The sequence below is a fragment of the Microcaecilia unicolor genome, chromosome 10 (assembly GCF_901765095.1).
Source record: "Microcaecilia unicolor chromosome 10, aMicUni1.1, whole genome shotgun sequence".
NCBI classification, from domain to species: domain Eukaryota; kingdom Metazoa; phylum Chordata; class Amphibia; order Gymnophiona; family Siphonopidae; genus Microcaecilia; species Microcaecilia unicolor.
Window position 1 is genome coordinate 48,257,224 of NC_044040.1, and position 252,476 is coordinate 48,509,699.

At 43.5% G+C, this 252,476-nt stretch overlaps 2 protein-coding genes across 2 annotated transcripts; both read right to left on the bottom strand.

The window, feature by feature from the left end:
* Positions 1–16,273: 16,273 nt before the first annotated feature.
* TTLL8 (tubulin tyrosine ligase like 8) lies at positions 16,274–157,374 on the bottom strand. The gene is made up of 15 exons (XM_030216801.1): positions 157,336–157,374; positions 156,823–156,928; positions 155,273–155,364; positions 148,488–148,635; positions 144,313–144,390; positions 141,612–141,691; positions 126,170–126,298; positions 109,837–109,951; positions 86,201–86,320; positions 75,365–75,509; positions 71,183–71,331; positions 65,031–65,274; positions 63,318–63,753; positions 44,645–45,119; positions 16,274–16,953 (listed from the first exon to the last, which is right to left on the bottom strand). Exons 1-15 carry the CDS (start codon positions 157,372–157,374, stop codon positions 16,274–16,276), a joined length of 3,036 nt encoding a protein of 1,011 aa, XP_030072661.1.
* A 19,101-nt stretch (positions 157,375–176,475) lies between these two features.
* Positions 176,476–239,690, bottom strand: MLC1 (modulator of VRAC current 1). The gene is given in 12 exon segments (XM_030216706.1): positions 176,476–177,154; positions 186,736–186,903; positions 189,956–190,078; positions 194,231–194,287; positions 202,955–203,071; positions 208,571–208,642; positions 214,957–215,058; positions 225,729–225,805; positions 225,808–225,829; positions 226,295–226,348; positions 229,707–229,796; positions 239,511–239,690. Coding segments are annotated over 12 exon segments (1,137 nt in total). The 3' UTR covers positions 176,476–177,079.
* Positions 239,691–252,476: the final 12,786 nt, after the last annotated feature.

Sequence of the window (252,476 nt, forward strand, 5' to 3'; positions counted from 1 at the left end):
CCTTTTAGGGTGGAAAGTGCTCACAATTAGCTCCTTTTATGAATGACTATATGTAGATCCTTCAAGAGGTAGTGTGTCATGATTTTGGCTCTAAAACCCTTTCTGATGATTTGGTGCCACCTCAGTAAGGCCAATACACAATCTCTCCACTGCAAAACACTATACACAAACTTGTGCAAAAGCACACTCATAACCTGACCAAACCATAACAGTACTAATTCAAAGGACAGGACAAGCTACAACCTTATGCATGGAAAGGCAGCACTGTAATTACACCGGGCTCTAAAACAGCAGTGCACAACCTAGTGAAACAAAAAAACCCCAAAAAGGGCTGAAAATACTACACGCTAGCAGAATACTGCACCTTGATCACATGAAAAACACATGACACAACAGATATGAAGACAAAATACTAAACTGGAAAGTTACCTCAAGAAGTCAGACTCAGCATGCAGCAATACTAGAAAAATTGAAACTTACATGCAAAACATCACAGATGCAAATTTTCAAAAGCTGACATATTCCAGTTAATAAATTCTGAATAAAATACTTTTTTCTACTTTTGTTGTCTGATCATTTAGTTTTTCTATTCGCTTTGGTCCCAGTGTCTTCTGTTTTACGCAGCGTCTTCTTTCCATTTGATATTTTTTTCTCTCACCATGTCCACCATCCTCCTGTGCCCTTATGCGTCCTGTCTACCATATGTAGCCCTGTCCCTATCCTTCAGTATCCTGATCCAGCTCTTAAATTCATCAGTTTCTCCTCCATCCATATCCAACATTTCTCCTCACTCCCCTCCATCCATGTGCATATACTTCCCTTCTCTCCATCCATGTCCAGCACCTTCCTTCATTCTCTCCTACCCTTCCATCCAGTGTCATCCCTCTTTCTCTCTCCATCCTTCCACCCATTACCCTCTCCCAATCCTTCCGTCCATTGTCTCCCTCTATCGCTCCTTCCTTCTAGACAGTTCTCTCTCTTGACCCTTTTCCATTCAGCATGTCCTCTCTCACCCCATCCTTCCAGTGTCTTTCCTCTTTCCCTCCCTACCAGCGTCTTCCCTCATTCTGCCCCCTCCTTCCAGCATTTTTCCTCTTTCTCCCTCCTTTCATCCAGCCAGCATTTCTCAGTCTGACAGCTAGGGTCTCCCCCAGTTTCTCCCCAGCAGCTTCTCTCTCTCCTGCCCATGTCCCCTCTTTCGCTCCCCATCTCTTTCTGGCTCTCTCCTGCTTTATTCCATGTCCCTGGCTCTCCCTTGCTCCTTTCCATGGCCCCTCTTTCTCTCCCCATCTCTTTCTGGCTCTCCCCTGCTTTATTCCATGTCCCTGGCTCTCCCCTGCTCCTTTCCATGGCCCCTCTTTCTCTCCCCAATTCTTTCTGGCTCTCCCCTGCTTTATTCCATGTCCCTGGCTCTCCCCTGCTCCTTTCCATGGCCCCTCTTTCTCTCCCCATCTCTTTCTGGCTCTCCCCTGCTCTTTTCCATGGCCCCTCTTTCTCTCCCTATCGCTCTCTGACTCTCCACTGCTCTTATCCATGCCCCCTGGCTCTCCTCTGCTCTCCCTCTCTCTCCTCCTACCATTTCCCGCCAGTGACCACGTTCTCTTCTCACCCTCCGGCCCGGGCCTCTTTGCTGCAGCGCTGACATAAGAAGAAAAAGAAGCGCGGGGCCGCAGCAGCGTTCAGACATGCGCTGTCGGCTCTGCCGGTCCTCTGCCCCCCCGGAATGGGAAATTGACGTCACGGGGCAGAGACAGCGCATGTCTGAACGCTGCTGCGGGCGGCCCCGCGCTTCTTTTTCTTCTTCTGTTATGCTGGCTGTACGTCTCGTTCCTGGCTGCCGCTGCGCTGCTCAACAGAAGCGGCGGCACGCGGCAGCAGAAGATTTGAACTCGGGAGTCGTCTCGGGCTGCATTTAGAGGAGGTAGGCGGGGCTGCAGGGAAGGTCACAGCTGGGCTGGGGAGGCTTAGCCTCCCCAAGCCTCTTATACGGGCGCCTATGCATGTCAGGATGTATTTTCTAACAGAGAGAGTGGTGGATGCTTGGAATGCCCTCCAACGGGAGGTGGTGGAGAGGAAAACGGTAACGGAATTCAAACATGCGTGGGATAAACATAAAGGAATCCTGCTCAGAAGGAAGGGATCCCCAGAAGCTTAGCCGGTGGTGGGAGGCAGGGCTGGTGGTTGGGAGGTGGGGATAGTGCTGGGCAGACTTATATGGTCTGTGCCCTAAAAAAGACAGGTACAAATCAAGGTAAGGTATACACAAAAAATGGCACATGTGAGTTTATCTTGTTGGGCAGACTGGGTGGACCGTGCAGGTCTTTTTCTGCCATCATCTACTAGGTTACTATGTATAAACAGTGACTGAAATCTATTCAGCTCCGCTCAGAGTTGAGGCAGGATGTAACATCATCACTGAAAATGTGGCCTATGTCTACCAACCACTAAGCCTGTCATGGATATAGGGGCCCTTTTACTAAGCAGCAGTAGGCTCTATGCGTGTGCAGCATGGACCCAAATGAGACTACCGCCAGGCCAGCGCGCCCTCCTGGTGGTAATTTCAGATTTGGCACACACCCATAATGCGTGGATGAATTATTTACTTCCTCCTACGTGCGTTGGTTCCAGCGGTAATCGACACTTGGCATGCGCCAACCGGTCACCGCACGTGTAGCATGTCAGCCCTCACCGCTAGATCAATGGGTGGCATTAAGGGCTCAGGCCTGTTTTGGGCGCGAGCTGGTTTCATTTTTACTGTAGGCCCTTTTCCCGTCCCATTAAAAAAAAAGTCATTTTTTGTAGCTGCGGTAAAAGCTGGCCCGGCGCGCGCCCAATACATGCGCCTATACTACCGCAGGCCACTTTTTACCACGGCTTAGTAAAAGGACCCCATAGTTTCTACATCATAGGAAGATAATTATACTAGTGTGAAATATCTTTAGCACAGGGTTTCCAAAACCTGTCATGGTGACCCTAGTATCAGTCACATTTTTAGAAAATCCACAATGAAAATGCATGGGATAACTGTTACAGAATTCGTCCAAAGTACGCCTAACTTGGGCTTTTGCATTTACACCTGCTTTTAGCACGTTGAATTACAGCACCTACAAGCTATACAATAGCGCTTAGGGGGAGATTCTATACATGGCGCCTAAAAAAAATCCACATGGAAAACATTTCCGTCTAAGCGTATTCTAGATTTAGGTGCAGTATACAGAGTACGCTTAGTTGATATCCCAGGGCCTAAAACTATGCACGTCCATTTACACCAATGAAAGCATGGTGTAAATCCCGGCAAGTAGATTTAGGCGCACTGGGCCATATTCTATAACAATGCACATAAATTTTGGAACGCCCAAGAAATGCCCATTTCCCTGCCCATAACCACACCCCTTTTTGGCTGTGCATGTTAGAAGTTAGGCTCAGGCGCACTGTGTTACAGAATATGCTTAGTGAGTTGTGCGCATAAATTCTAATTATTGCCAATTAGTGCTCATTATTGCTTGTTAAGTGATGTTATCAATGCTGATTGGCTTGTTAAGCCAATTAAGTTACATGTGTTGTTACAGAATATGCTTGGATTTTGGCACGGATCTCTAGGCGCACTATACAGAATCCAGGGGTTAGTGCTCAAGTTTTTCAGCACCAAATTTTTGGCACCATTTATTGAATTCCCTCCTTGGTGCTAATATTCAGCAGCACTATCCAGTTAACTGTCGGTGAATATCAGCCTCACACAGACAATTTAACTGGCAGAAGCCTCTCCTGCCCAGTTAAATCGCTTTGAATATTGACCACTAACTAAGGAAAAAAAACATTTAAAAAAATGATCATGTTATTACACCACAGTATGAGGTCGTGCCAAACCAAACAGGAAAGAAAAAAAAAGAAATAATTTTTAAAAATCTTTTCATATAGTCATGGAACAAGGCATTATTACTCAGAAACAAGGAAGTCAAAAGAAGAACTAAGCAGACTGACAAGTAGATCACTGGAGCAAAAAACTGTTCCACTAAGTTGAGTCATAAAATGCAAATTTATTACTACATTGTATATTTCACATTTACAAGGAACACAAGAACATAAGTGTTGCTATAATGGGACAGACTGAAGGTCCATCAAGCCCAGTATTATGTTTCCAACAGTGGCCAATCCTGGTCACAAGTACCTGGCAAGATCCCAGAACAGTAAAACAGATGTTATGCTGCTTATCCTAAAAATAAGCAGTGGATTTTCCCAAGTCCATCTTAATAATGGTTTATGGACTTTTCGTTTAGGAAATTATCCAAACCTTTTTTAAACCCTGGTAAGCTAAACCTTAACAAAAGCTCCAAAGGAAATCACTTCTTGTTTCTGACTCAAAAAATCCCTCCTTTATCCTAGAGAAAGTCCCTGTATATAATAAACGTAAACCGCTTTGACTGTACCACAGAAAGGCAGTATATCAAATCCCATTACCATTTACCCTTTTTTTTGCCCCAAAACACTCTTTATGTGAAAATACATCTGTGGAAAATAATTTTGTATAGGTCATGTAGAAGGCAAAATGGACACCCGTCTATCCATTTGAAACTAGTCTTGGAGTGCTGGAGCCGCATGTCATGCATATTTTTCATGGATAACCTGAAAACTTAACTGGCTGTGAGCTCAACAGAAAGGAAGCCTTGCTTTAGCAAAACAAAAAGTGAAAAAGGGAAAAGAGAGTGAAAATGAGAGAGCAGGTGTAGGTAGTCCAGCTGGTATGGCTGGTTTGTCTGTTTATTTATTTATCTAATTATTAGGATTTATTTACCACCTGTTTGAAGAAATTAGCCCAAGGCGGTGTACAACAAGACAGCTGGAGCTATTCTTAGTCACAGCTATGGAAGCATGGAGATTTGAGCAATCTGGGCAGACCAACTAGTCCGTATCTGCCAACATTTACTATGCTTCTGTGGTTTTTATGTAAACAAAATATATCATCCTATATAATAAAATGCACCTCCAACGTTCTGAAGCCGAGAAAGTGAAGCCTTCAAGCCTTGAAGCATTCGTGCAATGTTCTAAAGCCGAGAAGCACTGACCAACCGCACAGCAGCACAAGGCCCCACCCTCGCCACAACGCCACGCCCCCCAGAACGTTGGAGGTGTGTTTTATTACTTTAGAAGCCCTGGGTGGCTGGAGGGGGGCAGGGGAGAGAGGAGATTCACTGGGTGGCTGGAGGGGGGGGGGCAAAGGAAAAAGGAGAATCACTGGGTGGCTGGAGGGGGGGCAACGGAAAAAGGAGATTCGCTGGGTGGCTGGAGGGGGGCAGGGGACACAGGAGAATCGCTGGGTGGCTGGAGGGGGGGCAGGGGAGATAGGACAATCGCTGGGTGCCTGGAGGGGGGGCAGGGAATAGAGGAGACTCGCTGGGTGGCTGGAGCGGGAGCAGGGGACAGAGGAGACTCGCTGGGTGGCTGCAGGGGGGCAGGGGACAGAGGAGACTCGCTGGGTGGCTGGAGGGGGGACAGGGGAAAGAAGAGCATCGGTGGGTGGCTGGAGGGGGGCAAGGGAAAAAGTAGAATCGCTGGGTGGCTGGAGGGGAACAGGGGAGAGAGGAGAATCGCTGGGTGGCTGGAGGGGGGAACAGAGGAGACACACTCGCACCCAGTAGTCTCACTCTCCGTCACACACACACACTCGCACAGTCGCTCTCTCTCACAGTCAATCTCACACATACTCTCTCAAACATACACACTCCGAGGAAAACCTTGCAAGTGCCCGTTTCATTTGTGTCAGAAACGGGCCCGTTTTACTAGTAAGAACATAAGAGTAGCCATACTGGGTCAGACTGAGTCCATCTAGCCCAGTATCCTGTTTTCCAAACAGTAGCCAAGTCAAGTACCTGGCAGAAACCCAAATCGTGGCAACACTCCATACTACAAATCCCAGGGCAAGCAGTTGCTTCCCATGTCTGTCTCAAAAGCAGACTATGGAATTTTCCTCCAGGAATTACCGCTGCTTGCTTGCGGCAGACAAAACAGTTTAATTGTGGTCTTGTGGTTCACTACAGTACCAGAATATATTGAACAAGCTAGCAATATCAGTAATTTTTGCCTGAATTATGCAACATGAACTAACACAGTGTGTAACACAAGTCATTAAGGGGTCCTTTTACTAAGCTGCGATGAAACATGGGCTGCGCTAGTGTAGGCGCGTGTTTTGGGCGCACACAGATCCATTTTTCAGAGTGCCCATAAAAAAGGCCTTTTTATTTTTGCCAAAAATGGACGTGCAGCAAAATAAAAATTGGCGCACTTCCATTTTGGGTCTGAGACCTTACCGCCACCCATTGACTTAGCGGTAAGGTCTCATGCGGTAATTGTCTACGCATGTAGAACGACAATCACTGCCCGGTTTCCGCTGTGCACCAGAAAATAAAAATTATTTTCCGGCGCGCGTAGCGGATATGTGTAAAAAAATGAAATTACCATCCGGGCCATGCGGTGGCCGGGCATTAACTCCAAATTGCCGTGTTGGACGTGCGTAGGCACCTTACAAGGCTTAGTAAAAGGGCCCCTAAGCAAATAATGTAACACATAATTTAGTAAACACTCTAAGAAAGAAAGGGATTTTCAAACCGTCTCAACTCAAATTCTAAGTAACAAAAAAGGTTTGAAATATTAGTTTTGTAGGTGTTGATTTATTGAAATAGATTCCGGTTGTGTAATCTTAGAATTACAAAGTGAGACACCTACAAAACTAATATTTCAAACCTTTTTTGTTACTTACACATAATTTAGTGACATTTATGAAAAGGCGGTAAATAGTATTGGTTATTTGCACTCGGTTATAAAACTAGAGTAGAAGGTAAGGTGCCGCAGTGTTTCTTAATGGAAGGGAACTGATCTCGGAATCTTTTTGTTGAATTCACACGCCAAAGCCTTTTTGCTTCCTTCCCTAGTTTCAAAACCCCAACCTTCAAATATTTATTTTGTAAGCTGCAGGCTGCAGCATATCTACCCTTTCTGATTAACATCACTTTTTTTTTGTTGCTGCTGTTAGGAAAGAACTGAAAAATGCTGCTTTGTTTTGTACAGTTTATCAAGACACTGCTCGTCGGCAAACATAGCACTGCCCTGTAATACCCAGGTTATGAATAGTTTTTTGACCAGTTCCTTCAATGCTTAATAAATCAACAACTCTATATAACAGTGTGTCTGTATTTAGGTAACCAGAGGGTGCTACGTTCCTTTACAAAATACTAGCGTAATTGAATATATATGCACGTATGTGATTGTGTGAACACTTATGCCAGTCATAAAACTGGTGTGCTTGAACCTAAATGCCAAAGATCTGCCCCTAACTTATAATATTCTATAAGTTAGCATATAAGTGTGATTTACTCCCATACTCCATCCAGATTCCACACCTAGGTGTATGACCATGTATCAAATACCTGCTATGTAAGATATGCACATTTTTACAGAATAGGTGGAATTTGGCATTTATACACATGTGCAGGCATGCATGCGTGTGTGCCAGTATTATAAGCATTTACACATGTAATCAGCATGTAAATGTAGGTGCCCAATATTTATTTATTAGGATTTATTTAGCGTGTTTTTGAAGGAATTCACTCAAGGCATTGTACAGTAAGAATAAATCAAACATAAGCAATAGACAATTACAGCAGTAAAAATATTCAAATAACAATACAAAGTATGGCACAATATACTACTTACAGCATCAACACGATACGCGTAATAAAACATTTTAATATATAGCGTAGGGTATAAACAAAGATGGAACATATAGATAGGTGAGAGAGTAAGAGGAGTTAGAAACTAAGGGGACTAATTTAAAGAAAGTTGCACATGAGGTCAGAGAAGTTATCAAATATTATCTAAGCTAAGGTAGGAGTGGATAAACGTGTCCTGCTGCAGTATGTGCAGCCCGAGTCAATCCTTGTGTGTGTGAGTGAGACTAACAAGTTAGTTACTTCTTCCATTAAAGGCCTGGTTGAAGAGTCAAGTTTTCACCTGCCTCCTGAAGTCAAGATAGTCTTGTGTTAAGCGGAGCCTTTCAGGGAGTGCATTCCAGAGTTAAAGTGGCACTTTTACCAAGCTGAGGCAGAAGGGGGCTGGCACTGGCGTCGGGCATGTTTTACACGTGTGCCGAGGTCCCCTTTTACCGCAGCTGGTAAAAGGGAAGGTCTTGCTTTCCTGCAGGAAATGGCCGGGCGGTAAGGGTAAGAGGTGGCGGTAAGGGCTCCTGCACTAACCCGGCAATAACTGGGCAGCGTGCAGCACTGCCCGATTACAGTCAGGTACAGTCCGGTGCTACAGAAATAAATACATTTTTGTAGAGCCAGAAATGACGGGGTGGTAGGGGTGGAAAGTACCGCCAGGCTGCTGCGGTAACCTGCCGGTACTTCCGTTATAGCGAGCGGTAAGGCCACATTGTGCTTACCGCTGCTTAGTAAAAGGAGCCCATATAGAGTAACCCCCTAACTAGTAAAAATTGTTATCCACTCAGAAATCATAGCATGTCTGCAGTATTTAGCATCAAATACTTTAACAGCCTGTCATGGTATTACTCGTCCTGATTTACTACTCTTGACCAAATTTCCTCACTGGAAACTGACAGCCCAGTCACATTTGTATTTTATGTGGCCAGCGGTTGGAATGATTTTTTTTTTTAAGGAACTGGAAACTAGGAAGCAACAACAGTGGAGTTACTCCACCCCCTACACTATACCACTCCCTTGGGAATTTTGCAGACTAAATGCATGGCCAAGCATTTTTTTTCAGCATTTAAATCTTTTTGCCAAATTCTAGACCATTCTTCAAGCTTTATCAGATCCCTCTTCAGGCAATCCACACCATCAGGAGTGTTTACCATATTACAGAGTGAGGTATTCTCTACAAAAAGGCAACCTTAGCAGACAGTAATTCCACAATATTACTCACACAAATGTTAAAAAGAGCCGGTATAAGGACCAAGCCCTTTCCTCACTTACCTCACTTACCACTACCCTCTGGTAAAAATGTTCAATAATTTGGTGTATCTTCTTTGTTTTGAACAGGGTTGGCTTTGTATTATTGGATCTATTTTGATATGGCATTGCTTTATTTTTCTTCTTAAGTGAGTTTCTTTAATAATATGCCTCCACCTTAATGTGGACTGGATTTAGGAGGCCTGTTGTTCTCTTTTGGGGAAGTGAATTTTAGGGGGGTCAATATTCAAAGCAATTTGAGCAGGCGAGAGAGGCTTCTGCCCACTTAAATCGCACTCAGTGGCTCAGTGAATGTTGGCTCTAACCGGCCATACAAAATCTCAGCAGTGGATGGGGGGTCTGGGGGCAAAGTTGGGGAGGAGCCAGGAGTTGTGCTGGTATGGGTGATATACAGTGGTGGTACCCACACAGCTAAGTGTCCTGATAGGATTGCACAAAAGGCTGTCCTAATTTGGGGCACTTAGTTATGCTGGTGCCAGCACTGAACATTGGCCAACACCATCATAACTAAAGGGTAGTGGCCTCAGTAAACAAATGTTCCCCTCTTCTCTCCACTAAGCATAACCCTGCACCCCAAGAGCATGTTTTCCTCCTGACCCCCCACCCCTTCCAAGATCTGGCCCCTAAAAAGTAAGGAGCCGGTACGTCAGGCTCAGTCTCTGGCTGTCTTCAAGTCTAGGCTTAAAGCCCACCTCTTTGCTACTGCTTTTGACTCCTAACCATGACTCTCTTACTCAACACCCTCACTTATCACCCCTACCACTGCAATTTCCCCACCCCTAGCTGTCTGTTCGTCTGTCCAATTTAGATTGTAAGCTCTGTTGAGCAGGGACTGTCTTTTTCATGTTGATTTGTACAGCGCTGCGTAAGTCTAGTAGCGCTATAGAAATGTTTAATAGTAGTAGTAACCCTGCCAAAAACAGCTGGACGGATGACCACCCTATCCCAAGAAGAGTTGGTCCCCAAAAAGGAAGACCACTTCCCAACATCCCCTCCTGAGAAGAGCTGTCCTCTGAAAAGGATGTCCCCCTCCTCATTGCCCCCCCCAAAAAGAGCTGGCCCCCAAAAGGATGTCCATTCCTGACACTTCACTCCTCCTGAAAAGAATTGTTCCACTTCTTATGGCCCCTACCCTCATAAGCCCCCCCTCTTGCTCCGGGTTCAAAATGACTGCCATGACCTCTAATGACAGTCTTGTTGCTGCCATTGTGAACCCATGGCCAAGGCCAAGAGTGAGTGGGGATCACTCCTGCCCTTTCTACACTATGGCACTCATTTTTTAAGCATATGGACATCTCAAAAGGCTGAAATAGACATCCATGTGCTTGAAACATCCAAATCCTGATATCACAAAGGCAGAATAGGAACATCCAACACTGAAGTATGTCCAAATAGCAAGGGGGTGTGTTCTGGATGGGATAGAGAGGGCATGAAATCTGGATATTCAACAGCAATTACCAAAGGGGAAGAAATATCCACATCTAAAAAGAAGGTCGTCTTTTATTTAGACTTGCTTCAGAAATGTTCAGGTTACAGAAGGGTGCTCTGATTGAGCAGCTGTCCACTGGAGGAATTAAGGCATCACACCTCCTTAAATCCCCCAGGGGTTTCTGTCCCCCTCCATCCCCCCTGAAATTGAAACTGGAAGTGGATACCAGGCTCTATGACAGCTTCACATATTATTGACATTCTTAATAGAGCAGGAATCAGGTCTGAGAAGTAGCCTAGGCCCTAGTGGTTAGTTAAGTGGGCTATAAACCAAGCAACCTAGATTCAAATTCCACTTTAACTTTTTTTTTTAATTGTGAGCCCTCCAGAAACAGAAAAATACCTACTGCTCCTAAATATATGAGCCACCTGTAAGTCTGAAGGCTATTGAAGTGGTGTATATTTAGGTACAGTATGTATTTTTCTGTTCCTGGAGGGCTCATGATTACAAAACAGAGTTAAAATGTGATTTGAACCTGGGTTCCTTGGTTTACAGTCCACTGCAATATCTACTAAGCTGCCCCTATGCTCTGCATGGATATCTGTATAGCCATTTTGTAAGAATGCTGCTATACAGAAGCCCATTTTCCTCCATTCAATATTTGGATGTTTCAGTTGGATATTCATGCTGGACGTTTCCAGTGCATGGATGTCCATCTCACATATTTTCAAACAGGCTGTATACTGTTCGAAAATACACGTGAGATGGAAAGCCATTTGGGATGTTCTGACATCTGACTTGAATGTCCTTTCAAAAATGCCCCTTCACTCACACCACCAGGGACTTTCAAGGTAGGCCCATGGGAGGGTAGCCTACAAGGGGTGGGAGGGAGGGTTGGGAAGCCCTCGGGAATTGGGTCCATCCTTTTTTGGGGCCAGGCCTTCCCAATAAGGGGGATCAGGAAGGGTGTCATCCTTTTCGTGAGCCAGTTCTTCTCAGGAAGGGGGTAGAGAAGCTGTCATCCTTTTCAGGGGTCAGATCTTCTTGGGAAAGGGAGTTGGGAGAGGGATATCCTTTTCAGGTGCCGGCTCTTCTCAGGAAGGGGGGGGGGTCAGATTTCAGAGATGGGCCTTAACGATCCCCTTATGCGGGTCCTGATCAATATTCAGCCGGGTCCTGCATAAGCATCTTATGCAAGTCCCAGCTGAATATTGACCAGGGCCCGCATAAGTCCCAGCAGCCAACCCATGTCCAGTCATATCTAGATATTCAGTGCTGGCACCCTGACATGGACCAGCATTGAACATCTGGGTCTAACTTAGCCAATGGTCAATACTTATATAAAAAAAAATGACCAACTCTGACTGAATATCAACTGGCATATTTTTCTTTTTATGGGCACCTTTTTGCATCTTTGTCACTAGTAATTTACTTTTGTAAATTTTATTTTGGAAAATGTCAACAAAAATATTTAACCAACACCAAGTTCTATTCCATTTATACCACATTTCCTTTACCTGACCACTTAATTGTGTCCCTACCACTGCTCTACAAATCTGTTCTAAACATATTTGACTTTAAGTACAGCCTTGTAATCTTTCTCCAACACTCAGATCCCCTCTCAAGTCTTACCATCAAGCTTTGTTATAATCCAAACCACCACCAAAACTAGTGAGGCTGTTGTCTGAAATATCCAATATGATTAATATTAGGGCTATAATGACAGTCATTCTCTACTGGTTACTCTGTACAGAATGTCCCAGCATTGCTGGAAGTCTAATGCAGCCACATCACTGTTAGAGTTGTAACAATAGCTGTTCAGTGCTGGTTTGGAAAACTAATGCAGTTATATTGCCCTCTCTACCCATCAGCCAGTGTCTTCAATTCTTTGGCCTCTAACATAGCAACATAGTAGATGACAGCTGATAAAGACGGTCCATCCAGTCTGCCCAACAAGATAAAAATCATAGCATAAGGTCTGATGCGACACTACATATTCACACTTGAACTTGATTTGTCCTTGCCATTTTCAGGGAACAGACCATAGAAGTTTGCCTGGCACTGGCCTTTTTCCCCAACTACTGAAACTGTCATCGAAGCCCACTCCAGCCCATCCGAGCAAACATTCAAGTTCCCGTCCCTCACTTTTTCTACCTTTAACTCTGCATCACTTCATACCACTATAATACTCAGTGTTTTTCACAAGTGTGTTTAAATTCTGTCCTCACATGTTGATGTATCCAACCTTGCTCATAATTAAAGCCACGTACATTCAGATCCTATGAGGGTATAATATCTGAGAAAAGAAAAACTTGATACTGTACACAGACTAAATAGGTCTTTTACAAACTTCTGAAAAGTGATCTCACATTTTACTATTTCTTGCTTACTGAAACCACTGTGCTGACTACATGCTGTACAGTACAGTTCAAAGTATGGTACTGCCAATTTCCAAAAGAAATGGAAATTCTCGTAAGCTGCCCACAGATTATGTTTTGCATCCTCTGTTTATGATCCCCCTACACTACACAGAACTTTTGCTGACCATGGTAGTGTAACTGTCTTTTCTTCTTTCCTGGTCCTGAGTACACCATCTTTTTTGTAATCCTGATAGTCGTGGGATCCCTGCTGCCCCAGATTTTAACAGAAATCTTCAACTCTTTGGTAGTCTGTGCTGTATGTGAAGGGCTGAGAAAAAGTTTCTGAACTCTCTAGGCTAGTCTGTATTTAATAGTGAAGAAAAAAAAAGCTTAACAAGTGATAGTGTAAATTTCTTAACATAGAGGCTGATATTCAAAGTAAGTTATATTTTCAGCAGAGGCACAGATTATAGAATGCGCTTAGTCGGCACTGATTCCAGCGCTGATTGTCGTAGGCGCCATATTTATTTATTTATTGCATTTATACCCCACATTTTCCCACCTACTGGTAGGTTAAATGTGGCTTCCAATTAGTGTTATAGAGACCGGTTGCATATTAGGAGCTATGTGATGTAGATAGTGTAGTTCAATCCAGGGGCGTCGCTGCTATGGGGCCACGGGGGCCAGGGGCCCCCGTAGATTTGGCCCTGGACCCCCCTACCGTTGACCCCCCTGCTCGCTCGCCGTTGCCTACCTGGCTGGCGGACAATGTGCAGGATGTCAGACTCAGAAACCTGAAAGGAAGGAAGAAGACTTCGGCTGGCAGGGGATGGGGTCCCCGCTAGCCCAGGTAGGCAATGGCGACGGCATGCACCCGGGGCGGACCGCACCTACCGCCCCCCCCCCTCAGGAATGCCACTGGTCTGAAGGAACCACAAAGGGGAATAGGTTAGTCCTGTCTTTTTGCCAGTGTAATCTCTGCTTAATCTGATACAAATGAATATGACTAGTACCAGTATGTGATGGTAGATTTTATTGATTGGCCACCAGGCCTCTGACAAACTGGACTAAGATGACCAAGAGGGGCATAATCGAAAGGGATGCCCAAGTTTTCCTGGGGACGTCCTCGCAGGACAGCCCCGTGAAGGGGGGGAAACCCTTATTATCGAAACAATATGGGCGTCCATCTTTCGTTTCGATATTACGATCGGGGATGCCCAAATCTTGAAATTTAGGTCGACCTTAGAGATGGTCGTCCCTATACTTGGTCGTTTCTGATTTTTGGCGATAATGGAAACCGGGGACGCCCATCTCAGAAACGACCAAATCCAAGCCATTTGGTTGTGGGAGGAGCCAGCATTCGTAGTGCACTGGTCCCCCTGACATGCCAGGACACCAACCGAGCACCCTAGGGGACACTGCAGTGGACTTCACAAATTGCTCCCAAGTGCATAGCTCCCTTACTTTGTGTGCTGAGCCCCCCCCCCCCAAATCCCCTCAAAACCCACTCCCCATAACTGTACACCACTACCATAGCCCTTACGGGTGAAGGGGGGCACCTAGATGTAGGTACAATGGGTTTGTGGTGGGTTTTGAAGGGCTCACATTTATCACCACAAGTGTAACAGGTAGGGGGGATGGGCCTGGGTCTGCCTGCCTAAAGTGCACTGTACCCACTAAAACTGCTCCAGGGCCCTGCATACTGCTGCAAGGGACCCGAGTATGACATTTGAGGCTGGCACAAAATATTTTTAAAGTTGTTTTTTGAGGGTGGGAGAGGGTTAGTGACCATTGGGGGAGTAAGGGGAGGTCATCCCCGATTCCCTCCGGTGGTCATCTGGTCAGTTCGGGCACCTTTTTGAGGCTTGGTCGTAAGAAAAAAAGGACCAAGGTAAGTTAGCTAAGTGCTCATCAGGGACTCCCTTCTTTTTTCAATTATGGGTCGAGAACGCCCATGTGTTAGGCACACCCAAGTCCTGCCTTCGCTACGCCTCCGACACGCTCCCGTGAACTTTGGTCGTCTCCGCGACAGAAAGCAGTTGGGGACGCCCAAAATCGGCTTTCGATTATGCCAATTTGGGCAACCCTGGGAGAAGGACGTCCATCTCCCGATTTGTGTCGAAAGATGGGCGCCCTTCTCTTTCGAATATAAGCCTGATAGTCATTTCAAACAGACCACTTAATGATTTCAAGACTTTTATTCACAACAGACCTAAACCAATAACCAAAGGTGAAAGGCTCTACTACTAAGTGGCAAACCCATGATCACGGTCAAGACACAGAGATCGACTAATTGAAGCTAAGTTTATTAGTTAAAGTATCATACTAAGTCCTCCATTAAGAGCATTATTATTTGTAGTTAACACGACTGTATACGGAGGTTTTTGCCGATGATGAGCAAGTCCAACTCCTCGAAGACAACCCCGATAGTCTAGTAACTTCTCGAGGCTTTTCCTCCTTTAACAAAGTCTGTTTACAATTTCTTTAGAGAATCCTTGATTTCTAATGTGCATTTAGACAAATTAGGGATCCTATCCACATAATTATTTTTTATTTTTTAGTTCAAACCCATGAGTTAGCCAGTTATCAGTATTACGGAAGCAATTCTATAAACTGGTGCCTATAATTTCACACCACCATTAGTTAGGGACATAAATGCGCTAAGCGCCATTTTATACAGGTGTGGTGAAATGGTTTGGCATGTAAGGGCTGGAGGCGTGCCTATGGGCAGAGCATGGGCAGTGAGCCAATTGACATGCTTACCTTACAGAATCTTAAGGTAACGGCTGCACTAACACACCAACAGTTACATCATGTCTACTGCTGGTGTAACTGATAATGTGTTAAATTTTTGGCACACCAATGGTGGCTTGTGCTAATATTCTATAACAGAATCCTGGGGCAAAGGTCCCATTTTAGAATTGGTGCACAGCATGCACCACTGGAGCACTAAAATTGGCACGCAACTTTATAGAATTATCTCCTAAATGGGGAGTATTTTAAGTTTGGTCAAAGCACGTAATGCATGCATATATTCTTCAGTCACTTGCAGCCTGTATCTGTTTTCCAAAGCACCAGTAACAAACTAGTAGGGTAGCTACTAATGGTGGTGGTCCACACTCTGAGTCCTTGAGAGCCACCAACGAGTCAGGTTTTCAGGATATCCCTAATGAATATGAATAAGAGACATTTGCAGTGGCGGTAATACACATGCAAATCTCTCTTATGCATATTCATTAGTGATATCCTGAACACCTGACCTGTAGGCAGCCTTCAAGGACTGGGAGTGAAGACCACAGACTAAAGGGGTGACTTTTCCAGTGTAGTAATAAAGAACAAGAGTTCTTAATAAGAGGGCTCCTCTATATACCTAGATGATATAACTGCCTTCCACTCACTTGTACATCATTAGGAAATCTACAAAGGAATGAATACATAAATATTTTAACCACTTAAGTATTTCTAAATATAACAGAATGATATAAATGACCTAAACAGTTATATTAAAATGTGCGCCTGTTTATTTTTGCAGGAGGAGTGCTCTGATTATTTGAAGGGTCTTGGTGACCTCTTTGCCTGCGTCTTAAACCCACTCTTATTCCAGGAGCACCTATGTTTAATATTGAAGTCTCTTTAGATTTGTAGGAAGTGTAAAGGGCACGGAATGTTTCAGCGCCAATGGCTCCAGAGGAAGGTGATTTTTGATAGCGCCTTCTCTCTAATAACCTGACAATATTTTCTGAGGGAATATGCTTTTGATCATCAGCACGGTGCAATTCCTGCTTGTAGCGTGACATGATTGCTACGAAAAGCTCAGTATTATCAACACATCTCTTTTCAGGTCTTCCTAATATGAGATTTTCTGGACTCTTCACCCTTTCTTTACCACGCATAATCTCCATCTCATTCCCTAGGACATCAGAGGGCTGCTGCTCTGGCTGATAAGTTGTACTGTTGTAAGTGGTCTCCATAAAAACTGTATTTGGAACAGCCTTCTCGACAGATATACATGCATTCTGAGGAAACATCCTGGACTTCTCATAGTTGGTGCCAGTCTTTCTGTTTGACATAAGCTCCACACGAGGCAGATGAGCTGAGCTGGAAGTCAACTGTATTGTGTCTGATAAATATACCTCCACCTGTTCAATATCTGCGAGTTCAACATCCTCACTGATTTTTGGATCTGTGGAAAGGATTAGTTCTTATTATAGACAATCTTGGGGTGGCAGTAATTGGTTTAATTATAGCTATATGAAAAAAGTATTCAAAATGTAATATTTATAATAGCAATTCATTTTTTTTGTTTTACTATAAGTAGTCTGAAATTGCAAAACAAACAAACAGAACCCTGAGGCAAAAATCAAAAAGCCAAGGATACAAAAGATATAAGCAAAAAAAAGTGTCAATGGTCCACAATCAATAAATGCAATTGCATACAAATTATTATATATAGATAATTTCATTAAAAAAACTTTTGTAAAAAAGAACAAATCATTAAAAAAATGTTACAAAGTTGTTTGGAAAATTTTTGCATGGTGAAAAACAATGAATTCATATGTGATCCAATTGTACTACATGTAGAAATGCTCATCTGCAAGTCCACAGGATATATATGGGCTCATTTTCTCATTTTTGAAAGAGAAAAATATTTAAAAAGTGGCACAAATCGGCATTTGGACATTTTAGTTGACAAAACATTCAAATCGTTATTTTTGAAACCTATTTTTTAAACATTTTGGTATGCAGTTTGTCGGGGACAGGATTTGGGGTGTTCCTAAGACTTGCATGTTTTTCTGCCATAATGGAACAAAACAAAAACATCCAGGGCTACAATTTAAACATTTTGATCTAGACCTGTTTTTATCACAACTAAGTCAGAAAAGGGTGTCCTAAATGACCAGATGACTACTGGAGGGATTAAGGCATGACTCTACCACCCTTATTCCCCAGTGGTCACTGACCCCCTATCATCCCCCAAAGATGTGAAAGAAACAGTAAATATCAGCCTCTATGATAGCTTCAGATGTTATAGCCATTTGGAGTTGAGGGAGTAGCCTAGTGGTTAGTGCAGTGGACTTTGATTTTGGGGAACTGGGTTTGAGTCCCACTGCAGCTCCTTGTGACTCTGGGCAAATCACTTAACCCTCCACTGACCTAGGTACAAATAAGTACCTGTATAAAACCGCTTTGAATATAGTTGCAAAAACTACAGAAAAGCAGTACATCATGTCCCATTCTCTTTCCCCTTTCCTCTTAGAGCAGCAAGCAGGCCACTGGAGTAGCCTAGTGGTTGGTGCAGTAGAAAGGGGGACCCAGGACCATATCCCACTCTACCTGTTACACTTGTGGTGGAAAGTGTTTGCCCTCCAAAACTCACCAAAAACCCACATATAAGTAACACCTACAGCCATAAGGCTATTATAGTGGTGTACAGTTGGGTATACTGGGTTTTTGGTGGGTTTTGGAGGGCTCACCATACAAGATAAGGATGCAAAGGTGACATGTACCTGGGAGCTTTTATGTGAATTCCACTGCTGTGCTCCCTAGGGTGCCCCACAGCTCTGCTGGGATGTCTGTGTGGCCAGTCTATTAAGAATCCTGTCTCCTCCTATATCCCAATAGCTTGATTTTGAGTGGTTTTCATTTGGATGTTTGTTTTCAAAAATGGTCCAATAAGATAAACGCACTGAGTATTGCAATGTCTAGAAAAAGGCCATTTTCAAAATAAAAAGATAAACTTTTTCAGTTTGAAAAATTGTTATATTTGCCACTTGAATGCTAGACGTTTTGAACAAAATATCCAAAGTCAGATTTAAACGTCATATCTAAAATACCCCTCATAGTAACGTTATAATCATTACACACCTAATAAAAAAACTACTCAAAATGTATGCTCAATAATAAATCCCCATGAGCCTCCAAAACATCACTGAAAAACTTTTATGCTGAACCATCAAACACTGTAAAAAAAAAAAAAAAAAGCTTTCGCAAACATATATCAAATCTAAATATTTAAAATAAATGGTACCTATCTGGATCGATTAATCCATTGATCAGATCACTGTATAAATGTAATTGCAAGAATGAAACTGTAACTTAACAGTGTAATAATCCAAAAAGTCCCCAAAACAATTGCAGTGACCTGAATTAATTAATCCATCTATCAGATAAGTATAACTATTTGTTAAACATTTGCATTTCGCATTGAATTAAATACCTGATAAAAAAAAACTCTCTCAAAAATGCATTGTATAAGTATGTTATGACTAAACTTTCTTATGTAAAAAGGTCTGCAGTGATTTTTTTTGAGGACTCATTTGTGAGTATGGTGGCAATTCTGTAAATCGGCACCTCCTTTTTGGCGCCTTGAAGCAGCATGGGGACCGCCAGTTTTATGATACTATAAGGGTGCCCTGATGCTGTTACAGAATACTAGGACAAACTGCACTGGTGTGCCATAAAGATGACACACCCATTTATGCTAAGTCAATGGCAGGCATAGGAAGGCATGCCTAGATTCATTAATCAATGTGTGCCTCTGACAGTATTCTATAAGATGGGTGCGTTGATGGGTGCCCATGTTCCTCCCACATGTACGCCCCCTTTTCCACTGCACACTGCGTCACTTACAAGCTTACAGAATAGCACTTTGGGCAAGCACATGCATAAGTGGTGCTTATTTTGTGTTTACATGTGTCATATATGCCTTATATAGAATTGCCCAGTATGGACTAGATTTAGTATATGGCACCCAAATTTGAGTGCTGAAAAGTCCACACGGACTGCTATTCTATAAATGGCGTTCCGAGTTGTGTGCTGTTTATAGAATAGTGTTTAGAGATGATTTCCACCCCAAACTTTGGGTGCGAGGATTTATACCAACTGAACCTGGTATAAATCCTGGCACGTAAAAGATCCTCGGTATTCAGTAATACTGCATAAATCTTTAGTGAACACCCATAACCTGCCCATAGCCACACCCCCTTTTGAGTTGCGCACCATAAGATTTGTGTGGATTTTCTAGAAGAGTGCTCAGAAAGATGCACATGCAAATCCAAATTGTTGCCAATTAACACCAATAATTGATTGCTAGCACCCAATTATTGGCGCAAATTGTATTAGCCTTTTTAGTTGCACATGCATCTCAGAATAGCACGCAATTTTGCACCATAAATTTGCACACTATTAATAGACGTGGGGGGGGGGGGTGTATGTTTAGAATGGTATTTTTCAGGTATGTAATGATTAAAAATTGATCATTTATCCTGCCTACCTACAGTTGAGCATTTCTATATGTGGTAGATTTGAATAGTATATCAATACACTTTCTTCAGCACTTAGAAAATGTTTTATAACTTTGTTATTTTTTTGCAGAAAGAAATCTTTTCTTGAAATTGTTTATAAAGAACATTTCTGTATAATGGACATATGGAAGACAATTTCATCAGAAGCCACTTAACTTATGTGCACATCTGCACAAATTAATGCCTAACCTCTAAAACACTCCAGCCACATAATTTGTGTGCCAGACTTTAGGCCTGCTGTAAATGCTGGTGACCAAGTTAGGCGCACTGTGGCAGTATTCTGTAATGACGTGCACAACGTTTTGGAATGCCCCTGACACGCCCCTTTTTGAGCCACACGTTAGTAGAGTTAGGCACCATGCCTTATGGAATAGTGCACAGCTAGATGTGCACGCAAATTTTTAACAGGTGCCAATTAATTTCAATAATTGGTTGTTGGCCATTTAGGTACTGTACAAGCGTTTACACGCATATATACTGGTTAAGCTAGTATTCTATAAAGAAAAACAGGTGCCCACTTTCCCTTATAGAATAAGCTCTTACACCATTAATCCTGTTATAGAAATGCCTTAGATTAATTAAATCTAATTAACATATTAACGTTTTTCTTCCAGTTTGAGCATAATTGTCAAAGCAATTCCTGCACATAAAATGGTGGCTTATCTATAGAAATGGCTTGCTATAAACTGAAATATCATCCAAAAGTGGTTGGTGATGGTGGACCTAGAGGTGTTAATTCTGCTTGAGTAAGTCAGTTCTACTGCTTGGCTAATGAAAGATTTTTTGAAACGTGTTATGAAATTGCCTAGATTTCATCTGCACATTTTGTCTTTGAAAATGGGGGCAACTTGTCTTCTTGGGGTACAGATTACCCTGCCTGTATCTATATGGAATAGGCTTACTAAGGGGACAATTCTATAAATTGGCACCTTTGTTTAGACACCTCAAGGTTGTGTGCTTAGCGCCAATTCTATAATGACATCTTGATGCCAAGAATCAGTCATGGAATACTAACATAAACTGGCACTGGTGAGCCCTCTAACACCATGTTAATGACAGGCATAACTTGGCAAATCAATAAGAACAGAGTTACAATAGTCAAGCTTAGACAATACAAGAGAATGTAGGATTAATCCAGAAGGGATGTGAATGACAGGCATAACTTGGCGTGCCTAACCAGCTTATAATCAAAAGAGAAAAACGCCTATATTGCGACCCAAATCGGGAGATGGGCGTCTTTCTTCCGTGGGCGCCCAAATCGGTATAATCGAAAGCCAATTTTGGGCGTTTCCAACTGCAATCCATCGCGGAAATGGGTAAAGTTGATGGGGGCGTGTTGGAGGCGTGGTGAAGGCGGAACTGGGGCGTGGTTATCGGCCAAGGAGAGATGGGCGTCTTTAGCTGATAATCGAAAAAAAAGGCATTTTTACCACGATTTTGGGTTACTTTTTTTGGACCCTTTTTTTTCATGAACAGGTCCCAAAAAAGTGCCCCAACTGACCAGATGACCACTGGAGGGAATCGGGGATGACCTCCCCGGACTCCCCCAGTGGTCACTAACCCCCTCCCACTTTACAAACTTTTTTTCCAGCCTCTATGCCAGCCTCAAATGCCGCTCCCACCTCCATGACAGCAGAATGTGTTGTATCCTCTGACAGCCTTTCCCTGGTTCTGATGTGGCTCTTGGGTGAGTGTGACACCTTTTCTGTTATGCGCACTGCAGAGTCACATCAGCAATGCATTGTGGTGGGTGTAGGTTATTGGGCTCCGTGATTCCACTAGCTTGTGGCAAATGCTCACGATGTTGGTAGTTGGTAGGCTCTACTCCCGTGGTGCTTTTCCCCCTGCTTACTGGGTCAGAGTGTGCCCTGTTTTGTTTCCGGTAGTCCATGAGGTAGTGGCCATTTTTGTAAGCCAGTTTTAGATCCCTTTTACGTGTTAGCCACGCTACAGAACTTAGTTCTTACCTTGAATGTGGCTGAAAGAGGGCATTGTACACCATTCTGCCAGCTCTGACCTACTGCTCATCTCAGTACCAGGGAGACTCGTTGCCAGTGGGGCACAACCTCTGATCTGCAGTTAACTGTGAGTAAGCGTGCTTATTCCAATAAAGGACATTTTCAGAGAGATTAGTCTTCAGGTGTCAACTGGTGTGCCAATGTTATATAGCAGCAACAAGTCCTAGAGGCCTGCGTGTATGCAGGTCCCTGGAGCACTTTTAGTGGGTACCGCAGTGCCCTTCAGCCAGGCGGGCCCAGGCCCATCCCCCCCTACCTGTAACACTTGTGCTGGTAAATGGGAGGTCTGCAAAACCCACTGTACCCACATGTAGGTGCCCCCTTCACCCCTAAGACCTATGGTAGTGTTGTACATTTGTGGGTAGTGGGTTTTGGGAGAGGGGGGTTGGGGGCTCAGCACCCGTGGTAAGGGAGCTATGCATATGGGAGTGTTGTCTGAAGTCCACCGCACTGACCTCTAGGGTGCCCAGTTGGTGTCCTGGCATGTCAGGGGGGGCGAGTGTAGTACGAATCGTGGCCCCCCTCCCATGACCAAATGGCTTGGATTAGGACGTTTTTGAGCTGGGCGTTTGTAGTTTCCATTATCGCTAAAAAAACCAAACGCCCAGCTGAAAAACGTCCATTTTTTCAAAAATACGGTCTGTCCCGCCTCTTCACGTACCCATTTTCGGACATAGACGCCCATGGAGATAGGCGTTCGCGTTCGATTATGCCCCTCCACGTAGACCAAGCAATTTATAGTATTTATTGAACTATGCCACATAACCTTGAGACATGCCCATGGCCTGCTCATGCTCTGAAAAGTGGAACAAAGTAGGGATGGACCATAGGTTTCCAACAGGAAGAGAAGAGAGGCACTAGAAGTAAAAAGTCAATAATATTTTTTAATCAAAACCAATAAACATGGAAATATTTGCCAAGGCATAGAAGGTACAGTAGGTCAAACAGGTGTGTCTCAAAGTCCACCACTGAGAAACACAACCGAGTCAAAGGACCCAACACAGATCTGTGTTTCGGCACCACTGCCTGCCTCTGGGCTGACATAGAGGGGCTTTTTCGAAAGGGACGTCCAAGTTTTGATGAGGACGTCCTCACAAAACATCCCCATCCAGGGGCGGGGAAACCCGTATTTTCGTAACAAGATGGAAGTCCATCTTTCATTTTGATAATACAATCAGGGACACCCAAATCTTGAAATTTGGTCGTCCCTAGACTTGGTCGTTTTTGATTTTTGGAGATAATGGAAACCAAGGATGTCTATCTCAGAAACGACCAAATGCAAGCTATTTGGTCATGGGAGGAGCCAGCATTTGTACTGCACTGGCCCCCCTAACATGCCAGGACACCAACCAGGCAATCTAGGGGGTACTGCAGTGGATCTCATAAAATGCTCCCAGGAACATAGCTCCCTTACCTTGTGTGCTGAGCCCAACTCCCCCCCCCCCCCCCCCCCATACCCACAACTGTACACCATTACCATAGCCCTTACGGGTGAAGAGGGAGAACCTAGATGTGGGTACAGTGGGTTTCTGGTTGGCTTTGGAGGGCTTGCTGTTTCCTCCACAAAAGTAACAGGTGGGGGGGGGGGGGGGCTGTAATAAAAGTGAATTTTAAAGATTGTTTTTCAACTCTGCCTTGACCGACCAGTGCACTCAGGGTCTACATTTTTGATTAGAAATAATTCTGTTTAAAAATGATTGTTTAACTTTGATTGTGTGAAAATAAGTTGGAATGCAGAAGATAAGACACAGCTCTAATTAATTTGTTATGTGAAGGGAAAGATGGGGCTTGTTTTCAAGTTCAGATTGGCCATCTGGACTGGGAAACATGTGACCACATTCCCACAGAATGGCTTGTTTCTCAAGCATTCTGTAATTTTCCTTCGCTCTGAACATGAGTTCTAAGCCTAATAAAAAGGGGAGTTTCTTTCAGTGAAATTGGGAGTAACATATGAACTGCTCAGAGAACCATGTTTCCTGGTCAAATAAACTCCTGGCTTTTGCTGTGAATAGGCCCCCCCCCCCCCCCCCCCAGCTGATGATAAGAGCCTGGATGATGTAAGGACCAGTGATGATTGTTTTATTGCTTCTTTCCTGGTCTAGGAACTCTTAGCATTGCTTAGATGTAGAGACCAGTGATGTAATGATAGTTTATAGATAGGTATTGTTTCTTTTTAGTTATATATTGTATATATTTTAATCATTGTAGATTTTAGAACCTCTAATAAAGGTCTCATTTACCTAATATGAATCCAAAAGAATCCATACTAATTATTGAGTAGTCTGTGTCAGTGAAGCAGGGTGTAAATCCATAGCAGTACAGAGGGATGTGCCTGGGTCCGCCTGCCTGAAGTGCACTGCACCCACTAAAACTGCTCCAGGGACCTGCAAACTGCTGTGATGGAACTGAGTATGACATCTGAGGCTGGCAATCAATATTTTTAAAGATGTCTTTTTGAGGGTGGGAGGGGGTTAGTGACTACTGGGGGAGTAAGGGGAGGTCATCCCCTATTCTCTCTGGTGGTCATCTGGTCATTTCGGGCACCTTTTTGTGCCTTGGTCGTAAGAAAATCACGACCAGGTAAAGTCGTCCAAGTGTTCATCAAGGACGTCCTTGTTTCTTTCGATTATGGGTGAGGACGTCCTAGTGTTAGGCATGCCCAACTCCCGCCTTCGCTACGCCTCCAATACACCCCCTTGAACTTTGGACGGCCCTGCGATGGAAAGCAGTTAGGGACGTCCAAAATCAGCTTTCAATTATACAGATTTGGACGACCCTGTGAGAAGGACGCCCATCTTCCAATTTATGTCGAAAGATGGGCGTCCTTCTCTTTCGAAAATGAGCCCAACAGTCTGATGTAAACAGTATGTAGATGTAATATACAAAAGGCACCTCTGTAGTGACAGCAATAAACTGCCAAGCCTTCTAAAGCCCAATGTTAGCACTTCCTTTGTCTCAGTTGTGTTTCTCACACAGCAATTTGAGACACACTGATTTAACCTACTGTACCTTCTATGCCTTAGCAAACATTGCCACTTTTATTGGTTTTGATTACAATTTTTTATTGACTTTTTACTTCTAGTGCCTCTCTTCTCTCTCTGTTGGAAATCCATGGTCCATTCATACTTTGTTCCACTTTGCAGAGCATGAGCAGGCCATGGGCATGTCTCCAAGTTATGTGGCATAGTTCATAGAATACTATAAATTGCTTAGTCTACTTAGGCACGCCAAGTTATGCCTGTCATTCACATCCTTTCTGGATCATAGTTCCCTCTGAAATTTCCTACACTCTCTTGTGTAGTCTAAGCTTGAGTACTGTAACTCTGTTCTTATTGGTTTGCCCGTTATCAGTTACACCAGCTGCAATTGGTTCAAAACACTGCAGTGAAATGTCTTCATAATCGAAAGAAATACGATCATGTTACTCCCCACCTTATCGCAGAACACATGCTTCCCGTGGTTAATAGGATACATTTCAAGATTAATATCCTATCTCACCATATTCGTTCTTCTGGCCTACCATCCTTTTTAGCTTCTCTTTTGATTCCCTATGCCTTTACACAATCCTTTCAGTCAGCTAACCAGGGTTTATTCATAGTTCCTTCTTTTTGCCATGTCTTTTCAGATGTTTTCAGAAACTCCTGTTACAGTATGGTAGCCCCTACACTGTGGAATAACTTTCCCCAAAATCTACGTCATGAGAGGTCCCTCAACAATTTCAAATCCCAATTGAAGGCCTATTATTTCTCTTTGGCCTTCTCGTCTCCTTGATGTCTCTTTCAGGTCTCCCTTTCCCTTGAGTTGTAATCCCAGGCATGTAGGCATGACTGCTTCCACTTTCCTTTAGTTTCCTCCTTTCACCCATCATTCCTTTGTTGATATGTAATCTTTACTGTTCCCATTACCCTCTTGTTTTCTGTGCTGTTTTCTGTATGTTGATGTGTTTATTTTACTTTCCTTCCCCCATTTAGTTTACTCATTGTAAACAGCTTAGATTTCTTCTTGAAAATCTGTGGTATATCAAATAAATTGAAGCCGAACTTCACAGCAAAACATCATCTGCATACATATGAACACTAATTCCAAGATCCTGCATAATAATGGCTAGTGAACACAAAAATAATATTAAAGCATATTGGTGAAAGTGCAGAACCTTGGGGCACACCACATTGCAACAACTTTAGTCAAAAAACACAAAGCAGAAACTGGCCTATAGTTAGAGGGAGCTGAAAGAAGTAATGATGCTTTCTTCAAAATTGGTCTCACTACTGCATGTGTCCAACACACAGGCACTTTACCAGTAGATAGACACTGATTCACAGGCAAGCAGCCACAGGAGGTGATATCTGTTTAGATGGGAATGGATCCAGACTATGATAAGTGACTTTTATAACTGATATTGTTTTAGATAACAGTTAGAGAAGGTAGTTGAAAAGAATGCCAACCAGAGGTCCCTACAATGTTAGAAAAAGAGGAACTTAATATTTCTGAACCAGAAATCTCCTGATCATTATCTCTGACAGAAAAAAAATTAATTCAAGGATCTTTGAAGAAAAATAAATAGTTAAGGGGTCATTTACTAAGTGGGTCCTTATCCAGGTTTTTCCCATGCACCAAGGACATTTTAATCACAGCAATAAAAAGACCAATTTTCTATTTCTCCTATTAATAGCCATGCGCTTATGTTGCCATTAGCACATGGTCATTAAAAAATATTAGTGCGTAAGCATGTACTAACATCTATTTTGTAGGAGGTAAGGGCTCACGTGTTAATCCTGCACTAATCAGTTAGCATGTGGAGGGGCATAATCGAACGGGGCGCCCAAGTTTTCATGAGGGCGTCCTCAGAGGACGGCCCCGTGAAGGGGCGGGGAAACCCGTATTATCGAAACAAGATGGGCGGCCATCTTTCGTTTCGATAATACGGATGGGGGTGCCCAAATCTCAACATTTAGGTCGACCTTAGAGATGGTCGACCTAAATGTTGAGATGGTCGTCCCTGGTTTTCAGCCATAATGGTTATCAATAGAAATCAAATAAAATAAAACATGGAAAAGAAAATAAGATGATACCTTTTTTATTGGACATAACTTAATACATTTCTTGATTAGCTTTCGAAGGTTGCCCTTCTTCGTCATTTCGGAAATAAGCAAATGTGGTAGCAGGTAGTATATATAAGAGAAACATCAAAGCATTACTTTGACAGTCTGACAGAGTGGGAGGGTGGGGGTATGCATGGGGACATCAAAGCATTTCATTGATATTCTAACAGAATGGGTGTTGGTAGGTGAGAGGAGGGTAATAAACAGAGAAATAAACAGAGAAATACAGCTTATGGTTTATAATGGGTTAGAAAACCCAGATCCTTATTAAGTCCTGTTTGTTGTGTGTCAAAATATTCAATCATTCTTATTTCAAAGGTCTTACGTTCCTGTATTGTTTTAAAATTACCTTTCAGTATTCTTACTATGAAATCACTGGTGCAGTGTTCTGGTCTTGTGAAATGTTGGCCCACAGGGGTGGGGGCTTGACTGGCACCGGCTATTTTCATGTGATGTCTGTGCAGATTGAATCTTGTCTTAAGCATCTGGCCTGTTTCTCCAATACAGCATCCTTCGTTACATTGTTTACACTGAATGATATATACCACATTGGAAGATGAGCATGTAAAATAGTCCTTTATGTTGAATATTTTTCCTTTGTAAATGACTGTGGGGTCTTGTGAAATGTTTTGGCATAGTTTGCAGCTGGCTGTGTTACACGGAAACGTGCCCTTTTCTTTTTCCGTCTGTGTTGGAAGTTTACTTCTGATCAGCTTGTGTTTTAAATTTGGTGGCTGTCGGAAGGCCAGCACTGGTGGGGATGGGAATATCTCTTTCAGTAATTCATCTTCATGGAGTAGTGGCTGTAGTTCTCTTATGATTTTCCTCAGTTTTTCCAGCTCTGGGTTGTATGTCACTACAAGGGGAATTCTGCCTGTGGCTTTTTTTTCTTTGTACTGTAGCAGATTTTCCCTGGGTGTTTTGAGGGAGGAGGCAATATTCTTGGAGATTATTTTGGGGTTGTAGCCTTTCTGTTTGAAGGATGCAGTCAGGGTTTCAAGGTGTCTGTCTCTATCCTCTGGGTCCGAGCAGGTACGGTGGTATCTTGTGGCTTGGCTGTAAATAATGGATCTTTTTATATGTGAAGGGTGGAAGCTGGAGTTGTGGAGGTAGCTGCATCTGTCTGTGGGTTTCTTGTATATAGATGTTTGTATATAGCCATCACTGATTGAGACTGTGGTGTCCAAAAAATTGACTTTTTCTGGGGAGTAGTCAATTTTGAATCTGATGTAGGATGGTATGTATTGAAGGAATAGTAAAATTGTTTCAGAGTTTCTTCCCCCTCCGTCCAAATCATAAAAATGTCATCGATGTACCGGTAGTATTTTAGTAATGGAAACCGAGGACGCCCATCTCAAAAATGACCAAATCCAAGCCCTTTGGTCGTGGAAGGAGACAGAATTCGTAGTGCACTGGTCCCCCTCACATGCCAGGACACCAATCGGGCACCCACTCCCCACAACTGTACACCACTACCATAGCCCTAAGGGGTGAAGGGGGCACCTACATGTGGGTACAGTGGGTTTCTGGTGGGTTTTGACCCACTAAACCTGCTCCAGGGACCTGCATACTGTTGTCATGGAGCTGGGTATGACATTTGAGGCTGGCATAGAGGCTGGCAAAAAAAAAAAATTTAAGTTTTTTTTTATTTAGGATGGGAAGGGGTTGGTGACCACTGGGGGAGTAAGGGGAGGTCATCCCCGATACCCTCCGGTGGTCATCTGGTCAGTTCGGGCACCTTTTTGAGGCTTGATCGCAAGAAAAAATGGACCAAGTAAAGTCGGCCAAGTGCTCATCAGGGACGCCCTTCTTTTTTCCATTATCGGCCAAGGACGCCCATCTCTTAATCACGCCCAAGTCCTGCCTTTGCTACAGTGCGAACACGCCCCCGTGAACTTTGGTCGTCCCTGCAACGGTAAGCAATTGAGGACGCCCAAAATCGGCTTTCGATTATGCCGATTTGGGCGACCCTGAGCGAAGGACGACCATCTCCCGATTTGTGTCAGAAGATGGGCGCCCTTCTCTTTCGAAAATAAATCTGGTGGTAATGTAGCTGTGCTAACTGATAAGTGCAGAAACGCCCACTCTATGTCCCAGACACACCTCCCCCCCCCCCCCCCCCGTGATAAAATAAAACATATCTTCTAGTGCGCAGTTTGCGCACACAGATCAAGACATTATTGCAGGATGCCTGGGCACATTCTGTGGCAAGCCTTTTTAAGCTGCGGTAGGCACGCACTAATGCTTACTGCAGCTTAGTAAAAGGACCCTAGGTCATCCACTGAGAGTACCACCAAGGTTTGCCTACTACTATTACCAGGTGACAACTTTGAAAGAACCACAGCATTGTGAGTAACATTGGAATAGTATGTTCTCTTAGCTGATATTAATGGCTTATTATAATACTTTAGCAGATCTCTACCATGACATAATGCCGATTGTGACTTATGATTCCACCATATCCATTCTATCTCATTTGTTTCTAAATGAACTTCAACCTACTAAAAATACCATGGATTTTTCTTAAGTGTAGAACATTGTTTCATTTGCAAAGGGGCCACTTCATCCAATACTTTTCTTTTTTTTTTTAATAGAACTTTGAATTATTTTACAAGCATTTAACTTGTTACAAGAAGCTTCAGGCATGGATGTAACATAAATTTCAAATATAGATCTTAGACAAAATAAAGACTAATATTGATTCACCATGTCTACCTTAGACCACAATTACTGGGGAAGAGTCACAGAATAATTCAGGGAATCTCTTAAACATTGTTTTGAGGAAAGGCATAGCCCTAATTTCCACCATTTCTATATATTATACTGGATTTATGGCTTGACAATCTTTTTCACATTTATAAATTCTCTTAATTGAGTTGGCACAAAAAACACATATTTTATTCCTAGATATTTTACAACACACTTGACCGGTAGGCTTGCAAAAATGTTGCCCCCAAAGACCTAGTTTCCTCTCTCATTTCCAAAAATTGTTTCCTTCTCTCCTGAGTAGTTTTGGTCACATCCGGAAAATTCCAAAGTTTCTGACCACAAAACTTTTGCTGAATATTTTTAAAATATAGTTTTAATACAGCTTCAAAGTCTTGCTCAAATACAAAAGATATTAAGAGAGTAGCTCTGACAGTCACCTCAGTCAATTGAGTCCTCTAATATTGAAATATCTTTCAACTCATCTTTCTCCAAATTCGAAGGAATCCCCTCTTGATTCTTCTTAGTGGGTAAATAATATATCTTGTTAATCAGCGGTATATTTTGAGATCCAATACTTTTCTTAATACCGTATTCCAGGTGGTAACTTGATTATAGACAGACATATTTCCAAAATCAGTTGGAAAAGAGGAAAATAATGATGGTATTGCTGATGAATCAATAAGATGAAGAGAATGAGTAGTATAAACATAGCTAGTAGGTGATTCCAGCATATCATTCATTATAGTTAACGGGAAAAAAAAAAACAGCTGGAACTGGGGTAGGGGGGGAGTTAGGGAGATGGCAATGTGCTGGACCTGGGGAAGGGGGGATAGGCAGATGATGATGTGCTGGACATTGGGGAGTTGGCAGATGAACATGTGCTGGACTTGAGAGGGGGTTAGGGAGATGAAGGTGTGCTGGAGCTGGAGATGTTCTGAACCTGGGTGGAGAAGAGATGTAGAAATGTGCTAGACATCCTAGACACGCCAGGATAGACACTAGATCCATGAAGGGAGAGAGGCAGATATACCAGACTGTGAGGGAAGAAGAGAAAGGACAGAGAGAAGAGGAGAATGCTGGTCCAAGAGTGGGGGGTGGAGGAGGAAGGTAAGTGAAAAGGGAGGAACAGGGCACAGAGAAGAGATGCTAGGCATGGAGTAAGCTTAGGTACAGGGATACAGAGGAGCAATGATGGAAAAGGGGTAGGATGGGGACAGATAGAGGCAATACTGAATATAAGTTAAGAATAGTTGCAGTAAGAAGCCAGATGCTAAACATGTGGGGAAGATAGAAATAGGGACACAGAGGTGAGATGCTGGACAGGACAGATATGGATGCACAGAGGAGGAGGAGAGAAGACATGGAGAGAGAAGAAATGTCAAATGTACAGGAGACCATGGAAAGACAGGAAGAACAGAGAAAAACAGATGAAACACTTGGACCAAATCAAATGGAAAAATAAAATGCTCAAACTACAAAGTCTGAAAAAAAGTATTTTATTTTGAATGTATTAATTGGAACATGTCAGCTTTAGGAAACATGCATTTCAGTTTATATTTCTCTAGTATGGCTATGTACAGAGTTTGGAAAACAAACTAGCAGATCAATATAATATCCAAACCACTTTATTGAAGATACCATATGTAAGACAAATGCCCGACACAAGCCGTGTTTCGCCCAACAATAGGGCTGCATCAGGGGCTATAATAAACAACAAACATATCAAATTATAAAACATAGAGAATCATAAACAATTATGATTCTCTATGTTTTATAATTTGACGCAGCCCTATTGTTGGGCGAAACACGGCCTGTGTCAGGCATTTGTCTTACATATGGTATCTTCAATAAAGTGGTTTGGATATTATATTGATCTGCTAGTTTGTTTTCCACATTGGATTCTGCAGGTCCCTTGCCTTGTTGTTTTCTATGTACAGAGTTTGACTTCTTGATGTTTACAGTTTTTTGCCTTTATATCTCTATTACTTGTCTATGGTCCTTTCATATTTGCTGAGGGTCTGTCTGTGTTTCTGTGCTTATGACTAAGGTGTAGCAGTCCTGTTTGTTTTGTTTTCTCACTAGGTGGTGAGTTGGTATTTGAGTGTCTGGAGCAATATTTATAGTGTTTCCTTTTCATGGAAAAGGTTCTTGCTCTCTGAGTCCTAGGAATTAATACTGTATAGTATGGTAAGGTTCTGAATGTGTTTTTACACAAGTTTGTGTATAGTGTTTCCAGTGGAGGGATTGTATGTTGGCCTTAATGGTCAGGAAAGGTTTAATATAATTTTAGTTTCTTAGAACATCATATAATGTTTGTGAAAAAAAATCCTAGAATATGTGGCACTGTTTTTCTTCCGAGATGGCAACCCTAGTTCGGACAGCTGGTTGTAGAAGGGTGAGGTGGGGGAATTGTGCACAGTAGTTGTAGCAAGGGACTTGGGGTGGGACGAGGGAGAAGTAAGGGTAGAGAAAGGGAGGGGCCATGGAGCACGGCAGGTGTCAGGGTTTTCTCTGTCAAAAAGTTGGCAACCCTATTCATCGGTAGCAGAAGATGCATTACTAAGATGTCATCTCATGCCACCATGGGACGAGTCTTGCGATAAGAGCTGCAAAATCTCACAGCTTTTATCGTAAGCCTCATCCAACATCAGCAAGACATGATGTTTTACTAAGACATCCCCTGGGGGAGATGGCTTGTTGGTGCTATGGCCTACAGAATTTTGGTGAGCTGGGGCAGAGTCAGAAGGCACAGTGGGTGGAACTGGGGTGGGGTTGGGGACAGGACTGGGTGGAATGGGGCAGGACTGGGTGGAGTGGAGTGAGGCAAGGCTGGAGTGTGTCTTCAAATATCTCTCTCAAACATTCGGCCCCCTTGGTTGCTCTGCTGATATAACAGTTGTCTTATTGTGCAGTGATCTGCAATTTAACAGATGAAACTTTAAAGACAAGGAGACCAGATATTTAGTAACTAAACAACCATTCCTCTGTGTATATTGCAAACATCTTAGCTAAGGATAATCCAAATGCTTGGAGACTAGATGAGGCCTATGGCCCTAGACAACAAAAACAGAATAAACCATAGGAGGTATCTCAACTAAACAATTATAAAACATAAAATCAACTAAAAAATATCCTAATAAAATCAAAACCAGGAAAAAAACAATCCCACCTCATATTTAAAACCACTCTAAATAAAACGAAAAACCTCACCCAGAAGTCCACCCCAAAGAGCAAGCCGAAAGAGCACTACTTGCTCCTTGGGAGCATGCCTGCAATGCAAACGCCCCTAGCACTTTACACTGTGACTTCTGGGAGAGTGTTTACATCATTGTTGTTATGTGACCACTACTGGAATAATACCATTCTGCCTCAACCGGGAACATACAAGTTCACTCAATGTGCCCGCAACACACAAATACAAAGAGCACACATGTGAATTGCAAGGTAGTCAGACACAAACACCGCTAGAACTTCAGAATTTATACTGTGACTTACAGAAGAGTGCTTACGTCACTGAGGTCACATGACTACAACTGGAATACTACACTACCCTGCCTCAAGCAAGAATGCACAAGTTCACTCAAGGTACGTTGTTGCAGTCACGTACTTGATCCAGTCCATGTAATTAGCAGTCAATAATGACATGCAAGTCCAGTTTATTTGTGTGAAATGGATAAACCAGTCCAAAAGGAAGCTCGGAAAGTGATACAAATATGTAAAATATTTTCCTGTACAAAAAAGAACAACACAAAGAAACAAAAAAAGAACAAAAGCCAAAACAAAATGTACAGTAGCAAGAGATATTCATAGCTCCAGGTTCACAACAATTAAAAATAGCAAAATATGCATTACAAAAACATACAGAATAAAAAATCACAAACACAAAGAGAGTAGTTTTAGATTAAGAGATCAAGTAGTGCCTATTTGTAGCCTATTTTATAAAGATACAAGAGGCACCTAAGTGGGAACGTTATCAACGTAGGCTACCGTTAAGACATGTTATTACTTATTTTACTTTTGATCAAGGTTATATTAGTAAGCCACTTTGAGTCTGCTTTATGTGGAAAAAAGTAGGGTATAAATGTTCAAAAATAAATAAATAAATAAACTAGGTCTCATTGCATAAAATGAGACCTGTGCTAAAATAGCCCATTTTAATGGTAGCATATGTTGATAAGTTCCCCTCTAAGGGGACCTTTTATTAAGGCGCAGTAAAAAGGGCCCTGCACTAGCGGCAGTGGCTGTTTTTGCCACGCGCCAGGGCCCCTTTTACCATAGCGGGTGAAAATTGAAAAAAATGAAATGGTCGTGCAGTATGTTTGCACTTGCTGCATGGCCTTTTCAGAGGGATCACTTACCGCCACCCATTGAGGTGGTGGTAAGGGCTCCCGCACTAACCCAGAAATAACCAGGCAGCTCGCAGCACTACCCAATTACCGCCAGAAATATTTCCCCCTAATTACCGCTAGCACCAGAAATAGTGTGCGCTGGGGGAAGAACTACCATCAGCTCCTGCATTGGGCTGGTAGCAGTTCCTGATTGGGGCGCAGCAAGCCCATTACCGCATGCCAACCCTTTAGTAAAAGGGACCCTAAGTATATTTCTAAAAATGCCATTGAAAAGTTGCAGAAATCACAGGTATTTACGCCAGTCCAGAAATGTATACTGCAGCTGAGATAATATTTGACCATCTCTCTGACCTCATGTACAACTTTCTTTAAATTAGTCACCTTACTTTCTAATTCTTCTTACTCTCTTACCTATTTATATGTTCCATCTTTGCTTATACCCTTCACTATCAATTAAAATGTTCTATTATGCATTGTGTTGATATTGTAAGTAGTATACTATGCCATACTTTGTATTGTTATTTGAATATTTTTACTGCTGTAATTGCCTATTGCTCATGTTTGATCTATTCTTACTGTACACCACCTTGAGTGAATTCCTTCAAAAAGGCGGTAAATAAATCCTGATAAATAAATAATTACTGTATATGCATATGTGTGCACATATGCACACAAATACCAAAATTGTTATTCTGTAAATACGGATTTTAAAAACTCTATGTCAAAAAGCCAAAAGAAGGTGTATCCTATATATATAAGAGGAAGACCATCAATATATGCAATTGTATAGTGTCCATCTACATAATACTAATAATAGTCACAGTGTACTGTAAATGTCACTACATAGTGACTATACCAACGCAGCTCTTAATTACATCAAAGGTCAATCCTCTAATTTTTATGTATGTGATAACTGCCCATAATGTTAACTTCACTCTAACTTACATTGGTTTTTTTTTTTTTCAAAAATGTCAAAAATCTTCAGACTCATCCCCAGAAAACAAACAGTGCATGTCTTCTATAACACAGATGTTACAACTATCTATATGGGCAGAGTCTGGATGGATCATGGGGGGGGGGGGGACTCTCACTTATATGCATAACATATAGAATGCTACAAGTTATGCATATATCTCCAGCATTTAGGTGAGAACATTTACACTAGTTCTATAGCCAGTATAAGTACTTGCGCCAAAATTATACATGCATATAACTTAGGGCCCTGCTTACTAAGCCGCATTATAGGCACGTTAACATTTTTAACGCGTGTTAACCATGAAAGCATGTTATCCTTATAGGCGCCTACATGGTTAGCACGCACGCTAAGTGTAGATGCACTAAAAACATTAACGCACCTTAGTAAACAGGGCCCCAAATTTATTATGCTAGAATTCTATGAAGGAAAGTAGGCACCTACTTTCCTTTATAGAATAGGTGCAATATAGGCACCCTCCAGGCACTTATATATCTGTTATAGAAAGGCCCTCAAAAACGTTGTGGCATGCTGCATGCTGTGATATGTGATTGATGACAATGACTCCAAGAAATAATATAATCCCCTCCGCAATGTGTATTAACTAATATCAACAACTCTATATAACAGAAAAAAAATTTTTAGCAGGAAAAAGCCTCAATGAGCTCCAAATAAATTGCACTGTTTCAGCAGTAGTGGAGTTCTCACTGTCATCATTGGCTACAAAAAAAAAAAAAAAAACCTTTCACAATGCACAAATTTCAATACAAACTTTTCAAAATTTCAAATCAAATATTTAACTTGAAAATGTTAAGATGCCATGGAAAACGGTAAGAGAAAAGTGTCCAAAATCTGCATTTGGATGTTTTCCTCACAAAAACGTGCAAATTGGTATTTTCAAAACCAATTTTTAGGCATTCTTCTATGAAGTCCTTCAGAAGTGCATTCAAATCACAAGGGGTGTGTCAGGGGCGCACTAAGGGTGGGATCTGGGCGTTCCTAACACTCGGCCGTTTTTCAGCCATAAAAGGAAGAAAACAAAACCATCCAGGACTAACACTAAGATGTTTTGAGCTACACCTGTTTTTACTGGTCACTAACCCCCCTCCCACCCACCCCCAAAAATGTGATTTAAAACATTACTTGCCAGCCTCTATGTCAGCCTCAGATGTTATACTCAGGTCCATTAGAACAGCATTCAGGTCCCTGGAATAGTCTAGTGGTGGGTGCAGTGCACTGCAGACAGGTGGACCCAGGCCCATACCTCGCCCTACCTGTTACAATTGTGGAGGAAACTGTGAGCCCTCCAAACTCACCAGAAACCCACTGTACCCACATATAGGTGCCCCCTTCACCTGTAAGGGCTATGGTAGTGGTGTACAGTTAGGGGTAGTGAGTTTTGGGTGGGTTTTGAGGGGCTCAGCAGACAAGATAAGGGAGCAATGGTGAGATGTGTACCTACCTGGGAGCATTTTATGAAGTCCACCGCAGTGCCCCCTAGGGTGCTCTACTGCTTTCCTGGGATGTCTGGGGGACCAGTCTACTTAAAATGCTGGCTCCTGCTACATCCCAATGGCTTGATTTTGTGCATTTTGCACTTGGATGGGTTTTTTTTTTTTTTTTTAAATGGACCAAAAAAAAACAAAACGTCCAAACCACAAAACATTGCTCAAAAAGGTATTTTAGAAAAAAAAAGATAAGATGTTTTTATTTTTTGAAAATGACCTTCTTTCCTAGTAAGATTTGGGATGTTTTTTTTGCAAAACGACCAAAGTCGGACTTAGATGTCATATCGAAAATGCCCCTCTGTGCGTGCTAAAGTGCCACATTTAGGCATGCATATTTACATTGATCTTTACACGGCATAAGCGGGTGTGCTGAAATGTTTGCATGTAAATGCTGACTTACACTAACATTCTATAACAGAATTTGAGTGCCCAGATATAGTTTCAGAATTTGTACTCAGTGCCTAAACCTTTGGTGTCCTTTATAGATTTCCCCCTAATATGTACAAAAATGACTAATAAAATCACTAAGGGGCCCTTTTATACCACATGCCAAAAAGCACTTCTGTGAGTCGCGCTGAGGCATCCCGTCGTAGTGAATCAATCAGCGCACGCTAATACCACGCTGACAAATATTTGTTATTTTTCAGCAAAGGAGGTATGACTACGGCCGGAGAGTAGATGTGCCCTGCGCTAATTGAGTAGTATGGTCACGTTGCTGCGTGATGCCCGAATACCACGGGGTTAGCATAGAAGCCGTCAGCGTCCACAAAATAGACGGCGAAAAAGGCTCCCGCGGTAAATGGCATGCGCCAATTGGGAAATATTTACATGTGACCATTTTACTGCCGCGCTAAAAGTGGATGCAGCGCGCAGGAAACCTATGCGCTAACAACAGCGCTGTCCGCTTTTTTGCACGGCTTAGTAAAAAGGCCCCCAAATGATTCAGTAATATGTCACAGGTCTAGTTTCTTTTCATGAGGCCACGAGAACTGAGTAATGACGTATAATGCAGTATTATAACATCATTATCCCCCAAATTGTATGAATGGTGCTCAAAACTGCATTTGCAAATGTGGTCATGTGCCCAATTTGCACATGCAATTTAACTAAGAAGCCAATTAACATCAATAATTGACTTCCGGAATTGGTGATCACCATTGTGGAAAATGTAAGCCACATTGAGCCTGCAAATAGGTGGGAAAATGTGGGATACAAATGCTACAAATAAATACATAAATAAATAAATAAGTAAATAATTGGCCATTAATAATCAATTATTGGCACTAATTGGCAACAATTGGAATTTAAGCATGCACCGTTCTAGGCAGTATTCTATATAGATGCATGTGTAAATTTTTTAGTGTGCAACGGGAAAGGGGGCATGGCCTTTGGTGAGGTATGGGTGGGTCAGGGGTGTTCACGAAAGATGTGCACAGTATTACAGAATCTGGGGCATCCACACCTAATTTAGGCGTGACGATTTACACCAGGTTTCAGTTGGTGTAAATCAGGGTTGTCCAGCCTCGGTCCTCGAGGGCCGCGATCCAGTCGGGCTTTCAGGATTTCCCCAATGAATATGCATGAGGTCTATTTGCATGCACTGCGTCCACTGTATGCAAATAGATCTCATATATATTGATTGGGGGAAATCATGAAAACCCAACCTGGCGAGGGCAGAGGTTGGACACCCCTGGTATAAATCCTCACGCACAAAACTGGGCATGGATCCCGGTGCTAAGCACTATTCTATAAATGGCGCACAACTCAGAGCAACATTTATATTATAGCAGTCAGTGCTCATTTGAATCTAGTCCTATATGTGCAACCTCCTCTGCATACTTCTCAAAGCATGAATGTGCAATTCAATAACCATCAAGGTAGAAAGGTACTTTTCATTTACATTCAAGAAAAACTATGCATCTGTGTATATACAACCTATGATATATTTTATATTGAAAAATACAATATTTGTCAGACTATAATGACCAAATTATATTGGATTTGTCAACTAATGTAACTTTTAGCCTTTTTTCAGGGCTCATGTGGACATGTTGAGCAAAGTTGTAAGCCTATACTACTGACTCTATATACAATATGCAAAAGATGGACATAAAAGACACATTTAATCTCTAGAACATTGATTCAGATCATTTCATTGGACACATATTACTCAGAAAAAATGTTAAATGTCAGAGGAAACCCATGGAGGCAATCCCTTCCATAGTACAGAACATAATTCTGTACTATATGACAAAGCTGCCAAGGGGGCCCAATGTTTGAGAGGGAGATTATACTACATGCCCCCAGACCCACCCCACTCTACCTTATGGCTCCACCACCTGAAACACCTCAATCCCATGACCATTCCAGAAAATACTTTATTTACACTAGTGACAGCAGGATAGGTAAGAGAAAGTGTTTCAGTGCACTCTATTCTACCCCCTATCCAGTATCTATTCCCCCCAGGGACATAACCACGAGGGGATCTCTGCACCCCCACTTTGGGCTTAAACCCCCTACAAAACTGCTGCACCAGATGAATCACTGGTGGAGATGCCCAAGCCTCGCTAGCTAAAGAGATCCACTGCCCGGCCCCTTACCATGCTGTTTGAGCAGTGCATTCAGCGGAGTGCTTCAGCCACCGATGCCAGCACTCCCATGCATGTACAGTTTCAGGCACTTGAAACTGGAATATAAGATGATACCTTTATATTGGACTAGCCTAATACATTTTTCGATTAGCTTTCAGAGGCAAAAACCTCCTGCCTCAAGTCAGGTCAGTAAACTGCTTTTATGGTATCCTCTCTCCCCTGACCTGAGGAAGGAAGAGTTGGTCTCTGAAAGCTAGTCAAAAATGTATTAAAATTAGTCCAACATAAAGGTATCACTTTATTTTCCATCTTGTATTTCATTTGTATTTATTAACCTTTATTAACACAGCTACCACATTACTTTATCCTAATTTAAATCTACCTTTGTTGTGTGGCCATTTACTTTTTCTAATTATGTTGGTCCCAGTCTCTGTTTCTGCGTTCCTCTGTCTTCTCTTAACTTTCTGGCCAGAGTTTCTTTTCCATTTGTCATTTTTCTTTCTCCTCCTTTTTCTTTCAGTTTTCTTCAATTTATTTTTCTGTCTCTCTGTCCAGATTAAGTACATAAGTATTGCCATACTGGGACAAACTGAAGGTCCATCAAGGCCAGCCTCCTGTTTCCAACAGTGGCCAATCCAGGTTACAAGTACTTGGCGAGATCCCAAAACAGTACATTTTATGCTGCTTATCCTAGAAATAAGCAATAGATTTTCCTCAAGTCCATTTTAATAATGGTTTATGGACTTTTCTTTTAGGAAGCTATCCAAACCTTTTTTTAAACCCCACTAAGCTAACTGCTTTTACTACATTCTCTGGCAAAGAATTCCAGAGTTTAATTAGACGTTGAGTGAAGAAATATTTTCTCCAATTCGTTTTCAATTTACTATTTTGTAGCTTCATTGCGTGCCCCCTGGTCCTAGTACTTTTGGAAAGAGTAAACAAGCGACTCACGTCTACCCATTCCACTCCACTCATTATTTTATAGACCTCTATCATATCTCCCCTCAGCCACCTTTTCTCCAAGCTGAAGGGCCCTAGCCGCTTTAGTCTTTCCTCATAGGGAAGTTATCCCATCTCCTTTATCATTATCGCCCTTCTCTGCACCTTTTCTAATTCTATATCTTTTTTGAGATGCGGTGACCAGAATTGCACACAATATTCGAGGTGTGGTCGCACCATGGAATGAATCAAAGGCATTACAACATCCTCATTTTTGTTTTCCATTCCTTTCCTAATAATACCTAACATTCTATTTGCTTTCTTAGCCGCTGCTGCTGCACACTGGGCAGAGGGTTAGAAACAGAGAAACATGACAGCAGATAATGGCCAAATGGCCCATCCAGTCTGCCCTTCCTCAATAACCACTAACTCCTCCTTTTCCTAATGGATCCCACATGCCTGTCTCACTCTTCCTTAAATTGTCACACACTCTTAATCTCCACTACCTCCACCGGGAGGCCATTCCATGCATCCACCACCCTTTCCGTCAAGGAGTATTTTCTTAGATTCCTCCTAAGTGTGTTTCCTCTCAACGTCTTCCTATGCTCTCTCATTCCAAGGTTTTCCTTCATTTGAAAAAGGCTCACTTCCTGTACATTGATGCCACTGAGGTATTTAAATATCGACTAGCTCTGGACTGCACAGGATAATTATATGCTCATCCAGAAGTCAGAGGTTCTCAGTCTCCATATGCTGATAGAAGTGCATAAACCAAGTGTTTGGACTAGTCTGGAGGTATGCTAAGGAGGTCTAAATGTACACCTCTACAGTGAGTCAGCCACCATCAAATACTTAAATCTAATATACAAAGATGTGAGTCCCTTGCTGTGACCAAAAAGCTGTAACTAACGTAAACATTGTTAGGTTAAGAAAGCTTTTACAGTATTTGACATTAGAAAGCACTGTGGTTTAACAGTCAAACCAAAGCTACCATATAGAATTTAGTATTACATTAACAAAGGCTTGTTCCCTGCATCCACCCCAGCCTCATCTCATGGCATCTGCTTTAGAACATCTTTTGGTCCACACCACCCACTACACATATTTCTAGCTTGTAGCTTTGCGTCATAAAGGTTTGAGATGCAAACACTGCACTACTTTCAATATATCATCAACGATGACACCTAGATCCCTTTCCTGGTCAGTGACTCCTAATGTGGAACCTTGCATTACGTAGCTATAGTTCAGGTTCCTCTTTCCCGCATGCATCACTTTGCACTTGCTCACATTAAAAGTCATCTGCCATTTGGATGCCCAGTCTCCCAGTCTCTTAAGGTCCTCTTGTAATTTAACAACTTTGAATAACTTTGTATCATCAGCAAATTTAATTACCTCACTAGTTACTCCCATCTCTAGATCATGTTAAAAAGCAGCGGTCCCAGCACAGACCCCTGGAGAACTCCACTATCTACCCTTCTTCATTGAGAATATTGACCATTTAACCTTACTCTCTGTTTTCTACCTTTTAACCAGTTTTTAATCCACAATAGAACACTACCTCCTCTCCCACGACTCTTCAATTTCCTCTGGAGTCTTTCATGATATACTTTGTCAAATGCCTTTTGAAAAATCCAGATACACAATATCGACCGGCTCACTTTTATTCACATGTTTGTTCACTCCTTCAAAGAAATGTAATAGATTGGTGAGGCAAGGTTTCCCTTCACTAAATCCATGTTGGCTTTGTCTCAATCCATGCTTTAGAATATTCTTTATAATAGTCTCTACCAGCGCTGACATCAGGCTGGATCACCTCTGGAACCTTTTTAAAAAATCGGCGTTACATTGGCCACCCTCCAATCTTCCGGTATCATGCTTAATTTTAAATATAAATGACATATTATTAATAATAGTGATGCAAGTTCATTTTTCAATTCTATCAGTACTCTGGGATGAATACCATCTGGTCCAGACAATTTGCTACTCTTCAATATGTCAAATTGCACCATTACATCCTCCAGGTTTATAGAGGTTTCAATCAGTTTCTCTGACTCGTCAGCTTTGAATACCATTTCTGGCACCAGTATCTTTACCAAATCTTCCTCAGTGAAGACCGAAGCAAAGAATCCATTTAATCTTTCCTCTATGGCTTTGTCTTCCCTGAATGCCCCTTTTACCCCTCAGTCATTTAGTGGTCCAACTAATTCTTTTGCCGTTTTCTTGCTTTTAATATACCAAAAAAAAAAATTGTACTTTATGTTTTTGCCTCTAACGCAAGCTTTTTACAAAGTCCCTCTTTGCCTTCCTTTTCAGTGCTTTGCATTTGTCTTGCCATTCCTTATGCTGTTTCTTATTATTTTCAGTCCGATCCTTCTTCCATTTTCTGAAGGATTTTTTTTTAACTCTCATAGCTTCCTTCACCTCACGTTTTAATTCATTCTTGCTATCCAGATTTTAATTTCCCTCTTGTTATTTTGTCTACCTACAGATTTTCATCTTTCCTTCACCCTGGTTCTCCCCAAGCCCCTTCCTCTTATTCACCAGTCTTTCACTAAATCTAGCCCCCTTTCCATTCAGCATCTCTCCTCTTTCTCTCCCTACCCTTCCATCCAATGTCTCCCCTCTTTTTCCCCCATCCTTCTACCCAGCATCTGCCCTCTCTCCTGATTCTTCCATCCAGTCTCTCTCTCGCCATTCTTCTAACCAGCATCTTCTCTCTCTCTTTCTACCTTAATCCATTCAGCATGTCCCCTTTCTCTCCCTATCCTTCCATCCAACTTCTCTCCTCTTTCTCTCCACACTCTTCCAACCAGCATCTCCCCTGTCTCTCTCTCCATCCTTCCAGTGTCTCCCCTCTTTCACTCTCCATCCTTCCATTTCCCCTTTCTCTCCCTATACTTCTATCTAGCATCTCCCCTCTTTCTATCCCATCCTTCCAGTGTCTCCCCTCTTTCTCTCCCCATCCTTCCAATCGCCCCTCTTTCTAATTCCATCCTTCTACCAAGTGTCTCCCCTCTTTCTGATCCCCCTTCCATCTAGTGTCTTTCCTCTCTCTCCCCATCCTTCTACCAAACATCTCCCCTCTCTCTACCCCTTTTTCATCTAGGGTGCTCCCTCTTTCTCTCTCCATCTTTCCACCCATCTTCTCTCTCTCTCTCTCCCCCTTCCATCCAGTGTCTCCCTCTCTTCTATCCATCATTTCTCCTCCACCCTTCTATTCAGCATCTCCTGCATCTCTCTCCTCCTCCTCCCACCCAAATCCAGTGTCTTTTCTCTTCCTTCTATGGTATCTTTTGTTTCCTGCAGCTGCTGCTGCTTCTCCCGACAAGCAAAAGTGGAGGCAAAATAACAAAACGCAGGCATGAGACTGCAGTCTTTAGGCATGCACTCTACCAAAACCCTCATCCACACCCTTGTCACCTCTCGTTTAGACTACTGCAATCTGCCTCTTGCTGGCCTCCCACTTAGTCACCTCTCCCCTCTCCAATCGGTTCAAAACTCTGCTGCCCGTCTCGTTTTCCACCAGGGTTGCTTTACTCATACTACCCCTCTCCTCAAGTCGCTTCACTGGCTCCCTATCCGTTTTCGCATCCTGTTCAAACTTCTTCTACTGACCTATAAATGTACTCACTCTGCTGCTCCCCAGTATCTCTCCACACTCATCCTTCCCTACACCCCTTCCCGTGCACTCCGCTCCATGGATAAATCCTTCTTATCTGTTCCCTTCTCCACTACTGCCAACTCCAGACTTCGCGCCTTCTGTCTCGCTGCACCCTACGCCTGGGATAAACTTCCTGAGCCCCTACGTCTTGCCCCATCCTTGGCCACCTTTAAATCTAGACAGAAAGCCCACCTCTTTAACATTGATTTTGACTCATAACCACTCGCCTCCACCTACCCTCCTCTCCTCCTTCCTGTATTTGATTTGCTTACTTTATTTTTTTTTGTCTATTAGATTATAAGCTCTTTGAGCAGGGACTGTCTTTCTTCTATGTTTGTGCAGCACTGCGTACGCCTTGTAGCGCTATAGAAATGCTAAATAGTAGTAGTAGTAGCTCTGCCGCTCCTTTGCCCCAGAACAGGAAGTTGATGTCAGAGGGGGCAGTGGACCAGCGGGAGTGTAAGAAATAACCCGCCAAAGCAGGAGTATCCCGCTGAATGCAGGAGACTTGGCAGGTCTGATATGAAGGGATATATACTAAGCACAAACATTTGAAATTACATGAATCTCTGAAGCTTACTCAACAAAGCAAAGACTAGTTTTACCTGATGTGTTGGAGGGCTGTAGCAGTACCAGTTAACACTAAGCATAAACATTTGAAATATCATGAATCACTAAAGCTTACTCAAGTAACAAAGGAAAAAAAAAGCCTACTTTTACCTGAGTTGGAAGGCTGTAGCACTGTCCAGTTCAAAGTATGCACATTCAGTACAGGAGTGCTTATTCTGTTTGAATTCTGTGCATAGCCAGTTGACTTGTTCATCTGAGAAACATGAGTGATCTTTGGGACACTTGGTAAGTAATGAAGAAAATTGGGCAAGCTGGAACAACCAGTTTTTAGTATTGGTTTCAGAGGTGAATTTTTTGTTTTACAATTCTTCCTGGGCAAACATTTTGGCAAAACAGTCACATTGCTAGGTAATTTTTCTTTAGTGGTCTTCAATCTTTGTTTCAGTTTTGGATTTTCTTTGACATTCTCCTTTGATTTATCTTGGTTAAGTAAGGGGCATTTGGTCCCTTGCTCTTTATCATCATCTCTCTTTTCTCCAGTAGAGGTAATAGTTCGTATTTCCTTAATCCTTGATCCTGCCACCAAAAGCCCTCCACCAGTAAATGTTGGTAGTTCTACCAAGGGCTGTGAAAAAATAGATTTAAAACAAGGAATTAATTCAAAAATTTGACAACAGTAATGATCACATACATCAGAGATTATGCTATATTTTATGGGAACAAAAAAAAATATCCACAAATGAATTTTAAATAATGTGACCTACATAGAAAAGCACATATTCAAAGTAGGGCTGTACCGAATATTTGTATTTGACTCGGCCCCAAATAGTGTCCACATATATCATTCATATTTGGCCAAATAGTGATTTAAATTCGAATACAAATAATCCGGGGCTCTACTGAGCTAAATCCTACTGAAATAAAACATTTGATCTCCGATTTCACGTTGCTTCTTTTATTGTTACGTTAAAGCTCATTGTCATTATTTGTATTTGGCCGAATAATATTTTTCATTATTCGTATTCGGCCAAATAGTAAAATATGTTATTCGGTACAGCTCTAATTCAAAGAGAGTTATCCGGGTAGGAATGTCTCCTACCCAGATAACTCCCCCTGACCACAGCAAATCCAGATATTAAGCAGTATTTACCTGGATAGTGCTGCTGAATATACAGGCAAACCACCTTGGCAGTATATTATCCGGGTGGTCAGGAGAAGGAGTCTGGGCAGAGGCAAGAGTTACCAATTAGCAGCAATATTCAGTCTACCAACCAGATCTGAGCAAAGTTCGGACACCAAAAAGACTGCTCAAACATTATCTACTTAGTTATCTAGGTACTGGGATGAAAATTGTGGAGATCCAGGATACGTCATGGCAGCTGGATTGTACCTGGATATTCAGCACTGGTATCTGGGTTTACAAAGCCAGCACTGGCTGGTGTTCAAACAAATGCTGACTACCATGGGCTGAACACTGACAAGATTATTTTCAATGTGCACAGTGAACATGTTTATCAAGCAAATTAAAATCATATTTGGACTAAGCCTCTACTGTAAGGGTTTAAGGTGCAATATTTACAGCATATATATATATATATATATATATATATACTGTATATATATCTAATATAATAAAACGCACCCTCAACGTTCTGAGGACAACGTTCTGAAGCCATTTGACGTCACTCCCAGGCTGAAGGGTTCGTGGATTCATGGTGGTGAAGCCATCCCACTCACAGTCTCTCTGCCCCGCCCTCGCGTCAAACGTTATGACGTCGAGGGCGGATCTGTAACAGTGAAGGGATCGCTCGAACCACCCGACCACGCCCCCACCCACACAGATGTCACTCTCTTCCTCCAACACTGCCACTTCAACGCCCCTCCTGTCCATAGGCGTAGACTGGGGGGGCGAGGGGGGGCAATGCCCCCCCAAACGATGACGAGGCGCCGCCGCACCATTAGTTAAAAAAAAAAAACAACACATGCAGGCACGTGCTCCTCTCCATCCGCTTGGCTTCCCTGCCCTCTCTGTCTGCGTCCTGCCTTCCTCTGACGTCAGAGGAAGGCGGGACGCAGACAGAGAGGGCAGGGAAGCCAAGCGGACGGAGAGGAGCGTGTCCGTCTACCCCTCTCTCTTCCTCCCTCCCTCCGGCGCAGGCAGCAGTCTTTTTCTGCGTTCCTGGCAGCGGTAGCGATGTACACGCTGCCTTCGGCTCTGCCCCAAAGCCTTCTCTTCAAGTTCCTGTTCCCGCATAGGTGGGAACAGGAACTTGAAGAGAAGGCTTCCGGGGCAGACCGAAGGCAGCGTGTACATCGCTACCGCTGCCAGGAACGCTGAAAAAGCTGAAGACTGTTGCCTGCGCCGGAGGGAGGGAGGAAGAGAGGGGGTAAATGGAGTCACGATCTTGGACCACGCGGGGGGGGGGGGGGCAGTAGAAGGAAGATGGATGGAACTGGGAGGGGTGGAGAGCAGAGGGAAGATGGATGGTATTGGGAGGGGTGGGGAGCAGAGGGAAGGAGCAAGAGATGGATGGGACTGGAAGGGGTGGGGAGCAGAGGGATGGACCAGGAGATGGATGGGTTTGGGAGAGGTCAGGCACAGCAGAGGGAAGGAACAGAAGATGGATGGGACGGAGGGATGGTGAGCAGAGGGAAGGAACAGAAGATGGATGGGACTGGGAGGGGTGGGGAGCAGAGGGAAGGAGCAAGAGATGCTTGGGACTGGGAGGGGTGGGGAGCAGAGGGAAGGAGCAAGAGATGGATGGGACTGGGAGCAGAGGGAGGGAACAGAAGATGGATGGGACTGGGAGGGGTGGGGAGCAGAGGGAAGGAGCAAGAGATGGATGGGACTGGGGAGGGTGGGGAGCAGAGGGAAGCCTACTGGAAAGAAGACACTGCATAAAACAGAAGACACTGGGACCAAAGCGAATAGAAAAACTAAATGATCAGACAACAAAGGTAGATAAAAGTATTTTATTCATAATTTATTAATTGAAATGTGCATCTGTGATATTTTGCCTGTAAATTACAATTCCTTCCTCCACATTAGCATATTCATTTGCATATATATATATATGCAAATGATATGCTAATATGCTCCGCCCATTCTTTGCCCCCCCAAATGAAACAGTCAAACTACGCCTATGCTCCCGTCCCTCCCACCGACTTCAACACTCGCCACCCCCCCCCCCCCCCCCCCCCTGGCAAGAACCTGAGGACAACACGCTTTCCTGCGGAAAACATCAACCAAAGAACGAACACTGCCTCTCATATCGCTTCTCTTCGGGTCTTCTTCCCTCCCTGTGTCCCGCCCTTCCGGAACCTATGTCACAAGAGGGCGGGACACAAGGAGGGAAGACGACCCGAAAGGAAGCAAACTGCTGGGCTGGCGAGGCGTACTGCGTGCAGCACTAGACCGGAGCTTCTGTGGGCCAAGAAACAGGTTGGTGCGACAGGGTTGGAAATGGTGACCGCCGATCTGAGGGGCAGGGCCATGGATGACCTGGCCTGCTGCGTGCAGCACTTTATAACGGGGGTAAGATGCCGCGGGGGGGGGGGGGCGGCCATGACCAGCGATCTCGGGGGCAAGGGCGACCGCAGAACTCAGGGAGAGGGCCATGGATGGGAACAGAAAGGGAATGATGCATGGCAGGGCAATGTAGGAGAAAAGGCAGAGAAGTCAAGGAAAACTCTGGAACTGGGAGGGAGAGAGGACACTCCAACTGTGACGGAGGAAGGGATCCAGAAACAGGGAGGGAGGGAGGGAGGGAGGATCATCAAACACAGAGGGAAGGAGCTGGAACCTGGAGGGAGGGAGTGGGGGACCAGGAACTGAGAAGTAGGGAGGGACCAAACCTGGAACTGGGAGGTAGGGATGACCATGGAAGAGGGGGGGGGGAAGTGGGGAATGACAACAACCCTGGAACTGGATGGACCACACTGGAACTGGGCGGGAGTGAGGAGAGGGGAGGGGGGACCCTCCCCACACACACTCTCATTATCATACACACACACCCAGTCTCACTCTCTCACACAAACCCAGTCTCACTCTCTCTCTGTCACACACACACACTCGCGTATTCACTCTCTCTCTCTCTCTCTCTCTCATACACTCACTCTCACACACACTCTTTCAGACATACACACTCTGAGGAAACACCTTCCTAGCGCCCGTTTCATTCGTTTCAGAAACGGGCCTTTTAAACTAGTATATATATATATATATATATATATATATAGGATAAGAAGCTGTTCAGCTATTATCCACCTATTTACTAAAGTGTACTACCTGGCATGCAATTTCCCACAAGGTGGATCCTATGGGAAAGTTAGTTCCAGTTGAAGCTTGTTGCTGGTAGTACTGGGGAGGAGGGTTCCTGTACGCAGGGCCTCTCTGAATCCCTGAATCTCTCCTTCCTGGCATGACCCCTTCTCCCATATGCACACATGTGAGCAAGACTCCCCTTCCTGATCCATCCATGACCTGAAGTCCCCTCCCCAACAAACCCACTTCTTGCCAATAACTCCCTCTACTTTCTGCCCTCCTACAGGGTCACTGTCCTCTTCAAAATCGATGCTATTCGGTACTTTAACCTACACATCTTCAGAGTGCCAACATAGGGAACATTCAGGCTGAAGGGGGAACTACAGGAAAAGGGGGCATGGAAATGGGAAGGTCATGGGTGGTTCAGGGCGGATCATGGGCATGGTTTTTGGTTACACAGGCAATTATAGACTAAGGGGGGTACTGCTTGTAAATTTAGGCGGGGGCATTTGTATCACTTAATTGAATCCAATTAGCACCAATAACTGCTTGTTATAAAGCCAATTATTGGCCCTAATTGTCTTGTTATTCAATTAAACTGTGCATGCAATTTTTGGTGACTTTTATAGAATTGGGGGTTTATGCCAACACTATTAATAGAAATTTTAATAAAAACAATTACAGATCAACAGAGTAAGAGCAAACAATGAAATTATGAAACTATCAGGGGCATTTTCGAAAGAGAAGGCGCCCATCTTCCGACACAAATCGGGCGTCCTTCTCTCAGGGTCGCCCAAATCAGCATAATCGAAAGCCGATTTTGGGCGTCCTCAACTGCAGTCCATCGCAGGGACGACCAAAGTTCATGGGGGCGTGTCGGAGACATAGCGAAGGCGGGACTGGGGCATGCTTAAGAGATGGGCATCCTCGGCCAATAATGGAAAAAAGAAGGTCGTCCTTGATGAGCATTTGGACGACTTTACTTGGTCCATTTTTTTTCATGACCAAGCCTCTAAAAGGTGCCCAAACTGACCAGATGACCACTGGAAGGAATCGAGGATGACCTCCCCTTACTCCTCGAGTGGTCACCAACTCCCTCCCACCCTAAGAAAAAAAAATTTATTTTTTTTTTTTGCCAGCCTCTATGCCAGCCTGAAATGTCATACCCAGCTCCATGACAGCAGTATGCAGGTCCCTGGAGCAGTTTTAGTGGGTGCAGTGCACTTCAGGCAGGCAGACCCAGGCCCATCCCCCCTACCTGTTACACTTGTGCTGGTAAATGTGAGCCCTTCAAAACCCACCCGAAACCCACTGTATCCACATGTAGGTGCCCCCTTCACCCCTTAGGGCTATGGTAGTGGTGTACAGTTGTGGGGAGTGGGTTCTGGGGGAGGGGGGTTGGGGGACTCAGCACCGAACGTAAGGGAGCTATCCACCTGGGAGCAATTTGTAAAGTCCACTGCAGTGCACCCTAGGGTGCCCGGTTGGTGTTCTGGCATGTGAGGGGGACCAGTGCACTATGAATGCTGGCTCCTCCCACAACCAAATGCCTTGGATTTGGTTGTTTTTGAGATGGGTGTCCTTGGTTTCCATTATCACCGAAAACCGGGGGGTGACCATCTCTAAGGTCGACCATCTCAACATTTAGGTCGACCATCTCTAAGGTCGACCTAAATGTTGAGGTTTGGGCGTCCCCAACCGTATTATCGAAACGAAAGATGGACGCCCATCTTGTTTCGATAATAACGGTTTCCCCGCCCCTTCGCTGGGTAATCCTTAGAGGTGGACGCCCTTAGAGATGGTCGTCCCCACTCGATTATGCCCCTCTTTGGGATCTACATTTGCTAGAATCCTCTTCATTTATTAAGGTATCAGTACAGATACAATTATTTTAAAAAAAAAAAAACTGTAGATCAGGTAAAAGCAATAATATATACTTTTTATATTATGTAAAGGTCTCAGAAACACCCTATGAATTAAAACAGCAATTCAATAAATTGGTGCCTCATTTTAGGTGCCACAAAGGGGCATGCTTAGTGCCAGATTCTATATAAGGCACCTAACAAATATGCACAATAAACATTTCTGCCTAAGCATATTCTATAAGTGGCACCTAGATTTAGGCGTGGTATATAGAATACACTTAGTTGATATCCCAGAGCCTAAAACTACGCACCTCCATTTGCACCAATGAAAACATGGTGTAAATCCTTGCACTTACATTTATGCGCACTGGGCCATATCTATAACTACACGTGTAAATTTTGGAGCTCCCAAAAGATGCCCATTTCCCCACCCCTTTTGAATTGCGCATATTAGAATTTAGGCACAGTTCATCACAGAATACGCTTAGTGAGTTGCGTATGTAAATTCTAATTATTGCCAATTAGTACTCAGTATTGCTTGTTAAATGCTGTTATCAATGCTGATTAGCTTGTTAAGCCAAGCTACGCATGCTGTTATAGAATACACTTATATTTTGGAGCGGAATGCTAGGCATGCTATACAGAATCTGGAGGTTAGTGCCAATCCTATAAATGCTTAAGGGTGCATCTAAGCCATTGTAGAAGATTAGCGCACCACCACATTGGCACACCATAAGTTAAGTGCACCTGTGTGTACAGTTGTGCGTTAAGCACTTTAGGTGCACCTAGAACTACTACTACTACTACTCATCATTTCTATAGCGCTACTAGACGTACGCAGCGCTGTACACTTGAACAGGAAGAGACAGTCCCTGCTCGACAGAGCTTACAATCTAATTAGGACAGACAAACAGGACAAACAAGAGATAAGGGAATATTAAAGTGAGGATGATAACATAAGGGTTCTGAACAAGTGAACAAGGGTTAGGAGTTAAAAGCAGCATCAAAAAGGTGGGCTTTTAGCTTAGATTTGAAGACGGCCAGAGATGGAGCTTGACGTAGCACTTATGCACAAACCTTCCATTTACTGTCACTACTCACACACATAAGCACTAGTAGTCTATAAACTAGGGGGTCCTTTTAATATGGTGCGCTGGTGTTTTTAGCGTGCACAAAAATTAGCACACGCTAAATGCTAGAGACACCCATAGGAATATATGGGTATCTCTAGCATTTAGCATGTATTAAAACTTAGCGTGCACTAAAACTGCTTGTGCACCTTTGTAAAAGACCCCCTAGGTGCACTATTATTACCTAAATTTGAGTGTCAGCTTATAGAATTGCCTTTCTCGAATTTTCCCATAGACACAAGTGGGAAAAAAAACATTTAGTACAAATATATGGTAAAATGAACCACCAATGCTATGAGTATATCTTTTATTACTTTTTTTAAATAAACACATACGAGTCGATATTTAGCAGCACTTATTCAGGCAGGAGTGGCTCCTACCCAGATCAGTGCTGCACATCAGGACCAGCTACTGCTTTTCAGTGGCATTATCTAGAAAACGTCCTTCCAAGTGATTTTATTTTAAAGACTAACATTTGTACTGTTTAAATAAAAGGACAGCTGGACAGGTAAAGGGTAATCCAGTGAAACAGGGATTTATACCTCTTGAGATATGCAATAAGGAATCACCCATCATTTTCAGAAAACTGATCTGCAGATTGCTTTTCCAGTAATGTAAAGTTAGTAAATGATGAAATGATGGGATTGGCAGATAAAGACCTGTACGGTCCATCCAGTCTACCCAACAAGATAAACTCATTTTACGTGGCATCTGATACTTTATATGTACATCCGAGTTTGATTTGTCCTTGCCATTCTCAGGGCACAGACCGTAGAAGTCTGCCCAGCACTGTTCTTGTACTACAAGTTCTGAAGCTAATGTCAAAGCCCCTTGTTCTACTGGCCATAGCGGTCCTGGAGAGAACTGGAGTCTTCATAGGTTGTGATACCTTTTAAAGGAACAACAAACGAGCCATCATACTACATAAGAATTTAGAATTCTTCTGCAGAAGACTTCAAGTGATACCTTTTTAGGGATCAAGTTTACTAAAGCCCTTCTTCCATTCTGTGTCTATGGAAAAGAATCATAAGCCAGGTCCCAGGACAAATAATACAGGATCCAATAGGGAGCCCTGAATCCAATATCTTGGATCAGGCTCTCATGTTCTGAATCTATTGGATGAATCTATTTCATATTCCATGCCTATCTTTCCTGTGTGTTTATAAAGGTGGATAGAAAGACTAGTACAGATAAGTCAGGGACTGCAATTAGTGTAATCTTACAATTAGAAACAATGAAATAATGGTGGTTCACATTGGTTTGGAGGACCTGCTTGGTCTAGCCTATACTAGCTAATGCATAAAGCATGAACAGCTCAGACTGCCAGTGGCACCATTTTTTTTATTTGGTGCCATTACCAGCAGGAGGGCAAAGACATTTTTTTGAAAACAACTGAGAATCAAATATTTATTTATTTATTTGTGACATTTATATCCCACATTATCCAACACAAGTTTGAGTTCAATGTGGCTTATAATAAACAGTATAGGATGCATAACAAAGAATAATGCATAAGAAAGTAATTTGTTGTAAGAATCCAGTTTTACAATACAGTATCATAAATGTACTGGGATAACTATGGAAGTTTAACATTTAGAAAATCTATTATGAATGAGAAATTGTACATGAAGCAAAGGGAAAGTTAATAGTAAATAGAGTAATAACCAATTCTGGTAATAATTAGTTATTTGAGATATGGTTGTTCTTTGTGAGGGTTTGTTTGAATAGGAACGATTTTAGGATTTTGCGGAATTTAGTATATTCCTGTATATTTCTTATTTTGGGTGGTAAGGAGTTCCACCATTTGGAATTATTAATATTAAATATTAAAGGGAGCACTTACTGCCACCCATTGAGGTGGCAGTAAGGGCTCGTGAGGCACTGCCCGATTGCCACTGGGTTAGTATGGCACTAGAAATTATTAAGGTATTTTTTTGTAGCACTGGAAATGGCACGCACTCAAGACAGAACTACCACCAGCAGCCGCACTGGGCTGACGGTAATTCTGGGTTGCCGCACAGCAACCCTTTAGTAAATGGGCCCCTAAGTGCTTTCATGGATTTGTGGAAGGTATGGGATAATAATTTATGTATATCTGTCTGTAGGTCTTGGAATTTTTTTTAATCATATGGTAAAGTTTCTCTTGGTTCAAGGAACCAAATTGGTTGGTCACTTGCTTCTGACTGGAGAGGCTGTTTATGATAGATGCCTTGGTAAATATGTTTTTCATCCAGTTTTTCATCTCACTTTTTCATCCAATGAGCACAAATTGAAGAAACTTGTTATTTTTGAGTGGTAATATTATAGAATGTAAGTACTAACGTGGGGGTATCTGGTCTGTCTGTTTGTTCTCCACAGTTTGAACCCGGTTTTATTTGGGCACATTTATGGCAATTATGTTTCTGTACTGAATAATTTACAGAATAATTGACTGTAAATCATTGATTTATTAGTACTGCTGAGAGTAATGCTTGAGTTGTCTAGATATCTGTCTCAGTCAATGAATGTAATAGATTGCAGTTTCTATTTGATTCTCTTCTCATGTACTTACAACAGTGCCTAAGGAATAGATATTACTTCGGGAGAGCTTACTAGAAATTTTAAATAAAAGTACAAGAAATTGAATATAACTATACATCGCAAACTACATGCTGCAGGAAATTGAAGTCCTCATGGAAATGTTTATCTGAATGTTTACCTTATGTCCAAATGAGAAATATGCCATCCGTGTATCTTAGTTATGCCAGAGGCTTGTACTGTTGTTGTTTAAGAAAATCCTCTTCTAATTTGGCTATTTGAAATATAGATAGTTTTCTTTTAGTCCTTCCATACTAGTCCAAAACAAGTGGGTTATATCTGTTGACCAGCAGATGGAGACAAAGAAACAAAGTATTTCTGTGATTCGCCCTTTAAGAGTACTGTGCGGTATTTTGAATAGCCAAGCAATGGCTCTCATGTTCACACTGTCAGCCAAATATCAAATATAGTCATCACCCTTAGCACAAGTATTTATTGCTCTCTACTGACACACAGTTCTCTAACCAGATCAGGAACTGTTCCAAAATTGACTCTCAGTCAAATGTCACATTAATCCACCACCTTTATCAACAAGATAGTTTTATAATCCACTGACACAAATTTATCCATGTCAAGAGTTGTCTCACATCCAATGGAACAGACAAAGGAAGTGAAAAATAGAATCATGTGACAGAAATAAGAAGAAAACAGTACAACCATTCAGGATTGCTTCTGTACTGCTCTGGTAACACTAAAGGAAAGAAAATTATCAGATAAGATATAATTTTTCCTTCCTTAGTGTCCATCCTAGACCAGTCCAGAACAAGTAGGATGTAGCAAAGCAGTTCCCCAAAGAGGGTGGGACTACAAACCCATGGCCAAACAAGGATCAATCTAAAAGCCATAAAGGCCAAAGGCTTTACAGAAACGTAAAGACAAATATGAATGGTAAGAACATCTAGGACTCAATTCTGTAAATGGTGCCCACATTTTGCACCAAAAAAATGTGCACTAAGTGCTACTCTATAAACAGTGCTTCAAGTTGGGCACCGTTTATAGAATAGCTCTTAGCACCAGGATCTGTACCCAATTTGGGGTACAAAGATTTAAGCCAATGGAACCCTGATATGAATCCCCACACCTAAATCAGGCCTGGATCCCATAAATTCTATAACGCTGCATGCAAATCCTAGAAATGTCTCTGACCTGCCCATGCCTTTCCCATGGCCATGCTCCCTTTTTGGATCTGCGCGGAAAAATTTACATGCATATCTTTATTGAATAGCAACTGTAAAGATGCACATGTAAATTCCAATTATTGTCAATTAGCACCAATAATTGATTGTTAGCACCCATTCATCAGTGCTAATTGGCTTGTTAAGCAATGAAATTGTGTGCACAATTTGGCCGCACACCCAAATTTACACATGCAATTTTGAGCACTATATACAGAATTAGGTAGATAGTGATTAGTCCCAGGAAAATGTGGCAAAAGCCTTTACCACCTTCTCGAAAAATCAATAGATTGGCATGAGAATATGTATACAAATGGAACATGACTAGAATATTCTAGTTACAGGGAAATAGGAAAAGATATCTAACAATACTGGAAGAGAGACATGACAAAGCATGGAATTGATATTCCAATCTCATGATTTCCGATTCAACCATAAATGGAATAGATGAAAAAAGAAAATGATGAGTGAAGGCATCACCAAAAGTGACTGAAAGGAAATGCCATTTGAGACCTCCCCTGGACAATGAAAGCCTAAGGCCTGAAGCTGCAGCCCAACGGACAAAATAAGGGTTTCAAGAGAGCATCCCAGTGAAAGACTGGAATCAGAGCTTATTAACAGATTTATTTATTTATTTATTGCATTTGTATCCCACATTTTCCCACCTATTTGCGGGCTCAGTGTGGCTTACAATACATTGTGAATGATCGAAATACAATTGGTCACAGTACGATTATGGGGTACGTTGTGGAGAGTTATGGGAAGACAAAGTCAAAGTCAAGTATCATCTGGGAATAGAACAATGGAATGTAGCCATGGGGAAATGATAGGGCGATAGAACAATAGCAGGACAACATTAGGGTATAACAATTTTATCTGTGGGTGGAGTTTTAAGTGTAGTTAAAGTAAGGGGAAGAGAATTCAGAAGGGAGTGTATTGGTGCTTTTCTATTAGCGTGTATGGATTCATGTGTTTTGGTCTTTGCAGTAAATCTTCTCAAAGAGATGAGTCTTCAATAGTCTGCGGAAGTCGGTTAATTCGTAGATCGTTTTCAGGTTGCGTGGTAGTGTATTCCAGAATTGTGTGCTCATATAAGAGAAGGTTGATGCATGCAGTACTTTGTATTTTATGCCTTTGCAATTGGGGAAGTGGAGATTGAGGAAAGTTCGGGATGATCTTTTAGCGTTTCTAGGTGGCAGGTCTATTAAGTCAGACATGTATGTGGGGGCTTCACCATGAATGATTTTGTGAACTAATGTGCATACTTTAAAGGTGATGCGTTCCTTGAGTGGGAGCCAGTGTAGTTTCTCACGTAAGGGTTTTGCACTTTCGTATTTTGGTTTTCCGAAGATGAGTCTGGCTGCTGTATTCTGGGCTGTTTGAAGTTTCCTCAGTATTTGTTCTTTGCAGCCTGCGTATAGTGAGTTGCAGTAGTCCAGATGACTGAGTACGAGTGATTGCACTAGGCTGCGGAAGACAGATCTCGGAAAGAATGGTCTTATTCTTTTCAGTTTCCACATGGAGTAGAACATCTTTTTGGTAGTGTTGTTCGCATGAGTCTCAAGTGTGAGATGGCGGTCTATAGTGACTCCAAGGATTTTCAAAGTTTCTGAGATTGGTAGATTTAGTTTGGGTGTGTTAATAGCAGTAAATTTATTCGTGTTGTATTGGGAGGTAAGCATGAGGCATTGAGTTTTATCTGCGTTCAGTTTCAATCGGAATGCATCTGCCCAGGTGTTCATGATGTGTAGACTTTGGTTGATCTCGTTGGAGATTTCATTAATGTCTTGTTTGAAAGGAATATATATCGTTACATCGTCGGCATATATGTATGGGTTTAGGTTATGGTTTGATAGAAGTTTTGCCAGGGGGACCATCATAAGGTTGAAAATAGTTGGTGAGAGGAGGGATCCCTGCGGTACTCCACACTCAGGTGTCCATGCATCAGACGTAGTTGAATTTGATGTGACCTGATATGAGCGTAAAGTTAAGAACCCCTTGAACCAGTTTAGGACATTGCCTCCGATGCCAAAATATTCAAGTATGTGTAGTAGGATTCCATGGTCGACCATATCAAAGGCACTTGACATGTCAAATTGTAAGGAGTATGTTGGTGCCGGTTGCGATCATTTGAAAGCGTAAACTCTAGGACATTAGCAGAGAATGCCAAATCAAGACTACAGTCTTATAACAAACTGCACCAAGAAGGTAGAAAGAAATCATGAAGAAATGCATTAACTTCTCAGAACAGGATGGACATACTAGGAGGTACAAGAAGTGGTAGAATATATCCATAGTTCTCAGTACTTTAATTTGGAGCCAATTTTGGATGCCAAAAAAAGGAAAGTATAACCCTCAAAATGACACTTAATATCCTGCTGCTCCCCAGCCAAGACAAAGGAGCTAGCAGACATTCAAACATGCGTGGGATATGCATAAAGGAATCCTGTGCAGCAGGAATGGATCCTCAGAAGCTTAGCCGAAATTGGGTGGCGGAGCAGGTGGGGGAAGAGAGGTTGGTGGTTGGGAGGCGAGGATAGTGGAGGGCAGACTTATACAGTCAGTGCCAGAGCCGGTGATGGGAGGCGGAACTGGTGGTTGGGAGGCGGGAAATACTGCTGGGCAGACTTGTACGGTCTGTGCCCTGAAAAAGGCAAGTACAAATCAAGGTAAGGTATACACATGAGTTTATCTTGTTGGGCAGACTGGATGGACCATGCAGGTCTTTTTCTGCCGTCATCTACTATGTTACTATGTTAAGAGGTATGGCTGACATGAAATGTGTCATCCTATTAATCAAGAGTATTTAAAATCGGGACAAAATTCTTTGAAAAACAATCTTCCATTGATGACCCGACATGGGCCATGTTTCAGTGCACAGCGCCTGCATCAGGGGTCAAATGTAATGTGACATCTAATGGATTCAATGTGCAGCAATAGAACTTTCTCCCATGCACATTACTGAGTTGTCTCTTACTGCATTCAAAGCTAAAACCGTCCCTTGATCGAAGGGACGGTCTTAGCTTTGAACGCACTGAAAAGGCAAACCAACACTGAGAGGGTGCCACATACAGTGAAAGGCTGTCACATCCACAGCTGATGCCAAGAGGTTGTCACAGACAGGTGACACTGAAGAACTGACACATATAACTGGTGGTGAGAGAGGAGGAATTCCGAACAGCAATAACACTGCTGAAATTGTAATATATGAGAAGAGGAACCTTCAAACTTGAATACAGAAGAAACCTGAAGAAAAATACACACAAATCTGAAAATCCTAGGAATCACCATAGACCGTGACTTTATCACTCAAAAAACAGACTACAGCCACTAAAAAGAAAATGTTCCACACAATGTGGAAACTTAAACATATAAAACAATACTTTCCAAGAGATGTATTCTGCAACATGATCCAAACCATGGTTCTAGCCCATGTGGACTACTGCAATGGAATCTACGCAGGTTGCAAAGACCAAATCTTAAAGAAAATACAAACAGCACAAAACACAGCAGCTAGACTCATAGTCAGAAAAAAAAACAGTTTGAAAGTGCTAGACCCCTACTCTAAAAACTACACTGGCTACCAATCAAAGCATGCATATCCTTCAAGATCTGTTCTCTGGCCTACAGAATAATTTTGGCCTCTCACCGGACTTCATGACCAACATAACAGATCTACCAATCTGCAATGCAACTAAGTCAGCGATATCTTACGTTACCCTCCACTTCCCTAGATGTAAAGGCCTTAAATACAAATCGACCGGCTTTTCATACGTTTGCACCAAACTCTGAAACACACTACTGAAAGAACTAAAATCTGTGGATAATTACCTAATCTTCTGTAAACACCTGAAAGCCCACTTATTCAGAAAGTTCCTCCCCGCTGAATCACCCTAACCAACCAGATTACTGGATAACACAGCATGAAATACGACAGTGGACAGATGAGAACTTAGCTTCCGTCATCCAAATCATCCCAAACACTTAACATGCTTATCTGCGGCAACTATAAAACACATATAGTCTGTCAAATTCAAGACAACTGTTAATCTCATTGTTCTATATAAACTGTAATTTTGTTTTATACAAACTATAACCAATTTACTTCGAACTCCTGTAAGCCACACTGAACTTATCAATAGGTGGGAAAATGTGGGATACAAATGCAAAAATAAATAAATAAAACAATCAGGCTTCTCCTCTACTCCAGAGAAGTCCTGGATGATAGAGTTGGCAGCTAGTGCTACAAGAGAAAAAGAAAGTCAGGAGAGGTTGAGCCTGTGCTGATACTCTGGGTCTGGGATTCCTTTTGGCGGAAAGGTGGCCATGTATTGTTGCCACCTGCCTTGGGCCCGCAGAAGATAAGAAAGTGAAGCACCAAGTCTCTTCTGCTATTATCTGTCCACATACTATGGTTGAAGAAGAGTTGCTAGTGAGAAGCAGGAAGGGAACATCAAGGCTGAACTGACAACATGTGCATAACTGAGGTCAGTCCACTACTGGGATCTAGGGGCAGTGTCATGGAGCAATGGAAGGGATCAGAGTGGGAAGGAACAATGTAAGAGAGGCACCAAAAAGTAAAGGTGTGTGGGTATGGTACAGGGGAGAAGAGGAGGAATGACAGGGTAGAGGGAAACTTGAGTCTTCCATTTTTAATGTCATATTTGAAGATGAGCCATGTGAGATCATGAAAAGTTGTGTACTACAAGTTTTTCATTAAATCCTTAATAGGAATCAGTCTTTGGAAATAGCAGATTGTTGTAGGAGAATATAAACTTCACCCTTCCAGATGGGAATTTAAAAAATAATGCCACTTCTAGTTTATAACCCCATGATTACATAAAAAGCTTGGCTTAATTATATCATATAATAATTGAAAATACAGAAAATATCTGTTCCACACTTTGCTACTTCAGAGATACCAAATTACCCAGTTCTTGACTATAGATTTTGGGACAGTCCTGGATTTCTGACCATCTCATCCTGGTGCATTATGGGGCTTGCAGGACTGATTTCAATAGGCAGGATCAGGCATTAAAATACCACACTGCTTTGGGATGTAAGTTCAAAATCAGAACTGGCCAAAAAGTGTCCAGCCTGGAACTGAGTAACCTGGCATCTCTGGTACCCAAATACCTGACAGATCCTTATAGGTTGAGCAGATGTGGAGATGTGGAGTAGATGAAATTAAATTAATCTAGCAATGTAGTTTGGTCTTTTTTATTATTTCTTTTTAAGATTTAAATCATTGTCACATTCCACCACTTACTGCTTGGTTTCTCAAAATTTTCATCAGTAATATGCCAAACTTTTATGCAAACATTTACCAGTTTATATTCAGCTGGATGTGGTCAGCATTTTTTAAAAGTGCCATCACCAGATAAATTAGACCTGGATATTCAATGCCAGGCCACTTCCGGGCTCCTGCACTAAATATCCGGGTAAGACCAGACATATCATTGCCGCTGGAATGTCTGTGGGTCCCAGCCGATATTCAGCTGGGACTTACATAAGAGGATTTGTGAGGTTATTGAATCTCCCTATGCTGATCCCCCTCCCAAATCATCACATGAACCCCTACACAATGGTCCCAAAAGCAACAAAGAACCCCCCAATGTTCCCCCACCCACTGACCCCCCTCAAGGCACCAGAGCCCCCCTTCCTCTCCCCACCCATCGAACCTCTCGAGAACCCCCAGGACTTACACAGGGGGGCAGTATCTGTGGTTGTACGGAGCAAGACCAATCTGGATGCAAAATGGCAACTCTTGACCCCTGGCAGTATCTTGTATTACTACTGCTACGGAGTAAGTATGGAAGACTGACCACCCCTAGTAGTAATACCATGAGACTACCACCAAAGGTCAGAGGATACCATTTGCCAAATGGGGCAGGAGCGGAGGGGGACTCTTCCTGTACCATTTCACCATACCACCATAGACACGCCCCTCTCCAGGTAAGTCCCAGGGGTTCTCAGGAGGTCAGGTAGGTGTAGGGAGGAAGGAAGTGGGGGCTCTGTTGCTTCAAACAGTAGGTCAAGTGAGTGGGAGAATACATGGGGTCTTTGTTGTCTTCTGGACTTTCGAGGAGGATTTGGTGGGTGGTCCTTTTTGCCTTTGGAGCCATCAAGGGGAGGCTGGATTAAAACCAGGGGATTAGGGAGATTGAGGGCAGGATTGGCTTGGCAAATCAGAGGCTGCAACTCAGAAATTATGCAAGTGCCAGTCGATATTTAGTGCCAGAATATGTATAGCTATACAGTCAAAGATAGGACTCCCTTTTGTGTGGTTTTATCTGGTCATTTGGCTATGTGGGCACCAGGACCCACATATCTTCTAGCTCCTCTCTCTGCCCCTGGAATACCCGTCTACTGACCAGATTTGCCTCCATTAGACAACATATGAGAAATAAGTGAGCATTATTTGGAAGATAAGTACTATCAATTTATACCATTGTATGGATATTGATTTCCAGACAATGGAAATATATGTAAGATAAGCGCTTGTAATATAACATTTATAAAACTGTAGGATTATTGATTTATTATATTTGAAAACTGGACATAAAGTTATGAGAGTTTTTTTGGACCAATTAAATAAAACAGTTGCCCATCCTATATAATAATTTGCACCTCCAATGTTCCATGTCTGGCTGCCTGGGTTCGTAACATCTCCTGATGTCAGCCAGCCTCCAGTGTTCCATTCCCCCTCACTGTCCCACCCTCACGTCAAGGCGTAATGATGTCAGAGGGCGTAACAGTGAGAGGGAAGGGTACACTGGAGGCGAGTTGACGTCAGGAGGGATGTTACGAACGGAACGGAAGCCAGCGCCAGCCAGCCATAGAAAGTTCAGGTACAAATCGAGGGAAGGAGAGAATCGCGGGACATCGAGGGGAGGGAGGGAAGAAGGGGAGGGCAGGGCAGAGGAGAATTGATGGGCATGGATGGGATGGGAGGACAACAGAGGAGAGAATCGCGGGACACAGATGGAAGGGCAGGGAAGAGGAGAATCGGTGGACATGGAAGGACGGGGAGGGAAGAACTGCTGGACATGGAGGGGAGGGCAGGGGAGAGAGGGAAAAAAAGCTTACATGACAGCCTTCCTAGGGCCCGTTTCATTGTTGAGGAAACGGGCATGGTTCCACTAGTTGAGTAATATTCTCTAGAGTTTATGATCCGAGGTCTTTTTCTCCTCTAACTTTAACTCCCTTTTTTCTTGTTATTTTTTATTATCTCAATCCTCCATGAATTGTTGCAAAGGTTTTGTAAGAACATTTGTTTCCTTCACTGTTCCTCATTATTAACTGCTGCATATAATGGGGAAGAAAAGCCATGATACTTTCTCTGGTCACAGTCAATCCATTAATCTCAAAATGAAAATAAATACTACAACCACCTTTGGTACTGACGGCCAAATTAGTGCACACAACTTAAAGCGCCATATATAGAATTTGGGGGAAAGCACTTTGGAAGGTTACTGAAAGCATATTACTTCAGGGCGGCCTTGAGGGTCCCTATCCCAGGGGATTAGACTGAATAATCCTGTTCTTGTTTATTTGGATGGTTTATTTGGCTGAATGTGCTTTTCTATTATCAATTGGCATTCCTTTCTTTTTATTTTTTGTATTGTGAACTGCTTTGTTCTTGGCTGAGGTTAAACGGTATAGGAAATGAAATAAACTATAGCTGTTAATCTTTCTTAAATGGATTTCACCTACAGGTGCCACACACAAAGCAATAACAACACCAGTAATGATCTCTAAGCATGATAGAATTATTCAAAGGCAACCAAAAAGAGAATAGATTATTCTTACCTGTCTCCAGAGAAGCTCAAATTTGCCAGTGCTGGAACATTGATCCCATTCCCTGTCAACAACAACCTTAATCGTGTCCTCTTGCACTTGGGCACAAAGGTTTGTAGTAACAGGTGTAGAAGGGTACATTGTTGGGCTAGAGTTTATTTCAATCAGCCATGGTTTGAAGTCCTGGCCCAAAATAAAATCTGCCCCATACAGTTCAAAGCTATTCTTTCTGGATTCAACATTATCCTGAGCCATCTTCATTGTGTAGATTATAGCTTTCTTCATGGATGGATAGATAACATTCTCCCACACATTGCTGTGTCCTTGATTGTGCAAGAAGTTTCGAAATTTGGCACTTCCCCACATGTTGTGCCTGGGCAACAGAGGATTACGATCCGGGCAGTTTTTGTAATGTTTCTGGATGGAGTTATTACATAGATGAATAGAACTGTGAAAACAATGCACAGTTTACTAATGTTATTTTTAAAAAGATGCAGAACTGTTTTTTGATAGAATGCAGCCGAAATGCAATATGAATAATCTACTAGATTACCTTGATAACATGATTCTTTAACAGTATCTTGTGGATATGTTTCCACTGTTGATGTCAATCAATATGGGCATTAAAACAGCAATTTTTAATTTAACGCAGATAAGGGATTACATTAAGTAAAACTATGTTAATAATGATGGCATGGACAGTTCCAGAGAGGAATTTATTTACTTCTTAATGTATAATGTACAGAAGCTGTAAATAAAGCTTTAAATGAGTAGGAATCTTTTCCCCAGTTTATACAGTACACATTTTAAAGTATTCTTCTTCACAATATCTGACTCCTCCCTTACTTTTACAGAAAAATGCAAATGATGTGTCATGGGCCATCAGGTATAGGTGATTTATGACAGAAAGTGCTATTTTTTTAATACAGTTCACTGGGTTTTCCCTACTGTCTGCTTGTTTACATAACTCTAAAGCAAGAGTGATGCAGAAAGCATCCAATGGGAAAAGTTTGAATTGGATAATGTGACCTGTTCATCATTTTATTTATTTTCTTGTTTACATAGCATTCAAAACCAGGGCACAACAAATAATACAAATACAAAGAATCCCCATCATAAAGGGTTTTTATAATCAAAGCAAGCACTGGAGCAATGAGATAAAAAGCTTATATCAAGAATGTCCAACCTTGTCCTAGGGACCACACAGGTCATCAGGTTTTCAGGATATCCACATTGAATATAGAGGAGAACAATTTGCATGAAGCTCTAGAGTACCCAAGACAAATTTGTGAAGCCCTATCCTATATACTAACCACCCAATTCTAATGCAGGTGTTGAATCCCATGCGCTAATGTCGACACAGTCCATTTACTTTCGGCTATGTTGGCATTGCCACATGTCAGCCACTAACGTGGCTTAGTAAACAGGGGGATTAGTCAATGTTTAAAAATTGGCCTTTTGGCATAATTTATTTTAACTGTTAACTGAAGAGAAAGCGCAGATTTACTGAAAATATAGACAGTTTTTATGAAATTATATGGTATTTTCTTAGCTCACCCCAGCTACATGTTTTCTCTTAGTACTGTCAGAGACATGGGTGTATATATAGCCTGAAAATGGTTCATTACTTATAACATCTGCATGAAAATAAAATCACGGTTAAAAGATGAGGTGGTAACATATGCACTCTTAAAGCTGAACCAATATTTCTTTTTATCAACTTACCTGTCGAGATTTTTTAAGGAGAAAGGTTGTGTGGAAAACCTCAAGTAAGAGTCTTTGTAGAACCAAACAGTCAAAGGATTCCATTCTGTAACTAGAAACCACTGTCTAATATCAAACTTGGTGTCGTAAATTAACAACGGCACCTCTATGTATTTCTGGACTACCCACTTATTGTCCTTTTTAGCAAAGAAATCCGTTGTCACCAGCTTCAGAATATCTTCAATTTTGTCCATGCACACTATGTCTGGGAATAAGAAAGACATGTGAGATGCTATGTGTTCTTAGAAAATTACAGCTACTGAATGATAAATGGCAACCATCCGGTTCCCGATTTCTCATTTGCATCTAAAATCCTGAATCACAAAAGCAAAAAAATTTACCAAGATCATAAGAATTCCATGAGCCTACAGAGATTAGAAGTGTCCATGCTTATTAGTTTCTGGGTAGAGGGTTATTTATTTATTGCATTTGTATCCCACATTTTCCCACCTCTTTGCAGGCTCAATGTGGCTTACAATACATCATGAATAGTGAAAAAATCAAAGGATGATTAAATACGACTGTTCTTGGCTTCTACTATATTCCCCTCTTTCTTTGTGTAAAATCACACTTCCGAGTTTCCTTATGGTATAATCTATAATATCTGCTAAATAACCTGTATTTAAATTATGTTAGATTGGGTTGCCCCCCCGGATTCTATATATGGCGTCCAAAATTGCACATCCAAGTTGTGTATGCACTTTAAATGAGTAATGAGCCAATAACTAACAATAATTGGTGCTAGCAGCCAATTATTGCAGTTAATTGGTTTCAATTAGGATTTGCATGCGCATTTGGCTAAGCGCTATTCTATAAAGATCAACGTACGAATCTACACTGCCCAGTAAAAATTTTTATTTTTTTAAAAGGAAATGGCCATTGAGTAAGTTAAACACTTGCCATGTAGCCATTTCCTGGGTGATCCCTTACCTCCTTGGGTAAGCCTCCAACGCTAAAAAATAAAATTATTTTTTGAGTGCCAGAATTGGCACGCGGCACACACTGGCACTACCGCTGGGTTGCTGGGATAGCCCGGCAATAGGGCCAATTTGCTGCGTGCAATGGCTTTGTAAAATGGTCCCTTAGCATGCAACTGAAAAGGGGTATGGCCCTGGGAGGGGCATGTGTAGTTCATGGGCATTCACTAAAGATAGAATTCAGGATTTACAACAAATTTTAGTTGGTGTAAATCCTCGCACCCAAAGCTGGGTGTGGATCCCAGCGTAACGTGCTATTCTATAAACGGCATGCAAGCTCTCTTGAGCAGGGACTGTCCTTCCCCATGTTTAAACTTGTACAGCGCTGTGTAACCCTGGCAGCGCTATAGAAATGCTAAGTAGTAGTAAGTAGTAGTAGTAGTAACTCAAAGCGCCATTTATAGAATAGCACTCCGCATGGATTTTTTTGGCACCAAAATTTGGGAGCCATTTACTGAATCTAGTCCTTGGTTTCTCAAGCTGGTTCTGGAGTACCCCTGAACCAGTCTGGTTTATGTGATATCCACAATGAAGATGCATGAGAGAGATTTCCAGAACTGGCCTGAGAAACACTGTTAGCTCTCCATTCAGTCCTTAGATATGCCCTAGCCTGGTTTGCTTTACAGGCTGTCGAAAACAACCAAGCATAGTATGTTTTCAAACATCTGCCTGATTTTTGGACCCAGTTATAAAAATATATTTCATGCAGATTCATTGCAGACAGCCTGAAATCAGGTTGCAGACAGCCTGAAATGAGGACCAAATTGAGAATCACCATCTAGGTAATAGAGTTGCATAGCAATCTGATTCATCTTATGTGGAAAGGCCTTTCTCCACCTACAAATGCATATGAAAAAAAATATGCAGCTGGAGCATTGTAAAGGCAATCTGTTTTGTAGGGGGAAAAACCCCAAAACAAACAAGCTACTTAACTGTAGCAGGTATTCTCCATGGATAGCAGGAATCAAATTCTTACAATTGAGTGATGTCATCCAATGGAGCCTAAGCAGGTAAGCCCTTCCAGCTTAGTAAATTTTCTAGATCTTTGAGAGGCAGCACTGTACACTCATCTGACTACCTGCCTTTTGTCAAATGGAAGACTTCCTTAGACAATGAAATAGCTGAGTTTAGAATACCATTCATAACACAGGTAGAAGGGTAGGTGAGGATTCATATCCCACAATCTTGCTACAGGTAAGTAACTTGATTTTCTCTGAGGACAAGCAGGATAGTAAGTGCTCACAATTGGGACTCCCTAGCCACAGGCTACCTTAAGCAAAAAAAAAAAGAAGGGCAAAACGAAAGCCACTGCCAACAAAGGTCCAGAAAGTATCCTCTATGAAAGTCTGAAGGAAACACCAGGATAACACCAGAACTTCCAACGAGGAGTGTGGTCAAAAGTGTTATTAGTTACCAGAAGAGACCCGACATGGGGGCGTGTTTTGGTGGGAGAGTCCACCTGCCTCAAGGGTCAGATACAATTGTTCTTAATAACTCTAGAGTGTTATACACGCTGCCTTGAATGAACTGCACCAAAATTGTCACTGCAACAATTCCAAGAAACCGTTTCTTGGAACTGTTGCAGTGACAATTTTGGCACCACAGCATCTGTTTGAGTTTAGCTGTGGCTTTGCTTATGTTTATGTCTGCTCATCTTCAGAGCAGTTCATTCATTGTTCTTTGGGCAATCCATGATACACAGAATATTCTTCTGTAGCATCATAATTCAAGACATCAATCTTCTTCCTGTCTTGCTTCTTCGCTATCTTTCATATATATCTATATGACATTATTGGAATCCCATGGTTTGGTCAAGTCACATCTTCCTATCAGAAATGCATCTCTGCACTTGAAGATCTTGTCTAGATCCTTCATGCCATTCTTCCTAGGGTAATATGTCATTGGATTTCTTAACTACTTGTTGTTTTATTGATTATTGATCCGAGCACACTGAAGTCGTGTACTGTTTCTATTACTTCTCCATCAAGGATGAAATTGATTTTACTAATTGGCAAGATCTATGTCTTCTTCATGTTAAGGTGCAGGACCATTTTAAGACTATGTTCCATGATCTTAATAATAAGATGTTTGTGGTCATGTGGTATCATGGTACAAAGTAGACACTGCAAAACCCTGCACCTGGTTTGCTTTCCCTCAAAATGGATAATCAGCATGTGATATTGCTTACCTTGGGTTAAGGAAAGCAGATAATGGTGGCATGAATGGCCACTAAACTTTCCAAAAAAGAGAAAAAGGAACAAGGCAGTGAAGTTAAAATGGCAGCACACATGAGGCCTCCAACTCCGATGGTGGAATCAGAATGGGTCTTGGAGATCACTGGAAAAGTGACTATGGCAATGGAGCACATGCTGAACAAAAATGACAGCTTATTCCTGATAAACATAAATTGATGGATAATAGATTGAATGGTATCTGCTCTGAAATCCAGATGGTGCAGCAATGAGTGGGGGAGGCTGGCGAAGTAGCACAGCAGGGCTCAGCAAGAATGCACTCACTTGCAGAAACAAGTAAAACAACTGGAAGATAAACTTGATGATGTGGAAAATTGTACACGCACCAATAAGTTAAAGCTAGTCGGGCTTCCAGAGTCCTTAGCAGAACTGGAGATGACAGGCTTTTTAGAATCCTGGCTGCAAAATAACCTGCAGGTCAAGAGCACTGCAGGGTCAATGTGCATTTAGTGCTCACACTGCATAGGCCCACACGGAGTTATTACTGGGCACCCAAGGATGGTGATTTTCAAGCTTTTCAACTATGCCCATAAACAAGCACTCTTTCAGGTGCTGTGCAGCAGGAAGCACTTGGAACATGATGGCTGCAAAGTACTTTGTTTCCAAGATTACTTGGACAGGGTAACATTTCGGAAAATTTTCTCCCCAATTTGTGCCCAGCTTGTTAAGTTGCACACCCAATTCATGCTGCTCTATCCGGTGAGGTTGCATATCATCCATAAAGGTGAGACCAAGCATTTTGATAGTGTCAGATGCTGCAAAATTTGTGAAACAGTTAGAACATGGTTATGGTGCTTCAGTGGGAGAACAATTGGGCTGAAATGTATGGAATTACTATTACTGCTCAAAGGTTGCTTATTTAATTAGAACAGATGAATTTGAAGCTTTGCATTATCCAAGCGTATCGAGTTTTGAATTGTATAGTATTTGAATGGGTTTAATATTTGATTACATGAACTGTAATCGGTTTAACCCAGATCTCCCCAGCCTCCAGACGAAGCAACCCAGTCCCCAGGTGGGAAGCAGTGATCCGAATGACTGTGTTGGCTCAGGTAAAAACTTGATCTATTAAGGTGTAGAAGTTTGCCTTGCTATTAAGATTTTGCATATGTTCCTGAGAATGCCAGCTCAGTTACATAGTAACATAGTAAATGACAGCAGATAAAGACCTGAATGGCCAATCCAATCTGCCCACCAAGATAAACTAATTTTACATGGTATGTGATACTTTATATGTATACCCAAGTTTGATTTGTCCCTGCCTTTCTCAGAGCACAGACCGTAAAAGTCTGCCCAGCACTGTTCCTGTACTAAAAGTTCTGAAGCTAACGTCAAAGCCCCTTAAAATTTACACTTCAACTCATCCATATCAGGGCGCAGATCGTAGAAGTCCACCCAGCACTGGTTTTACTCTCCAATTACCGGCGTTGCCACCCAACCTCTGCTAAGATATCCGTAGTTGAAAACGACGATCTCAGAGGAGATGCAAGCAAGGACAGAGAACCAGCTGGGTATCCAAACCATTGTGAGCTATCAGTATGCTTTAAATAGCGCATTAACCTACTTCTTTAATACAAAACAGCCTATATTGTTTGAGAATCTTGATATTTCACTGTGTTGATGACAGGTTGGGCGGCCCAAATTTACTCAATGGAGCAAGGGGACCCTCATGCTTTGTTTCATTATAAAGTTGAACATAGTGTTTTGTGATATTAAGTTTACGTAATCTGACAGAATGGAATGTGAGACAAACTGTTGTAGGGGGGAGACCGATAAAAAGTTCTGTAAGGGGTGAGGAAGGGGAGGAAAATGTAACCGCTTGAAATCTTGGACAAGTGGGTTTGGGGTGTATCGGTCCCTGGGAGTCAACTCATGGGAAGGCCTTTGAAGCCACTGAGCGGGTGCCCAAGGCCAGCGGCAGAAAGCTTCCAGGGTGTAACTGGCACCAGGAGCAGAGGGATAGCTTACGAGGTGCAGATTGGCACCTAGTGAAGGAGGAAGCCCCAGGGTGCGTAATTGGCACTTGGAGCATGGCAGTGGGGACAGGTCAAGTCAGTTCGATTTAGTTGGACAGTTAGCAGCCGCCATCCCCAGAGTGCACCAGCAGGAGGGTGAGACTTGGGGACTTGGTGGGGGAGGCCCAAGAAAGGGCACAAGGAAGGAGTAAGGGGTAAGAGGTGGAACACAGGCCACACTGTCATGCCCACCCAAAGACTCAGCCTAGAGCATTAAAAGGGGAAACCTGAAAACCCCAACTGGCTGGGTGTACCTGTGGACTGGGTTGAAAACCTCTGGCCTAGAGTGACAGAAAGGAATCAGTAGTTTCTGCTTAGGCAAAAGAACTACTGGATTGAAAGAATGATGAACTAATTTGTCAAAAGAGTGCTGGCTATAAGATAAAGTAATTGGTTAAGAGTGTTGGTACTAGATTGTGTGGTATTTGGTTTATAGTCTTCTAGCATTTAGTGGTTATCTCAAAACAAACCTTTAAACATTGTTAATCTTTCATCGCCTTTATATATCTTTATAGCAAACCCTGTACATAGTTCAATAAAACTGTTAAATCTTTTGACAGCCTTGTTCACAGCAGTCTCTTTAGATTTTTCTTTGGGGGAAAAGAGGGTAAACCCACCCCTTAACCCTTTTCTTCCTCAGGTGGAGGCATCAAGCGCCAGAAACGTAAGGGACTGATGGAGCCTGCTCTATGGGGGGAGGGGTGACAGGACTCCAACCTGGTTGGGCCCCAGACTCAGGAACACTCCCAAGGGGGCATTACATGTCTTTCCTTAAAATCTCGCAATTGAAATCCACAGTGGATGCAACTCTGAATACAATGCATCTTATCACCCCCCCACCCCGCCATAAAATAATATAGAAAGCATACCTCTTCCTCTAGATTTTGCGCCTGGTTTAATAATCCAAACATTCCGCAAACCTTCTATTTCAAATTGTGGATTTATTTCTTTAATTTTTTTCAACATGTTTTCACACCGTTCAACATGATCACCTGAATCATCAATAACAGCATCATCACTGAAAAGAATCAGAAAAACACTGCTGAAATGAAGACTTCAAATTTAAATTACAGCTCTTGTGTAAAAAGAAAAACTGAGTTTGGGGGCTCATATAACTGGCACAGATTTAAAAACAGAGAATAAATTTGTCCGCACAACTAATTACTGTACTTCCTTCTTTCCACTCACTTTTAGCTGACCTGAACCATTCTTGTTTTACTCTTATGATTATTACCAACAATAATAAAAACCATTGTGCTTTGCACCACACGGAGTAACAGCTGACTTTATAACTCCATAAAGGGGAGAATTCCTAAGAAGCTTATTATCCCAAATTCCTGCTAAAATTTTGTATCAAAAGAATTTATTTGGAGAACTCTATTTAACATAAAGGACTAGAGTCTATATATCATGCCTAAAAATTCAGCGCCAAACTGAAATTTGCCTAAGCACATTCTATACAGTACGACTTAATTTAGGCGGACTTTATAGAATAAGACTAAATTGGTAACGGGCAGTTACACCAAGTAAAACCTGGTGTAAATGCCAATGCCTAAATTAGGCACAGACCAAGTGTGTTCTCTAATAACGTGCATAGATTTTAGAAATGCCCACAGCCCACCCACCCATTCCATGCCAATGGCCACGCCCCCTTTTCAACTATGCGACTTAGAATTTATACGCACATTACAGAATATATTGAGTGCACAGTGCGCATAAATTGTAAGTAATGCCAATCAGTGCTGATAATTGCTTGTTAACATCCAATTATCAGTGATGATTAGCCTGTTCTACCTTGCAGGCAATAAGGCTTCAAACTCTTCTTCAACAGTAGTCTAGGGGTCTACCCTAGATCTCCTCCTTCTTCCCTCTGGAACTTAGTTTTCCTAGCCCCAGGCTTTCATACTTTCTGGTTCAGACCTAGCCCTACTGGCTAGGTTTCCATGCTTTGGCCTTGTAAAGGTGGCCTAGTAGAAGAATCTTCTTAAGAAGGACTTGAGTTCTCATATATTCCTCCTCACACAGCAATATACATAGTGCCACTAAAAATTTGCCTGATCCCTCCAGCCTGATCCAGGGCAGACAGAGGGCGTTTTGCCCAGATATATGGATAGTGACAATACTCAGTCATTCAGGTGAGCAAAAAATCAGAAGGAGCCGATAAGAGTGGGGGGCGTCAAACCAGTGTTTTATTGAACAGACCTGAAACACAGTCCATGTTTCGCGAAACACCTACATCAGACGTCTAGGCAAAAAAACATGTGTACTATAAATGTCCACAAAAGTACACTGTAAAATAGTAACATAAATATGAATAATGTATAAATAAATTTACTAAAAAAAAATAAAACAAAATAAAATATACAAGTAATGTGTCTGCTATTATGTTTAAGTGAAATATAGTAGTAAGTCAAATAAATAATAAAAATTACAACAAAAACAAATATGGAATGAAACAAAATTAAATGAAATAGATAAAAGAGATACTAATAATTTGTTATTATTCATTCATTTATTTGATTTATTACTATATTTCACTTAAACATAACAGGCAGACACATTACTTGTATATTTTATTTTAGTAAATTCTAATTATTGCCAATTAATTCTCATTATTGTTTAAGTGCTGTTATCAATGCTAATTAGCTTGATTAAGTTACACGTGTTGTTACAGAATCCGCCTGGATTTCAGCGAGGATCTCTAGGTGCGATACATAGAATCTGGGGAATAAGGGCTATTAAAAAAAAAAGCAGTTATGCAATGGACAACTTACGCAGTAAAATTCATATAAGCTGCTATGTCTCTTTATAAAATTATCCTACATATCCCACAGCATTTACAGCTAAAATGAAGCCAGGTGTAAATGTCTGCATTTATTTTATAAACAGTACAAGTAAATCACAACTTTACCCCCACTCTGACCAAATTCCACCCCCAAACACAACTGCATTCAGGTCATGTACAAATGCATGTCTTTTTTTCACAGCGCATATTTGTATCGTGTAACCTCTGGGTAATTTTACAAAAGCTCTTTCATGCACGTACAAAGTCATTTTTGCATAAAAAAAGCTTTATAGAATTATCACCCACATATTCAAGCTGACTTTAGAACAGTGTACAACTCAGAATAGGAAGAAGAATACATTGCAAACAAGTTTCTATATCCTGAAATAATCAACATAAACAATCTGTTACATTTTTGATTACTGCATCCATTAGGGGTCCTGTTTACTAAGGTACGCTAGAATTTTTAATGCACCTACAATTAGTGCGCGTGCTAACCATGTAGGCGCCTATAGGGATACTATAGGCGCTTGCATGGTTAACGCGTGTACATAGTTAATGAGCATTAAAAAATCTAACACGCCTATAACGCGGCTTAGTAAACAGGGCCCTAGGTGTTATTTACTAACTACAAGTCCCAAACTCTTCACAACCCAAGTAACATGGCCTGACTCCCTCTATAATGGATAGAGGGGGGCATTACACGCACAATTTGAAGACCCACTGAAACCTCTAAATGCAAGGTATTTAATTGAAAGAAATGCTTTTGACTCGTAACCACTTGTAACCACTCGCCTCCACCTACCCTCCTCTCTTCCTTCCCGTTCACATTAATTGATTTGATTTGCTTACTTTATTTATTTTTTGTCTATTAGATTGTAAGCTCTTTGAGCAGGGACTGTCTTTCTTCTATGTTTGTGCAGCACTGCGTACGCCTTGTAGCGCTATAGAAATGCTAAATATTAGTAGTAGGTTTGATACTATCAGGCTTATTTTCAAAAGAGAAGGGCGACCATCTTTCGACACAAATCAGGAGATGGGCGTCCTTCTCCCAGGCTCGCCCAAATCGGCATAATCGAAAGCCAATTTTGGGCATCCTCAACTGCTTTCCATAGCGGGGATGACCAAAGTTCACGGGGGCGTGTCAGAAGCATAGCGAAGGTGGGACTGGGCATGCTTAACACATGGGCATCCTCGACTGATAATGGAAAAAAGAAGGGCATCCCTGACGAGCATTTGGGCGACTTTACTTGGTCCATTTTTTTTTACGACCAAGCCTCAAAAAGGTGCCCGAACTGACCAGATGACCACCGGAGGGAATCGGGGATGACCTCCCCTGACTCCCCCAGTGGTCACCAACCCCCTCCCAACTTTAAAAAAAAACATTTTAAATATTTTTTCCAGCCTCTATGCCAGCCTGAAATGTCATACCCAGCTCCATGATTGCAGTATGCAGGTCCCTGGATCAGTTTTAGTGGCTGCAGTGCACTTCAGGCAGGCGGACCCAGGCCCATCCCCCCTACCTCTTACACTTGTGCTGGTAAATGTGAGCCCTTCAAAATCCACCAGAAACCCACTGTACCCACATGTAGGTGCCCCCTTCACCCATAATGGCTAAGGTAGTAATGTACAGTTGTGGGGAGTGGGTTGTGGGGGCTCAGCACACAAGGTAAGGGAGCTATGTAGCTGGGAGCAATTTCTGAAGTCCACTGCAGTGCCCCCTAGGGTGCCCGGTTGGTGTCCTGACATGTGAGGGGGGACCAGTGCACTACGAATGCTGGCTCCTTCCACGACCAAATGGCTTGGATTTGGTCGTTTCTGAGAAGGTCGTCCTCGGTTTCCATTATCGCCGAAAATCGGGGATGACCATCTCTAAGGTTGACCTAAATGTTGAGATTTGGTCGTCCCCGACCGTATTATTGAAACAAAAGATGGACACCTCAGGAAAACTTGGGCGCCCCTATCGATTATGCCCCTCCACATTTTTAATCTTAGGGTTGCTTTTACTAAGGTGCGCCGAAAAATGGCCTGAGCTGGTGTAGACATATGTATTGGACACGCGCAGGCCTTTCTTTTTTATTGGCCGAAAATGGACATGCGGCAAAATAAAAATTGGCACACGTCCAAAATCAGTGCACACTGCCCATTATACCATTTCCTCTTCAACAGGACAAGTGTGCAACAGGGACAATCAGCGATGACCCACTCTCTAGACATTTAATCCCATGGACGACAAAAAATAATTAAAACAGTGCAAAATTCTTACTGAATGAGGAGATAGTACTGCTGTATTAATTCATCCCATTCCGTTTCAGTAAGTGAAGAAGCAGAGTCTACATCATCATCAATGTCTTCATGGTCCAGCTTCCCAAGGTAGGTCTCCCACACATTGCAAGCCATGTCTATTAATTCTGAAAAATGGCATTCCAGTTTCAATAGATCATAAAAGCCAAAAGCATAGGTTTAATCACATTAAAAAAATGAAAACCTTATCATAATTGCTATTCTGAATTATCTAAAGGCTTTCCTTTGTAATGATCTGTCTTATCTGAGGGGCCATCAAATATATTATTATGACCCTTCGTAATGCCTGAGAAGGGACATTATCAAGTTGTGTTTGGGCCTTAAGTCATATCAACTGCCCCTTAACATGACTTAAAGGGTCTAACACAGCTTGTCTTGCCCTAACATAACATAATAAAATTTATATTTCGCTATATACCTTCCGGTTCAATGCGGATCACATAGAAACATAAAAACATGATGGCAGATAAAGGCCATATGACCCTTCCAGTCTGCCCATCCTCTGTAACCCCTAATTCTTCCTGTTCCTAAGCGATCCCACATGCTTATCCCGTGCCTTTTTAAATTCTGGAACAGTCCTCGACTCCACCACCTCCACCGGGAGGCTATTCCACGCCTCCACCACCCTTTCTGTGAAATAATACTTCCTTAGGTTACTCCTAAGCCTATTCCCTCTTAACTTTGTCATATGCCCTCTCATTCCAGAGCTCTCCTTCATTTGAAAAAGACTCTCTTCCTGTACATAAATGCCCTTGAGATATTTAAACGTTTCTATCATGTCTCCTCTCTCCCTCCTCTCTTCCAGCGTATACACGTTGAGGTTCATAAGCCTGTCCCTATAATTTTTGCATTCAAGACCGCTTACTAATTTCGTAGCCGCCCTCTGGACTGACTCCATCCTGTTTATATCTTTCCGTAGGTGCGGTCTCCAGAACTGCACGCAGTACTCCAAATGAGGCCTCACTAGAGACTTATACAATGGCACTATCCCTTTTTCCTGCTGGTCATGCCTCTCTTTATGTACCAAGCATCCTTCTGGCTTTGGCCGACGCTTTTCTACCTGTTTGAAAGCTTTAAGGTCGTCAGACACAATCATCTCCAAACCCCGCTCGTCCTTCGCACACTGAAGCACTACACCCCCTATACTGTACTGTTCCCTCGGATTTTTGTGACCCAAGTGCATGACCCTGCATTTTTTGGGATTAAACCTTAGTTGCCAAATATAGGTCCATTCCTCTAGCTTCGCTAAGTCTTTCCTCATGTCATTCACACCCTCCAGGGTGTCCATCCTGTTGCAGAGTTTAGTATCATCCGCTTACCAGACAGCCCTTCCACAATATCGCTCACAAAGACGTTATAAAGACCCGGCCCACCAGATGGCAAAACTGACAGCTATGAGAAGAGGGCAAATGGGAGCCTTTAACAAATTGTGGCAACCGTATGAACAATTACATGAACAGAAACTAGCACCACCATGATACGGGGGGGGGGGGGGGCGGGAGGGGGGAGGGATAAGAGGGAGTTATAGTTAGAGTATACAAAGATTTTCAGCAATATGTTGTGAATGTTGATAAGCTATAACTTATAGCAATGTTTTGTATAATTGAAAATTAATAAAAAAGATAAAAAAATAAAAAAAAGACCCAGCCCTAGGACCGATCCCTGCAGTACTCCACTCCTTTTCCTCAGAGCAAGCTCCATTTACCACCACCCTCTGTCTCCTACCATTCAACCAATTTTTTAACCAATCAGTTACTCTAGGTCCCGCACCGAGGGCACTCAATTTATTTATCAGTCGCCTGTGCGGAACCGTATCAAAGGATTTGCTGAAATCTAAGTATACCACATCAAGCACCCCTCTCACATCCAACTGTTTGGTCACCCAGTTGAAGAAGACAGTCAGATTCATCTGACACGACCTGCCACTAGTTGATGGGAGATTTCAATCTGCCAGATGTAGATTGGAAGGTTCCGTCTGCCAAATCGGAAAGAAGTAGAGAGATCGTAGATGCTTTCCAAAGTGCTCTGCTCAGACAGATGGTGACGGAACCCACGAGGGAGGGAGCAATGCTGGATCTGGTGCTCACAAATGGGGATAGTGTGTCAAATGTGCGAGTGTGTGCACATCTGGGAAACAGTGACCATCAAACAGTTTGGTTTCATATAACAGCTGAAGTGGAGGGCGGCCACTCTAAACTCAAAGTCCTGGATTTCAAGCGTGCTGACTTTAGTAAAATGGGGGAATACCTAAGGAAGGAGATGATGGGCTGGGAGGACGAACAGGAAGTGGAAGGGCAGTGGTCCAGGCTGAAAGAAGCAATAAATAGGGCCACAGACCTTTATGTAAGGAGAGTAAATAAAAGCAAGAGGAAAGGAAACCGATATGGTTCTCCAAGCAAGTGGCTGAGAAAATAAAGGCTAAAGAGTTGGCGTTCCAGAAATATAGAAAATCTCAAGAAGAGGAACACGGGGAGGAATACCGGATGAAACTGAAAGAAGCCAAGAGAGAGGTACGTCTGGCAAAGGCGCAAGCGGAAGAACAAATGGCTAGAAATGTAAGGAGGGGCGACAAAATTTTCTTCAGGTATATTAGTGAAAGAAGAAGGACTAAAAAGGGAATTGTGAGACTAAAAGATACAGCGAACCGCTATGTAGATAATGATGAAGAAAAAGCCAATTTACTAAATAGATACTTTTGTTCGGCTTTCACTGAAGAAAATCCTGGAGAAGGACCGCGAGGGACTGGCAAAAGTACACCTGAGAATGGAATGGATATAGCACCGTTCACGGAAGAGAGTGTGTATCAACAACTTGGAAAGCTAAAGGTGGACAAAGCCATGGGACCGGACGGGATCCACCCCAGAATATTGAGGGAGCTCAGAGAGGTCCTGGCGGGTCCTCTTAAAGATTTGTTTAATAAATCCTTGGAGACTGGAGAGGTTCCGAGGGACTGGAGAACGGCGGAGGTGGTACCTCTTCACAAAAGTGGTGATAGGGAAGAAGCTGGAAACTACAGGCCGGTAAGCCTCACTTCGGTTATTGGAAAAGTAATGGAAGCCATGCTGAAGGAAAGGATAGTGAATTTCCTAGAAGCCAACAAGCTGCAAGATCCGAGACAACATGGTTTTACCAGAGGGAAATCATGCCAAACGAATCTCATTGAATTCTTTGATTGGGTAACTGGAGAATTGAATCATCGACGTGCTATGGACGTAATCTACTTAGATTTTAGCAAAGCTTTTGACACGGTTCCTCACAGGAGGCTCTTAAATAAACTAGATGGGCTGAAGATAGGTCCCGAAGTGGTGAACTGGATTAGGAACTGGTTGACGGACAGACGACAGAGGGTGGTGGTAAATGGAGTTCGCTCGGAGGAGGGAAAGGTGAGTAGCGGAGTGCCTCAGGGATCGGTGCTGGGGCCGATTCTGTTCAATATATTTGTGAGTGACATTGCCGAAGGGTTAGAAGGTAAAGTTTGCCTATTTGCGGATGATACTAAGATTTGCAACAGAGTGGACGCCCGGGAGGGAGTGGAAAGCATGAAAAAGGATCTGAGGAAGCTAGAAGAATGGTCTGAGGTTTGGCAATTAAAATTCAATGCGAAGAAATGCAAAGTGTTGCATTTAGGGAGTAGAAACCCACGAGAGACGTATGTGTTAGGCGGGGAGAGTCTGATAGGTACTGAGGGGGAGAGGGATCTTGGGGTGATAGTATCCGAGGATCTGAAGGCGACGAAACAGTGTGACAGGGCGGTGGCCGTAGCGAGAAGGTTGCTAGGCTGTATAGAGAGAGGTGTGATCAGCAGAAGAAAGGAAGTGTTGATGCCCCTGTACAAGTCGTTGGTGAGGCCCCACCTGGAGTATTGTGTTCAGTTTTGGAGGCCGTACCTTGCGAAGGATGTTAAAAAAATGGAAGCGGTGCAAAGAAAAGCTACGAGAATGGTATGGGATTTGCGTTCCAAGACGTATGACCAAAGACTTGCTGACCTGAACATGTATACCCTGGAGGAAAGGAGGAACAGGGGTGATATGATACAGACGTTCAAATACTTGAAAGGTATTAATCCGCAAAAAAATCTTTTCCGGAGATGGGAAGGCGGTAGAACGAGAGGACATGAAATGAGATTGAAGGGGGCAGACTCAAAAAAGATGTCAGGAAGTATTTTTTCACGGAGAGGGTGGTGGATGCTTGGAATGCCCTCCCGCGGGAGGTGGTGGAGATGAAAACGGTAATGGAATTCAAACATGTGTGGGATATGCATAAAGGAATCCTGTGCAGCAGGAATGGATCCTCAGAAGCTTAGCTAAAATTGGGTGGCGGAGCAGGTGGGGGGAAGAGGGGTTGGTAGTTGGGAGGCTAGGATAGGGGACGGCAGACTTATACTGTCTGTGCCAGAGCTGGTGATGGGAGACGGGACTGGTGGTTGGGAGGCGGGAAATACTGCTGGGCAGACTTATACGGTCTGTGCCCTGAAAGACAGGTACAAATTCAAGATATGAGTTTATCTTGGGCAGACTAGATGGACCATGCAGGTCTTTTTCTGCCGTCATCTACTATGTTACTAGTGAAGCCATGCTGCCTCAGGTCTCGCATTCCATGTAGTTCAAGAAATGTCACAATCCTCCTTTTTAGAAGCGTTTCCATTAGCTTACTCACCACCGAGGTCAGACTGACATTAAAGAGGCTGGACATTTCCAGGAAATACATAAATGATTAATATTAATCAGACTGATTAGACCTTATAAACCATGTATAACTCAATACAAATTTCTTAAATATGTTTTTATCGGTTTCCAGAACTGTCTATACTTTGGTCGTAGAAGATAATATACTTTGAACAGATTTGTCCAAACAAGCAGCCTGATAAGAAAAGACAGTATCAAGCAGTTCAGTCCTTTTCTTTGCATATTGTATTGATGGATAAGTGAATAAAGCTAATGATCTAGTAATCCTACATTTTTGTAATAGAACAAAATGATGAACAGAGATATGAAGGAGTAAGACCATATAAAATCTTAAAAAGGAAACAGTAAAACTTAAACAATAATCTGGCCTGTATTGGTAGCCAGGGTAACTTTCTATAATATTGAGAAACTGAATCATACTTTGATAGTGAGTACAAATGTCACATTTTGAACTCCCTGCCCACACTTCTGTTTTGTTTGGCAGAATAATGTTGTTCTAGCGTCTGTTATAAAATTTAAATTCCTCTCCATTCATAAGTAGGGTTATTGCTGTATGAATTCTGGGAGTTAGTACTGTTTTAATATGGCAGTTTGCTATATAGGTTCTCAGTGACTTTTTTGTAGGCTTTTTGTTACTTCACAATGAGCCTGAACATGACAATGGAGAGAGTTTGTGTTAATGTTACTGATGTGATAAAAGAATTTGAAAACATTTTGTATGGTGAATTGTTCAGTTCAACCAGTCAGCCATTTCAAAGATTACTCTTAGCAAAAGCAATACATATTTATTTTAATTTGTAAGTGTTATAGGTTTCTTTTTCATATGTGCCTTACATATATATGCAAGACAAAATGTACATGTATGCAAAAGAAAATGTAATCTTTAAACGTAAGGGGCAATTTTCAAAAATGTATACTCTGGTACACGGTCTCAAAGGAAAATGGCAAGCTTACTTTTAGAATGCTATGGATAATTTGTAAAGCAGTTTTTATGCACTGCTGTTATGATTGGGGTCAGAACCCCTCTCAAACTTACCTCTTTCCTGGGGGTCAGCTTCTTAGCTGGCTTCTGTTTCTTTTGTCTGTCCTTTCTGAGCTGGCTCTGTCTCTCTGTGCTGGCAGCTTCCAGCAGCATGGAGCTAATTGTTTCACTTTACTACAGCTGTGTGTGTGGACGGAGTTAGCTCTACCTCTCTTTGGGTGTACTGGCTTCAAGTGCTTCACGGTGTTGCATTGGTGTGGGTTGGGCCTCTATGGGTTTCAGTGTGACTCTGGGTCAGTGTGCTGTTGCCTGGGGCTAGGGAGTGTGACATCATCAGGGAGGGCCTTGATAAGAAAGTGGTGTTGTTTCCTTCAGAGCCTTTGCAAAGGTGGTGTTTGCTTTAGGTAGGGTGGTGCAGTGTGCACTTCTGACTTTGTGTCTAGTTTCCCTGCTTGCTTTTGCTAAGGGCCAGGTTAGTGTTAGTGCAGTGTGCACTGGTGACTGTGTGTTTAGCTTTCCTGTTTTTCCCTTATGGTTCCCCTGCTTTTCCCTCTTGGTTTTGGAAGCATTGCTGTGTGTAGGGCTTTGGAAGCTCTGTTGCTGATAGAAGTACTTCAGGGTTTGGTGTTGTTAGGAACACTGCAGAGTTTGCTGTTAGAAGTACTTCTGGTGTTTGTGCTATTGGGAGCATTGCAGTCTTTGCTGTTGGGGTTTGGTGCTTTAGAAGCACTTTTGGCTTATGTGTTAGCTTCCCTGCTTTTTCCTTGTGGCTCCCTTGTCTTCCCTTTTAGTGCTAGGAGCTCTTCTGGTTGCTTGCCAGAGTAGTGCTTAGGAAGCACCTTGTTAGTTTTGTATCTAGCTTGCTAGAGCAGTGCTTAGGTAGCTTGTTAGTTTTGTGTTTAGCTTGTTAGTGTAGAGCACTGCTTGTAGCTTGGTAGCACCTGTGTTAGCTTTGTGTTTAGTTCCCTGCTCTGTTAGTTTAGGGCTGAGGAAGTCCCTTTCTTGAGCAGGGCTTAGGAGCTCCTGTTTAGTATAGGGCTTAGGAAGTCCTTTTGTCAGTTTACTGTTAGGAACACTCCTGCTGGTTTAGGGCTTGGGAGCACGTATATCAGTTTAGGTTTAGGAGCACTTCTGTTTCCAGTCCTTGTCCCTGTGTCATCCGGTATCCAGTAAGTCCTGCCGGCTACTCGAACCCAGGAGCTCAACTCCTGGGGGGCTTAGTAGCTAAGTGCAGGTGAAGCTGTGTGGACCAGTCCGGTGTTCCAGTCCTGTGTCCTCCAGTCCGGGGGGGTTCCAGTCCTGTGTCCTCCAGTCCAGGGAATTCCAGTCCAGTGTTCCAGTCCATGTGTTCCGGCTCGCTGGGCGGTGCCTGCAGTCCATGCCGGTGTCGGTGTGCTTGCCCAGCATTGGCTGGTGGGTTTTGCCTGCTGCTGTCACTCCTCGTCAGCAGCCCAAGGGCTCACATTTGCTCCAGAGCCCAGCCCCGCGGGCTCTGAACCTGAGAACCTGACACTGCTATGTATTTCTCCAGATGAAGATAGCGAAACAGGATTTCCTACTGTCGAGAAACAAGGAAATTGGACATTTTCTGCCAGAAGGATAATGTAAATTGGACACTTTAATTTTGGAGAAATCCCACAGACTGTGAAAATCCTATGAGGCTGCACTTCTGTCAGGACAATTTGGATGTTCTGAGCTAAGTACAGTTTACTTTTTGTCAGAATTAGAATCCATTCATTAGTAAGGATGGAAGTTTAAGCAATTCTAGCAATGTTATAAGAGTTTTTGCTCTATTTTGAGTTTTCTTTACTTGGAGGAAGGCTTCTCTGTTTGAATGAGGATTTTAGTCTAGTGAGGGATTGCTAATTAGTGTCTATTTGGGTGATTTATATTCATAGTGAGATTTAGTGTTGTGGGTATTTGGATCTGTATTGTGTTAAATTGTGTTACCCTCCCTTCTGTTTTTTAAACACAGACTTTTCTCCCACTTCTTTAGAATTTTTGAAATATTCTGGGAGTTTTTCTCTGTGTTTTTTTCGGAAGGTGGTGGAAACCTGTGATGGTAATATTTACAGTGGAGCATAAAAGTCAGGCTCCCTGTTACACTGAGGCTATTTTTTAAAATTTAATATATTTTATCCTTCAAATGTGAATCCCCAGTATGACACTATATTGGAGTGATGTGTTTGATAGTTTCTTTGTTATAACTACACACTCATTGCAGATTGTTTATTTGTGAAGCTTACTTTTAGGCAATATATTAAAGGTTTGTCATATATTAAAGGTTTGTTATATTTCAACCAGGTTATATGCTGACCACATATAGTTTTACATTGCTGCATTTCCTGATTTTATTTTTCAGCTTTTCTGTTTGGAGAAAAACTGAATTAAAGACAGTTTGCAAAAAAGCTTTCAGCTGAATCTTCCAAAAATGAAAAACCCTGAGGTGATGCTGATTCATCACCCTTCTCATGGTCTCTAATATACCGCTGATGTTGTGAAGGTACAAGTTAGAGCTATAATTAAAGCTGCCTTTTTATTAGCTATGCTTGTTGCGGTGTTTAAGATCTGTTTTCTCTAAGGAGGATTTAAGATTTGTTATTCAAGCTCTGTTATCAACTTCACTAGACTACTATATGTCCCTGTATCTTGGTCTCTCTGTAACTTTGTTAAAATCATTGCTGCAAATACAAAATGCTGCAGTACAGGTTATAATTATTGGGAGCATATTAGTCTGAGGTTACATGACCTATATTGATTGTCAACATTCTGGAGGTAAACTTTTTAAGATATTTGTGCTGATCTTGGAGGAGTGGCCTAGTGGTTAGAGTGGTGGACTTTGGTCCTGGAGAACTGAGGAACTGAGTTCGATTCCCACTCCAGGCACAGGCAGCTCCTTGTGACTCTGGGCAAGTCACTTAACCCTCCTTTGCCCCATGTAAGCCACATTGAGCCTGCCATGAGTGGGAAAGCGCGGGGTACAAATGTAACAAAAAATAAAAAAAATCTTTAAAACACCAAGGAGCCTGTTTAATAAAGTGCCACAAGGTTTTGCAAAATTCAATGTACAGTAATTGTAAAGCTTGTGCAGTAACTTTTTGGGGGCATGGCCAGCATCTACCCTTCAGTTACAGCACAGGACAATCATTTACTGATCCCTAAGTATGTTGCTGATAGCATAGTTCCATCAGCGCAATTGGCAAAGCACTAAGAGGCTACTGCTGTTAAAAAGAATGCAGCTCCACCCCCCACCCCACAAAAGCTCACTGACATCAATAACAAAATCCTCCCCACCCTCTGACAGAATCCTCCACCCCCCACACATCCCTCTAGCAGGCAACAGCAACCACCTTCATCTCCTTTCACAGGCTCTGGTGGCTAGTGGGGGGCAGGAGCAATCCCACCAAATGCAACTTGACCCCTAGTGGTAATACTACAAGACTACCACTATGGATCAGAGCCACCACTTTGAATCAAGGGAGTACCCAGAACTCGGTTTTTGGAGGAGCTAAAAGGTGGACTGTGGGGGGGGGGGGGAGCATTTCCTCTCTGTTCTCCCCCCTCCTCCCCACACGAAATCGTACCTTTGCCCTGCCAGATGAAGAGATTCTCTCCCGAAGCCCCCACCCATGCTGCCTGAGCACTGAGAAAGCTGGCAGGGTGCCCCAGCCTCCAACGTCAGCACTTCTGTGCATAGTCAGTTCATTGCACACTGCGGCAGTGCCAGCATTGGTGGCTAGCACACCCCGCCAACTTCCTGCCGTTCAGGCAGCATGGGTAGGGGTTTGGCAAATCTTTTTGGCTGGCAGGGCTTTGGCATCCCTACCAGCCATGCGTTCAGTGCCGCAATTTTGAAGGGGGCCTGAGTCCAAAATGGAAGGGCCGAAGCCCCCGAGGTCCCCCTCCCATGGGTACACCCTGTTTTGAACTCCATGAATTTGTATACTGTGTTACACTGTGTGATCACTGTCAATGCTCAGGAACTGATCACTTTACTTTAGTAATCAGGGCCCAGAATGCAATGGCACCAGATTTTTTAAAATTAACTTTGAGTCAGTGTGTGACGAGGAGATCCTTCTGCTTTGGCTCATCAGGTATTGCTAGTTATATCAATTCTTGAGTGATTCTGTTTGGGGACATCTAGACAGAGAGCTTTAAGAAGTGCTGGACCAAGTCTATGGAATGCACTATTTGTTTGAAAAGTACTATTTAATCTTTCACAACTAAGTTAAGGCAAACTTTATTTCCACAAGCTTTGAAGAATTGGAGAAGGTGCAGAGAAGGGCGACGAAAATGATAAAAGGGATGGAACGACTTCCCTATGAGGAAAGGCTAAGACGGTTAGGGCTCTTCAGTTTGGAGAAAAGGCGGCTGAGGGGTGATATGATAGAAGTCTACAAGATAATGAGCGGAGTAGAGCGGACAGATGTGAAATGTTTGTTTACACTTTCAAAAATAATAGAACCAGGGGACACAAGTTTTTCTTTACTCAGCGTGTAGTTTTTTTTTTTTTTTATTTGTACCCCGCGCTTTCCCACTCATGGAAGGCTCAATGCGGCTTAGGTACTTATTTGTACCTGGGGCAATGGAGGGTTAAGTGACTTGCCCAGAGTCACAAGGAGCTGCCTGTGCCTGCAGTGGGAATTGAACCCAGTTCCCCAGGACCAAAGTTCACCACTTTAACCACTAGGCCACTCCTCCACTCTGGAACTCAATACCTGAGAATGTAGTGACAGCAGCTGGCCTTACGGAGTTTAAGGGGGGTTTGGACAGATTCCTGAAGAAAAAGTCCATTGAACATTATTAAATATATATATTTTTGGGGGGAGGGGGGGTTGCCGGGTTCTTGAAGCCTGGATTGGCCACTGTCGGAGACAGGATGCTGGGCTTGATGGACCCTTGGTCTTTTCCCAGTATGGCGGTGCTTATGTGCTTATGTATAGGGTAGATATTCAAAGGGGTTTAAGTGGGGACTTGCTTCGCCATAAAGAACTGAATTCTCTAGCCTTGATATCAGTTATCTGTGAACCTGTGTAACATTCAGACACATGTCTGCTCATTCTAGCTAGTGCTGTCATTACTGTCAATGCAGTCTCTGATATGTCATGTAATTACGACGGTGTTGAATTACCTGTCCCATTCTCTATCTTCTGTTTACAGTCCTCTGTGTCATTTCCATCATCTGTTTTAGACATACCGTGAGTCACGACCCATTTGAGTATACTGCATGCCGCATTGTGTCTGAAATCATCTGAAATAATGTAAAAAGGAATTTGTCTTAAGTGCACAGGCGCAATAGCAGTAACAAAAATCCTTTTAGGTAACAGCAGTTCAAACAACATCATAAAGTTCCCCTTCTGTGCTCATTTTTTAATGCTTATGACAATTTTGAATGCAGGCCCATCTCCAGGGATGCACAAACCTCCCTCTTCACCCAAGGAATATGGGACTCACCTCACTCTTTTTAAATAAAAATATATTAGTGTTGTTATTATTTATAATAAATACTTTCACTATCCAATTTTTTAGCACTTCTTTGAATAGTAATTCTGATAGCTCCATCATCCCTCCACCTCCACAGATGAGACTAGTTTCTGTATACACCTTCTCTGTCATTCCCATCAGTATGCACCTGCATAATCTGGAGTGCTGCCGTTTATTAGAATCCATCCCAGGCATATAATAAACTGATATATTCAAAGCACAAATACAGCACAAAACAGCTGAAGAGAGAGCTTGGAAATAGATTAAAAAAAAAAAAAAAAAAAATATATATATATATATATATATATATATATATATATATATATATATATATATATATATATATATATATATATAAACACACATAATATGTCAAAAATGCACCTGCACTTGTAGCTGGCAAAATAGCCAAGGGAACTGAAAGTGGCAGAAACGCCTGGAAGTGGCAGCAGAAGTACCTTTGGCTCCAATCAGGACTCAGGAGATGGGATGGGAAGTGTCTGAATCCGAGAGGAGAGTAAGAGTTGAGGAGGAGGAGGAGGAGGAGGAGGAGAGAGAAGAAGAAGAAGGAAGTTATTGTTTGGCCCCCGGCAACCTTATGCTAGTTTTATAATGTAGCCTTAAAATGTGTTTAATGCTTTTAATGTTATTCTCACTTCTAAGGATTTTTACTGTTGCATTCACTTCTTGCAATGATATATGAGCAATGCACTGTGTGTAATGTAGTCTTACATGTACTGCAGCCACCCCTGCTTGTTTGGATAAAGTTTGTTAATAGTGGTCTATTCTCCTGCAAAGGCCATCTCCCTTTCTCAGCCGAGCTTGATTCCTTTGTTTACCTACTGTCATTTCCTGATTATTTTTCATTTTATGTTTAAATCTCTTTATTAACTCACAATGTACACTCATAATACTTTAACCAATGCAATCAGTTATTACCAATTTGTCAAAATTATTCTCACTTCTTTTCTCTTTTCTTCAGTTTATCTCCCTTCCTTCCCCCCCCCCCCCCCCCCCCAATCAGCTCTCTTTCTTTACAGTTCCTATTGATTTAAAGTGAACATTGTTATAAGACAAGCATCTTCCTGTTTCAGTGATAATAATAAACACATACAACAACGTAACATTGATCCACTGCTAATTATTCCATCATCAAGTCTCCTGTTTCTTCCCATTGCCCTCCCACTGCCCTCCCCCCTACCTATCCCCTTTCATTCCCTCCCCCAACTTCTCCCGTAACCTTCCCCTCAATGTCCTTGTAATTATCAGTCGGGTAGTCTTATAGATTCAATAAGTGACTTCTGGCTGCGGGAGTCATAGTGTTCCAAAAAGGTGACCACACCAATTGCAATTCCTCTCCTGCATCCGAGTCCATGTCTTTTATTCCAATGCGTTCCAAGCGTAACATCCTCATCATTGTTGTCCGCCACTGCGATAACGTGGGGTATTTATTTGTCAACCATTCCTGCAATATAACTTGTCGTGCCACAATGATTGCTTTATTGATAAACATTTTATATCCTTTTGGAATTGGGTGTCCCAAATCTGGCTGTCCAAAGAGTAGTGCCGGTTCGCATTTCCATCTGTTCTTCCATAGTTTGGAGATATATTGCACCACGGTTTCCCAAAACTTGAATATGCCTTCACACGACCAAAACATGTGGCCTAAAGTTGCCCCACCGCCTCCACATTTTGGGCATGCTCCCCAAGGGGAGAGCCCCATATGAAAGGCCCGTCTTGGTGGAATATAGAGCCAAAGTGCAAATTTATATTGTTGCTCCCAGTGTATTGGCCAGGCCGATCTGCTTCTGATAGACAAAATGTATGATTTAATGGTCTCCGATGATATGGTTAAAGTTAAGTCTTGTTGCCAGGAGTTGACTAGTTTACCATAGTCCAGTTCTGGCATTGTGTCCCTTATGTGTCTGTGGTGAAATGAAAGGGGCACTTTGTCCTGAGCCCCCAATGTAAAGGCTGTTGACAGATCTTTCTGAACATCCTCTGCCAGATCTTCCCAGGGCAAGGATGATACATAGTGATGTAGTTGTCCATAATAAAATGCATCTCTGTCCGGCAGGGCAAATTCTGCCTGCAAGTCTGAGAATGGTTTCATTCTGCCCTCTTCTGTAACTACATGTAATATATATTTTATGCCTTTTTCATCCCATCTGCGAAAGACTGAGTACATTTGCCCTGGAGGAAATGCTACGTTACCACAAATCGGTAAGTATGGAGTGTTTTTTGTAGAGAATTTGTGCATTTTACATATCCACCTCCACGCCGCCCTGGCTACCTGTATTATCTGAGTTGATTTCAATAAATTTGGTATTCTTGCCCCCGTAACATGCAAGTAGTTACTAAAGTGAACCCCTGATGTCAATCTCTGTTCTAGTTCTGTGTTAGAGTATTCTTGTGTTTTCCGAAACCAGTCGTTTACATGTCTCATGCCACAAGCCACATTTAGCCATCTAAGATTAAGGAGCCCCAGCCCCCCATATTCCACTGGGATCTGAAGTGTTTCTATGGGAAGCCGTGCTCTTTTCCCCCTCCATAGAAAACGTTGGAGCATAGCATTTAATTGTCTTTCATCTGTCTTTTTCAAATACAATGGTAATGTTTGCAATACATATAACCACTGGGGTATTACCATCGTATTATACAGTGCAATTCTTCCCCCCAATGAGAGAGGCAAGGGAGTCCAAGCCCGCAGTCTCCCCTCCGTTCCTCTAATAAGCCTACGGACATTAGATTCATACAAAGTAGTAAGATCAGAGGGAATATACACTCCTAAATATTTGAGCTCTCTATGTGCCAACTGTAATGGTAATCTGTGTTCGGTAAGAGTTCTAGTTTTCGGCCCTAAGACGAGGACCGTCGATTTGCCCTTATTTAGTTTAAAACCTGACAGCTGGCCATATTGGCCTATGCTGTCTAATAATTTGTCCAGGGAGTGATCTGGATTAGTCAGAGTTAGTAATAAGTCATCAGCATACGCCAAGGCTTTTATTTCCTGGCCTGTTATTGGAACTCCCTCTATTTCTGCAGCAAATTTTAACGTCCGGAGCAGTGGTTCCAGTGCAATTACAAATAATAGGGGGGACAAGGGACATCCCTGTCTCGTCCCTCTCCCAATGGCAAACGCCGGCTCACTTATCCCATTCACTATCACCTTCGCTTCTGGGCCACAATATAGGGTTTCTACTGCTTTCACGAACCATCCTTGAATTCCCATATGACCCAGTGTTTGGAACAGCCAATCCCAGCGCACCTGGTCGAAAGCTTTTTCAGCATCCAAGCTGATCACCATGGCCGAGTCTCTAGCCTCCAAACACGCTGCCATTGCTACTAGAAGCTTTCTTACATTGTGGGTTGCTTGTCTGCGTCTGACGAACCCTACCTGTTCAGGCCCTATAAGGACGGGAAGCCATTGAGCCAATCTTTCTGCCAGCACTTTTGCGAGTATTTTGACATCTAAATTAAGTAGGGAAATGGGCCTATATGAGCCTACCTCCTCAGGTGGTTTTCCCGGCTTTGGTATTAATGTAATATGTGCCGTATTCATAAATTTAGGGAAGGTTCCCTCCTGTATCACTTCCTCATAAAACTCCAATAAGGGTATCATCGCACCTGGGGGCAGCATTTTATAGTATTCCCCCGTAAAGCCATCAGGCCCTGGGGCAGAATGTTGCTTTAGGGATTTCACAACTGCTTGGATTTCTGACAATGTGAGGGGGCCGTTCAATGTTTCTAAGCCTGCTGGGGGAATCCTATCCAACCCTGCCTTGGCCAAGTATTCTGAAAGTTGAGTACCCTGCGGCCCATGTTCTACAGAATAAAGATTTGAAAAATAGTCAGTAAATAGCTGCCCTATCTCCTTCCTGCATGTTGTAATGTTACCATTATTATCTTTTAAGGCTGCCACCGTTCTAGGACCTCCCCAGTTTTTTATTACCCGCGTCAGTAAGTTCCCTGTGCGATTTCCAAATCTCTGCAATTTATATTTATAATAGAGCAAAGATCTGTTTTCCTGGTCATGCAGCAGCGTATTGAGTGCTATCTGAGCAGCCTTCAGTGTGTCTAGTGAGTCTTGATTGGGGCGTTGTATATGTGCGCGTTTCGCCTTCTTCATCTGCTCTTCAAGTAATAAAATACCTTGTGCTCTTTTCTTCCTTTTCAGGCTAGTGTATGCAATTATCTCCCCCCTTAACACTGCTTTTGAGGCTGACCAAAATAGCGTAGGTTGTATGTGTGCATGTATATCGTTATTCAAAGCATACTCTTCCCATTTGGCCTTTATATAAGCCTTAAATTTGGGGTCTGTGTATAAATATGTTGGGAACCTCCAACCTCTGCCCCCCATGTCGTCTGCCGGCATGACCAAGTCCACCCATACCAGAGTGTGGTCGGATATCTCCTCCGGACCTATAGTTGCAGTTTTTACTAGGTGGAACATTCTCCGGTCTATCAAAACATAATCTAGTCGAGACAAGGTACCATGTGCTCTAGACCTATGGGTATAATCTCTTTCCCCAGGGTGCAGTGTTCTCCAGGCGTCAATTAGCCCCAAAGTTTGGGAGAGTTTATCAAATTCTTGCATACGTTGACCTGTATAGTGGCAGGATGTGGGATTAGTGCTATCTTGTTCTGGGTCTGCGACCATGTTAAGGTCCCCCATCACCACGATCTGCTTTGGCTGGTATTCAAGACATTGGCCTATTATCATGTTATAGAATTTTGGATCACAGAGGTTAGGCCCATAAATTCCCACCAAAACAAATTCAATGCCCTGCAACCATATTTGTATTATAATATAGTTCCCTTGATCCCCTTTTGCCAACAATTTGGCCCTATATTGCAACCCCTTGCGAAATAGGACTGCTACGCCCCCTCTCCGCCCCTGTGGGGAAGCCGCATAACACTCTCCCACCCAGAGCCTTTGCAATTTGGCATGTTCTAGGTCTGTAAGCCTTGTTTCCTGCAGGCATACTATATCAGCTTTATGCCTCTTTAAAGCCGTCAATATTTTCGCCCTCTTTATGGGGGAGGTGATGCCTCCCACATTCCATGTGATTAACCTGGCTGGCATAACATATGTTGTGTATGATTTCCTAACAAACTTGTCCCATTCTTCTGTATTGACCTTCTACCCCTGTCTCCACCAAATATATTCATTGTGTGATTTTGTGCATCTTGTCTTGGTGTGTTTTTATTCTGCTCCAACAGCCTCAGTCTTTCGCCCCTAATTTGCCTCCCTCTTACTTTCTGTAATCTTCTTATTGGAACCCTTTTATCTTTCCTTACTTGAATCCCCGACATTTCTTCTATCCCTCCCCCCCTTATCCCTTTCCCTTTCCCCCCTCTTTGCTCCCTTTGCTCCGTAGGCTTACCCACGGATTAAGACTCCCTTAGTCGGCGAGGGGCCCCCCGCTCCTTGTTGTCTCAGAGTAATACTTTACAGGCATAACATTACATACATCACCAAATATTCTTGCCCTCCGGACAGTCCATCTATGTCCCGCTGCTTAGTTTATTTTCTGACATAAATGCCCGTGATTCCACAACCGATTGAAAATGATGCCACTTTTCCTGGTGCATTATCTTCAAGTGCGCCGGGTACATGAGTGCAAATTTTATTTTATTTTTGGCCAGTTCAGAGCAAACCGGATGGAATGCTCGCCTTTGTTCTTGAACCTTCTGTGAGTAGTCTTGAAATATCATTATTTGTTGACCTTCAAAACGCAAATTGTCTCTCTTTAAACGGAATCCTTTAAGAATCTCCACTTTATGTCGAAAATTTAAAATTTTTGCCACAACTATTCTCGGGCGTTGTGAGTTCTCCATTTTCTTTCCCACTCTGTGTGCCCTTTCGATAGTCATAGTGCCCATGGAATCGGTTAGCGCCAGTTCTTTTGATAACCATGTCTCTAACCAATCAGTCAGGTTCCGCTCTGGCACTCTCTCTGGGATCCCTACAATCCTGATATTATTGCGCCGAGAGCGGTTTTCTAAATCCTCTAGTTTTTCAGCTTGTTCTGCGAGTTGTTTTTTCAGTTGCGTAATGTCCGGGCCCCATGCGCGGGAATCGTCTTCCAGCGCGGAGACTCTCACTTCCAAATCGCCAGTTCTCGTTTCTAGGCCGTCCAGCCCAACTTGTATAGTTTCTAACTTCTCAGACAAAGCGTCCCAACGGGGATTCAGGGCACGGATCACCGCCGCCGTTATTTGTTCTAACTGTTGATCTGTGAATATTGGGGCCGGTTGCGGCGCCACATCCGCCATCTTGTTTTCTCCGCTCGCTACCTTACCCCGTGTCTTCGCGCTGGATTTCTGCGCCATCTCGGTAGGTGATTTACCTAAATATTTTTCCATGCGGTCTGGTTTTCGAATGGAGGGCTGTCCGGAGGAATTTGTTCGCCGTTTTAGGCAATTTTTATATCGTTTTGGAGCGGGTACACCCGGAGCCTCAAGCCGCTGCTGCCGCCTCGCTCACCGCATGACCGGAAGTTATTTTTCATTTTATTAATATTTATATACTACCCTTATCCAGAGCGGTGCACAAATAAACACACATAAGAGAAAACATTACATAAAAAGCTCATAAATTCAAAATAAACACAATTGCACTAAACTGTGTCCATCGGCTAGCAAATTGCTGTTTCAGCAGCCTCTTAAAATATCCTGAATTCTTTTGAGTCCTAAGGGATTATTTTTACTATCTTTATCCTGATGGGTCACCTAGGGTATGACCTGTCTCTCCAATCTAGGACTACCTTCTAGGACCACCTCTGCTACCTGGTCTCAAGTTCTATCCTTATTGGTCCTTCTATCTCTCTCCCCTGGGCTTGTACGTGTTCTTCTCAACCTCTCTACTCCATGAACTCAGACATTCTCCATTTTGTCGGATGCACAGGTTCCCCTGCTGAGAACTTGTCTTTTTACCTCGTTCATTCTTTCTCTCAAGACACTGCACGAATCAGCATCCCATCTCTGAACCACCTTCATTCACCTATCAGCTCTCCCACCTTTTACATAAGCTTCCTTCCATCTCCAACCTCCAATACAGCTCTCAAAACTAATGTCTCTTTCCCCGGGGCAGTAACTTCTGAGAATCTACTAACTGTGAGTAAATTAGCTACATTTATTCAATAAAAGTAAATTTCAGAAAAAGAAAAGAGACTTCTGGGTGTTTGTTGCCGTGCTGAGGTTATACTATCTGATTATTTTAGCACATGTCTGCTTTAAGTAGATATTATGCTTTAAGAAATCAGAAACAGTAATAGAGTTGGCAGCAGGGCCGTGCCTAGGGTCTCTGGCGCCCCCCTGCAGACTATCAGTTGGGCCCCCCCCCCCCCGTGAAAATGATCACGCCCCCCCCCCCCCCATGAAAATGATCGCTCACCACTTGCCACACGGAAAGGAATTGTCAGCAATATTCTTAGAAACAAATTGCTATACATTGCAAAATAAGATAGCAGATGTAAATTCTCAAAGTGGACATATTCCAAACGCTAAAATGAAAATAAAATGATTTTTTTCTACCTTTGTTGTCTGGTGACTTTCTTTTTCCGATCATGCTGGTCCAGTATCTGATTCTGCTGCTATCTGTCCTCTTAACTCCATTTCCAGGGCTTCCTTTCCATTTATTTCTTTACTTTTCTCCTTTCTTCTTCATTTCTTGCTCTATATCCATTTCCAGCAATTTCTCCTCTCTCCCTGGGTCCTGCCCTCCCATCCATGTCCATTCTTGTCCCTCTCTGCCCTTCCCTCCTCCATCCATAGCCAGCAATCCTCCTCTCTCCCCTCCCCTCCATTTTCAGCAATTTGTCCTCTCCCTGGGCCCTGCCCTCCCATCCATGTCCCTCTTTGCCCTTCCCTCCTCCATCCATAGCCAGCAATCCTCCTCTCTCCCCTCCCCTCCCAGCAATTTGTCCTCTCCCTGGGCCCCCATGTCCATCCTTGTCCCTCTCTGCCTTTCCCTCCTCTATCCATAGCCAGCAATCCTCCCCTCTCCCCTCCCCTCCATTTCCAGCAAATTGTCCTCTCCCTGGGCCCCCATGTCCATCCTTGTCCCTCTCTGCCCTTCCCTCCTCCATCCATAGCCAGCAATCCTCTCTCCCCTCCCCTTCCAGCAATTTGTCTTCTCCCTGGGCCCTGCCCTCCCATCCATGCCTCTCTGCCCTCCCATCCATGCCTCTCTGCCCTTCCCTCCGCGCCCTAGGGCCTTTAAATCTTTTACTTCCGGTCGCAGCAGCGTCAGTGAAAGCGGAGCGCTGCCGACGTCTCCCTTCCCTTTGTGCTCTTGGTTCCCTCAATGTCCGCCTTCTTCTGACGTCAGAAGAAGGCGGGACACTGAGGGAACCAACGAGTGCAAGGGAAGGGAGACGTCGGCAGCGCTTTCACTGACGCTGCTGTGACCGAGGTAAAAGATTTAAAGGCCTCGGCGGCGCAGGACGAGGGTAAGCACCGCGGCGGCGCCCTCCAGAAGTGGGCGCCCCCCTGCGGTGCTTACCCCGCTTACCGCATCGGCACGGTCCTGGTTGGCAGGGGAGGGAGAGAGAGAGAAGGAGCAGGGGAGGGGAAGAGGATTGGAGGAGAGTGGACTACATCTAGGAAGTAGGGTGTGGGGTGGATGAAAGTATGCAAGCTGCAGCAGGTAGAGTGGGGGGTGGTGCACACTCCATTGCCACAGACCCTCTCTCCCCACCACAAAACAAATTATTGGGAGAGGATTTTACTGCAGCAAAATTTACTACTCAAGGAACTAACAAGTGATTCCTCAGAACTACAGATTAGTAATTTGAACAGTAAATTTGATTTTGTGTTGCTGTATCCACAGCAACACAAAGATATCAAGCCTGATAGTGGAATCAATTAACCGATCACCCTTCCCAACATTTGTGATCAGGGGTGTAGCCAGTCCTCCAAATTTGGGGGTGCCCAGGGGTGGACGGGTAAAAATGCATTCCTCCCTCCTCCTCTCTCCTCCCCCCACCCTGCGCACACTCTAAACAGACCTTTGCTGGCAGGGATGAAAAGGCCCCACCAGCCAAAATAAATGCAGTGCCTGAGCCACTCCCCTCCTCCTTGCACTGCTTCCTTAATGCAGAAGTTGGCAGTGTGCCTCCAGCCACCAACTCCAGGACTCCTCAAGCATGTTCAGTTCTTGTGCAAACTGAGCATGCGCATGTCGTCCCAGCATCAGCAACTGAAGTGGGGTAAGCACTGCAGTGGGGTGCCTTACTTCAAGGGCGCCGCATGCGCCTCCCTCCCGCGGCCTGACCAGCTGTTTGACTTCGACGGCGGGTGCAAACCAATGGGGGGTGTCCTCTGTTCTGGCCTGCCCATGCCCAGTGCCTTCCCGCTTCCCGTAACGCTGCACGTGCTTTACAACTCTGCAGCACTGCTCGTCTCCTTCCAGCCTGGCCAGCGGCTCCACTCTTGACGTCACGATGACGCCTCCTCCCCCTGCGGTTGCGGCCGGGCCTTGAAGCAGCTCGCGTCTCTGTGGCTGAGATATTATGGAGACTGATATGAAGGTTTGCATAAGGTAGGAAGTATGTGGATGCAGATAGTCTGCCACATATCTTTGCATCTGCGATTGTCCCTTCCTGACCAAAGGCTACAAAACTGTTTGGGAGAAGTGTAATACACAACTATGTGGACTGTTATTAACACAGTGCCTGTGCTGGACTTTGCCTCAACAAGGAACAGCTGGATATGTTTATGTTTAAAAATTGTGATTTGACAAGGATATGACTGTTGTTTTCACATTGCTCTATTGTGCCATACTCTGTTGGTACTGCCAGATAGGGCAGTTAATTGTCAGCTTTATGCAGTGGTCACAAAGATGTGATACACAAGTATGGTCTGTGGGAGCTGTCTGACTAACCTCTGCAGGTGTTCATCATTTTGTGGGCTGGCCCAATGCTTCTGTCACCATACCTGGGCAGAGGTTTGGGCAAGAATCATTGACGTGTGGTTGGAATGTTTCTGTGCAGATGTGTGAAGAGGAGCATATCAAGGGCACAATATCTGATAGGTAAACGCAGTATTGATGGTATGTGAACCTGTAGTATCTTTGCAATGTGTTGGAGTGCTGGACACATCATAACCTGTCCCTATAATATGCCTAGCTTGACCATCTGACAGGTGTTACTGTTCAATTATGACCCATGAGACTCCCAGCTGACTGCCTGACTCACTGCCCTAAGCTTCCGCCCCTGCCCTGGCCTTTCCTGCACTGGCTAGTGCACTCCTCCTCCACGGGCCACGCCACCAGTCGGGACTCAGAAGAGCAGAAGAGAAGAAGAATCTTCAAGTTCTCAATCAAGTTCTTTAAGCCAGGTAATGCCCCGCAGCATGGATCTATTATTTATTTATTTCTGTTGCTGCTGCTGCAATCAGTGCCGCTAGAAGTTTTTATTTGATGACAAGAGCACTAGAGCAGCAAGCTGCAGTCGGGGGGGTGGGGCGGTATTGACAGGGTCATAATGTGAAAAGGTCAGGACGGGGGGGCAAGAACACTACTATGGTGGATGGGATGGGATGGGAGAGAAAGAGGGTATGATGTCGATGATGGATGGAGCATGGAGGGAACAGACAGAGGGGCGGACGGCGCTGGAAATGAGAAGGGCTGAAAAAAGGGGACAGGGTGGGAGAAGAGGAAGGGAGAAGAGAGAAAGAAGATGCTAGATGGGGGGGGGGGGGGGGGCACCAACTGATAGTCTGCAGGGGAGCACCAGAGACCCTAGGACCGGCCCTGCATGCCGCTGACTTCTGCATTAAGGCTAAAAAGCGGCCTAAAAACATCAGAACAGCGTCCAGTATCTCTTCTTGTACCAGTATGTACTTGCCTGAATAACAGTGTGCTGCATTTGTGTTTTTAAAATATTTATTAAGAATAAAAAGTTGTGACATTTGGCTATTGTTTTTATGCTGCTTTACGTTCTAGATTATTTACTGTTCCTTCTGTACTTTACTTTTTCAATGAACCAGGACATGATTTTGGAGAACTATTTTTTGTTGATTTACCAAGGGGTCTACTGAGATCTGAAAAACAAACCACCCGCAGCTCAAAGCGTAGACTGCTACAGTACCAATCTTAAAAATATAAAAAAGTGAAGAAAAAAGATCTCGGAAGTTATGCTCCGCTACATCCCTTCTGCATAACTTGCTTTGGGTTGGAGCTAAATCAATCAGAAGTCATAGAAAAAAAATTCTTATTTTCAATAATGCAAAACAGTCATGTTTTTAAAGATTTCAATATTATCAGTGAATTATCAATCAATTGAAACTTTAAAGACATCCACTATATGAGAGGTATGCACTCTCTTAGAATTTTAGGACTACATTCTATATATCATGCTTAAAAAAATCGGTGCAAAAATAAGATTCGCCTAAGCGTATGCCATAATTTAGGCGTACTTTATAGAATAAGCCTAAATTTCCACACAGTATATAGAATACACTGAGCGCTGCTCTGTATAATTAAATGTAGTCACGGGCAGTTACGCCAAGTAAAATTTGGTGTTAATCCCGACACTTAAATTATGCGCCAATTGGGTGTATTCTATAACAACGTGCATAGATTTTAGAAATTCCCATGACCCACCCATTCCACACCCATGGCCATGCCCACTTTTCAACAATGCGACTTAGAATCTACATGCACCACAATACAGAATACAATTAGACAGTTCTGTGTGTAAATTCTAAATAATGCCAATTAGTGCTGATAACATCCAATTATCAATGCTGATTATCTTGTTAACCAGCTTATGTGCACTGTTATGGAACACGCTTCGATTTCCGCTCGAAAATCTCGGCGTGGTATATAGAATCCAGAGGTTTATGTCAAAATAGTTCAATGCTGCTATATCACTTTATACATCAATTTCAATACTTATCACTGGAGTTATAAAATGTGGTTGTAGGAGGTATTAAATACATTGTGTCCGGAAAAAAACGGGACCCCCAACGTTTTTCTGAAGAAACCAAAAACATCCTACTGCAGCAAAAACTTCTGCCTTAAATTTGAGGCATTTTTGCGTACTTTATTTTTCAACAGCATGGCGCTACAGTGCATCAAGTTCACAAACCCCCAGAATTCATTGAGCCAACAGCTCAGTGGCATCAAAGACTTGGTGACTGTGTCAAAGTTGAAGCGGGACACTTTGAACACAAATTATGAATTATCTAAGAAAAAATGCATTATATGAATGTATTTTCAAAGATCATACTAAATGGTTAAACAATGCAAAGTATTTTGAAACTATGTAAGGAATCCCTTTTTTTCTCAGACACTGTATACATCCGCACGAATTGTACATAATCATAATGCGCAATAAAGAACTTCTCTGTGTGGTAACTGCAGAGGACATGCTAGGCATGCCTCCAGCCACTATCATACAGCCTTTACACTTATGGGCTCATTTCGAAAGAGAAGGGCGCCCATCTTTCGACACAAATCGGGAGATGGGTGTCCTTCTCCCAGGGTCGCCCAAATCGGCATAATTGAAAGCCGATTTTGGGCGCCCTCAACTGCTTTCCGTCGCGGGGATGACTAAAGTTCACGGGGGCGTGTCAGAAGCATAGCGAAGGCGGGACGGGGGCGTGCTTAACACATGGGCGTCCTCGTCCGATAACGGAAAAAAAAGGGCGTCCCTGACGAGCACTTGGCCGACTTTACTTGGTCCATTTTTTCTTGCGACCAAGCCTCAAAAAGGTGCCCGAACTGACCAGGTGACCACCAGAGGGAATCGAGGATGACCTCCCCTTACCCCCTCCCACCCTCAAAAAAAAAAAAACTTTAAAAATATTTTTTGCCAGCCTCTAGGCCAGAATCAAATGTCATACCCAGCTCAATGACAGCAGTGTGCAGGTCCCTGGAGCAGTTTTAGTGGGTGCAGTGCACTTCAGGCAGGCAGACCCAGGCCCATCCCCCCCACCTGTTACACTTGTGGTGGTAAATGTGAGCCCCTCAAAACCCACCAGAAACCCACTGTACCCACATGAAGTTGCCCCCCTTCACCCGTAAGGGCTATGGTAGTGTTGTACATTTCTGGGGAGTGGGTTGTGGGGGGCTCAGCACCCAAGGTAAGTGAGCTATGCCCCTGGGAGCAATTTCTGAAGTCCACTGCAGTGCCCCCTAGAGTGCCCGGTTGGTATCCTGGCATGTCAGGGGGACCAGTGCACTACGAATGCTGGCTCCTCCCATGACCAAAGAGCTTGCATTTGGTCGTTTCTGAGATGGGTGTCCTCGGTTTCCATTATCGTCGAAAACTGGGGATGACCATCTCTAAGGTCGACCTAAATGTATTATCGAAACGAAAGATGGACGCCCATCTTGTTTCAATAATACGGGTTTCCACGCCCCTTCGCCTGGATGTCCTGCGAGGACATCCTCAGGAAGACTGGGCGCCCCGTTCAATAATGGAGGAGTGGCCTAGTGGTTAGGGTGGTGGACTTTGGTCCTGGGAACTGAGGAACTGAGTTCGATTCCCGGCACAGGCAGTTCCTTGTGACTCTGGACAAGTCACTTAACCCTCCATTGCCTGCCGCATTGAGCCTGCCATGAGTGGGAAAGCGCGGGGTACAAACATAACAAAAAAAAAACAATAATGCCCCTCTTAGTGTTTTAATTTTTGCTCTTAAAGCAGTGGCGTTCCTGGCCTGGATGGCACCCAGGGAGGAGCGCCGATGCCCCCCCCCTCTGGCAAAATGACCCCCCCCCCCCCCCCCGGGTGCACGCCGCTGGGGGCGGTGCCGCGGAGTGCCTGCTTCGAGTTCGCTAAACTTCGCATCGCTGCAGCTCCCTCTGCCCCGGAACAGGACCTGTTCCGGGGCAGAGGGAGCTGCAGCGAACGAGCGACAAAGTTTAGCGAACTCGGAGCAGGTGTGCGCCGCGGGCACCCCCCAGCGGCGTGCACCCAGGGCGGACCACCCCCACCTTGGTACGCCACTGTCTTAAAGCACTGTAAATGCAAAATGTTACCACACTAGTAAAAGGGTCTCTTAGGGGCCATTTTACAAAGGCGTGGTAGTAGCTCTACGCATATGCAGCACGTGCCAAAATGAGACCACTGCCAGGCAAGAGCACTCCCTGGCGGTAATTTCAAATTTGGCGAGCACCCATAACACCTGGAGAAATTATTTCTTAAATTCCTATGGCGCACAGCGTTTTTGGTGTTAGTCAGCAGTTGGCGTGCACCGACCGGTCACTGTATGTGTAGCGCATGAGCCCCTTCTGCTAGGTCAATGGGTGGTGATAAGGTCTCAGGCCAAAAATGGACATGTGCTGGTTTCAATTTTAGCGCACGTCCATTTTCCGGCCCCTTAAAAAAAGGCCCTTTTTCTAGATGCAGTAAAAAAAATGGCCCAGCGCACACCCAAAAGACACGCTCGCACTATCACAGGCCACGGTCTACTGCAGCTTAGTAAAAGGACCCCTTAGTGTGCTCATTGCAGTGGCAGTCCTTAACTATGAGCCATAGACCAGGGCTCTTTCAGGAAAGCTGCAATCAGTGCTAAATCTGACCACCAGCCTTCACTCCTCTTCGGGAGCGGTGAATGCTGCCTGTGCAGCATCTCCATTTAACCTGTGGTGCAGAAGAACTGAGTCACCGGGTCAGCCTCTTTCAATCTTCTACAAAATATTTTAGTGTCTCTCACTTTTAAAAAATCCTGCCCTTTCGTATTCCCAGTAAAACAAGGGATGAACTGAAAGAGACTTTTATTCTTTGACTGAAAACATTCCGTTGCAAGGTGTACATTTGGTAGTTCTTTAAATCTGAATAGACTGCTAATAAACGAGTACATTTCCTTGTTGTAATGTAGCTGTGATGCTGAAACTACTTATAATTATACTAAGGAAAAACAGCTGATGCCTGCACCGAATTACTCAATCTGAGGTAGTTCCTTGTTCCTTTAAAAAGGTCAGCTCCTTTAGCAATACTTGTATGGGCGCCAAACTATTATGTTTTATGGCTTAGCAAATACCTTTTATGCTCAGTCATAAGGAAACAGAAACAAACAGCTAACAAAAATCCCTACTTTGAAACATTTTACAGAAGTATGTGACCAACTTCCTTTCAATGTTGAAGTTACTCCAAATTATATTGGTTTGCATTGTGGATATTATGACTTTTTAATCATGTAGTAATCTCAACATTAATCTCCTGTCACGTTTTCCAAAGCAGGAACTAGGATTGTGAGCCCTTGGGCCACTGCCGAGGAGCGGCAGTGGCAGGCAAAACCACCCCACACAGGGATAAGGCAGAACTCAGACAGGGCCAGCTAGACTTCACCTGCACTTAGTCACCGTTCCTCAGGAGTTGAGCCCCTGAGTGCAGGTGGCCAGCAGTGCTTACCGGACAGGGCAGAAACTGGATACCAGCAGGATACACACAGGGACTAGAGCACACAGGGAGGCTAGGCAGGAAACTAGACTAGGATTCTCAGACAGTCAAGGGACAGATCTGAAAGCTGCAAGCAGCCACTGAAACAGAGAACAAACACAGATAGATAAGAGACAGACTGAAAGCTGCCAGGCAGCCACTGAACAAGAGACACAGACAACCTAGCACAAGACAAAGACATACAAACAAGAGCAAGACTGGGCAACAAGCAATACAGAACACAAAGCTACACAAAAACTAAGCTAGAATCAGGCAAGAATGCAAACTATAAACTGGACTAGGCAGAAGTGCAGCAAGCACCAACAAACCAGGGCCTTAGACGATGCAAAGGCCAAGCAGAGAGTTTCCAAATGGCTAATAAGCCCAGCAGCAGCAATCACCAGGCAACTACGGGTGCTGTGTAGGTTCAAACAAAACAAGCAAGTCTGGCAGGCCGGAAGATCCGGACTGGACTGGACTGAAGTCTGGAATGGGAAACAGTACACAGACAATCCAATGCAGCCAGCACACAGAGACAGAGACAGAACTAACACAGGAAGAACTGACAGGAGCCAGCTCAGAAGCTGACCGCTGGCAACACGGTGAGTCTGAGAGGGGTCACGGCCACAGACATGACATCTTCACAGTACTGTACATTTTAAACAGGTTTCCCTTCTAAACATTAACTGTTAAACAGCATACCATATGCTGATTAGAACATTAAAAAGCCATGCTCAGTCAGGCCAAAGTCCACTGAGCCCAACATCCTGTCTCCAAGAGTGGTCACTGAGTCACAAGCAACTAGCAGATCCCACAAAGTAGATCTGCTTTCATAGCTCGTTTCAAGGGATAAGAGATGGCTTTCCTATGTCTACCTAGTTAACACATTTTATTGACTTGGGTCATGAGATGTGCTGATCCAGAAAGCAGGGTATTTCCTGGGCTCTTGATGTACCATCTCAAAAGCCATCCTATCAGATACTTTCGACAAGATTTTACCCTAAATAATTGCATGAGATATATAAATGAAGCTGCATTGACAAATATATGTGCTAGGTAACTCCAGGGATGGCTACAAAAACCAGCTAAAAAGAAAAAGAAAAATCACAGCCTGTGACACCTGTTGCAGGGAACATGAAAGATCCAGGGGAGATAGTGCTGACTGCTAATGCACGATTAATTCAACAAATAACAGATGCAGTAGTGAAAGTTCTCAATCATAGATTTGCAAAATCTACCAAACAAATTGAATCGCTCAACCAAACCTTGACAGAGATGGGTGGGCATTAGAGCATCATGTTGGCTCCTCAGAGCTTGAAGGAGACAATTCACAAATACAAGGAAAAATTGGAAGACCTTGAAAACAGGTCACTGCAGAATAATATCAGCTGGTCAGCCTGGCTGAGACCTTGAGCAATGGGGAGCTCTCTCAAAACTTAGCTATCTAATGAACTGTTACATGATTCATCATCACCATCGCATCAAGGCTACCACTAGAGACGTCATCATTTTTAAACCTGAAGCCGATGGGGTAGGAGCGGAAAGGAGGCCCCTTCCCATTGGATATCAGAGAGCTTCCCTGGGTAAATCCAGGGAGTGAAAGAGGGGTTTCTCTGGAGGGCAGGGAAGGGTTGAACTTCAGACCGTGTCAGGAGCTTCTGATTTGAAGAAATGGTGGAGTGGGAATCAGAGAGAGGTCATGGCAAGGAGATTGGGGTGATTGGTCCGGGGGGGCGGGGGGGGCAATTGGAACCGGGGACGATCAGAACTAGGGGGGGGGGGCAATTAGAACCAGGGATGATCGGAACCAGAGGGAGGTCAATCGAAAACCAGGGGGCCTTAACAAGCAATGCAGAGCGATTAGGGGAGGGCATCAGCTTGGCAACCCGGAAGCTATGCTGGTGCCAGCCGATATTCAGTGCCAGCATTCACATACCTAAGTCACCAAAGTTAGGACTGCTATTTATGTGGTCCTATTTGGTCACTTAGCTACCTGGGCATGGCACTGAATATTGCCAGCACCCGCACAGCTGCCAGCATATCCCTGACTCTGCCATTGGAATGTCCCTTCCCGGCCCACTTCAAACACCGCTGATCAGGACAGATATTCAGCAACACTGTCTGGTTAAGTGCCACTGAATATCGCCAGCTGGCCTGTAGATCATAATTTAAGTGGGCAGAAGCCTCTCCTGCCCACTTGAGCAGACAGTTTTCAGCTATAGTTAAGCCTACTATCCAGTGTATGCTGTTAATGCTGTGGGGTTTTGTGTGTGAGGGAGGTAGGAAAGAGGACTTGTTGAGTTAGAAGAGCATACCATATAGATGGGGGTTATAGCTAAAGCGGGGGTTCTCAACCCAGACTTGGGATACAGCCAGGCAGTCAGGTTTTCAAGATACCCACAATGAATATGTATGAGATAAATTTGTGTGCACTGCCTCCACTGTATGCAAATTTATCTCATGCATATTCGTTGTGGATATCTTGAAAACCAGACTGGCTTGATGTATCCCGAGGACTGGGTTGAGAACCTCTGAGCTAAAGGAATTGAAGGCCGGGTGGTAGTTATTCATGGGATAATAAGATGAAATTGGGTGTTGCAGAATTATTAATGAGAGAAACCCAGTACATGTTGAATGAAGGTACAGTGTGTGAGAGGAAAGCAGTTGTAGGGGGAGGGATGAGAAGTAGGGTGAAGGAAAGGAAGCTGGGGTGGGATGGGAATGCACTAGGAAAACAGGACTGTGCTTGGGAAGAATTGGATTTCACAAAGAATGACTTAATTACAAAACTAGACATAAAGTTGCATGCATGTTGTATGAATTTAAAGAGGGTTACCAGATGGGAGGCTGGGCATCTGGTGCTTACTGACTGTTACAGTAGACAGAATTTTGGTCATATTATAATTGTTTTACCTATATGACTAGTACATGAATGATTACTTGGAATGTTTCTGGAATCAGTTCCTCAATTAAGCATTGCAAAATCCTAACAGAATGGAAGAAAAGAAAGGGCTACCTGATGTGCTTGAAGGAAACTTGGTTAGACGACCAGGATCATAAAAAGCTGCAGAAACTGGGCAAGGGAAGTTATAGCGGCTTCGTCAGGAGAGTGTCAAGCAGAATTAGCGACTCTAATTGGGAAAGCACTGTATTGTACAGTAGAGTGGGTGGTGGCAAATCCAGGGTTGCAAATGTTTTCTGACTAAATATGGCAGGCCACACCTTTCTTTTAGAGATGATACACAGATATATGGTGTTGGGGGACCTGCCTGTCCTTTCCTTTGGAGATTTCAACATGGTTATGGACCCTGCTATGCCGTCTTGGGAAAAGCTTAATTCTAATAAGGGCTGCCTTACTTGTGTACAAGCCTTGATGTGATGGACATATGGAGGACTCTAAACCATAAAGAAAAAGACTATACCCACATAGTTAGGGTACAGAAAGCAGCCTCCATATTAGATTACATAGTTATACCCCACAGCTGGTTTAATCAAATTCAGGTGGCAGAGATAGGACCCATCTTGACCTCTGACCATGCACTCCTATGGACAAACAAAGACTTGATTATGACTGATCTACCAGGTGGACCTTTCCAAAACACTTATACTATGACGTACATTTTCAAAAATACCTGGTGGAGAAATGGGAAGTGTTTTGCCTACCACAGCTTAGTAAAAAAGCACATTAATTGCTTGTTATAAAACAAATATAAAGCTATTGATAGACCTAATAAAAACACTATTGCAAAACTAGCAGGGGCTATCATTGCCCTCATGGGTCAATTAGCTCTAAATAAAATGGTCCTTTTACTTAAATGGCTGCACATACTACAAACAACCGTTTCTATCTTCAAGCCCAAGACAGGATTATGCTTGACTGCTTATTATAAAATTTTTATGGAAAGGAGCTAGAGCTTGATTAAAATTTTACATGCTGACTTATGTTACTGAGTGATGGGGTTTAACAGTTCCAAATTTAGATTTATATTGTGAAGCATGTCATCTTTGTCAGATACAACACTGGTTAAAGGAAACAGATTACTGTGCTTGTATGAACAAGCTTAGATATGACATATAACCCATCTACAGTTTTTATTACATTGTCACTCCACTGAATGTTTATTTTAAAAAATCACATCCATTAGACGTGACAAAGGAAAATGGAAATTTAAGAAATCAAGAAAAAAAATTTAAATAAAAAGGAAATAAACAAAAATAATTTAAACACAATTCAAATTACCACCCTCGGTACGCTGCTGGGTACATTTTCAAAATATTTGGGAGGGGGAAAGGCAAATACTTGTTTACTCTTTCCAAAAAAAACTATGACTAGGGGGCACGTAATGAGGCTACTATTTACTACATTTAAAACAAACCAGAGAAAATATTTCTTCACTCAATGTGTAATTAAACCCTACAAGTCGTTGCCACAGAATGTGGTAAAAACAAGTTAGCTTAGCAGGGTTTAAAAAAAAGGTTTAAATTATTTCCTAAAAGGAAAGTCCGTAAGCCATTATTAAGATGGACTTGGGAAAATCCACTGCAGCAGCATAAAATCTGTTTTGCTGTTTTGGGATCTTGCCAGATACTTGTGACCTGGATTGGCCACTGTTGGAAACAGGATACTGGACTTGGTGGACCTTCAGTCTGTCCCAGTATGGCAACGTTTATGTTCTTATCTGAATATGATTCACCTTGAGCTACTACTGAAAAAACTTTGGGTTAAATCAAAATATCTGCAATGGAGATTTTCTGCTATTTTGCCTTTATTTTTTATTATGTATTAAGACACATTTTAAATTAAGTGGTCCTTTTACTAAGCTGTGGTAGGTAAGCAGTAGCATGTGCTTACCATAGCTTAAAATGCCTTACCGTGGGGTGCACTCAGACATCCTGCAGTAATTTTGGCACTAATGCACAATACCCATGTTCTAAAAAATAGATTTTATTTTTTAGGGCTGGGACAGGTGTGGGGGCAAAGAGTAGACATGTTCAGCACTAATCAGCGCAGCTAAGCTACTGCTCGCTAAATAATTAGCACATGAGCCATTATTGCCTACAAAATACTTGGTGGTAAGGGTTCAGGCGCTAACAGGGGAGTAGACAGACTTCGGCAGGAGGGGGGTCCAGAGCCCGAGGTGAGGGGGCACATTTTAGCCCCCCCACCACCATTGCCAACACCCCCCCCCCCGCCCGCAACCCCCCGCCGCCGCCAGCACCACCACGAACAACTTTGCCCCCCCCCCCCCCCGCCGACAACCCTCTCGACCCCCGCCCGCCCCCGCCATCGTCTACCTTTGCTGGAAGGGGGACCCCCAACCCCTGCCAGCCGAAGTCTTCTTCCTTCGTTTGGTTTCCAAGTCTGACGTCCTGCACGTACAACGTGCAGGACGTCAGACTCACAGAAACAGAACGAAGCCCTGCAGGACATCAGACTCAGAAACCAAACGAAGGAAGAAGACTTCGGCTGGCGGGGGTTGGGGTCTCCTGCCAGCAAAGGTAGCAGACAGCAACGGCGGGTTGGCAGCAGGAGGGAGGGTTGAGAGGGTCATCAGCAGGGGGTCCAGGGCCAAATCTACGGGGGCCCAGGCCCCCGTGGCCCAATAGTAGCTATGCCACTGGGTCATGCGCTATTGGGAAAATTAGTATGTGGCCATTAATAGAAAAACTTGGAAATTCGGTCATTCTATGATGCGGAAAAATGGCTTTAGCCTGAGAACGATCTGTGTAAGCACATGCTAAGGCCAAACAGTAAAAGAGTCCCTAAGTGTATGTTCAGAACAGAATATATATATATAGAATATATATATAGAATATAAATCAATAAATTAAATGATTTTTTTTTGGGGGGGGGAAATGAAAAATGAAGTTTCCACAGCTAGGGGTAGTTTATGAAGAAAGGTATACCAGACTGTATAATGAATATCACCACCCAAGTCTATCTTTTGCAAAATGCTAACAAAATAAACCAGAGACACATATCAAGGGAAATTCTTTGACAAATTCCAATGTCTTCTAGCTTTGTATAGCACAGATAAGTCAGAACATCATGCCTGCATGAACATTAATCAAGCCTATTGATGTCTTTATTTTACATAGATTGTATTCTAGAATTTTCGTGCACTATACATCAGATGTGCTAAGCTTTTTTCCCTATAGATCAGTGGCGTAGCCACAGGTGGGCCACTTAGGGCTGAGGCCCACCCAACAGTAGCACACGTTTAGCGGTAGCTGATGGGGATCCCAAGCTCTGCCAGCTGAAGACTTCCCCCTGATGGTGATGAAAACGCTACTCTCCGTAATACCAGCAACTACACATGTTCAGTTTTCAGTGCATGCCTGCTGCAGACTGCCATGGTGGAAAGAAGCGTTTTCCCACCAGCTGAGATATATTTTAGTGGTGGTGGGGGAGGTGGGAGAACACTTGGTACCCCACCCACTTTTTGCCTAGGCTCACCAAAAATCTGTTGTCTAGCTACATTCCTGCTATAGATATAAACTCGGGAAAAACCTTCTGTACATCTCGCCCTGTATGACAGTTGTTAAAAACATATAGCCCTTTGTACTGGATTTAGTCATGCACAGGCACTCCCACTGTTATTCTCATGTTTGTAGTATTGATTAGGTGAAGAACTTGCACTGTTATCTCCTGGCTGTGCACAGCATGAGCACGTGTACTGGCTGTAGGAAACATTTTAAAAATTTACTATTTTCAGACTGCAGTTCTTATTTTGAGACCATGTAGATACAGAGCTGCTGAGTTATCCAGTTCTAGAAATGGAGACTTTTTGGTCAGTCCTGGCTTTGCATTTACATCCTAGAGCAGTATGGCATTTGTAGTCCCTGATTCTACCCCCTTGAAATCATCACCGCAGGTCCCATGATGAATCAGGAGAGTGAACTTACATTATGAGCCCTCCAGGGACAGAAAATTACCTACTGTATCTGACTGTACGCCACTTTGATAGCTTTTGGGCCCTGCAGATGGCATATAAAATAAATAAATAAACAAATAAATATTAGATATTCAGGACTGGCCCAAACTCTTCCTCATGGATCAGGGTAACTTGACAGCTTTATAGATATAGAACAGCTAAGGAGGGGCATCTCTATGACATTTTTGGGTAAGTCTTAGGTACCGTGACATGCAAAGAAGCTCATGACATGTCACTCTGGATGTACTGACTTTCAAGCTCATTTTCAAAGCACTTAGCCTCCCAAAGTTCCATAGAAGCCTATGGAACTTAGCCTCCCAAAGTGCTTTGAAAATATGCCTCTTTATTTTTCTAGGAGTTCCCTAGAAGGCAATTAATGGTGTAAAATATAAAATAAGTGGTTTGAGCAACAAGGTAGGCAAACGTGTCAGTTGTTTGTTTGGACTCAGGTTTGCACCAGTGACTGAAGGGACAATTGTGTTTACCTCTCTGGTGTTTAAACCCACCTCAAAAATGACATTGCTCGGTTCTATAACTGGCAGCTTCTGGACATCCAGTTTGATAAAATGGCCAACATTTACATATATAAATTGCAAAATCAGAATTAATACAGGTAAATGTTGGCACTTACATGGGCAAAGCCCTGTGTAATGCTGCTCTTTATAAGGTACTTTTTTAACGCCAGTTTTTGCAGATTTATTCCTATATGTTCCTGTATTTTACAAAAGGCTCTGCACTCAGCAGAGCCTTTTATACAATACACAGGAAAGTGTGAACATCCCAGCTTTGATGCCCCACACATAACGGAGGATGATCCTTTTAAATCTAAGGATAAAAACACTTAAGGTAGCATGCTGCTTTTTTCTCCAGTAACATGACTCAGCAACATAATCCTCTGAAATTCAGAATGCAAACCCCATAAAAGAATACACAGTTCTATTCAACAGCCTTACCAATAAACTGCTCCCTCTCAGTAGTTGAACAGAGACTATAGCAACGTGGGAAGAAGGAGTCTGGATTTGCTTCTACGTACCAAGACAAGTTTCTCAGGTTCAAGCATAATCCAATCTTAAATTAAAGAGAAAAGATTTTTGTTGGCATCCACTGGTCAATATACAAGGTAACAAAAGCACACGACATAATAATATGAGTTATCAGTCTAAGCATCTATTTTTCTTTGTATCTTCTCAGAATACAGTTCACTTAACTATGGGGCCCTTTTATTATAGGGTATTAAGCCCTTAATACTCAGTTAGCGCATGAGAAAAGGTTACCGCAGAAACACATTAAAGCATTTTGCGATATTTTGCCTGTTTGCGCACACTAACTGCATTACCAATTTTTTAAAATATTTTTTGGAGGGAGCGTGTAATGGGCAGAGAGTGGGTGTTCCTGCATTATACAGCTAGGGCTGGATTCTATATAAGATACAGCGAGTAACGTGCATTAAATTGTGCATGCGATCAATTTACGCACACTACTCAACTGAGTAACAAGTCAATTAGTCATGATAATCAGCAGATAACACCCAATTATCACTAATTGGCAATAATTAGAATTTTGTGCTTCTTTTTAGGCATATCCTACAAAGAGGCGCACGTACATTCCAATGTGCATAGCTGAAAAGGGGGCATGGCCATGGGAGGAGCATGGGCGTGTCAGGGACGTCAATTATATTTACACACGTTGTTATAGAATTTAACAGAATGCACATACTTTTAGGTGTGGGCATGCTTCCCCGGCCTACGCACTATTCTATAAACCGCTCCTTACTGTAGACTTGTTTTATAGAATAGCTCTACGCGTATTATTCGGCATGCCTACATTTTAGACACCATATACAGAATCCAGCCCCTAAAACATTATGATCAACATGTGCTAACTGGGTAACACAGAGTTAACACAGATGCACCTAGTGCTTCCTAAATAGGAGGCGGTAAGTGATCCCACATTAATTTTCTGCATGTCTCTCATACTAATGGGAACATTAGCGCGTGACCTGCAAATATTTTAAAAACCTTTAAAAAGTGTCACATTAAATCTAGGCTTAGCACGTAGGAAAGTCCCACGTTAAGCCCAGATTTTACTGCAATTGGGTAAAATAGTCCCTATATTTCCACATATGGAAGCTATGAGACAATATGCAAACTATTACTGTCACAATGATGTCTGAAGTATGCACTGCGGTAGAAGGAGGGAACCCCAGTTTTTGCACAACAGTGGTTCAATAGTGCCCTTGTGCCAAGTTCTAGAAGAAACCATGATCTGTGACTTTCAGTCAGTGGACAGCTGCTGGAATGTTTAGGCCAAAGGGTAAGGGGTATAGGCAATAAAAATGAAGAAAACCCCTGGGTAGCTGCCGGGGAAGAATCTTGGTGCCTCAGCCCTAATTGCATCTAGTTTCTACCGAGTCAGAAGCTCAAAGGAACACAGGAAAGCTGCTGAATAAAAACATCAATATAAATGATGAGTAAGCATTAACATTGTCCACGGGAAAGTCTTTAGGGGTGGGATGAGGTTCTGACAAAGATCTGACTAGCTGTGTTCCTCAGCCAAGACTGGAGGGTTCTACTGAATTCTGTTCTGGTTTCCTCTAGAGCTGTACTGTACAACCTATGATAACCCAGGACATTGGCTCCCTGACCAATCCCAATACAGAGTGCTACCTCCCAGACGATACTGCAAAATATGCTACCCAAACCTCGCTGAGACTCTCTGAGTTACAACTTCGCAGGGGCAGAACACTTAGAGCAGGGGTGTCAAACACGTGTTCCGATGAGGCCCTTCAACCAGCTCACAACACCTCTGATCCCTATTCATTCAGAGATTCTGCACACAGCCACTATTTCAAGCTTAGATCTCTGAAGCCATCTCCCACACAGCTTCCCCCTACATCAGCAGCAGAAGATGCGTTAATAAGACGTTATCTCCTGCTACCGCAGAATCATTTATGCGAGAACAGATGCAAAATCTCATAACTCTTATCGCAAGACTGGTCCCGCTGCAGCAGGAGTTGACATCTTATTAAAGCAGCATTTTTCAACACAATCTTAAGACTCATTTGTTAAATGATCATGTATTCAGAGGGAGTGGTGGCCGGCCCTGGAGCTAGGGTGGGGGCGGGGCTAGGATGGGGCCCCATCAAATTGGTCTGCACAGGGTCCCGCACTTGCTAAGACCGGCCCTGTCTACCACGAGGCGCTAACCAGGCGGTAATCAGAAGTGTACGCATACTGACGATTACCACCCAGTTATTGCGTGAGACCTTACCACTAAGTCAATGGGTGATGGTAAGGTCTCAGGCTCAAAATGGATGTGCGCTAATTTTTATTTTGCCGCATGTCCATTTTCGGCAAAAAAAAGGCCTTTTTTGCAGGCATGCTGAGAAATGGACCTGCACACGTCCAATACATGTGTCTACACCAGCACAGGACACTTTTCAGTGCACCTTAGTAACAGGGCCCCCGAACGCGTAAACAAACACGCTACCGCAAAATGTGTTAAAGCATTTTGCAGTATTTTGCCTATTAGCATGTGCCAACCCACACGTTAGGTATTTTTTAAAAATATTTTTTGAGGGAGCACGGCATGGGCAAAGAATGGGTGTGAAAGCGTTAACCAGCCGACACATTTGGATTAAACTGGTTAACGCAGAGTTAATGCAGAAGAATTAGTGCCTTGTTTACAAAGGCATGTTAGCATTTTTAACATGAACTAAAAGTTAGCGTGCGCTAATTTTTAGTGTGCCTTTGTAAACAGGGCCCTTAGTGCCTCCTAAACAGGAGGTGGTAAGTGCTCCTGCATTACCTCCCCCCACCACCCTCTGGTAAAACTAATGATTACATTAGCGGGTAACCAAGAAAAAAAAGAAAGAAAATGGTCCAAAACGGTGCCACATTGAATGTAGGCTTAGCACTCACTAAAGCCCAAATTTCAGAGCATTTCAGTGAAAGGGCTCCATGCTTAATGATGGCAGACAATGAAGTGGCCTAGTGGTTAGTGCAGTGGACTTTGATCCTGGGGAACTGAGTTTGATTCCCACTGCAGCTCCTTGTGACTCTGGGCAAGTCACTTAACCCTCCATTGCCCCTGGTACAAATAAGTACCTGAATATACCATGTAAACCGCTTTGAATGTAGTTGCAAAAACCACAGAAAGGCAGTATATCAAGTCCCATTTCCCTTTCCCTATTTGAGATTCTAAATGGAATGTTGCTACTATTTGAGATTCTACATGGAATGTTTCTATTTCACTAGCAACATTCCATGTAGAAGCCTGTCCTTGCAGATCAGCAACGCGGCCGCACAGGCTTCTGTTTCTGTGAGTCTGACGTCCTGCACGTATGTGCAGGACGTCAGACTCACAGAAACAGAAGCCTGCACGGCTGCATTGCTGATCTGCAAGGGCAGGCGAGGAGTAGCCTAGTGGTTAGTGCAGTGGACTTTGATCCTGGGGAACTGAGTTCGATTCCCACTGTAGCTCCTTGTGACTCTGGAAAGTCACTTAACCCTCCATTGCCCCTGGTACAAATAAGTACCTGAATATACTATGTAAACCACTTTGAATGTAGTTGCAAAAAACCACAGAAAGGTGGTATATCAAGTCCCATTTCCCATTTAAAGTCATTCAGAATTGGTTAGCTACAACATCAGTGGGGAGCCCCCTCCCCCAATTAGGTGCAACATATCTAAGAAGAATCCCCCGGGGGGTGACCCTCTTAAAGTACACTTTTTCTAATGTGCCCTGATATTGAAACGAGTTTGACACACCTGACCTACATGTTAGCCTAAGGAAAAGGAGTTAGGTTGCTCCCTTTCTATCTAGTCAAAGATTCCACAGAAAAGGAAGTTTTGCAGGGGAAACATACATACAATCCCAATGCATACAAAACCCTCTGTTTCGCTACATACATATTAGCAGAACTTCTCATTACACACACAAAATACACAACTACCCCCACCAAATAACAAACTGCATGACTGCAAATTAGAAATAAAAAAAATGCAAACAAAAAAAAAACATTCTTTTCCACTCCAAACTCACCCTACCCTTCCCTTCCTATTCCCGACAGAACAGGAGGGAAAAGGGGAAAACAAGAAGAGAGGGGCTGAATCACAGAGCAGAGTGGCTGCTTAGCTCTGTTTGATCCACTCTAACCTCAAATTCCTCTCACCCTAGCTCATAAAAGCAGGGACTCGGAAACAGCTGTAATAGTCCTCAAGGAACTTGTGAGCCTTCGTTTGAACTGGTTTAGCTTTCCCAGAAAAAGCTAAGAAGCAAGGTCTTTGTATGCTGCTGGCATGATCTCAAGAAGCAATTTCTTCTGCCTATGACTGTACTTGTGAATGGGAATTGTAAATAACCTTTCCATGCAAATAAAATGACTCATGTTTGGAACCCCACTTTCTGGAGTGGTCTGAATTGTGTAAGGGAGTAAGGAATCAATAAAGCAATATAGGAGCCTTTATGTAAATCTAGACTCCTCAGTGGACCAGAGATATTTCTCTGAATGCTAATGTCTCCCGTCCACTGAGAAGTCTGGTTAGCCTTTCCAGCAGATTGTCTCACCCCCTCCAGTACACCATATAGCAAATTTTATAAAGACTTTTTCATTCCCATATGCCAGTATGCACACATAATAAGCCTCTTATAAAATTACCTCATGCCTAAAAGTATAAGTGTTGCAATTAGGCGCATACTTGTACCCGATATTACAGTTTGGGTAAAATGCAGGTAGAATCACAATTTACCCATATACGTTGAATATAAGAGTTAAGCCTGCTCCTAAAAAGGCATCTATGTTCTTGGTTTTAGTCTTGCTGCTATTTCTATAGGTTTTGTATATTCTATAAAAACTCATAGGCTTATCTGTGTCTTTATAAAGTAGCCTAAGTAGAGAGGTGTGGTAGCCGTGTTAGTCCACTCTTAAAGGTTATCAATAGAAAACAAACAAAATAAAACATGGAAAAGAAAATAAGATGATACCTTTTTTATTGGACATAACTTAATACATTTCTTGATTAGCTTTCGAAGGTTGCCCTTCTTCGTCAGATCGAAAATAAGCAAATGTGGTAGCTGATAGTATATATAAGTGAAACATCCAAGCATTTCATTGACAGTCTAGCAGGGTGGGGGTGGGTAGGAGGTATGCATGGGGACATCAAAGCATTTCATTGATAGTCTGGGTTTTCTAGCCCATTATAAACCTTCGAAAGCTAATCAAGAAATGTATTAAGTTATGTCCAATAAAAAAGGTATCATCTTATTTTCTTTTCCATGTTTTATTTTGTTTGATTTCTATTGATAACCTAAAGTAGCCTAGAAATAGCCGCCTCCACACATAGACAACAAGTTATAAAAATACTATCCATAAAGATTCAAGCATAATTTTTAAACCTCCTATCAGGACAGATAACCCCCATCCCACATTTATACTATCAGCTTTTGGGGCCCTTTTACAAAGCTGTGGTAAGTACTAACGTGTGCTTACTGCAACAAAAAATGGCTTACCATGGGGTGTGCTGAGGGCCTGCAGTAATTTTGGGATGTGCACACACTACCCCTGTACTGGGGTGGGTCTTGGGGCAGAGAGTGGGGGTTTCTGTGTTAATCGGTAACTCCATTTCCATTGTTAACTCTCTTAAAGTTCTGATGTGGAACTTACATTTGCTACCCATATCTCTAATGTAGTATCAACCTTTTTTTTATATAGACTTCATCAGATAAGATTGCTTTGTCCATTTCTTCACATCTTGACACGTCTTGGTATTTACAAATATTGACAATTGTAATGCCCCATATAATGGGTTACGTCAATGTGATCTCCTTTGTCTTCAAATAATACAGAGTACTGCTGTTAAATTGATCTCCGGTAGTTGGAAATACGATCACGTTACCTCTCTTCTATGACAACAACACTGGCTCCCTGATTCATAAAACTCTTATTTTTGATCAACCAACCATTCTGTCCCAGTACCGACTTTCTTAGTCCCCTGCTCGATCATTGCATTCTGCGGACCAATTTCTCCCAGTTGGGTCTACTCTTCACACAGTACCCTTGGCCACTCTTTGGAAGACAATGTTCTCATTTACAGGACCAGTTCTTTGGAACACCCTCCCTGTTGAGCTGCGGCAACTCCAGCCCCATGGAGAATTCAAAACTGCCCTGAAAACGTATTTTTTAGGCAACTGTATGGTTCTATCATATGATTTTTTTTATGCCAACTGACTTTTTTGTCTACCTCCAGGAACGTTGTGATTGCAATACTTAATCTATTCCCCTCTCCTATTTTTCTCTGTCTCCCTTTTGCCCCTCCCTCACCAACTTTCTATTTCTTCCTTTGTCTTTCCTATGGATATTGTATTTCCTTTCCCCCTTTGGGTTATTTTCGTTGAAGATATTGTGAACCTCTGTGATGGCATGTGCTGTACTGTGGTATATCAAATAAAGGAAACTTGAAAATACATGGGCATTGCGATGCACTAACCAATCAGCACAGATTTAGCAAGTAAGTCCCTACTGCCTACAAAAGAGGTGGCAGTAGGGGCTCATGAGCTAATGAGAAAATTAGTGCAAGGCCATTAATAAGGAAAATAGAAAAATCGGCCATTTTACCCCAGCAGTAAAAATGGACTTAGTGCATGGGAATGGCCTGCGTAAGGCTGCTCTAAGGCCACTTTTTACCACTGTTTTGGAAATGGTCCCCTAAATATTCAAGGTTTTCTCTCATTATTGAGTATCTGTGTGAAAACGTCAACACAAATTTAAAAAATATATATAATAATTTGGACAATATTACGGCTATATTGGAACAGTCACTGGATAACATCACTGAAAGAGCGACGCTGATTGTGTCTTTTGTATTTCAACAAGACTTAAATTCAATCATGAGACTTTACTTTAAATCAGCGAATCATAATTTTGGAGGAGAAAAAATTTGGCTTTATCCTGATGTGACAAAAGTCATTCAACAAAGAAGGAAAATGTTTCTATCAATGAAGTTAAAGACAATAGAATTAGGAGGATCTTTCCTCTTGGTATATCCATGTAAATGTATTCTAAGGTAAAATCAGATAAAATATGTCTTTTATATGCCTGATCAGCTTAAGTCTTTCCTAGACGCAAAACAATGATGGAGACTTTGAATAGTAAATGAGAATCACGGCGACACATTTTCTTTTAAGGCTGTAACAAATTGTTATATTATATCTTCACTAAATTCCTACCCCCTCCCCTCATATAGGGGTCTAATGAAGCCAATATATGTTATGAAAAATGAATTTATTTTAGTTTGTAACAGTAATGTTCTTAATGGCTGTATTTCACTTAACAGAATGTACCTGTTTAAGTTTGCAGAAAATTAATAAAAATGATAAATCATAGAAATATATATAATAGAAATGAACTTGGAACTGTAGAGTATGTGCAGCACGACACACGCACAGCATATACACTAAACAATTCTGATTCTTTGAAACAGAATTTAGCCTGTTTTTTTATAACTATTTGACATTATACAATCTACTCTTGTTGTTTTGTCAGCAAATCACTAAGTTCTCTTATTTCTGTCATTGTGATACTCAGCCTTTCAAGCGCTGTGACATTTCAAATAATTAGATTTAGAGTGACTGTTATCCTACTAGCAAACAAAGCCAGGTTGCTATGGCTGCCAGTAATAATGCTTACAATAAGACAACACTACCAATCAACAGAAACAAAGATTCCTGGACTGGTAGTCCTGACAGGAATTTAAAAAATGGCTCCTAATGTATTTGCTGAAGAAACAGAACTCAAGGAAATAGCACACTGTGCCCTTTAAGGTGAAAGCACAAACAAAGGAAGAAGGTGAAATGAAAGCTCTCCTAACATTCTTCCTCTTAAAAAACCCACGTCATTTATCTGAGGCCTCAGTTTTCATGTGGAAGACCATAAAGTCCAATTTGGGATTTCATTTTCCTACTGTGTATGGATTAGTTATTGGAGGGATCACAATTTTTGAAGAAGGGCCAAACTAGCAAACACATTTCAACATGAGAGCCACGGCAAGTGCTGGATAAAGCAGATGGGGGGGGGGGGGGGGGGCTCGCCAATGATTTAACCAGTCCAACTGCTCAGCCATACTCAGAACAATATATGTAAATTGTTTCATTCTCCAGCCGCATAGAAACAGAGTAAAATGAGGGCAGATAAAAACCATATGGCCTATCCAGTCTGCTAGTCCATGACATCTAGAGGGGCATTTTTGAAAGGGACATCCAAGTTGCGATTTGGACGTCCTTGCAAAACGGCGAAATCCAGAGGTGGGGAAACCCGTATTTTCGAAACAAGATGGACGTCCATCTTTCATTTCAAAAATACTGTCAGAGACGTCCAAATCCTTAAATTTGGACGTGCCTAGACATGGATGTTCCTGACTTTCAGCGATTTTCGAAACCAAAGACGTCCATGTCAAAAATGTCCTAATGCAAGCCATCTGGGCGTGGGAGGAGCCAGCACTTGTAGTGCACTGGTCCCCCTGACATGCCAGGACACCAACCAGGCACCCCAGAGGGCACTGCAGTGGACTTCATAAAATGCTCCCAGGAACATAGCTCCCTTACCTTGTGTACTGAGCCCCCCAACCCCCCCCCCCCAAAACCCACTACACACAACTGAACACCACTACCATAGCCCTTACAAGTAAAGGGGACACCTATATATGGGTACAGTGGGTTTTGGAGAGCTCGCTGTTTCCTCCACAAATATAACAGGTAGGGGGGTATGGGCCTGGGTCCGCTTGTCTGAAGTGTACTGCAGTACCCACTAAAACTGCTCCTGGGACCTGCATGCGCTGTCAGGGACCTGAGTATGACATCTGAGGCTGGCACGGCATATTTTTAAAGATGTTTTTTGAGGGTGGGAGGGGGTTAGTGACCACTGGGGGAGTAACGGGAAGCCATCCCCAATTCTCTCCGATCGTCATGTGGTCATTTCGAGCACCTTTTTGTGCCTTATTCATAAGAAAAACACGTCTGGGTGAAAACGTCCAAGTGTTCGTCAGGGACATCCTTTATGGGTCAAAGATGTCCAAGTGTTAGGCACGCCCAAGTCCCACCATCGCTATGCCTCCGACACGCCTCCTTGAACTACTACTACTACTATTTAGCATTTCTATAGCGCTACAAGGCATACGCAGCGCTGCACAAACATAGAAGAAAGACAGTCCCTGCTCAAAGAGCTTACAATCTGGACGTCCTTGCGACGGACTGCAGTTGGAGACGTCCAAAATCAGGCTTCGATTATACCGATTTGGAAGTCCCCTGGAGAAGGACGTCCATCTTCCGATTTATGTCGAAAGATGGACGTCCTTCTCTTTCGAAAATGAGGCCACTACTCTCCTTTTCACTCCTTTAGAGATCCTATGTACTTGTTCCACAAATTCATCATCCTTTCTGTGAAGAAGTATTTCCTCATGTTACTTCTGAGTCTGTCCCCTTTCACCTTCATCCTATGCCCCCTCATTCTAGAGCCTTCCTTTCAACTGAAAGAGTCTCACCACTTGTGCACCTATATCACGTAGATATTTAAACATCTTTATCCTATCTCCCCTCTCCCACCTTTCTTCCAAAAGTATACATATTGAGGGGGTATTTTACTAAGCTGCACTAGCGTTTTTGGTGTGTGCTAAAAATATGCATGCTATAAACACTAGAGACACCCTAATATTCCTATGGGTGTCTCTAGTGTTTAGTGTGCACTAAAAATGCTAGTGCAACTTAGTAAAAGACTCCCTGAGATTTTTAAACCTGTCCCATATGCTTTCTGCCCTCTCCTCCATACCACTATTAGTACTTCTCTCACCCTCCCTCTACTTATTTATTTATTTATTTATTTATTGCATTTGTATCCCACATTTTCCCACCTTTTTGCAGGCTCAGTGTGGCTTACAATAAGATATGAATAATGGAAATACATTTGTTACAACTTGGTTATGGATTTACATTGTACAGAGTTGTGCAAGACATTCGAAAATCATTAGGAATATAACAATGGGACATCAACATAGATACATTGGAAGGAGACAGTGGGAAACTAAAAGGGCAGTGTTAGACACAAAGACATATGGTGTACATAGTTCCGTGAATAAATGTATGATTGACTGGATTACGGGATGAGGGATCAGAAGTGGATGTATGTTGCATTGATGAACAGTGAGTATGGACTCTATGTGTTTTGGCTCTTTCCGTAAGTTTTTTCAAACAGGTGAGTCTTCAGTAGTTTACGGAAGGAAGCTTGTTCGTTAATCATTCTTAGGTTGCGCGGTAGTGTATTCCAAGACTGCGTGCTCATGTGGGAAAAGGTTGACGCGTGTAGCGTCTTGTATTTCAGCCCTTGCAAGTGGGAAGTGGAGGTTGAGGTGTGTTCGGGATGATCTTTTAACGTTTCTGGGTGGTAGGTCTATTAGATCAGACATGTACGCTGGGGCTTCGCCGTAAATGATCTTATGGACTAATGTGCAAACTTTAAAAGCAACGTGTTCCTTAAGTGGAAGCCAATGTAATTTCTCTTGTAGTGGTTTTGCCCTTTCATATCTTGGTTTTCCGAAGATGAGCCTGGCTGCTGTGTTCTGGGCTGTTTGAAGTTTCCTCAGTATTTGCTCTTTGCAGCCTGCGTATAGTGAGTTGCAGTAATCCAGATGGCTGAGGACGAGGGATTGCACTAGGCTGCGGAAGACGAATCTTGGGAAGAATGGTCTTATCCTTTTCAATTTCCACATGCAGTAGAACATCTTCTTGGTTATGTTGTTTGCGTGGGTTTCGAGTGTTAGGTGGCGGTCGATAGTGACTCCAAGGATTTTTAGCGTTTCTGAGATTGGGAGGTTTAGGTTTGGTGTGTTTATCGCGTTGAATTCATTTTTGTTGTATTGGGAGGTGAGTATCAGGCATTGGGTTTTTTCTGCATTTAGTTTCAGGCGGAATGCATCTGCCCATGTGTACAGGATGTGTAGACTTTGATTGATTTCGTTTGAGATTTCTTTGGTGTCTTGTTTGAATGGGATGTATATTGTCACATCATCGGCGTATATATATGGGTTGAGGTTATGGTTTGATAGGAGTTTTGCTAAAGGGATCATCATTAGGTTGAATATCCTCCATTATTTATTTATTGATATCATTTATACCCCACCTATTACCACATAAAGCAGCCCCTAAGCAGCTTACAATGAACTAAAGAAGCAGTTACAATGACAGTAGAAAGGGACCGGAGGAAGAAGGGAATATTAATACAATATTTAATCAGATAAGTGGCAAGGAATCGGATCTTGACTCGCTGAGACATGACCAGTTCTTAAAGCAGCAGTAAAGATTTTTCTTTTAGTTGTTATTCATGTTTTCAGAGCTCTGCATTCCAGAGGATTTTATTTCTCCTTTAACATCCTCATCATCCTGGTTAGGATTGGGAACATCATTTAAAATGCTGAAGATTTCTTCATTTGTTGCCTTGCTTTGATGGCATTAGTCAAACTGGTAGCAACTGGATAACCCGGAAGAGAGCTATTGCTTTCATCTTCATATTTATAAATGCACGCTGGGGTTGGCGGTGTCAATGCAGAAAAGGCAACAGGGACAATATCCAGTATCCTCTCTGATGGTAAGAGAATCTCATGCACTTTTCTAAAACTTCTTTTACAAAGTTTTTGGTTTGGGCTTATCAAGGTCCTGGGTAAGACAATCTGACCAATCTTTCCAGCTCCAGCAGAACTGAAAGGTACTCAAGTGGTGGGAGAACCAGTTAATTAACCTGTCTATGCAGGTTGTACTCATTGAATCCAAATGCAGATAGAACATTTCAGTGGCCTGCGCAAGGACTTGTGGTAGAGATCCTATATGGACGTAAGATGTGTATTTCTTGCCAGCAATCCTGTTTCATTTTCTGAATCTGAGCCCAAAGGCAGTCTAAATACGGCAAACAACAGCTGAACGGCGTCTGCGACTGGCACTTCCTCCGAAATAGCAGGGCAGCAGAGGCAGCGCCGGCCCAGCTGATAGCAAGGATGGGAAGGGTGGAGACACGCCGGCGATGGAGCAATGACGAACAGCCGCTCTCCCCAAGATTTTGAACCGGAACAAAGACAACAAGAAGAGAATCTGATCACCGCGGTACTCAAGGAAGCTGGCACGATCAAAAACTGGCCAAATCAAAGCTCAAGAAAAGGGTTTATCCTTTTCCATTATTGTTTTGCATGGCATATTAAAATATTTTGGTGATCCAATTCCATTACCACACCTGCACATGAGCTGCCACTGTGTAAGTGCTTTAATAAATACATGACTTGTTCATACTCATGTTGCTGCTCACAATTTTTCTGATGGCTTACATAAGAACATAAGTGTTGCCTACTGGGACAGACCGAAGGTCCATCAAGTCCTATATCCTATTTCCAACAGTGGCCAATCCAGGTCACAAGTACCTGGCAAGATCCCAGAAAAGCAAAACATCCTAATAATGGCGTATGGACTTTTCTTTTAGGAAATTATCCAAACCTTTTTTTAAATCCTGCTAAGCTAACTGCTTTTACCACATTCTCTGGTAACAAATTCCAGAATTTAATTATTGAGTGAAGAAATATATTCTCCAATTTGTTTTAAATTTACTACTTAATAGCTTCATTGTGTGCCCCTAGTCGTAGTATTTTTTTAAAGAGTAAACAAGCGATTGATGTCTACCTGTTCCACTGCACTCAGAATTTTCTAGTTCTTCATCATATCTCCCCTCAACCGTCTCTTCTCCAAGCTGAAGAGCCCTAGCTGTTTTAGCATTTCCTCATAGGGATGTAATCCCATCCCCTTTATCTTTTCATCACTCAAGTTTGTCTTTCCTCATCTTTGACACACATTACAAATGGTCTACAATCACCTGGAACACACAGCAAAAAAAAAAAAATGACAGCATTCACACAGTCCTTTCTCGATTTCTGATCCATATTAAGGTTGGATCAAGGTTGAAGCAATCCAGAGGCAGTTACATCATGGCCCATGCAGAGTTGGGGGCCCATAGCTGTCAGACAGCAGCACTCCTGATTAGCATCAGACATTCAAAGTAACGGAAGAGTATGAAAAAGGAAACCTCACTCATACAAAAGGCTATTAAAATTAAAGGCCATTCTGTTTTCTTTCTTACCTATGACTCGTGTGCCCTGCAACTGAACATCGAGATCAGTTTCAGAGTGCTACTCCATGCAAGGAACACATGCAGCATGGTGCCCACAACTGCATGCAACTTCTGTCCTCTGCCTCCTGCTCATTCAGTGGCGTTCCTAGGGGGGCTGACACCCGGGGCGGATCGCCGATGCGCCCCCCCCCCCCCCCGGCGAGAGGACACCCCACCCCAGCGAAAGAACCCCCCCCCCCCGGGTGCACGCCACTGGGGGGTGCCACGCACCGGTCAGCTTCGTTCGTTTCCATGCTCCCTCTGCCCCGGAACAGGTTACTTCCTGTTCCGGGGCAGAGGGAGCATGGAAACAAATGAAGCTGATGGTGCGCGGCATCCCCCCAGCGGCGTGCACCCGGGGCGAACCGCCCCCACCTTGGTACACCACTGTGCTCATTGGTTCACTCTCAGTAGGAAATGGAGATGAGCTACGCATTGCATTGTGGAAGAAAGTGGTGCTTTACATTGCTGTAGCCATTCCTTACATGGTGGTTAGCCCTGAACCTGATTTCAAAGTTCAAATGTACAGCCAGTGGCGTAGTAAGGGCGGGGCGGTGGGGGTGGTCCGCCCCGGGTGTCAGTGGGTGGGGGGGTGCTCTGCTCCCGCTGCTCCCACCCTGTCCTGCCTTAAAAAAAAATTGTCAAGCGCCGGAGTGGCAGGCAGCGCCTCGTGTCTGCCCTGCTAGTAAAAATCTCCTCGACGGGCCTTCCCACATTGAGTCCCGCCCTCCTCTGAGGTAATTTCCTATTACCGCGAGGGCGGGCGGGACTCAGTGTGGGAAGGCCCGACGACGTCGAGGAGATTTTTATTAGCAGGGCAGACGCGAGGCGCTGCCTGCCACGCCGGCGCTTGACAATTTTTTTTTTAAGGCAGTGAGGGTGGTGGCAGGAGAACGGAGCTGGTAGGTGGGTTGAGTCGGGTCAGGGGGGGACTCAGATGGGAGATGGGAGTGGGGTGGGGGTTCTCGGATGGGAGAAGGGGGTGGGGAGGGGGTTCTCGGATGGTTGAAGGGGACTGGGGTTGGGGAGAGGACTGGGGTTCTTGGATGGGAGAAGGGGACTGGGGTGGGGAGGGGGTTCTTGGATGTTAGAAGGGGTGGAGAGGGGGTTCTCGGATGGGAGAAGGGAACGGGTGGGGTGGGGAGGGGAGAGGGTTCTCGAATGGGAGGAGGGGAAGGGGCTCTCAGATGGGAGAAGGGGGCTGGAACTGGGGTCTGAGAAGGGGCCATATGGGAAAATTGAGGCCATACCTGGGGCTGGTGGGAAAATGGGGCATGCGTGGGTCAGGTGGGAGAATGGTTCTGGGGCTGAAAAGGGGGGCCCTAATATAAGGCATGTGGATGAAGGGGGCTGGAACTGGGGGCTGAAAGAGGGTAGGTGGGATAAGGGGGCTAGTACTAGGACTGAAGGCTGAAAAGGGGCAGGGGCTGAAACTGTGGGGACTGGGGGGCTGAAAAGGAGACAGGGAGAAGTGGCTGGGGCTGAAACTTGGGACTGGTGAGAGAAAAGGGCTGGGGTTGAAACTGGGGGCTGAAAAGGGGACAGGGAGAAGTGGCTGGGGGCTGAAGCTCGGGACTGGTGGGAGAAAAGGGCTGGGGCTGAAACGGGGGACTGGTGGGATAGTGGGGCTGGAACTGGGGGCTGAAAAAAAAGGGGCAGAGAGAGGGGCAGATCCTTGATGGAAGGGGGAGCGAGAGGGAGGGCAGACCCTGGATGGATGGGAGAGGGAGGGCAAATGGTGGATTGAAGGGGCAGAGAGAAAGGGCAGGCAGTGAATGGAAGGGGGAGAGAGAGAGAGGGCAGACAGGGGCAGAGATAGAGGGCAGATGTGGATGGAAGGAACAGGGAGAGAGGGCAGACATTGGATGGAGGGGACAGCAGAGAGGGCAGACACTGGATGGCAGAGAGAGACCAAAGACAGATGCTGGATGGAAGGAAGACAGTGAAAAGAAGATGAGGAAAGCAGAAACCATAGACAACAAACTGTAAATAAAATATATATTTTTATTTTTTTTGCTTTAGGATAAAGTAGTATTGTAGCTGTGTTAATAAATTTAATACATTTTGGCTAACTTTCGGAGAACAAAACCCCCTTCCTCAGGTCAGGATAGGATACTGTAACAGTACTATACTGTATTGACCTGAGGAAGGATGTTTTGGCCTCTGAAAGCTAAATGTATTAGTCCAATAAAATGGTATTATTTTATTTTCTATATTTGTTTTATTTCTATTTGTTGATTTGTAAAGTGGTGATTGGTATTTGTTAGTTGTTTTTTTTCAAATTTACATCTGCTGTCTTTATATTTTGCACAGTACTAAGGGACATTTTTTGTTTCTGTGGTGTTGCATTGTATGCAGAGTCTGGCATCTTGGGGGTTCAGTTTAATTTTTGTCTAAATAGAAAGTTTAAATATTACTACTTATTCTAGAGTGGATTAGGGTGTATCTGTGTTTGTGAAAAAGACATGGCTTTCAGTTCGCATTGACTGTGCAGGATCGACGATCTGTACTATTCTGTCTGGTTTCATTTCACAATAGGTGAAAATGAAAGGTGCTTTCACAAAAGGTGCTTTCCTTTTCCTTATGTGATTGGTAGAAATGACTGCTTATGGTATGGTAGAATTGCTCTATAGGTCCTGAGTGTTTGGTATTCTCGGCATGCCTAGTACTGGATTTTGGAGGGGGGTGTTAAAAAATGACCGGCCCCGGGTGTCAACTACCCTAGCTACGCCATTGCGCACAGCATCTTGAAAAAGCAGCAACTTGGATTTTTATTTCAGACCACTGCACAGCACAACATCCTTGAAAAACTGAGGCCTGAAATTGACCCCTTGAGTACTTTTCTGTGACCAGCATGGATAATCCCACATGAATATGGCTGAATGTACTTCATATATAGTACACTGTTAGAGACTGAACCCTACAAATGGAGAAATGAAAAGAATGTCTGTCCCTAATATTTTACAGAGAAAAATGAAGTTATTAGGAAAAGAAACTAATTACTGCATTTGAAACTGTAATTTAGAGGAAAAATACAAAGCTCCATATTATGACATTTACATTAATCATATAAAAAATATTAAGGTTATTCTTACTTTTGTCGTGAAGGAGCCAGTTCTCCCATAATGGTTCAGCATCTGATCCCTCCTTAAGGTATGATAATCAATTACATCCCTTCTCACAGTCCAGATAAAGGAGGGAATTTCATTTTTTACATATGCAGACTGACAAAAAAATTGAAGAAAAAGAAATGTTACAGCATCAAGACTATAGATTATTGTACCAAATCTAGGGATCCTTTTACTAAGGTACGCTAACGGATTTCCTATGGGTGTCTTAACATTTAGCATGCACTAATTGTTAGCGCATGCTAACAGCCTTATTTTCGAAAGAGAAAAATGCCCATATTTCGACCCAAATCAGGAGATGGGTGTCTTTCTCCAGTAGGCGAACAAATCGGTATAATCGAAAGCAGATTTTGGTCGTCTTCAACTGCACTCCGTCGCAGGAACGACCAAAGTTGACGGGGGCGTGTCGGAGGCGTGGTGAAGGCGGGACTGGGGCGTGGTTATCGGCTGAGGAGAGATGGCCGCCTCCGGCCGAGAATCGAAAAAAAAAGCCGGTTTTACCACGAGTTTGGGTCACTTTTTTTTTACCCTTTTTTTCACGAACAAGTCCCAAAAAAGTGCCCCAACTGCCCTGATGACCACCGTAGGGAATCGGGGATGACCCCCCCGGACTCCCCCAGTGGTCACTAACCCCCTCCCACCAAAAAAAAAAGAACTTGAAAAACCTTTTTTTCCAGCCTGTATGGCAGCCTCAAATGTCATACCCAGCTCCATGACAGCAGTATGCAGGTCCCTGGAGCAGCTGTTAGTGGGTGCAGTGGACTTCACCCAGGTGGGCCCAGGCCCATCCGCCCCCTACCTGTTACACTTGTGCTGGTAAATGGGAGCCCTCCAAACCGCCTCCAAAACCCACTGTACCCACATGTAGGTGCCCCCCTTCACCCCTTAGGGCTATGGTAATGGTGTAGAGTTGTGGGCAGTGGGTTTTGGGGGGGATTTGAGGGGCTCAGCACCCAAAGGAAGGGAGCTATGGACTTGGGAGGTATTTTACTTTTGTTTTTTACGTTTTACAAGTGCCCCCTAGGGTGCCCGGTTGCTGTCCTGGCATATGAGGGGGACCAGTGCACTACGAATCCTGGCCCCTCCCATGATCCAATGCCTTGGATTTGGTCATTTTTGAGCTGGGCGCCTTCGGTTTCCATTATCGCTGAAAAACGATACCGCCCAGGTCAAATCCGCACAAATCCGATGCATTTGGCCGGCACAAACCGTATTAACGAAGAAAAGATGGACGTCCATTTTTTTCGAAAATACGGTCTGTCCCGCCTCTTCACATACCCGTTTTCGGACATAGATGCCCATGGAGATGGGCGTTCGCGTTCGATTATGCCCCTCCACATCTGTTAGTGCACCTTGGTAAAAGGACCTCCTAATGACAAGGGCTGGATTTAGGGATGTGAACTCAGTATGACAAGGTAGAGCAGGGCTGGCTCAATGGACTGTGGTGCCCTGAGCCAACTTTTGGTTTGGTGCTTCCCCCTCTCTCTTAGGCCACCATGCCCTTTGGTCTATCTTTAAATGCAGTTCCCCCCCTCCTCAGCACCATCAACATTTCACCTAATTCTACCCACATCAGCTCTGACGTCTTCTATCTGCCACACCCCACATCACTTTGATATAACTTCCTGTTTCTATAGGGGCACTGCAGAGGAAAGATGCTGGAACTGGTGCAGGTAGTGTTTGGTGAAACGCTGCCGGTGCTTGGGAGGGGACAACTGCATTTAAAGGTAGACTGGGGGGAGGATGGTCTGACAGAAAAAGAGGGCGATTGCCAGACCCAGGGACAGAGGTTTTCACCGCTGCAGAGGAGGAAGCCTTTTTGGCACCCTTGAGGCTTGGCACCCTGAGCTAGTGCCTCACCTGGTCCACGCCTTGAGCCAGCCCTGGCACAGAGTGCCATTTTTTCAGGACTGCCATGGCAGCATGTGAGGGATTCCCCAACCTCGGAGGAACTGGAGTGGCTTGTAAATAGTGCTTCCACTCTGGGGTGAACATATACCTCCAGTCTCAGAGGATACTATTCTCTGTGCTTGAACAGGATAACATCAATGCTAACGCTGGCTCTGCTGATAACACCTCTATAAACAACATATTAAAAAAGCAAACGTGATATATCAGGAGCATCTTTATTTATTTATTTATTACATTTGTACCCCGTGCTTTCCCACACATAGCAGGTTCAATGCGGCTTACATAGTAAATACAATTACAAAGTCTTGAAGGAGGATATTACAAATTGTAGTAAACATAGTAATAGTGGGGTTTTAAGGATATGTAAATTGAACATGGGGAGGTAAACAAAGACAGGATGAGCAAAAGGAAAAGAGATTGGGAGGGGTATGGAGTAGGGAGGATGGAGAAGAAAAGACTGGGGGATGAGTATAAGGAGATTGGGAGACATGGTATGATAATCGTCAGGACAGGAGTCATGTGGGTGGGCTTAAAAAGTTAAGTTGGGTCGTTAAGGTAAGCTTTCTTGAAGAGATGGGTCTTCAATATTTTTCTGAAGGCTAGATAGTCGTTGATTGTTTAATTAATTAAAAGAATTTATATTCTACAGATCCAAGTTAACCTTGTTCTTGGTGGATCCAAAGGTAAAACATCAAATACAACTTAACAAGCTCAAAGAAAACAGGTGAGCCACAAATATAAAAATAAAACAGAATACACAAATATCATTAAATTAAAACAAGCTATAAACATTAGAAAGCCTCCAAAGTAAGAGACCTGGTGGAAGGATGATAACCAGTGGGATACTGTCATACCAGAGTACAAAATTATATTGCAGTGATAGGGTGGACCAAATTGGTGGAGGGCTAGTATTATATGTTAAGGAGGGCCTTGAATCAAATAGACTAAAAATTTTGAGGGACATAAAACACATCTTGGAATCCCTATGGATAGAAATTCCATGAGTAAAGGGAAAAAGGATAGTGATAGGAGTGTACTACCATCCACCTGGTCAGGATGAACAGACAGATGTAGAAATCTTATCAGAAATTTGGGAGGCTAACAAACTGGGGAACACAGTAATAATGGGTGATTTCAATTACCCCAATATTGATTGGGTACGTGCAGTGGCGTTCCTAGAGGGGCTGACACCCGGGGTGGATCCCCAATGCGCTTCGTCCCCCCCCCCCCCCCCCCCCGGGTGCAGCGCCCCCCCCCCCCCGGTGCCGCACGACCCCCCCCCCCCGGCGAAAGAACCCCCCCCCCGAGTGCACGCCGCTGTGGGGGGTGCCGCGCGCCTGTCAGCGTCGTTCATTTCCATGCTCCCTCTGCCCCGGAACAGGTTACTTCCTGTTCCGGGTCAGAGGGAGCATGGAAACGAATGACGCTGACCGGCGCGCGGCACCCCCCCCAGCGGCGTGCACTCGGGGGGGGTTCTTTCGCCGGGGGGGGTCGTGCTGCACCGGAGGGGGGGCGCTGCACCCGGGGTGGACCGCCCCCCCCCCTTGGTACGCCAATGGGTACGTGTACATCAAGGCATGCCAAGGAAGAAACATTCTTTGATGAAATCAAGGACTTCTTTATGGAGCAGCTGGTTCAGGAACCAACAACAGGAGGAACAATTCTAGACCTAGTCCTTAGTGGAGCATATGATTTGGTGCAGGAGGTAATGGTGCTGGGGACGCTTGGCAATAGTGATCATAGCATGAACAGATTTGATAAAAGCTCTGGAGTAAGTACACACAGGAAATCCAATCCATTAGCATTTAACTTTCAAAAAAGCAGAATATGATAAAATAAGAAGAACAGTAATAAAAAAAAACACTTAGAGGAGCAGCTGCAAAGGTCAAAAATTTACATCAGGTGTGTGGATGCTGTTCAAAATACTATCCTGGAAGCCCAGGCCCAATATATTCCATGTATTAAAAAAGGAGGAAGGAAGGAAGGCCAAACGACAGCCGGCATGGTTAAAAAGTGAGCTAAACGAAGCTATTAGAGCTACAAGAAAATCCTTCAGAAAATGGAAGAAGGATCTGACTGAAAATAATAGGAAACAGCATAAGGAATGGCAAGTCAAATGCAAAGTGCTGATAAGGAAGGCAAAGAGAGACTTTGAAAAGAAGATTGTGTTGGAGGCAAAAACATATAGTAAAACGTTTTTTAGGTATATTAGAAGCAAGAAACTGGCAAGAGATGACAGAAGGGTAAAAGGCATTCAGGGAAGACAAGGCTATAGCGGAGAGATTAAATGAATTCTTTGCTTCAGTCTTCACCAAGGAAGATGTGGGAGAGATAACAATACCAGAAATAGTATTCAATGTTGACGAGTCAGAGAAACTGAATCAAATCTCTGAAAATATGGAAGATGTAATGGGGCAATTTGACAAATCGAAGAGTAGCAAATCACCTGGGCTGGATGGTATACATTCCAGAATACTGATAGAACTGAAAAATGAACTTGTAAAACTATTGTTAGGAGGAGGAGTGGCCTAGTGCTTAGGGTGGTGGACTTTGGTCCTGGGGAACTGAGGAACTGAGTTCAAGTCCCACTTCAGGCACAGGCAGCTCCTTGTGACTCTGGGCAAGTCACTTAACCCTCCATTGCCCCATGTAAGCCTCATTGAGCCTGCCATGAGTGGGAAAGTGCGGAGTACAAATATAACAAAGCGCGGGGTACAAATATAACAAAAATAAATAAAATAAATAATCTCTAAAATTAAGCACGGTATATTGGAAGACTGGAGGGTGGCCAATGTAACGCCAGTTTTTAAAAAGTGTTCTAGAGGTGATCTGGGAAATTATAGACTGGTGAGCCTGTGTTGGTGCCAGGCAAAATAGTAGAGACAATTATAAAGAACAAAATTACAGAGCATATAAATAAACATGGATTAATAAAACAAAGCCAAACATGGATTTTGTCAAGGGAAATCTTGCCTTACCAATCTACTACATTTCTTTGAAGGGGAGAACAAACATGTGGATAAAGGTGAGCCGGTCAATATTGTGTATCTGGATTTTCAAAAGGCATTTGACAAAGTACAACATGAAAGACTCCAGAAGAAATTAGAGGGTCATGGGATAAGAGGTAATGCTCTATTGTGGATTATAAACTGGTTAAAAGAAAACAGAGAGTAGGGTTAAATGGTCAGTATTCTCTTATCACAGAGCCCATGTAAAGGTAGACATTCTATTGTAGTCAACAGATCATGGTTGAGGGGGTAAGAGTGAATTCACTGGGTCATAGTGAGAAACATCATCTCTTGATATGCCATCACCAACTGGCTGCATGATGTGATGTGACTCTCTCACCATTTTACTTCTATTTTAGCACATCTTTTGTGTTAGCATATATTTTTTTAAATTTCCAATATCATAATTTTGCTTACTGCACAGGAAGTTAACTTTTTATTTTTTTTTTTTTACAAATTTGTGTTAAATTTTAGCATCTAATTTTTCCTCATACTTATTACACTGGAACCAAAACAATATCTCATAATGACACAACAGCATTCTGTATGCAAAAAGATAACACGAAGACACTGGGAAACAAGGGAAACACGATGACAGTGGGAAATACCACTTATGATTTTGCATTATAGTCTTGGCTCAGTAACTGATTGTCTTGGTTATCATACACCACTTTCTTATGCTCCTATTCGCCAGGCATTAACTCTGTGACATTAATATTCTCTACAGTTTGGGAGCTATGTATGCACCAATAGCAGCTATAGCCATTCATCTTGAAATTGGAAGTAGGCACACATGTAACATTATGGACCATAGTCAATAAAGATTTTTTTCTCAGAGGCACAGAAATGGAAAATGTTCATTCTGAATAAGCCTCACTGCTTGAATCCTGTGACAGAACAGTGTGTTTTAAACCTGTAAAATTGCCTTTATTAACTCTTGAAAGGCATTTCTCTAGTTTGGCCAGCAGGTGGTGCATGTTTTATGTTAAAGCTGTTATAGAAAAGTGCATGCCCTCTTTTAGATTCACTTAGTGAAGAAGTGAATCTACAGTACTGTGAGCAGTATACTTTTAAAACTTGTTAACTGTGCTCTGATTGGCCTGGAGTTTGAAATTACCCAACAGTTGTTGCTGGTTGTTGTTTCAGTCTTAGCCCGGGAGAAAAGACAGACAGATCTCTTTGCTAAGGTTTGGTGAATTATATGTCCTGTTTAGACAGTATGCAAATGTTTAGTTAGTGTTATAATTAATCCTTATTTCAGTTACCTGTTATTGTTTGCTAATTGCACTTTGTTTCTTCCACTGTTCAATTTTTAAGACAATAAACAATATTTAGTTTATTGCCTCTCTGTCTGGACTGATAAAGAATCCTTGTGATTTGTGTGTTGGATCTTAGTGCTTTCTGGGAACTGTGAGACCACTGGGAGTGTGGCTCTAGTAACCTAGAAATCACTGGGGATAACTGGAGAGCGAGAGACTTGCCCAGAGGCGGTCATGACCCAGTCAGTGGGACAAGGGTGCAGAGCACAAGCGGCAGGTGCAGGCAGACCAGAGCTGTGCTGGGGATAGACCCTCTTAAGTGGCCACAGGGTAACCCCAGGCAGGTGGCTAGGCGTTTCGTGACAAATACAAAATGCTAAGCAAGTATTTACTATTGCTATTCATCATTAGCATAAAGAATGTTGGACAAGTAACGGCACATAAAAATGCTAATTCAAATATGCACAGCGTAATTCAAATGATCTTGCCAAGCAAATATCATCTACAGTTTTAGAGGTCATTTGGTGGCCCTTTTACACGGTGAAATTTGCAGTTACCAAGGCTTAATGCATGATTTTACCACGCAATAGCTTTTAATTTAGGGGCCCTTTTACTAAACCACGTTAAGCACTTGGGGCCAGATTCAGTAAATGGTACTGGAAAGATCTATGCTAAATTAGCATTTTACAGAGGGCGCTTCACGCAAAGTGCCCTTTATAGAATAGCTCTTGCAGCGGATTGCCGTATCCAACTTTTAGGTGACAGCATTTACGCATGCTGAACCCTGGTACAAATGCTGGCGCCTGATTTTCAGGAGTTGAGCACACAAATGACAGTATTCTATAACATTTGTCTAACTTCTAGTTATGCCCCTTGATCCGCCCATGCTCCTCCCCATGGCAACGCCCCTTTTGAGTACCTCGATAGAAAAGTTAGGCGCCAATGTTACAGAATAGCAACTACAGCAGATGCGTGCTCAAATGCAAATTGTTGCCAATTAGCTCCAATCATTGTTAACTAATTAATTTACATGCGCATCTGCCCTGTGCGTCCAAATTTTGGCAACCTATATAGAATCTGGGGATTAATGCCTGATTTACGCCATGTTAACTGCTGACACAGAGCCGAGTTAAGGGACTTTGCGTAAAACCTGGTGTTAAAAGTGTTTTGTGTGTCAGAGGGCGTGGCAAGGGCACAGAGTAGGTGTGGAAGGATTTCGGCTGTTAAGGTGCTGCACTGCACTTACCACATGTTGACTGCCTAATACAAGGGATAACGTGAGATCACTTACTGGAAGTGCTAAGAGCTTCCGCTCTAAGTGGAAGCAGGCACCTCGTGTTAATCTGAATGTTAATGCATGACCTGCAATAAAAAATAGTAGAAACACCTGCAATAGCTGCCATGTTAAATATGCAGCTACCATGCCGTAAAATCTCACATTAAGTCATGGTAACTGCAATTTTTACAGCGGTTTAGTAAATGGCAGCTATTGGGGGTGCTTTCACTATTTTTTTATTGCAGGTCGTGTGTTAACACTCAGATTAACGTAAAGTGCCTGCTCCTTGTTCATATGGAAGCACATAGCACCTCCTATTTAGGAAGTGGTAAGTGGTCATGCATTAACTGTGTGTTGGGCAGTTAGTATGCACTTATGGGCAGATGACCAGAAGCAAACGTGGGTGCTAAAGGCGCTAAAGACATGAAACAACATGCTAAATTACATGCAAATGCATGCTAAACAGGGCTCTGAGCAGGTATTTTATTATTCCTCCTCAATGATTGGCTGCCAGAATGCCAAACATTGGCAATAGAACCCCCACACAGGAACCCTGCCCCCCCCCCCCCCTCACCACCTCAAGCCAGAGATACATCAGCCCAGAAGACAGTACTAGGAGGCTGAGCCCATACACGTGCAATCCTGGGAAGCAGGTCCTGTCAACCCACATAGTCCACGATGGACCCAGCAACGTAGCATAAAGGAACCTCTGGTCAACCTATCTTTCCCCCTCTCTCCTTTTCCAAGCGGATTGAGGACCTGAAGATGATGGCCAGGTATCTATGCTAAAGATGAGCTGAATTGCTCTAGGGGGTCCACACCCGGATGGAGAAGAAAGAAGATCAGTACCAAGCACTCACATTTGCAGCCATAGTGAGGGAATCCATACATGACTGCAGTCACCATAGCAGGTCCAGCCCTTGTATCAGGTGCACTGACCGGTGACCTGCCACAGCGATAGTTTATGTTGGAATGTAATTGTATTTTACATGCATTGCCTGTCACCTATTATTTCTCTGTGATTACTCTGTGACCTCTGATGTGAATTACTTAGAGAGGTCACACAGCTATGCAACTTCCTGTGGGGGTTAGATGCAGCACATGCAGCACATGGAGCACATGGAGCTCATGATCTCTCCTAACCTGAGAGGATCTATGGTGGTGTGAGCATCCATTACCATCTAAGCACATGGAAGGAGCTGATAATACAAATGTATAGTAATATGTATATATAAGCCTGTCTGATTATAATCTAACTACAAACTGTGAGTAAACAGATGTTTTGTTACTTCAACTTTAAAGTGACTCAGCAGTGAATTATTCAGGGGTGAATGAGAGAGAGATGAAGAAAGAAATTAACATTTCTAAAGCTGAAGCTGTGTGTACTAAAATCTGCTAATTATTTACTACAAATAATCCAACAAAAGGGTTATGGGCCCAGGGTCCAGGAATTGAAAAAGAAGAGAAATATTACCAGGCAGAAAAAAAGGCCACATTTTTCTCTTAAGTTTTAAAGGAAAGATTCAGTCTGTCTCTCTCTCCCCCCACACAGCAGACAGAAGGCTAAGAAAATGGCTGAGGGAGGAAATTCACCATTTTTCTATTCTCTCAAGGTGCCAAAATTAACTGAGTTTAATTATCAGCAGTGGGAACTAAGATTCATATGTCTCCTTCGAGCAAAAAGATTAAATATATGCTTAGACCAAGACAGAACAGCTGAAAATATGGCTGAATGGGACAATGCAAACTATTATGTGAAGTGCATGCTTTTGGAAGCTCTCTCAGAGAAACAAGCCATATTAGTGGAGGGAAAAGATACACCAAAGGACATTTTATATAAACTGAGAACTATGTATGCAACTACATATGCAAAGCAGCAACCAATTTGGTTGGCAGAGTTGAATGAAACCAAATTAAGGGATAAAAGTAAATGTAATGATCACATTATGTATCTTATGTCTTCATTTCAAAAGTTAGAACTTTCTGGAATTCCCATGTGTGATGCATTGAAAAGAGCATTTCTTTTTACCTCACTATCAAAGAAGTTTGATGTTTTTAGGTCTGTAAATGAGGCCATTGAAGGGCAATCTTTTGAACAGGCAACATCAAAACTAAGGCAGGAATGCATAATAAATGATTCTGAGGAGATGTGTTCTCAAAGTCAGTCAGAGAGAAATGAAACAAATTTCTTGGCAAAGAACAGAGGAAGGCGGAGCTATGGGAAAACTCCACCCAAGGGCAAGCTGATTTGCTACTCATGTGGAAAGGAGGGACATGTATCTAAATGGTGTAAGGAAACACAAAACACTCCCTCTAGCTCACCTAAGCCAATGGAACTAAAGAATTTTCAAACCAGGAAATGTATGAAGGACAAAGATAAACACAAGGGTTTTCTAATGGCAGAAAAATCTTTGACTATGGTAAATAATAATTCAAATGAAAGTACTTGGATTTTGGATTCGGGGAGCACATGCCATTTAACCAATTGTAAGGATTTCTTTCAGGAAATGTGTCCAGAGGAAGGTATTCTTAAAACTGCAAACGCAGGGACTGCTAAGATCCAAGCAAAAGGTATTGGATTCTTAAAATGCAAAGTGTCTAATGAAGTTAAAGAAATTCCTGTAAGTGATGTCTTGTATATTCCCCAAGCAGTTTGCAATATGCTTAGTGTATCTACATTAGATAAGAAGGGATTTGTGATTCATTTTGAAAACAGTAAGTGCACAATCTCTAAAAATGATGAAGTGTATGCTGAAGCTTTTATGCATAATGATGTTTATAAGCTGAACATTTCAGGTGAAGCCTCACATATGGCGCAAGTAAGGAAGAATGATGGTAAATGTAGTCTGGAAATCTGGCACCGCCGCCTGGGACATCGTGATTCTAAGGTGATCCAGGATCTTTACAGTAAGCAACTGGCCACCGGCATTCAGATAAGTGCAGATGCTGGTAAAATTGAGAAATGCATAGACTGTGTTACTCAAAAAGGTGTGAGACCCTCATTTCCTGCATACACAGGAAATAGGAGTAATAAAGTGCTGGACTTAATACACAGTGACTTATGTGGACCGTTTAATATCCCATCATTGGGAAATAACAGATTTGTGCTAATATTCTTGGATGATTTCTCTAGATATTGTGTGGCCTATTTGCTGAAAGAAAAAAGTCAAGTCACAGACATGCTGAAGAAATACGTAGCCATGGTGAGCAATAAATTTGAAAGAAAACCAAAGGTTCTTCAGACCGACAATGGTGGTGAGTTCACTTCACAAAGCATGCGCACATTTCTAGAAAAAGAAGGCATTCAGCATATCACAACAGTAGCTTATACACCAGAGCAAAATTCTGTTGCAGAGAGAAAATTTAGGTCACTTGTGGAAATGACCAGATGTATGCTGTCAGATAGCAATCTCCCTAAAAGACTATGGGGGGAAGCCATTCTCACAGCAGTGTACCTACAAAACAGAATGCCAACTAAAGGCGCTGAGCGCACACCACATGAGACATGGCATGGTAGGAAGCCAAACCTGACACACATAAGAACATTTGGAAGTACAGCATATGCTCATGTACCAAAGCAAAGAAGGCATAAGCTGGATTCCACAACAGAAAGGGGCATTTTAGTTGGCTATGCTCCAGGACACAAAGGATATAGAATTTTGAATCTGAAAACTGGCATTGTTGGCATAAGACATGTTACATATTTTGATGAAAACAAAAGGGTTGATAAAGGCTGGATTATCCCAGATGAGCCTTATCATCCAGAATATGAAACTAGAACCATAATAGACATGCCAGTGTATATAAATGCCATACCAAGGCAGATGTCTGAAAGCAACTCACCTGTATCTAACGAGGAACAGGCAGAGGAAGCAGACACAGAAAGGATCATTGAAGAAGACAGTACAGTTGGAGAAGGGGAATCAATTGGAGAAGGACTCTCAGATTTAGAGGATGCAGAAAGGTCGGACCAACCTGTTGTCAGACGCTCATCCAGGGAAAACAAAGGTGTTCCACCCCCAAGACTGTCTTACCTAACAAAGTCAGCAGAAGCTCAAGAGCCCTTAACATGGGATGAGATTGAGAAAATGCCAGCAGAAGAAGCTGCTGAATGGCATAAAGCTGCACAGGAAGAAATTGATGCATTGGATAAAAATAATACTTGGATTCTTACAAAATTACCTCCTGGCAAGAAAGCTATAGGATGCAAATGGGTATTCAAGTTAAAAAGGAATGCACAAGGAAAAGTGGAAAGGTATAAAGCCAGATTAGTGGCAAAGGGATATCTTCAAAAATATGGAGAAGATTTTGATGAAGTGTTTGCACCTGTAGTGAAACACACGACAATCAGAACACTTCTGAGCATTGCAGTCTCAAAAGGCATGCAAGTCAAACACATTGATGTGAAAACAGCATTTCTTCACGGAGATATAACTGAAGACTTGTACATGGAACAGCCAACAGGTTTCATAAATACAAAACAAAGACAGCTAGTGTGTAAATTAAACAAAGGTCTTTATGGATTAAAGCAAAGTGCAAAATGTTGGAATGATAAATTGCATGAAATATTGACAAATTTAGGATTTAAGCAAGGTGAAGCAGATAAATGTTTGTACACTAGGTGCACAAATGGACAATATGCATACATTTTAGCTTTTGTTGATGATCTGCTCATTGCAAGCAAAAGTGAGCAAGAGTACAAGGACATTGTAAAATATTTAAACCTAAATGTTGAGATAAAAGAACTTGGTAATGTGTCATACTATCTTGGTATAGAAATTGAGAAACAAAATGATGGTTCTTATCTTCTAAGCCAGAAGCAGAAAATAAATGAGCTTATTGAAAGTTTAGGTATGCAAGATGCCCAAGTTGTAAGCACTCCCATGATCACTGATTTTCTGAAGGATGAAACAGTAAGAGAACCTTTACCAGATAACATCCAATATAGATCAGCCATAGGTAAGCTTTTATATCTAGCTACCACATACAGGGCTGATATAGCAAATGCAGTAGGAATTTTGAGCAGAAGGGTCAGCTCACCTACCAAATCAGATTGGACTGCAGTTAAAAGGATGGTAAGGTATTTAAAGGGTACCATTGATTGTAAATTAAAGATTTCAGCCAATAGTAATCCAAAACTAATATGTTACTGTGATTCAGATTGGGCAGGGGATCATTCTAATTATAAATCCACAAGTGGATATGTGTTTATGTATGGAAATGTACAAATTTCATGGGCCAGTCATAAACAAAGTATTGTGAGTTTGTCTTCTACAGAAGCTGAATATGTGGCCGTATCGGAAGCGTGCAGAGAACTGATGTGGATTGAAAAACTTTTGCTGGATTTTGGAATAGCTGAAAAGAGACCAATCCAGATAATGGAAGATAATCAGAGCTGCATCCGACTGTCACAGAATGACAAGGTTCAGTCACGTACCAAGCACATCGCAACGAAATACCACAACGTGCGAGAGTTGGTGAAAGAAGGGGTCATCAGTCTACACTATTGTCACACCAGTGAGATGACAGCTGACATCATGACCAAACCGTTACCCAGAGAACATTTTGTGAATCTGCGTATAAAGCTTGGACTTTGTATGAATAAATAATTGCATGACAGTTATGCATGAGAAGGGGTTTGTTGGAATGTAATTGTATTTTACATGCATTGCCTGTCACCTATTATTTCTCTGTGATTACTCTGTGACCTCTGATGTGAATTACTTAGAGAGGTCACACAGCTATGCAACTTCCTGTGGGGGTTAGATGCAGCACATGCAGCACATGGAGCACATGGAGCTCATGATCTCTCCTAACCTGAGAGGATCTATGGTGGTGTGAGCATCCATTACCATCTAAGCACATGGAAGGAGCTGATAATACAAATGTATAGTAATATGTATATATAAGCCTGTCTGATTATAATCTAACTACAAACTGTGAGTAAACAGATGTTTTGTTACTTCAACTTTAAAGTGACTCAGCAGTGAATTATTCAGGGGTGAATGAGAGAGAGATGAAGAAAGAAATTAACATTTCTAAAGCTGAAGCTGTGTGTACTAAAATCTGCTAATTATTTACTACAAATAATCCAACAGTTTATGCATCCCCCTGTTAGGCTGATGCACAGCAGCCTAAAAGGTTAGGCAATGAAGGCATTCTCAGTGCATTATCCACTAGGATCATGCATCTAACACCTACCTTTATTTTTCATGCCTACAGCCTACCAGCAAGCTGCAGATCCTCCTGGAAAAGAGGGCACAGGCCTGGCCCTAACACCACTTGAAGATAATGGAGGCAGAGTCAGAGCCAAATGGGACCCCTCCATCACCTCCCTCCCAACCATCCCTCACTGCTCTCTCCACCTCCTGCTCAACCCCTCTATCCTATGCACCCTTTCCTGGCAATTCCATGATGCTAACCCTGGGAGAACGGGAATCAGGAGGTGGCATTATTGTCTGAGAGCAAGGAAGTGACCTGCAGCCACCACAGGCAGCCAATGCACCATCCCTTGTGGTATCCAGGGGGTGCAGTCCAGTCTGTGACCCCAGGTGCTTCAGGGTATGGGGCACTAGCTGTAGTAGTGCATGAGATGGCTTAATGCAGTTTAGTAAAAAGATCCCTAAATTTCCAGAAAGGGTCTAATAGGGCTTGTTATGAAGATTGCAATATATGTCCTGAACTATAATACCTCACTTATGTCACTAAAAGGTGTAGTTATCAATGTGGGCTACCATTAACATGAATTAATATACTAATAACTTGTTCTACTGTAGCACAAGTCCCATTTTATGCAATGAGACTTAATTACTAACAACTGAGGCAGGGCCAGTTCAACCTATGGACCATGTGAGGCTCTGGCCTAGGGCACCGGTGATAAAGGGTGCCAAAATCCCAGTCTGCTCTACCTTCAAACTCCTAAAGGGGATAGATGTCGAACTGGGATTCTGGCAATCTTCATCATCAGCGCCCCGAGCCACTGCCTAAACTGGTCCAGCAGGAGGGGAGGGGGGACTTGAGAGAGAGGGGGAGAGACAGATCACAGACAGGGGAGGGGTAATGGAAGGAGCGATATCAGATTGCAGGTAGGGGGTGGGGTGTCAATGCAAAAGTTGACACAGGGCACCACAGTTCCTTGAGAAGGCCCTGAATCAAGGTTAACAGTAAAATAACACATCTTAATGGTAGCCCACATTGATAACTTCCCCCCTAAATGGCCCAATGCCTTAACTACTGTGAACAATATCTTAAAAGCCTCCGCTCCACTGGGAACCAGCATAAACACTAAAAAAATACAGTCTCACCATTTATGGTTTACGGTTCATTTTACACTTTAAATACTGCCTTTAAGAATAACATCAAAGTAGTTTACAAATCAAAAGAAATAAGACAAGCGGGAAAAGAATGTCATTGTTTAAATAAGATAGTGAGAGCCAAAAAGCAAATAGACAGTTAGGAAAAACATATAAAAAATATATAGCCAGAAGGCAAGACAACGCTATGCAATGCTGAAAAGAGTCTGCAAGGTTTGCCACAGTATTTTGAACCAGATGAACCGTTATAACCAGGGCTTTTTTTGAGGAGGTACTTGGGGGTACTGAGTACCGGCATCTTTTCCATTGTCTGCTAAAATTGACCCTTGGACCCCAAATTTTAATGAAAGAGCTCAGGCTCTGCACACCAATTCTGCCTTGTCATAGATTCTGTGACTGGTTGCAGGGGGCCTGGTTATTGTGGGGTGGGTCCTTCAGTGATCACCCCACCCTTGAAGGGTAGCCTAGCATTTGAGTACCGGCACCTTTTTTGCTAGAAAAAACATACTGGTTATAACTATGAACCCACATACAGTGAATTACAGTAGTCTAAACATGCCATTGCTACAGCACAGACTATCATAAGAATTGTTTTCTTCTCAAGGACGAGGCATAAATCAGGATTTGAATATTCACCCTTACCATCATATCATGTATAGCATCTGAAGGATCAAAGTGATATGTTATTTCTTTATCTTCTTCGGGCAAAACATTGGTGTTATCTTTAAAATAAAAGAAAAAATGTTCAGGGATAGTGCAACATGATCAAAGATGAGGATTAATCATTATGATACAACAGATATCACACATTAACTTAGGTATCAAATCTGAAAAATTTCCAAGTCTTGAATTAATCTAAATATTTTGGGATATTCGATCCATTGATATTTCTTTCTTATAGTCAAGCCTTCTCGAGAGACACTGAGGGGCATATTTTTGATAAAATGTCTAAGTTCAATTTTGGACATTTTTGCTAGAAATGTACAAAAATCAAGTAGTGAATATAGACATTTTAGAACCTGAAAAATCTCTCTCTTTTTGGTTCGAAAATTACTTTTTTGCTAGATGTGTTCTACTCAGTATGTTTTTCTTTTGGGACCATTTTGGAAAATAAAACATCCAAGAGAAAAATGTCCAAAAACTAGCCATTGTGAGGTCCGAGGGTCATCATTCTCAGTAACTGGCCACACAGACATTCCAGCAGAGCAGTGGGGAAGACTATGGGGTGCTGCAGTGGACTTCACATAAAAGGTCCCAGGTACACATCCCACCATAACCCCCCCCTATATTGTATGGTGAGCCCTCCAGGAGCATAAAAATATATCTACTCATACCTCACTATACACCACTACAATAGCTCTCAAGCTTGCAGGTGTCACCAATATGTAAGTACAGCAGGTATTTAGTGGTTTCTGGAGAGCTCAAACGTTCCACCACAAATGTACCAGTTAGAGTGGGATATAGACCTGGGTCCCCTCCTCTACAGTCCACTGCACTGACCATTAGGCTACTCCTGGGACCTGATTGCTGCTGTAATAGGAATGGCCATCATACAGCCTGATATGTACTGTCACTGTCACATCTTAGGGGGCTGAGAGAGGGTCAGTGACAACTACAGGATTAAGAGGGTGTTATGCTTTAATCCCTCCAGTGGTCATTTGGTAACTTAGGGTACCTTATGGTCACTTAGTTGTGGTTGAAACAGGTTTAGCCAAAAACATCTTAATTTTGGCCCTAGATGATTTCATTCTGTTCCAATATTGAAGAAAAACGTCTATCTTTGGTGCCGCCCATGTCCCACCCAGAAGTGTAGACAGGTCGAGAGCGCAGAAGGAGAGAAGAATGAACTGCCACCGGCGCCAGAGCATATTTTAACCACAACAAATTGCATAAAAAATAGGCGGAAGTCCATTTGGGGGAGCAGTTACTCCCCTAGCGACCCCCTCCCTCAGCTATGCCTTTAATATCACCCAAAACACACCCCAAGCAAACCCCCTTGAAATCTGTGGAGCAAAACATCTACAATTGGGGTGTTGAAAATCACAACTTGGACGTTTTTGAGAGAAAAATGTCCTGCTGCTACCTTATGACATTTTTTGGATATTTCTTTGCTTTAAAAATGAGCCCTACTATGTCCCATGGAAATAAGTATCTGGATCTGATTTTTGTTTTTACACATCTTTCAACTTTACAGAACTGAGCCCTCAGCTTTTAGTCTGAAGAAAGACACTTGCGCACTGTGACGAAACAGTGGGCTTCTGAGCCTGAAAACTGTACTGTTTCATGAAGTGTATTTCTCCTAATTGGCCAGCAGATGGCGCTTGTTTTGAGTGTTAAACCTGTTGCAGAAAAAGATTTTCTCTCTTCCAGTATCAGCGTATGGAAAGCCAATCTGCAGTACCATTGGGCAGCTACTTTCAAAATTGATGCCCTGGGCTCTGATTGGCCCTGGATTTCAAATCTAGCCTAAAGGTACTGGATTTTCCCTAATCCTGGACTAAGAATCCTGGTTCATCTTTTTGGGTCTGTTGGCGCTTTCTGGGAACTGTTGGACCCCTGGAGTGTGGCCCCAATGTCCTAGAAATCACAGGGGAATAACCTGAGAGTGGATGACTAGCCCAGAGGCAAGCGGGACCCAGTCTGTGGGAGGAAGGTGCTAGTATAGAGCACGTGCCCAGGTGGGCCTGAGCAGTACTGGGGACAGACCCTCCAGGTGGCTGCAGGCCAGGGTTAAGCCCAGGTGGGTGATAGGCGTTTTGTGACACCCACTTAGTATAAATATCTTCAAACTGGATTTGGATTTTCTTACTTGTCTTGCCAAACCTTGCTTAAGGAGAGTTACAACACTGATATAGCAGGCAGCAATCCTCCCTAGAATGCTTACAATCCAAAGGCTTGATTTACTAAGCCTTTTTTCCTATTCGATATTTACACACAAAAAATACACACTAACATGGGAGAGCACACTGCATGCATGTGACCATGGGTCTGCGCTAGTGGCAACTATGTCTTATGCACAAAAAAGAAAAATAACATTATTAGCAGTGTAAAGCCTGGAAATGTACAGTAAGTTGGTTTTTGTTTGTTTCTTTTAGGGCAAATGACTGACCAACATTCTGAGTGAGGGGGCCTCCCCACCCTGTTCTGTGTCCAGTGTTTTGAAGGATGTTCCCCTTTGGGTGCCTGGGGAGTGGGGAGGAACACATGAGCTGCCCCTACCTTCATTATTTCAATTCCAGTAGTACATGACCAAGCTGCCCTAATGCAATAACACTTTCTAGAGGGCTATCCTTCAAATCACGTTGTTCCAGTAAAATCAAGATGTAAGGCAAAATATCCCTACCTTGTATTTTGCACTTCTCAGTCTTATTGCATCTTGTTAACTGTGTTGTAGTCCATTCTCTGCTATCACACAGCTTACCTAAAGCAATAAGGCAGAAAAGGGTCAACAAATCCAACCTTAATAAAAGTTTCCCACAGGAGGAGCTTATTTTACAAACACAAATATTGAAGGAGTGAGCGAAAATTAAACTGCCATAAGCTCGATAATGCAAAAGCAGACACTCCATCTTAAAATAAATTGTATACTAAAGATATAAGTGGGGGCCGATATTCAGACCGCAGGAGTTAGCCTAGCTAACTCCCACAGTCACCACTAAACCCGGATATTCAAAGTTGGGCCATTTCCAGTGACTGGCATTGAATATCCATTTTTTTTTCGCCAGTTAGAAGATAACTGCCTATGTTGATATTCAGACTTAGCACCCTTATGGCAATTTAAATGGTGTTTTTCGTAATCCGGACTATAAAATGATCCAATCCATCATAATCCAGTGATCCAAACAAACTCTAAAGAGTGGTGAAATGACCTCACACGTATCACAAAGCGATGATATGTTTTTTAATCACAGCAAATTACACACTAGAATCGTCACTGGTCTCACATCACCTCCCTTTCCTTTGAAACCAACAAAAAAAATTAATTCTATATATCAAATTTTAAATTATGTCCAAAGTAAAAAAAAAAACTGTTTACTCATCTGAATTGTTGGCGTTTGCTGCAGTGTCAGCTTAGGGGAATTTAAATCCGACATGGCACATGTTTCGCTAAATGCTTCCTCAAGGATATCTCCTTCTGTTTGCTCTCACTCATCTCGCCAAAAAAAAAAAAAAATTAGTCCATCAAGCCCAGTATCCTATTTCCAACAGTGGCCAATCCAGGTCACAAGTATCCGGCAAGATCCAAAAAAAGTAAAACATCCTAATAATGGCTTATGGACTTTTCTTTTAGGAAATTATCCAAACCCATTTTTAAACCCTGCTAAGCTAACTGCTTTTACTACATTCTCTGGCAACAAATTCCAGAATTTAATTACACATTGAGTGAAAAAATATTTTCTCTGGATTGTTTTAAATTTACTACTTTGTAGTTTTATTGCAAGGCCCCTAGTCCTAGTATTTTTGGAAAGAGTAAACAAGCAGTTTACGTCTACCCGTTCCACTTCACTCATTTTTTTACAGACCTCTATCATATCTCCCCTAAGTCATCTTTCCTCCCCTCAGTTGTCTTTTCTCCAAGCTGAAGAGCCCTAGCCCCTTTAGCCTTTCCTCATGGGGAAGTCATCTCATCCTCTTTATCATTTTCATCGCCCTTCTCTGCACCTTTTCTAATTCCACTGTAACTTTTTTGAGATGCGGTGACCAGAATCGCACATAGCATTCAAGGTACATGAAGCAATACAAAGGAGAGAGACATCTTACAATCAGGTATGTTCTTTAGCTGACAGAATACTTCCTTAGTAGTGTGGACATTAATAACTGGGCTAATTGGTCTTTTTCTGCCAGCATTTACAATGTTACTATTTAATTATGGGTAACCCTGAGGTCTGCAAAACAATCCATAAAACAAATTTGTCATTACCACGCTTGTCAACATTAAAAATAACTATAAAAATCCATAGGCTATTCTACTGGCTCAATGACAGTACTTTACACTGCTATGCATCAGACCCCTAGGTTTTTTTTCCTGAATCAGGTCTTCCAATCTCCAAGACATCTGGGGTTGATCGTGCTGTACAAGTGGGGGGGGGGGGGGAGTGGAATCATGTTCACTGCGCATTACTGCAATAATCTCTCTGCTCTTGAACATGCAAAACTCATAAAGGAGTGGGTTGGACAGGTTTTCTTTGCTATTTCTAATTCCAAAGGTCAGGGGTGTGCATCGTGGTGTACAGGGCTCTACGTCTGGGTGTCATTGATCCTATTCAGATCCTGAAGGTGGATATGCTATTGCAGAATGTTCTTTGTATAATAAAAAATTAACCATGGTTAATGTCTATGGTCCTGCTGCAGAAAAGCAGGTCCTCTATGAGAAGCTGTTTTTCAGACTTACTGTGTGAAATGCCCCCGACCTCCTCTTGGGGGAAGAATGGAATAAGACCGTTCCTCTTGACATATGACTATGCACTCACCCCCAGATGGGTCAATACAATATGCTTGGTATAAGCCGTACCCTAGCAATATCGATTACATATACTTTTCACCATGTTACAATACATATTGCAGGATTGACTATTTTCTCTGCTCTGGGGACCTTATGCCCTGGGTTTGCCCCCATGACATTATACCTTGTTATCTCCAGGATCATCACCCCATTTTGATTTCCCTAACCCTGGGGGCTCACATGCTTGTCAGGGGGACTTGGAATCAGTGGCGTAGGAAGGGGGGGCGGGGGGGCGGTCCGCCCCGGGTGCACGCCGCTGGGGGGGTGTCGGCTCCGCGCTGGTGCACTGCCCTCTCTGCCCCGGAACAGGTTACTTCTTCTTCCGGGACAGAGAGAGCAGTGAACCAGCGCGGAGCTGACACACCCCAGCAACGTGCAGTCGGGGCGGATCGGCCCTCCCGCCCGTCCCTCGCCGCAGGTATGCGCTCCAGGGGGGTACGCGCTCCGGGGGGGGGTGCGCCCCAGCGGGAGGAGGGTGCGCCGTGCTGCACCCGGGGGGGGGTGCGCAGTGGTGACCCACCCCGGGTGTCAGCTCCCCTCGCTACGGCTCTGCTTGGAATTTAAATGTCTCCCTTCTGGAGATGGAAGGCTTAAATAATCTTATGGGTAAGGCAGTTGAAGAATCTGATTGTTGTAATCTGGTGGCAGATTATAACCCTGCCACTTGCTGAGAGGCCTTTAAGGCAGATGACAATCATTGCATATGCTAGCTCAGTTAACAAGACTAAGCTGGCTTGGCAGACTAAGCCATTAGGTAGAGAACAGCCATAAAATGAATTGCTGTCTTGCAAGTTTACAGGTGCTTATAGATGGCTAGAACCAAACTGTAGGAAGTACTATACCAATCTGAAATACTGTGAACACGGCAACAAAGGTGGGGCCTTTCTGGCTCAGTTAATAAGTAGATGGGGGGGGGGGGAGGTCCAGAAACCTATTGGTAAAGTGAAAATACCCAGGAAAGAGTTGACATGGGATTCTGCTGTCATTGGTAGAAATGTTTGGGAGCATTTCATGGGTCTGTATGGTGGAGGCCAGGACCTCTTGGTAGTGGAGATAGCAGTGGCATAGCCATGAAGGGGCCTCAGGGGCTCAGGTTCCCTCCAACATTGTGGCAGAAAATACATGGCTGTCGTGGGTGCTCAAGCCCTGCCAGCTGAAGAGTTTCCCTGCCAGAGTCCAACCTGTGCTGCCCAGGGTTGCCAGGTGGAAATTTTTTTTCCCACCCAAACCAGCCTAAATCCAGCCCAAAACCCACCCAAACTCAAACCCCGCCCCTGACACCCCCACCCCCGCGTCATCACCCCCGCCCCCGCCGTCATCAACCCCGCCCCCGCCGTCATCACCCCGCCCCCGCCGTCATCGGCCCCGCCTCCCCCATCATCGGCCCCGCCTCCCCGTCATCAGCCCCGGCTCCCCGTCATCAGCCCCGCCCAAAACGTCACTAACCCCGCCCAAAACGTCACTAACCCCGCCCCCCGCGGCCGAAAAAACCGCCCAAAAAACCGCCCTGAAGCCCAAAAAGCAGCCCAAAAAACCGCAACCCGCCGCGGGCAAAACTTTCCCGCGGCTGATTGCAGAAAACCGCCCAATTGGGCGGTAAAACCGCCCACCTGGCAACACTGGTGCTGAGTGAACAGCAGGAAATTGCCAGGGTGCTCTAGTGGCTGATGCTGGCACTTCCACACATGCTCAGTTCATGTATTTGAACTGAGCATGCGCGGAAGTACTTGCATCGGAGGCTGGAGCAGCCTGCCTGCTTCCCCGCTTCTAAGACAGCACCTGCAGGACTCCAGCGGCAAAACGTCAGCTCGTGGGGCTTGAGTATCTCGGCCAGCAAAGGTATGAATGGGGGGGGGGGGGGGGCCAAAGCAACAGCGGCAACAGTCTCAAAGGAAAACACTGGCACTCAACCATTTAAAAAAAATCTAATTACTGATTAGAAAATACAGCAAGTAGCAACACTGTTTCTTCACTTGTAGCTGCAAGCTGATTAGATAGACCATCGTTCTCCTTACCATCTGCATCGTAAACCTCATTACTGCCATTGCTGGCCTTCGTTAATTCTGCTGGAAACGTGGGGAAGGTCCTCTCCACCCATCCTCTTTTCCTTAAACTGGCACGGATTACTGGGTAGTGACCATAGATAGTAAAGATTTTCCTTGCCTGAGGTTGAGAAATAGACAAGCAAACCTAAGTTTACATGCTGTTCCAAAAAAAAATGACCATGTGGCAATCTTCCAAAGGAAACGCAAGCTGAAGAAACTGTTAGGACAGCTGTAACATTTATTTATTTATTTATTTGGATTTTGCTCACACTTTTTTCGGTGGTAGCTCAAGAAAAGTTAAATTCAGGTACACTAGCAGGGGCATTTTCGAAAGAGAAGGGCGCCCATCTTCCGACACAAATCGGGAGATGGGCGTCCTTCTCTCAGGGTCGCCCAAATCGGCATAATCGAAAGCCGATTTTGGGCACCCTCAACTGCAGTCCATTGTGGGGATGACCAAAGTTCACGGGGGCGTGTTGGAGGCGTAGCTAAGGCGGGACAGGGGCGTGCTTAAGAGATGGGCGTCCTCGGCCGATAATGGAAAATAGAAGGGTGTCCCTGACGAGCATTTGGTCGACTTACTTGGTCCATTTTTTTTCACGACCAAGCCTCAAAAAGGTGCCCAAACTGACCAGATGTAGGGTTACCATATGTCCGGATTTCCCCGGACAAGTCCTCTTTTTGAGGACATGTACGGGGCGTCTGGTGGGTTTTGCCCGCCCGCCTGTTTGTCCGGATTTCTGGACAAGTGGGCAGGCGAGCGGCGCCGTGGGTCTCCTCTCTCCTCCCTTTACTTACTATCTGCCCTGGTGGTCTAGTGACCTCTTTGGGGTAGGAAAGAGCCCCCTCTTTCCTGCCCGGAGCACTTCCTGTCCTTGCCCTGCATCCTTCTCAGTCTCGGCTCAGGATTCAAAATGGCCACTGAGAGTTGAAGCGGCCTCGCAAAACTTCAACTCTCGGCAGCCATTTTGAATCCCGAGCCGAGACTGAGAAGGATGCAGGGCAAGGCAGCACTCCGGGCAGGAAAGAGGGGGCTCTTTCCTGCCCTGAAGAGGTCACAAGACCACCAGGGCAGTAGATAGTAAGTAAGGGGAGGGGAGGGGAATATGTGACAAGGGGGAGGGGAGGTGACGGGGGCAGGGGAGGGGAATATGTGACCCAGGGGAGAGGAGGGGAATATGTGACAAGGGGGGAGGGGAATATGTGACAGGGGGCGGGGTGAAAGCGAGAAAGGGCGGGGCGAGGATCCGAAAGGGACGTGGTGTGGGCGGAGCAGGGGCGGGGCGTGACATGTGTCCTCTTTTTCAGAGGACAAAATATGGTAACCCTAACCAGATGACCACTGAAGGGAATTGGGGATGACCTCCCCTTACTCCCCCAGTGGTAACCAACCCCCTCCCACCCTAAAAAAAATAATTTTTAAAAATGTTTTGCCAGCCTCAAATGTCATACCCAGCTCCATGACAGCAGTATGCAGGTCCCTGGAGCAGTTTTAGTGGGTGCAGTGCACTTCAGGCAGGCAGACCCAGGCCCATCCCCCCTACCTGTTACACTTGTGCTGGTAAATGTGAGCCCTTCAAAACCCACCCGAAACCCATTGTACCCACATGAAGGTGCCCCCTTTCACCCCTTAGGGCTATGGTAGTGGTGTACCGTTGTGGGGAGTGGGTTTTGGGGGGGTTTGAGGGGCTCAGCACCGAAGTTAAGGGAGCTATGCACCTGGAAGCAATTTGTGAAGTCCACTGCAGTGTCCCCTAGGGTGCCCGGTTGGTGAGAGGGACCAGTGCACTACGAATGCTGGCTCCTCCCACGAACAAATGCCTTGGATTTGGTTGTTTTTGAGATGGGTGTCCTCGGTTTCCATTATCGCCGAAAACCGGGGATAACCATCTCTAAGGTCGACCATCTCAACATTTAGGTTGACCATCTCTAAGGTCGACCTAAATGTTGAGATTTGGGTGTCCCCGACCGTATTATTGAAACGAAAGATGGACACCCGTCTTGTTTCGATAATACGGGTTTCCCCGTCCCTTCACCGGGACATCCTTAGAGATGGCCGCCCTTAGAGATGGTCGTCCCCGTTCAATTATACCCCTCCATGTGATTTCCCTGTCCCTGGAAGGCTACCAAGCTAATTTTGTACCTGATCATATTTTCAAAGCACTTAGCCTTCCAAAGTTCCATAGGTTTCTATGGAACTTTGGAAGGCTAAGTGCTTTGAAAATATGCCTTAAGGCGTTGCAGTGGGATTTGATCCCAAATGTACAAAAATATTTTACCATTTGGTTGGAAGTTAAGTAATTAGCATAATTGTTAGTCTGCGCATTAACTTGTTTTAGCACATCCACTAATAACTATGCTAATCACTAACAATTTCACGTGGGTATCAAATGATTGCAGCCACTCTAATAATGAACTGCACAGTCAACATTTTCCAATAGGGAATATTTTGCTCATTTGTTCATGTCCCCCAATCCCCAGCTCTGCAAACTATGAAGCCTGCCAGGCAAAATTTTAACCCATGGGGAAAGATAGTGCAAAGTGGCTAGCCAACCTGGTACACGAACCCCCTTAACTACCCATCACAACTCCTCCTGAAGCCCTATTCCAACCCTGACATCACCACTCAACTGTTTTGGGTGGGGGGTTATTGAGAATGGGTAGAAATGTGAGGGAGCTGCTGCAACCTAAGAAAAAAGAATTGGCAGCAAATACAAAAGCTTTATATGATGGTGGGTAGAGCTGGTTGTGTGGGTGGGGGGCACTGACTGATTGAGCATATGAACAGCAGAAGCAGCACAGCACCAGTACAGTGTATATACGTCTGTCTGAAAAGTGACAGAGTGCACGCGTGTGTACATGCTTCTATGTCTCTGGTGGAGACAATCAAACATATAAACGGCGAGTGACCGAACTCACTCGCAAATGCGCAGTAGAGACTTCCCTCTCTGTCCCGCCCCCGCGTCAATACGTGATGACGGGGGCGGGACAGAAAGGGAAACTGTGCTCCCCCCCCCCCCCCCCCGAGGTCTCTGCCACCACCCCTCCACCCGGCCCGGGCCCTCTGATCGCAATTAATTCAACTTACATCTCGGCAGCACGCTGATCAGCTGAGCTCCGGTCGGCCTTCCTTCCCTGCCGGTACGTCACACGAGGGCGGGACACAGGCAGAGAAGGAAGGCCAGGCCGACGGGAGCTCAGCTGATCTGCGTGCTGCAGCGATGTAAGTTGAATTAATAGCGAACAGAGGGCCCGGACCGGGTGTACGGGTGGCGGCGACTCCGGGGGGGGGGGGGGGGGCAGCGGCGACCTCGGGGGGGGGGGCTTGGAAAACCCCCATTCCAATAGTAGCCCGTTTTAACGGGCTCAACGGCTAGTCTCCATATAAATAGAGCTTCCCTTTGAAAATTTCAGCTGGAGTGGAGAAGTCCACTGGTACAAATGTACCTGTGCACATATTAAGTGAAGAGGAGTTTTCAGCGCAGAGAATTTACTCAGCTAGATATTTATTTACTGCATTTGTATCCCACATTTTCCCACCGTATGGCAGGTTCAATGTGGCTTACATATTGCTAAAAAGGCAGTCACAAAATTTAGATTTGTGTAGAAGTCTAGTACATAATACAGAAGTACAAGAAACGCTTAGATTGATATATTAGCATAGTGTGAGAGAGGTTAATATTATTGTTTTCCATTTCTGAACTTTTCGTGATGTATGTTGGTGTGGGATTAGGCAGATCCGGGGGGGGGGGGGGGGGGAGACTTCTTGAAAAGATGTGTTTTCAGTTTTTTTCTGAATTGTAGGTAGTTTTCTGTGAGTTTCAGGTCTTTGGGTAGTGAGTTCCAAAGTTGTGTGCCTATAAAGGAGAGGCTGGTGGCAAGTGAAGATTTGTATTTTTTACCTTTGCAATTGGGGTAGTGAAGGGTTAGGTAGGTTCTTGCTGTTCTTGTCACGTTTCTTAATGGTAGATCGATAAGTTCTGTCATGTAATCTGGTGCAAGTCCGTAGATGATTCTGTGGACTATTGTGCATATTTTGAGCGTTACTAGGAAGCCAATGTAAGCTTCTTAGGAGGGGTTTCGTACTTTCGAAGCGTGTTCTTCCGAAGATGAGTCTGGCAGCCGTAACCTGGACGATTTCTTTGAAAACTGCCCTAATACTGCCTCCACTCTATCTATACTATATCCTTTCAGAAGCACCAAAAAAAGTGAATATATATTATTTTGATTCTAGCATTTCCAAAGCTCTTTCACATGTCCCAGTTTACTCATTCTGAATACTGACACAATACCATTATCAAGTTATTACTACTGCTGCTACTTATTTCTATAACATTCCTCTCTTTCTTTTATATTTGTATGTTATCCCTAAGGAAACTAGAGGTATTAGTATTTACAGTTTCAGGCACCTCTTTCAAATCTAGTTATGCACCATGCACCTAAGTAAATCAGGATGCTGCCGTGGTGTTTGTTATTGAAAAGCAATGCATGTGTTATACTTGTTAAGTGCAAAACCTGAACACACCATGAACAACTGAAAAGAAGTCTCAAGAAAAAGAGACGTAAGGATATCTGTGAACATTTCATGACACCTAGAAGCTAACAGTCAAAAGACCTGCCCTGATAACTGAGTTACCTTGACAAGGGAGTGGAGGAGTGGCCTAGTGGTTAGGGTGGTGGACTTTGGTCCTGGGGAACTGAGGAACTGAGTTCGATTCCCGGCACAGGCAGCTCCTTGTGACTCTGGGCAAGTCACTTAACCCTCCATTGCCCCATGTAAGCCGCATTGAGCCTGCCATGAGTGGGAAAGCGCGGGGTACAAATGTAACAAAAAAAAACATAAGTAATGCCACACTGGGAAAAGACCAAGGGTCCATTGAGCCCAGCATCCTGTCCCCGATAGTGGCCAATCCAGGCCAAGGTTCTATATAGATCACTCAAAGTTGGGTGCTGATGCCAGATCCATGCCTAAACTAATTAGTTAATCAGGCAATAACAATCAATTATTGGAGTTGTTTGACATTAATTAGGTATTAGGTGTGTATCTACCTTGCGTCCTATTCTATATAATGTGCTCCTAAATTGTACAGCATGCAACTCTAAAGGGGCGTGGCTATGGGATGGACATGGGCGGATCATGGACGATCTCAGAAGTTAGGCACAATGTTATAGACTACTATCAACTGTGTGCCTGTCATAAACTGAGCATAAGCATTTACACAGCATTTATTCGGAAAGGCATACCCGACTGACCCAACTTAAATGCCTCAACCCTGCAACACTTCACTATCCAAGATCGTACTGGACATTAACAAACCCTTCTACCTCTAACCCAAATGGACTGAATCTTATCTTCCCCATACCATTATAATATCTTTTGTACTTATCCCCTACCGAACTTGGCGAATGCCTTTACGGTATTATGTAAGCCACATTGAGCCTGCAAATATGTGGGAAAATGTAGGATACAAATGTAACAAATAAATAAATAAAAGCTGGTACCCAAAGTCAGGCGTGAAATGCGAACTATGCTAGTATTCTATAAAGTGCGCTTGGCGCAGACCACACTTTATAGAATTTGAGCTTAGCATGGATCACCCCGGCACCATTATTTACTGAATTCTGCCCATAGCGAATTAATGCAAGGGGGTATACACAGGGGTGGGGCATGGGTGAGGCTCCCAGCTACACGCTTAACAGAATACTGTAAGTTATGTGGGCACTTTGCATATTTAGATGCCCACACTTACGCCAGCTCTATTGCCTGTGTAATTGTGGCCACCTAAATGTTAGACGCATCAATACCAGGTTACACTAGTATTCTATAACGCAGGGGTATCCAGCCTCAGCCTTTTGCCAGGTCAGGTTTTCATGATTCCCCCAATTAATATGCATAAGATCTATTTGCATACAATGGAGGCAGTACATGTAAATAAATCTCTTGCATATTCATTGGGGAAATCCTGAAAACCTGACTGGATTGTGGCCCTCGAAGACCGAGGTTGGACAACCCTGCTATAATGGAACCTAGACACCCAGGTTCCATTATACAATAGGCTTCCACCACGCAGCCTCAGGTCACCTAAGTGGTGGTTCCCAGTTCTAGAATTGCCACCATAGTGCCAGAATGGTCACCTCACTGCTACTCATTCAGAGAGTGGCACTACAGATAAGAATTAAGTTAAACAGCAACAGCAGTTCTGACATTTAAATGAAGCCAGTGACTGTGCAGGCTGAGCATTTAACCCTATTACTGCAGCTCATACTGCAAGACTGTCTCCATGATTGAGGGGGGGGGGGGGGGAAGGAAGGGAAATGCAAAAGCAGAAGTTGGCTCAGGATGCCACAACCTCTTGAGCTGGCCCTGTGAAGAAAAAAATTGACACACGAGATCTTTGCTATAAGGTACTTGTTGCTGATAATTCAAAAATGTGAAGAGATTAAGAACATTTATGAAACATTTATTATTGCTGACATGACATGAGTCCTGTACGAGGTGTATTTTCAAAGCACAGACTTATAAAGTTTAATAGTAACCTACAGAATTTTGCAAGTCTAAGTGCTTTGAAAATGAGCCCCTATTAGGCAAGTAGCCAGCCACATTTCAAACAGCTTGCACAGAACCTTTACAGTTGTTTGTTTGGTAACAGTGGAGAGACAGCCAATAGCCCCTTTGCCCCTTTCCTGCCACTAACATTCTGGGTACAAATTGTGCAAAAAAAAACCTATATTAGAAACAATCATAAAAATTATACCTTGGCTGCTTTTGCAGCTAAACTCTTAGCCTGTCTAAACCTATCCACAGTTGGAAGCGATGTCGGTTCATTTGATTTTCTTTCTTTGTGCACTAAAAAAAGAGGATAGAGGCAGAGAAAGCATGAAAACAAGGATATAAACATTTTCCAAAATTGACTTATAATTAAATAACAAGAACAGCAGGGTAGTGGGGCACAATATCACACATGCCATGACATTCCACAGGCTCTCTCTTCCTACTGCATTTTCTTAAAGTTTGGAGTTGGCACTGGAGCAGTTTCACCTTTGTAAAGCCTGTGACTTCCTTGCTCTCCAGAAGGGCAATATATATCATCTCCAAGACTCCGCAATACCACAAAGGCATAGGATTCACATTTTCTTATTATATATGCGGTTCAATTTGAGTGAACTCACAAAGTTCAGATTAGGTGCTTAGGGGCAGATTCTATATATGGCGCCTAAAAAATCCATGTGGAACTCAGTTTCACTTAAGCGTATTCTATAAGATTTACGCACAGTATATAGAATACGCTTAGTATATATCATCGCGCCTAAATCTATGTGTGCCCATTTACATCAACGAAAACCTGGCAAAAATCCCGGTGTGTAGATTTAGGCGGACTGCACCATATTCCATAACTACGTGCGTAAATTTTGGAATGCCCATAAGCACACCCCTTTTGAACTGTGTGCATTTCTTTTGAATTGCACGCTTCGCCATTTAGGCGCAGTTCATTATAGAATGTGCTTACTGAGTTGTGCGCGTAACTTGCAATTATTATCAATTAGCGCTTAAGTGCTGTTAAAATATTTTCTAAAAGTTTGTCTAAAAGATTGTCTACCATTATGTTTTGTTTTATATACTATTCTATTGAATACAAGCTTAAGCGGAAAGTCAACCGTAAATTTAGGCATGGTCAATTAACGAAAACATAGTGCAAGTGCTTGTGCCTAAATTTATGCACAGAGTACCATTATTCTGTAATTATGGTATAACTCGAAGCCACGCCCCCCATTCCACCCCAAAATGCCCATGACCCTCCCGTTTCTACACCCCCTTTTTTGGAACATGTGTAAAATTTAGGCATGGATTCTACGCCTAACTTTACATAATTAAATCTAATTAGTGCCAATAATTGTTAAAAAAACTAATTATTGGCACTAATTGGCTTGTTATCCAATCAAATTGCACCCAAAAAATCAGGAATGCGCTTATATTTGTGCGCTTTTACAGCATCAGGGGGATCATGCTAATACCTCCAACTTTCAGGGCCCAACATGGACAACGCTGCTTTAGGAAATCCACAAAAATGCAACTCTATCAAATATATTTTTCATTACTAGTGTGCCAGTCTCTCTCACTCATTAAACTTTTTTGTGTTTGATGCGTGAGAGACTAGCACATTATTATAATTTTATGCAATCTACTGTGGAAGATATAAACAAGGATGTCAACAGTAAAAGAAAACACAACAATTCATTCATAATGTTCACATGTGTTGTGCCTTCCTTAAAAATGTCAAAGAGAAACAAATTGGTAAATACATACGGTTTTCTTCTTCAGTTCGTCCCTCCTCTGCCGTAGTCAATGATTTTCTCAAATTCTGTGTCTGCTTCATTCTGATGTTTTCCTGAGTGTCATTTTTAGTTGTCACCTATATAATGTCAAAAGGAAAGCACTCATTAAAAATCTGCAAAGCTTTATTTTCAGAACAATTAAGTCCTGCAAATGCTAATGAGAACCTGCACTAATCAGAAACAGTCACAAGATTCAGACTTTATAGCCTCATGATTTAAGATCCAAGTAATAAATCAGCAACATGAATAAATGTGAAATCTTTGGAAAAATGTTAGCAGCTTAGCACTGATTTTCAGCACTAGGCACCTAAATTGGGCTCATAAATCTAGGTACATGAATGGAAGGCTTGAATTTAGAAATATAACTTGCAACTTCCTAAATTTGGGGGAATTTTCAGCAGAAAACTTAGACTGAAAACAAGGAACAAACTCAGTTCTGAAACTAGGGGTCCTTTTACTAAGCTGTGGCAAAAAGTGGCCTTACTGCACCCATACGCAGATCTTTCCTACGAACTAAGGCCATTTTACCACAGCCGTATTTTTCCCATTCATGGCCATGCACTAATGCTGCCATTAACTAGGGTTACCATATGTACGGATTTCCCCGGACATGTCCTCTTTTTTAGGGCGCCGTGGGGAGTCTGGGCGGGTTTCCAAGTTTCCTCGATTTGTCCAGGTTTCTCAGTTCGGGTCATCACATGACCTGTCCCGTCCTGACCTATCATGAGTATGCATGGGGCGCGGGCCAATGCCAGCAGGCAGGCTGCAACGTCTGTGCCTGCAGCCTGCCAGAAATCAGCTGATCTAAAAGTCATCGGGGGGCGGGCGGCGGCGGCAGCAGTGAAGGCGTGCAGGCAGGCTCCTCCGAGTCCCCCCCTCCTCCTCCCTCCTTTGTCCTTCCCCTCCGAATTTAAAAAGTCATCTCTCTTCTTATCTCGTCGGGGTTACGGTGGTGGCAGGCCGGCAGCAGCAGCAGTGAAAAGCGCTGCGTGCACACTTCAGCCCTTCTTCCCTTCTCTGTCTCTCAGCTCTGGTCCCACCCTTGCGGAAATAGGAAATGAGGGCGGGACCAGAGCTGAGAGACAGAGAAGGGAAGAAGGCTGAAGCGTGCACGCAGTGCTTTCACTGCTGCTGCCGGCCTGCCGCCACCATAACCTCGACGAAGTAAGAAAGAGATGACTTTTAAAATTCGGAGGGGATGGAGAAGGAACCCTGGAACTCGGAAGGACCCTGGAACTTGAAGGGAGGGAGAGGGGGGGCCTGGAACTCAGAGGGAGGGAGGGCGGGGGGGCCTGGAACTCAGAGGGAGAGAGGGAGGGGGGGCCAGACCACCATGGCAGTAGTAAGGTAAGGGGAGGGGGTGACGGGGAGGGGGAGTGATGGGGTGTGTGACAGTGGGAGGGAAAAATGTGACGGGGTGGAGCGAGGGTGTGAAAGGGGGTGGGGCAGTGCGTGAAAGGGGTGTGGTGTGAAAGGGGCGGGGCATGTGTCCTTTTGGGGGGGGCAAAATATGGTAACCCTACCATTAACACACGGACATTTTAAAAAATTACCACAGGAACACTTACTGCCAACCATTTTGTAGGCAGTAAGGGCGTACGTAGCATCCCTGCGCTAACCAATTAGATGGAAATGTAGATGTGCTAACTGGTTAGGGCAGAAACGCCCACTCTCTGTCCATGACATGCCCCCTCAAAAGAAATAAGAAATGTATTTTAGCACACAGTCAGCACACACACATTTTGGAGTTACTGCAGGACATTGAGGGGATCTTTTATAAGCGATAGTAAGCCCAACGTGGGCTTACTGCTCGCTAATCCGGAACTGCCAGGCTACCGCAGCAGCCCAGAGGTGGTTCCCACCCCCAGCACGTGCCATTTCCGGCACTATAAAAATAAGTTTAATTTTTGTACCACCAGTGCTTACCTGGCAGTAATCAAGCAGTGCTGCGCGGTGCCCGGTTACCGCAGGAGCCCTTACCGTCACCTCAATGGTGGTAAGTGCTCCTCCCCGAAACGGCTGCGCAGCGTTTCACTTCCCCATGGCCATTTCTTTAAAAAAAAAGGCAGCCTTTTACCCTCTGCGGTAAAAGGGGGCCTCAGCGCGTGTCAAAAACACACGCAGCAGACCCCCTTTTACCACAGCTTAGTAAAAGGGGCCCTGAGCACGTCCTATAGTACTCCATTTTTAGCTGTGTTAGATGTGCATTAGCATCTAATGCGACTTATTAAAAGGGCCCCTTAGAAACCTAATATTAGAAGTTCAGGTTTCTTTTCTTTATATTGGGCTCCCAGTAATAACAGATTGCAATCTACAACAGAGCTATTTTATAATACAGTTAGTACGGTCATAATAATTACATTTGTTTACACAGTAGTATCAGTGCAATCAGCTCTGTACAAGGCAATGAGCAGTACTGCAAAGGAACTTTCTCAGAATGCTTTAATGTCAGTTTATACCTTTCAAGGTAACAGATGAAAGTGAGTGAAGAAATGGAGAAATAGACTGGTATTGCAACTCTGTGTTCTATTACCAGCCATGGAGGGGCATTTTTGAAAGGGACGTCCAAGTTGCGACTTGGACATCCTTGCAAAATGGCGAAATCCAGGGGCAGGGAAACCCGTATTTTCAAAAGATGGACGTCCATCTTTGGTTTGAAAATACCGTCAGAGATGTCCATATCCTTAAATTTGGACGTCCCTAGACATGGACGTTTCTGACTTTCGGCGATTTTCGAAACCAAAGATGTCCTGTCAAAAATGTCCTAAGGCAAGCCATTTGGGCGTGGGAGGAGCCAGCATTTGTAGTGCACTGGTCCCACTGACATGCCAGGACACCACCGGGGGCACCCTAGGGGGCAATGCAATGGACTTCATAAAATGCTCCCAGGAACATAGAGCGAAGATACATACCTATAGCAGGTATTCTCCAAGGACAGCAGGCTGATTGTTCTCACATGTGCGTCGACGTTCGCGTTGGCCTGGGAATCGGACAGCTATTTTGCAAGCAAAATATTTTAAAAAACTTTCCAGAGTCTTCTGGCGTGCGTGCACTGCGCATGCGCTGCCGTCTTCCCACCCATCGCGTGAGCGTTCCCGCTCAGTTTAATCAAAAAGCAAAACAACAAACAACAACTCCAAAGGGGAGGTGGGCGGCGGGTTTGTGAGAACAATCTGCCTGCTGTCCTCGGAGAATACCTGCTACAAGTATGTATCTTTGCTTTCTCCGAGGAGGATCTCAAGTACTTTGGGAGTCCTTTGGGATTCCTTCTGAACCTTCCCCTCCACCAGAAAGGAGACTGTCTCCACCAGAGAGTTTATCCTTTACCTCCTTTGTCCGGGAAATGTCTGCGGCTATTCCCTTCCCTATGGAGGTTGAGGATGAGCCCAGGGCTGAGATGCTCGAGGTCCTGGAGAGGCTGCAACGGCTCCTTTGCATAATGTACTCAAGGAAGTCCTTATGCGAAACTGGTCGTTCCCCGTGATCCCGAAGAGAACTGAATCCCAATATTGGATCCACGGGGAACCTGGATTGATGAAGTCTCAGCTACCTCACAATTCCATGGTGGTGGACTCCGCTCTCAAAAGACCTAAGAGTAATAGGGACTATGCCTTGGCTCCCCAAGGCAGAGAATCTAGAACCTTGGACTCTTTTGGGAGGAAGGCTTATCAGGCCGCTATGCTCGCTGCCAAAATCCAGACACACCAGCACTTCACGAGCATCCACTTGCAACTGTCTAGTTTGGTTGATGCGCTCCCTCCGGAGCAGGCCGAGCCTTTTCGCCAGGTGGTCAGGCAGCAGAAGGCATGTCAAAAATTCCTGGCCAGGGGTACTTTCAACACTTTTGATGTAGCATCCAGAATCTCTGCCCAAGGTATAGTGATGCGCAGACTCTCATGGCTGCGTGTCTCTGACCTGGATCATTCGGTCCAGCAGCGGATGGTGGATGTTCCTTGCTGGGGGGATAACCTTTTCGGTGAGAAAGTAGAGGATCTGGTTGACCAGCTCAAAAAGCACAATGATGCTATGGATTCTCTCTCCCGCCGGCCGTCTTCTGCTACTACCTTCTCATCCAGGAGGTTTTTTGGAGGGAAGAGGAGTGCTCCCTATTCCTATGCTAGGCGTAGGTAAACTCCTGCTTCTTGGCAGCCTGTACAGGCTCAGTCCCAGCTTGCTCGTTCTCATCAACAGCGTGCGCCTAAGGCCTCTGCAGCTCCCCAGCAAAAGCAAGGGATGGGCTTTTGACCGGCTCCAGTTCACCATAGTCTCAGAAAAAGTGTCCGTGTCGGGTTGATATTTTTTCACCAAAGGTGGCCTCTCATAACCTCCGATTGGTGGGTTCTTCAAATAGTCCGGTCAGGATATACCTTCAATCTGGAATCCAAACCTCCAAATTGTCCACCGGGAGCTCATTCTTACAGTTCCCAGCACAAACAGGTACTTGCAGAGGAACTCTCCGCCCTTCTACAGGCCCAAGCGGTTGAATCCGTTCCACCAGGGGAAGAATGCCTGGGATTCTATTCCAGGTACTTCCTTGTGCAAAAGAAAACAGGGGGGATGCGTCCCATCCTAGACCTAAGGGCCCTGAACAAATTTCTAGTCCGAGAAAAGTTCAGGATGGTTTCCCTGGGCACCCTTCTTCCCATGATTCAGGGAAAACGATTGGCTATGCTCTCTGGACTTAAAGGATGCTTACACCCACATCTCGATACTCCCAGCTCACAGGAAGTATCTTCGATTTTGGCTAGGAACATAGCACTTTCAGTACCGTGTACTGCCTTTTGACCTGGCATCTGCGCCCCGAGTGTTTACCAAATGCCTAGCTGTAGTCGCAGCATCGCTACGCAGGCTGGGAGTGCATCTGTTTCCTTATCTCGATGATTGGCTGGTGAAGAGCACCTCGGAGGAGGGTGCTCTGGAGTCCATGCGAATAACTATTCGGGTGCTAAAGCTACTGGGGTTCGTCATAAATTATCCCAAGTCCCATCTCACCCCAGTCTAAAAATTGGAATTCATTGGAGCCCTGTTGAACACTCAGATAGCTAGAGCTTACCTTCCCGAGGCAAGGGCGGACAACCTTCTGTCCCTGGTGTCCAGGGTTCGAGCGTCCCAGCAGGTCATGGCTCGGCAGATGTTGAGACTTCTGGGGCACATGGCTCTATAGTTCATGTAACTCCCATGGCACGTCTACATATGAGATCAGCTCAATGGACCCTAGCTTCCCACTGGTTTCAAGCTGCAGGGGATCTAGAAGATATAGTCCAACTGTCCACAAGTTTTCGCAATTCTCTTCAGTGGTGGACGATTCGATCCAATTTGACCATGGGGCAACCATTCCAAGTTCCTCAGCCACAGAAAGTGCTGACGACAGATGCGTCTCTCCTGGGGTGGGGAGCTCATGTAGATGGGCTGCACACTCAGGGAGCCTGGTCCTTTCAGGAAAAAGGTCTGCAGATCAACCTCCTGGAATTAAGAGCGATCTGGAACGCTCTAAAGGCTTTCAGAGATCGGCTGTCCAATCAAGTCATCTTAATTCAGACAGACAATCAGGTTGCCATGTACTACACCAAAAAGCAGGGGGGCACTGGATCTCACCCTCTGTGTCAGGAAGCCGTTCAGATGTGGCTTTGGGCATGCCGTCACGGCATGTTTCTCCAAGCCACTTATCTGGTAGGTGTAAACAACAGTCTGGCCGACAGACTGAGCAGGATAATGCAACCTCACAAGTGGTCTCTAAACATGGGCGTAGTCTGAGCGTGGGGCACCCCCTTGGTGGATCTTTTTGCCACTCAGATCAATCACAAGGTCCCTCAGTTCTGTTCCAGGCTTCAGGCCCATGACAGACTAGCGTCAGATGCCTTTCTCCTGCATTGGGGAACAGGCCTTTTGTATGCGTATCCTCCCATACCTCTAGTAGGGAAGACTTTGCTAAAACTCAAGCAAGACTGCGGAACCATGATCCTGATAGCGCCTTTTTCGCCGCGTCAGATTTGGTTCCCTCTTCTTCTGGAGTTGCCCTCAAAAGAACCGTGGAGATTGGAGTGTTTTCCAACCCTCATCACTCAGAACGAGGGGTCGCTTCTACATCCCAACCTCCAGTATCTGGCTCTCACGGCCTGGATGTTGAGAGCTTAGAATTCGCCTCCTTGGGTCTTTCAGAGGGTGTCTCCCGAGTCTTGCTTTCTTCCAGGAAAGATTCCACAAAGAGGTGTTACTCTTTTAAATGGAGGGGGTTTGCTGTCTGGTGTGACAGCAAAGCTCTAGATCCTCTTTCTTGTCCTACACAGACCCTGCTTGAATACCTTCTACACTTATCAGAGTCTGGTTTCAAGACCAACTCTCTAAGGATTCACCTTAGTGCGATTAGTGCTTATCACCGCCGTGTAGAGGATAAGCCTATCTCTGGACAGTCTTTAGTTGTTCACTTTATGAGAGGTTTGTTTTGTCAAAGCCCCCTGTCAAACCTCCTCCAGTGTCATGGGATCTCAACGTCGTTCTCACCCAGCTGATGAAACCTCCTTTTGAGCCAGTGAATTCCTGCCATCTGAAGTACTTGACCTGGAAGGTCGTTTTCTTGGTGGCTGTTACTTCAGCTCGTAGAGTCAGTGAGCTTCAGGCCTTGGTAGAGCATGCACCTTATATCAAGTTTCATCACAACAGAGTAGTCCTCCACACGCACCCTAAGTTCCTGCCAAAGGTGCTGTCGGAGTGCTATCTGAACCAGTCAATTGTCTTGCCAACATTCTTTCCCCGTCCTCATACCCGCCCTGGCGAAAGCAGTTTGCACACCCTTTAGACAGTCCGCCCAGTTATTTGTCTCTTTCGATCCCAACAGGAGGGGAGTCGCCATCGGAAAATGCACAATCTCCAATTGGCTAGCAAATTGCATATCCTTCACTTACGCCCAAGCTGGGCTGACTCTGGAGGGCCATGTCACGGCTCATAATGTTAGAGCCATGGCTGCGTCAGTGGCTCACTTAAAGTCAGCCTCCATAGAGGAGATTTGCAAGGCTGCAACGTGGTCATCAGTCCACACATTCACATCTCACTACTTCCTCCAGCAGGATACCCGACGCGACAGTCGGTTTGGGGAGTCGGTGCTGCAGAATCTGGTCGGGGTTTAGAATCCAACTCAACCCCCCTAGACCCATTTTTCTTCTGTTCCAGGCTGCACACTCTTAGTTAGTTGTTTATGTTTTCAGGTCAATCTATGTTATGTTCTCGCTGTTGCGAGGCCCAATTGACCAATGTTCATTGTTTTGAGTGAGCCTGGGTGCTAGGGATACCCCACTGTATTCCATACAACAAAAGGTGCACGTTCCCACAAACCATCTTTCTCTTTTGATCTAGGCACAGGGAAAAAAAAGAATTTAAATGCTCCCAGGTTTCAACATAATTCATGTTTAATGTGAGATATAAATAAATAAAAATTCTGAATGTTGAGCACCTGATTCTCATAACATGATGTCTGTTTTAGTGTCCCTTTACTAGGAGAAAAAAAATATCTGCACGAATGTAACACATGCTAGAGTGTCCCTATAACCAGCCCCTCGAAATGACTACGATTTATACCAAATTACTACTCTACCTATGAAAAGTTGTTCCGTTATTATACTTCCTCTGTGTACATCCGTATGCTGCAGAAGCTGGCATGTTTGAAAATATAAGTGAGATTAAATAAAAATGCTACAAACAGTAAAGAACAACAATGTGGATGCAGCAGCTCATAGGTTTGTTTGCTTTGTTTTGAGTGTACACAGAATAACAACTGAATGGGGAAAGGGAACCACAGAATAACCTAAGTGGCTTTCAACTTTTTGATGTCATGCTGTCACCTGTTCTCAATCAAACCTCCTTGGAGGTAACAGTGCCTGGTATGTGCCATGAACTTCCTGCAGTTAGCTCTTCACGCCCAATCTCTGTCCTGCCCTGCCTAGTTACCACCCCTTAATACAAAATGCTCTTAATATGCTAATTAGTATGTGCTAACACTGAAATAATGCAAAACCACTTATTGATCTTGTGCAGGTTAATTCATGTGTTAACTGCCTAATAAACTTTAGTAAACAGATCCCTATGTTACTCCAAAAGTGAAGAAAATTCAGAACATTTACTTCTATCTAATTTATACCTTTATCATCTCATCAGAACTCTGATACTAATTTATACAGTGCTACAAAGAAAACACCGCTACATTTAGCTATGGCAATCAAGCCTTTACCTTCTTCAGGTACCCTTTCTTTTGAGGAAATCAATACAAACAAGAAGAAACAGAAGACTGCTATGAGCAGGGCAAGTAATATCAAAATGATAGTAGACAGATTCACGAAGAAAACATATACATTTAAAAGAGGACATGAAAAAACTAGAAAATCAAATGATGCTTTTTTGTTTGGCATTAGTATCCTATGCTTTTTAAGCAACCATCATTCAGAAATGAAAAAGGCAGGGAGGACACTTTTGAATAAAGAATTCTGAAAACTATGATCTTGGATATTTAAAAAGATTTAGATTCTACAACTATTATTTAAGGTGAAAGAGGTAATACGGAGAATATGTGCAAACATATTAATTTAGGGTAGAGATGAATTGCTTATTACGTTCTTTCATTTCATTATACTAAATAATGAAGGGAGTAATAATGAAAAGCATTCTATGTATAAAACAGTGGACAAAATTACCTGCATTGTTCTTCAACCCAAGTAATTTTGCCTGCATTGCTAAGAGGCAGAGAGAGGGTGGGGAACAATGTGCTTAGCTTTGAACAATCAAAACTATGTACATTGTTTCTGACAGAAAAATTAGCCACAGAGAAGAGGTCACAATTGTTCCTGGGTGATTTTTCAAGGGCAGTGCATACATACTTTTGCTTTCATACTTCCTACAAACCCCACGTGTTAAATTTACATGTGAAGTTTGAAATACCAAATATGATGTAAAGTAGAGTAATTTGATTAGTGAAAATCAAAACAATCTTCTGTGTGTGCAAATGAGAAATCGCATTGAGGGCAAGGAAAATCATTCTGAGCTGCAAATGATTGATATATAGTATATTTATCACAGGCAATCAATCTCCCTCAGTTTGCAGGTGATGTAAATTCACCACCCACCTTATCAGAATGCAATCCGTTGTGAAGGTTCTCATGAGAGTGGAATTCTAAAAGGGTAACTATTATTTAAATTGAGGGGCTGGGACCACCATTGCAGCAAATGTGGCATTAGAGCAGTAATTTCTGTTCTCCTGGACATTGTAGGGGTCCTGCTTTCTTACCTTTGCTGGTCAGAGGCCTGGCAAGCCTGAACCATCTTTTCCTGATCTAATAATATGGATTCTTTAGCTGAAGCCAGCTTTCTACAAAGGAAAACTACTACTTAGCATAGCAGTGCTGGCTTAATCCAAGAACATGTGTTTATGTGCACTAGCCATCCACCTTATCTCCTGGGAGGCACGGAGGAGCAGTTTTCACAGAGGCTCTAGTACATCTGTGAGAGTCTGACATGTGATTGATAAGATATTCTTGCTGGAATCACAAGGCCTCATTGTCATGACCCTGGGTATCTGCTGAACAGAGATACATGGTTGGTGATTGGTCCATGTGTATCACCTGCTACAGAGGAATGTCAATGCTGGGAATGACAGAGAAAATGTAAAAAAAAAAAAAAAAGGAGAAGGAAGAGAAGATTGGAGAGTGAATGGATCTCTCTCAGAGGAGATAGAGAGACTGATTTGTCAAACACCTGTGAACTGTGATTCCTTGGCTAAGAGCTGACAAGGTCAAATTCAGCTGCAGTCTGATGGTTTGCCCAGAGCTGCACAGAGCAGAGACCTTTGGACTTACTTTCCTGAACCAGACAGGTTTGCAGGAGGTATCTGCTGGAGCCTAGAAGTGGAGCCAATTTTTCACATCACCTGAAGTCAGGGACCTAAGGACCACAAGGGTGAGAGCAGGAATTTTCCTCTTATGCTTCAGGGTGTAGTTAGTCTTGGTTTTGCCTGTGAAGGACTAGTTTGTCTCAGGACTTGTGGTCAGTAACCTAACTTTGCTACTAGTGGTAATCTTTTCTTAGGATATATTATAGTTGTGTAATTATTTATAGTTACATGCTAGTTACATGACTATAATCAGTTTATTTTTGGTGTAGTAATCAGTATATTTTGATAGTGTACAGAGTTTTGTAACTTGCTTTGCATTTTGCCATATTGTTATTTTTATATCTATAATAAATAATATATTTCTATTTTGGCATTATTCCTTTCATTGGTGGTGCAGCCTGGCAGCAGAGCCTAAGGGCCACATGAGGTACTGATCATATCCTTAACAAACGAGTCCAGAATAATTACTTTCTAAGTGATTTTCTGTTATCTGATATAAGTACCTCTACAACACAGGATAAAGCGAACGATTCCACTGGAACTTTAGATGTCATTCGCACTCTTGGAAAAGGCAGTACATGCACTGAAGCTGCTAGGACTTTGAAGATATCTCAAGCTGATGACCTGTGATTGACTAAAAGCTGTTAAGCTGGTGCAACTAGACATAATTGAAGGTCTTTGAGTATGAAGGCTCAACTTTGGCATGTTACTAAACATGCCCCTATAAACTTAAGATCCTGTTTCAGTTCTAGACTGGGCTTTTCCATATTTATCAGGAAACCTAGGGATCGAAGGTAAGCAATGGATTGCTCTGTTGAATGCTGTGCAGCCTGGCAAGTTCTGGCTGAAATCAGAATATCATCCAAATAGGGGTAAATGCAAAGACTTTCTTCATAAATGTGCTATTGCTTGGGCCAAACACTTTGCGAAGATGCTGTGCACTATCAAGAGGCGAAGGGAAGAACTCTATCTCAGCCACTGTGTATGTTCCAGTGTTCTGTGTCTGCTCCTCTCAGGCCTTCTGGGTATGCTGCATCTGGCCAGCAGCAGATGCACCAATAGTGTGGACAATAACTGTTGTTCCCACAGCAGCACTTACAGGCTGAACAGTATACATGTTCCAAGGACTTTTTGACACTATCCATACCAATGCAGTTGAGTTTGAGATTGCTGATTGGGTTGGTCCTGGCCTGGCTGGAGTATAGAAGTCACATGACATACTGCAAGGCTTACTCAACCAAACTGGGAGAAACCTGTTGCTTAGTCCTTTGATTGAAACAGACCCTCGGGTTCATATAGGGGTGAATGTTGGAGCATAATTTAATTTTAATTCTGGCATTTATAATCCACTTAACCATCAAGTTCAAGGCGGAGAACAATCATACATTATAAGAGGGTACTTTCTTTGTCCCTAGAGGGCTCACAGTCTCGGTTTTTGCCCAGAGTCACAAGAAGCTGCAGTCGGAATTGAACCCAGTTCTGAGGCTACTGTACTAACCACTAGGCTACTCCTAAAGGTTACTACTGTGGGCTTTGATCCCGGTATTCTAGGTTCAATTCGCACAGATCCTCGTGACTTTGGGCAAGTCACTTAACCCTCCATTGCCCCAGATTAAAAAAAAAAAGTACCTGTATATAATATGCAAACCACTTGATTATTACCTTTCTATGGTAATAATCAAAGTGGTTTGCATATACCATGCCCCTTTAATCTGTCAAGATGAGCATAAAACAGTAATGACAAAATGTGTATCCATTGTAGAATTATGCGCAGTCATGCACTATGGAATGGGTCAAAAGGCCAGAGATTGATAAGCCTGCATGACTCTGGAATTTATTATCTCTGGAATTTATGGTCTATTATGATTATGATACCCTTACAGGCAAGCAGGCTTGGCAAAGAAACTAGTGTAAACAAAAAGGGAGAATGTGGTTTAAACATGTTAAGGAAAGCAGATGGTGAGAATCAGATAATAATCTATGAGAAGGATGATTTGCAGAAAAAGTCATGTGAATCATTGTCTGAAACAAACAATATAAGCGGCTGAATCAGAACAGTATTTCAGAGAAGCAGTCACAGTAAACAGCTTTTTATGTAACTGTACTGATCTCTCATGAGAAACTATAATTGTATCTGTACTTGGTAAGTAAATAAAATCGACTTTCTCATATACAGTAGCCTTGGTTTCTTTTATCCTCCCAAATTGTGGATGGCTGGTACATACTACTATTTGGGAAAGGGAACAAGGAGCCCAAAAACACCATAAAAATGTTAGGGGGCCACTAAAATGTGGCAGATTGTGAATGAAAACATTTTTAAGGAGCTACCAACCCTGTGTTGGCTAGACTCAAGGACTAGAGGTTCTAATGGAATCAACCTTCCAGAGAACCAGTGGAGGAGTAACCTAATAGTTAGAGCTAAGAACTGAAGAAGTTAGAGTTCAAATCCATGCTTTCCCACAATTTGTCTTTGAGATCCTGGAAAAGTCGCTTCACCTTCAGTTGCATTAAGTACAGATTAACTGCAAACACTCTAGAGATTGGGAAATACTTATTGCACTTGCATGCAACTCACCTTGAATTCAGGTTTGTAAAGCAAGTTAAGATAATAATTAAATCCATTGCTCTCAACCCGTTATGAATGAGCTAGAAAAATAAAAGGAGGAAACTACAAGCATCTCTTCCTGCCTCTGAAAACGAATACCCAGGTCAGTAGCAACTGAAACATGAATACAGTATGAATGGAATCACTAATAAATAAAAGTTTAATAAGATGAAAGAAGTGTAGATATGCTAAAAGAAGGCAATCATTTATTTTTAAAAGAAAACAGCTTAAAATAAAAATATATCAGGGCAACAAAAAACAAAGACCTAACAATATAACAAAGAAAATAAGTGAAGAACCCCCCCCCCCCCCCCCCCCCAAAATCAATAATGCCAAAGGTGAGACGGTTGGAGGGTATCAACAATGTGGGGAGGGCGGGGTGAAGAAAGATCCATCCCCCACTCCCCAAGGCGATGCAGTGAATCTTACCAGAGGGCGCTGTAGTTGCTCTCAGCAGCTCTTGACGCACTGCATGCTATTCCTCGCGTCCCCGCCTGCGGAGCACGTTCTTCCCGGGCCCCGAACACTGCGAGCAGGCGCAGGAGGGGGGAGGAGCCTGCTTGGTCGGGCCAAGCGCCGCACGCACTCAGACAATGGCCCTGCTTGACTGAGTCACGCCCACCGCAACTCACGCGTGCCGTTACTGCGGTGACGGTGGCCGCCTCCAGTCCGGTGCAGAGGGGTTGGGTGGAGTGCGAAGCAAGGGCTAGTGGTGTGCGTTTTTGGGTGTAGAGGGGCCGAGGTGCAGTACTCGGTAAAATCAGAGATGGAGTTTTTATTTTCTCCCTCTCCTGTCCGGGCCTGCCCTCTAGTCAAGGAATGAAAGAGAAACTAATTTGCGTTCACCATTGCCAGGGTTTGAGTATGAAATGGTAGTGCTGAAGCTTGTATTCCTTCTTCCTTGGCATTCCACACACACCCTGTTGAGCAGCAGAGTTCAGCCTAGGTTACGCAGCCAAGGCAGGATTAATACATAGGAAAACTAGGTACAACTCTCTAAGACCTAAAGTAAAGAGGGCAGCCTCAGACCTGCCAAGTGTCTCACTTGAAAAAAATGATAAACGTCTGACAAGCAAGACATTTGGGGAGCCGGGTAGGATTGCTAAACTAGTTTTAAAAAAATAAGGAAAGACAGTGCCTGGCAAAGCCTTTAACTCAGCAATAACATTGTTACTAATTTACCAGCAGTCATCTTCCCAAGCTGTAGTTATGCACTACACTTCTCTACCAGGGTTGCCATATAAAAAAAAAAATTCCCACACAAAACCCGGCCAAAAACAGCACACACCCCACCCCCGACATCATCACCCCCGCCCCTTCCGTCATCACCCCCACCCCGCCGTCATCAACCCCACCCCTTCCGTCATCACCCCCTGCCCCCGCTGTCATCAGCCCCACCCCTTCCGTCATCGCCCCCGCCCAATGTCACAAACCCCGCCTCTGTCACCATTAGCCCCACCCACCCCCCGCCAGCCGAAAAACCGCCCAAAAAACCGCAACCCACCGCAGGCAAAAGTTACCCACGGCGGGTTGCGGAAAACTGCCCAATTGGGTGGGAAAACCGCCTATCTGGCAACCCTGTTCTCTACATGTTTCCAATATAGAGGCGTAGCCAGACACCCAATTTTGGGTGGGCCTGGGCCCAAGATGTGTGGGCAGAACTCCGCCTTGTCCCACAAGTAATTTGGTCTCTCTCTCTCTTGCCTGTATGCCATATGGTCTCTCAAGCATCCCCCTCCCCCGCATACCTTTTAAATAGCAGATTTTCACTGACAATGAGCAGCAACTAATACACTGTGCTCATGTTGTCCCCACAGCCTTCCCTCTGATGCAGTTTCCTGTTTCTGCATAAGCAGGAATACATCAGAGGGAAGGCTGCAGGGCCGGTGCAAACAGTATGTATCAGTCGCTGCTTGTAGCAGGCAAAGATCTGCTATTTAAAAGGTATGCAGGAGGGACAGTTGGGAGTTTTCAGCTGGTGGGGCTTGGGAATCCCTGCCAGCCACATTAGAGATGTGCTGCTATTGGGTGGGCCTAAACCCAAAATGGATGGGCCTGGGCCCACCCTTGGCTACGCCACTGTTCCAATACCTCCCCAAACCTCTTAAATCCACATCATCCCTCGCTGCCTGCTTCTACTTCTCCCTGTCTTGCACAGAATTTCACTCCCTGCTCTCTCCGACCAGGTTCATCTCATCAAATCAGCCCAGGGAAACTGCAAGAGATGATTGTAGGTATGGGAGCAGGTTGTGAGCAAGTGCGTGCATAGAATAAATCGGTGCCTACAGGGCCGTGCCTAGGGTCTCTGGTGCCCCCCTGCAGACTATCAGTTGCCCCCCCCCCCCCCGTGAAAATGATCGCTCACCACTTGCCACACTGACAGGAATTGTCAGCAATATTCTTAGAAACAAATTGCTTTACATTGCAAAATAAGATAGCAGATGTAAATTCTCAAAGTGGACATATTCCAAACACTAAAATGAAAATAAAATGATTTTTTTCTACCTTTGTTTTCTGGTGACTTTCTTTTTCTGATCATGCTGGCCCAGTATGTGATTCAGCTGCTATCTGTCCTCTTAACTCCGTTTCCAGGGCTTCCTTTCCATTTATTTCTTTCCTTTCCTCCTTTCTTCTTCATTTCTGGTCCTCAGCTTCTGCCTATTTTCTTCATCCATGTGCAGTTTTTCTCCTCTCTTCCTTTTCCCTCATTTCATCTCCTTCATCTCTCTTCCCTCCCCTCTATGTCCAGCAATTTCTCCTCTCTCCCTGAGCCCTGCCCTCTCATCCATGCCTCTCTGTCCCCTCCATTCATCCCTATCCAGCAATTCCCCTCACTCCCTGAGCCCTGCAGTTCATATCCATCCATGCCCATCTGTCCCCTGCCCCCTCCATTCATCCCTATCCAGCAATTCCCCTCTCCCTTCCATGAACCCTGCCCTCGCATCCATGCTCCTCTCTCCCCTGCCCTCCCGCTCCCATGTCCCAACTGCCCGCCCTCTTCTCCTCTCCCAACATCCCTTTCCTTTTTTTTCTTTTAAATTTACCTCCGTCCAGCAGCGCAGGTGCAGCGTCAGTGAAGGAGGCGGCGCTCCCGACGTGTCTAGCCTTCCCTTCACTCAGTGTTCCGCCTTCTTCAGACATCAAGGAAATGACATCAGAAGGCTGCGCTGCCGGACGGAGTTAAATTTAAAAGGAGAAAAAAAAGGAAAGGGATCTTGCGGGAGAGAAGAGGGCGGGCAGTTGGGCAATGGGAGCGGGAGGGCAAGGTAAGCATAGTGAGGCAGCGCCCCCCTGCCATGCTTACCCCGCTGGCACAGCCCTGGGTGCCTACTTGCTGTCCTTTCTGCTTCTTGGTTTTGATCAGGAAACAAAGGCTGTGAGAATGCAATAACTCTCTGCCCCCACATGCATTAGCAGCCTGTTCCACCAGCCATACCCAAAAGCAGTCCCTAGAGTTTCTCCAAGCCATTTTAAGCCAGGTGAGTTGGGAAGAGGTCTGCCTTGAAAGAAAGGGATAAAACCATAAATGAAAATTCCATGGGACTAGGATAACAAAGTGAATGAGGGCTCAAATGTCTGTTTGCCTGGGACCCATTATAATAGTAATCCAGCCTTGGTCCCTGCAGTAAATAAAACCTGAGTTGCCAGGAGACATAGCAGTTCAGGTTTGATGTAGTCCTGCAGTGGGCTGAGAATATAGGAGTGTGGCTCACATTCCATTGTGGCTCCTTATTATCTCGGGCAACTTCCAAGGACATGAACATACTGTACCTAAATGCAACTCCCCTTCAGCTACAACTGGGGGGGGGGGGGGGGGGGGGGAGGTGTCGGCTAAATCCAAAATCCATTTTCCCTTCCTTATATATTTTGATACTTGTACAGGTTTCCAAATGGAAGAATCTGGACTTCAAAATTCCACTCTTGCAGTAAAACCACATGTAGCCAAAGTGTTATTGTGAACATAGATTTAGACACTTCTTGTCAAATTGTATGTTTCTGTGAATCCTTAAGTGAAAGGACAGTGATGCAACATTTACATGATACATTGTTAATACGTCATCTTGTAAATCATAATGCATAAATTACTGTTTATTTCCAGATTTCTACAGATTAAGATATATGGTAAAAATTTGGAGACTGAAAAAGCAATGCTGCACAACAATGGCCCCGCTCTCTCCTGGCTTTTTTATTCTGGGAGGTGGAGTCTTTACCAACCAGTCCTCTTTCAAAAAATAAATAAATTCATAAAACTGCAATCGCTCCCTGACCCTCAAAACTGTAAATGCACCCCTACTTCTACCCTAAATTGTGGTCTCATTCCATCCCTGTTTCTGCAATGCCCTCCGGATGGCTCTTTAAATTTGAAGAAAATAATCCCCTCTCTAACCATACACCTCCCACCCCCAAGTTTTCTGGCTCTCCCTCTCTTTTTCAGATGTTTAAAAAAATATTTAATAGGATGGAGGGAGGGTAGTGATCAGTTGCTGGTGGACGGAAACCATTTTTTTTAAACATTAAACTATTAGAGGAAGGGAGGAAATGGATTACACTTCACAGGGCATTATTTTTTTTTTCACTTAAGCCTTGGGTTGGAGGGGTGGGCAGGAAGGGATAGGACTAATTTAGGCTTGTTATTATAGAGGGAGATGCTCAAAGATTACCATGCTTGCAATGTTTCATTTAGACTGGTTTTGGCCAGTCTAAATGAAACATTGTGTGGCTAATGTACAGAGGCTTTCGGCCACTGCTTTACAGTGCATGGAAGCAGTGACAAAATGTCCCATGCTAATGATCTCACTGGTATTAAAATGAGCTCATTAGTGATTCCATACAATGCACAAAGAAACAGCACACAGAAAGCCCCTGTCCTAGTGACTAAAATCTACTAACAGCTCCGGCGCTGACAGCTTTTAGTTGTTGACAGGGTGACTTTTACAGCCCTCTCTGCTTATTTCTTATGTTAAGAGCCAATTAAGCTTGGGGAAGCAAATAGTTTTGCTTCAATTTGAAATTTCTGTTGCATCTGATATGGTGGATCATAAATTGATCCTGGAAAGGCTGAGTGGAATAGGTATTGGGGGCTCTGTGAAGTGATGTGGTGTGGTAGCTGTGTTAGTCCACTTTTAAAGGTAATACATAGAAATAAATCAGAACACATAAAAGAAAATAAGATAATACCTTTTTTATTGGACTAACAATACATTTTTTGATTAGCTTTCGAAGGTAACCCTTCTTCAGATCGGAGTTAGTGTTGGGTAGGACAATGTTCTATCCCAATTTTGGTTTTCAGGTTGTGGGGTGCCTCAAGGCTCCCCATTTATCTCCTCTTCTTTTTAAAATTTGTATGGCATCCTTAGGTAGTATTCAGCCAAATGTGGATGAGATGTTATCCTATGCAGATGATATTTTGCTGTTAGTGCCAGGGTCTGAAAATCTACACGACATTGAAGATAGAATATCTCTTTGTATGGAAAAGATTCAACTTTGGGCCTTAGAAAATATGTTGAAACTCAACTTTGGTTTAGTAGCTCTAATCTTGCTGTACCTGTCCAGCTTTGGAGGAAGACAATCTTTAAACTGAAGCAATTAAAATTGATAATATCATATTTTGATCAGTCTGTTTATGCCCTATTGGTCCAGATGTTGATCCTCTTCCATACCTGGATTACTGGAATGTGCTTTTTTGGGGATTAATTGGCCAAACGGTTAAGGAAATTGCAAAACACAACTAGTAGGCTGAAATTTAACCTTAGGAAATTTGATAATATTTCTTCTTATAGGTTAGCACTTCATTGGCTCCCAGGGCAGCAGAGAATCTTGTTTAAATCTGTCTGCACCGTGTTCCAGGCCACCTATGGTCTTTCATCGTCTTTAGTTATTGATTTAGTCTGTATTTCTATGAACAGATTTTCTAGGCGGTTGAATAACCTCTTGATTTTTCCATCTGTGGCTCTGAAGGGGGTTCAGTTCTTTAAAATAGCCAATACTATTTTTTTTTGTTTCATGATTCCTTATTGGAATTCTCTTTCTACTGTTATTGGAACTGAAACCAATTACAGTAGTTGTCCTTTCATAAAATCTTAAAGACTTGTTTGCCTAAATGCATGTTATGGATGTTTGGTTTTTATTGAGTTCTAATCTTCACACTGTATTATGATAGTGGGTTTATTGTAATGTAATTGTATAATTTTATGTGATGTAAACCGCGCTGAACTCTTTTAGGGGAGTTATGTGGTATATAACAACTATATTGATCTTGATTTATGCTGGATGCTCCCAGCTGAGGACTGAAAGCCCTCATTGATTGCAGCAGTATAGGGCAGAGAGGGTCATCGCCATTTCCAAGCTTATGGGCAGCTCAAGCCCCCTGCACTTGTTCACTGGACATGCACACAAGAGCTATGCCTACCTCATAGTTCTTGTGGGCATGCACCAAGAACGTTCCAACCCCTTTACCAACCAATGCTCAACACTAACAGCAGGCATATAATTTGCATGCTGTTAAGAGTTGAGCATTGGTAGCTGTTTGTTTCGTGTTGTGAGAGCCGGCATATTCCAGCACTGTAGGGAACAGTGCCAGAGTTCTGTGCATCACCCCCACAGTTTCTAAACTGGCTCTCCAAGTTAGGCAGCTTCAGTTGAAAATCATCATTAGCCACCTAGTGATATTTCAGAAGTTAAAATTAGGAAATTAGCCTGGTCAGTTTTCAGAAGCTTTAATCTAGTTAAATCCTTACTTGGCCAGCTAGGCCCCTTTCATTATTGATCTGAATGCACATATGCAGCTGCTGTGGTGCCACCATCCTGTGTTTTTACTCATACCTTTTTAAACAGGAGTGGAGGAATAGCCTCATGCTTCAAGCAAGGGACTGAGAATAAGAGGAGTGCGGTTCAAATCCCACTACAGCTCCTTATGATCTTGGGCAAGTCATTTAACCCTCCACTGTCTCAAATACAAACTTAGCTTGTAAGTCCACTAGGGACAGGGAAAACACCTACCATACTTGAATGTAACTTGCCTTGGAAAAAGGCATGAGCTAAATGCTTAAAATAAATCCCCCACCTTGTTGTCTTCACAGTATACTTTATTTTCCAGGGTTAGTACCTAATTCACTAAAATTAGATATTGCCCAATTATCCTTCATTTCCTCTACACAAAGTCTAATAATAAGTGCACGCTCCTCCATAATCTAAATTTTAGATTTCCTAGCTAATTTAGGCGTAAATATGTGCAAGATACTTTGAGGCCCAATATTTCTGTCTCTATAAGACCTTTTGCTGTACATACCAATGCTGTATTTTTTTAATATCTACACTCCACTTATAACAATGACATGTTTTTCACCAAAATATCAAGCTAGCAAACAGGGCAGAACTCCTACAGAAAAGAAGTATAAGCAAGATGAAGTTGCACAAGCTCATAAAGTTACAACAGCATGTTTCTGACACCTGGCAGGATACAGGTATCATGTCTGTAATATACTTTTCAGAATCTGTCACACAATTAGATCGGTGCAGAATACTTTCTATGGAGCAGAATGGATACCCAGCAACATAACTGCCTGGTTTCACACATCAATGCCAAAAGGAGGGGGAGGACCGACTGCATATATTTTAGAGCCCGTGAAAGGCATAAAAATCATGTTACTCTTCAATTTCCCTGTGACCAGAGAAAGCTAAAGTAACTTTCAATCCAAGCTCTGATTTCGAAAGTGTGCTCTTGTGTTGGCTGCTCTGTTTTCTTCTGTGTTACTGTGCCATCTGTACCACAACAGCCTTCCATGCTTTGTCCTTATCAAAGTCCTTCATTGTGCTATTGGACACCTACAGGCAAAGGAGACAAAAGTCTTTGTGAGCAAGATACAGAATTTATATACAATAGACAATTTTTTCATCTTTTAGTTAGACTTATAATGGAATATAAATATGTGTATACACACACACACATGTAGTGATTCACAAATGTCAGAATGTTTCATAGGGGGTTAGGTATACTGATAAGGAACAGTTGAAGTGGCTAGTGTGTCAACTTATATCTTTGTTGTCATAAGATTCATTTCTAATTTTGTCATAAGATTCATTTCTAATTTAAGAGAACATCTGAATGTCTGGCCCTCGGAAGCACCTGTACCAATGAAGTCGTGATCCTTTTTGTAGAGGCCCTTTTATAAAAACTTAGCTTGCACTAAATACAAATGAGACAAAAGTCTTTGTGAGCAAGATACAGAATTTATATACAATAGACAATTTTTTCATCTTTTAGTTAGACTTATAATGGAATACACACACACATGTAGTGACTCACAAATGTCAGAATGTTTCAAAGGGGGTTAGGTATACTGATAAGGAACAGTTGAAGTGGCTAGTGTGAGTGTCAACTTATATCTTTGTTGTCATAAGATTCATTTCTAATTTAAGAGAACATCTGAATGTCTGGCCCTCGGAAGCACCTGTACCAATGAAGTCGTGATCCTTTTTGTAGAGGCCCTTTTATAAAATCTTAGCTTGCACTAAATACAAAGGGGTCTTTTTAGAAAGCTGTGGCAAAAATAGCCATAGGGCACTCTTACATGGGTCTTTCCCATGTGCTAAGGACACTTTTTCTGCAGCCAGAAAAAGGTGATTTTTCTATTTCCCTAATTAATGGCCATGTGCTAACGTTGCCATTAGTGCGTGGCCATTAACAAAAATAGTGACATAGTCAATGCAACAATTTATAAAAAGCTGAGAAGAGCACTGACTGAATCTGGGATTTGGAGTCTATAAGACTACAAGATGGCAATGTCTTCTGCGGTATGCAAAGTCCAACTCATCACGCTTCATCAAAGAAACTTGCAATAGAGAGCATAGTAGACCAGGTGTTTTTAAATAAAAAGCAAACAGATTTTCAAGATTTTACATTATCACTGTCAACTGCTGAGCAAAATGTAAATAGGAACAACAAACATAGTTTGAAATGTCTATATGCAAATGCCAGAAGTCTAAGAAATACAATGGGAGATTTAGAATATATTGAGTGTCACATGTATGATTATCTTCCAGTTGGTGAGATGTCATATGTTTGCGCCCGATGCAAAGAGCTCCTAGCTCTTAGAGAACATGTCCGTTCTCTTGAGGCTAGAGTAGCAGACTTGGTGGAGCTGAGGGAGACAGAGAGGTACATAGAGGAGACCTACAGGGATGTTGTAGAGAGGTCCCACCTCCAGTCTAGTAGCCCTTGTGCTACCTTGGAGGAGGGAGGTCTCCTAGAAGGACAGCATCACCCTGGTGAAGTAGGAAGTACTCCTGTAGCCAGGACCTGCCCACCAGGGGATGTACTATCCTCTCGCACTGAGGATATGTCTCCAAGTGCTGCCCGGGAGGGAAAGGTTAGGACAGCTGTTGTAGTTGGTGATTCGATCATTAGGCATATAGATAGCTGGGTGGCTGGTGGACGTGAGGATCGCCTGGTGACTTGCCTGCCTGGTGCGAAGGTGGCGGACCTCACGCGTCACCTAGATAGGATTTTAGATAGTGCTGGGGAGGAGTCTGCTGTCTTGGTACATGTGGGTACTAATGACATAGGAAAATGTGGGAGAGAGGTTCTGGAAGCCAAATTTAGGCTCTTAGGTAGAAAGCTCAAATCCAGATCCTCTAGGGTAGCATTTTCTGAAATGCTACCTGTTCCACGTGCAGGGCCCAAGAGACAGGCAGAGCTCCAGAGTCTCAATGCGTGAGACGATGGTGCAGGGAGGAGGGTTTTAGATTTGTTAGGAACTGGGCAACATTCTGGGGAAGGGGGAGCCTATTCCGAAAGGATGGGCTCCACCTTAACCAGGGTGGGACCAGGCTGCTGGCATCGGCATTTAAAAAGGAGATAGAGCAGCTTTTAAACTAGAAATGGGGGGAAGGCTGACAGTCGCTCAAAAGCGCATGGTTCGGGAAAAGGTATCTTGCAAAGATACCTCACAAACAGGGAAGATAGGGTTTCTGGATAGTGAGGTTACACAACAGACCGTGGTAGGCCAGGTGCCCTTAAATACAACTAAAGATCAGACAAAAGATGTCAAATCAATAGTGTCAGGTACTAAGCATCATGCAAATAAGAACAACAAACATACTCTGAAATGTCTATATGCAAATGCTAGGAGTCTAAGAAATAAGATGGGAGAGTTGGAATATATTGCACTAAATGAAAAATTGGATATAATAGGCATTACTGAGACCTGGTGGAAGGAGGATAACCAGTGGGACACTGTCATACCGGGGTACAAAGTATATCGTAATGATAGGGTGGACCGGACTGGTGGAGGGGTAGCATTGTATATTAACGAGAGCCTTGACTCAGATAGATTACAAATTCAGCAGGACACAAATCACACCTTTGAATCACTGTGGGTTGAAATTCCATGTATAAAAGGGAAAAAAATGGTGATAGGAGTGTACTACCGTCCGCCTCGCCAGGATGAGCAGGTAGACACAGAAATGATAAAAGAAATCAGAGACGCGAACAAAATGGGCAATGTGATAATAATGGGTGACTTCAATTATCCAAATATAGACTGGGTAAATGTAACATCGGGACACGCTACAGAGATACAATTCCTTGATGAAATCAAGGACAGCTTTATGGAGCAACTGGTGCAGGAGCCGACGAGAGAAGGAAAAATTCTAGACTTGGTCCTTAGTGGAGCGCATGATCTGGTGAGGGACGTTATGGTACTGGGGCCGCTTGATAACAGTGACCATAATATGATCAGTTTTGACATCGACCTTGAAGTAACTGTACACAGAAAGTCAAATACGTTAGCGTTTAACTTTAAAAAAGGAGACTATGATAAAATGAGAAGAACGGTAAAAAAAAAACTTAGGGGGGCAACTGAGAGAGTAAAAACTGTACAACAGGCGTGGACGCTGTTCAAAAATACCATCCTGGAGGCCCAGGCCATACATATTCCACAAATTAGAAAAGAAAGACGGAAGTCCAAAAGACACCCGGCCTGGTTGAAAAGTGAGGTGAAGGAAGCTATTAGGGCTAAAAGAAACGCCTTCAGAAAATGGAAGAAGGAACCGTCTGAAAATAACAAGAAACAGCATAAGGAGTGTCAAAACAAATGCAAGGCGCAGATTAAGAAGGCCAAGAGGGAGTATGAAAAAAAGATAGCATTAGAGGCAAAAAAACATAGTAAAAAATTTTTTCGGTATATTAAAAGCAGGAAGCCGGCAAAAGAATCGGTTGGGCCGCTGGATGACCGAGGGGTAAAAGGGGCGATCAAGGAAGACAAAGACGTAGCGGAGAGACTGAATGAATTCTTTGCTTCGGTCTTCACCGAGGAAGATTTGGGTGGGTTACCGGTGTCGGAAATGGTATTTCAAGCGGACGAGTCAAAGAAACTTACTGACTTCACGGTAAACCTGGAGGACGTAATGGGGCAGTTCGGCAAACTGAAGAGTAGCAAATCTCCTGGACCGGATGGTATTCATCCTAGAGTACTGATAGAACTGAAAAACGAGCTTGTGGAGCTACTGCTAGTGATATGCAACTTATCCTTAAAATCGAGCGTGGTACCGGAAGATTGGAGGGTGGCCAATGTAACGCCCATTTTTAAAAAAGGCTCCAGGGGAGATCCGGGAAATTATAGACCGGTGAGTCTGACGTCGGTGCCTGGGAAAATGGTAGAGGCTATTATTAAAAACAAAATTACAGAGCACATCCGAGGACATGGATTACTGAGACCAAGTCAGCATGGCTTTTGTGTGGGGAAATCTTGCCTGACCAATTTACTTCAATTCTTTGAACATGTGGACAAAGGGGAGTCGGTTGATATTGTGTATCTGGATTTTCAAAAGGCGTTTGACAAGGTACCTCATGAAAGGCTACAGAGGAAATTGGAGGGTCATGGGATAGGAGGAAATGTCCTATTGTGGATTAAAAACTGGTTGAAGGATAGGAAACAGAGAGTGGGGTTAAATGGGCAGTATTCACAATGGAGAAGGGTAGTTAGTGGGGTTCCTCAGGGGTCCGTGCTAGGACCGCTGCTTTTTAATATATTTATAAATGATTTAGAGATGGGAGTAACTAGCGAGGTAATTAAATTTGCTGATGACACAAAGTTATTCAAAGTCATTAAATCACGACAGGATTGTGAAAAATTACAAGAGGACCTTACGAGACTGGGAGACTGGGCGGCTAAATGGCAGATGATGTTTAATGTGAGCAAGTGCAAGGTGATGCATGTGGGAAAAAAGAACCCGAATTATAGCTACGTCATGCAAGGTTCCACGTTAGGAGTTACGGACCAAGAAAGGGATCTGGGTGTCGTCGTCGATAACACACTGAAACCTTCTGCTCAGTGTGCTGCTGCGGCTAAGAAAGCGAATAGAATGTTGGGTATTATTAGGAAAGGTATGGAAAACAGGTGTGAGGATGTTATAATGCCGTTGTATCGCTCCATGGTGCGACCGCACCTTGAGTATTGTGTTCAATTCTGGTCGCCGCATCTCAAGAAAGATATAGTAGAATTGGAAAAGGTGCAGCGAAGGGCGACTAAAATGATAGCGGGGATGGGACAACTTCCCTATGAAGAAAGACTAAGGAGGCTAGGGCTATACAGCTTGGAGAAGAGACGGCTGAGGGGAGACATGATAGAGGTATATAAAATAATGAGTGGAGTGGAACAGGTGGATGTGAAGCTTCTGTTCATGCTTTCCAAAAATACTAGGACTAGGGGGCATGCGATGAAACTACAGTGTAGTAAATTTAAAACAAATCGGAGAAAATTTTTCTTCACCCAACGTGTAATTAAACTCTGGAATTCGTTGCCGGAGAAAGTGGTGAAGGCGGTTAGCTTAGCAGAGTTTAAAAAGGGGTTGGACGGTTTCCTAAAGGACAAGTCCATAAACCGCTACTAAACGGACTTGGAAAAATCCAAAATTCCAGGAATAACATGTATAGAATGTTTGTACGTTTGGGAAGCTTGCCAGGTGCCCTTGGCCTGGATTGGCCGCTGTCGTGGACAGGATGCTGGGCTCGATGGACCGTTGGTCTTTTCCCAGTATGGCATTACTTATGTACTTATGTACTAAATTTTAAAAATAGATATAATAGGGATTTCTGAGACCTGGTGGAAGAAGGATAACCAGTGGGACACTGTCATACCAGGATACATATTATATCACACTGATAAGGTTGATCGAATTGGTGGAGGGGTAGCGGTCTGAATGTAAGGGCGAAATGGGACCCCTTTGGTGGCTGGATTGATACTACAGATGGGCAAAGAATGTAAAGATAAGTAGAAGATTTATGTCACAATATTTATATTCAGCTATATTTGCTTCCAATCACATATATTAAGAAACAGTCAAAACAGAAAGATAAAAGTAAACCGGGTTTTTTTGCCAGTGAAGAGTGGTGGTTCAGCAAATCTGTCAAGACAAAAACATTCAGACCGTTGACATTCAGAGGCATTTTCCCGTGGAAAAAATCTCATTCTCTTTAAAATTCCATCTTTAGATAACTTCCACACAGATTTAGTTTGCAAGATAATAATTCAGAATTTGGTATGAGGAAGTACACAGGATTATTATACTTAACCACTTTAGATTAGGATTTTTGTAAGATGCTGCCAACCCCCTCCACAACTGTACATAATCAGCATACATCTGAAACTGTATGCCACTGAATGCAAAACCACAGCCAACAGCTGCAAATAAGAATTTGAGTGACAATGTTGACAAAAAGCTGCCCTGTGGAACCTTAATGTTAAAGACACAAAGATGACTCGGTATTTCCAGATACTACTTGCCTTTCAGACAAAAAAAAAAAAAAAAAAAAAAATCTAAACTACTTAACACTACTCTTGGCATTCCTAAGTGCAGTACCTGATCTAACAGGATGTCATAATCAACTGTGTCAAAAACACCTGGCACATAAAAGGACACCAACAAAATTTATCAATACGATTATCATATGATAACAATGGATAGCGTGGAAGTAGACAACTGCCAATATGCATATATCATCCGTATAGCGGCACTGAATTTATGTGGTGCCAGCATTAAAATTAAGGGAGTATTTTCCTACAGTATGTTAAGTTTTGGGCTTAATGCATTTTAACGTTGGATTTGAATGGGCAGAAGGCCCAAACCTAACACTATATCAAGAAGGGGCATTCCCAGTATTTTTTAATTGCAGGTTGTGGGTTTATGTTCCATTAGCGTGTGGTACCTGCTGGGAGTTGTGGGGATCACTTACCACCTCCTATTTATGAGACACTAAGGGGCTCATTTTAAAAGTACTTAGACTTACAAAATTCCATAGGTTACTATGGAACTTTGTAAGTCTAAGTGCTTTGAAAATACACCTCTAAGTGTTCTTACATTAACTCTGCATCGGGAGGTTAGTGCACGATAAGTGTACCTCAAAACAGTGGCGTAGGAAGGGCGGGGCGGTGGAGGCGGTACGCCCCGGGTGTCAGCGGGTGGGAGGGGTGCTCCGGACAGCCCTTGTCTCCTGCCTTCATCCTTCGTTTTTTTTAAATCCATTGCAGCGACGCAGGCAGCGCTTCGCGTCTGCCCTGCGTGTGCTGTGAAGAGAGAAAATCACCTCGCTGGCGTCGGGCCTTCCCTCGTTGTGTCCCGCCCTCTTCTGAGGTAACTTCCTATTTCCTCGAGGGCGGGACACAACGAGGGAAGGCCCAACGCCAGCGAGGTGATTTTCTCTCTTCACAGCACATGCAGGGCAGACGCGAAGTGCTGCCTGCGTTGCTGCAATGGATTTAAAAAAAAACGAAGGGTGATGGCGGGAGACGAGGGCTCTGTCGGCTTTCCACAAGGGGGGACGGGACGGGACCGGGTCGGGGGGGGGGGTCAGATGGGAGAGGGGGAGCTCAGAGGGGAGAAAGGGTGGGGTGTTCAGAGGGGAGAAGGGGATTGGGGAGGGTGGGGGAGCCCGGGGGAGCCCAGATGAAGGGGATTGGGGAGCCCAGATGAAGGGGATTGGAGAGGGTGGGGGAGCCCAGAGGGGTGCTCGGAGTGGAGAAGGGGATTAGGAAGGGGTGGGGGAGCCCAGAGGTGTGCTCGGAGGGGAGAAGGGGATTAGGAAGGGGTGGGGGAGCTCGGAGGGGTGCTCGGAGGGGAGAAGGGGATTGGAGAGGGTGGGGGAGCCCAGATGAAGGGGATTGGAGAGGGTGGGGGAGCCCAGAGGGGTGCTTGGAGGGGAGAAGGGGATTGGGAAGGGGTGGGGGAGCTCAGAGGGGTGTTCAGAGGGGAGAAGGGGATTGGGGAGGGAGGGTGGGGGAGCCCAGATGGGTGCTCGGAGGGGAGAAGGGGATTGGGGAGGGGTGGGGGTGCTCAGAGGGGAGTGCTCAGATGGGTGAAGGGGTCTGAAGCTGGAACTGGGGTCTGACAAGGGGCAGGAGGGAAAATGGGTCCATGCCTGGGGCAGGTGGGAGAATGAGTCTGGGGCTGAAAAGGGGGGATGCAAGGCATGTGGTGGATGAAGGGGGTTGGAACTGGGGGCTGAAAAGGGGATAGGGAGAAATGGCTGGGGGCGGAAGCTCGGGACTAATGGAAGAAAAGGGCTGGGGACGGAACTTGGGGCAGGTGGAATAAGGGGGCTGGAACTGGGGGCTGAAAAGGATAGACCCTGGATGGAAGGGGGGAGTGTGAGGGAGGGCAGACCCTGGATGGATGGGAGAGGGAGGGCAGACGGATTGAAGGGGCAGAGAGAAAGGGCAGATGGTGGGTGGAAGGGGGAGAGAGAAAGAGGGCAGACTGGGGCAAATGGTGGATGGAAGGGGCAGAGATAGAGGGCAGATGTGGACGGAAGGAAGAGAGAGATGGCAGACTGGGGCAGATGGTGGATGGAAGGGGCAGAAATAGAGGGCAGACAGTGGATGGAAGGGAGAGAGAGGGCAGAGAGTGGATGGAAGGGACATTAGAGAGGGCAGACACTGGAGGGCAGAGAGAGAGAGAGCAAAGACAGATGCTGGATGGATGAAGACTGTGAAAAGAAGATGAGGAAAGCAGGAACCAGAGACAACAAACTGTAAATAAAATACATATTTTTATTTTTTTGCTTTAATATGTAAACAAGGTAATCTTTTTATTGGACTAATTTTAATACATTTTGACTTAACTTTCAGAGAACAAAACCCCCTTCCTCAGGTCAGGATAGGATACTGTAACAGCACTATACTGTATTGACCTGTGGAAGGAGATTTTGGCCTCTGGAAGCTAAATGTATTAGTCCAATAAAATGGTATTTTATTTTCTGTATTTGTTTTATTTCTATTTGTTAATTAGTAAAGTGGTTGGTATTTATTAGTTTTTTCAAATTTACATCTGCTGTCTTTATATTTTGCACAGTACTAGGGGACATTTTCTGTTTCTGTGGTAGTGTTGCATTGTATGCAGAGTCTGGCATCGGGGGTTCAGTTTAATTTTTGTCTAAATAGAAAGTTTATGATTACTTATTCTATAGTGGATTAGGTGTATCTGTGTTTGTGAAAAAGACATTGCATTGACTGTGCAGGATCGACGATCTGTACTAATCTGTCTGTTTTCGTTTTACAATAGGTGAATTGATGTTCTAGTGCTCACTGTAGTGTTTAAGATGCTTTCCTTTTCCTTGTGTGACTCGTACAAATTACTGCTTATGGTATGGTATAATTGCTCTATATATAGGTCCTGAGTGTTTTGTATTCTCGGTATGCCTAGTACTGGATTTGGGGGGGGGGTGTTAAAAAATGACCGGCCCCGGGTGTCAACTACCCTAGCTACGCCACTGCCTCAAAATGAACACCCACTCTCCATCTATGCCATGATGCCTGACAGAAATATCTTAAAAATTCAGTAATGCTGAGTTGATCATGTATTGAACTTTAGTAAAAGGGCCCCTAAGCTGGTTACTGCCACCACTGAAAAAATCATCCCTTATATTTCTAGTAGCATTATCCACTCATTATATAGAGAACTGTTTGGTTGTTTTGTTGACTTGAGTAACTTTGTAAGTTTTGAGTCCTTTGAAAATATGCCTCAATGTAACTTTGTAAGTCTAAGTGCTTTGAAAATATGCATCTTGGTTTCCTCAATGCATATGTAAGGCCTCTGCATGCAGGCTGCCATTGATAAAGACAGTAATCCAGGAGCCAGTGGTATGGGACACCCCAGTATTTTGGGACAGTGCATTAGCGGGCAGCCTGGGTTTTGGCAAGCAGCAGAATGCAGGTGATGAGTAGTACTGAGTCCATGTACGCCCAATCATTTTGGGACAGGCTATTTTAACTATTTGATAATACAACTAGTAATGGTAAAATACTGAGCTCTCTATTTTGGCCAGATCATTCAACCCTTTCCAACGTGTTAGGCGTTAAGAGAAAAATTCCGGACGTGTTGCACGTTTCAGCTTGCTACTAATCACTAACCTCCACTGTTTGGTGATCGTGCCTGTTGCCTGGTGCTGTAGTCCACGATGGGTCAAACATTTTCATTTCAGTTTTATAGCTTACACCATGTATGACAGTGGCAACGGTAAGAAAGGCTTGCATTAGCAGTGTCAGCATCAGCAGTAAAAGGAGGACATCATAAGACTTCTGGAAATAAACAAACAAGAATACTTAAATAAGCCTCCTTTCTTGAAATTCTGCATTCCTCTCTTCAGGTTTTAATCGTACTTGCACCAAGGTTTGCCTTTAACATAAATATCAGGATTCAACATTGCTATGCACTAGATTTCACACGTCTACTAATGGGCTACACCTGCCATAACAGTACAAATGGAGGCAGTTTTTAAGGTATCCAGCTCCTTTGCCTTATAGCAATCTACAAACTAAGGGCCCTGTTTACAAATGAGCGCAAGCGTTTTTAGTGAACGCTAACTGTGTAGATGCCTATAATATTCCTATGCGCATCTACACGGTTAGCATGCACTAAAAACACTAGCGAGCCTTTGTAAACAGGGCCCTAAACATAGAATGTTTAAATTAATTCAATAACTGACAACCAGTGCAGTTGTTTCAAAGTGGTTAGCACCTAAGAAGGATTGTAGAGTGTGCAGAGCAGCAGCCAGCTGTTTTGATCCATATTGATATATACACACACACACACTCAAATCAAAGTTAAATATGTAAGAGTTACATCCAATTATGTGTTTTTAAAAATTAATTTTCAGGGTCTTTTTATTATAGGATTGCGTTGGTAAGGGGCAGGGGTATGCTGGTAAATTTTTAACAACGGGGTATGCTGGTAAATTTTTAACAACAGGCTCTTTCTCCTGACGTAGCCAGCTCTGCAGTTGGAAGGGCCAGGGGTGGCCGGGGGGGGGGGGGGGGGGGAGAGCAACACTTGCCTCTCTCTCCTCCCTTCCTTCGTGCGGGCACGCTAGGCATACCTTTGCTGGCAACCAATAATGGACTGCCACCACTCCCAACGTCTTGCTCTGAGCAGCATGATGGAACTTCTCTCACATGCTGGAGAAGTCCCAGCCTGCTGCTCAGAGCTGGAAGCAAGGAGCTGGGAGCAGCAGCAGTCTATTTACTTGGCTGGCAGGGCTCAGCATCCCCACCAGCAAAGTAAAAGAGAATTCAGCAGGGGGCCCAAGCCCACATTTTGGGAGCCAGTTGTTAAAGTAGCCATGGAGGGCCCTACTTTAACAACCGGCTCCCAAAATTCTTAAAAACTTAACAACCGGCTCTTGCGAGCCTGTGAGAGCCTGCTCCAGCACACCACTGGTAAGGGGTGATGTGAAAGTGATTGTGATCATAAGCTCAGGGCAGAAAGAGGGATTAAAAGGTTGAAAGATGATTGGGAGGAGGGGGGTGCAAAAGAGGAGGTTTGCCTAGGGTATCTAATAGCTTGCATTAGCCCCACTTCTGAGTTTACTAGGGGAACTGCATTGTCCAACAGCAGCTTCATAGGGACTTAAAGGGTTATCAAGTCACAACATGCAGCTGTAGGCTCCTGGCATATGACAAAAATGTTTAAATGCTAACTTATTTTCTCTGTTTGAGGAAGGCTAGAGCTACATTTTATGGATCTACACCCTGAGGAAATATGGCAGTTTAATGAAGTGAAAATGCCTCTTTAATTGAATTAGCTCTTGCCGAAGCCCAAGGCTAAGGAGTTTTTCACAGCAGAATGGCTCCTATAGTTTCCTTTGCCAGCACATACAGTAGTTGACAATTAATTTTGGAAATGCTCTTTTGGCAAACGATGTCTGAAAATTACCTTGCATGCGGCAGTCTGGGTTCAGGGTAGTCTTCAGTACAGAGAGAGTTCTAACTTCCCCGTTAAGCAAAGTATATAATAAATTGGATGAAGGCTTTATTGCACTGCTGTGTCCCTGGACTTGTCTGCAGCTTTTGATGTAATTAATCACGATCTATTGCTGCAGTGGCTCAGGGATATTGGACATGGCGGTACAGTATTGAAGTGGTTTACTTCTTACCTTCAGGATCATACTTGTAGTGTTTTTAGTTCTGAAAAACAGTCAAGTTCATATTCTCTTGCCTGTGGCATTCCGCAAGGGTCAATGCTCTTTCCGGTTCTTTTCAACATCTACTTAAGTCCCCTGGTTTATCTAATTCAATCATCTGGATTAAGCATGTAGTTCTATGCAGATGACATTCTGAGTCTTCACTATGTGTCTGCCCACTGTACCTGACCTTTCCCCTCTTCAAATTTGCCTACACAAGGTTGCTACCTGGCTTCAAGAACACCATTTGATCCTAAACCCAAGACAACAGAATGTTGGCTTACTGGCCATGCTTCAAGTCCCTCAATAACACCTGTGTTGTTTATTAGTCCTATACATCCAGTAGACCACTTTAAATATCTGGGTGTGTTATTAGATTCCAAATTAACCTTTTCAAAGCAAAATTTAGAGGTTTTAAAGTGAGGTTTTTATATGCTCTCTGAATGATAAAAACGTATGGAATATCAGCATGCACACTTTGTTCCATGCTTTTGTTTGTTCCTAGCTCGATTATTGTCATGTTAGATATACTGGTCTTCCTAATATGGCAATTAGGCAATTGCAGACTCTTTAAAATACTGCAGCTCACCTGTTATATCACGCAAGGTGCTCAGGTCATGTTATTCTTCTCTTGATGAAGTTGCACAGGTTACCTGTACACCTGAGAATCCAATTCAAAATTCTCACTTTGGCTCACAAAGCGGTACATGATTTCCTGAAAACCTGGCATCTTTTAACTATCCTTCATACACTAGCTCGTTGCTTGCGCTCCCTCAGCGACTACAGGTTTGTCTTACCTAACCCCAGCAGGCCTATTATGAAACAATGCATAAAAGTGCTTTTTATTTCATAGCCCCTTTTCTTTGTAATAGTCTCCCCCTTGCATATTAGAGCATAGCTACTAGTGAAAACATTTAAGGTTGCTTTGAAAACCTATTTCTTTACTAAATGCATTTCACAATGCATCTTTGCGGCACAGAGCAGTAGCACCTGACGAGTATGCAGTAATGCCGGCTGATTGTCTTCTGGTGTGAAAGATTCCTTTCCTTTTATTATTGGCATTCCTTTCCTCTTTTAGGTTTTTATTTTTTTCTCTGTACATCGCTTTGATTTATATGTGAAAAAAAAAAAAAGATTTATCAAGCTGTAATGAAACATAAATGGACACCTACCTTAATGCTCGGAGGGTAGCTTTTAAAGATGTCAACAATTCTCACGATGCTGACAGACAGATATCCAGAAGCAGTGAACAACAATGGAGATGTGACACTGCTGGTGACAATCAGAACCTCAACCTATAACAGAGCCTCGGTCAGAATCTCCAGTTACAAATATGATCTTCAGCATATTACAGAAATAAATTTGCTTTAAAAATTCATCTCTGCATAGTAGCGATAACTTCCCCAACTAAAATACATCCCATCAGGCCCCATCGCTTTGTCTATTTTTAGTTTAGCTAGCTCCTCACAGAGTCTTTCGAGAATCGGTCCTGGTCTACCACACATCCATTCCCACTAGCATTTGTTTTCTGCAGTCCAACCCCCAGCCCCTCTTAGCTTTTCTAAATATTTTTGCCTATCTTTTTTTTTTTAAGTCTAGAACCTCCAGTCTCGAATAAGCCCTTTCCTCCTGTGTATTAATGTTGAACCACACCATTTGGTGATCACTAGATGCCAAATGATCACCCACTATAACATCAGATACATTCTCCCTGTTTACAAACACCAGGTCCAGAATAGCTCCATCCCGCATGGGTTCCATTACCAACTGCTGGTATAGTATTTCCTGTAGTGAATCGAAGATCCTCTTGCTTCTAGACGATCTTGCAGCAGGGACGTCCCAATTAATGTCCGGCATATTAAAATCACCTATTTGTAGTATTTCCCCTTTCATATCTATCGCGTTAATGTCTTCAATTAAATCTCTGTCCATTTCTTCTGACTGTGGAGGCCTGTGTATCACACCAATAGAAATATATTTTCCCTCTTTCCAGATTAACCCACAGTGCTTCTTCCTTACCCCAGGAAGAAAGAAGGGACGTCTGAGGAGGCCTTCTGACTCACCGATCAGCTGTTCTTGCCCGTGCAGCAGAGGTGAGAGGCGCTGCACGGGCCAGTAAGGCAAAGGGGGGGGGGTCGTTGGACGGGGGGAGCGGCAGCCACGACCAAAGGGGGGGGGCGGCGGGGGCAGGGCACGGGACCGGAGCATGGCAGGAGGCAGAGCTAGTGGTTGAGAATACAGGAAGGGAGGAGGGCCGGCCCGGGGCTGCTAAAATTGGAGATTTTTCGTGCGGGGGGGGGGGGGGGGGGGGGGAGCGGGGAGCAGTGGGGGGGGCAAGGCGTCCAAACGGGACGCTCATGACGAGTGCCTTTGCCCCCTCCCGATCCTTTTTTTTTTTCTTTTTTGGTGCTGAGGGAGAGGGGAGCAGTGGCGACCTGGGGTGTCAATAAAGGACGCCCTGATGCGTTTTCGCCCCCCCCCCCCAGTTATTTTTTTAATTGGATTTTGTTAACTTCTAGCAGACAGACAGCCCTAACGAGAGGTACAGACTCTCGTTAGATTTCACGGTGTTCTCCTGCGTTAAACGAATCGGAAAAGGTTAGTGCATGTCATTTCAATGGGATTTGTAGAAGAATTGCTCATCTGCATTCAGTTTTCGTTAGCTGCTACTGTCGTCGAAAAATAGGCTTTAGTGCATGGAAAGGATAGGAAATTCTTCCTTGAGGGCTCATTTAACGATGAAAAACGTTTAGTGCATCTAGGCCAGCTCTTATTGTTCCTCTGTTTGTCCACTCCCAGTGTGTCACTGCTGCTGTTTGTTGCTGCTGTTTGTGTGAAGACTGTATGCTGCTGCTGAGAGAGACTGTTCTGTGTGAGGACTGTTTGCTGGTGCTGGAAGAGTAAATGCTGAGTGCTGCTGCTGCTGCTGGGTCTCACTGTGTACAGTAGGTGGAGGAGTGCACAGTGGTGTTACTGGGCTTTAATGTGTTACACCAGTAGTGGGACACCTGCACACCAATTATGGATGCATTGAATGCTATTGTGGCTGACAGTTTGCTGAATGTGGATAAGAGTTTGGAGGGGAGGCCCAGGAGGAGATACCCCAGTCCCAGAGTATTTAGGCCCAGGAGTGGCTTCATGGGCCTCACTGACCAACAATGCCTTACTAGGTATCAGTTTGATAGGGCTGCCATATAGCACCTCTGTGATCAGCTACAACCCGTCCTCCAAGCCAGAACACACAAGAATAATCCAGTGCCATTTCACCTTAAGGTAACTGCCTCCCTCATCTTTCTTGCCACCGGCACATTTTAGTCAGTGCTAGCAGTATTATAAAATAATACCTGCACATATGCAAAGCCAGTGCAATTGTTTAAGATGACCAGAGGCACTATCATACTTCCTCAATTGAAACATCAACTGTACTGCTGTATTCTGTAAAAGTTGAAGTTTAACAGCTTACCACTTAGTCCAATATATAAAGAATTACAATAATCCAAATTAGATAATACCAGCATCTGGACCAACACAGTAAAATGTGACCTTTGAAAATAGGACCTTATCAACCTCAATTGACGCTTATGGAAGAAAGATTTATTTCCAGACTTGGTTAATCTGAGCTTCAAAAGTCAACAAAGAGTCGAAAATAACTCCCAAGAGCCTAGATTCTTTGACCACATTTAAACTTTTTCAATTAGGCAGTACTAAATTGAGAGGGATAGCATTCACAGAATTAGAAAACCATAAGGCTTTTGTCTTGGCCTGATTCCGTTGAAGTATATGTTTTACAGTCCATTTCTGAATCGTATTCATAGCACAAAAGATTCTATCAGACATTTTATTCAAAACAGAACAGGAACCAGCATATAAAAATAAATGCTTTCCCTCACCCATAATTATAAGTGAGAGGGAACTCGATTGAGCAACATAGGGGACAGCAGCGAACCATGAGGCACTCCACAGGTTGATACCCAACTTTTCAACATAACTCCCCCTTCCAGACAGCATAGGCTCTATTCCTCAAGAAATCCCCAAACCAATTACAGACAGAACCAGACAGACCCAATCCGCTGAGTCTAATCAGCAACAAGCCATGATCCACAGAATCAAAAGCTGCCGAGATATCATACTGAAGTAAGATGATCTGTTTACCCCTACTCAGATGTTCTTTAAAATAAGACTTGCAGGAAAATAGCTAGGGTCAATGGCATTAGTGTGCATTAATACAGTAATGCACATTAGCAATTCTAGTCCTCAATGCTCTGGTTGGTATAAACTATGAAAGTAGTCTAGAAGATAAGAAGGACCAAAGCCATAAAGGCCACATTTAGATCTCACGGTTAAATTCCAGTTCCGCTGAATAAGGGGCAGACTGCCATGGCACCGTCCGATTAGTGCTGAGGCAGTCTGACAGAATCAGGGAGGACCCAGAAGTTATCTGGGCACAACCAATATTTAGTGTCGGTGAGCAGATGACTGTCCGAACAAGTAGGACTACACATATAGCAGTCCTAACTTACCCAGATAGTTATCTGGGCACTGGAACTGAACATACTCAAACACCCTGGATTCTGTATATGGCATACCGAGTAGTACATGTAAATTTGTGTGCGCAGCCAATTTATGCATGCTACTCAATTAGTTAAGCTAATTTGTGTTGATAATTGGCCAATAATGACCAATTATTAATTGAGGTGTGCGTAAACTCCAGTGCATATAGCCAAAAGGAGATGTGGCAATGGGAGGAGTGGTGGGCGTCAGGGCATCAATCAAATCTACGTGCGTGGTTATAGAATTCAGAAGAGTGAGCCTACATTTAGGCGCAAGCATTTAATGTAAATGGCAGTGCCTAAATCTAGGTGCATCCACCCGGCCTATGCGCTATTCTATAAACCGCGTTTGAATGTAGACATAACTTATAAAATAACGCTAGGCACGTAAATTGGACACGCCTAGATTTTAGTCACCATATATAGAATGTAGCCCATAATTTCTTGCGGTCATGCCATGCCAGTGCTTGATCAGGCCTGGCATTGAATATCCAGATCAAATTCAGCCTGTGGCAGCCAGCACCTTTAAAAATCACTAACCAACTCCACCTAAATACCAGGGGGGGGGGGGGGCGGGGGAGCGTTTTAAATTTTACATGATCACTGGCGTAATGTCATCTTTATATGAGGCTCCCACCAACAGCTACACTGCCGCACTGTGGATCATCTGTAAGCTGTAAGGCCAAGGTACAAAGCATTGCTACAGTCCAAATACAAAAACCAGCAGCATGAATAAACATCATAAACTTTGCATACCATGTTCACTGCTTAAATCCCTGAAAACTACATGGGCTGACTGTATCAGTTCAAGTTCCTATATTTTTCCATCACCCCCAAATCCCACCATTATATCAAACAGTGTTCAAAACAGCTCACTAGTGGTACATAGTTACTTACTAAACATTTACTGGGATATTCAGCAGCCACGTGGCTTGCAATAGCAGTTGGAAAACACTACAAAGGAATTCACACTGTTAGGAGAGCAGTTAAGAAATCATCAAATATTTCACCATAATAAATATATTTATTATTTATTGCATTTGTATCCCACAATACATAATTCTTACAACTGAACATATAAAGCTGCTAAAATGTATGAAACAAAATTCCTAAATTAAGAGCCATTCACCTATAGGTTCCCAAACCACTTTTTACTAATATTCTAATAATTACTTACAGTGGGGGAAATAAGTATTTGATCCCTTGCTGATTTTGTAAGTTTGCCCACTGACAAAGACATGAGCAGCCCATAATTGAAGGGTAGGTTATTGGTAACAGTGAGAGATAGCACATCACAAATTAAATCCGGAAAATCACATTGTGGAAAGTATATGAATTTATTTGCATTCTGCAGAGGGAAATAAGTATTTAATCCCTCTGGCAAACAAGACCTAATACTTGGTGGCAAAACCCTTGTTGGCAAGCACAGCGGTCAGACGTCTTCTGTAGTTGATGATGAGGTTTGCACACATGTCAGGAGGAATTTGTTGGATTATTTGTAGTAAATAATTAGCAGATTTTAGTACACACAGCTTCAGCTTTAGAAATGTTAATTTCTTTCTTCATCTCTCTCTCATTCACCCCTGAATAATTCACTGCTGAGTCACTTTAAAGTTGAAGTAACAAAACATCTGTTTACTCACAGTTTGTAGTTAGATTATAATCAGACAGGCTTATATATACATATTACTATACATTTGTATTATCAGCTCCTTCCATGTGCTTAGATGGTAATGGATGCTCACACCACCATAGATCCTCTCAGGTTAGGAGAGATCATGAGCTCCATGTGCTCCATGTGCTGCATCTGCTGCATCTAACCCCCACAGGAAGTTGCATAGCTGTGTGACCTCTCTAAGTAATTCACATCAGAGGTCACAGAGTAATCACAGAGAAATAATAGGTGACAGGCAATGCATGTAAAATACAATTACATTCCAACAAACCCCTTCTCATGCATAACTGTCATGCAATTATTTATTCATACAAAGTCCAAGCTTTATACGCAGATTCACAAAATGTTCTCTGGGTAACGGTTTGGTCATGATGTCAGCTGTCATCTCACTGGTGTGACAATAGTGTAGACTGATGACCCCTTCTTTCACCAACTCTCGCACGTTGTGGTATTTCGTTGCGATGTGCTTGGTGCGTGACTGAACCTTGTCATTCTGTGACAGTCGGATGCAGCTCTGATTATCTTCCATTATCTGGATTGGTCTCTGTTCAGCTATTCCAAAATCCAGCATAAGTTTTTCAATCCACATCAGTTCTCTGCACGCTTCCGATACGGCCACGTATTCAGCTTCTGTAGAAGACAAACTCACAATACTTTGTTTATGACTGGCCCATGAAATTTGTACATTTCCATACATAAACACATATCCACTTGTGGATTTATAATCAGAATGATCCCCTGCCCAATCTGAATCACAGTAACATATTAGTTTTGGATTACTATTGGCTGAAATCTTTAATTTACAATCAATGGTACCCTTTAAATACCTTACCATCCTTTTAACTGCAGTCCAATCTGATTTGGTAGGTGAGCTGACCCTTCTGCTCAAAATTCCTACTGCATTTGCTATATCAGCCCTGTATGTGGTAGCTAGATATAAAAGCTTACCTATGGCTGATCTATATTGGATGTTATCTGGTAAAGGTTCTCTTACTGTTTCATCCTTCAGAAAATCAGTGATCATGGGAGTACTTACAACTTGGGCATCTTGCATACCTAAACTTTCAATAAGCTCATTTATTTTCTGCTTCTGGCTTAGAAGATAAGAACCATCATTTTGTTTCTCAATTTCTATACCAAGATAGTATGACACATTTCCAAGTTCTTTTATCTCAACATTCTGGTTTAAACACTTTACAATGTCCTTGTACTCTTGCTCATTTTTGCTTGCAATGAGCAGATCATCAACAAAAGCTAAAATGTATGCATATTGTCCATTTCTGCACCTAGTGTACAAGCATTTATCTGCTTCACCTTGCTTAAATCCTAAATTTGTCAATATTTCATGCAATTTTTCATTCCAACATTTTGCACTTTGCTTTAATCCATAAAGACCTTTGTTTAATTTACACACTAGCTGTCTTTGTTTTGTATTTATGAAACCTGTTGGTTGTTCCATGTACAAGTCTTCAGTTATATCTTCATGAAAAAATGCTGTTTTCACATCAATGTGTTTGACTTGCATGCCTTTTGAGACTGCAATGCTCAGAAGTGTTCTGATTGTCGTGTGTTTCACTACAGGTGCAAACACTTCATCAAAATCTTCTCCATATTTTTGAAGATATCCCTTTGCCACTAATCTGGCTTTATACCTTTCCACTTTTCCTTGTGCATTCCTTTTTAACTTGAATACCCATTTGCATCCTATAGCTTTCTTGCCAGGAGGTAATTTTGTAAGAATCCAAGTATTATTTTTATCCAATGCATCAATTTCTTCTTGTGCAGCTTTATGCCATTCAGCAGCTTCTTCTGCTGGCATTTTCTCAATCTCATCCCATGTTAAGGGCTCTTGAGCTTCTGCTGACTTTGTTAGGTAAGACAGTCTTGGGGGTGGAACACCTTTGTTTTCCCTGGATGAGCGTCTGACAACAGGTTGGTCTGACCTTTCCGCATCCTCTAAATCTGAGAGTTCTTCTCCAATTGATTCCCCTTCTCCAACTGTACTGTCTTCTTCAATGATCCTTTCTGTGTCTGTTTCCTCTGCCTGTTCCTCGTTAGATACAGGTGAGTTGCTTTCAGACATCTGCCTTGGTATGGCATTTATATACACTGGCATGTCTATTATGGTTCTAGTTTCATATTCTGGATGATAAGGCTCATCTGGGATAATCCAGCCTTTATCAACCATTTTGTTTTCATCAAAATATGTAACATGTCTTATGCCAACAATGCCAGTTTTCAGATTCAAAATTCTATATCCTTTGTGTCCTGGAGCATAGCCAACTAAAATGCCCCTTTCTGTTGTGGAATCCAGCTTATGCCTTCTTTGCTTTGGTATATGAGCATATGCTGTACTTCCAAATGTCCTTATGTGTGACAGGTTTGGCTTCCTACCATGCCATGTCTCATGTGGTGTGCGCTCAGCGCCTTTAGTTGGCATTCTGTTTTGTAGGTACACTGCTGTGAGAATTGCTTCCCCCCATAGTCTTTTAGGGAGATTGCTATCTGACAGCATACATCTGGTCATTTCCACAAGTGACCTAAATTTTCTCTCTGCAACAGAATTTTGCTCTGGTGTATAAGCTACTGTTGTGATATGCTGAATGCCTTCTTGTTCTAGAAATGTGCGCATGCTTTGTGAAGTGAACTCACCACCATTGTCGGTCTGAAGAACCTTTGGTTTTCTTTCAAATTTATTGCTCACCATGGCTACGTATTTCTTCAGCATGTCTGTGACTTGACTTTTTTCTTTCAGCAAATAGGCCACACAATATCTAGAGAAATCATCCAAGAATATTAGCACAAATCTGTTATTTCCCAATGATGGGATATTAAACGGTCCACATAAGTCACTGTGTATTAAGTCCAGCACTTTATTACTCCTATTTCCTGTGTATGCAGGAAATGAGGGTCTCACACCTTTTTGAGTAACACAGTCTATGCATTTCTCCATTTTACCAGCATCTGCACTTATCTGAATGCCGGTGGCTAGTTGCTTACTGTAAAGATCCTGGATCACCTTAAAATCACGATGTCCCAGGCGGCGGTGCCAGATTTCCAGACTACATTTACCATCATTCTTCCTTACTTGCGCCATATGTGAGGCTTCACCTGAAATGTTCAGCTTATAAACATCATTATGCATAAAAGCTTCAGCATACACTTCATCATTTTTAGAGATTGTGCACTTACTGTTTTCAAAATGAATCACAAATCCCTTCTTATCTAATGTAGATACACTAAGCATATTGCAAACTGCTTGGGGAATATACAAGACATCACTTACAGGAATTTCTTTAACTTCATTAGACACTTTGCATTTTAAGAATCCAATACCTTTTGCTTGGATCTTAGCAGTCCCTGCGTTTGCAGTTTTAAGAATACCTTCCTCTGGACACATTTCCTGAAAGAAATCCTTACAATTGGTTAAATGGCATGTGCTCCCCGAATCCAAAATCCAAGTACTTTCATTTGAATTATTATTTACCATAGTCAAAGATTTTTCTGCCATTAGAAAGCCCTTGTGTTTATCTTTGTCCTTCATACATTTCCTGGTTTGAAAATTCTTTAGTTCCATTGGCTTAGGTGAGCTAGAGGGAGTGTTTTGTGTTTCCTTACACCATTTAGATACATGTCCCTCCTTTCCACATGAGTAGCAAATCAGCTTGCCCTTGGGTGGAGTTTTCCCATAGCTCCGCCTTCCTCTGTTCTTTGCCAAGAAATTTGTTTCATTTCTCTCTGACTTGCTTTGAGAACACATCTCCTCAGAATCATTTATTATGCATTCCTGCCTTAGTTTTGATGTTGCCTGTTCAAAAGATTGCCCTTCAATGGCCTCATTTACAGACCTAAAAACATCAAACTTCTTTGATAGTGAGGTAAAAAGAAATGCTCTTTTCAATGCATCACACATGGGAATTCCAGAAAGTTCTAGCTTTTGAAATGAAGACATAAGATGCATAATGTGATCATTACATTTACTTTTATCCCTTAATTTGGTTTCATTCAACTCTGCTAACCAAATTGGTTGCTGCTTTGCATAAGTAGTTGCATATATAGTTCTCAGTTTATATAAAATGTCCTTTGGTGTATCTTTTCCCTCCACTAATATGGCTTGTTTCTCTGAGAGAGCTTCCAAAAGCATGCACTTCACATAATAGTTTGCATTGTCCCATTCAGCCATATTTTCAGCTGTTCTGTCTTGGTCTAAGCATATATCTAATCTTTTTGCTCGAAGGAGACATATGAATCTTAGTTCCCACTTCTGATAATTAAACTCAGTTAATTTAGGCACCTTGAGAGAATAGAAAAATGGTGAATTTCTTCCCTCAGCCATTTTCTTAGCCTTCTGTCTGCTGTGTGGGGGGAGAGAGAGACAGACTGAATCTTTCCTTTAAACTTAAGAGAAAAATGTGGCCTTTTTTTCTGCCTGGTAATATTTCTCTTCTTTTTCAATTCCTGAGCCTGGGCCCATAACCCTTTTGTTGGATTATTTGTAGTAAATAATTAGCAGATTTTAGTACACACAGCTTCAGCTTTAGAAATGTTAATTTCTTTCTTCATCTCTCTCTCATTCACCCCTGAATAATTCACTGCTGAGTCACTTTAAAGTTGAAGTAACAAAACATCTGTTTACTCACAGTTTGTAGTTAGATTATAATCAGACAGGCTTATATATACATATTACTATACATTTGTATTATCAGCTCCTTCCATGTGCTTAGATGGTAATGGATGCTCACACCACCATAGATCCTCTCAGGTTAGGAGAGATCATGAGCTCCATGTGCTCCATGTGCTGCATCTGCTGCATCTAACCCCCACAGGAAGTTGCATAGCTGTGTGACCTCTCTAAGTAATTCACATCAGAGGTCACAGAGTAATCACAGAGAAATAATAGGTGACAGGCAATGCATGTAAAATACAATTACATTCCAACAGAATTTTGGTCCACTCCTCTTTGCAGATCATCTCTAAATCATTAAGAGTTCTGGGCTGTCGCTTGGCAACTCGCAGCTTCAGCTCCCTCCATAAGTTTTCAATGGGATTAAGGTCTGGTGACTGGCTAGGCCACTCCATGACCCTAATGTGCTTCTTCCTGAGCCACTCCTTTGTTGCCTTGGCTGTATGTTTTGGGTCATTGTCGTGCTGGAAGACCCAGTCACGACCCATTTTTAAGGCCCTGGCGGAGGGAAGGAGGTTGTCACTCAGAATTGTACGGTACATGGCCCCATCCATTCTCCCATTGATGCGGTGAAGTAGTCCTGTGCCCTTAGCAGAGAAACACCCCCAAAACATAACATTTCCACCTCCATGCTTGACAGTGGGGACGGTGTTCTTTGGGTCATAGGCAGCATTTCTCTTCCTCCAAACACGGCGAGTTGAGTTCATGCCAAAGAGCTCAATTTTTGTCTCATCTGACCACAGCACCTTCTCCCAATCACTCTCGGCATCATCCAGGTGTTCACTGGCAAACTTCAGACGGGCCGTCACATGTGCCTTCCGGAGCAGGGGGACCTTGAGGGCACTGCAGGATTGCAATCCGTTATGTCGTAATGTGTTACCAATGGTTTTCGTGGTGACAGTGGTCCCAGCTGCCTTGAGATCATTGACAAGTTTCCCCCTTGTAGTTGTAGGCTGATATCTAACCTTCCTCATGATCAAGGATACCCCACGAGGTGAGATTTTGCGTGGAGCCCCAGATCTTTGTCGATTGACAGTCATTTTGTACTTCTTCCATTTTCTTACTATGGCACCAACAGTTGTCTCCTTCTCGCCCAGCGTCTTACTGATGGTTTTGTAGCCCATTCCAGCCTTGTGCAGGTGTATGATCTTGTCCCTGACATCCTTAGACAGCTCCTTGCTCTTGGCCATTTTGTAGAGGTTAGAGTCTGACTGATTCACTGAGTCTGTGGACAGGTGTCTTTCATACAGGTGACCATTGCCGACAGCTCTGTCATGCAGGTAACGAGTTGATTTGGAGCATCTACCTGGTCTGTAGGGGCCAGATCTCTTACTGGTTGGTGGGGGATCAAATACTTATTTCCCTCTGCAGAATGCAAATAAATTCATATACTTTCCACAATGTGATTTTCCGGATTTAATTTGTGATGTGCTATCTCTCACTGTTACCAATAACCTACCCTTCAATTATGGGCTGCTCATGTCTTTGTCAGTGGGCAAACTTACAAAATCAGCAAGGGATCAAATACTTATTTCCCCCACTGTAAGTGCAAGTCATTATAAAATTGAAATGAGCCCCCGAATTCTTTATAGTGTGCTCAGCGTTCTGTGCCAAAATCCAAGTGTATTCTATAAGAATGTGCATAATTTAATTGGCTTAACAAGCCAAGAGCAACTAAAATGCTAAAGGGGATGGAACTCCTCTCGTAGAGGAAAGGCTAAAGAGGTTAGGGCTCTTCGGTTGAAAAAGAGATGGATGAGGGAAGATAAGATTGAGGTCTACAAAATCCTGAGTGTTGTAGAACAAGTAGAAGTGAATCAATTTTTTACTCGTTCCAAAAGTAAACAGGCTAGTGTGCCTTTGTAAAAGACCCCCTACATGAATAAGCTCTACTGAATATCTAGATAATTTACCTGCTTAGCTGGTCTGGCTCTTTGTAGCAGAACTTATCATCATAGTAATACATTTCACTTTGGACATAGCAGACATGAATTGGTTTATCATTTCAAGAGATCTTTTCTGCAGAGTTCAAAGCTTGCAAAATGAGGTCTAATACTTAATTTCTTTTAATGGAAAACTACCCCTTAGGTTTATTTATAAACTGACAGGTTGGGGTTAGTGTTTTCTTAACTTCAATTTATCGCAGAACATATACAAAGACACAACAAATTTATTTCTTTTCAAAGAATTAGGCTGTAGTCCTGGCTCACTCAAACATAGGATGAGCACAGGCATTCTTATCCTCAAGGAGAGGAAGCTAATCTCCAAGGCACTTTGATGGGGGAGCTTCAAATCCTGGTGGCTATCAAATAACCCCACCTTATCTGCTTGATGTTCACAAAGAATTTCCTTTTAGTTAGAGAAGAGTTGGCAAATAAACAGTCTATTTGCAGTCTATCCAATAGAGTTACAGTAGATAATAATTAAATTGTACTGAGAAATTCTGGTTATTGCACTCTTATAATAGTAAAACAAGTACTGTTCACAATCTCAATCTTGTCTCAAATTTAAGACCAGCAGGGAAGGTCATAACGAGAGTTATTTCCAGCTCAGTTTATGAATTGGTGCTAACTATCAAGCCACACAAAGTAATTCCAGCTTCTCATTCCTCTGCCATCAACACATAACCTCTGGCAGATCAGGAACACTGGTTCCAAGCTGAACAGCAACCAGAGATCCCATCTCTTGGTTATCTGAATCCTTCAATGAGCTCACCTCACAAGTTTTTCTCTACTAGACAGGATTTTACACTGCTCTTATTTTTCCACAGCCCAGGGGAATCTAAGCAAACCTTCAGCCATGTCCATTTCCCCTGCTGTTTTTAGAATGTCTCCTTCCCCCTCCCCACTTACCTCCATCCTGCAAAATGCAAGCAAAGCCTTTGAGTAGTGTGTGCTCCAGGTCTGCAGGGTCCTGCCCCCCTCTGATGCAAACTTACTGTTGGAGGTGAGACACAGCAGGCCTTCAGTACACACAGGTACTCAAAGGCTCACTGCTGCTGTCTTATTAACACCGCGTGGTCCTTCCCCCAAACTCTGCTGCCCTTGGCGGATCCCTAGTCTGACTAATGGCAAGGCCAGCCCTGCTCTCTTCTGATTTGCTTTGCCCTCTCTCCCCTCCCCTACTGTTTTGTGAAAGGTTTATTGACTTTCCCACAGTGATCTCCTGCACACCCAAAGGCTTGCACATGATTATACTACTGTGTCAGAGAATGACTTGGGTTTTAATAAGACTAAGAGGCCTTATGTATATTTATACTTACAGCCACTAAAATCCAAAACAGTGTCACAGAAATGTAAGGGCTGGGATCTAGGGCATCTGCGTTCAAAGCAATTATTCCACCAAATACGGCAGCAATACCGACAATCACCTCAATTACCTGAAATAAAAAAACACCAGAATAAGAGGCAGTACAACTGAAGATCTAGATCTAGAACATTCATTCCATATGAATATAGACAGCAGTGGAGAGGGATTGATGACACTGCTGTATGTAGACACTGTCCATTAAAGAAAATCAAAGGCCTATGTTTTCTGCTATTATAAATTGTGTAGTCAGTCAGTGTAACAGAGAAAGAAATGTGGAGTAGTGTAGTACCAAGTATTCAGTGATTCACACTGAAGGCCACTGCAGGCCTACAGAAACGAAATGAAATTGTTATGTAGATATTATTTAAATAACAGGGATGTGTCTTATATAAAATACCTGGCACATAGTATAGCCCTATTATACATGTACAAACTAGTTTGGGGCAGAATTTGTTTTCCTCAAAAGTGTGTGATGACATGAGGGGTCAGGTATTGACCCCATAAAGCTACCCCATGACCAACTTTCCAAACTACTCATGTCTGGCCTATATCATTTTATGCACCTTCTGCCAAAATAGGTAGCACTAGAGAGCATCACTCATTCGTGAGAGGCAGTTAGCAAGATTAGCAGGTGTTATATTACTAATCAGTATTACATTTATGCATTAACGAGCCATGGGTTGTACTTATGGAAATCACAGTATTGTAACAGTATATAAAGATACAGCACAAAGCTTTATAGTGCAGAGAATCTGATTGCTGAATCCCTGTCTGTTAGTGCTGATACAATAAACACTTTCTTATACTGCTATTTTATTTTTGTTACATTTGTACCCTGCGCTTTCCCACTCATAGCAGGTTCAATGCGGCTTACATATTATATACAGGTACTTATTTGTACCTGGGGCAATGGAGGGTTAAGTGACTTGCCCAGAGTCACAAGGAGCTGCCTGTGCCTGCAGTGGGAATCGAACCCACTTCCCCAGGACCAAAGTCCACCACGCTAACCACTAGGCCACTCCTCCACTCCATGATAACTGTTCATTTAATTCTTTACCAGTGTTGGTGGATGGAAATCTGGAGACTTTGAATTAGACTGTTTTGAGTTGCCCAGAGATACCGGTTACTGCCTGGTCCCTTCAATGCTTTTTTTCTCCTGCTAGTACAAAGCCAATGCAGCATTATAGAAACTTCGAAAGCGGTTTATTTAACTCAATAATTTGGTCAAATAAGTATTTCTTTGCACTTCTATTTCACAGCTGGGAATTTTTCTGTTCTAATCTCGGGGTTGGTTTTGGGGATATCTTTCTTTCCAGTTTGAGAGATCAAGCCCCATTTTTCCTGGTTGAGGAGCTCCCAGGCCTGTCTCATCACCATCTATCATTAAATTAAGATTGGCCCTAGACCAGGGATTGGTAACCACAGTCCTAGGGGATTGAGCGTGAAGGTGGAAATTACAAAGTGAAAGGAGCAGGGGCAAGGAGTATAAGTCGAGGAGTGGACAAGGCATAGCATCAGCTCTTGGAAGAGAGAGGAGTGGAGGAGTGGCCTAGTGGTTAGGGTGGTGGACTTTGGTCCTGGGGAACCGAGTTCGATTCCCAGCACAGGCAGCTCCTTGTGACTCTGGGCAAGTCACTTAACTCTCCATTGCCCCATGTAAGCCGCATTGAGCCTGTCATGAGTGGGAAAGCGCGGGGTACAAATGTAAAAAAAAAAAAAAAGAGGGTGAATTCTGGACCTCTAGAGAAAGAAAAAGGTAATTTTCTGTCTCATCTCCTCCTCCCTTCTGCATGCATATTTCTAATTTATGGTCACTTATTTTGTATTTGGTTAGGCTTCATCTGTTCTGCATATGTGACTGAGGTGAGGTATTCTGTCATTCCTTATCGTCCCTCCAGACTAGTCCAGACACACGACCTTGCCTTCATCTATTAGCAGGTGGAGACTGACAACTACAGAATTAATGGTATCATGCTAAGTATCCTGTGCAGCCCTTCAGCTGTCATTATTTCTCAGTCTCCACTAGATACTAGGTGAGGCATCCTGTGCAGTCTGAAGCTAATCTGGTAGACCAAGTCTGGGGAAGTTAAGTGACTGAATTTCATTTTGGTGTCTTCTTATTTTATTTTGAGGAAGAAAGGCAAAGGCAGGAATGGGACAGGCTGGGCTGGTCCAGATGTCCCTGGGTGGATAAGTCCAGTTGGACTTGATCTCTTCTCCCATCCCCCTCTCCCAGCAGTTCTCATTGGGCTTCTGGGGGTATGCACCTTGGTCCTCCTCCCCTTAAGGGCCCACCCAGGAATAGCAGCTGCATAAAAGCCTTGAGCCTGTGTTAGGACGAGTATGGCTACACACAGAGAGCAGGTAGTGCTGTACTGTTTGCAGCAGCTGTTGCTCAGTCTCTTCCAGTGGCCAGTGTCATGCATGTGCTATGGAGCGCACTGGTGTGGATTTCATGGCATGGCTGGTGGTGGGGGAACCATGTGACATGGAGGCAAGGCACGGATCAGTCTGCAGGCAGCGTCCCAAAGCAGAAGCAGACTTGATTTTAGCAGGAAGCACCACCACTTTAAGTTCTGCAGGCAATGAGGCAGTACAATACAGCTTTCCTCTATTGTGTCAGGCAGAGGTTTCAGAAAGGGCACCAGGTGGCATAGAGGGTCAGTTAGCAGCTCAGAAGAACATGATACAGTCCTTAATCTGTGTTTCTCATGCACGAGGCCTTCCACCTCAAAAAGATTCTGGGGCAGGAAGGTCATAGAACATCTAGGATTTATGGTTGTGGTTACCTTTTTTATATATAATTTTTCTTGGGGTCAAAACAAAGCAGTTTACAAAATCTAAAATACTTTAAAATAGAAATAAACACCAATTGATCAGACAGGAAAGCTGAGGAAATATAGGGAAAAGAAAGCAGAGAAGATTAGAGAGAGATGTAGAAGTGGCACGTCTACCAGGCTCCCGCTGGAACCTATGTTTGGTCAAAAGCCTCATTAAAGAAATATCTTCAGACTCCCTTTGTGGACACTCTGAAAGCGAAAGTTCGCTCTGTATTATTGAATGATTTCGAAATTTGACTGCTTGAATTTCCTGGATGACATTTTCTTAGAGATATGTGGATGGGGGGGATTTGGGAAGCTGTTCATTGATTCTTGGTCTGGGAATTATTGCTTCTTGAAACTTATTGGTGTTTGTACTTTGATCTTCCCATTACTTGTTAGTCATTTTGAAAACAGAATAAAGAAATATCTTCAGAGTCATCTTGAATTTTATGAATGATTCCTAAAGTTAGATGACAGGTGGGAAGAAGGTTCCATAAGACTGGAGCCAGAAAGAAGAAAGTCAAATGTCAAGTTGCGCCAAAGAGGGTGTAGGAATAGAGTTGTAATGTGTTTGATGATCCAAGAAGGTGAGTGGATGAGTAATGGCTGAGACTAAGTAAAGAGGGCTGCCTGTATGGATGGCTTTATGAGACACAGCTAAGACTAACAATCTATTATAGTTCTATTATACTGGAGGTAAATGGTGTTGATGTAAAAGAGGGATAATGTGGTCCAATCTGTGGGCATGGCAAAGGAGCTGAATAGCTGTATTATACGCAGACTGAAGATGTTTAAGAAATGCTAGTGGAATCCCTGTGCATACTGAGTTACAATAGTCGAGCTGGGATGTAATATGTGTGTGTTTAACAGAGTGACTTGGGAATCATAAACAACATAAGTACGAATCGATCTAAACTGCTATAGTGTCCAGAAACAAGAACAGACAACGTGAGAGATCTGAGTTTTGAAGGAGAGTATTTGGTCAAGATAAACACCCCTCCGAAGGGACACCACCTTGCAAGTGGTGGAGGGGCTTCCGTGTTTCAATGACTCAGAGGGCTATGCTGAAGGGTTACCCATATCAGACAGGCCTCTGAGGAGAAACCAGACAAAGAGTGTCCCAACCTGGAGGATCCAAGATGGCGTTGAGGGAGGACGTACGTTAGTTGAGTTCCCGTTTTACACCAGAATGCCTGAAGAAGAAGGCGTGCTCCCCAGAGAATGAGGAAGAGAAAAGGCAAAGCCGTGGTGCTGTCCTCCTCGAACACGGCTGGGGTTCCCACCACTTCAGTCTATTTTGGAGAGATTCGGGGTCATAACGTCGGGGATATCGATTCTTGCTTCGGGGAACAGCAAGGCTTTATTGCCGAATCTCAGTGGAGGGAGTGACTTTGAGTCCCCCTGTTGGCAGACCCCTCCAAGACCCGGAAATAGTAATGCTTCGCTATGGAGGTCAATAATGGAACTGCCCGAAGTGGGTTAGGATTCTCATGTGACCCGAGGAGGTCCTGGCGCAGCATCGACTCCGGATAATAAACCAACTGGGGGATTGGAGAGTGAGCTCTTCCCCCCGAAGATATCTGGAGCGGTTTCTGTGGAGAAATTGGACTTGGTGAAGCCAATAATGTCATAAAGGACGTACTATAGGAACTGCAGCAGAATGTGAATAACTGTCTTCTTCAGATGTTTAAAATTTTTCACTATGTGAGTTAAAGAATTTATATTAATACTTATCTAACAAAGTGGAAGTCCAAGATATAAAAAGAGACTTTGATTATGGAAATGGCTTCTCTATGAAAATTGGATAATTTGGTAATGAAGAATAGTTATTTTTCTTGTAAAAATTTGAATTTCTGGAGAACCAATTAAGGGAAAATAACTTGAGAATGATAAATTTACCTATAATATCCTATATATTAGCTACTGAATTCTTGAAGAAATATTTCTCTGATATTTTGCTAATACCTTCTGATAGCCACCTTTTGGTGACTAAAATTATATTTCCTTTAAAATCTTCTTTCAGAGAAAAGAGATGTGTTTAACTGACATTTTGGAAAATTCAGAAGTTATAGATAGAGTTATATTATTAGTGACTTTCGTCTTTGATTAGATAGGAACAACGTTTTGAAATTGTATTTCCGATATAAGGTTGATAGTTTTTTGGGTTCAAAGATGAATATATTTCCTGACACATCAAGGGAATCGCAGACTGGGAGGTGTGAAGTCTTGGCTTTTCAGCCAGGAATCATTGCCCCAGGTGGGACCTTCCTAGCATGATTCCCTTGTAAGTGTTTTATTTTCCTTATTACTTATTTGTTTGAACCTAAGAAATTATAAAGTTTGTGGAAACAGATGAAGAATCCTCTGCAGCAACTTCCTTCAGTTACCACTGTACCGGCTGCAATAACCGATTAACCTTCCTCCCTCAGAAAATGTGAAGTGTAAGATTAACCATTTTGAGTTTTTCTTATTTTCTTTAAGATTGTTTTCCTGATCTTGGATCTTCCAATTGTGGACAATTATGTAAATATATATTGTTGAGAGAAAATGTTTTCCTTTTTATATTAATTTCTGTATTTCCTTACATTTATGTGATAAATGTGAATGTAATTAAGTAAAATGATAAATAAAATAATTTAAAAAAAGATAAACACCAACCTCCCGATATTCGAAAGCATTTAACCGGCCAGGATCAGCACCTGGCTGGTTAAATGCACCATAAACGGCTATCCACAAATTTTCCTTACCGAATAGGATTTCAGGACTTGAACAGGAAAGCTCACATGCCTTAAATCACCAGGACTCTCATGTGCTGTACCCTAGAGGAAAAAAATGCATATACGGTTAAGTTTACTTTACTGTAATTTGTATACTACCTTTCAGCCATGCAACAAAGCAGTTTACAAGTGGAACATTAAATAAAATACAAATTAAAAATAGTGCTATGCAACATAAGAAAACACTGGGAACATCAAAGGACTACACACAGACAGATAACAATAATAAAATAGCTATATGAATTAATACACCTTCCTATAAACCAACAGACCACACACATAACAGAACAAATGCATAATCATGCCAATGTCAGCCCTGGGTATCCTTCCAGCTCAGGAAAGGCTTTAGAAAGAAAGATTTTAAATCAGCTTTGAATCTATGGTAACATCTCTCAGTCTGAAGAGACAAAGGCAAACTGTTCAATAACAAAGAAGCCAAGAATGTAGTCATTAAGCTATTACAGTTCTCTATACAATAGGGTCTAGATAATTCTCTCTATTTATCAAAGCTGATGAGTGATTGCAGGGCCGCCGAGAGGGGGGGGCAGGGGGGACAAAATTCCCCGGGCCCAGCCTGAAAGGGGGGCCCGGCAGGATGACGATCGCTGTAATGTTTTTTTTCCTTCCTCCGCTTCCTCCAGCTCCCTCCGTGCTGGCGCAGCAGCGCAGAGACACTTCACTACAGTAAGGCCGCCGGGGGGCCCGGCGACGACGATCGCACGCTGTAATGGTGTTTTTTTTTCCTTCCTCCAGCTCCCTCCGACCCCGTGCTCGCATCCGGCACTGGCAGCAGCCTCGCGATTCGCTGCTGTGCTCCTGCGTACGTGCGGCGCGTGCCACATGGGTGGTGTGTGTGGCACCAGACAGCCTATGCAGTGCTACGGGGCAGTCGGGGCTAGTGCCTGCTGCAGTGCTGCTCCTTCCGGTCGGGTCACGTCGGTGTCGTGGGGGCGGGTCATCATCACTCTCAGAGTCAGGACAGGTGTGGCGGGCTAAATTTGGAGCTGGACTCTGGAGCAATAATTTGTGGGAGACCAAGCACAGTTTTGGAGGCCGCAGCCAGCCAGGTTGGGGGATTATTTGAGTGTGCACAGACTTGTGCACTCCACTGACTGGACTCAGCTGAGAGAGGAGGAAGAGCAGCCAACACCAAGCCAGTGGAGTTGTCAGTCACGTCATGTGCCACTGGACCAGGTAATAAAATTATTGTTTAATTCTTTATAAATGCAAGCCTTAGGATGCTAATCAATTAGCACCACAAAATGTATACAGCAAGGACTAGGTGACATAACACATTTCTGGACTGTTTTCACCAATCTGCAAGTTTAAGAGTTTTCCCATTAATTTTCTTGTTTCTTGAATATTTTATATGTGAACAGGCAGGCATACTCTGTCTCACAATGAAGCTGAGAAGACAACAGGGTGGATGGGGATTGAATTAAGAAGGGAAAGCATGGCATGGGAAGCAATGAAAAATGGAATTCTTTACAACGTATGTGTGTGTGCAGTGCCCTTGATGGTTTGGGCCCGGGGGGGGGGGGGGGCCTTAAGATGGTTTGTCCCGGGCCCAGCGTTGTCTCTCGGCGGCCCTGAGTGATTGGGAGATGGATTGTTACAGGTGAAAGCAGAATGAGTAAATTCTCCTTGTTCTGTTCAACTACACAATAAGGCTTATATGGAATAAGGGATTTTGATAAACAGCAAGATTTTTCTGTATGTAGGGCTCTATGAGTCAAAAGTATGATTTTAACTATTAACCTATAATTATTTGTTAATTTGTATCCCACATTTTTCCACCTATTTGCAGGCTCAATGTCGCTGGTAGCCAACATTGGCAGTTAGAAACAAAATTACATGATAATTCCTGCATCATTAAAAACAAGCTTTATAACAGTGTTTTCAATGAGTTGAATTCCTACATCATTAAAAACAAGCTTTATAAGTGTTTTGAATGAGTTGAAGCCTTAATAAATAGAGGGATTCCCCAGGGGTCTGTGCTGGGACCACTGCCTTTTAACATATTTATAAATTATTTACAAACAGGAATAATGAGTGAGGTGATTAAATTTGCTGATGACACACAGTTATTAAAAGTTGTTAAATCACAAGAAGATTGTGAAAAACTGCAAGAGGACCTAACAAGACTGGGAGACTGGGCACCCAAATGACATTTAATGTGGGCACGTGCAAAGAGATGCATGTAGGAAGGAGGAACTTAGTCTCTAGCTACATGATGCAAGATTCCACATTGAGAATCACTGCCCAGGAAAAGGATCTAGGTGTCATTGTTGATGATATGTTGAAATCCTCCGCTCAGTGTGTGCTGGAGGCTAAGAAAGTATTAGAGGACATTACTGAATGAGTGACAGCATTAAAAGCTAAGTATTAGCACATTTTGGCTGACTATAATAACTAATACTCCTGTTACTCATTCAGTAACGTATCGGCACATTTTGGCCAACTATAATTACTGAGGGGTCCGTTTACTAAGGTGCGCTGAAAATGGCCTGCGCTGGTGTAGACACGTGTATTGGATGCGTGCAGGTCCATTTTTCAGCGCACCTGCAAAAAAGGCCTTTTTTGGGGGGGGGGGGGCTGAAAAACAGACATGTTGCAAAATAAAAATTGGTGCATGTCCATTTTGGGTCTGAGACCTTACTGCCACCCATTGACTTAGCGGTAAGGTCTCATGCGTTAACCGGGTGGTAATCGTCAGAGCAAATACACTGCCGATTACCACCCGGTTAGCGCCACGTGGTAGAAAATAAAAAATATTTTCTGTCGTGTGTATTGGACACAAGTAAAAAATGGAATTACCGCCCGGGACTCGCAGTAGCCGGGCGATAGTTCCAAATTGACAAACGCTGGATGCGCATAGATGCATACACGCCTTAGTAAAAGGGCCCCTAATATTCCTGCAGAACCAGTTTTAATTTTTGTGAACCGCACAGCGGGCACTATCGATACAATGAATAGAATATTAAGAGCCTATAAATAAATAAATAAATTCAAAAGTATTTATTTTGTTGACGTGAAGTTCAAATGTGCAACACATGGAGAGTAATTCTATAAAGGCATTTTTGTGTGTATGTACCAGTATATGTGCATGAAAGACCGCTTATAAAAATTACCCTGCACATGCAAGTGCATGTATATTTGTACACAACTTTGGAGGAGGCATGAGCATGCTCTGCAGCAGAGTGATTTATTCATTTACTTTTTAAAACAAGCATTTGCATTTACACTTGCTGAGATGCAAGTATAAATGCCCGTGGTTTGTTTTTAGCTGTGATTTCTTGCCCTCTAAATCAAAGCAACCTGTTATAAAATTAACCTCTAACCACTAAGCTATTTTGTGTATACAGAATGAAATGCCTTCATATATCTGGCCCTTGATTTTTTTAAATCTCATTAACTTAATAATCTTGTCTCAGACACTGAAAGAATGACAAGAGTAGCCTAGGATGTAATAAGAACATAAGAGTTGCCCTACTGATTCTGACCAAATGCCCAACTAGCCCAATGTCCTGTTCCCAACACTGGCCAATCCAGACCATGGCAGAATCCTCAAAAAGTAGCAAAATTCCATTCTTACTCCAGGGATAAGCAGTAGCTTTCCCCAGCTCTACCTTAATAATGGTTTAGGAGAAATTAGGCCTCACCTAATAACTTTCTTTCTATTAGTCCTTTCCACCATTCTAGAACTTGTGGAATAGTTGTGTCCATCAACCAGCAGGTGGAGATAGAGAACTGAAAACTGAGCTGAGACATATCTCTCTTGGCATCCAGTCCAGTTCCTAAGTATTTATGTAGACAAGCAGTTAGGAGAAACTCAGAATAAACAAAACAAACTTAAACAACTCACTAACCTATCACTAACCAGATGAGCAAACGTGTGGACCTCACATCTCTGGCCACTGAGACTCCTATTCTGTCCAGGTGCCCTGTACCAGATGGAACTTGTAATGAGCTCCCCAACCCGACTTGCTGGCGTCCATTGTCACCACTTCCCACTGTGTTGTTGGAAAGGGAGCTCCGATGGTCAAATTCCACTACTGAATACTCTGGCAATCAGCATCCAAGGAAGATGAAGGTCATAATTCTGTAATACTGGAGACTAGCGGCTGAAAAAAAGACTCCTGTAATGGCCGCATATGAGTACTTGCCCATGGAAATCCACTTCCCTCACCATCACTGCTGTCACTGACCCCAGAATCTGGATGTAGTCCCAGACTCTGGGCCTGCTTTGACTGAGAAGACAAATCTGTTGAACCAGCTACAACTTCCTACATTCTGTGAAGAAGATCCTCTCCACTGCTGTGTCGAAGAGAAGCCCCAGATACTCCAATGCCTGCTCTTCTAAAAATTGATCACCTAACCCAACTACTGCAGAAAATGGACAACTTTGTCCATTGCCGCCACCCTGTCCAAATAGGACGATGCACGAATGAGCCTGTCAAGATACAGGTGAATTCTGATTCCGTAGTAGGACTGACGAGCAAAGCCCTGAACTGGAAGTGATGGCCCAGCACAGCAAAGCGGCCTATGGGTATATGCAAGTACTCCTCCTTGAGATTGAGGGCGGTGTGAAATTCTCCACTTACCAAGGCTATGACTGCTCTAAGTGTTTCCATGCAAAAGCAGAACACTGAGGCAGCTGGTTAGACCTTTGAGATCTAAGACTGGATGAAAGGTGGCTTCCTTCTTTGGGACTATGAAGTAGATAGTATCTGCCCTGTCCCTGTTCGGTCTCTGGAACTTTAAGAAGAGGGCACACTATTATCTGCAGATCACATTAATTTCAAATGACATGTGGAGGGGCATTTTCAGTACGACGTCCAAGTCGGTTTTGCGCTAAACGTCCCAAATCTGAATAGAAAACATTAACCATTTTCAAAACTCGCAAAACATCTAATCTTTTTTTTTAATACCATTTGTAACAAGTTTTTGTGCTGTGTGTTTAATTTTCAGAACATTTATAAAAAAAAAAAGTACATGTGAAAAATACTGTTAATCACTGGGATGCAGGAGAGGCCAGCATTTTTAGTAGACTGGTCCCTTAGACATCCTAAGAGAGAAATGGGGCACCCTAGGGGGCACTGCTGTGGACTTCATATAAATGCTCCCAGGTACACATCTCACCGTTGCCCCTTTATCTTGTCTGTTGAGCCCTCCAAAACCCACCAAAACCTACTACCCACAAACTGTACACCATTACAATAGACCTTATGGGTGAAGGGGGCACCCATATGTGGGTACAATAGGTTTCTAGTGAGTTTTGGAGGGCTCTCAGTTTCTATCACAAGGTAGGGGGAGTTACGGGCCTGGATCCACTTGTCTACAGTGCACTGCACCAACCACTAGACTACTTCATGAACCTGCATGCTGCTCTAATAGACCTGGCTAAAACATCTGGTCATTTAGTGCACCTTTTTGTGCCTTATTTGTTCTAAAAACAGGTCCAGACCAAAACATTGACGTTTTAGCCCTAGACGTTTTCATTTTGTCTGATTATGGCTATAAAGCATCCTAGTGTTAGGAACATCCTAAGCCCGCCCTCATCCCACCCCCAAAACAATCCCTTGTGATTTGGATGCACTGCAGACAAATTGCATAGACAGACATCTGCAAAGTAGGTTTCGAAAATACCGATTTGGATGTTTAGAGTAGAAAAAAGTCCAAATGCTGCTTTATGACACTTTTTGGGCATTCTTCCTCTTTTGAAACTAAGCCCAATAATGTGCACTCTTTTTCCCTTAAGACACATGTATGTGCATGCACATCCTAACAGGCCACACTATTAATGACATTTGTTTAAAACGAAACCACCACCCCTAGAAAAAAAAGATATAAAAATTTTCTGGGTACCCAATCCTAGTGTTTATTCATGCCTTCAAAAAAAAAAAAAAAAGTAGCAGACTGGTAAGGCAAAACTATCATTGAATAAATCCATGTTGACTCTGTCCCAGTAAACCATGTTTGTCTATGTGTTCAGTAATGTTGTTCTTTATAATACTATCCACAAATGGATCTCCTGCTTAAAAAAAAAAAAAATAATTTGTTGCATTTCCTTCCCAATGCTTTCTGTTTCTCTCCCCGCTCTGGCACTATATATTGGGGGGGAAAAAAACACCAGCTGGGCAGAACTCATATTATTCTTGTTTTCTGCTCTGAATCCGTAACCTTCTGGAATAAGAATCAATGACTTTAGCTCAATGCTAAAGGAGCAGTTTCCCCAGTTACCTTGGATTTTCTGTAAGATATTTTAGTGTTGTTATATATTCTTCTATCTTTCTAATCTTACTAGGGACAACCTCATAACTTACTTAAAGTTATTTTTAGAACTAAAATCCTACCTTTTTTCTTTTATAGCATTCTTCATTCCACCTTGCTGAAATAATCACTGAGGTTGCCATGAGGATTTCCATCAGAATAAGCAGAATTAAGTTAAAATTAATCTGCAAGAAAACAATTTAAAATCTTAAATCTCAAAAAAGTTAAATCTTTATAGCATGTTAGAGTAAATTATGGGCCCATAGTCCTTATGCCAATATTGTCCTTTCCAGTTCTTCACACTTTTTATAACTTAGATTTCTTGTATTGTATTCATGCCTTATTCCAGTAGTTTCCTGGAGATTTCCCAAGTAGACCTAGTTTTAAGGAAATAGACAATGAATATTCAACAGATATGTTTGGTCCAGCCACCATCTCAATTTATGTATTTTAGTTACCCTTGAAAATCCAACTTTGTATGAGGATATAGAGGACTGGACTTGGGAACTATTAATCCCTTAAATGTTTCCTCTTCATCCAATGTCAGCTAGGCACTCTCCTGAATCACATAGCATTATTATCCTACAGGTATTTAATGGGTGACCCCAGAGCTCATGGAAAGATATTAAGCACACTGGGAGTAATTCTATAAATAAGGTGCTTACATTTACCTGCTGATTATGTGAATAAATGATTAGAATACTGGAACATATGCATGTAAATGTCAAAAGAAAATGATGTCTTACCTGATAATTTTCTTTTAGTCATAGCAGATGAATGCAGAAACGAATGGGTTGTCGTCATCTATGAGCAGGTAGAGATAGAGAACATGAACTGAACCATGCTATACAGGACAGCAGAAGGCAAGAAAAAAAAACCAAACAGTTAGGTACAAACTTCCCCTTCCCTACAAAAGGAAGGACCAAACAGGAACAACCAATATAACAATGAATCAACTCCCATAGACAACCTGAACCAAGAAATCAAGAACAGAAGCAGAGTCCATTAGGTTGGGGTTCTGCATTCATCTGCTATGACTACAGGAAAGAAAATCATCAGGCAAGACATAATTTTTCCTTCCATGTCATCAAGAAGATAAATCCAGAAACAAATCGGATGTAGCAAAGAAGTCCTTAAGTCGGGTTGGAAGCAGATGCCGCCGCAGAGAGAATCGATGCCCCAAAACCCACGTCAGACTGTGCCGTGACATCAACCCAATAATGCTTCATAAAAGTATGCGAAGAAGACCACATAGCCGAGTGGCAAATTTCCTGCAGGGATATAAATTGAGCCTCCACCCAGGAAGTGAAAATTGCTTGCATAGAATGAGCATGCAAAGAAAGCGGCAAAAACTTACCTGCCAGCAAGTACGCTGAGAACACAGTCCTTGATCCAACTGTAGCCTTGGAGGCAGCCGCCACCCTATTGGAGTCCGAGAAGAGCACAAAAAGATGATCAGACCTGTGGAATTCATTAGTGGCCTCCAGATAATGGATCAGAATCTTTTGGACATCCAGGGAACAAAGAGAATAAAAGGCTCCCCCATAGGTCTCCCTCGTAAACGCTGAAACTTCTGATTGAGGTGGAAAGCCGAAACCACCTTAGGCAAGGAGGGGACCATATGCCTCAGTAAAACGGAGGAATAGCACCTACTACAAACCCCGATGCGGAAGTGGAGGGTAGAGTGCGAGAATCCTCAGCGCTGTCCATAACTCGGCCTTGTAGAGCCCCAAATCCCTTAACCCCCACTGCCAATGAAGAGGTACTGCCAGAACACAGAACCGCAGTAACGGCAAAAAAGGAAAATAAACCGCTGTAACAGGAAAAAAAGCCTGACAATAATTAAAGAATTAAAGCGGTACTCGCCACATTCCCGCCAGAGGCCGTGTTCAGGAAAGTGTCTGGAGAGCTGGATAAAGTTATTCTCTACCCCCCAAAGTGAAATGCCACCCACAGAAAATGTAAATTGTGGCTACTGAACTGACCCCTCAGTGCTAGATAGGATAGCAGACACAGTTGCTTTTTCTTATTGTTTTTTTTTCCCCAATCGTCAGGAAAACCTTCACACAAGGAAGGGGAGGGGTGGGGGAGGACCCGGTGCCACCAGGTGTACCCCAGGAGGCACCAGCTAAAGCCTATCACCCGAAGCTCGACTGAACCCGAAGGAAGGAACAGGAGCCACCAAGCAGAAGACCAGATGCGGAGAAGCTGCCACAGCCTGCTGGAGATAGAGAACACGGCTGACCAGACTGCAGGCTGTCCTACATAGCACAGTTCTGTTCATGTTCTCTCCACTTGCTGGTAGAAGGACACAACCCATTTGTTTCTGGATTCATCTGCTTGATGACAAAGAAATTCCACCTAAGAGCTATTCTGTAACTACATTTATAACATAACATAGTAGATGACTGCAGATAAATACTTAAACGGGCCATCCAGTCTGCCCAACAGCTTGGATATCTTATGTTATATAAATTAATTTTACAAGTAAAATATTTATAAATACATATTTTGCTGATCTTTAAATACTCACATATATAGCGTATATTTTACGGATAAGACTACACTGGACAGAGTCTGAGTGCAGTGTGGGAAATACGCACAGTTACATATGTAAATTATAGAATACTAGAATTTATATGCATATTTCAGCAATTTAGACATAAGCATTTATACCAGCTCTATGGCTGGCATCAATAATCACACCAAAATTATAGACACGTATATTTCTGGTTATACTAAAGAAAATTAGGCAACTACTTTCTCTTATAGAATAGGGGCCACCAAAGGTGTTAGAACAAGGTGGCCAGAGGAGCTATGGCTTCATCAAAATTTTAAGCCCAGCCCACTGGCTACTACAGACTAGGTATCCACCTATGGTAACAGTGGAGAGACAGGAATGGTGTATCTTAACTTCTCTTTTTGTTCCTCATGCCACTGCTGCTGCTTTCCCCCTTCCACAGGCAAAGAGCAAAGTGGGTTCAGTGCCAGTACGAGCCTAAAACAGGAAATCCTGCTTCAGAGCACAGGCCTGTTCTTATAGGCCCACGCCAATGCTGAATCCATTTTGCTCTTTGCCTCCAGAAGGGAGAGGGTAGTAGCAGAAGTGGGCCTGGTAAATGGAAGGTAAAAGGAGGAGATGCTGGATATAGAAGGGAAGGGAAGATGCTGAACTGTTAGGGGAGGTGGTCAAGAAGGAAGATGGTGGGGACAGAAAAGGGAACGTCTGATCTATGCCACAAGCTCTGTCAGAGTTGTACTGGCTTCTTTCCTCACTTAGCTCCAATCTTTCTCAGCCACTACTGATTGTTCATCCTACAGTCCAATATCCTGCAGCATCCTAACAGCTTCCAATACCTTTGTCACTTCATAAGACTCGGTATGATGAATAAAAGTCAGCCCAAACGGGTACAACCATTTATTTGGGTTATTGTTCTCCTGCAGTATCTATGTTATATCTTTGAATTTGCACCACTTCCTTAAAGTAGTGCCTAAAAATGTCAGCAAAAATTTCTAGGTAGCTCCCCTCCTAGTCTATGTGCTAAAACATCTTGCTGCCTGCAAAATTTGTTCCTTCAATGAAAAGCAGAGAAAGCATACAAGAATGTCCTGTGCTCATTTACTGGCTTCAGTGTAGTCTCTGAAATTAAATTTTTGCTGTTCCTTCGAGGGTCCCACAGCCATCAAGAACTGGTGGTAGATTTTCTGAAGGATTTCTACAGTGTCTTCCCCCTAATGGAAACTCTCAGGCACCCCCCCCCCCCCCATCCTTAAATTATTGTGGAGCGGTTCTCACAGTCTTCTAAGAGTGCTCCTCACAGGTTTCCTCCAAGTCCCTGCAGTGTGCCCTCAAAGCTGCTATATCCTCTTTGTGATCAATTACCCTTTGCCTCCATGTCATGCAGCCTCTGACCCAGCTCTGTCATTTCTGCATGCAGTTTCTCTATTTGACAAAAACTATAAAAGCAGTGGCCGTCCTTCCGGCAAAAGTCGGTGATGAGAGTACTGCAAAAAGTGTTATACCAGAGGCGCGTTGCTATTTAACCAACACGCCTCTGGCATAACACTTTTTGCAGTACTCGCATCACCGACTTTTGCTGGTAGGACGGCCACTGCTTTTAGCGTTTTTGTCAAATAGAGGATAACACAAGGATTTTACAGCCAGGATTTTGAATATACTCTTGTTGTTAAGCATTTCCACTATAACATCAGAGATTCATCAGACCCCTGAGGCAGGCCTTCGGGCCCGAAACACAGCTGTATTGGGTCGTCCTTTAGTTGCTTCCAATAAGACTATTTTGTTATCCTCCTCAGATCTACCTCACTGTTTTGTTCGTTGTCACGTGAGGTCTTTTCCTCCTTTTTCCTTGTCTTGTTTCTCTATACCAACATGGATCTCTGTTTGTACTCCAGTGAGCTTTTATCTCCTCAATCCACATTCCCCTCATGCAGCTCACAGACACCGTTCTCATGGTTTCCAGCATCCTCCTCTTCCTCCAAGTTTGACACTATTTTGGCCCCATCCCGCTGTGAAGGACCCAGGGGCGTATCTGAACTGCGGCGGTAGGGGGGGCCAGGGCCAGAGTGAGGGGGCACATTATAGACCCCCCCCCCCGCCGCCGCCATTGCCGATCCCCCTCCCCCCAGCCGCTGCCATTGCCAACCCTCCCCCTCCGTTGCTCGCCTACCTTCGCTGGCGGGGGACCCCAACCCCCGCCAGCCGAGGTCCGCGTCCTCCTGCCCCTGCCGGCTGCCTTTAAAGAATTCCGTCAGCTGGCGGGGGACCCCCAACCCCCGCCAGCCAAGCCGAGGTCCTTTCATTTTTCCACTGAAGCTGGCGCCGACGAAAGTTTCTTTTGAGTCTGACGTCGCTGCACGTTGTACGTGCAGGACGTCAGACTCAGAAACAGCTTCATTCTGTTTCTGAGTCTGACGTCCTGCACGTACAACGTGCAGCGACGTCAGACTCAAAAGAAACTTTCGTCGGCGCCAGCTTCAGTGGAAAAATGAAAGGACCTCGGCTTGGCTGGCGGGGGTTGGGGGTCCCCCGCCAGCTGACGGAATTCTTTAAAGGCAGCCGGCAGGGGCAGGAGGATGCGGACCTCGGCTGGCGGGGGTTGGGGTCCCCCGCCAGCGAAGGTAGGCGAGCACGGAGGGAGAGGGTTGGCAGCGGTAGGGGGGTCCAGGGCGAAATCTGTGGGGGCCCAGGCCCCTGAGGCCCCACGCAGATACGCCCTTGGAAGGACCTACCAACTACACTGGCAAAACTGCAAATGTTGGAAATCATTTTCTTTGTCGCCCATGTATTTATTTATTCATGACATTTATACCCCACATTAGCCTGAACAGACTCAAGTTCAATGTGGCTTACAAACAAACAATAAAGTGAATAAAACATAATAATGTACAGAACAACACAAATTACAATAATTTCAAGAAGCAAATTAATACATGTACAGCTGCCGATTGTAGAACAGGAAGGGAGGTTGCAAAGCTTGATTTTACTCCTCTGTGCTCCTCAAGGTGCGGAGCACCGTGCCTAAGTGGCCATTCACCTGGATGACCACTTCCTCCAATATTCATCTTTCTCAATGGAGAAAGGTGAATAGTGGAGTACCCCATTTAACCCTACTGTTTTAATCAATTCCCAGTCCAGAACAGGACATTGCTTCCTATCCCATTACTTTTTATTTCCTTAGGAGTTTCTCATGAGGGTCTCTGTCAAACACTTTCTGAAAATCCAGATACACTATTGGGCTCATATTCAAAGCACTAGACTTACAAAGTTCCATAGGTTGCTATATAAACTTTGTAAGTCTAAGTGCTTTGAAAATATGCCTCCACGTCAACTGGCTCACCTTTATCCACATGTTTATTCACACTTTCAACAAAATGTAGCAGATTGGCGAGGCAAGAGTTTCAAAGTCGTTAACTCGCGACAGGATTGTGAAAAATTACAGAAGGACCTTACGAGACTGGGAGACTGGGCGGCTAAATGGCAGTAATGTGAGCAAGTGCAAGGTGATGCATGTGGGAAAAAAAGAATCTGAATTATAGCTACGTCATGCAAGGTTCCACGTTAGGAGTTACAGACCAAGAAAGGGATCTGGGTGTCGTCGTCGATAATACACTGAAACCTTCTTCTCAGTGTGCTGCTGCGGCTAGGAAAGTGAATAGAATGTTGGGTATTATTAGGAAAGGTATGGAAAACAGGTGTGAGGATGTCATAATGCCGTTATATCGCTCCATGGTGCGACTGTAACTTGAGTATTGTGTTCAATTCTGGTCGCCGCATCTCAAGAAAGATATAGCAGAATTGGAAAAGGTGCAGCGAAGGGCGACTAAAATGATAGCGGGGATGGGACGACTTCCCTATGAAGAAAGACTAAGGAGGCTAGGGCTTTTCAGCTTGGAGAAGAGACGGCTGAGGAGAGACATGATAGAGGTATATAAAATAATGAGTGGAGTGGAACAGGTGGATGTGAAGCGTCTGTTCACGCTTTCCAAAAATACTAGGACTAGGGGGCATGCGATGAAACTACAGTGTAGTAAATTTAAAACAAATCGGAGAAACTTTTTCTTCACGAACGCATAATTAAACTCTGGAATTCGTTGCTGGCGAATGTGGTGAAGGCGGTTAGCTTGACAGAGTTTAAAAAGGGGGTTAGGACGGTTTCCTAAAGTACAAGTCCATAAACCACTACTAAATGGACTTGGGAAAAATCCACAATTCCAGAATAACATGTATAGAATGTCTGTACGTTTGGGAAGCTTGCCAGGTGCCCTTGGCCTGGATTGGCCACTGTCGTGGACAGGATGCTGGGCTCAATGGACCCTTGGTCTTTTTCCAGTGTGGCATTACTTATGTTACTTATGTAAAATCCATGTCGGCAATGCGTTCAGTAAGGGCAGTAGATTTGATATACCACCTTTCTGTGGTACAACCAAAGTGGTTTACATTATTACATACAGGTACTTCCTCTGTCTCTAGTGGGCTCACAATCTAAGTTAATTTTGTTCTAAGCATGTACTTGCATTGTATTGCATAAATGTCTGCATACCTTGCAACTGCAACCTCTGCTCAAACTAGGCTCCCAAGAATGCCTACATATGGCATGTCTACAAATATGCACAATAACAAAAATTACCTTCCAACTATATCGAATATATATATTTCTATATCAATCACAGTCATTTAAAGAAGGAAGGAAAAAGCCTCAACAAGCTTCATGTAATTTTTTCCACTAAGTTCACTTAGGTAATAGAAGAGACTGCTGCTAGCTGTTGATTAGGGGTAGCAACCATCTTAGAGTCTAGAAAGTACTCAGTTGGGTTGGATCATAAAAAATATATTGATTTATTTATGGTTCATTTATACCCCACAGTTTCCCACAATTGCAGGCACATGTGGTCTTACATGATTACAAAGTAGAGAAGTACAACACATGAATTTACAGCAGAATAAGGATGAGAACACTAACAACAATTAGGGTGACTAATAAGCAGATTACTAATGGAGTAAGTTTTTTCAAAAGGAACATTTTCAACGAATTAATTTTTAACACACATTGCATGGAAATTTAACCAAATAATCCTCCCAACTGCAAGACCCTAGAACGGAGCTTTAAAAATGCTTGACTCTCTTTTGCTGTTGCTCTAAGCAATATCAGGAAATATTCTAATTTTACTATTCATAAAGAGTTCATCTCTATGACGAAAAATTGTTTAAGAACCCAATCTCGATCAGGCTCCAAAACAAAGAGACTATTAATGTAGCTGGTGTTCCCTTCTCATCTTCTTGAATTATTTGTGTTAAGTTCAATATATCAAATGAACTTCTGCGCCTTGTTCAGTTTGGTCCAATCTTTCTTTTGATTTCTCCTTCTATAATGGTGGTAAATAGTATATTTTTTGACACAGGTGGATAGGCTTGTTCAAGAATTTTTAAAATTTCTGACAGATATTTCTAAAGATTATTAATGGAGCCAACGATGAAACTTTTAGGAAAATTAATCAACCTAAGAGTCTTTGCTCATACTTGATTTTCCAATTTTTCAGTCTTTAGATGTAATAAAGCATTTTCTTTTATCAAGTTATGTGGAGGGGCATAATCGACCGGCGCCGGCCAAATAGATGGCCGGCCATCTTCGGGGCCGGCTCCGCAAGGGGCGGAGCCAACCATATTTTCAAAATACGGTTGGGGCCGGCTAAATCGATCGCCAGGTTTAGAGGAGATGGCCGGCTTTGTTTTTCAGCCATAATGGAAAACCGGGCCCGGCCATCTCAAGCCTGGCAAAATGGAAGGCATTTGGTCGTGGGAGGAGCCAGCATTTGTAGTGCACTGGCCCCCCTCACATGCCAGGACACCAACCAGGCACCCTAGGGGGCACTTCTAGAAATTAAAACAATTTTTTAAATAGCTCCCAAGTGCAAAGCTCCCTTACCTTGGGTACTGAGCCCCCCCAAAACCCACTCCCCACAACTCTACACCATTACCATAAGACCTAAGGGGTGAAGGGGGGCACCTACATGTGGGTACAGTGGGTTTTGGAGGGCTCAACATTAACCACCACAAGTGTAACAGGTAGGGGGGGGGGGATGGGCCTGGGTCCACCTGCCTGAAGTGCCCTGCACCCACTAAATACTGCTCCAGGGACCTGCATACTGCTGTCAGGGAGCTGGGTATGACATTTCAGGGTGGTAAAAAAAAACTTTTTTTTTTAATTTTTTTGGGTGGGAGGGGGTTGGTGACCACTGGGGGAGTAAGGGGAGGTCATCCCATTTCCCACCGATGGTCATCTGGTCAATTGGAACACTTTTGTGACTTGGACCTAAAAATAAATGGACCAAGTGCAGCCGGCAAAATGCTCATCTGAGCTGGCCATCTTTTTTCCATTATGGGGTGAAGCCGGCTATCTCATAACCACGCCCCCGTCCCTGCCCCGCCTTCTGTACCCTCCCTTGAAGGTTGGCCGGCTCCACGACGAAAAGCAGTTGGGGCCGGCCAAAATTCGACTTTCGATTATACCAATTTGGCCGCGATCAGGAGATCGCCGGCCATCTCTCGATTTGTGTCGGAAGATGGCTGGCATTTCTTTCGAAAATGGCCTAGTGGTTAGAGTGGTGTACTTTGGTCCTGGGGAACTGGGTTCAATTCCCACTGCAGGCACAGGCAGCTCCTTGTGACTCTGGGCAAGTCACTTAACCTCCATTGCCCCAGGTACAAATAAGTACCTGTATATAATATGTAAGCCGCATTGACCTGCTATGAGTGGGAAAGTGCGGGGTACAAATGTAAGAAAAATAAAAATAAACTGAATTGTGTGTGCTGACACAATTTTTATAGTTTCATTATTTGACAATATATCTTTCTTAATGTTACTTGTTCTTATTTCTAAGTTTGCAATCTTTTCCATAGGTATCTTTGTAGTTTGGGCCACCAAAGACAACCTTCTGTGAAAAAGAATTTTCAAGCCCCACTAGGGCCTCCCATATTGAGTCAAGAGTTATAATTGCTGTTTTGCAGGCAAAAAGGACTTACTGGTCTCTATTACCTCAGGAATATTCCCTTCAGATGGCTGTTCCCCTTCTATTGCAGTTGAGTCTGCCAAACGCTGGCTCTCTCCAATGTCTTCTCTCCGACAGCAAAACTCAGCGATTTTGGGCAGGCAATGGACCCCTCGGCAGGAAGTACTCCTAGGTCACAAGATGCTGGGTAATTCCTGCCCCTGCTGCCGACCCCACGCCGGCATTGTCGGAGGCCTCCGTTCTTCGGGTCTGAGAGTAGCCTCTGCCTCAGGCTGGTGGAGCGAGGAACCTCCTGTCACCCCTACCAGCAAGAGGAACTTGACCCTGCGCTTCCTCCAGGCATAGTAAAGGTGTCCATTGGACCCGAAGATCTCACAGCTGTGGAGGGGATCACTCGCTATTTGCCCTCAGTTTCGGCATGAGTCCAGGTAAATTATTTTTAAGTTTAAGGGAAATCTCAGGTGAGAAACCGCCTAAACAGCGTTCTCTTCAGGACGCCATCTTGTCTCCCCACCCTTTCTTCTTTTTAAATGACAGTGATTGGATACATATACATTCAATATAGTTGGAAGTAATTTTTGTTATTGTGATTAATCTGAAAATATCTCCCTATAATCTCCCAGTGATTGATTCTAGAGCACTGTATCCAACCTCAGTTATCGGAAGGCCGCAATCCAGTAGGGATTTCCTCAATGCATATGCATGAGATCTATTTGCATGCCTGCCTCCACTGTATGCAAATAGATCTCATGAATATTCATTGGGAAATCCTGAAAATCCCACCTGGCGAGGGCTGAGGTGGGACACCCCCTGTTCTAAAAGGATGCTTATAAATATGACCATTTTGTTGCCACATGTATTTATACATGGATATACTGCCATGCGATTTTATAAAAGGCATTTTGCACATGTAAAACAGGCTTAAATATGAAAAATCCTTTTGCAAGTGTGTATTTTATAAACTATTTGCACAAGTCACAACTTCACCCTAGAACTGGCCAACTAAACCCCCAGGAATACATGCATATAGACCACTTGAAGTATACATGTTCTTGTCAGCATGCAATACTTGTACATGTGTATACCCTCACCATTTTCCACATGTGAAAAGACTTTACACACTGCTTTATAAGATTATTCTCACTCTTACGCTGGGCTTTAGTAAGCCGCTAGTACACTGGCTGTGCGATAGTGCCGACACAGTCTATTATTCACTATGAATGGACTGTGTCGGCAATGACACACAGCTTAGTAAACAGACCTCTCAGTTTGTACAGGACATAGAACTATGCCAAGTAATTCTCTCTGATAGTAGTCTTTAACTCACATTTATTGCTGAAGGATTGAGGACAAGCTTGCATCCAAACCAAATTAAACAGGTGGTTGTGATAGCAAATGTTGAACATAGAGAATCTGAAAGCTGGGTATCTGGAAACATGTAGACAGGATTTGTTTTTTTTTTTTCCTTCAGTCAGGTTAAAAACTAACCTCCCTCCTCTATATTGAGCCAGCAGTAATCAGTATTTTTTTTTAAATGCCAGAAGCTGCAGGCTTTTACACCAGGATAGTCAATATTAGGATACTGGCTAGTGTTGTATATTGAGGTATACTGGCGATCTTGAGACTGGTACCCCTAAGTTTATCCAGGTAGTTACACAGTCAGCAGACTGCATATCGCCGCTAACTGGGTGACTCCCAGCTCCACCCACCAAAAGTATTCCAGCACTACCCAGACAGAGGAGGCAATCTGACTGGATATTCAGAGGTATTATCTAGATTATGCCGCTGAAAGTCCGAGTATTGACCCAGTCAGCTGCTCCTACCTGGATAAGTCCCACTGAATATTGAGCCTGTAATAAAAGTATTAATCTAGATGAGAACTGAAACACTTACTACATTGATTCTCTTTTTGGCTACAGCAAAACTCACAACTGCAGAAGGAACACACTGAAAAGACAAAAACATGAGACATTAAGAAAATGTTCAAAATCCAACCTAAATCCCATCACTGATATAATTGTGTCTTAGCTTTCTACTGATAACTTCTCATGTAAAATATAGTAAAATATTTAACCTGTTGATATTAATGGATTTGAATTTGAAAAGATGAAAGAAAGCCATAGTTAAATCTAGGACAACTTTTTCCAACCATACTAAAAATAGATGTCCACTCAAAGAAAGCCAACTTTCCAAAGCAATTGGGAGTGTAATTTAGCTCATTACAAACTACCCCTGATGCACATTGGGAAGAATAATCTGAATCATAGTTACCTGATGCTAGGATCCACCTTGGGAGTCAGTACCTGAGAAAAAGATCTAAGTGTCATTGTAGACAATATGTTGAAACCTTCTGCTCAGTGTGCGGAAGAGGCCAAAAAAAAAGCAAACAGGGTGCTAGGAATTATTAGAAAAGGGGTGGTTAAATAAAACCAAGAATACTATAATGCCTCTGTATTGCTCCATGGTGTGACCTTACCTTGCGTATTGCATTCAATTCTGGTCGCCATATCTCAAAAAGATATAGCGGAATTAGAAAAGGTTCTAAGAAGAGCACCAAAATGACAAAGAGGATAGACTCCTCCCATATCAGGAAACACTAAAGAGGTTTGGGCTTTTCAGCTTGGAAAAGAGACATCTGAGGGGGAATATGATTGAGGTCCCATAAAATACTGAGTGATGTAAAACAGGTAGAAGTGAATCAGTTTTTCCACGCTTTCAAAAAATACTAATACCAGAGGACACTCAATGAAATTACATGAAATACTTTTAAAACAAATAGGAGGAAATATTTTTTCACTCAAAGAATAGTTAAGCTCTGGAACTTGCTGCTGGAGGATGTGGTAATAGTGGTTAGCGTATCTGGGTTTAAAAAAAAAGGTTTGCACAAGTTCCTGGGATTGGTAGCGTGGAATGTTGCTACTAATTGGGTTTCTGCCAGGTACTTGTGACTTGGATTGGCCGCTATTGGAAGCAGGATACTGGGCTAGATGGACCATTGTTCTGACCCAGTATGGCTATTATTATGTTATGCAACATACAACGGAGAGAGTCAGAGTACAGAACACAAGCAGTCCAGAAAAAAGCACAAAGGGCTCTCAAGAATGCAATAAGTGTCCTTTACTATGAAACGACACGTGCCATGTTTCGGCATAAACAAACACCTGCCTCGGGTAAATTCTAAAATACGAACACAAATAAAGCATTACATTAAAAAAAAATAGCAGTACATGAAAGTACAATAAGATAAATAGATAACTGTACTTCAGATAAACACTTGAAAAATTTTGTTGTATACAATAATAGCCCAATGACGAGCTTATGGAAACATGTGCTCACCCTAAAATAGTGTATTTATAGTAACATAGTAGATGACAGCAGAAAAGACCTGCACGGTCCACCCAGTCTGCCCAACAAGATAAACTCACATGTGTCATTTTTTGTGTATACCTTACCTTGATTTGTACCTGTCTTTTTTCAGGGCACAGACCGTATAAGTCTGCCCAACACTATCCCCACCTCCCAACCACCCGCCCCCGCCACCCACCACCAGCTCTGGCACAGACCGTATAAGTCTGCCCAACACTATCCCCACCTCCCAACCACCAGCCCTGCCTCCCACTGCCGGCTACGCTTCTAGGGATCCCTTCCTTCTGAGGAGAATTCCTTTATGTTTATCCCACGCATGATTGAATTCCTTTACCGTTTTCCTCTCCACCACCTCCCGCGGGAGGGCATTCCAAGCATCCACCACTCTCTCCATGAAAAAATACTTCCTGACGTTTTTCTTGAGTCTGCCCCCCTTCAATCTCATTTCACGTCCTCTAGTTCTACCGCCTTCCCCTCTCCGGAAAAGGTTCGTTTGCAGATTAATACCTTTCAAATATTTGAACGTCTGTATCATATACTACTACTACTACTTAACATTTCTAGAGCGCTACTAGGGTTACGCAGCGCTGTACAATTTAACAAAGAGAGACAGTCCCTGCTCAAAGAGCTTACAATCTAATAGACAAGTGAACGGTCGGTCCGATAGGGGCAGTCAAATTGGGGCAGTCTGGATTCACTGAACGGTAAGGGTTAGGTGCTGAACGCAGCATTGAAGAGGTGGGCTTTAAGCAAAGACTTGAAGATGGGCAGGGAGGGGGCTTGGCGTAAGGGCTCAGAAAGGTTGTTCCAAGCATAGGGTGAGGCGAGGCAGAATGAGCGGAGCCTGGAGTTGGCGGTGGTGGAGAAGGGTACTGAGTGGAGGGATTTATCCTGTGAACGGAAGTTACGGGTGGGAACGTAAGGGGAGATGAGGGTAGAAAGATAGTGTAGGGGCAGCAAGACTGAGTGCATTTGTAGGTAAGAAGGAGAAGCTTGAATTGAATGTGGTATCTGATCGGAAGCCCTGTTTCTCCTTTCCTCCAGGGTATACATGTTCAGGTCAGCAAGTCTCTCCCTCATACGTCTTGTAACGCAAATCCCATACCATTCTCGTAGCTTTTCTTTGCACCCCTTCCATTTTTTTTCACATCCTTCACAAGATACAGTCTCCAAAACTGAACACAATACTCCAGTGGGGCCTCACCAACGTCTTATACAGGGGTATTAAAACCTTCTTTCTTCTGCTGGTCACACCTCTCTCTATACAGCCTAGCAATCTTCTAGCTACGGCCACCGCCTTGTCACACTGTTTTGTCGCCTTCAGGTCCTCAGATACTATCACCCCAAGATCCCTCTCCCCGTCCGTACCTATCAAACTCTCACCGCCTAACACATACATCTCCCGTGGATTTCTACTCCCTAGTGCATCACTTTGCATTTCTTCGCATTGAATTTTAATTGCCAAATGTTAGACCATTCTTCTAGCTTCCGCAGATCTTTTTTCATGCTTTCCACTCCCTCCGGGGTGTCCACTCTGTTGCAAATCTTAGTGTCATCCGCAAAAAGGCAAACTTTACCTTGTAAGCCTTCATATTCATATGTAAAAAAAAAAACGTGCTAAAGTGGTGCGGTGATGAAAAATGAATAAAAACAGCATATATATCGTGATCAAATAAAACATTGAGATTGCAAAATAAATGCAACAGTGCACCCACAAACAGCTGAAATGACATAACGTGATGGATAGTGTTATAAAACGATAAAATAGCAATCATGGCCAAGACAAGTGCAGAACTTGGTCAATCTCTTCAGTACCTTTTTTTCCCCCTCCGTGAGCTCTGTAAACAGAGCCCGAAAGGACAAAAAAACAAACACAAGAATAATACTTGGTAAATCCAACCTTTCAGAGTGTCGCACATCAGTAAAGAAGAATGCTTACTGAACCTGCTGCACAACGCAAATAATCCATTTCAGATGGAAAGACGTTTCCTAGGTACAGTGAAAATCCAGCAGTCAAAAGTAGACAGCCCTGTAAAGGCAAGAATGTGGTATGAATTGCTGGAACACCACAACCCACATGAAAATTACCATCTTTTCCCAAAACTGAACAATAGGTGTACTATGCGATGATGTTGACCTTGAGTTTCACAAGATCAAATGGTAATGTTTTACCAGTCGCTGGGATCTTTTGGCCCTAATTTAGGGGCAAAAAAAGGAGAGAACAACTCTTTATGGACACGGAGTGAAATAAAGTTCAGAAATGCTCACTAGTTTGGCTACAGCTTAAAGGGAAATACAAAGGCACAATGTTATCCTCTGTGCTTTGAGCTGAGAAGACCCTCAATAAGGCCAACACATAAAAGTAATGGTTTCTATACAAGTGTAGCAACTGCTGCAGCATTTTAGTGATGAATTCTCACAGGTGGTTCACACAAAGTTTATTATTACAAATTAGTTATAAACAGGTCACAAGTCTTGGAATAACACCTGACATGCATAAATGTTGACATACTGGCCAATGACTATTTGGTGCCTAATTAAAAACAAATGCCACCAAAGAGAGAATTTGGGCCAGTAAAGGATATTCAGCCCAGTGCCAGAACTTTTTCCACAGTTTTGAAATTTGCCTATAAGTTGAACTTTTTTATTTTCAAGCTTCTGAAGTTCTGAGGTCAGACTGACTAAAATTACACTTTGCTAGATATTAAAAACAGAGCTTGTTTTAATATTAAGAATGCACTGACTCTGATTGGCCTCATCTACAGTACAAGAAGGGTACAAATGTAGCATCCCTCCCTCACCCCAGGAACTGCCTTTGGCATGAGAGGTCCATTTCAGTAATTACAGACTGGCTTTAATTTATCAAGCGCCACTTTTGTATAAAATTTTGCTTCCTGCTTTTAGAACCAATATTTCATATTTCTCATTGCAGACTAAAGTGTAAGCCTAGTTGTATACTCAGCACTGCTGATAGTGGGGCATGATATAAATATAATGGAGACAATTTTATAAATGGGCACCTCCATTTCGGTGTCCCCAAGGCCACGTGATAAGTGCCTCTTCTAATACAAAACCTAGGTTCCATACTAGCATAACTCAGTACTGACACATCTAACATTTAGGCACTCATGGTTAAACCAGCCTCAAAGCTGGTGTGAGGACACCAGAGAAGGCAGGGATGTGTGCAACTTACCCGTTTAAGTGGGAGCCCTGCTTAAGTCCTGCCCATGCTCCTCCCCCGTGCACACCCCCTTACAAATACGCATTATCCAGCAGCTCACATGTTATATCACGCAAGGTGCTCAGTTCATGTTATTCTTCTCTTGATGAAGTTGCACAGGTTACCTGTACACCTGAGAATCCAATTCAAAATTCTCATTTTGGCTCACAAAGCGATACATGATTTCCTGAAAACCTGGCATCTTTAACTATCCTTCATACACTAGCTCGTTGCTTCCAGGAAAGATTCCACTAAAAAGAGTTACTCTTTTCTATGGCGGAGGTTTGCCATCTGGTGTGACAGCAAGGCCCTAGATCCTCGCTCGTGTCCTTCACAGGCCCTGCTTGAATACCTTCTGCACTGGTCTGAGTCTGTGCCAAAACATGGTACCATGTTGAGACATCATTAAGAGTCATCAATAAAAGTTATACAGTGGTGGAAATAAGTATTTGATCCCTTGCTGATTTTGTAAGTTTGCCCACTGACAAAGACATGAGCAGCCCATAATTGAAGGGTAGGTTATTAGTAACAGTGAGAGATAGCACATCACAAATTAAATCCGGAAAATCACATTGTGGAAAGTATATGAATTTATTTGCATTCTGCAGAGGGAAATAAGTATTTAATCCCTCTGGCAAACTAGACCTAATACTTGGTGGCAAAACCCTTGTTGGCAAGCACAGCGGTCAGACGTCTTCTGTAGTTGATGATGAGGTTTGCACACATGTCAGGAGGAATTTTGGTCCACTCCTCTTTGCAGATCATCTCTAAATCATTAAGAGTTCTGGGCTGTCGCTTGGCAACTCGCAGCTTCAGCTCCCTCCATAAGTTTTCAATGGGATTAAGGTCTGGTGACTGGCTAGGCCACTCCATGACCCTAATGTGCTTCTTCCTGAGCCACTCCTTTGTTGCCTTGGCTGTATGTTTTGGGTCATTGTCGTGCTGGAAGACCCAGCCACGACCCATTTTTAAGGCCCTGGCGGAGGGAAGGAGGTTGTCACTCAGAATTGTACGGTACATGGCCCCATCCATTCTCCCATTGATGCGGTGAAGTAGTCCTGTGCCCTTAGCAGAGAAACACCCCCAAAACATAACATTTCCACCTCCATGCTTGACAGTGGGGACGGTGTTCTTTGGGTCATAGGCAGCATTTCTCTTCCTCCAAACACGGCAAGTTGAGTTCATGCCAAAGAGCTCAATTTTTGTCTCATCTGACCACAGCACCTTCTCCCAATCACTCTCGGCATCATCCAGGTGTTCACTGGCAAACTTCAGACGGGCCGTCACATGTGCCTTCCGGAGCAGGGGGACCTTGCGGGCACTGCAGGATTGCAATCCGTTATGTCGTAATGTGTTACCAATGGTTTTCGTGGTGACAGTGGTCCCAGCTGCCTTGAGATCATTGACAAGTTCCCCCCTTGTAGTTGTAGGCTGATTTCTAACCTTCCTCATGATCAAGGATACCCCACGAGGTGAGATTTTGCGTGGAGCCCCAGATCTTTGTCGATTGACAGTCATTTTGTACTTCTTCCATTTTCTTACTATGGCACCAACAGTTGTCTCCTTCTCGCCCAGCGTCTTACTGATGGTTTTGTAGCCCATTCCAGCCTTGTGCAGGTGTATGATCTTGTCCCTGACATCCTTAGACAGCTCCTTGCTCTTGGCCATTTTGTAGAGGTTAGAGTCTGACTGATTCACTGAGTCTGTGGACAGGTGTCTTTCATACAGGTGACCATTGCCGACAGCTGTCTGTCATGCAGGTAACGAGTTGATTTGGAGCATCTACCTGGTCTGTAGGGGCCAGATCTCTTACTGGTTGGTGGGGGATCAAATACTTATTTCCCTCTGCAGAATGCAAATAAATTCATATACTTTCCACAATGTGATTTTCCGGATTTAATTTGTGATGTGCTATCTCTCACTGTTACCAATAACCTACCCTTCAATTATGGGCTGCTCATGTCTTTGTCAGTGGGCAAACTTACAAAATCAGCAAGGGATCAAATACTTATTTCCCCCACTGTATTTCCACCACTGTAACTTCAAATTGAGCAATCCTTGGTCTGGTTTTGAAGTGCCTGATCCAACTCCCACTCCAAACTGGCTACTGCCATTGATGGGCATATCTTTCATTCTTTATTTTATAGTGTCATGTTTTGCTGACAATTGGGATAAAAGATAACACATTATAAATAAAAAGCTACATAAAAATGTTAATCAAATAGCCTACAAATGTTTTGTTACATATTCATCTAGAGCAGATATAAAACTACTAAGTGTATAATATTTCTACATGTCAAATAGAATTTTATGCCAAGATGGTGGGTCCAGGTTTAATTTGATTCAGTGTTTCCGCAAGAACTTTACTTTCTCTAGTCATTGGAGCACCTGAAACAAAATTCCTAGAGCTTCTCTGACATTTCTGCATGCATAAGATGAATATCGAGATCTGGAAGAACTGTCCAACATACCAGTATTCAACAAGATTCCTTGTCATCAGCAGCAGATGAATCCATTACGAATGGGTTGTGTCCACCTACCAGCAGGGGGAGATAGAGAACACTGAAAACCATAGTGCCTCTAGGACGGCTAGCTCCATCTGCCTCTCAGTATTTCTCTATCTCCAAGCAGGGTTGGACGCAGCTTGTTCAGCTCCTTGAAGATTCTGCCTGGGGTAGCTCCTGTGCTTTTCCAGTTGTAGCAGGGGTGTTGTGGCTAAGTGGAGCCCACTTTAAAGGCACATAGGTTCGCCCTTTCCCTGCCTTACCCTTCCCCCTGTGTGGATGCAGGCATATAGGTTCGCCCTATCCCTCCTTTTCCACCCTTTTCTGCCTCCGGAGTACCTCTGTAGCTGTTTGCCTCCAGCGTTAAAAAAAAATCGCGCTCTCACAGCGCTGCTATTTCTGAGGCTTTTCCTGACTGTGAAACATGACCGAAGCTCGTGGACTTGGTCCTTTGAGGTAAGAGCGGTACTCAGCTCCTCTGGGGAGGGCCCGCGGACAGCGTTCCGATCGGGGTGATTTTGGCGCAAAGCCACCATTTTGAATTTTATTCTGCCGTTTTTCAGTGATGGCTGCTGAGGGAGTTAAGCGCTGTTCCCGTTGTGGCAAGCACAGATCAGCAGTGGGGCTCTGTAAAACGTGCTGTTTAGACGATAGAGCCAGTACGAGCATGGCGAGCGATGATTCTTCCCGCTCGATGGAGCTGGCAGCGGGCGCCATCTTGGAAGCGCCGCATGGCTCGACCCCCGCAGTTGCGGAGGACTCTAAGAGCAGAGGGGCGCCCCGGGCCGAGAAGCTCCGTTCCCCGTGGCTCCTAATTCGGAGGCGGGAGGTCAGGGTGAGTCTTTCTTCCCCAGGTTTGTGCTTATTTTACATAAAGCCTTCATGCTGAAAAGAGCTCTGCCGCAGGTGTCTGACACTGGTTCCCCTCCGACTGATGATGGCCCGGGGCTGATGCCAGACGTGGATGTCCCTGAGCGTTGGATGCACGCTAAGCATAGACGGGTAAATTCCCCTTCAGAGAGTGGCGCTCCCCCCCCTCCCCCCATAGTCGGGCTTTGGGGACTCTGAGGGATCTGGCAGGCCTTCGTGGTCTGAAGAGCCGGAGGAAGGAGCCGGTTTGCCACTGGATCTGGATGATCCCACTGCGGTTCAGATTTTCCACCGCGATGAGCTGCCAGCACTTATCTCTGATGCCTTACAGGCCTTCTCTATTGATGACCCTGTTCAAGGCGAGGCCTCCTCTAGCAATCCAAGGATGGCGAGTACTAAGAAGCCTGCTCGTGCCTTTCCTTTGCATGACTCCATCCAAGAGCTTATTTCTGCTCATTGGGCTGACCCCGAGGGGCCCTTGAAAGTGGCCATGGCAATGGGGCATCTTTACCCTCTGAGTGAGGAGCACTTGGCCCGTTTTGGGATGCCTAAAATATATGCCTTAGTCACGGCGGTGACAAAAAAGACTACCCTCCCAGAAGAGGGAGGGGTCGCCATTCATGACCGGTGGCTGGAATCAGCGCTAAAATGGTCCTTTGAGATTTTGGGCCTAGCCTTAAGAGCGTCTGTTTGCAGTTCTTATGCTGCTCGAGCCTGCCTCTCTTGGTTACAACAGGCAGTGGAACAGTCCGTGGATGGTGCGGAGTCCCTCGCTGAGGTTGCACCAAGTATGGAGTCGGCCTTGTCATTTTTAGCTGACGCCCTCTATGATCTGGTCAGAGCTTCGGCTAAACAGATATCTGTGGCGGTGTCCGCCCACCGCCTTCTATGGCTACGGCATTGGGCGGCTGACATGGCCTCTAAGCAGAGGCTGGTGAAGTTGCCCTTTCGGGGCCTTTTGTTATTTGGAGAGGAGTTGGAGAAGATTGTTAAAGACCTGGAGGATGCTAAACCCCAGAGGTTACCTGAGGATAGGCCGTGGCCTTCTTCCAAGGGTCAAGTGGTGCCCTCCTCCTCCAGACCTCGCTTCCGTGAAGCTAGAAGGTATCGCCCAGGGCGCTCTGCTGGGTTTACTCAACGTGCCCGCTTTCAGCAGAGGAACTCCTTTCGCTCGGACAAACGCTCCGCAGCGGCAGGCTCAAGGCCAGGAGTTCAGGACCATCCTCCACAATGATGGGACACCGGTCCACTCCTCCTTTACAGCTGTAGGAGGACGCCTTTCCCTCTCTCTCAAGGAGTGGACCAAGATTACCTCAGATCACTGGGTCCTGGACCTGATCAGAGAAGGTTACCGATTGGAATTCAGTACCCCGGTGAGACACATGTTTGTGGAGTCCCGATGCGGTACTGCCGTCAAATGGGCGGCGGTAGAGGAGACCTTACAAGTCTTGATGCACCTTGGAGCAGTGATCCCTGTGCCTCCCGCCAAACACGGCTGCGGTCGTTACTCCGTTTATTTTGTGCTGCTGCGAAAAGGCGGGTCTTTTCGGCCTATTCTCGACTTAAAGAAAGTCAACGAGTCACTAAGAGTGCGGCATTTTCACATGGAAACCAAGCGCTCCGTCATTGCGGCGGTACAGCCAGGAGAATTCCTCACGTCTCTGGACTTAAAAGAAGCTTACTTGCACATTCCTATATGGCCCCCGCACCAACGGTTCCTCCGGTTTGCGGTGTTGGGAAATCATTTCCAGTTTCAGGCCTTGCCTTTTGGCCTCACCACAGCTCCCCGAACCTTTTCCAAGGTAATGGTGGTAGTAGCTGCTTTTCTCAGGCGAGAGGGTATTCGGGTTCACCCATACCTCGACAACTGGCTCATCAGAGCGGACTCTGCAAAAGAGAGTCGTCATGTAACAGCCAGAGTGGTCTCAGTACTGCAATCTCTGGGCTGGGTCGTCAATATGCCCAAAAGTCACCTGACCCCCTCTCAATCTCTAAAATATTTGGGGGTCCGGTTCGACACGGCCTCGGGGTTTGTCTTTCTACCCGACCAAAGGCGGTGCAAGCTTCAGAATCAGGTCCGTCTGCTCCTGAGGATGCCTCGCCCGCGAGCTTGGGACTTTGTCCAGCTGTTGGGGTTGATGACGGCCACCTTGGAAGTGGTGCCATGGGCGAGAGCGCACATGAGACCTCTGCAGATTGCCCTGCTTCAACTATGGTCTCCTATGTCCCAGGATTATCAACGCAGACTCACATGGCTCCCTGCGGCCCAACTCAGTATGGAGTGGCGGCTCTCAGACAGCATGCTGCGGTGAGGAATGCCACTAGCATTTCCCGATTGGTGCCTGGTGGTAACGGATGCCAGCCTGAAGGGCTGGGGAGCACATTGCCAGGGAAGCTATGCCCAGGGTCTGTGGACACCCGAGGAAACGGGGTGGTCCATCAATCGCCTGGAACGGAGAACGATATTCCAGGCTCTTCTGGCCTTTCACATGACTCTGGAGGGACTGGCTGTAAGAGTTCTGTCGGACAACACGACAGCAGTGGCCTACATAAATCGACAAGGCGGCACTCAGTGTCAAACACTGGCCGCAGAGGCCGCTCAGATATGCCACTGGGCCGAGCTACATCTGCAGCTTCTGTCAGCAGTTCACATAGCAAGTCAGAGCAACGTGCAAGCCGACTTTCTAAGCAGGTATCAAATCGATCCTGCGGAGTGGGAACTGGCAGACAAAGTGTTCCTTCAGATCTGTGCTAAATGGAGAACGCCCGTAGCGGATCTTATGGCCTCCAGCACAAATGCCAAAGTCCCATCCTTTTTCATCAGATGGAGAGATCCTCGCTCAGCGGGGTTGGATGCCTTGGCTCAACCCTGGCCCCCGGGCCTCCTGTATGTGTTCCCTCCTTGGCCCTTAATAGGGCGACTCCTCCTGTGAATTTGGCTGCATCAAGGAGTGGTGATCCTCATTGCCCCGGATTGGCCCAGGCGGCCGTGGTATGTGGACCTCCGGCGGATGCTGGTGGAGGCTCCCCTTCCTTTGCCTCTGGTACCGAACCTGTTGATGCAGGGTCCGGTGACCATGGAGGATCCATGCCGCTTTGGTCTTATGGCATGGCTATTGCGAGGGAGCAATTGAGAGTCAAGGGCTATTCTAACAAGGTCATCTCCACTCTCTTGCAAGCCCGCAAGCGTTCCACTTCTGTTGCCTATGGGCGCCAATTTGAGGCTTGGTGTGTTTCTAAAGCGTTCACACCCATGCGGGCTTCTGTCTCGCCGATACTTGACTTTTTGCAGGATGGTGTACAAAAGGCTTGGCCTATAATTCCCTGCGTGTTGAAGTGGCAGCCTTGGCATGATTTCGGGGGAAGGTCGCTGGCCTCTCCCTGGCTGCGCATCCGGACATTGCACAGTTTCTTAGAGGGGTGCTTTGGCTCCGGCCTCCCATGCGGGCCCCTTGTCCGGCTTGGAACCTGGGGCTAGTATTAAAGGCTCTTCAGTGATCGCCCTTCGAGCCGCTGAGGCGAGCTTCGGAGAAGGATGTGACTCTAAAGACAGCCTTTTTGGTGGCCATTACATCGGCGAGACGGGTGTCTGAGCTCCAGGCGCTGTCCTGTCGAGACCCATTTCTGCAATTTTCAGAGTCCAGAGTAACGGTACGTACTGTGCCTTCCTTCCTGCATAAGGTGGTTTCAGCGTTTCACCTAAACCAGCCTATTTATCTGCCCTCCTTTACTAGGGAGGAGTTTCCGGAATCTTTTGGGCAGTTGCACCTTCTGGATGTGCGCAGAGCTCTGTTGCAGTATCTGCAGATGTCTAATGCTTTCAGGACCTCTGATCACCTTTTTGTATTGTTGTCAGGTCCTTGCAGAGGGTCTCCAGCATCTAAAGCCACTATAGCCCGTTGGCTTAAGGAAGCCATTTTTTCAGCATATCTGCTATCTGGCCGGCCTCCGCCTGACGCCTTTAAGGCGCATTCCACAAGAGCGATTTCTTCCTCTTGGGCTGAGATAGGAGCACTCTCTCTTCAAGAGATATGTAGTGTGGCTACTTGGGCTTCTAAGCTCTCTTTTGCCCATCATTACAGGCTGGATGTGGCTACCAGGAGGGACGCGCTTTTTGGAGCACAAGTGCTTGCGTGTGGTGTGGCTTGTTCCCGCCCTATTTAGGGATTGCTTTGATACATCCCATTCGTAATGGATTCATCTGCTGCTGATGACAAGGAAGGGAACATTAGGTTCTTACCTTGGTAGTTTTATTTCCTTTAGTCACAGCAGATGAATCCATGATCCCTCCCTGATTGACTCTGTTTTGTGTTCAGTTTTTCCTGCAGACATGTTCCCTCATTGGGAGAAGTTGGAAAACAGTCTTCAGGATTTCTGTTCTACTACAGGAGGTTGAGTTTGTCCCTCCTTTGTGTTATTGCTCCTGTTCTGGGGCGTTCGTTCGCTGTGAGGAAAGTTCATGTTATGCTACTTTGCGGTTTAACACTGCTTTGGAAGCTTCAAAATACTGAGAGGCAGATGGAGCTAGCTGTCCTAGAGGCACTATGGTTTTCAGTGTTCTCTATCTCTCCCTGCTGGTAGGTGGACACAACCCATTCGTAATGGATTCATCTGCTGTGACTAAAGGAAAGAAAATTACCAAGGTAAGAACCTAATTTTCCCATATCGTACAGAAACTTCACAATACCAATTTGAAACTATTCCAAACGTTGTTATAGGATCCTCAAAACAAAAGAAAGTCAAAGCTACTGCCTCCTTTTCTCTCTTTTTTTTAACTTTCCGCCTAGTAAATGAAACAAAGGGGAACATGTGATGCTGAATTCTGTAACAATTTGTTTTTACATTTTATACCCAACAACATGCTGCAGTAATGTAGAGAAAATACTGATAATTTCACAAAGCTTGTCCTGAGAGCTAACACAATATATTTTGCATTGATTAAGATAAAATGGCAAACCACAAGTTGTCACTAAGTACCGGTTACATACAACACTCAGATTAAGAGAAAGCTTATTTTCAGAAAAAACGAAGTCCTGTTAAACAGTTCACCTTTCTTCTCTTTCTACAGTTGTGTAAATCCACAACCAAGGCTTTCCTTTTGCAGAAAGTTTTCACTCACTAGAGGTATTGTGTCAATTAAAATACTTACCCCCATCAACAAAGAAAAGATCCACATTCTATAGTTAAAACAAGGGTGGAACTTGTCCGGGAGGTGGAGATCACTGGATTTTATATCATGGTGATAAGTCCCATTTTCCTGCCTTCCACGCTCCAGGGTTGGGATTCTGTCATAATTAAGTTCTTCTCTAAAAACCTCTTCCCTAGTCATACTGCTTCAAACACAAAAGTTGGAAGAGCTCTGAACAAAAAATAAATAAATAAATAATTGCAGCTCACATAGTAACACTGGAATCATGGAGGAGAGTCATATCATGTTTCTTTATAGGATCTGAAATTAACTGTTATTTGCTGATAAAGAATTAGAAGTAATAAAGAAATTCTTCTGTATATATGGTCAAAAGGAATTTACAGTTCAAACCTGAACCTACTTTTATTATATTTTTATGCTATATCTGTTTTCATTAAATACAGGAACGTTAAAAGTTTAAAGACCAGATATCAAGGTTACTCTTTAAAAAATGAAGGGTAGTTTCGGTTATTATGTCAAAATATTATCAAATTAGCAGCAGCTCTTTGAAGCGTTTCAGAATTAGACAGCTGCCATCGGGTCTACAGATAACAACACAGATTATGCCTATAGGCAAAACAACGACAAAATACTATAACCAGGATATAATAAACCTAACAATTTCAACATTACTTCTTGTAATGTTTTAAGAGCACCCTCAGATATTCCCACTATAAGAAGCACAACAAATTTTTGTTGCTTAGTGGTGTAGCACTTCTATCATCGGGTTACTCATTTTTATTCTTCTTTTGTGAATCACCGGATAGACAAAACAAAACATATTTTCAGATTAATTATAGAATGGCACTGTGTTTTCTTCCGTGGTTTGGAGAAAGATGTGCTCGCATCCTAAGAAAAACATTTTTTAGCAGAAATGTACAACAAAAAAAATCATTTTAAAGAGAATTATTCAAAATGTTATGACTATTAGCTAATTCCTTCAGAGTAAAAAGAAATGAATACATAATAATGAATACATAATAATTAAGCTAGACTAGAAGAGGCCCTTGAGTGAATTTCTATGGCCCTTAAAATATTACATATTTTTTGTGGTGTCAATATGGCAGCCAACATCACTGACTTCTAACATAATAAAGAAACGTCTGGTTTTCAATTACTTTCTCTACCCTTAAATTACAGTGCAGTCATTTTATGTTTTGTGGCATGATGAATATGCCCGAACAGAAAAACTTTACATACCTTAACACTGAGAAGTTGTCAGTTGGAGCCAGTCTTCTGAACAGCAGTGCTTGCAGACTTTTTGGTGCTCTCAGCGATTCCTGCTGGCTTTGAAAAGTTTGCTTCTTCCACTCTGGAGTTCAACAACATCTATTCATGAGGACAAAAGCACAGTAAAAAACTGAAGTTAAGCCAGGGAAAGAAGGGAATGCCTTCTGAATTTTAATGAAGGGAGAAAACCAGAAGATGACATTGGGGTGAAGTAGATACAACATGGATCTTTGGATCTTTAAATCAGATCCACCCAAATTACCAAAGAGCAAAAGGTTAAAATGATAAATCTCTTTAGCAGTATAAAACAAACTGTTAAACTGCTTGGTGATACAATCATTTAAATCTACTTTTGCCCAGAGAACTGTTAAAGAATAACCTATATCTATTAAATTGAAGAAATATATTATAAATCAACACTGAAACCTTAACTACCCCGAGGAAAGTCGTATACTTTTAACAAACCTCAATGGAGTTTACTATCACAGGCTTCTTCTAGACTGAAAAAAAAGCAGAAACTTTATAAGGAATCTGGGGACTCTTCTGCACTGCCTTTTCAACAGATCTCATAGCTTCTGCCTGGTGTGAGTTGCTGTGTTCCTATCTACTATTCTTGACCTTGTCCTGGCCTGTGTCTTCATCTCCAGTCTTGCCCCTGTTCCTGCCCCTTCTTCGGACTGTCTCTTTGGCTTTGAACTCAGCTTGCTTCTGGATCCTTCTTGCCTGCTGCCTGCCTTCATGAACCCTGACTGCTTCTAGGACCTCCACTCGGACTGCCTCCCTGGTTTTGACCCCAGTTTGATTTCTCTTTTCCTCCTGGACCTCTGCCTGCCTTGTCTCCAGCTTGCCTGACCATGCCTCAATCCCGACTTCTGGCATCACTTGGACTTTCCTGGCCTGGGTGCCACTCACCTGCCTCCAGTCAGGGTCTACCTAGCCCCCGGGTTAGTTAGGCAGCATCAATTTGGCTGCAGCCTAAGGGCTCACCTTCCTCATCACATGACAAACTAGTAAAATAAAATAAGGAAGGTGATATATAATCAAAGCTAGATTAATTCTTAAGAAAAAATCTTGTAAACAAGTACTTTTTCAACTTATTACAAAAACGTAACTAATTCATTTCTAACCTTCAAGGGGAAGGAGTTTCAAATTGAAGCAGCTAGATTTGTAAACACTGAGGGCTCCTTTTATTAAGATGAACTAACCGCACACTAATCTTTACCACATGCTAAATCCATTAGTGCACCTTAGTAAATGGAGCCCTGATGGTTATCCTTTTGTAGTTAATGCCTTTTACAGTACAAAAATGTAAAAATAAATTGATCATTATTATGTAGAGATCAATTCTCTCTAGGAAAAAATAGAAAATTTGATTTGTATATGTATATTTATAAAATAGTGCCTTATTAGGCACTTACTAGTTCACTTAAACTAGGCGCCGACTTATAAAATTATCCTCTTAGAGGCCACTGATAAACATATAAGTGCTTTTGAATGTTGCCTTGCAAAGATGTGTTATAAATCCTTAAATGTCTTTAATACTGCCTCTATACCTTTGGAGGTATAAAATAACTTTAAAAAAAAAGCTATCTCTAATATCTGTTGGCCTTTATATCGCTTATAACTTCTTCTAGGCCATGCCAGAGACTTGCCAGGCATACTGCCAACCAAGATGTGAAAGTCATTTTTTTTTTTTTTTACAATGATGAGTATGTTTATATGGAAATGAGAGAAGGAAGAGGGCCTGCAGTGAAGCGGACCTCTATTACACCCTTCTCTGCCTCAGCTGCTACAACAAGAAAGGCAGCTGTGCCAGAATACAGTAAAAGTACACTAACTCCCTCTGGCAGCTCCTCCCATACCCATGCACAATTTCTGTCTAGAAGGGAAGTGTGGGAACAAGAGTGAGGTGAAGAAGAGCTACAAGGATCATGGGGCTTAAACTCACTACATCTTCAGCAAGTGCTGCTGACCTGCTAGCAATGGCAATCTGGATTAAAAAAAAAAAAAAAAAAAAAAAAGGGTACCAGGTCAGGGCCAGTGGTAGCCTCTGCCTTCCACTCCACCTGCAATAGAAAAAAAGTAATTCCAGAAAGGTTTCAGGTCAGCAATCTGGAATAAATTCATCACTGCCTGTTAATGTGCTCACTGTTTGACAGTACTTGTCTTCCTTTTTTCTTTTTAAATTCAGGGAACACTTGATTGTGCTTGAGTTTCGTGAAACACCAAAACAAGTTTCATGTCAATGCATCTTTATAACCCCATTGCTCACAGGTCACTTGACTAGAATACCAGAATATGTATTTTAAATTAAAATTGGAGTGAATAAGAATTCTTAAAACATAATTAGAAATCTATACTTAGAAATTTGTACTAAAATATGGGGAAAAGAATCTGTAGTAATACATGATGTGTAAATGTGCCACTTTTGCAAGTTGTATCTGCAAATGTCAGCACTTTTGCATTTTGAGGGCCCATGCAGGCACTTTTTTTAAATCATGAATCACTATGGCCTGTTTCTATTGCTGGCTTTAATCTGACATAAGACCAGGGACACTGCATGTAAATCTCTCTCATGAATATTTATTGTGGATAACCTGAGAACCTGACTGGCTGGGGTGCCTCCAGGACCAGCGTTGGGAACCACTGGTCAGGGAGATTACTGAGCCCTGTGCATCCAGATATCAAAACTAAAACAGAAGAGGTGGTGTTTAATAAGCTCCAGTGAAGCCCTCTGATGGATCGAGGGAGAATTGCACTTATGCAAGTGGAGTAGTGTCATCCTCCTCACCAGACCAATGCAAACCACTCCATGTGTAACCACATTGATCAAAGGGTCCTGTATTCAGCTTCTCCCTTTCTTCTGGAAATCTATAGACCCATCTGTATCTTCAGATTGTGTAACCTGAAGGTAGTAGCCTCAGGCCCAGCCTCCCTTCCTCTCTCCCCCAATCTTCAGCATCTCCTTTCCCCCATCTCCTCACCTTTTGCCAGAATACACCTCCTCTCTAGCTTCTACCCAGTCTCTTCTCCCTCTCCCATCCACACTCAGCATCAACATCCCCCTTCTCTCACCTCCGTTGGCTGCGATGGTGGCAGCAGCATGGTGTGGGGTCTTGTGGCTCCCTCTTTGTAGTAGCTTTTCTTCTAAAGCTGAGTAGTGATGGCAGTGAGCTCTCTGGCCCCTTAACATAAGAACATCAGCATTGCCATACTGGGACAGACTGAAGGTCCATCAAGCCCAATATTCTGTTTCCAACAGTGTCCAATCCAGGTCACAAGAACCTGGCAAGAGCCCAAAACAGTAAAACAGCTTTTTGCTGCTTATCTTAGAAATTACAAAACATTCAAACAAATATGAATGCAATTTTTTTGTGTAAAGTGGAGTGGAGTCTCATATATATGACACAAAGAAAGTTTTTTTCTCACTCAATACATGAATGTATGGTTCGTGTATATGATTTAATCATTGACTCGACCTCCACCAACCTTTACTAATAACTAACATAACTTTTATCAATCCAACTCTCACAATCTGATCGTAATCAACAAAATATGTACAGCACTTAGCTTTGGCAGGTTGGTGCACTCAAAAACCCCGACAGGTCCCCGTTTTGTGTTAACTTTATCAAGGGGGAGTCACCAATTCTGTTATACAGAAGAGAGAGAAAAAGGACTATGAATTTCTTCTAAAAAACATTGTAACTTACATTCATTTTAAATCGCTAATGGCTTACCCGATAACTGCCTCAAGTGCGTGTATTCCATTGCTTTATCTAACTAAAGATGGCGAAGGCGTCTTTTTATTAGTAAACCGCGCCAGCAGGTTTAATGACGTCATGAAAAAGAACTTCAAAATTAAAGTCATCCCTATCCTATGGCTCAAAAAGAATAAGAGTACCCTTCTATCTCAATGCCCTATTGTAAATATTATCGTATCATAACCACAAGGACTTTCAAAATTTTCAAATGGCAAATCTGTGGATATTCTAAACACGTCAGAACGTTTTGAAATGTTGTGAAAAAACTTTCTTATATATGTAATTTGTTGGAAAAAATAAATATTATTAAACAAAACAAATTTGTTAAAAAAACGAATTTGTTAGAAAAAACAGCTCCATTGGATGTATGTATTTAGACCCTTAGGCTCTATCCTGTCCAATGTGAAGATCCAAAATGTTTCACGCTGTAAGATCTTTCTGTTTAAATCACCACCTCTCTTAGACTGAATTACTTGTTCAATTACCATACACTTCAAGTCTTCTGTGGTATGTTTTTCGGACAACCAATGTTGAACAATGGATGCCCCAAGATTATGAGCCAATATCCGCGAACGGTGCTCAATTAGTCTCTCATGCAAAGACCTGATCGATTTTCCAATGTAATATTTCTCGCAGGGGCATTTGATGTAATAAATGATGCCCACAGAGCGACATGTAGTTCTGCACTTTAATGTATATGTTTTGCCATTGCAGAAAAAAATCTAAACCTTCAATGGTCGTAGGACATGTTTTACAACGAGGTTTCATGCACTTGAAGTGACCTGGACTGGCAATATTGTTGGTTGAGGTGGCCGGCAAAACAGCAGGGCTTAAAATTTCTTTAAGGTTTTTGGAGCGTGAAAACGCAGTCCTGATGTTGAAATTTTAAAACACAGGATGTGATTTAATAATGTCCCAGTGGCGTCTGATAATAGCTGCTGTAGCCTCCCCACCAGGAGTGTACCTTGTAACAAAGGTCATAATCTGTTCATCATGTTGTGTGCATTGTGAAGGTTGAAGCAACCAGTCTCTACTATTGTGTTTGGCCCTAGAAATTAGCAGTGGATTTGCCAGAGTCCTCTTAATAATGGCTTATGGACTTTTCTTTTAGGAAATTATCCTAACCTTTTAAATCCTGCAAAGCTAACAGCTTTTTACCACATTCTCTGGCAACAAATTCCAGAGTTTAATTACTCATTGAGTGAAGCCACATTTTCTACAATTTGCATTTCCTCACAGCTGTATCCGGGGTGACTCCAGGTCCACCCCGATCTTCCCAGGGCCCTCGCTCCAAGTGCACAGAGTTTCCAGGTGCTTTTTGGCTAGGATCAGGCGACCCTCAGGGGAAGGAATGCTGGCTTTGGCCTTTCCTCAGCTGAGAGGTGCCCAGCTCTACCACCGGCTGCCTTTCAGGTGCTGTGGAGGACTTGCAGCTCATCTGCATATCCTTACAGCCTTCTCCGGGGTGACACCCAGGTCCACTCCGATCCACTCACGGCCTCCGCTCTAGGTGCCCAGCGCTCCCACCAGGTGCTGTGGAGGACTTGCAGCCCTTCTGCATTTCCTCACAGCTGTATCCAGGGTGACTCCAGGTCCACCCCGATCTTCCCAGGGCCCTCGCTCCAAGTGCGCAGAGTTTCCAGGTGCTTTTTGGCTAGGATCAGGCGACCCTCAGGGGGAGGAATGCTGGCTTCGGCCTAACCCCTGGTAAGCCTTTCCTCAGCTGAGAGGTGCCCAGCTCTACCACCGGCTGCCTTTCAGGTGCTGTGGAGGACTTGCAGCTCATCTGCATATCCTTACAGCCTTCTCTGGGGTGACACCCAGGTCCACTCCGATCCACTCAGGGGCATTTTTCTCTTTACATCTAATCTTCTTCCCAGTTGCTAAAGTACCTCAGTCGTTTATGGCCCCTATTCACATTCTCTTCCTAGCCCTGTCCCTTCCTAATCTTTTCCCTCACCCCCTACCTCTCTCCGCTACAGGAACTCACTGCCCATCCATCGATTTCATCACCTCACCTTCTCTCCTACCCTCTTCCTCCTTCTTCGCTTTTAATCTCCGTCTCTTTCTTCCCTTCATTTTGCCTTCCCCATTCCACCTAAATACTTCTCGCCTTCGACGCCTTCGTGGTCACACCTCTCCTATTCTCCTCCGCTCTCTTTTACTCCTTCTCTTACTCTCAGCCGGTGACATCAATCCCAATCCTGGCCCTCCTCACCAACTATTATCCCAACTCTACAGATCTCACCGCGACCTCTCTAACCTCATCTCTATTCCTCTACTCCCCTCCTCTTCTCTGCCCTTCTCTTGCGCCCTATGGAATGCCCGCTCTATCTGTAACAAACTCCCCTATATCCAGGACCTCTTTATCTCGCGTCACCTCCATCTGCTCACCATAACAGAAACCTGGCTCTGCCCTGATGACTCTGCTTCAGTCGCAGCCCTCTGCCATGGCGGTTATCTTTTTTCACATACTCCTCGCCCTGCTGGTCGCGGGGGTGGTGTTGGACTACTTCTCTCTCCCTCCTCCAGATTTCAACCCCTTCTTCCACCTCAATCTCACTGTTTTTCATCCTTTGAAGTCCACTCCATCCGCCTTTTCTCTCCTCTGCCTCTTCGAATAGCGGTCATTTATCGTCCCCCTGATAAGTCCCTTTCATCCTTTCTCAGTGACTTTGATGCCTGGCTTGCCCTCTTCCATGATCCTTCCTCCCCCTCTCTCATCCTTGGTGACTTTAATATTCCTGCTAATGATCCTTCCAACTCTTATATTTCCAAGTTACTCGCTTTAACATCCTCCTTTAATCTCCAACTATGCTCCACCTCCCCCACTCATCAAAATGGTCACTGTATTGATCTCATCTTCTCCTCCAACTGTTCACCCTCTAGTTTCCTTGCCTCTGATCTTCCCCTCTCTGATCACCATCTTATAACTTTCACACTTAAATCTCCTCCCTCCCAGTCCCGTCCTATCTTATCTAATTTATCTAGGAATCTTCACGATATTGACCCTTCATCTCTATCCTCCCATGTTTCAAATCTCCTCTCTACTGTGGCACCATCCACGTCTGTCAACGAGGCTGTTTCTTCTTACAAAAATACTCTATCCTCTGCCTTAGACACTCTTGAACCTTTGATGACCCGCCCTATAAGGCGTACAAAACCCCAACCTTGGCTGACTTCTAATATCCGCTACCTACGTTCCTGTACCCGCTCCGCCGAACGCCTCTGGCGGAAATCTCGGGCCCTTGCTGATTTCTTACACTTTAAGTTCATGCTGACCTCCTTCCAATCTGCTCTTTTACGCGCCAAACAGGATTATTATATCCAACTGACCAACTCTCTTGGCTCTAACCCTCGACGTCTCTTCACCACATTGAACTCTCTCCTGAAGGTGCCCCCTCCCCAACTCCCTCTTCATTATCTCCTCAGACCCTTGCTGAATTCTTTCACGACAAGGTTCAAAAGATAAACCTTGAATTCTCTACCTCGCCACCTCTCCCTCCACTAGTCCGTTCCCCTCTCTCTCCTTCCCCTCATTCCTTTTCCTCCTTTCCTGAAGTTACTATAGTAGGAAACTACACTTCTCCTTTCTTCCTCAAAATGTACCAACTGTTCCTCTGATCCCATTCCCACCCACCTTCTTAATGCCATCTCACCTGCTCTTATTCCTTTTATCTGTCACATTCTCAACCTCTCACTTTCCACTGCAACTGTCCCTACTGCCTTTAAACATGCTGTGGTCACACCTCTCCTTAAGAAGCCTTCACTCAACCCTACTTGTCCCTTTAATTACCGACCCATCTCCCTCCTCCCTTTTCTCTCCAAATTACTTGAGCGTGCTGTTCACCACCGCTGCCTTGATTTTCTCTCCTCACATGCTATTCTTGACTCACTACAATCTGGTTTTCGCCCTCTCCACTCAACTGAAACGGCGCTTACTAAAGTCTCCAAAGACCTATTACTGGCTAAATCCAGAGGTCTCTTTTGACACTGTCAATCACAGCATACTCCTCGATACCCTGTCCTCACTTGGATTCCAGGGCTCTGTCCTTTCCTGGTTCTCTTCCTACCTCTCCCTCCGCACCTTCAGTGTTCACTCTGGTGGATTCTCTTCTACTTCTATCCCTCTGCCTGTCGGCGTACCTCAGGGTTCTGTTCTTGGTCCCCTCCTCTTTTCTATCTACACTTCTTCACTTGGTTCATTAATCTCATCCCATGGCTTTTCCTACCATCTCTATGCTGATGACTCCCAAATCTACCTTTCTACCCCTGATATCTCACCTTGCATCCAAACCAAAGTTTCAGCGTGCTTGTCTGACATTGCTGTCTGGATGTCTCAACGCCACCTGAAATTAAACATGACCAAAACCGAGCTTCTAATTTTTCCCCCCAAACCCACCTCCCCACTCCCCCCGTTTTCTATTTCTGTTGATGGCTCTCTCATTCTCCCTGTCTCCTCAGCTCGAAACCTTGGGGTTATCTTTGACTCTTCTCTCTCCTTCTCTGCTCATATCCAGCAGACCGCCAAGACCTGGCGTTTCTTTCTTTACAACATCCGTAAAATCCGCCCCTTTCTTTCTGAGCACTCTACGAAAACCCTCATCCACACCCTTGTCACCTCTTGTTTAGACTACTGCAATCTGCTTCTTGCTGGCCTCCCACTTAGTCACCTCTCCCCTCTCCAATCGGTTCAAAACTCTGCTGCCCGTCTCGTCTTCCGCCAGGGTCGCTTTACTCATACTACCCCTCTCCTCAAGTCGCTTCACTGGCTCCCTATCCGTTTTCGCATCCTGTTCAAACTTCTTCTACTAACCTATAAATGTACTCACTCTGCTGCTCCCCAGTATCTCTCCACACTCGTCCTTCCCTACACCCCTTCCCGTGCACTCCGCTCCATGGATAAATCCTTCTTATCTGTTCCCTTCTCCACTACTGCCAACTCCAGACTTCGTGCCTTCTGTCTCGCTGCACCCTATGCCTGGAATAAACTTCCTGAGCCCCTACGTCTTGCCCCATCCTAGGCCACCTTTAAATCTAGACTGAAAGCCCACCTATTTAACATTGCTTTTGACTCGTAACCACTTGTAACCACTTGCCTCCACCTACCCTCCTCTCCTCCTTCCTGTACACATTAATTGATTTGATTACTTTTTTTTTGTCTATTAGATTGTAAGCTCTTTGAGCAGGGACTGTCTTTCTTCTATGTTTGTGCAGCGCTGCGTACGCCTTGTAGCGCTATAGAAATGCTAAATAGTAGTAGTAGTTGTTTTAAATTTACCACTTAGTAGTTCATTGCATGCCCCCTAGTCCTAGTATTTAAGGGATTCACGTCTACCCATTCCACTGCACTCAGTACTTTGTAGACCTCTATCATATCGCCCCTCAGCTGTCTTTTCTCCAAGTTGAAGAGCCCTAGCCACTTTAGCATTTCCCATCCTCTTTATCATTTTCATCTCCCTTTCATTTCTATACCTTTTCTAATTCTGCTGTGATCAGAAATTGCACGTAGTATTTGAGACGCAGTCGCATCATGGAGCAATACAAAGGCATTATAACATTCTCATTTTTGTTTTTCATTCCTTTCCTAATAATTCCTAACATTCTATTTGCTTTCTTAACCGCCGCTGCACACGGAGCACAGGGTTTCAACATTATCATCAACGATGATACCTAGATTCTTTTCGTGGGTGGTGACTCCTAATGTGGAACCTTGCACCATGTAAGTATGGTTTGGGTTCCTCTTTTCCACCTGCATTACTTTGTACTTGCTCACATTAAATGCCATCTGCCATTTGCATGCCCAGTCTCCCAGTTTCATAAGGTCCTCTTGCAATTTTTCACACTCGACTGTAAAGCTTTGACCTCTGGACAAAGATATTGATGACAGGACCTCAACTCCCTGATTTCGGAACCACAGGACCTTGTTATTTTGTGCATTTAGTTTCAGTTTATTGCTCAGAGCCCAGGTGCTAACAGCAATCATGCCATTCGCTACAGACCGAGTTGTATCTTTGTTTGATGTTGTCACTGGTAAGAGAAGCAGGATGTCATCCATGTGGCTTTGACTTGAAAGGAATTCAATGAACCATTTGATCACAGTCCCTGTTATGCCTATCTGATTCAGGCGTTTTGAGTAGCAATGTGTGGTCAACTGCATCAAACGCCACCGATATATTGAATTGAAGAATTACTTGGTTGCCTTTGCGTAGGTGTTGTTTGACATATGTAGTTAGAACTAGCAGCAATGATTCCGTATGATGTGACAATCTGAAGCCAAATTGTGCCCAATGTAATGTAGAAATATTTTCCAGATTTAGAGTTGTTTACTGATGTAGGTTTCTAATACTTTAGTAAAAACGGGTTTGCTTGCCACTGCAATGTTACATCTAGACCAGATCCCTTCAACAGCAGAGTTATCTGGTGGTAGATCTACTACTTGCTATCAAAATCTGTTTTTGAAGACTTTTTTTTTTATTTATATTTTTATTTGTTAACATTATACAACAGAATCACATCATATTCACAATCCACCAAAAGATATCCTTCAGTTACATCCAATTAGTTCCATTCTCCCCCAAGCTAGAACCACTGTCGATCAAGGCAATTATAAAGATGCGTGCATAGTATTCTACTGTCTTTTTTCTGATAATTCTGGTCTAGTCACAAATATTATATAAACCAAAATCTAACCACCTAATAAGCAACTTAATCATACAAGTTAGTTTGTCTAAATACATCATCTTCTTGGCATTCATATACCATTTCACCACTGAGGGACCCTTTATTCTATTCTTAGCTTTTGCCACCAATATTAGTGCAGCTAACAGTAGATCATTCAACCTCCCTCTTTCATGCCCCTCCAAGTGCTGTGATCCCACTCCTCTGTGGAGTGCAAGGGCATTTGATGCCTGAAGTTTTACTACTGTGGGCCACTGCTCATGCCCAGAATATTTTTATCACTTTATACTCTCACCTGAGATGACAAAGTACCCTGCTTCCCACATCTAATATAATAATTTGCCCCTCCAACGTTCGAATGAGGCTACCTGTGACCGTAACTAACTCCTGACGTCACTCTCCAGCACTAGAACCCTGCTCGACTGACATCAGGAGACGATAACACTAATAACAGGGATACGGGAAGTGTGCGACCACAATAACAAAGACGTTGCTCTCGAGGAGCCCCTTCAGATCTTTACCGGACCAGCTGAACGGCAACGGCGGACACAGACGTTGCTGTCGAGGAACCGCTTCAGAAATTTAGCGGACCACTGACAGCGGAAACAAAGAAGAGCGAGAGCAGCTTCAGTACTCTGCAGCGGAAAAAAAACGGCAGCCGCGGGAGCTGTTTCAGCTCTTGAGAAGCAGTGAGAGCTGAACGGCAACGGCCAAAAAAGGTAACCCTCCTCTCTCCCCTGCCCCCCCTGCCGCCACCCATGTCCAGCAACCCTCCTCTCCCCCCTGCCGCCACCCATGTCCAGTGACCCTCCTCTCCCCCTGCCCCCCTCCAGCCACCCATGTCCAGTGACCCTCCTCTCCCTCCGGCCCCCCTCCAGCCTCCCAGGTTGTCCAGCGAATTTTTCGGGGCAGGCAGGACAGATCCCCGGTGTTGCCTGCTGGCGCTGACCCTCCCCCACTGCCGAATCGCTGTTCAAAATGGCCACCAAGACTTACAAGGGCATCCTCCAAGATTTCAGCAGAAGTCTCGCGAGTCCGCCGCTGGAAGTCTTGGCAGCCATTTTGAAGACCGATCCGGCAGTGGGGGAGGGCCAGCGCCAGCAGCAGGCAGGCAAGACCGGGAATCTTTCCTGCCTGCCCAGAAGAATTCGCTGGACAACCTGGGAGGCTGGAGGGGGGGCAGGTGAGAGAGGAGGGTCGCTGGACATGGGTGGCTGCAGGGGGGGCAGGGGGAGAGGAGGGTCGCTGGATATGG

What these genes read in the sequence shown, in the direction of transcription:
- TTLL8 (XM_030216801.1), bottom strand. Translation starts at nt 157,374, where the DNA reads ATGGCCTTAGTTCGTAGGAAAGATCTGCGTATGGGTGCA. An exon ending in CAGTACTATCTCCTCATTCA is followed by an intron (nt 71,332 to 75,364) that starts GTAAGAATTTTG and finishes GATTCTTTTCAG; the next exon opens with TGATGATGCTGTTATTGATG. An exon ending in GCTACAGCCTTCCAACTCAG is followed by an intron (nt 16,954 to 44,644) that starts GTAAAAGTAGGC and finishes TCCTTTCCACAG; the next exon opens with ATCCAAAAATCAGTGAGGAT.